At 40.4% G+C, this 263,266-nt stretch overlaps 22 protein-coding genes across 43 annotated transcripts in view; 11 read left to right on the forward strand and 11 right to left on the reverse strand.

Annotated features, from left to right (window-relative positions):
• Nucleotides 1–7,908: 7,908 nt before the first annotated feature.
• Nucleotides 7,909–19,281, reverse strand: prim2 (DNA primase subunit 2). The gene is made up of 14 exons (XM_061285827.1): nucleotides 19,163–19,281; nucleotides 18,556–18,705; nucleotides 18,344–18,456; nucleotides 18,182–18,258; nucleotides 17,983–18,103; nucleotides 17,170–17,265; nucleotides 16,569–16,706; nucleotides 13,568–13,635; nucleotides 12,458–12,530; nucleotides 12,184–12,369; nucleotides 9,199–9,325; nucleotides 8,906–8,988; nucleotides 8,685–8,753; nucleotides 7,909–8,267 (listed from the first exon to the last, which is right to left on the reverse strand). Exons 2-14 carry the CDS (start codon nucleotides 18,698–18,700, stop codon nucleotides 8,022–8,024), a joined length of 1,542 nt encoding a protein of 513 aa, XP_061141811.1. The 5' UTR covers nucleotides 18,701–18,705; nucleotides 19,163–19,281; the 3' UTR covers nucleotides 7,909–8,021.
• A 166-nt stretch (nucleotides 19,282–19,447) lies between these two features.
• Nucleotides 19,448–24,415, forward strand: rab23 (RAB23, member RAS oncogene family). The gene is made up of 7 exons (XM_061284809.1): nucleotides 19,448–20,051; nucleotides 21,212–21,447; nucleotides 21,521–21,606; nucleotides 21,844–22,000; nucleotides 22,089–22,171; nucleotides 22,261–22,353; nucleotides 22,442–24,415. Exons 2-7 carry the CDS (start codon nucleotides 21,293–21,295, stop codon nucleotides 22,573–22,575), a joined length of 708 nt encoding a protein of 235 aa, XP_061140793.1. The 5' UTR covers nucleotides 19,448–20,051; nucleotides 21,212–21,292; the 3' UTR covers nucleotides 22,576–24,415.
• A 586-nt stretch (nucleotides 24,416–25,001) lies between these two features.
• bag2 (BCL2 associated athanogene 2) lies at nucleotides 25,002–26,384 on the reverse strand. Its single transcript, XM_061284807.1, has 3 exons — nucleotides 26,119–26,384; nucleotides 25,864–25,973; nucleotides 25,002–25,623 (listed from the first exon to the last, which is right to left on the reverse strand). The coding sequence occupies exons 1-3, from the start codon at nucleotides 26,373–26,375 to the stop codon at nucleotides 25,229–25,231; spliced, it is 762 nt and encodes a 253-aa protein (XP_061140791.1). The 5' UTR covers nucleotides 26,376–26,384; the 3' UTR covers nucleotides 25,002–25,228.
• Nucleotides 26,385–26,655: 271 nt separating this feature from the next.
• znf451 (zinc finger protein 451) lies at nucleotides 26,656–32,588 on the reverse strand. 2 transcript variants are annotated; one of them, XM_061284804.1, is made up of 11 exons: nucleotides 32,243–32,588; nucleotides 30,629–30,683; nucleotides 30,388–30,465; nucleotides 29,875–29,980; nucleotides 29,567–29,714; nucleotides 29,338–29,464; nucleotides 29,109–29,268; nucleotides 28,823–28,970; nucleotides 27,275–28,713; nucleotides 27,082–27,144; nucleotides 26,656–26,988 (listed from the first exon to the last, which is right to left on the reverse strand). In XM_061284804.1, exons 2-11 carry the CDS (start codon nucleotides 30,677–30,679, stop codon nucleotides 26,948–26,950), a joined length of 2,361 nt encoding a protein of 786 aa, XP_061140788.1. In that variant the 5' UTR covers nucleotides 30,680–30,683; nucleotides 32,243–32,588; the 3' UTR covers nucleotides 26,656–26,947. The 2 variants fall into 2 exon arrangements, with proteins under 2 accessions (XP_061140788.1, XP_061140787.1); XM_061284803.1 differs by lacking the exon at nucleotides 32,243–32,588 and adding an exon at nucleotides 31,418–31,633.
• Nucleotides 32,589–32,703: 115 nt separating this feature from the next.
• dst (dystonin) lies at nucleotides 32,704–108,776 on the forward strand. Of its 12 annotated transcripts, XM_061284789.1 has the most exons (103): nucleotides 32,704–32,943; nucleotides 33,165–33,196; nucleotides 34,052–34,240; nucleotides 36,181–36,394; nucleotides 45,716–45,777; nucleotides 46,925–47,014; nucleotides 47,655–47,690; nucleotides 48,521–48,598; nucleotides 49,604–49,696; nucleotides 52,941–53,107; nucleotides 53,468–53,580; nucleotides 53,675–53,781; nucleotides 53,858–53,977; nucleotides 54,060–54,155; nucleotides 54,243–54,370; nucleotides 55,094–55,187; nucleotides 55,491–55,645; nucleotides 55,728–56,148; nucleotides 56,235–56,363; nucleotides 56,440–56,517; nucleotides 56,587–56,748; nucleotides 56,865–56,969; nucleotides 57,068–57,163; nucleotides 57,233–57,358; nucleotides 57,450–57,602; nucleotides 57,718–57,872; nucleotides 57,950–58,076; nucleotides 58,151–58,334; nucleotides 58,412–58,569; nucleotides 58,641–58,819; nucleotides 58,905–59,043; nucleotides 59,116–59,309; nucleotides 59,389–59,551; nucleotides 59,654–59,737; nucleotides 59,797–59,904; nucleotides 59,977–60,075; nucleotides 65,974–66,120; nucleotides 67,019–67,107; nucleotides 67,183–67,291; nucleotides 67,805–73,858; nucleotides 73,951–74,097; nucleotides 74,251–74,469; nucleotides 74,544–74,687; nucleotides 74,798–75,034; nucleotides 75,488–75,640; nucleotides 75,707–75,940; nucleotides 76,039–76,311; nucleotides 76,520–77,068; nucleotides 77,192–77,368; nucleotides 77,465–77,588; nucleotides 77,683–77,891; nucleotides 77,967–78,284; nucleotides 78,363–78,529; nucleotides 78,617–78,773; nucleotides 78,908–79,034; nucleotides 79,173–79,223; nucleotides 79,683–79,918; nucleotides 80,245–80,374; nucleotides 80,600–80,799; nucleotides 81,060–81,558; nucleotides 81,778–83,246; nucleotides 89,694–89,855; nucleotides 89,999–90,169; nucleotides 90,428–90,594; nucleotides 90,837–90,996; nucleotides 91,155–91,481; nucleotides 91,635–91,719; nucleotides 91,812–92,053; nucleotides 92,310–92,516; nucleotides 92,637–92,756; nucleotides 92,822–92,929; nucleotides 93,003–93,221; nucleotides 93,304–93,507; nucleotides 93,655–93,880; nucleotides 93,956–94,182; nucleotides 94,260–94,382; nucleotides 94,450–94,551; nucleotides 95,225–95,326; nucleotides 95,428–95,601; nucleotides 95,684–95,839; nucleotides 95,960–96,157; nucleotides 96,434–96,562; nucleotides 96,950–97,111; nucleotides 97,923–98,078; nucleotides 98,219–98,425; nucleotides 98,534–98,653; nucleotides 99,171–99,340; nucleotides 99,591–99,750; nucleotides 99,860–100,183; nucleotides 100,301–100,444; nucleotides 100,552–100,740; nucleotides 100,969–101,098; nucleotides 101,292–101,455; nucleotides 101,587–101,749; nucleotides 101,836–101,990; nucleotides 102,345–102,419; nucleotides 102,565–102,582; nucleotides 104,576–104,693; nucleotides 105,353–105,466; nucleotides 106,641–106,831; nucleotides 107,039–107,149; nucleotides 107,555–107,681; nucleotides 107,843–108,776. In XM_061284789.1, exons 1-103 carry the CDS (start codon nucleotides 32,760–32,762, stop codon nucleotides 108,097–108,099), a joined length of 23,901 nt encoding a protein of 7,966 aa, XP_061140773.1. In that variant the 5' UTR covers nucleotides 32,704–32,759; the 3' UTR covers nucleotides 108,100–108,776. The 12 variants fall into 12 exon arrangements, with proteins under 12 accessions (XP_061140773.1, XP_061140774.1, XP_061140775.1 ...); XM_061284790.1 differs by lacking the exon at nucleotides 47,655–47,690 and having other exon boundaries at nucleotides 59,977–60,090; XM_061284791.1 differs by lacking the exon at nucleotides 47,655–47,690.
• On the forward strand, nucleotides 60,097–65,839 carry LOC133158014 (desmoplakin-like). The gene is made up of 2 exons (XM_061284802.1): nucleotides 60,097–63,413; nucleotides 63,509–65,839. The coding sequence occupies exons 1-2, from the start codon at nucleotides 60,537–60,539 to the stop codon at nucleotides 65,549–65,551; spliced, it is 4,920 nt and encodes a 1,639-aa protein (XP_061140786.1). The 5' UTR covers nucleotides 60,097–60,536; the 3' UTR covers nucleotides 65,552–65,839.
• A 107-nt stretch (nucleotides 108,777–108,883) lies between the features above and the next one.
• zmp:0000000760 (collagen alpha-1(IX) chain) lies at nucleotides 108,884–119,416 on the forward strand. 2 transcript variants are annotated; one of them, XM_061284805.1, is made up of 27 exons: nucleotides 108,884–109,667; nucleotides 110,171–110,284; nucleotides 110,564–110,687; nucleotides 111,391–111,784; nucleotides 111,875–111,952; nucleotides 112,033–112,128; nucleotides 112,197–112,250; nucleotides 113,901–113,954; nucleotides 114,043–114,096; nucleotides 114,174–114,227; nucleotides 114,301–114,354; nucleotides 114,618–114,671; nucleotides 114,753–114,806; nucleotides 115,236–115,289; nucleotides 115,370–115,414; nucleotides 115,489–115,542; nucleotides 115,627–115,680; nucleotides 115,761–115,814; nucleotides 115,931–116,002; nucleotides 116,083–116,118; nucleotides 116,537–116,581; nucleotides 116,652–116,684; nucleotides 116,768–116,914; nucleotides 117,307–117,483; nucleotides 118,311–118,401; nucleotides 118,725–118,802; nucleotides 118,909–119,416. In XM_061284805.1, the coding sequence occupies exons 2-27, from the start codon at nucleotides 110,206–110,208 to the stop codon at nucleotides 119,124–119,126; spliced, it is 2,307 nt and encodes a 768-aa protein (XP_061140789.1). In that variant the 5' UTR covers nucleotides 108,884–109,667; nucleotides 110,171–110,205; the 3' UTR covers nucleotides 119,127–119,416. The 2 variants fall into 2 exon arrangements, with proteins under 2 accessions (XP_061140789.1, XP_061140790.1); XM_061284806.1 differs by having other exon boundaries at nucleotides 111,875–111,949.
• Nucleotides 119,417–121,899: 2,483 nt separating this feature from the next.
• Nucleotides 121,900–139,255, forward strand: col21a1 (collagen, type XXI, alpha 1). Of its 2 annotated transcripts, XM_061285839.1 has the most exons (29): nucleotides 121,901–122,186; nucleotides 125,841–125,954; nucleotides 126,021–126,581; nucleotides 127,175–127,340; nucleotides 127,411–127,639; nucleotides 128,647–128,820; nucleotides 129,495–129,572; nucleotides 130,284–130,367; nucleotides 130,825–130,887; nucleotides 131,072–131,125; nucleotides 131,199–131,252; nucleotides 131,349–131,402; nucleotides 133,318–133,371; nucleotides 133,434–133,487; nucleotides 133,561–133,614; nucleotides 133,954–134,007; nucleotides 135,252–135,296; nucleotides 135,381–135,434; nucleotides 135,513–135,566; nucleotides 135,833–135,886; nucleotides 135,991–136,062; nucleotides 136,205–136,240; nucleotides 136,768–136,812; nucleotides 136,957–136,989; nucleotides 137,060–137,206; nucleotides 137,283–137,337; nucleotides 137,412–137,603; nucleotides 137,688–137,765; nucleotides 137,921–139,255. In XM_061285839.1, exons 2-29 carry the CDS (start codon nucleotides 125,870–125,872, stop codon nucleotides 138,106–138,108), a joined length of 2,871 nt encoding a protein of 956 aa, XP_061141823.1. In that variant the 5' UTR covers nucleotides 121,901–122,186; nucleotides 125,841–125,869; the 3' UTR covers nucleotides 138,109–139,255. The 2 variants fall into 2 exon arrangements, with proteins under 2 accessions (XP_061141824.1, XP_061141823.1); XM_061285840.1 differs by lacking the exons at nucleotides 137,688–137,765; nucleotides 137,921–139,255 and having other exon boundaries at nucleotides 121,900–122,186; nucleotides 137,064–137,206; nucleotides 137,412–137,577.
• A 1,034-nt stretch (nucleotides 139,256–140,289) lies between these two features.
• On the forward strand, nucleotides 140,290–147,076 carry bmp5 (bone morphogenetic protein 5). Its single transcript, XM_061285835.1, has 7 exons — nucleotides 140,290–141,140; nucleotides 142,845–143,037; nucleotides 144,985–145,133; nucleotides 145,363–145,560; nucleotides 145,767–145,843; nucleotides 145,917–146,027; nucleotides 146,178–147,076. Exons 1-7 carry the CDS (start codon nucleotides 140,660–140,662, stop codon nucleotides 146,325–146,327), a joined length of 1,359 nt encoding a protein of 452 aa, XP_061141819.1. The 5' UTR covers nucleotides 140,290–140,659; the 3' UTR covers nucleotides 146,328–147,076.
• Nucleotides 147,077–152,153: 5,077 nt separating this feature from the next.
• hmgcll1 (3-hydroxymethyl-3-methylglutaryl-CoA lyase like 1) lies at nucleotides 152,154–161,531 on the forward strand. Its single transcript, XM_061285964.1, has 9 exons — nucleotides 152,154–152,442; nucleotides 153,502–153,573; nucleotides 153,950–154,057; nucleotides 154,360–154,455; nucleotides 154,567–154,715; nucleotides 154,827–154,890; nucleotides 154,977–155,165; nucleotides 160,636–160,761; nucleotides 161,390–161,531. The coding sequence occupies exons 1-9, from the start codon at nucleotides 152,344–152,346 to the stop codon at nucleotides 161,492–161,494; spliced, it is 1,008 nt and encodes a 335-aa protein (XP_061141948.1). The 5' UTR covers nucleotides 152,154–152,343; the 3' UTR covers nucleotides 161,495–161,531.
• A 555-nt stretch (nucleotides 161,532–162,086) lies between these two features.
• On the reverse strand, nucleotides 162,087–167,161 carry gfral (GDNF family receptor alpha like). Of its 2 annotated transcripts, none has more exons than XM_061285962.1 (9): nucleotides 167,101–167,161; nucleotides 166,346–166,462; nucleotides 165,963–166,091; nucleotides 165,756–165,812; nucleotides 165,371–165,683; nucleotides 164,884–165,140; nucleotides 164,739–164,819; nucleotides 164,565–164,643; nucleotides 162,087–163,635 (listed from the first exon to the last, which is right to left on the reverse strand). In XM_061285962.1, the coding sequence occupies exons 1-9, from the start codon at nucleotides 167,132–167,134 to the stop codon at nucleotides 163,545–163,547; spliced, it is 1,158 nt and encodes a 385-aa protein (XP_061141946.1). In that variant the 5' UTR covers nucleotides 167,135–167,161; the 3' UTR covers nucleotides 162,087–163,544. The 2 variants fall into 2 exon arrangements, with proteins under 2 accessions (XP_061141946.1, XP_061141947.1); XM_061285963.1 differs by having other exon boundaries at nucleotides 166,352–166,462; nucleotides 167,101–167,129.
• Nucleotides 167,162–167,569: 408 nt separating this feature from the next.
• hcrtr2 (hypocretin (orexin) receptor 2) lies at nucleotides 167,570–179,194 on the reverse strand. 3 transcript variants are annotated; one of them, XM_061284653.1, is made up of 8 exons: nucleotides 176,087–176,227; nucleotides 175,645–175,712; nucleotides 174,470–174,648; nucleotides 173,965–174,208; nucleotides 172,890–173,005; nucleotides 172,579–172,799; nucleotides 172,355–172,476; nucleotides 167,570–171,869 (listed from the first exon to the last, which is right to left on the reverse strand). In XM_061284653.1, exons 3-8 carry the CDS (start codon nucleotides 174,617–174,619, stop codon nucleotides 171,691–171,693), a joined length of 1,032 nt encoding a protein of 343 aa, XP_061140637.1. In that variant the 5' UTR covers nucleotides 174,620–174,648; nucleotides 175,645–175,712; nucleotides 176,087–176,227; the 3' UTR covers nucleotides 167,570–171,690. The 3 variants fall into 3 exon arrangements, with proteins under 3 accessions (XP_061140637.1, XP_061140635.1, XP_061140636.1); XM_061284651.1 differs by lacking the exon at nucleotides 175,645–175,712 and having other exon boundaries at nucleotides 176,087–179,194; XM_061284652.1 differs by having other exon boundaries at nucleotides 175,645–176,227.
• Nucleotides 179,195–179,443: 249 nt separating this feature from the next.
• fam83b (family with sequence similarity 83 member B) lies at nucleotides 179,444–188,944 on the reverse strand. Its single transcript, XM_061284648.1, has 5 exons — nucleotides 188,707–188,944; nucleotides 186,368–186,841; nucleotides 184,948–185,112; nucleotides 182,972–183,096; nucleotides 179,444–182,248 (listed from the first exon to the last, which is right to left on the reverse strand). The coding sequence occupies exons 1-5, from the start codon at nucleotides 188,776–188,778 to the stop codon at nucleotides 180,316–180,318; spliced, it is 2,769 nt and encodes a 922-aa protein (XP_061140632.1). The 5' UTR covers nucleotides 188,779–188,944; the 3' UTR covers nucleotides 179,444–180,315.
• A 3,634-nt stretch (nucleotides 188,945–192,578) lies between these two features.
• Nucleotides 192,579–205,505, reverse strand: mlip (muscular LMNA-interacting protein). 3 transcript variants are annotated; one of them, XM_061284649.1, is made up of 11 exons: nucleotides 205,363–205,505; nucleotides 199,864–199,971; nucleotides 198,130–199,569; nucleotides 196,870–196,941; nucleotides 196,565–196,639; nucleotides 196,393–196,476; nucleotides 196,270–196,314; nucleotides 195,302–195,340; nucleotides 195,017–195,079; nucleotides 194,773–194,904; nucleotides 192,579–193,399 (listed from the first exon to the last, which is right to left on the reverse strand). In XM_061284649.1, the coding sequence occupies exons 1-11, from the start codon at nucleotides 205,378–205,380 to the stop codon at nucleotides 193,196–193,198; spliced, it is 2,280 nt and encodes a 759-aa protein (XP_061140633.1). In that variant the 5' UTR covers nucleotides 205,381–205,505; the 3' UTR covers nucleotides 192,579–193,195. The 3 variants fall into 3 exon arrangements, 2 of the variants coding, with proteins under 2 accessions (XP_061140633.1, XP_061140634.1); XM_061284650.1 differs by lacking the exon at nucleotides 205,363–205,505 and adding an exon at nucleotides 203,921–204,137; XR_009715110.1 differs by lacking the exon at nucleotides 192,579–193,399 and having other exon boundaries at nucleotides 194,818–194,904; nucleotides 196,265–196,314.
• A 3,042-nt stretch (nucleotides 205,506–208,547) lies between these two features.
• LOC133158410 (membrane-associated guanylate kinase, WW and PDZ domain-containing protein 1) lies at nucleotides 208,548–212,037 on the reverse strand. Its single transcript, XM_061285635.1, has 8 exons — nucleotides 212,032–212,037; nucleotides 211,483–211,671; nucleotides 211,054–211,287; nucleotides 210,761–210,850; nucleotides 210,513–210,590; nucleotides 209,952–210,227; nucleotides 209,767–209,847; nucleotides 208,548–208,838 (listed from the first exon to the last, which is right to left on the reverse strand). The coding sequence occupies exons 1-8, from the start codon at nucleotides 212,035–212,037 to the stop codon at nucleotides 208,686–208,688; spliced, it is 1,107 nt and encodes a 368-aa protein (XP_061141619.1). The 3' UTR covers nucleotides 208,548–208,685.
• An 856-nt stretch (nucleotides 212,038–212,893) lies between these two features.
• On the reverse strand, nucleotides 212,894–227,749 carry lrrc1 (leucine rich repeat containing 1). The gene is made up of 14 exons (XM_061285249.1): nucleotides 227,166–227,749; nucleotides 221,471–221,588; nucleotides 221,277–221,355; nucleotides 220,845–220,934; nucleotides 219,101–219,157; nucleotides 218,945–219,008; nucleotides 218,403–218,477; nucleotides 217,918–218,062; nucleotides 217,733–217,851; nucleotides 217,348–217,431; nucleotides 216,417–216,532; nucleotides 216,106–216,278; nucleotides 214,921–215,060; nucleotides 212,894–214,137 (listed from the first exon to the last, which is right to left on the reverse strand). The coding sequence occupies exons 1-14, from the start codon at nucleotides 227,322–227,324 to the stop codon at nucleotides 213,979–213,981; spliced, it is 1,578 nt and encodes a 525-aa protein (XP_061141233.1). The 5' UTR covers nucleotides 227,325–227,749; the 3' UTR covers nucleotides 212,894–213,978.
• A 1,020-nt stretch (nucleotides 227,750–228,769) lies between these two features.
• Nucleotides 228,770–234,227, reverse strand: eloal (elongin A, like). Its single transcript, XM_061285434.1, has 11 exons — nucleotides 234,091–234,227; nucleotides 232,639–232,695; nucleotides 232,454–232,566; nucleotides 231,592–232,372; nucleotides 231,424–231,523; nucleotides 231,177–231,344; nucleotides 230,980–231,077; nucleotides 230,496–230,676; nucleotides 230,233–230,347; nucleotides 229,420–229,520; nucleotides 228,770–229,230 (listed from the first exon to the last, which is right to left on the reverse strand). The coding sequence occupies exons 1-11, from the start codon at nucleotides 234,166–234,168 to the stop codon at nucleotides 229,169–229,171; spliced, it is 1,854 nt and encodes a 617-aa protein (XP_061141418.1). The 5' UTR covers nucleotides 234,169–234,227; the 3' UTR covers nucleotides 228,770–229,168.
• Nucleotides 234,228–234,885: 658 nt separating this feature from the next.
• Nucleotides 234,886–238,469, forward strand: klhl31 (kelch-like family member 31). Its single transcript, XM_061285376.1, has 3 exons — nucleotides 234,886–235,007; nucleotides 235,634–236,836; nucleotides 236,922–238,469. The coding sequence occupies exons 2-3, from the start codon at nucleotides 235,662–235,664 to the stop codon at nucleotides 237,655–237,657; spliced, it is 1,911 nt and encodes a 636-aa protein (XP_061141360.1). The 5' UTR covers nucleotides 234,886–235,007; nucleotides 235,634–235,661; the 3' UTR covers nucleotides 237,658–238,469.
• A 1,510-nt stretch (nucleotides 238,470–239,979) lies between these two features.
• gclc (glutamate-cysteine ligase, catalytic subunit) lies at nucleotides 239,980–246,974 on the forward strand. The gene is made up of 16 exons (XM_061284619.1): nucleotides 239,980–240,570; nucleotides 240,969–241,081; nucleotides 243,084–243,266; nucleotides 243,370–243,483; nucleotides 243,623–243,681; nucleotides 243,752–243,888; nucleotides 244,014–244,088; nucleotides 244,602–244,718; nucleotides 244,826–244,964; nucleotides 245,040–245,152; nucleotides 245,237–245,329; nucleotides 245,403–245,507; nucleotides 245,593–245,674; nucleotides 245,755–245,861; nucleotides 246,011–246,131; nucleotides 246,312–246,974. The coding sequence occupies exons 1-16, from the start codon at nucleotides 240,421–240,423 to the stop codon at nucleotides 246,491–246,493; spliced, it is 1,890 nt and encodes a 629-aa protein (XP_061140603.1). The 5' UTR covers nucleotides 239,980–240,420; the 3' UTR covers nucleotides 246,494–246,974.
• A 714-nt stretch (nucleotides 246,975–247,688) lies between these two features.
• elovl5 (ELOVL fatty acid elongase 5) lies at nucleotides 247,689–253,270 on the forward strand. The gene is made up of 8 exons (XM_061284622.1): nucleotides 247,689–247,898; nucleotides 249,706–249,769; nucleotides 249,909–250,096; nucleotides 250,963–251,040; nucleotides 251,171–251,342; nucleotides 251,511–251,635; nucleotides 251,777–251,911; nucleotides 252,325–253,270. Exons 1-8 carry the CDS (start codon nucleotides 247,896–247,898, stop codon nucleotides 252,424–252,426), a joined length of 867 nt encoding a protein of 288 aa, XP_061140606.1. The 5' UTR covers nucleotides 247,689–247,895; the 3' UTR covers nucleotides 252,427–253,270.
• Nucleotides 253,271–254,160: 890 nt separating this feature from the next.
• On the reverse strand, nucleotides 254,161–258,148 carry fbxo9 (F-box protein 9). 2 transcript variants are annotated; one of them, XM_061284621.1, is made up of 13 exons: nucleotides 257,968–258,148; nucleotides 257,071–257,142; nucleotides 256,820–256,936; nucleotides 256,689–256,746; nucleotides 256,508–256,604; nucleotides 256,104–256,234; nucleotides 255,909–256,023; nucleotides 255,706–255,824; nucleotides 255,533–255,623; nucleotides 255,351–255,446; nucleotides 255,074–255,167; nucleotides 254,787–254,941; nucleotides 254,161–254,587 (listed from the first exon to the last, which is right to left on the reverse strand). In XM_061284621.1, exons 1-13 carry the CDS (start codon nucleotides 257,968–257,970, stop codon nucleotides 254,479–254,481), a joined length of 1,257 nt encoding a protein of 418 aa, XP_061140605.1. In that variant the 5' UTR covers nucleotides 257,971–258,148; the 3' UTR covers nucleotides 254,161–254,478. The 2 variants fall into 2 exon arrangements, with proteins under 2 accessions (XP_061140605.1, XP_061140604.1); XM_061284620.1 differs by lacking the exon at nucleotides 257,968–258,148 and adding an exon at nucleotides 257,296–257,893.
• Nucleotides 258,149–258,542: 394 nt separating this feature from the next.
• LOC133157934 (serine/threonine-protein kinase ICK-like) overlaps nucleotides 258,543–263,266 on the forward strand; it is a 5,809-nt gene continuing 1,085 nt past the window's right edge. The window contains exons 1-12 of one of the 2 annotated variants that reach the window (XM_061284617.1): nucleotides 258,543–258,904; nucleotides 259,447–259,705; nucleotides 259,827–259,881; nucleotides 260,602–260,723; nucleotides 260,876–260,955; nucleotides 261,033–261,165; nucleotides 261,319–261,490; nucleotides 261,601–261,768; nucleotides 261,943–262,314; nucleotides 262,402–262,604; nucleotides 262,829–262,971; nucleotides 263,036–263,152. In XM_061284617.1, coding sequence (XP_061140601.1) covers nucleotides 259,605–259,705; nucleotides 259,827–259,881; nucleotides 260,602–260,723; nucleotides 260,876–260,955; nucleotides 261,033–261,165; nucleotides 261,319–261,490; nucleotides 261,601–261,768; nucleotides 261,943–262,314; nucleotides 262,402–262,604; nucleotides 262,829–262,971; nucleotides 263,036–263,152 — 1,666 coding nt within the window. In that variant the 5' untranslated portion in view covers nucleotides 258,543–258,904; nucleotides 259,447–259,604. Of the gene's footprint in view, nucleotides 258,905–259,446; nucleotides 259,706–259,826; nucleotides 259,882–260,288; nucleotides 260,329–260,601; nucleotides 260,724–260,875; nucleotides 260,956–261,032; nucleotides 261,166–261,318; nucleotides 261,491–261,600; nucleotides 261,769–261,942; nucleotides 262,315–262,401; nucleotides 262,605–262,828; nucleotides 262,972–263,035; nucleotides 263,153–263,266 lie in introns of those variants that run through there. The other variant, XM_061284618.1, reaches the window with a different exon arrangement.

Below are 263,266 nucleotides of genomic sequence, written 5' to 3' on the forward strand. Positions count from 1 at the left end.
CATCACAGCCTTATAACATACTTCTTGTAATTTGAGTGAAAAATTGCAGTATTCATCTGCCTACTCTTCAATGTCTCCGCTAATGTTTTTTTTTTTTCTGTTATTGAATTGGAGATCTTGCAATGCATCTTTTAAACCTCATCGCTGCTGTCCAGTTAGACTCTAAACAGGTAATTAAAAAACTGATTTAATATTCAAAACTAACATCCACTAACAAAAAAGTAAACCTGCCCAGAATAAACATTCCTGCTGATTTAAATGTCCCTCTAATTAGATGCATATAAAGGATGTACATTGTATCGAATGATGTATAAACAACACTAAAATTATGTTCTAAATGTCACCTGAATTAAATTCAAAATTATAATATCTTCAATCCCAGACTTTTCCATTAAATTGGTTTACTTTTTTCACAGTGATGGAATGACGTATCTTCTCAAATGCATGCATGTAAATATTTATCCCATGATTATTTTTTTATCCCAAAATTAAAAAACAAATATCTGTGTTTGCTTTCTTTTAGGTATAAAAGCACTGCAGTTGTCAAGACGTACGGGTCATAAAACAGGTGAGCGATTGCATTTACACGGATACCATAAAGCAATAAAGCTAACCAGTAAAACTAACCTCCGCATGCATATCATTGTGAAACATGGTGGTTATTCTCATTTATATAGACAGGCCAATAAACACAAGGTTAAATCATACTCCAGTAAATGAACATCAAGTTTTCTATTTGCTTTCATTCAACGTCTGCTGAAAACATCAACAAAACGGTTAAATGCACTTTAAAAGGTGTTATGTTACAAGCATTATGTTACATTGTGCTTCATGCTCCAGGTTGAAATATTGAGATTGAGTTTCCAAATATTAGCTCATTTGAAACTTCCTACAGGGTTTGCAAAGAGCTGCTTTTATAACTCTAGCAGCCCATAAAAAAGAAAAACAGAACACGGGCCTGCAGTTAAATCAATCTTTACAGGACTGCCATTAATCACAAACAATAATCAATCAATCATAACTGAGTTTTGACAATATTCGTCAATGCAATGTTTTGTACCACTGCGATTAGTTAATCTTTTAGTACATCACCTAAATGGGTCCACTTGCATGACACAATACAAAACCTGATTTTTTTTTAGACCACTCCAATACGAGATCAGCAACAAAGATTTTTCCTTTTTCTGTTCCTGTTTTAATTGACAGTCTAGATAGGGCAACATGTATACCACTTTTTTTCCCCAGACCGATACCAGTACGAGTACTCAGTTCTTGAATAGTCACCGCTACCAAATACCGACACCACTAGTACTTTTGATGCATAAAATATCCCCCCAAAAGTCCACGACAGATTGTTGTAAACAAAGACCTATACATCCCAATTCATCATTTTCACCTAAAATGTAATGGCATTAATGGCAATTTCCACATCTCATTATTTCTAGTTCCTGATCATAAAACAGCCACAAGAGGCGAGTACCAATACCCTTGAAAAAAGGCGGGTATTGGTACCGTTACCTGCCGTCACTTTATCGTGATGTTTTGTTATTATTTTATTTTAGGACAATGTAGATTGCAGAAGCTGCTGCAAGAAGATGGGTTCAGCGCTCATATTTGGAAAAGAGAGCATTGTGGTACGTTTGCATGTTTTACAGAGAAGTGAGAACAATAGATCTGTCTAGACTGTTTTGAGTTCAGTTTTGAGTCCCTAATAATGTGGAGTCTCAGTATACAGTATCCGTAGAGTATGTCATTTGTTATGCATACTTCCATTTGCAAAATGCCTTCACAATTCCATTTCACAACAAGCTTGTCACTGCGGTTTTATGGGGGTGTTAATGCAAGTGATGAAACTCCGCTCCCATTCAGATTACATGCAGGATTTTCAAAAAGGATCATTCTACTCACTGTGTATTTGTCTTGTTTTGCAGAGATACTTGCGTCTAAGGTGCCTAAAGACTTCTCCGGCTGTCATCACATTTCTTTATCCTTCAGTCCACACAAAGAGCCACTTTGTGGGGTTTTTCCATCACACAGTTCTCGACGTAGAATGCAGCTTGAGTGGACGGCGCTTTTCTGTTGACACAAACATTTTTTGCTTTGCATATATTTGGAGGAGATGGCAATGACTGAGTTTGACTGACAGTGACTTGTCAAGCGTGAGTGAAGTATTCAAATTGTGGTCAGTGGACTATTGGTGGTTCCTGGGGAACTGTACAAGGTCCACAAGGAACATGAATCTGAATTGTGTGATACCTTCAACTTTCAAATAATATACAGTAACGCTTTAACATTTTAGTATCGTTAATTAACATTTTAGTGAAAATAAGGAAGCAACTGCTGTTACAAGCTTAAGTGACTGGTTGGTGACTTTTTTGTTATATCTAACATTGACCCTTGTTTTCCATTGGCTAATCGTCGCCGATACCTTTGTGAATTGGTGTTTACACAAAAAAAGTCACAGAGAAAGCAAAAAATGTTAATATTTTCGATTTTTTTAAAAAACATTTTCAGGAGGGTTGTCTTCAGAATAATAACCCTGAAAATTCTATTCCAATCCAACCCAATTTTCAGACTGCATTCCACTATAGACATGAAGAAGAATATTAATTATTTTCAGTGAATAATGAATCGAACTTACTAGACAAAATTCAGGAACCAAAGACAACATTTAATTTGGTAACACAATTATTTGTTGGCTCAATATTGCATACCTACAATTCCAAATGAGCCAGAACTTGAATTTATCAAATCCTTTTTGGTTTTCATGTCAACGCTTCAAATGATTATATTCAGCCACAAACAGGCAATGTAAGGGCGACGTTTTAACATTTAATATTCATTTAGCTACTTTTTTTTTAGCTACTTTGTCATTCATCTGTGAGAAGGATCTCCATGTTTAATTAAAATACCACGTCTGTGTCTTTTAGTCACATAATATCCTGCTCAGTCGTGGGTTAGGATGGTTTGTATTGTAGCGCTGGCTCGACAGTGACACAGAAGTAGAATGTCTGAAATATTAATGTGGACAATGGTCAAGGTTGCAAAATATCCGTTTGCAACATTATGCAGCAGCATGATGATACCACCTGCTTATGTTCTTAAATTGGCTGAAAAAGCAGGGGAGGTTTTCACACGCAACATGCTGTTACTTGGTTACTTGCGATTAATGTATGCAGCCGGCGCATTTTAACAATAAATGATGACTCATTGATTGTTGGCGATAATGTGGCAAATAAACAGGTATTTTTAATCCTAATAAGAGACACAATGATTGTTGCAATATAGAGATGAGATAGCGAGCGAGGGAGGTCATTTTCTTTCTAACAGGATCTGAAGGACAAGTTGATTGTCTCTGGCTCTCTCGGCCGCCTCTCAATCAAGAGCATCACGGAAGATGTCGGATGTGTGTTGACACATTGTAACTGCAGGATCCATAAAGGCAGTGGTTTGAGGGGAATCAGCAACCGGGACTTAATTTCAGAATATTGCAGCTCAGAGGCTTGCTGTGTGTACCTATAGTGCACAAACACCACAAGAAAGGTCACACTTTTTTTAATCACTTAATGGGCGTAACAACTTCCTTTTTTAAAATTTTTTTTTACAAAGACAGACAAACAGAAATGCACTCGTATGTCATATTTAAAAAAATATATACACTTTGGTGGTCATGCAGCATAAATACAAGAAGGTTTTAATCTAACTACCATTTGATAATTTTGTTCAACTTTCTTTTAAACTTCAAAAATAGCTTTGGTGGGCAATTTGACATTGCATTGGTGTGTTTATTTAAAGAAAATTCATACCATTTTTTATGACAACACTGCATGGTGATTATTGTTTATTTACTGAAAATAGCATTCACCCTTTTACCCATTTTAAATCGTGGCTACACTGATTGTAAAAATATTAGAAACAACACCACCACAACCACCAATTTTATTTTAGCAGCTCTGTTTATACAGCCGCCCGATGAGACAGAATCCACAAGATGGGCTTAAAATCAACTGCATTTAAAACGGCCACTTTGAGAGCAGAATCAGATTCCCTGACGGCTTCTGATTATGTTTGCAAGCTGGGATCTAAGCCAGGTAACAGAAGGTAACTGTATTTAGCTAGAGCTGCACATTTGTTTTAGGAAGTTGTTCACCATCGCACACCGTCTGTTATCTCAAAATGTATTAAGTATGAATGACCCCCCAAGCTCATTGGTTATTTCTGCAGCAATGGGTTTTGACATGTTTTGTTGGTGCGTGGATAGACTAGTCAGCAAGAGCACTGTTGCAACATTTATTGCAATAATATATATATATTCTGCAAACGTTTTCTTTTGTATCACAGTATTTTCTTTCACTCGGTTTTTCAAGCAAGCCAAAATTGACAAGACAATCTGTCCTCCCATTATATTGTCATAGCTTGTTATATTCCCATGGCTTTGCTGACACACAGCACACTAAAATGGAAAACGAGTCATCACTTCTCTGCAGTTGTTTACCACGTGTCGTTCTTCACTTATGTATGCTGCTTCCATCTTATTCGCTGGCACCTCATTGATCATCTTCCCGGCCTCCTCACAATGCAAATTAAATTCCAGTCATTATTTCAGGTGAGGCGCGACAATCGTACAAGTCCAATCATCTTCGGTGCGGCATATACAAGGAAGACAATGAAGGCACGGCGGGCTTCAATGTTGTTTTTCATTTCTTCCAACTGCGCTCCCCCTTCTGAGGTCAGTGCAATGACATGTCAGATAAACGCCTCAGACGACAGCAACTGTGATGGGACTGTCAAGTTCAACATCACCAATGTCCCCAATGAGGTTCTGGTTTAGCACAAATTGTTTAAGTATTTCCTTTCATGTCTGAGTTGTGGGATTCAACGTAAACAACACAAGACATGCTAATAAAATGTGAAGCATTCAGTCCAACAAAGTAATAATAATATTAATAATAATAATAATGATCCAGTCAAGGTCATCTTACATTTTATTTTATTTTTATTTTTTTTTACTTTGCTCCTCAAGTGAAAATAACAGAAGACAAAATATTCAACTATTCAGTTCAGTTCTTTTCTCAAATCAAAACATTCTTTAGCAACTACACTAATGCTAATGCAGGTTACGTGGTGTTCGGGCTGGTCCAACAATACAAATCATTTGGTGAAACAGGTTTGGATTGTTTACCCTTTAATGTTTTAAGTGCAGTAATTTTGCTGCAGTACAATATTGTCATCATAACGCTGACAAAATCCGAACAGCAAAATCATTCCACAGGCTGTAGTTGAGACACAAGTGGATTATTTCTAGGCTGCTGCTTTGTTGCGGTGGTGAAGTGCCCTGGAGGGCTGCAGCAGTAAACTGTTGAAGTCAATTATGAGCCCAAGTTTACCTCATCTTATCTGAGTGGCAGCCCGCAGGGATGCATTAGCGTTTCTTTTTTGGGATGGAAAAAACTGCTCAAATATATGTATTTATATGGAGGGATCTTAGGAGGATGCGGGATTTCATTCGAAAATTAATCAGATTCTTTTGTAGCTACTTCTTATCTGATTTAATCAGTATGAACTGTCTTGTCCTACAGCTTACAAAGACTGTGATTAAAATATTTGCGCCGGTATCTCTGCATGAACCATGATTATTAAAAATATTGAGTCATCAGTGAGTGTGTGCATTTTGGAGCTGTTCAGGTGTTAAAATCTTTTGATGTCAGTGCAAAAGCACCTTGCACGGCAGCCACAAAATCTGCACGCGTGTGCAAGCTACCTGCCCTGTCAAGCTACTGAGAATCACAAGGAAAGGGAAAATTGCACTTCTATTGTGAGCGCTGCTGGTGGAGCTGAGAAGATGAAAAATGTATGGAAGGACCGAGCAGTGAGGGGGGAAAGAAATGGCGGGAGTGACTGTACGGACCACGAGAAAGAGATTACCTGGTGCAGCTGTGTGAGAGACAAGGCCTCCCTTTTCAATGCTGCCCCACCAAACTATCATCACGGCAAACGTTCATTCTTCAATACATGTCCAGTGTCAGGTGAGATTTAATGGTGCGAATAGATTGTGTGGACATAAAAGGCAGGGCACTCCTTCAATGATAAATTCAGTGTTTTGGAAAGGGAGAAGCTCTGAAAACAATTTCATTTTTCAGCTGTGTACAAATTGAGCATTTTGTAAAAGGCCAGGCTTAAAGACACTGGAGAAGTATATGTTTGGTGCTATGCTTTGTCATATTGTACATACAGATACATATGTGCGTGTGTATATATATTGGTCCATATATAAAGCGCACCGGATTATAAAGCGCACTGTTGGCTTTTGAGAATATTGGAGGTTTTTAGGTGCGCCTTATAGTGCGGAAAATACGGTAGATATGAGTTTCTTCCCTTCTGATGACAGTATCTGAAGAGCTAACAAACAATTACTGCCATTTTTAAATACTTCTATTATACTAGGATGTGTAAGGTAGCAAGCACCCCTCAAGGATTATATCTAACCTGGAAATACAGAGAAAAGAAAACTGTCTTTTTGGCTCCATCAATCTCCAGGTAGCACTCTGGTGGACGGCTTTGAGCTAGAGCTCATCAATCGATCAACGTCAAACAGGAAATCCAGGGAATTGTTTTCAACATCGGTCTCCCTTCAGGCTATCGCCCAGATTCTTATTTTCTGTCTGTTTTGGCCACTAACTCTAGTGTCAATTCATGACGCATCAGCAAGCTCTTGAGCTGTCTACCCAACAACCCCTGCAGGGAATCAGCACATGCATTCAGCAGCTTGAGTGTCGGGGCCATTACTGTACGGCAAACCCTAATGCATACACACACATACACACATCCTTCCATTGACAAGTGGATGTGCTACTGTGCTTTCAACTTCTCCACTGTGAGAAGCCAGGAAATCTTTGAAGCATTTCAACCTTATTCCAGTTTCCAGTTTATATTACGTTAATATCATCCGTTTTCTGAACCACATAGCAGACTAACAATGAAATATCCTGTCAAAACAAGTTACTTTGGGGATTAGAGGAGAGAGTCCAGGCTATATATATTGACTCTAATAAAAAACTATAAAGAAGCAAATGACCAGGAAAGAGGTCAAGGTCATGGTTAATTGCAAATCCTTTCTGAGAAGCTTAACATTTCCAGTGGCAGATTCTTCTAGCTGCAGTGTCACATGCTACAAAAATGTTCTTTGGCTGACAGCGCCACCGTTATTCACTTGGATAAATCCTCAAAGTCAAGCATCTTGCTTGACTCTTAAACCCAACTGAAGCTGTGCGCTTCACTACTTCAGTAGTGGAAGCAGCAATAAATCCTGGAACACAGGTCAGCCGCAACACGTTGGTTTTGAATTCTGCACCACGACCTGGAGTTATTTAATTAGTCTCAAAATACTAAATCATTTAACTACAAAAGGCTTCACTTTACTATTCAAGGTATCATTCTTCCTTTGGGGGACTGTATTTGTATTCATGTAATCAAGAGCTGACTAATTGGATCTCACTCAATTAATAGCGCAAAAAAAAAAGAATGCTGATAAGAACAAAACTGCTCTTTCTGCAATAACAAGTTAAGGCTACATTGCCAAATACTCAAGCAACACAAAAGATTCAGACTTTTAGGCAGTCACCATTTTTCACATCTTATTACAAAGGGGGTAAAATGTTTGTGAGCAGACTACATATGCCGGGAATATATTTTGCAGAGTAAAGCAATATTTCGGGGAAGGCTGCATAATGCAACTAGGGGAATTGTTTATTACCATCCAACCAGCTGCCACCGTTCATCCATACTCTTGCCAGCAAATACAATATTACTGAGGCAGCTGGGAAATGTTCTAGTTAGCACCACCAGAACCAGAACTCACGCTAAAGCACCATTAAGTAAACTTGGAACAAGGATAATGACGCGTCCACATATTGAAAAGATGTTTAATGAGGATAGCAATGTGACTTTGGAGGGAAGGTTAAGATCCTGTCATGCCAAAAAAAAATATATGACATATATCTATGTATAAATGCAAAAACAAATCAAGCGTCTTGAAAGTTCAAGTCAACATCTTCCGTCATCTCGTCCAAATCCTGCGATGGGTTTGTGTCTAAGGCAGTCACTGCTGCCTTCTCACGAGCGGCAGCAGAGTTTTTAAATGCGGTGTTTCCCTGGGACCTTGAGGTATCCACCATCTCACGCTTGGCATCTTTACCTCCCACTAAAACCTTCTGGCTCTCCACAAAGTACTGGTTGGGATGACTGAGGGAGAAATTAGCATCCTCCACCTGGTGTTAAAAAAAAAAAAATCTTAAAATTTGAATATAACTTAACCATTCATACAGAAGAAAATATCAGGACTGATATGAAATTTTCATTTCATTAAACCTGCATGGATTTCACACTGGATAACTCAATTTGAGATTAGACTGAAACAAAGTATTATTCAGTATAATTAGTTTTTGTGGCATTTTTCTTTGGTGGCTGTGGTGTTGAACTGCACAACATACCGAGGGGCTCTTTAAATATTTTGTGAAACTCATTAAGCTTAATGTGCAATAACACTAACTCTGTAATCGACACAGATGCAACACTAGTAAATTCAGCTACAAATGTAGTTGGTAGTAGGGGAGTTTTTCAACAAAGGTCAAATCAATTCCTTTGGTTTCCAAGGTTACCACCAACTTCACAAAAAGTCTACTTACATTGTGAGTTAGCTCAAAGTACTTCTGGCAGGCCAGCTGATAGTGCATCCCTTTTACCAGGTCCAAGATCTGAAGGGAAAGGTATAGAAGGACAAAGTTGGATATTTATAAATTGAACTTGAAACATTTTATTTTTGACAGATGGCACATTAAACACTATGGGAAACATATAGTGATTATGAGGGTGGATAAGGAGTGGCATTGTTGGCCTGAGCACCCACCTGTGTGATTCCATTGGGGGATACCTTGTAGGACTGAAGCTTCTGCTTCAGCAGTTCTGGGTCACAGTGACGAAACGGACACCCTACAAATACAAAATAAACATGAGCTGAAATGGAGATATAGAGATTGACAAAGCAAACGTAATGACTATCTAGCATAAAAAGCAGCTGCCCCTATCTGGATAAATGTATTTGGACTTTGTTATTCTTTAATGTGTAGGGACTCTCGATTGGTGAAAATTTGAAAAATGGGTATTCTGTGTCCGACGTACGACCAACAGCTGTCAACTCACCATGATGGTCGCCTTGGCTGGGCGGGTTTGACATAATCACTTTCATGCAGCTAAAGGGGGTGTAGTCCGTCCTCTTGCCTTCTTTGCCAAACATGTGGCGGATGCTGTAAGCGTACGCTTTGTCAAACTAAAAAACAGAGTGAAAAAAGGGTAGTGGGTATGGTGGTGTGTGTGTGTGGGGGGGGGGGGGCAACATTGGGGTGAAAAGAGAAGTTCATACATCATGCCGATGGTGACAGTTTGTTTTCCCTCAAGGAAATATGGAGCTATTAGAGGGAGCCCTGTGGTAGAAGTAAAGCTAGTTGAATTATGGCTAATATGACCATCTTTGCCTGTTTACACTTTTGCCTTGACCAAGGAATTTAGATGTTAGCTGCCAAAGAACATGTGGGTCTGGGAGGGAGTTGTGCAGGAGGGGGGGTCACTCACAGGCCGCACAATGCATCACTTTCGAACAGCACGCAGCAGTGTGCAGACATTAAAAGAGAATTAGGGTTGCTCGCTTCTAAAACTCAAACAGTAAAACACAGCGCGCTCCTACCTTCGCACACACAATAACACATTCATGCTGCAATAAAACCCCTGAACTTGCTAATGTAACAATCTAGCATGGCAATTTAAAAGACATCAAATCTCAGAGGACGATAAATCTCATATTAATTATTGAAGGCTTCTCAAGATTCATGAGGTAATCTCCAGTGTCGAGGTACCCCCACCTATATTAAGACGAACACTGACACTCTGCTCCCACTTTAGTGTGTTTAATGGCTATTAGAAAGAATCATTAGGACATCATAACACCCCTAAAATCATTGCACTAACTATGATGTGAAAAGTAACTTTTATCCGGGCTGGACCTTCAAACGAGACCAACAAAGTGACTACGTGAATTTTGCCTTTACTTACTCACCTTGAATGTTTATTTCCAAATCATAAGACACCATAGCTGAATCGCATAGCTAGCATCTTATTGAAATAATAATTCACTGCTTCATAACAAGACATGAGCACATTCATATTTTGCACAACTGAGGTTATCATGTTGGTGTTACCTTTGTTTCAGTCTCTCTCATGGCAAGTCACTTACATGTTCTTCCACCCAATAATAATAACAATAATAACAATAATAATAATAATAATAATAATAAATTGAAGATAATGTGACAAGGGATTAAAATGAGTTTCAAGACCCTGCCTTAAAGTTTGCCATAATCTCCAACCACATTCTTAATAATCCTGTATGTACTCTTAATACAGTTGACCTCCAAACTGGCAGCGTTAAGAACATCTAAGAGGTAGGAGGTACAGAATAGACGAGTACAAAAGCTGTAGCTTGTGCGCATTTTGGCTCATGAGCTCGTGATCATCATAGCCATGAGGACACATTCACAAAAACCTGCAGCCCTGAGACAGGAAAAAATAGGACACAGTCAAAGGGATTATGTGCAAGTGCACGTGTACGTGCGCGGGTGTATACAGTACATTTGGATTGGCTTCTTAGGCACAGTCTATACTCCATAATGACTGATCTCCCTCGAGGTCCAATCTGTTTTGGATGTAATTTCATTAAAAAACTCCTATTTATAAGCTGCACCACAGGCATTTCAACTCTCAGAAACAAGGTATGAGAGTAATATACTGCTAACAAGTTGTGGATGCACAAACTAAATGTTGAATTTCCAACTATGGGGGAATGAGCTGGTCAAATTTGGATCCTATCTTGAGTAGTAATACTTAATTACGAAAAGCATTCTGAACCACTCGCCCCAGTTTTAAACCCTACTTTGAAACCCTAACCCTAGTTTTAAACCTTACTTTGAAACTCTAAACCCAAGTTTAAATCCTCCTTTGAAACCCTAAAACCCAAGTTTAAAAACCTGACCCTAGTTTTATCCTTTACTATGAAACCCTAACTCTAGTTTAAATCCTATGTTGAAACCCGAACCCTAGTTTTAAACCCTACTTTGAAACCCTAAACCCAAACCTGTCGACCAACCTCTGACACAACACATACAACATGAGCATGGCGAGCAGGTCAGTGCTGTCTTGTAGGGTGGGTGGGGGGACACCTCTGGGAATTCACTATTCAGCTACAGCAGCCATAAATGTAGTGTACTCAAGTCGTCACACGACCAGGTGGTGGAACACACAAGGGAAGTTGAGAAAGTTGTGAATTATTCTGCTGGTGTGCTTTTGGAAGAAGAGACAGAGGAGCACAGCAGCTTGAATCCAAAAATAATTAGCGTTGTTTGGTAAGTGCAAAAACAAATCCAAAAAACAACTACAATTGACATTCATTGACGTGGATTCAGAGATGAGCTATGGATGGTTTTCGCAAAGGTATTACATTAGACTGCAATACAGGTGCCGACTGCAAATAACATTAAAGAAGCAGAGCCCATTCTTTACAATATGAATGAAGCACGAGCTATATTTTCATGCATCGCAGCCTCGACAGAACACACTGCATCTTATTTAAAGGAGAAGGTTTTTTTTTTTTTTTTGCTCATGGCTTTCCTCCACAGTTGCAAAGTGTAATTTACTGTTAAGCCATTGAGGTAAATAGAAACAATCACAGTAAAAGTGCATTCATTAACAAGCACAGACAGAAGTTAAAGTGGAGTTAATGGAGGTTGATAGAAAATAGTAACAAACTGTCAGAGTCAAGACAATGTTTTAAAATTGAGATAACGATGGACAGTGGACCTAAAATACATCTGTCCCTAGATTGTTGCCTAAATAAGATGTAGCCAAAAGTGAAATGAAATTTTATTTTAATTAAATACATTTTTAAACAAAAAGCTATTGTGCCAGAAACAATTTCATCAAAACCACATTCGTAGGTTAATTTCAGTTGCTAGATTGAAAACTATCAATGCGTATTGAAGTGGTACAACGTAGAAATATTTCTCTGTGACTATTCAGTGAAATTGTACAGTACGAATAAAATGTGAATGTTTCGACAGGTGTAATGAAAGCACTAACCTTGTCCGCATCTACTTTGCCTCTGATGAATTCCGACCTCCAGAACTGCAGTGCCTGCTCCAGAGAGAGGCCGATGCCCTTGAGGAAGAGGCCGTACTGCATGCGGCCGCCATGGCGGAGGTGGTGGTTCTCTCTTAAGGACTGATGCAGCTGCCTCATGCACAGGGGGAAGGATTTGCCCGAGAGCTGGAGATGGACAATAAGAACTGCTTAATGAAGAACACACTGGCATCATTTAAACAACAGCAGCAAAATAAGGTTTCAAGCAACTTACTGAATCAATTTGCTCCAAGGAGATTTTACCAACATTCTTCTGGATGCTGTAGTCCTGTCCCAAATAGGAATGGCTAAAAAGGAAAAATGTGTCTACATCTTTATTTTCAGAATACACTAAAGGCTGAAATAATGAGCAATTGATGTCAAAAGTACTGTTCAAAACGTTCACATTAAAACTGTTTTAACGTTCTAAATTAAATTTTGGGTGGTGGCTCAGTCACAAATGCTACTGGTCCTGTTTATTATTCCTAATATAATATGATGAGTTTCAATGATTATTTATATATTGAGTGTACTGGAGTATTTAAGCCTAAGAAAATATTACTTTTTTTTTTTTTAATCAAGATGACCCAGTTCACTGTTTATGTAGAACTGTGCTTCAAGGACAATTTGAATTGTTAAACCAGTAGTAACGCAACATCGTAAGCTAAACACGTCGTGAACTGCACGGGTTGCCACACTGACCTCGTGGTAAACCTCAAGGACTGCAACTCGACAGGCAGTGAATCTTATCAGTAGCTTTTTGGCAGTCTCAAGTGGCAGTGCTTTTTATTCTATTGTGCACCGCCACCACAGATTATGGGACTGCCTACTAATCGCAACAAGCTGCCCACTAATTCTCATAACAATCAGCCCAACATGGGTTCGTCTATTCTATTAATGTGCTTCCCTTTATCCCGAAAATGACACCCTCGCTAGATTCTGAGCTGCTTACGTTGGTATTGATTTTCCACTGGTGTTCGCCTTTCCAGAGGGTGGTTTTGATCAGTATGTAGAGACAAATGGTCCAGAGTTTGTTAGGCTGATACAAGGCAATGATGAACAATTTGATTGCTTTTTAATGGACTTAATCAACGGCGAGGGAGGAGTCATTAAAGATTACACAATTGCTTTGAGAAAATAAAGTGACAGATTCTTACTGGGTTTGTTTATAACGTGTAATTCATGAAACTTTTGTTGTTTTTTTATCATGCAAATAGTCAACTGGGCTCTCTGTTTGTGTAAAACATCTGGACCACAAATGCCCCTTGGTGCCAAAAGCCTATTCGGCTGTATGTCCCCAAGGGAGAAACAGAGGCAGCCAAAAGTTATGAATCCCGTGTCTTACCTGAGGTGGTTAAGGAGCGGCTGGAGCCGTTCATCAGAATGCACCGCCGGTAGCGAACGCGCCGTCAGCTGCGGGAGAGAGAAGCATCGTTTGAGTAATAGTAAACAGGGTGGGTCGAAGGATGAGATGAGCCGAACACGGCAAGTTGAGGGGAAAGATTAAGGACTGTGGAGAGAATTAATTAGAACAGACTGATATGGATTCGTAACATGGCTGATTTTTGGCGGGGATCGTGGGCGCTGCCCAAAATATACATCAAGAAAATGAGAATCCAACAGTTTGACAAAATGGCCAACACAATCTGGTGTTCACTGTGCTTTTCGACTTGTAATTAATGGCTATCCTTACCCGCGCTAAGTCTGCTTCAAAACACACTTCACTTTATGGATTGTTTTCCTTGTAAATTTAATGAATGTGTCTTCTAATCAACTACGATGTAGTTTTGTACAGTCGGTCTTACACAGCCACGTAATGCTTCACAGAGCACAAAAAAGAAACAAGATGCAACCATGAGTAGGAGTCACGTGGGACAAACATCGAGTGCTACATCGGAACAGCCACCCAATGTCCCCAGCGGACGACATGAGCCATTACACTTAATTGTGCACTTACATTGCGTTCTCATTTGCTTTTCCAATTTCAAAAAGATGGCTGCCAGTCCCTTGACAGACATGTGCGGCCCAGTTTAACTAATAACTGACTTTATGCGCCCTGTAATGTTTAGCATTCACTGGGGACAATCTAGGCTTGATTCAGCATTCAACACTTCTACAGCTGCCTTCAGTATCTTATTGAGTATTTTAACGCAGAGTGCATTAAAATAAGATCAAGTGGACATTGTGATACCTTCAGTAATGAACAACTGTAGTAGTTACTACTCCCAAAAAATCTCATTTTTATTTTACATGAGGCATTTTTAATCTGTCAAATTTGACAGTGCTGTTAACAAATGTCAAATTCACATTCATCCTTACTTTTCAGTTTCTTTAATCTTATATTCACAATGAAAATACACAAACGTGAAAAGAAATCTAGACGTAAAAAAAAAAATATCGATTTTAAGTGAGGAATATTTTCGGAATGCTGCAAACGAAAAAAAACAACAAGATGAAAATTCTTGATGATGGTAACAGGGTTCGACTTATGATTAAGCAGCCCCAATTTATGGGTAAAAATATAATGCCATAATATAGAGGACAAATACTCATTCTGTAAACCAACAGTTCACAGGGTCTTAAGGGTGAAAATACACCCTTGCTGTTATAAATAATAGCGTCTTTCTAGCAGAACAACACCTCAGGCTAGGTACCTATATATCCATTCATAACAGTAAAGCAGTGTTGCTTTGCACCCTAGTTGCAACCTCTCATCACTACACAACAGGACCTTTTGTCTCGTCACACACCGCCGCGTTTTACAGAAAATGCCTCCAGCTCCCCCGAAAGCATCATATTGCATGATGTTGCATGAGCCTGAGGGTGTTCAATGCACTGCATATCAACATTGTACCTTCCACGCCCACAACCACATTGCATCCATGTGCGTGGGTTGGATATAGCCTCGTTATGCCCAATCCACCCTGCAGACATTTTGTGTCATATGTGCACACGAGTTTTCCTCACTTGAACCTTTGTGTTTCTTTGCCAGCACTCGGGGCACTGTGGCGAACAAGCAGAGTGGCAGTACAGCACATGCAAGCAAAGATATTGTAAAAAGACGAATAGTCAATGGGAATGTAGGTGGACAAAAAGCCGCAATCTTGTGCAAGGGTCTTTAAGGCAGTTCCCTGACCGGGACCAATTGGTAGATTATTCAGGACCGGACCAACAAAAAAATATATAAAAGATATTTTATTTTGAGGGAAAATAGTGTAACAAAGACCGGCGCATGATTTTTATACATCAGTGAATGACACCTTAAAAATTTTGCAAAAAAAAATACATTCACCAGAGAGTTGTTTTGGGGGAAAAAACAGGCGAGCAATGGTGCTGCAGAAGGGTCGCACACTTTGTGTCAAAAAATAAAGGTGATATTTAAAAGTACCAGGACACCCATCTGAGTTAAGGTTAATTGCAACAGGCAAAAAAACAAGCTCAACACCATTGCTTGCAATGACTGACGAGCTAACGAAACCATAAAACCTTGAAAACTTAAAAGTCAACCTTGGATTTTTTTAAGAACTTCAATATGAAGGACAAAAAAACAGATTGAGGGAAGCCGCTTCAACAAATGTGTTTGCACAAAAGGCGTCTTTCTTAGTTGTGGACTGCATTTTTAAAGCTTAGAAGCCCCTTACTATTGGGGAAGAATAGATTCTGCCTGCTACCAAGGACACTTTATGGAGCGGGTGAGGTGAAAAGAGGTGGCAAATATCTCTCTTTCAGCTAGAACCATAAGAAAAATTGATGTAATAGCAGAGTATGTTAAGGCAAAGTTGGAGACGATAAATGAGTCACTTCGATCTGCGATTCAGGTGAATGAATCTACTGAAGTTAACAAAAGGACATTTTAAAACATGCAAAACACACAATTTTTACAGATCAAAACCAAACTATTTCAATCCTTGGATGATAACATATTTTGAACACTTCAGGACAAATGACTGGGCGGCTTTCTGGAGGGGACCAATCCTTTCTGGTCCAATCTTGTGCCTCTAATTTAATTTGCGAGCCACCAGTGCCCAAGGAAAAATAACTAATTAGAGACTGACAATGTGTCAATCATTCCTCATGCACTCACATGCATACTGAACATAGACGACTGGCTCAAACCAGTGCTTCAAAGGATTCTATCTAATGGTGAGTTGAGAAAATACTGTAGAATAAATATAATTGTGTTCTTGTTTCAGATCACATGCGCTGAACTGACAAGGTTTTTGGAGATTGAACCCTCCTGCAACAGCTACCTCAAAAAAAATAAAGTTTGAACTCGCTGTTCAACAGCAACAAAGAACTTTAAGGGTCAAGGCTTTCCCAAATATTGCGGAGCTTAAGACACCTACCGCAAGCGCTTTAGACAAGCCTGTGCGAAAATCGTTGAGCACAATGGTGACGATGTCCTGCTGAGGGATGTAAACGTAGCCTGATTTGAGGTAGACTTTTCTTGTTCGTACCAGATCCAAAGCATCTTGGAAAGGAACCTTGACAACAGGAAACAGAGCAACACTGTTATAATATGTTAATACTTTTTTGAATGCGTCAAAACAACCCTTTTGTGGCATTCACAGCTTAAAATTGTGTTTATATCCATGGATTTACTTCGAATTGCTTAACATATAATACCAAAATAAACACAGCTAAAGCTTCAAATCTGAATTCACATGCAAGAATTAATCTTTATTTGTAAAAATAAAATCACAAATATTTGTTCTTCATGTCAAGTTCTTGTTCATTTCGGTATCATGCACTGCCTCTGACAAAATCTCAAAAGGTTAAGCAAGGTGAACAAAATGAAGAGCTAAGGCTAGTTTACTGCCCTGAAGCAGTGTCAAAAGGTTTGACAAGTTAGACAGAGTTCTGGGAAAAACAACAACTATGATCAATTGTCTGGAGTGCGACACCACCCATGAAGCACAGTGGGTAAGAGTTGAGGAATTAACTCACTTTGTAGAAATCTTGTTCCTCCACAGTGGTTCCACTAACGCCGTAGCTGGAGTTGACGAGTTTATCTTGCAGAGCTCGCTTCTCCTCGATAGAAATCTGAAATCATTTTAGTCAGTTATGAGGATGAATTCAAACGTACTGAACATTTGTGGTTGTTCTACACAGAGTGGCTCATATTAGGTGTCTACAGTTGTTCAACAATGTAGATTTCATATTCTGATTTTTTTGTAGTTTATCTATGTTTCAAGAAAGTATAATTTCATGTTTCAATTTCTTGTCATTTATTGATTGAATGGAAATCAGGAGTTATTCACTAATGTGTTTGAAAATAAGATTTCTAAACATTGGATGTATTTTACAAGCACCCATTGATGAAGTTTGATATATTACATGCATCAATTAATTAACTCAGTTTATTACATTTATGAGAAATAGAACACCAAGGAATTTTGGGTTCTGTTGTCTAACAGCACCATCTAGTGGACATCTTTAGAAGATCAGTTTTGGGTGATGTGCTGCTGCTTTTTCCCTTGATTTACAATTTTTTAACTCTGAAGAGAAATTCTAATGGATATTTAAATTGGGGCATTATACCAATTGGTTCAACATATATGACATCAAACGGAAATACCAGATTTAATTAGCAAATCTTTGAAATATAAAGACGTATTTACAACGTAATTCAACCTTAACTCTCCTTAGAGTAGAAGTAAATAATGGAAGTGCATTGATGAGTAAAATTAATAAGCAACATGACTAACATTAAAACATAATGCTTGCAATGGTTATCAAAAAATAATGAATAAATCATACCGCATCATATTGCAGATTATTTTTGTGTAGAAACTCCAGCTTCAGTTTGGAATTTAGGTCATTGAAGCGGTAGCGCATTAGGTCCACTTCCTGCTGTATGAACCACCTTCGGAGATCCTCCCTGTAAAAGATTCCGCAAGAAAAGTATTTTGGTTCCCGTTTAATTGGCTCACATTGCACACTTGCAAACATCATTTACGTCTGGCAATAGGCAAGTCTTAGAATGAAGTGGGAGATGTGGTCCTTTCTTCGTTTCTCGTATTCACTTGGCCCGCTCTGTGTTTTCCAGAAAAAGAAACAAAACAGTTTTAGTATATTATTGATATTTAATTAACCAATAGGCTAGTAGTGTTCTACTCACAGAATCTACTCTGTAAGGAAAATTCAAGTTTTTAAACTCAGAATCCAACTTTTTGATGTACTGCTCAGACAATTTCACATAGCTGACGCCACAATTCTCAACAGTCTTCAACACTACGGAGACAATAAAAGATGAGACGCACAGAACATCATGATTTAATGATTAAATTGAGAAGTCATATGCACACTTAAACGTCTTCATTGTCTGCTTACATTTCAGTCTCTCCACCGCAAATGTTTCAAATTCAGTGAGAGAGATGTTCTCAAGGGGTGGTTGTCCATAGAACTGCAGAGGAAGTCCATAGAGCTCCTCCTGAGGATTGATGACAAACTTCTTTCTTCTGCTGGGAAACTGCATAATGTCTACAAACAAGTCAGGTAGGGTGCATGTTTAGATGTTCTACGCTGGAACGGGGCAAGACAAAAATGATCATCCCCAATAGTGCCAGTTGCAAAAAAAACTTTGTGGAGCATAACCGATTTAGAAAAAATAAATAAAAATAAAGATTATAAAGGACTATCACGACACGTACACTTGCCCATAAGAAAACCTAATAAGTTACGGTACTGTCCACCTCGTCCACCTGATGTGATCAAATATGAGATCCGTATGTGCAATCAAGGCTCTCCAATGTTTTATTTAATATTACTATTATCTGTAAAGGCAGCCAGCCCGAGTTTAGCTTTGTTATGGCTCAGGCCACATTGATTGATTGTGGCTTACAGTTCATTTTGTTACAAACGGAACATAGGTATGAACACAAAAGGTTGTGCAGAATACCAGTGAAATAAATAATACGATATAAATGCATCTGTTTACCGATCGAATGATGGAACGACGCGTCAATGTAGAACGGCTTCTTCCCGATTCACTCCCGCCAAATAGGGCTGAAAAACAGGGTACTGGTGACGAAATCCCAAAACCAGGAAGTAAAATTGGTGACGCCCCGCCCCGTTTTGACTTATGAGTACTCGTTCTGTTATACAGCTTGTCCCGTTGCATCGCTTCCGTTATCATCATTCATCTGAAATACAAAACGTGTTTTGTATCTTTAAATTATTTTTATGCTGTTACTGGTTTGTCCTCCACAATGATGGCTTAACACACTGATAATAATAATAGTTTACCAGGGAGCTGTTGCGCACATTTGTGATACGGTATAAAACATCTTGCTATTGCTATGTGATGATAACTTGTCAAAGTTTTTCTCAGAGTTTCACCAAATTATTTATGTTGTTCGTAAAATGTGTATCATTTTTACTATTCAACAAAATCTTAGAGACTTATAATGTTAATTACATGTCAGAACTACAATTGTTCCCATGATTCTTGAGTGATGACGTGTTATCACTCAGGCTCTGCTGCCTAGCAACAAACATTAGCGAGTTAGCAACGCGACCTAGCCACTCTCGTGCGCTACGTTGCTAGCTCGCAGCAGCCAGGGCTTGCGGGTGGGTGGTGATGAAGAATTTTCATCTTGGCGAATGACACTAGTAGTAATCTAACATCGACGCTGACCTGACTGCATTGCATTTAGAAGGCTTTGCTCATCTTTGTGCATTTTTAGTAGTCATTTGCAAGACGACAATCAGGAGGAGCGTAGTTTTTTTTTCCTGTCGAAAAGGAACCTAGTCTTTTGGGCGTAAAGAGTGACTTTCTTTTCAAGACAGTTCATCTGATGTGGTTCAACACACAAACGTTATTCCAGGTAAGCGATCTGTCCTATTCTGGCTTGGTTTCCTTGACTTGTCAGCCAGAAAGACAACGCAAGCAGCTGCTGGCCACTTGAGAGCGAGTGAGCCCCTTTATGGACTAGAAGAGGTGAAGCTACAGGCGTGTGAGGGCAAACGACAAACAAGAGCGGAGTATAGACGCAGCTCAAGTCAATTTATCGATTTCATTTGGTCGGGTTTGTCATTAATGGCTTTGGTGAGATAGTGATTTTGTTCAGAGGTGTGATGGACAGATGCCATCTTCTGATTCTGGTACTTTAAATGTCAATCAAGATATGCATGGCAGTCTTTTTTTTTTTTTTCTAAAGAAATGTTATCGCACTGCACAACCAATTGTAAGTAGTGTTTTAGAAAGTGCACAGTGCTTGCACCGTATGGTTAAATTCAAGACAGAAGCTGGATTGTTGGAAAAATGTGCTTTTGCCAAGCATCCTGTAAAGGAGGCCCAGTTGGGATATTTTCACACTCATTGTTTTCAAACCTTTATCTAGTCAATATAATGCATGTTTAACATTAGCAAATACAAGTGTGTTAATTTCTGGACTGGTGTCACTATACAGGACTATGTTACTGACATATAAACGAACCAATGCATAATTTGTAGTAAATGAACATTGTTCAGACCAATTATGTGAAATTGAAAAATGTGTAGTTCAAGTTGGTAATAATTGAGCCAAACGATCTGCAGTATTAGAAAAAGGACCCTGGCGATGCTGTCAATGGCCACTGAACAGCTTTCCCTCAATATGTTGTTTAGAGTTAGCAGCCGCAAGCATGTCATAAGCCAACTTGCCATGCGGAGTTCTGGAAGGCAGAATAAACACACCCAGACAGCTTTTATCTAAACAAGCGCACTGTCAAATTTAGAGCTCCAATTAAGCTTGCATTCTTACCTCACTTATGACATGCATACATGATATGCACTCATGTAATTTCTTTTTTATAAATATTTTGCATTTGTATTTAATTGTTTAAGATTTGCTATCTGCTGGACATTTGTTTATGTCCTTATATAGTAGCCAAGATCTCAGTTTTCACCTGTCAGTGAGATTTTTTTTTTCCAAACCAATTTAAATAAAGGATACCATAACCAACACAGTCAATTTGTTCAAACGTGTGTATTTTCTGCTCTCAGGGATTTGTGTGTATGTGTCACACGGGTGAATAAGTGCTCCGTCGACGTCAAAGTGACACGAGCAGCTGGGGCGGCGTAACCATGCTGGAAGAGGATATGGAAGTGGCCATCAAGGTGGTTGTGGTGGGCAACGGTGCTGTGGGAAAGTCCAGCATGATCCAGCGCTACTGCAAGGGTGTTTTCACCAAGGACTACAAAAAGACCATCGGAGTGGACTTCCTGGAAAGGCAGATCATGTGGGTGACAAAAAATTCTGATGTCGGCTGATGTCACGGTGACTCATTCCATTCTCTGTCACGTTGGTTTTAGGGCTAATGATGAAGACGTTCGCCTTATGCTATGGGACACGGCCGGGCAGGAGGAATTTGACGCCATCACTAAGGCGTACTACCGTGGTAAGAAACCAGCAGGTTCATCAATATATCTTTCACAGCTTGTCTTATTATTCGATATTGGCACAAAATCCATTGGCAGCATAACATTCATAGATTTTGCAGATTTCCTTAATGAATTGTCCCTTGGGTGTTCAATTCAATCCACCAAGCAAATCTCCTGTGACGCTGTTCCGACAATATGCAGGTGCTGGGATTAAATTATGTATGGCACCGTGGTCCATTTACCTTTCTTTACAGGCGCCCAAGCGTGCGTGCTGGTGTTCTCTACCACAGACAGAGATTCATTTCTGGCTATTGACAATTGGAAGGAGAAGATTGAAGGAGAGGTGGGAGATATTCCCGCAGTTCTTGTGCAGAATAAAATTGACCTCCTGGAAGAAACGGTTATTAAAAAGTAAGTTGGGTTTTTTTCACGGGTGTCAACAATTTAGACACATCCATTGGAAGAATGAAGAATTTTCAGTATGTTATTTGTGTTGCAGCGAGGAAGCGGAGGCCTTGGCCAAGAGGCTTAAATTGAGATTTTACCGAGTTTCAGTAAAAGAAGATTTGAATGTCACAGAGGGTAAGTTTTTGAAAATGTGATGTAACACTACAACGTAATTGTCCAAAAGGTGTAAAGAAGCGCTATTATTCTATCATTTTGTTTTTCAGTGTTTAAATACTTAGCTGAGAAGTATCTTCAACAACTCAAACAGCAAACAGCGGAGGAGACTGAGGCGGTACACTCGACCAGCAATAAAATAGGTAAGACACTTTACTGGGTGTATAATTATTATTTTTTTCTCCTTGCTTCCCCCACATGATGTCATCCAAACGCTGTTTTTCCACGCAGGAGTTTTTAATACCACAAGTAGTAATCCAAGCAACCAGAGCTCCAGCAACGGCAGAGAAGTCATCACACTACGACCAAACAAACAAAGGACCAAGAAGAGTAAAAATCCATTCGGCAGCTGCAGCCTCCTCTAGACAAACAGCATTTTTTGTTTGTTTGTTTGTTTGTTTGTTTGTTTGTTTGTTTGTTTGTTTGTTTGTTTGTTTGTTTGTGTGTGTGTGTTCATTTTTTGTGCTGACCATCCAGTGGTAGCCTCAGATAGAAACCAAAGTGCAAAGACGGGAAATCACCTCGCTACACTAACCTCACATTTAATCTCTTTACTAAATTCTCCTCCCCTATTGATGGATGAATTTCATCTCCATTATCTTGCACAATGGCTCTACTTTTGCTGTTCACAGATAATCCCTCATGTTTTCTTCCGCAGAGATTTTTTTTTTTGGGGTGCAGGAAAAAGATCATCACACAATTTTCCCAGACCACAAAATTTAGATTTACGTGAAAAATTTGTCAGATTGATACTGTTTTCCCAATGACATCGTATGATCCCCTGAATAGAATAAATCATGAATAATTTTGCTCCTGCAGATTTCAGCTGCACAACTTTGTATGTATTATAGAAGACAAGCCGAGTATTTTATCCCTATCACTACGGTTTGGTTTATCTGTAATAAATTCAGCGAGCGATCAAATGTATTTTTATACAAATCAAAAAAGTGTTGAGAGATAATTTGAAGTGTTAACGGCTTCCTGGTGCCAATTATGTCCTGTCTTAATGCAGCAGAGGTTTGAATGTAACCTTCAAATAATTTGTCATATCCCAAAATGAATGTGTGTGTCCACTCATCAATTTATTTACTAAATTTTAGCCCTCTGAGATTTAACAGGAGGCCGACACACTTGAGTTCCTCAAGTTACACTCGTCTATCGGACGTTGTTTTTATATATGTTTATTTTTGTATGACTTTAACTCATTACTTTGTGAGTCATCAATGTTGTCAACTTGCCTAGCAGACATCAAGCACAACATTTTGATTTGTATCTAATATATTGTTTGGGTGTTCCGTGTTACCATGATGCTTTTAATTTGAACAAATTAATAATTAAGGGAAAATAAATTAATAAATATCAGGTCTATGATGTTGCTTTTAGAATGCTTGGTGTGCTGGAATAGCCAACAAAATTTCAAATCCTTTTAAAAGAAATGCCTATTCTGCGCTAAGACATTTGAAAGGTTTTATCTCACGCTGGTCTAAGAAGCACAAAGAAAATGTTGTAGGAAAGTCTCCTGTTAAATATCGTAATGTGAAATCATCTTTAAACTTCCTTCTTAATTCTATTTAAATGAATATTGGCCAATGACACATGCATGCACATTGTTTTTGTTCTTTGGGAACTGATTCTTTCGCATGTATGGTGGTATTTAACATTCAAATATTAGTACTGGAAGCAAAGAAAAGTGGCGTACTGTAATTGTGTTGCATGCAGAAGCCTTTTGTGAGCGCTCAGTGAATGTTCCAATTTGGTTGCAAAGCCACAATGCCTTAACCATGTTTACATTGTTGTCCATTGACCTCAAGGAAAATAGTTTTGTCCCCTGAAAATGGCCCGCACATCACATTTGTATATGATCAATTCTTTGCCTTTTTTTTTCGTCTTAACCAAATGGACTTCACGCACTTTATCATTAAATTGGCAGAATTGGAGAAACCAAGAATCGGGAATTAAAATGACTTATAGTTATGTGCTGTCACTCAGGTGTTGTATGAATTTATGTGCTGCTTTCTTCTTATTATTTTTTTATTCCATCAACCACATTATCTCATTAGAAAAAAATTGGTTTATGTCTCTGACAAATATGAATCATTGTTTCATTTTTAGTTCTAACAAATGTAACCTGAAATGTGCCACGCAGTTGCGCTCCAGCTGTCATGGTCTAGAGGGGAGAGGTGAAATAAATGAATCTTAACTTTGTTTGTTCTCAGGCTGGTCACTTTAATGACACTCAGCTCAACTGTGGCTCCATTACAATTCAAACGTTGCAGCATACAAACATATACGAAGGAGTGCTGGAAACATGAAGAATTTTCTTTTCCAAAATACTCCATCTGAACTGTTTGCACACGTAATTGTTCCCCCAAGGCTCATTTTGGCTTATTCCTTCATTTTCAACCCACTCAAAACCTTCAGAAATTTGAACTCGAAGTGGGATTTTACTTGAAGTTATTGGCAAAGTACGGCAATATTCTCAATTATAACTAAAATGATTGTTAACAGGCGACAATGGTTCTTCTACAAAGAGGTATTGAAACAAGAGACGACCTAAAAAAAAAAATGGTATTGTATGCTGTTATGTAAAGAAAATCTAATGACATTATGTGTTGTAACAGGTTTATATTCCTAAATTCATTTTTTGTTATTATTGTAAAATAGATAAAATCATGTATTTTACCATTCATTCTTGTATTAAAAATGTAGTCTCGTATTACTGCTGTACGTTTTTATGTAATTTGATCTTGTCGCTATGACAGCAGTTGTTAAAGTAACAGGCAACTTCAACTTCAATTGTATGCAAAAAGAGCTTTATGCAAATAAATCCACGGCCTAATGTGACTCGTATCGTCTTCAGGCATTGGTAGTAGAGTTAACATTGTAATTAATGGTGGCATAAACATTTCATGCTAGTCTGGTGGTGCTTTTGGCCCCAAGGTACACAACAAATGTATGCACCCCATGTCACAGTTTGCTTACCACAGTGAAGGATATTTTAGGTTTTGGTAACAATTCCTATTGACTGCCGTTTGTTTTTGACTCCTCTAATTTCTGGTGATCCATGATCTTTATATTTTTCTCGGCATTTCCAACGTTCCTCAGCAGCATCTCCAACCTCCTCTTGATTTTTTTCTGGTCCTCCAGAGCACAACCGATCACAATGGCCTGAAACTTCTCGTCGATGGGCACGGGCGGCACGTCCGTCAGGCAGGCCGAATGCAAAGCGAGGAGCCGCTGCCTCGATTCAGCCATGTTGTCCAGCAGCTTCTTCACGATTTCGTCAATGATGGACGTGGCCTTGCGCAGAGCCTCCTCTTGCTGGCTGTTCCTGATGGTGCCCACGTTGATCTCAACTGACAATGTGCGGCCCATTAGTCGGTCTGCAGTCAAAGTCAACTCTTCTTTCTCCCCTGAAAAAAAGAATCATGTGTTAGAATTGACAGGAAGGGGTTAGAATGCATTGAGAAATGCATATGCAAATTAAGTTCTTGGAACCTGCCAAGTTTCACATCAGTGAACTTTGGAAGGCATAAATAGCTGTTTTATTTTTATTATTTATTTTTTAACACCAGACCACTTATTTGCACACAAATGAAAATGGAACAATCAAACACAAGTGTTCAAAAAGTGGAAGTTAAGAATGAGCTCACCGGCACTGATGTTATGCATTTCTTGACTATTCTGTAAGGTTTGGATCATTTCCAGGATGCACTCCCTTTCCTGCTCCATGGCCGAGGCTGTTTCGCGTAAAGTCTCCACCCTGTCACACATATGCACCCACGCCCACAGATTTTGCAAAGAGATGAATCAGCACCACAATGAAGCAGGATAGTAATAATTAAAATTCGGGGAAAAGCGCACAAAATGTGCCCACGAGCCCCCGAGGTCCGGAGCCCACTTGTTACCTTATCTCCAGCTGATCCAAATTCGACAAAAGCTGTCCAGCCCGATCCGCCATGGACATTGTTCTGTTGAACTTGCCGCTAGATGCATCGTTGAGTTTCGCTTGTATTTTGGCTTGGGCCATGGCGTTGGGTGGCCGAATGTGTAAAATAATCTGAATGTTTTTCAAAGTGGTCTGTCCTGCAAGGGGTGCACCGGATACAGTGAGATCCGTCTGACCAGTACGCTGGTGTGTCGAGTTAAACGCCCTGGGGAACATTGCCAAACATGGATATGGACTTCCTCTGCTCGACCTTGCCGGAGTTTCCCGAAGAGTCCCGAATAGACGAAGCCGATATGGAGACCCCAAGGGATCGCGTTACAAAGTTTTATTGTTGTAATATGATATTATTTACTACTACTCCTAAAAAAAAAGCAACAATACCAACGCTATCCCTTTGATAACGCAATACTAAAAGCCAAAGGCTATTCTTAACACAAAACCATCTGTCAAATTTCAGTAAGAAAGAAACTTTACAAAAAAGTCAGAAGAAAAAATCTGCAAGAACATCGGAAATTTATTTGAAGACGCGCACCGCATTACAAATTATACATCAGATGTTTCTCTGATTCTAAGTGAAACTATACTCGACATAAATTTCAAAACAAATTTAAATGTTATTTCCAAAAACAAAACATACAAGCAAAGGTGTGGATCAGTGTGTGTTATGCCTTTTAAAGTTCAAGCATTCTTTTAAACATCAAGCTGATCTCTCTGAAACAACAAATCATAACTGAGTAACGTTGTTCCTCGTGCAGAACCTTCTGATTAATGAACAATGCGTCGTCTCCTCAGAAGTCCAGCAGGCTTCTTTGAAGAGCCTCTTGTAACTCTGTAAAATAATTTAAAAGCAGGCGGCCTTAGTGTTAGTGACAAACATGTTTAACATACTGTGTGGATTTCATCGGTGGTCTTAATTATGTACCTACTGACTCTTGATCTTCTGCGCTCAAAGCCCTTTTGTGTTTCACTTTTACATCAGATGCATCTGTGGTGAAAAACAATACAATAAATTCAACCATAGTATCTCCCATCCATGTTCTGTACCGCTTATCCTCCCTTGATTGTATGCTTCTTGTTAATCTCTATTATGTAAAAATGTAAACAAAGTCATATACCATTTAGCTGTTCTTTGACCTCAACATTTGTCAGTGTTGGTGGTGGTGGTTTTGTGGCATCTTTCCTGTAGGTCCTTGAGCTCACGCATGGCACCAACGCACAGTGCTGGGAATGATAGTGATTATGGAACTCCGGAACATCCCCAAAGCATTGACTGCAAGTTTGGCATTCTACTTCAAAGGTTTCGTCCAAGTTCAATGCAGGATGGATGGTGTTGACATGAGTCTTGATCTGAACATAGGAGTGCACGCGAAGCGCGCAAGGAGCACACATGTACTGACAGAGTCCTTCAGAGGCCAGTGTCTTCATGCAGCGGGTGTAGATGACATTCAGTCCATCTCTGCTCTTCTCAGAGTTCATGCAGGGACATGGTTCCAGAGGTGTGCTACTCCCAGCGGGCTGAACAATATCGTCGTTGCCTATACAGTAGAAGTCGTTACTGTGCAGGCTTTCATAGTGGCGCAGGAAGTCTCCTTCGGACTCAAACTGCTTGCTGTTGCAGAGGCCGCAGAAGTAGGCGCTCTTCATCTGCCCGTCGTGCTCGTTGGCGCAATGTCGCTTCACGGTGGATGCCTTGAAGAACTTCTGCGGACAATGGCCGCACACAAACTTCTGGAATTTGTGGCTGCTCAGGTCGCCGCAGTGTTTGCGAACTGCGGCCTCCGAGTCAAACACGTCCTCGCACATCCGGCACATCCACGTAGGCAGCGCTCGGGAAGAGGAAGCCGCCGCCACCTCAGGTATGGACTCGGAGATAGTGCACAAGTCCATTTTATCACTGTTACTGGTCGACGGCTGGGCATCCTCAGGCACATCCCGTTCAGTGCAGAACGTGTGCCCAGTGTGCGCGTCAGACACGTGTGGCAGGACATCTGCTGGGCGAGGAATTTTCACTTTGCACTTGCAGCAGTAGATGAAGAAGTTCTCTAGATGTGCGCCCCCGTGAATGCGGCACATGTGCAAGCGGGCCATGCAAGATTCTCCCATGCGTTTATCGCACACGCCGCATTGGTAGAAGATTTGGTTCACGGCTAAGAGGTGATTACTGGCTGAGGTTTCGTCCAAAAACTTCATACCGCACTCGCAGAACCACGCGGTCGAGGAACCTAATTTGTTCCGTTTCGTGGGTACCTGCTCACACTCGTTCTTCGTGGTGACGCTTTTATGAATTAGTATTCCAGAGGTGGGATTCTCCTCGTATTTAAACCAGTAGATAACTTGTTTCTCATGAAACTTGTCAAATTGAAGAAGAGCTTGCTCCATGGTCCCGTTGATCTCCACCTCATGTCGGGTGTCTTCTTTGTGACGTTCCACTTCTGTTTGGCTCAAAAACATTGAACAGCAGCGAGAGCACTGGCCTCGCACTCGCAGTTGTTTCACTAACTGCACCACTGTTGCATCGGCCTTGGCCACTGCGGTGCCATTTATGCACTTGACACTAGGGAAAGAACAGAATAGCAAAATAAGATGAGGGGGGAAAAAAATATATATTTTCAACAAGGGTCATATTCATATAAAAAAAAAAAAAAGACGTATCAGAAACATACTTAAAGTGAGCTGTAATTTCCTGATGCGAAGTCAGCACTTTATGACAAAAAGTGCATTGGACAGTGAATGGGGTGTCCCTGCACAAGGCAATGAGGCGATTCATGGCACGATGTGGAAATGGAACCGGTACCACTTCTCTTTGGGAGTCTAAAGAAGAAAAGTTGGGGGGGAAAAAAAAGACATCTCATTAATGCTAGCAATTAACAGCTCAATTGGCACATTAGACACTATATTTGATTATTTTCAAGGCAGATCATATTAAAGATGCATATGAAGAAGTCTCACCACTCATTTTGAGGGACTCTGTGAAGTGTTTTTTTTCTGACATGTGCTGAAAACAATCTTCCCGTTTGTTGAAGAACAGGTAGCAGGTAGGACAGGCATAGCACGTAATGGACATGCAGCGCTGAGACATGGAGTGACCCTCAGGATGAGAAGAGGACACCTAAGAAATGAAATTTCATTAAGAAAGCACAACATGGGAGGATTTGATGAGTTACTTAAGTGGACAAACCTTAAATTCAAGATGTGCTTGCCATTCTTCTTGGGTCTGAAAATGACGACAACAGGCCACACAGGCAAACACCTTAGTGGAACTTTCCTTAAGAGTGATGGTTGGATCACAAGGTGAGTGGTCAAACCTACACAAGTAAAAAATAAATATGAAAATAAAAATATGGAAAGCTTCAACCAAAATATTCCCATTTGCCCAAAGAAATAGACAATTAGAAAATAAAATCAACCTTTTCAGATGTCCTCCAAGGAGAAGTGCATTATCATAAACACGACAGCAGTTAATTACAGGACATAAGTATTTAGTCGAGGGTTTCGTGGGGTGAGCAGCTCTTCGTCGTCTTTTAGAACCAGAATAGACATTTTCAGTCTGGACATCTACATAAAAGGAGGCAGATCTCATCATAAGGTAAATCAATTGAAAAGTATGACCACACAAATCTGTGTAAACTGTGCAGGTCTAATTAATGAGGATGCTGTTTATTTCATAAAGTGCAGGGAAGAAATTTTCTTTTTTTTATTGAGATGCAAGAAATACCTGAAAGCTTTAGCCAAAGTGCCACTTGGCGCTTTGCCTCCAGATTAGCTTCTTTTGTGGAACTACCGGAAACTGCATGATCTGGCTGTCTTTGTTTTTCTTTCTCCTGAATAAAAGAGTAACAAAAGAACGAACATTTATTTATATATTAAAACAAAATTACTAATTAATTTTGAGATCCCTCAATTTTGAATTGCTGTACGAGTCAGCTTTATAATTAAACTGTTTTGGTATTGCATTTTTGAATGATGCACCAGGCCTTTTTTTTTCTCTCCATTTATGAAGCAACCTTAACCAATAAAAAAGTGAATTTCAAACCTTCTCTTTAGCTGATTTGTCATCCACTACAATTTTGTAATGTTGAAGAGTTCAAATCTTTATTTGGGGGATCTTTATCAGAGGAGATTAAAATGTGATCAATTAAATAATTAAAACTCTTGTAATTAATTAGATATTTATTTTTATTTATTTTTTAATCGGTGGACAGAAGAAGAATGTACTTTAACCTCTTACCATACTTGATGAGGATGAAGAGCGTTCATCGTCACTATCACTCAGATCAACACACTCCACTGGGCTGAGCTGGCCTTCCTGTGGGTACAAGGTAGAAAATCTCAAACCATTACCCGAGATGCTGAATGAATACAAATACATATTAAATTACTCCTGACATATAAATAATAAAAACATCTATGAATTACTGCTTCAGATTTTTATGGTTCAAAGTTTTAGACGGGTAAACTGTGTGACTTACAGATACAAACTCCACATCGTCCTCATCATCCTGTGTATTTGGAGACGACATGAATCTGTGGTGGGGGGAAAACGATACTTTAAGTAAGAGGGACCAGGAACTTGCAGTTCTAGCACAACAATCAGCAAAGACTTCAAATGTGCTGATTAAATTAACATTAGCATGGAAAGCCCCCAACTATTGATTGTACTGAAGGGAACACAGGGATTCGTTATTGTTTGTTTACAACACTACCAAGGGATTCAGCAATAGGTTACCAACTGCTGTCGTCCTAGCTTATTTTAAAACCCCTTTTGTACAGATCAGTTTCAGGTATACGATGCGAGAGCTTCCAAAATAGTCAAACGAGCGCCGGAGAATGCAGGACAAAGATGGTACAATCGCTTTGGCCCGAGGAAACAAAATACGGTCAACGACTTCATGGATACTGCACCATTGGATTTTATTTTTATAGTTCTTTTAAATAGTAAATACCGCTAGAGGGAGCACCCAGTTAATGCGAGAATAGACACTAGTTAAAAAATAACCGAAGAAGACTCAAAAGCGCCCAAAAGGGGCACATTTGATTTCCAATTTTTTTCGTGCAAGCAAATCGCATTTCTTAGATTATCTCTATCGCTTATCTCTTGGTGCCACTATGAAGTTTTACAACTAGCACAGAGAATTGTCTTTTTGACGACGCAAACTAATGGGGTTGATCAAAATGTGGAGCTGAGATCTCACTTTAACAATCCGAAACTTAAATTTGCTTCTGTGGGTTGTGACGTGAATCATCAAACAAAACGTTACCTTTATGCTTGCACTCCGTAGTTGACTTATATTTGCTATCCCACCGTACGGTCTTAGCTACACGTAAGGAATGCAAAACTCCACTACATACGTCATTTACGCGTTAGCACTCATTTAAAATGTCGCGTGTCCCATGCGGGCGGTGTTTGAGTTAGTTTAGGTTACCAAAACCATGCCGTTATCGATACTGTTATTATGACATGTATTGCGGATTTATTTCATTCAAAATTATTGTTTTTATTATTATTATTTTAAATGTGCACACGATGGAATTAGGGTTCCTAATTTAGAGATCATGGATATCATGAGGAGCTTGCAGCAGCTTTATTGACGCAGAGCGCACCCGGATTTATTTCATTCAAAATTATTGTTTTTATTATTATTATTTTAAATGTGCACACGATGGAATTAGGGTTCCTAATTTAGAGATCATGGATATCATGAGGAGCTTGCAGCAGCTTTATAGACGCAGAGCGCACCCGTGTGGCGGGATGAATCAATGCAAATATGTGCACATTTTTGGATCAGCATTTTGTATGCAGGCCCGTTTGGACAACTGAGCTTGTGCTGGGTCACATGAATTCCTCTAAAGATTGACCATGATGGCATGCAATTTTAATACAGTTGAGAAACTGCTTTAAAAAAAAAAAAAAAAAAAAAAGCATCATGACAAACATGTTTCCCCTCACCCCGAGCTCCAAAATTGCATAATCCTTATTGCATCAGACTGGCATGGGGGTGTTTGCTTGATCCTGAAAGTGTGTGCATATTACCTTAATCCTGGGCAAACCCTTGAGTACAAAAGCATTGAAAGAATGCACTTACATGTGCAATAGAGCTCGTAGAAAGCATGTCAACGAAGATTATATTAAACACTCCCTGCCATAGAGAAATCCAAAAGCTTGATCCTTTTCGGGCATCTCTGCAGCAGCTTCCGCAAGGGCTTGGATGCAATTTTCTGAGTCTCTCCTTGCACCTTGTCAGAAATAAAGGAGACTTGCTGCTGACTCACTCACACCGTAACGGTATCACGATAGCCTGGGCTCTGGATCTCTTTTGCGCTTCACGAGTGGCCTAGTGAGCGGGACCCCAGTGCCTATCTCCTCCTTGGGCTTGGGGGAGGTAAAGGAGGTGGCGGAGGGGGGAGAGGTGGAGGACTTGGAGGAGGAACAGGAGGCCGAAGAGGAGGAGGAGGAGGAACAGGAGGAGGGATAGATGGAGGAGGAGGGAGAGGAGGAGGGAGAGGAGGAGGGGGAAGAGGAGGAGGGAGAGGAGGGAGAGGAGGAGGGAGCGAAGGAGGAGGTGTGAGTCGAGCGGCTCTCGGCTGCCTCATCTCAGCTTGATGATGATCGCTGCCGTGTTTCTGGTTCTCCTCAGGCCGCTCAGTCTTCAGTGCGCGCTGCTGCTGCTGTTGCTGTTACTCGGAACCATTGCCACTATTGTGTTTTTTTGCAGCTGGCAACGCAGTGTCGCTCACGGGAAGCAGCCCATCAAATCAGTGCTGTCAGGGCGCTCCAAGTGCCGCGGTGAGTGTTGGAGAATTGTTCATGTCCTCATGACTCATGCCATGCCACGTCTGCTCCATACAACCAAATAATTTATTTGTAGGTGCCGAGCACCCACTGAGCCTTACATGCATGTAAAGATGCTGTTAGGAATGGTCCTTGCCCATGAGACGTGTTTATCTGCCTATGTACGATGCTTCTTGCGTTTAATCCAAGGCTAACTTGTTTTATCTATTCCGTAGTGGGCCTCCGAACGCATCATTTTCGATCAGAGGTAGGGATGAACTTTTGTCATTATCAGTTTGCTACGTCATTTTCGTCATGATCGTCAACACCATCATTTATGAAGATAATATTTACACATTTTAACTTAAGGCAAAAATCACCTCCTGATAATTTCTCAATTACTCCTGAAAATATGACACCCGTTATGGCTAAAACATTTGGTTTTACTTTACGAAAGACCGCATTGCTATTTATGGACTACTAAGTGCGCAGTGCGCATATGTCATCAATAATGTGGGTGATTTGGCAATTTCATTTTCGGTAGATTTAACACTCGTAAAGTGTTCTCGCAACAATATAAAGAGTAATATTTGATATTTGTTCTCAGTGAGAAATGTTAAGCACGTCATTGTACAATAACTGTACAATGTTTTTGTGGTTTTAGTCAAGCTTGTCCTCGATGTCTATGCTTCCGGTTACGGGACTTTGTTTTCAAAATAAACCATGAACCCTCAACATTTGTGAAACATTTGTAATTGAATAATTGTTGAAGTCGTATAGTTGCTTCTCACATTCATGTTTGGATTATGATTTGAATTACCAAACTGTTTCTAAAATATTGAAGGATAATGATACAAAAAGAAATATAAAAATAACTCAATTACAATTGAATTGAACTGAATTCAGCTATATCACAGATTCCTGATCCTGAGTTCTTATTAAATAATAAAACGACTTCTGAGCCTTCAAGCAAATGTGTTTGTATAACCTGGAGAGAGTTTTTGTGTCTTTCAAACTGAGTGGTCTTTGGAATTTCCCTTTTCTTCCACTATATGTCAACCAAACATCATTGCTAAAGTAACCCAAGTGTTATTATAATTAAATGTCTGCTGTTGCTTCCCAGGGCTTCCGACACAGTCCACGCCACTCGAGAAGAAGCTCACATGCTCGGGTGACAGACGAAAAGTCCAATTTGGTGGAGGTCCCGGACAATGAGCCGGATTCCTCATCGATTCTCAGGAAAAGGAAAGTGAAGAAGCGAGTCCTGCCAGCGTTCTATCAGTCTGTGCAAGTCACCCCGACACGGAAAACTGTAGGTACTTTCTTTAGGTGAATGGTCAAAGTAAAAAATGACAAGTCTATAAACCCCTTTTGAAGATTTTTGTTACGCAAAAATGAGACCAATACAAACAATTTAAAAGCCTTTTTAACATGACATATATTATACGACACACACACACGAAGATATCATGTAGTGTTTCACGCAGTATATAAACTATGCAGGCATTCTCTTGCTATAAGTAATGTCACCAGCAAGTGATAGAAATTACATGTTTTTTTCGATCCAGTGGGATGCGAAAAATGATCTCATCGATCGCCGTGGCTGTGCAGCTTCCTGCCTCCTCCATTAGTCGTGCTGCAATAGTGCGGATAGCATATGAAAGCTATCAAGATGACCTAAGACATTTGTTTTCCATTAGAGTCAACTCAAAATCCACACTACTATTAGCAAATGTATTGGGTCACCAGGAATACTCCATTCAAAATGAAATAAATTAGAGTTGTCCGCCGCTTTTGCAGTTGTGATAGTTGTGTCCAATCTTCTGTGTTCATTGATCCAGAAGAACATTTGTGAGCGCAGGGTCACATCTCAATGTGTCTGTTCTTGAGGGTGCTTCGAACAACTTCAAAGGTTCTATTGTGATCCAATTTCTTCTCCCTGCACGCTGTGGGTAGTAGCATGCTGCCAATGTGCACACAAATCTTTTTAAAAATGCTTTTTAAAAATGCTAATCTTTCTGTATTTAAATTGTATTTGACTTTTCTAGATGCATCATCCTATCAGAGCGTTTGAGGTATTATTATGGAGCTATGACTGGTGGCTCTCTTGTGAAACAGTGGATAAGCCTTGAATTAAAAAAAAACATGAGATGGTCTCTAATCTGTCAGCTATTCTTATCCCTGTCCAGATTGCTTCTTACATAAAACAGAGAATCATTAAGGCTGACTCAGGGTACACACTTTTCTCCATAGTGCTTAACATTTCATCATCAGTTCATAATCTTATATTTTGTGAGATGAATATAAGCACGCAGAAAAAGATGACAAAATGCAACTTGTCACATTTTATCATGATGAAACATGGAAAAGCATGAAAGTGTTTCTATTATTAACAGTTCGACTGACCTCAGAACATTTTTTTCCAGTCGATTTCTTATAATTTGAATTCCTTCATGTATTCCAGTCAGACTTAGCAGCCCTGTTTATTGGGCTCTGTTCAAAACATTTTCAGAGGCAAGCAAATGTTGTTTTTGGCCTATATAGGACCTGCTTGGTTGGCACACATTCATCCAAGCTTTCTAACTGCGTCCAAATCCCCCTCAATAGTGTCACCTTATGTTGTATACATTAAAGTAAGTCAGCAGGAGCCCGCTGGTGCTCTTGTCCTGGCTGGTAGTGCGTCTATATCCTGCCAACACCTTTGTGGGTCGCTGTTGGCTGCAGCCTCTTCTCTGGCTGGCGCGCATGACGCTGGGGAACACAGGCACTCGCCTGCCCTCCCATCTCAGAACAGCCTGCCTGCCTGCCTCGACAGCACACGGCTCGCCATCACTCCCATCCCTTCGGCTCCTTCTGGTGCTCTGACATCACCTCGCATCATTCGCCAAATGCGCTCAATTCGCGACCCGCCCGGAGTATCCCCACAAGGGCGTGGCACTGCGTGGACGCACGAAATGTGAAGGGTGGACAAAGATAACGCGCAAAATAGGATCGTTTTTGCGGGGTGCTTCGTATGATGTATAGCGTGGTAAGTCTTGATGTTGACCTGGCGGGGGAGCTACACACTATTGAGCGCATGTTACCGTTAATTAGCGATCTTTTGTTGTGAAAATGGTTTTACTTTACGCAAATTGACCCCAATTGCCTGACTAATTTAAAACCATTTTTCTCTCCCTCCACAATTGTCCTTTCATTTCACAGTGACCGATTCAAAATTCGGATTTGTTTAATTATTATCTCCTTTTGTCTCAGAGCTCCTGCTCGGGGAACCCTTCCCTCCACTGCTCCATGTCTTCCTCTGCCGATTTATCCGAAGAGGAAGATTATATTGTCAAATCGGGGTCGACATCGCCGGCACCTGGCGATACTTTGCCATGGAACCTGCCCAGACATGAAAGGTCCAAGAGGAAAATTCAAGGAGGCTCCGTGCTGGATCCGGCTGAGAGAGCGGTGCTCAGAATCGCAGGTGAGCGCTTCTTATGTTGTTTGCGGGGTGACTGATGGGGAGGGTGCAAGTACAGCAGACGCTCACATGGCTTTATTGTGACATCTTGAGCTTTTTTTTCGTGCGTGTGTGTGTAGGACACACCCTGCTCTCTGCGAGGGGCTGTGGCATGTGTGGTGGAATTTTGGTTCAGGAAACTGGTTGAGCATTTTGTTGGGTAGATGGATGGCTGGATAGATACAGAAGATGGATTAATGAAGCTGTTTTGTAATAATTCATGCAAATAGTATTCAATTTGGGTTGACGTCTGGGCTCTCAAATGCTTTGCATTTTGCACAAATTATTAGGTAAATTAACATGACACTGTCCAGTCATTTGTTGGTGTGGGGCGTGTTAGGTCCGATTTTTCCACTTCCATCTTCTTAGGAAATAGCCAGGGAAGTGACTCTAGATCTCAAACCTTTATTCACACAATGTATACCTTTTATCCACATCTATTTATATTATAGTCTACTCTATAGTCTAGGCTCGGCCAGTCTATAATTTGTGGGTTAACTGATAAAAGTAACAATCCCATCAGAATTTCGGAAAATAAAGTCCTGCACGTTTGGTAGGTTTCAAACCAGCTCTGCGACTGAGCGCCTCTATTGGACGCTGCAAAAAAAAATGAATGCGTCATTCTTGTAAAATGGGTCCAAAGGATGATTACCGATGCCGCGTATCTACTTTAGTTGCCAACAAATCCTACTTTTTCATCAGATTTGAACAATAAAACAAGATTGAAAATCATCCAGGATGACATGCAAGGAGCGTCACTTTAACAGCGTGCGCAGGTCCGCCCGCTTGTTTCCTATCAATCCAGTCAAGTCCGGGCAGGAAGTTGGTCTTATTGGACGAACTGCACGCAAGGGAGGGATGTAGGGCGTTTCCTCCGGCGCAACAACAGCACCGATCACTCTTGAGGAGCCACCACATACACACAAGCTTTTGGACACGCACAAAAAATTACTGACGCGCGCGCGCGTGCACACACACATGCTGTGTCCCTGTCCGCCACTGTTGAGCGTCCAGTGTGTGGAGGCCGTGTTATGGCTCAGCACGCCGCGCAGGGCTATGTTCTCTCCGACGAAAAGGAATACCTCCAGGCTTATGAGGACGTTTTGGAAAAATACAAAGGTACGTTGACTCTGTTGGCCGATTGTGGTGAAGGTTTAAAATGTAGTCCGGTTGCTGTTTGACAGCTCAATAAATGCCAGCATGACCCACCCTCCCAAGCAGCCAGCCCCCCCTCTCCCCTTTCTCTGTCTGGCTCTGCTGCTCCCCTCTTGTGCAGTGGAAAGGTAGAAATGTTTCATATGTGATATCATAGGCATCATATATGATGAGATTAATTTGACAATCCGGTAATCTGATGCATGAGGATTGTTCAGATGCTGTGTGGAGGTAGTGTTAGAATAAAAACGCTATAGTGTGTAGTTTGCATAGTGACAAGGAGGCACACCTAACCTTCTTTTTCTGTGATGACTAATTTGTCGGATGATATCGGGCATCATATTGATCTTGTAATATATTGCATTATGTGACACTAATACACCAACAACAGATATCAATACCCCCACTGTCTGGTGTCCCAGTAATTTTATTTGTATTTCTGTCGATTAATGTATAAATCCAATTACAGTCAGGGGAGCTGTGCTTTGTAAAATATAGATTTTTACTTACTTTACTTTAATTGTACTGAAAGTGATGCTTCTGTTTGGTGCACAAATAAAATATATTCAGGCGCACACCCACAAACACTGTATAGAAACAGAAACAAGTTATTTATGGAGTGACAAAAATGACTGTTTCTTCAAGTATGAGCTTATTTAGTTACTCAGGTATCTTTTTTTTTTTAAAGTCATAGGCATATTAGGCAAAAGGGTTGTATAATATATGATCAATGGCAAAATGCTGTGAAATGTTGTGTTGTTGATCTCTACATTTAATACCTTTTACTGAATTACTTTGGCAAGGTTTAGTCTAAAGAAAAGATCTGTGGTTTTAATGTGGCTATTTATTCATTTAGGTGAGGGGATTTGTTCTGAAGATATCTTCTGGATAAAAGGATAATGCATGCAAAAAGCCGCATACTGCAGTAGTAGATCTTCCTTTCAGGGTGGTCCACCTATGTGATGATCTTATAGTGAGACAGATGAGACAATGAAGTAGCACGATTAGGCGTTTCCTCCTTTTGAGGAGATGCTGCATCGAAGTGGCTGTGGATGTGGTGCACATGAGCAGACTACATTACAGAGACAAAATCATGCACATGAGTTGTCAGGCCAGGCCAAAGGGTGGAGATCCTGTGGAGCTAAACTTAACCTGACAACCGGGCTTTTAACTCTTGTATCTCCTCAAAGCAAATGCAAGCTAAGCATAGCAAAAAAACAAAAAACAAGACCAGATAGGATACAAAGATGCATTTATGAGTTCATTCCCTCAGTTGCTCTAAGCACAAGCTGGGTCAGCTGTGGTATTAAACACCCTGGTTAGACTCCATTGCGATCATATGATATAGCATAATTAGCCAGAAGAAGAGCTTACTTCTTTGCTATCACATACATGAAGTCAGAATTGAACATCAGGATTTACAGTAGCCTCCCTGACTTATACTTTAAAGATGAACTTTATCAAGAAGTGCTTATAAGGCATGCTTTCCTCGTTTTTTGTTTGTTTAAAATGTAGCGTTCACAATAATACTCTTTTTCTTCTTCTTCATGGATAGTAGTTAATGTAAAGTGTACGGGGATGGATTTTTCCTTGGTAAATTTCCAGCTAATTGACATGATAGCATCGTACTTGATCCTTGCAAGAATATATCACCATTTATCTGATTAGGTAGAGAGAAGGCAGACATTTTAAAGATGCCAAAGTTAGTAAATTTGTTGCATTCTTAATGGATTAGAAAATCCACTTTTTTGTTAGGTTACACAAACTATTACTTCACATCAGTATTTAAGTAGATCCAATACAACCCTTCACAAAGATACAATAGTAATGCTTAGCTTTTGAAGATAACTAGACATTCTACCTGGAGATAAACCTGGCATTGTGGTACCTTATCACTGAGTAACCTAAATTATATATGGCGCTATATTGGGCCTATATGACAGATTAAAGGTGATATAATAAAAACTATAAGCAAGTGTATATGACAGAATAAACACATACTAAAAGGACAAAACATAAAGGAGCAGCAACGGCATAGCTCAAGGAACAACCAGTCGTGGCAATTGTGTCCAGTTGTGCTAGATATTCTCAATATAAAACTGTCATGATAAACAAATGGTTAATCGGTACTCTTATTGTCTTTTTGAAATGGTTTTAATTCTTGCTGTTATGATGACCTCACGCCTCGAGCTTTTCCCCATGTGATGGGAAAACTAGAAAAAGAACAAATTTCCATAGCCAACTTAAAAGCCCCAGCACAAAAACAAGCCAGCAGCCAGATGGCTCAATTATGAAAGATATTTTATTTCTTTGTACCGCCCTAACTAATTTATAGACGACAGTAGTTGCAGATTAAATGTTCATTTTTAATAACCTCTTCACATACAGGAACTACTGCCACTTTGTGGAGTGTCAGGTTTATAATTACATGGAGACTTATATCTATTTTCATGTATAACTTCAACAATCTAAAAATGTGTGAAACTGTGACATAGCATAGCCAAACTCGCATGGAGACGGGCATGTATTTGTTTGTGCTCGCCTGCAGGAATGTCTCCCTAATTAGGTATGAGAGGTGACAAACATAACTTTACTCTTTGTCACACTGCAATTCACTGGTGGCTTTACAATAGACAATACAGATGTGGAATGACAAAGAGAGCATTTCCGGAGTAAGTGTGTAGAATGCTGGGCTGTGTTGGATCACACTATTCTAGCAAAGCCTGTTTGGTAGGCTATCAAGCTCTCAAACAGCCGACTGTCTTGAAATTGCCAAAGTTTCAATGCAATAAATGTTTGACGGTCCAGTCAAACTCTGAACGTTTTAATGGGTTTGAATGACAGTATTACTATCTCCAAACACATTTCTATGGCTATGCATATGATAAGAAGAGTTTGCTCTTATGCAAACAAAGTTGATAATTGAAATCCTCACCCCCCCCCCCCCCCCCCTCCTTCACAACATCTCAAGGAGCGCTCTTGGTGATATTTTGTGACCCGGAACACACAGATTGAATCTGCTGGCTCAGATTTTATTGAATCCATATTCTGGATTCTACTTCCCCCGGTGGTGTTATCTGCCAGACGCTTCCTGGCATGCAGCATGTCTTTTCTCCTCCATCCTGCCGCAGCAGTCTCTCCTGACCGGACAAAGTTGATAAAGTAGGGCCCCAGTGGAAAGTTCTTTCAGCTTGCCGTCTGTCAACTGAGAAAGGTGACGCCTCTGCCAGGCGTGACTGGCAAGATGAGCGGACATGCAGTGGGCTAGCAGTCTTCCATGCAGCTGCTCCCCCCACCCAGGGCATCGACAAGAACTTTTTCCATTGACTTAATCTACATTCAACTGGTCATGTGGTTTTGTCCAACAGTGATAGTGGGTTGATTGTTTTTGACATTTTATTATTTTACTGTCACTTTTTTTGGGTGTCCTCCTGGGCGTCGCCCTGCTCACCCCCTTTTGTCAACTTCCCACTCATCACATTCGAACGACCCACTGAGCGACCCACCCGCCATCCTCTATGGAGATTGTCTGTTATCGCACAAAAGACACTTTGTTTGTATGGGAGCAGCATACAAGTTCCACAGACTTGTTCATGTGTCAAGTTGACTGTGGTAGTGGCTGACACTCCTTCTGACTATTTGACATTTAAACATACTTTCAAAGTGCTCCCTCTTGCTCGACAGTTTACCATCCCAGCACTAGAAAAGCATTCAGTTAGTGGTTCAGCGCTCCACCAAAATAAGGCAGTGGCCTTCTAAATCGACTTGTTCACACGTAACAAGAAGGTGCTTTGTACATTTCAACACTTTTATTGTAGATTTTGTTTCAGAGTATATTATGGAATGTTTCACAATGGTTTGGTCTGATAACATAATCTCACGTCTATTTGTAAACAAGCCCTGCTATGTCGGATATGACTTTTATTTACTCTTCTGTGCTGACATCCCATTAGTTTCATTTTAAATGGGCGGTGTGATTTACTGAGCTCAAAATAGAATTTACTCCTTTATGTCTTAATTCTTTTGAAATCCTTAATTTAATCTTTTAATGTGTGCTTTTAAATGCTAAATGTCTTTGGTATTGATTTTTAATTGCAAAGTATACCAGCAATGCGGTCATATGCAGTTGCGTCATGCTTGTGTTGTATTTATATGCTGCCATGGTGATGATGAGAAAAGCAACAGGACCGGACTCCTATCCACTGCTCTTTTCAACTTGTCTCACATGACATCATCTATTCTGAATCCGACTCTGACTCACGCGCTGCACCCAAGGCAGCCTTCCGCTCGGGCAAGCGCCACCTTTCTCTGCTCAGTGCACATGCTTACAATTTATTTTGGAATGGCAACAGGAAATAGATTTGTTGCAATGATTGTTGTTCTGATCTTTAAAACTGTTGTTCAGATGTGTTTAGGAATTTAATGCCACATTTTATTTGGGGGCCGGGGGGTTAATGTGATGTAATAGTTTTTTTTTTTTTTTTTTAGTTACTTAAAAAAATGTACTACTGACACAATTTAAGGTCTACCTTGAAAGGTCAAAACATGTTTCAGCCATTCAAGTGTTTGTCACATATTTGTGAAGCTGTCTTTCCCTGTAGAAGAAGCCGACTGCTATTGTCACTCTGCAAGAATGACAAAAATGCACCATCTTGCTTATATGAATGATGTCATGATGGCAAGATGCCTTAAATTGAGACAGAAAAGGAAGGCATTTTGAGTTGACTAATCATCCTTCAGAAGATTTGGCAATCTATACTTGAGCTTTCCAAAATGTGCAATGAGAATTTACATTTCGTCTTGGTCCTGTCATGACTTGCAAAGACAGTACAACTTGCATGTCTTTCTGTATGTATTACTGAGCAAAGGTCTTGCCCACTTTTAGATGTTAGGTGATCCTGTGTCAGTCAGTTGACTGCTGGCAACAGTGAGAAAAGACACCAACGACAATTTGTCATATTTGGATTGGTATATCTGTTTGCCAGGTATCCGGCTAGCTCCAATTTCACGCAGGATGACCAACTGTGTCCCTTATAATTGTAATTCTGGGGCTTTACTGTTCTATTGATATCATAGAGACTTGACTGTATGTTCAATGGGCACTTCCACCTTCTTCAATGTCATGTGGAAATTAGTTTCATGTATTTAGTGTAATCCAGCTTACTGTGGCTTCCCTACTATGCCCAAATCACTACTGTGAAAAAGATCATTAAAACAACAAAGTAAGAATTTTGCACAGGGCTTTATATTAATTAAGATTATTGAAGGTCAGCAGACGTGCCAAAGTCTGATTTAAAATCCACAACTAATTCAGCATGTTGGCCGCATGAATGGAAAGCAAAAGTTTGTGTGTGTGATGTGTGCCTTTTCAGGGGCATCATGGTTTAGGGTTGTAGTTATTTATAGCAACGCACATGTGCTTTGCTGAGGTCTACAAATAAGTGTCTCGGCCAGGCGCTCGCTTTGGTGCACTCATTAACGCGAGGGGCCACCGGGTGTAGACGGGGACAAAGCGCACCCACTCATTCATGTGACAGGTCACAACAGTGAGGATATAACTTACTGTCGTATTACGTAATATAGATCTTTGAAGCCATCCATTATTATTTTCCTAGATAATGTTCACTTTGCTTCAATACACAATAACTCCACTAGACCTTTACTGTGTGTTTTGTCAAAGATCAACCAACTAAGGTCAGAAGTCATGTGCTTATCTTTTAACGAGTCCAAACAACCTCTTTTGGGAAATGTCATGGAAAACAGTCAAAACAGAGAACTTATTCAATTCTCCATTTTCTATACTGCTTGAAATTTTTTTTTTTTTTTTTTTTATATTTAAGGCACCCTCATATTAATCTCTTTAAGTCCTGCTTTGTTGTTTTATTGACACTGTCTAATGTGATGGATGCAGCCTGATAGTGGATGATGCAGAAACAATTAGATTGTCTTGTTGAACCGTTTGATTTGTGAAAGCCAGTCATCCATTGCTGACTTTCTCCCAGTGTAGAATGAGAATGACGCAGCTTTTCCTGGAAGGCTTTCCTTGCCGATCGATAGCATTGATTTATTCATAAGATGATCAAAGTCCTTGTGGGGAAGAGGTGTCATCCTGATGTGGATTCACACTGGCAGCAGCACTGTCTGCATAATTAAATCATAAGTCAAGGCAAAGTACTTTCCTTTGTTTTTCCTTTTCTGTTTGAGTGATATGATTATTTGTTCTGAGCTTACATTTTAACATGTGTACCTGTGTCGAAGCTATCATACAATTGTCATCAGCCCACTTTCCAATTCCCAGAAGCCTTTTCATTGATTACTTTTAAATGAGCTAAATGATAGAATCTGCAGTCTGGTCATAGGTGCCTCATCATAAAAAGGAACTATGTATTTTTAGTATTTTGAATATTCATCCGCTTTGAATGCCAAACCTCTTACAGTGATGTTTCAGATGATGCTCAGTCAAGACCTCCCAGTGTAATGATGTTAAACGATAATGAATGAAACAATAATCAATACATTTTAAAGTTTCACTCCCATACTCTTGAAGATATTTATGTTCCATCTAAAAAAAAAAAAAAAAAAAAAAAGGGAACATTTCTTGTAAACTATTTAGAGTTTAGGAAATACATTTTGGAACTATGTAGACACAGTTAATGCAGGGCACATACTGTGCACGTAGACAAACAATCTCACATATGGACAATTTAGAGTCCTTAGTTTCCTTCCACATTATAATAAAGCAAAAATAATCCATTACTTAAAAGTGCACCATTTGGGATTTTCCACAATTATTGTTTATTGCTCCATTCCTGCTCCATATTAACACTTTTATGAATCATAGCATTTGCACAACGGAGATGATTATGAGCACATCTGTATTGGCCAAGGTGTCTCAGATAAGATCTCATTCATCAAGTGAGCCAATCATGCTACATTGTTCCATCAGGATCTTCTGTGCCTGTCTCACTTACTTGGAACCACCCTGGAATACACTGGACTTTTCTTCTTTTCCATCCAAAACGCTTTAAGCTTTACTGCTGGATAAACACTAAACTCAGCCTCAAATAGTGAGTCGCCCGCTGTGGAAAACCTGACGGAACTTGTTTGTGATGCAGAGGCTGGTTAGTAGGAAGGCAGGCAGAAGAAATCGAGCCTCAGTCGCTTATCCAAATGGCATCTTTGTACGTGAAGAAGCAAGTTCCCCTCGATAGCCCTCCGGAGCTGGTAGAGACGATGAAGTACCTGCTTGAAACCGACAGGGAACTCAGGGCTCACCTGGTAATGCTAATGTGTTGCATGGGTCAGTATTTTTCTCCGTTTGTGTAATAGTTACTAATGTAACCACAATTCTAATTGTTTGCTTATTATGAGTTTAACGTGTTGACTTGCGATCAGGTGATGATTCACAGTTTTGCAATGTACAAAGGGATAAATAAGTTGTTTTTTGAGGTTGACTCTTTTGAGTAATCGTCATAGGGTGTGATCTTTTTGGCAGTCACTGGGTGTAATTTTGCGAGCTTTTGATTGGAGCCAGTTAAATTAATGGAGAATGTGGTTTTTGGCCTGACTTGTGTTGGAGCTCGACTTTATTTATAATACTTTTGAATAGACTTCATTTCTTTGAAAGCAAACATTACTTTTGATTCCCTGACTTACATGCAATAGGTGTGTCATTGCTCGGAATCATATTGCTATGGGGATGGGAACTATGTGGTCAGCAGGGAGAGTGATGCAATTTTTCCCTTTTTTTTTTTCCTTTCACTTTTCATTCACTAGCAGCGTTACTAATATTGGGTGCCGTCTTTTTAGTACAACTGTGAAACAGATGGCAGCAGAATGTGTAGTTAGAATTTATTTTAGAATGCAAGCACGGTGTGACTTTGCAATTTTCCCATCCATCCATATGTTGCCGAATGTATCCTGTGCGGGTGGAGCTGAATCAGATGGTATTAGCATCTTAATAAGAAGTGATTCAGCAAAAAGACATTAAAGCCGTAATAGTACATATGGCAATAAGCTGACATAAGGCTTAAAAAGAACAGCAAGGCTGAGGGACGAAAGCGTTGTTGCCCGATCGTCTCTGGTGTACCAAAAATAAAGATGAATACATGTTTTTTTTCTCTTCTTCAGATGAAAGGGACAGAGTGCAAAAGAAGACATTCACAAAATGGATAAACCAACATTTGATGAAGGTAAGTAGCTGATATAACATAATCATTTGGAGACTAATTTTCCATTATGTTGAAATGTCTGTCTTCAATAACTACTATAACACATTCTAATGGGCTCTGACATGCACAAGATGAATAGACAGATGTTATGAAATCTTGGCACAAGAAGTCATCCAGGGTGTCTTTTGTTTGGAGCTGCCTGCTGTGATGTTTCATGCCTGTGTGGAATCTAACAAAACATTACTGCAGACAGACACATGCTGGCATGCCTCATCACATTAAAGCAGATGATAATAAAGCATGCATGATATATAATACTTTCACCATATAAATTATTTTTGATGGTTCACTGGCTTGTAAAAGGGTGCTAATTAGAAAGCATCTTGATCATTCTTAAAAAGAAAAACAAAAAAGATAATACAGGCATATCAGCCTTCGATATGATTAACCTGCCTAGACACGTCATGTTATGCCATCAACATCATTCCAAAAGATCCTGCAAATTGTCTGTCCACCAGTCATGGGTGTTCCCTGTTAAAAAAAATCCAATTCTGAGAGTCAGTCAGTATTTTGGAACTAACTCCCATGCCTGACAAATAATAAATGCTGAGTAATAGTTGGGAATCCACTTGGTTGACCCAATAACATGTGCAGGTCTATTTTGGCTCTACAGCTGTGGCTGGCATGTGGGATTACAGTGTTGAAAGCCCTGTGTGAAAGCAGGTCAGCAGGAGGCCTGTCATTTGGGCCATGAAGGACAGTCTCCTGAAAGGAGAAAGGCCCGGAAGTTGTCAAGTGGTCTGGCTCAAGTGCACATAACTCTTGATAATGCTTTGATTGTACATAGTTAACAAAACTAGAATTACTGGTGTTGATTAATGAATGGTTAAATTTCACTTCACTGGTGGAGCTAGGAGTATTTTTCCTCTGACATATACGTAGGTAGCTAAGGATATCTTAGGGGCTCTGGAAAACAACAACAAAATACAAAACCCCCAAATTCTTCTGAAAATGCGGATAAACATTCATTATACCATATATGGGGGGTGGTGCCCCACGGCCCCCCCTCTAGCTCCGCCAGTGCCCTCCAAATATTATGGGGAGCCAGGAAGGAAAATGTCCCAAATGTTCTGTTGTTTATTGCAGCCTCTTTGACTTGTTCTCTCAGGTACGGAAGCATATAAATGACCTGTATGAAGACTTGAGAGATGGACATAACTTGATCTCGCTGCTGGAGGTTTTGTCTGGAGACAAATTGGTAAGTTGCTATCCATTCAATTTTGTCTCTATTATTGTAATCGCTTGACATGATATTTTCATATGATTGCTTTGATGTTGAGGTTTTTTTTACGATATATTTATATTATTCAATTCCTATTTTGGGAAAGTCAAAATAATGTCATGAACAGAGTGACTCGTAATGTTTTACTATGCTGCAGAATTAAAAAGTGCTTTCCTTGATCAACATGTAACATCAGTAATGTGCCTTATTGAAAACAAATATCTTTTTTTTACACGGAGAGACAGAGAGTCAGCCCAAAGTAAAACTGTACTGTTGTATGTGTACTGTAATGTCATCTTCACTGAAACCACAAATCTAATGGTGACCTAAAACCTTCATTCAGTATTGCACATTCCATCCGTAATCATCATGTCATCACGTTCTTAACTGCAAACGGCATGTATTCCCATGTACATTGCCCTATTAGTTACTTCCACTGTGACTAACTTTCATTCTTCAGCTATCTAGTTTGCTGTTTCCCTCTTTATCCCCTCGTCTTCTCTGCTCTTTGGTTGTTTTTCTGTCCATTGTCTGACTTCCTTTGATTTGGCCGCTGTGTCTGTCTTCCTCCCCCTTCGTCCTCCTTCTCCCATGTGTTGCCTTTTGGCCTGATAAGCCGAGGGAGCGCGATGTCCTGAAGACATTGCGGTTGGTGAGTGGGACAGAAGCATGCGCAGTTGAGCGGCATGGCGGCGTGCTGGATGATGACAAGGGGGTACGTGTGGACTGCCCATTCCCACGCCCTCATAACCAACTAACATGACAGTGTGCTGTGGCCACTTAGCACAAGTGTAGAAACGATCCCACCGTATGAGCAATTATTGTGTTCTGTTTTTATTTACGTTTTACATAACATCCCGACATCATTGTAATTGGGGGTTGGATTAATAGATTGAGTGGAATTCTCCCATTTATCGATGCAAGGTTTTAAAATAAATTGATGATGCACTTTCATGCTAGAATTGCATTTAGGTGCAGAGGCCATTTGACTAAAATTAAAACACATTTTTGCCTAACTTCATGTGATATTTCATTTTCTGCTTTCGGCTATTTTTGCATCTTGCTTCAAATGATGGCTTCACAAGCGAATGATTTCAAATGCTGCTGTTTAGAGAGTCTGTGGTTTTGCTGCAGCCTCATCTTAGCTTGATTGCATTTTCCATTTTCTATTTCATTCCTTTTTTGCCGTGTGGATGGGGACCGGAACGTCAGTGAGCATTAGTGCAAGAAATTGAACAGTGGCTTGGAGAAAAGCATACCTGTAATAAATAAAACTACCAGATCGTTTACACATTCAGAGCATGATTTTAAAGGTGGAATTATTAGAAAATGTTATTATCCCTAACTGTGACCGCAATGGATTAGTGAGTAAGATAGCGGACGCACGCCCTGTATCTTACATGCTACTAAACCTTTGTTATTTCTTTTTTTGGACCATTGATGTTGAACTCAACTTGATCATTTTTGTCCTCTTGTTCGCAGCCTCGGGAGAGAGGAAGAATGCGCTTCCACAGGCTCCAAAATGTACAGATAGCACTGGACTATTTAAAGAGACGGCAGGTAAGACTCGGTCGGTGTGCAAGCAACCTTTCAAAGTAGGAAGGCTGGAGCAGAGATTTGCTACAAGAACCTCTGAACTTGGAGAAAGACCGTGAAATAACAAAAATGTTACTGTTATATAAAAGTAAACTTTTATGTCTTGTCTGGTAATGTGATTGAATTATCAAATCAATTATTTGTCCTTTTACAATTTTACATGAGAGAGATTAACAGACGATTAGGTCCAGAAGTATTTTGAGATATGGTTGAGCTTTTATATATAATTATCATCCACCACCTCAAAAGATTTGAAATAAAACTCGAAATCTGATTAGATGGTTTTGATGTTAAGTTATTGTTGATTGCATTAACATCTTTTTCATACAGCGTGTTTCCATTTCATCCATAAATCACATTTCCCACCTGGCATATATTGTACTGGAGGCTTTATATGTTTTCCTCAATAAAACCTCAGTTGCAGTAATGACTGGTAATTGCGAGCCCTGAAGCCTTCAAATCCCATCGCTGTGTTTGTGTTTTCAAATTCCCATCAGTGGGTTTTGGAAGGGGTTTGATTGGCCTCCCCTCCCCCACCAAATTCATGGTGATATGAGTGCAGGCTGCCGCAGCTGTTGCCACATGTGACGCCCAGGCACCAAACAAAGGAGTCATAGATGTGCACCATGGAGATCTATTGTGGCATCCGCAGACCACATTCATCCTAAATCTGTCCAAATCAAATTGATTTCCATGTCTTTATTGATTGGGATGGATGAATAAACGTTTCAGGATTGTGGCATCATCCAGCCATGATTGTGCTTTCTGTCTGATGCTTCAGTCAGAAGCCCTTTTATTATTATAGTCCCATGTTTTCTTCCATCAATGACAGTTCTGCCACCTTGTGGACAAATGGAAACATGTAGTCAAGTCTAGACACCTTTTAAAAATACCAAAATATTATACCCAAATAGTCATCAAGTTTTGTTTTTTAAAAATAATAACAATGTTGTGTCTTTTCATGTCTAGGTCAAACTTGTAAATATCAGAAATGATGACATCACAGATGGCAATCCCAAACTGACCCTGGGATTGATCTGGACTATAATACTGCACTTTCAGGTCAGTGTAATCATTGTCAAATAAGACAAATGTGAGTTACAATGCATGATAGTTTGAGGTCACGATGAGGTCATGTTTAATAGTGTCATGAGAATACAACATTGGTACCGAATACAACATTGGTACCGTGCAGATCCAAGTATTTGTGTTTTTGTATCACTCAAAATTAGATTTGAATTTTCTGAGATGAGCTCATGTTTCTGGCCGAATTTTCTGAGAGTTATACAATTGCAGAGATTGTGCTCAATGTGGGGGTTCACATGCCAAGAGTCCAGGTGTTAATATCATAATAATTCTGCTTATCACTAGTTCCTCCTGAGCACCTTCATTTTTCCATTGCATTATTAATGCATCTTAAACTTGCATAAATCTCAGATATGGTATCTGTATACAAAGGTAAAGTAAAAAAAGCTGCCAATCATCTCTTGGCGAACATTGTGAAGCCATTTAATTGATTATGCACATATAATAGAGGTTCCTGCTTTATTTATTTATTGCCAGTCCATTTTTCCGTGTCATTTTCAACAATTTCTTTTATGATAATACTTGGATCTAAAACGAGACTGCCTAGGTAGAACCACAGAGACAACCTTTCTTAGACCTCATTGACAAGGAGTGTCTGTGATGCCAACTCTCAGTCACGCAAGCCCTCAGCAGTCTATCCTGCTATCTAAGGCCTGTTCCTTCTTGATTTCCAGGCGTGGCAGGAGAAAGCAATGAGACATTTTAGACTAAAATACACCCTTGGGTTTCTGAGAAAATTGCTACTTATATAAGATTGACAATATTACCATTCTGTTATTTTGACTGGCTTTGGTTGACACAACCCTGTTTAGTTTTGGAGGCGTACGCTTCATGATTTTCCTATTGTTTGTGGTGACTTTCATATTAATTTTAATGAACTTTGTATACTGCTACTTTAGTGAGTGTTTACTCCTCACTTTGACTGCAAGATCTTTGTAAAAGTGATACAATCGTATGTGTTCCTAAGAGGCGGCCGATAAGATTTGATTACACAAAGTGGCTGCGCGTGTTCATTACAAAAGAGTCGACTATCACTTTAAGCATTTTGACTAGGTGTTGCTCTCAAGTTTGTTTTGTCTTTATGTGTTTTATAAAGTTTATAAGTGGTTTGTGAGATCCAGATTATCACATATACAGATCGATAAATGGATACACAAGTAACATTAGATCAAGGGCAATATATTGTAAATTAATTTCAGAAACACACTCACTAACCCTAACATTCTTTGATCATATTAAACACACAAAAAAATACATATATATATATTTTTGTAACTCTGATGGATGCATTAATAACCTACTAGTATATTTTGTAATTTTAGGGTTAGGCTTACAGCATTTGTGTTCTTATGATGTAATGGTCTTAAATGGCAAATCACTTCCAACCTATTAGTATATTTTGTGATTTTAGGGTTGGGCTTGCACCAGTTGTGTACTTATGATGTAATGGTCTGATATGGCAAATCACTTCCTGGTCTGGGTGTATTGCTCTCTGAGCTGCCACGCCGTTGCTTTGTTCACGTAAAAGAGTTTGTTTTAACCAGTGGGTGTGAAAGCCGCCTCTGACTGTGCCATTGTATGTGTCTTGATTAAAAGACAAAGGCAAAGCTCTCTTGGATTTGTCAGCGATGATCATGTCGACCCGCACTGTCTGATGACTGAGTGCAACGCTGTCTGGGTCACAGCAAGCCAACTTGCTGAGCCTAAATTTTTCCCTTGGCTAACATGACCTCATTACATACACACATGTGGGGTAACCCAGCAGGTACCTGTAATATGCATTTGCTTATTGCGTCGATAAAAGTTGACCGGCCAACCCCAAACTGGTCGGTGCACAAGCTTTTGTCCTTGCTCAGCTGAGAGCCGTAAACACGTGGATAACAGCTGCGTGTGCATTTATGATGTTTGTGCTGGATTAGCATAGGAAGTGTTTCAAAGGTCGGAATGGGTTCCACGGTCACACGAGTGAGCCAGACAGGGAGCGAGAGTTCGAACCTGACCGGTTTTCAGAGTCAATGAAAGGAAACTTGATGCCTTCCTGTTAGTGGGATAGATGAGATTGAGCCGGATTCTTTCATTCATAACAACCCACTGGGATTTTAATTCTGGAAACCACTGAAGTATTATGGGAAATACGTTTGGCTGTGTACGGGGTCCAAAGGAGGATTGTTACCTTGACCCCAAGAGAGCTCCACTTAGCCCCGGATCCAAAGAGCTCAAAGGTCGTCGCTACTCTCGGAGAAACAAGAAGAGATCTACTAATCCTGTGAAATCTGTCAAGAATCTTCATGTGGGTGACATCCAAGCAAGTTACACTCTAGAAAAACCTTCAGAGGTAGAGAAACATCTAAGCAGTCAGGATAACGTCAATACCAGTGTCCAGTGTCAACGAGAAACATTTGCTTCCACTGATGCCTCAAAAGAAATCCTTGCTCAGACCTTAACTTGCACGGTTGGAAGCATTTGTCCTGATGTCAGAAGATTCCGGTCTACTGAAGATCTGAAGCTTCATCGTATCACCTCTGGAGGTATCCCAGCTAAGGATGGTCTGCTTGTAAAGAAGCTACTCAGGCGCCAGCTCAGAAGGGCTGTTAGTTTTGGAGTAGTAGAGCATGTGTTACAGACTCAGAGGGGCAAGGGTGGCCCTTTGAGTCAGGAAATATTCACAAGGATTATTTGGGACTCTCAGCTACACAGGAGGACCAGGCGGAGGACCTGCTCTGGTCACATTGAACATATTAAATGTATTCCCACCCAACGGGAGGTAAACAGATCATGCCCTTATAGTCAATCACACTAAGCCTTAAAAAAAAACACTTATTGAGAAACGCCACTACCTGAATTCACATGACTGAAAAGAAAAGAAGTTTTGAATAATGCATGTTTTCCTTTAAAATCATTTGCTTTGGCTACAAAGAAAACAAACTGGCAACTGTTTCTGATTATTGTGTGCGTCCGCCAACGTTCAGCATTGTGAGTTTGTCTTTTTTTTCCCCTACCAACTGATATCCTCCAACCGTAAGAGGTGCCGCAAAACTGTCATGGATTAGTTTAGGCTTCGGCACCGTATTGGGTAATTTATTACATAACCTTATCTGATACTGTTGCAGATGTTGCTCTTAATGTAACCATTGCAGCGAAATTCTTTTATGCTGAATTGTAACTGAATAACTAAACCATGCAACTTTGAATCAATTGCGTCTTTTTTCTTTGGCTACAGATTTCAGAGATTCACGTCACAGGTGAGTCCCAGGACATGACGGCCAAAGAGAGGCTGCTGCTTTGGTCCAAGCAGATAACGGAGGGCTACGTCGGTGTTAGATGTGACAATTTTACGACATCCTGGAGGGATGGCAGGCTCTTCAACGCCATTATTCACAAATACAGGTACGGGCAATTTAGTAGGAATTTATCAAATGAGAGCTCATCAGCAAACTGCCTGAGGAGCCTAAATCCTGATCGTAATCTGGCCTGTGATTTAGAGTTTTCAATACCAGCCATGTTTTGGCAATATGGAAGAAACCCGGAGTGCCTGGCTATGTATCATAACATATACGTACTTGCTTTGCAATACTAAAAAAATCAAAAAACAAATATAGCTTTGTATAATTGCTCAAATGTTATTGGCAGTTATCTTCAAAACAAATCACTGACTGCTTTATTATTGTGTTTTTCTAGTTACATTAATGATCATGTGTTGTTTTATCACTGACAATCTCATGGATTTCTGTCTTTCGTCTTTTGCAGACCCGACTTAGTTGACATGAGCCGGGTCTCTACACAGACCAACCGATCCAATTTAGAGAATGCATTCGGTGTGGCTGAGCAACTTGGGGTGGCCAGACTGCTTGACCCAGAAGGTGTGTTTTAACTCGAGTGTTTATATTCTGTAGCTGGACCAATGAATACACTCCACATCTTGTGACTGAATTTGTTCTTTACCTATCATACTAGATGTGGATGTTCAGTCTCCTGATGAAAAGTCAGTCATCACATACGTGTCAACACTGTATGATGCCTTCCCGAAGGTTCCCGAGGGAGGAGAGGGAATTAGCCCCAATGTAAGTTCATTGCATCACCCACGAGTGCATTTATTGTTTATGCACATGCTGATGTGGATACTTATGCTCTTAACAGGATATCGACATTAAATGGGTGGAGTACCAGAACATGATCAAATACCTCAGTCAATGGATCAAACACAATGTGGCCGTAATGTCCGATAGATCATTCCCCAACAATCCTGCTGAACTTAAGGTATCAAGCCACAATGTCATGTCTGACTCTTATCTTTGTTTTGGATAAAAGTTCTCAGGTTGATTTGTATTTTTCCGCATAGGCACTTTACACACAATACCTGCAATTTAAAGAACATGAGATTCCACTGAAGGAGAATGAGAAGACAAGAATAAAAAAATTCTACAAAATGCTCGAGGTACACAATTTCCAAATTATCAGCTGGATATGTGTCGTAAAACCACATCGGTTGTCATAATCCGATCACATATGTGTCGTTGGGCAGGTGTGGATCGAATTTGGACGAATACATTTACCTCCGGGTCATCACCCAAATGATGTGGAGAAGGAATGGGGTAAATTAATTGTTGCCATGCTGGAAAGAGAAAAAAGCCTGAGGCCTGAGGTAGAAAGGTATGTGACTCTATGAATATGCTGTCAGGAAAATTTATATATTTTTTATAGCATACTCAGTCCGTGATTATGGCTTGACTACCATTACCTTTTTTACAGTGTTTAAAATCTGTTGATCGCTGATAATAGTTTGTACAAATCGGCATATCCAGCCTTGCCTTTGTGGTTTTTAAACACTCCATATTAGCGGCATTGAAAGAAGGGTGTGTTTTAAAAACTGTCAGACAGCAATTACAACCCTTCGGCAGCTTTTATAAAGGAGCACTGTCTCAACCTGCTGTGTGATTTTAGTTCGCCTGAGGACAGAATATTATATCAGGGTGGGTTGGCCTCACACCCTCCTTCACCTACCTCTGCTATAAATAAGAGCATGTTGACATCTCTTCCATCTGTTTGGTAATTTTTAGAGGTTAAGATCCAAACAGTGGACCATGAGAGAATATTAGATCAATGCACAGCGAAGGGCGATAGATAGAAAAGATGGCGTTCCTAAGCAGGGTGTCATCGACGAGTAACAGTAGTTTTAACAGCTATGGTTCCAGTGACAACGGCTTTGTTAGAACCAGATCGGAACCTTTCCTAATGAATAACGCTTTTGTTCTTAATAACAATATCTCCTTTGGATCCAGGTGGGTTACCTGCTCGGTCGCAAATGTGGCGCTTGCATTTTTTTTATTTGTACATAGTAATACATGAAGATATGGATGTTGTTGTTTTTTGCAGACTTGAGACGCTGCAGCAGATTGCCAACAGGGTTCAGCGAGACTGTGTTCACGGCGAGGACAAGTTGGGGCTGGCAAGACTTTCCCTGCAATCTGTGAGTTTTGTATTTTATTCTTAATTTACATCGTTATCAAAATATAATACATTTGTAAGTGCTCATAGCACAAACATATATTGACCTAAAAGGGGCCAATTACAAGAAATAAAATAAAACACTGATGTATAGATATCATAAGGAAAAAAAAATAGTCATGCCTTCATTCAATTTAATTTCATTTATTTTTTATGTTTCAAAGATTTCCCATGAAGTAAATGATTTATTGAGTGACACAGCAAAAGCAGTATGTTTTTTGGCAAAAGCACCAAATGAATTGTTTTGTTTGTTTTAATTTCCCAGGATGTTAAACGTCTTGAATCTGGCATCCATCTCCGAAATGAAGCCGAGATCGCCGGCTACCTTTCGGAGTGCGAGAACATCCTGAGACAACAAGTAGTGGACATCCAAGTTCTTCTCGATGGAAAATATCCATTCACAGATCAACTAGTCCGAAGGTAAAAAACAATCTTACGACTTCCTATTGAACATCCTAAAATGCTGGCGGACTATCGACATCACACAATGTTTGTAACCCAGGGTATCAAATCTACGAGACGATCTTCTCTCCCTGAGAGCGCAGTGTGCCTCTTTGTACAACAAAGGCCGCACTTTAACGACCGAGCAGACCAAAATGATGATATCAGGCATCACGCAGAGCCTGAATTCAGGCTATTCCCAGAACGTGAGCCGAACTCCTTCACTCACCCAGGGAGGCATCGATACCTCCACATTCACCTCGAGCCTTACGCCGTCCTTGAGCCGTGGGCTGCAGTCTGCTTCAGAGCAAAGCTACATGAGCAGCGCTGACAATATGGAGCCAGGCATCCTCAGGCTAATCGCACCCATGCACATCCCCAAGCCCTCAATGAAGTCCACACTGACCGATTCCAGCTTGACAGAAGCCGAGGTGAACATAGAATACATTCAGGACCTGTTGAAATGGGTGGAGGACATGCAGGTGAGCCATCAAGGTTTTACATTTGTCTATCTTGCATTTTTTATCCAGGTATAAACTAATCACCTGAATTTCTGTTTTTTTTTCAGTTGCAATTAGATCGCTCTGAATGGGGATCTGACATGCCAAGTGTGGCGACGCACTTAGATAACCACAAAGCGCTACAAAGAGCTATCGAAGAATTCCAAATGAGTCTGAAAGAGGCCAAACTGAGTGAAGTGAGCAATCCCGCATGACGAATGAGCAAACTGTTTCATCTCTTTGAAATCTAATGAGTTTTATTATTCCCCGCAGATGCAAATGGAACTACCTTTGAAACAAACCTACTCTGACAAATTAAGCAGTCTAGAAAAGCAGTATGAAAAACTTTTGGTAAGTCATATCAGTCTGAATCTTTAAGGCTGCTTATCTCATTTGAATTTATAAACGTTTGCTTTTCAGAGGTGTTCAAAGGAGCGACAAAGCAACCTGGAGAGCCTGCACGACTTTGTGTCTCAAGCAACTCGTGAGCTCATCTGGCTTAACGAGAAGGAGGAAGAGGAGGTCGCGTTTGACTGGAGTGATCGCAACAGCAACATATCCAAGAAAAGAGACTACCATGCTGTGAGTTTCTCACAAATGCTTCCCAGTGAATACACGTTAGCGTGTTCCGGGGATGCAGTGACAAGTTCTTTGTTTTTTTTGCCTTAAGTCAGAAATCCGTTAATGTGTCCAAACAGGATCTGATGAAGGAGCTTGATGAAAAGGAAGAAGTGATCAAGTCTGTACAAGACTTAGCGGAGCGTCTTCTTTTTAAGAGTCACCCAGCTCGGTTAACTATTGAAGTAAGCCAACCTTTTATTCTTGCAATGCTGTCTCCACCCTGTGTGCTATTCTTGAAATTCAATGGAGACTTTAATTTCTTTAAAACGATTCCTGGCAGGCATACAGAGCTGCCATGAAAACGCAGTGGAGTTGGATCCTGCAGTTGTGCTCGTGTGTGGAACAGCATCTAAGGGACAATGCTGTTTATTTTGAGGTGCTTCCTCCTTTTAACTTCAATCTGCTTTGTGTGGCCACCGCTCTCAACTCTTTTCCCTTTTTGCAGTTTTTCACTGATGCCAAAGAAGCCATGGACTTCCTTCGAAGCTTGCAAGAGGCCATTCAGCGAAAGTACAGCTGCGACCGAACCAGCAGCTTGCACAGACTGGAGGATCTCCTTCAGGAATCCATGGTAAACTTGTCTGGGCATGCAGGGCATTCGCAGAGATACTTTTAATGAAATCTGAAGGTGACAACACTGCTGGGGGCTTGTATCGCTTTAGGAAGAGAAAGAGCAACTTCTTCAATACTGCAACACGGTAGCCGGGCTGATGGGTCGGGCTAAGAATATTGTGCAGCTCAAGCCGAGGAACCCTGACAGCACTCTTCGATCTTCCATCCCTGTCAAAGCCATCTGTGATTATCGACAAATAGAGGTGCAGCTCATCTCATCAGTAATTGTGTTAAAAAAAGATCCCGAACTCCCGGATTAGTTAATTACTTATTAGAAATCATTTTGAGTACTACTGAGTTTGTATCACTTTCTTTCAGATAACCATTTATAAAGAGGATGAGTGCGTGCTGGCTAACAACAATCATCGGGCCAAGTGGAAAGTGATCAACCCTGCAGGCAATGAGGCCATGGTGCCCTCTGTCTGTTTCACCGTGCCCCCACCTAACAAGGAGGCTATGGAGATGGCTTCAAAGTAAGATGCTTACCTCCATTATTTGATTGCGTGTACTGCGTATGATGTGTTGAAACAAGTGTATTATTTTCTTCCAGAACGGAAGAATTATACCAGAACGTCCTCTCACTTTGGCATCACTCCCACATCAACATGAAAAGTGTGGCGTCTTGGCACTGTCTCATGGCTGATATACGCACTATCCGCCACTGGAATGTAGCTTCTGTATGTTCTTCAGGTGTTGACCATCTCATTCACAATCCACATGACACTGTTCACATTTTCTTTCCATGTTGCAGTTTAAAACGATGCTACCGGGTGAGCATCAGCAAGTTTTGAGCAACCTTCAGTCCCATTTTGATGAGTTCTTGGAAGACTGTGAGGAGTCCGAGGTGTTCACCGTGGCAGACTGTGCTCAGCTGGAGAGGGACGTTGAAGGCTGCAAGGAATACTACCAAGAACTACTCAAATCTGCAGAGCGAGGCAAGGAAATGTCTGTCATTTCAAACCTAAAATCTGGAACTTATTACAAACGAGTTCTGTTTGTTTGTGTTAAACAGAGGAACACGAGGAGTCTTTGTACAATCATTACATCTCAGAAATACGCAACTTCCGGATGCATCTGGAGACCCAGGAAGAGCAACTGATCAGGAAAATCCGCGCGCCTCTGGACAGAGACGACATGTACCAGAGTCTGCAGCGCATCACTGAGCAAGAGGTCTGATTTGTTGTGGAACATTTAGGAAGTTAGTTTTTTGTAATCATGTTTCGTTTTTCTCCATTTTGTAGAAGAAAATGGAAGAGCTGCATAAATTTAAGGAAGACCTGGATAACATAAATGAGAAATGTGAGGTGTTCCTCAGACAAGCTGCCGGCTTTCCATCAGCTCAGACTCTTTCCGCCGAACTAAGCATTGTGCTTCAGAGCATGAGCCAAGTGCACTCCATGTCTTCTATATACATGGACAAGTGAGTGAATTTATTTTTGGTCAACAGACTTTTAAGCTTGGGGCAAAGAGACAACAAAGTTTGTTGTGTTTGACATGTGTGGCAGACTGAAGACGATCAGTTTGGTGGTGAAGCACAGCCAGAGTGCAGAGGCGTTGGTGAAGGCCTACGAATCCAAACTCTATGAGGAAGATGCCATCAACTCTGACCTTCAGTCTATTGAAACAGTCACTTCTATACTCAAGGTGGTGCACATTTCCAACCTCTACAGTATATTATTGCCCATTTTGAAGAAATATTCTTCCTTCTGATCGTAGCAATGGCGAACCGAGATTGACGAAAACCAGGAAGTCTTCCACAATCTGGAGGATGAACTGCAGAAAGCCCGACTCACCAGTGACCGCATGTTTAAGTCCCACAACGAGCGAGACTTTGATCTGGACTGGCATAAGGAGAAAGCCGACCAACTGAATGAGAGATGGCGCAACATTCACTCCCAAATTGATAGCAGGTAAGAGTAAATCAATTGTGGATTGAGGGAGATAAACATGGCAGAAGGTCCTCTTCCATGACTTTTTTTTTTTTTTTAGGCTTAGGGATTTGGATGCCAACAGCCAATTCCTGAAGCTTTACAAAGACTCCTACAGTAGTCTAGACGAATGGATTCGAGAAGTTGAAACAGAACAGATAATGGCCCAAGAAAATAAACCTGAAGATAGCAAGGCTTTTGCTGAAGTGTTGAACAAACAGAAGGTAAGGCAATAGCTGGCTTAACCGTTTGTATGTCGTATGATGAATAGCACACACTTTTATATCAAATATTTATGTACATTATATGCTCTGTTTCTTGTTTAGGTTCTTGTTGCTGAAATTGAACAAAAGCAGAGCCAGATTGATGAATGTCAGAAGTACTCAGAACAGTGCTCCTCTGTCATCAAGGTAATTGACTGTATTTAAACTCAGAGTTCCACCATTTTCCACAATGTAAATGTTTTTAGGATTATGAGCTCCTGCTGATGACCTTCAGAGCGATGGTTGATTCCCAACACAAATCTCCACTCAAGAAACGCAAAATGCAGAGCTCTTCTGATATTATACAGCAGGAGGTAATTGATCTGACTTTTTATTTATTTAATGCATGTATCTTTATGTCTCAACAATGGTTTTCTTTTTACTAGTTTATGGATCTTCGCACCCGCTATACAGCCCTTGTGACCCTCATGACGCAGTATGTGAAGTTTGCAAGTGAAACCCTGAAGAGAGCAGAAGAGGAGGAGGTGAGAATGTCAAATGTATTTATTTTTTTCTCCTTACAGCAAAACCTTTTGGCTGATGTGAATGCTGTGAAGCCCTTCTCATGTTTGCATGTTCTTTTGGTGTCTCATTAAACTCCTCTATTTTTTTAAGCTTTCCTCACTTAGCTCTTTTCCAAAGGTTTTATTTGGTTGTTGGCTTATACAAAGACTATTATGTTAATATTTTGTGGTCCTGCTGGTGTCTTTTTTTGGGGGAAGGAGCTGGAGTTTTAAGGATCTTTACTTTTGGTCTTATGGGAGAGAAAAGGCTCTTTAGTGAATTTTAAGTGTTATGTTGATAAATCGTGGAGGTTTTTGGTTGTGTCATGATGACATTCCTGGTTCTTGCTTAAGCTTGCTTCCGCACTCTTGCAAAAGGGAAAAGGTCAATGTTGTTACGCGTACCATGATGGATAACTTATTGTTTTGCATTTTAGAACAAAATGGCTTTTGAAAGAGCAGAGAATGCAAAAAGGACAGAGAGCGCGGAGCTCCAAAAAACTACAGGGGATATAAAACTTAACCAACTTAATCTCCTGGTGCGTGAACAAGAGGCCTTGCTGATTGAAAGACACGCACAGTCGCAAAGGCTGGAAGGAGAACTAAAAACACAACAGCGGATGAATGACGATCTAACGTTTCAGAAATCGCAGCTTGAGCATGATGTTCGTCAGTGTCAGGCCAAATTGGAGAGAGTAATGGCTGACAAAGCTGCCAGTGAGCAAGAACTAAGTCATTCTAAATTGTTAATTGAGCAGGCAGAGGCCAAGTGGTCCAACGCTCAGAGGAAACTGGAGGACCTTGTCAATGAAAACCAAGTTCTTATGGACCGAAGTCCCACATTTCAGAGAAAAATAATAGTGGAGGAAATTAAAAAGGAAAATGTTCAAAGTGATATTCAAAGTGATTATTCCAGTGAGTCCCATTCAAACATACTTAGTGAATATCAAAGATTAAAAGAGGGTATACAGCAGAAATCTGATGAGCTAGCCATGGTCCAGAAGCGAGCAGAAATGTCTGAGGAGAAAGCTCAAAGTTATAAAAAGCTATTGGATGATAGAGATAACAGACTCAAGAAGCTTCAGCTGGACATGGAAGCAGAGAGGTTCAGCCTGAGACAGAAATTAGAAGATCTTCACCAGGAGACACTAATCTTGCAACAAACAATCTCTGAACTGCAAGAGGAAATCAGAGCACTTAACAGAGCAAAATCCTCACTGGAGCAAAATTCTTTCTTCCAAAATACAGAGGTTGAAGGTCTCAAGGAACAGCTGAAGATTACTCAAGGAGAAATTCACAGAAGGAGCTCCTTGGATCAGGATAACATTAAAAAGATTAGCAGTTTGGAGGAAGACCTCGCTTCAAAGCAGGTGGTGATAAATCAATTGAACTTTAAATGTACTGAGCTTAGAAGATTAAACATGTCGTCCGAAAGTGATTTGAAAGCTCTTCAGCTTCACACGGAGTCGGTCGAAAGAGACAGATCCTATTTAGAGCAAAAGATGAAGTCTTTGAAGAGTGAAATTCAGAACTGGAAGGACCTGCTTCAAGAGGCCAAAGATGAAGTTACAGTCATGAAGAGATCAGAGCAAGAGTGTCTGTTTAAATGTAAAAGTCTCGAGGCAGGCATTCAAAATTGTGAATTTGTGGCTTCTCAGTTACAAAAGAAAGCAGACGAGTCAAAGCAGGTAAATGCTGACTTGGAAAATAGTTTGAAGAATGCAAAGGAGAAGCACGAGCAAGGTCTAATGGAAATAGAGAGAAAAGATCAACAAATTGAAATTCTAAAGTCTCAGGTAGAAGCAGCGAAATCACAGGTCAAAATTATTGAGGCAGAGCTCAATACAAAATCCCAGAACACCCATGAGCTTCAAGTAAAATTGCAAGATCACAGTGAGCATGTGAAGACCTTAACGGAAGAAAATAGCTCATTCAACTGCAACGTCACGAGCTACCAGAGAGAAATAACAGCGCTGAACTCTGACCTTAAGTCTGCCTTAGCTGAAAAAGAGATAGCAGAGCGTAAGGTCCACATACAAAGTGCTGAGATTGATGATTTGAACACAATGTTGAAAAGCAAAAATGCAGAAATTCAGAAGGGATCTTCTGTGATAAACAAACATCTCAGCAAAGTAAAAGCATTAGAAGATGAGCTCTTCAAATATGAGCACAATGTCAAGGGCCCAACACAGAGCTCAGACAAAATGACAGGGAATTTAAAGCAGGAGATACTTACTCTCCAAATGGAGAAAAACACTGCAGAGAAAAATGTTGAAAACTTGAAAGCTAAAGTTTCAGAGTTGAGCGCTTCTCTGCATAAAGTAAAAGAGGAATTGGCTAAAGAGAGCAAAGAAAGGAAAAACAAAGAATCTAGAATAACACAGCTTGAATGGGAGCAAGAGAAAAATCAAACATTGACAAAAGGAATGTCTAACTTCGACCAATCCCAGTCAAATTTCCAACATGAAAATTTGGTCCTTAAGAGAGAGAAAACTGACGCTCAAGGGAAAAGTATCTCATTGGAATCTGAAATCATATTGTTGAGGGAAAAGCTTCAGTGCAACAACGCAGAAGCAGAGAGAGTGCAAAAAGAAAACTCTCTTCTCAGAGTGAGGACACAGCTGATGGAGGAGCAAGTTGGGAAGTGCAAGAGAATGCTTGAGGAATTGAAAAACAAGCTAGAACTACAGAGGCAGGGCTATGAAAGGCATCTGATGTTAGTGCAGAAGGAAATGGAAAAGAAAGTGATGTTAGCAAAGTCCGAAATCACGAGTGAGACAGATGTGTCACAAAAGCGTTCGTATAGTTCAGAATTAGAAGAAATGCTCAATGAATATCTCAAAGAGGAGATCCAAGTATTAAATGTGACCCCACGAATGACATTGGAATCAAAGCAGCAAGTGGACAACAGATTGGAGAAATTGGAGCAAGAAAAAAATATGCATGACCAAGATTTACTAAAGGCAAGATCGCAAAATACTCAACCTGAAGAGGACAAAGTTCAACTATACTCAAAGGTGAATGCTTCACCAAGTAAGGCTCGTTCAACACAGCTCCTCCAAGATGCTTACAAAGTAACGCCAAAGGACACCAGCTCCCATCCTGGACCAATCAATTCAAACACCAAAGAGGTTCCAAGTCTTCTGACGGTACCAACGGAGAAGGAAAACCAAAGATTTAGGAAACAGGGAGTCATCAAAGACGGCCATCACTATTTGAAAGACTCGGAGACTGCTATGCTCAAGACAGCCATGCAGAAAGGAGAACCACAATGCAGCAAGGAGGAGGAGGAGAATCCGCTAATGAAAAGCTCAATCGAGGTACGGAACCAAGTCTTTGTGTCACCAGTCAATTTACCTCTACAATTTTCTTCTTTTATTTCTAATCAAAAGTTGTTTCAATTTCCAATTCACAGATGGCAACATTGAAGAAAGAAGACATTCTAATAGACTTCAACCAAGATGAAATCAAAGTCATTCCTAGTGAGACAACTTTGACGAGTTCAACTTCTCAAAACGTCACATCCCCACAAAGACAATATACGACCGAAACATATCAGATTTACTCATGTAACGATTTGATCCCCAAAACGCAGGGATACATGGCCCTGTCTGTACCCATAGAGTACCAGAAAGAAAGACACAGCGTCCTTACAACAACAAGATATCATCTCAAAGAACCTCTTGAAGCAAGAAATAAGTCCATGAAAAGTGCTCCAGAAAGTAGGGACAGCTTCAGGTTGTGGAACACAACAGCTTTGAATCTCACTGATCTCAAAAGAAGCACAGCTATTCAAAACCTAATCAAATATAAGATCTTGGATGAAGACATTTTCCATCAATTTGAGGAAGGACTGATCTCAATAGACAAAGTACAAGCGTCAATCGCGCCCTATGTCGGCAAACCAACTTCCATCGCTGGAATATATGTGGAGTCGAGTAAGAAAAAAACTTCCTTCTTCGAGGCAGCTGAGAAGGGTTTCTTGGCAAAGGTGTACGCTTTGGAATTCCTGCAATCTCAGGCAGCGACAGGAAGTCTCACTGATCTGGCCACGGGCCAGATATACTCCTTAGACGAGGCTCTTGAGAGAGGAATCTTTGATTCAAGCTTAAAAGATAAACTGATGGAGGCTGAGAAAGCTTTCCGTGGCTATATGCACGCTGGCAAAAAGTTGTCTGTGTTCCAAGCGATGGAGGCGAGTATTCTTGAGCGATACAAAGGCAAGAAGATCCTTGAAGTACAAATAGCCACCGGTGGAGTGGTTAACCCAGAGGGCGGTTTCAGAATGCCGCCGAGCGTTGCTATTGATCATGGCTTCCTAAACAAGGAGACCCTTCAAATTCTGTACGATCCAGTCCGCAATCCCAAAGGTTTCCACAACCCCGATACTGGACAAAGAGCGTACTACTGTGAAATACTAAAGGCGTGTCTTTATGACATTGATGGTGGAGTCCTCCTCCTTCCACTTGGGGACCGGCATCTTACCAGTAGCTCGCCCACAAGTTCCCACCGGGTGTCTGTTGTCAGCAGCAGCCGTGGGACTGAGATGTCTACCCATGAAGCTTTCAAGAAGAAACACATCGACAAGCAGACCTACCTGTTTCTGTCACAGCAGGAGAGTGAATGGCATGAGACGTCTGTAGATGACGGCAACGGAGTTTTGCGACACATCATCACAGATGTCAAAAATGGAAGAAAGCTCTGTCTCGAGTCTGCTCTCAGTCAGAGGTTTCTTGAAGCGTCCGAGCTAGAACGCTACAGGAACGGCCAGCTTAGTATCTACGAGATTGCCGACATCATATTTTCAAGAATGGTTGTTGTGGAGGATGTAAACAGCCCCATTGCTGGTCTTTGGGACCTCACTCGGAAGAAGAGGCTGTCAGTTCTTGAGGGATTTCAACAAGGTTTTACTGACGGGACCACTGCCTTGAAATTGCTGGAGGCCCAAGCCTGCACCGGCGGTATTTGTGACCCCTTCTCTGGGGAGAAATTTACAGTTAGTGATGCAATTAGTAAAGGTCTTTTAAATGAGAAGCTTGCGCAGAAACTACAGCAGTTTGAGCAAGTATTCAATGGCATCACTCACCCCAAAACTGCAAAGTCTGTGTCCATCACTCAGGCAGTCCAGGAAAATATTTTACCCAAGGATGTTGGCACACGCTGTATCGAGTTCCAGCTGCTGACTGGTGGATTGATCAACCCTGACACCCACGACCGAGTCTCACTCGAGGAAGTCATTCAGAGAGGCCTTGTTGACAAAGCCACGGCCTCAGCTATCAAAGATGAAAAATCCCACACCAAATGCCTCACTTGTCCAAAGACCAAGAGACGAATCACATTCAAAGAAGCGCTTGAAAGAAGCGTTTATGACTGCCACACTGGTTTAAGATTACTTGAGGCTATTAAAGGTCAAGAGTTTGGATCTTTATCAACTTTTCTTCCCAGGAAGTTGAAATAAAAACTTGTGGGCATTCTCGTTAAAAAAGTAAATACTGGAAATATGATTTATTTTGGCTCAATGTGTAGCTATATTATTTTCTTTGCTTAAATAATGTGTACGTAAGCATGGGATCATTGCGCTTGCCTTCATTTTATGTTGCCACAGTTTTTTTTTTTTGTTCATTTACTAATTATTAGACCTTTTAAGTTTTTACTTATAATGGATGAAATATAGTTTCAGATGAATTTAGGAGTTTGCTGTATTTCAAATGGGTCCAACTGAAGCATGAACTATTTCCTATCTGAATCTCTGTACTATTTTCCCCTTTTGGTCAGTTTTTGGGTCTGTTTTATCATCACTTGAGGAAATTGAGATTCAACAGTTTTGGTTATCTTTACAATTTATAGTCATTCTCTTACCCCTAACTGTTGTAATTCCAGAGATCGGTGGATGAAGAAAAGCGAGAGCATGGTGATAAAGTTAGCAAACTATTAGGTTGGATGTCTAATGTGAAACAGAATGCGAGCAATGAGGGAAATACTCTGAAAGATAGTAATGCCAACAGAGATGCTTCAAATAAATCCCAGGTAATAATATGTATTTGTTTCATTGTTTTTAACTTGATAAAAAAATATTTTGCTTTGAGGATTTTTGTTCTTATCCTATTATGTGACTTTTAATAAAAACACATCTTTCTGATCTGCTTACTCAATATATATTTGACACTATATAAAGGGATATTTTATTAATCAAATCAAGTGCTCAGTCTGATACAAACTCCCCTTACTGTTGCACAAGCACCCGTGTTTCAGACAGAGCGTCTTGAGATGAGATTTATTTCATTCACTTTAAATAGTGTGAAAGCCCATTTGTAATATCAAGCAAGTAATTCCAATAACCAATCTAAAGGCTTTTAATACTAACCCAGTGTTCTCATACTTTTCATATTGCTATGCAGTTCTATAGTTAATTGTATTTATAACAATATTAGTTATGATGTCAGAAAACAGCACACCAGTTTGTCACAAACCACTGTCCCCTTATCACACAATTTCATATATATTTGGATTTGGATTCAATATAGCACATCTAATCCTCACAAGTGGCAAAAGTGAATCACACATTTCACCATCGCTGTTCTATTCATTATTTTGCACAAATATCACTCGACTTCATGTCCACAATAAATTATGGCTATGCATAGAGTGGCCACAATTTGACCCTCAGTGAGGTATTAAATTAACAATATGGGCAAGATATATGTGAATCTCTGTTTGTCGAAGTTCTGCGTCAGTGCTCGGGATTTCACTTCCTTATCTTTATGACAGGATTTATTTATTGTGTTATATCTCATTCGATTGTACGGGTGCTTCTAGTAATGTTATAGCCTGTGAGTGTATTCGACCAAAGCAAAGTGTCTAAAATACTTACATGATTTGTACTCTCTTGATAAAACTATTGACAAGTGATTGTTGGATGTTGTAGGTCTCCATGGAGGAAATGGTTACTAAGAAAGAGCAGATTGCGGAAGCTATTAGGGCCACAGAAATGATGCTGAACAAACACAGTGAAAAGTAAGTCAGGCAATTACATAACTGCCTATGTGCAACATATGAATTAAAAAGCTGATTTTTTTTTTTCACTTACAGAATGTCAGAAGAGGAGAAAGAAAAAGCCCAGGAACAGTTGAAGGAGCTCAGTCAGGCCTACGGTGACCTTTCCCAGCATTGTTCTGATCAGCCCACACATGAACATGAGGTTGGAAGTTGTTCTTTTATTTCATGGAATGCGTTTGTATTTTGTAATGACCTCACACGGAGTGTTATCAGATTGTTCATTGCATGATAACCCCCTTTTCATTCTTCTTTGTAGCAATCGATCCAACACGTCTCTAATTATCGCGCTACATCATTATTTTCAATTGAAAAAAATGCATAATGATATTTGCAACCAGGTCATTGGAGTATGCTGTAAACATGCTTAGCCATGTCTGTTTCGGTCTTTATGCTGATGTTCAACTACCTAATAAGGTTGATTCTGCGTGATGTGACTAACAAACACTTTCCGCAACAAGTCGAAGCATGATTGCTTTCACTGTACGCTGACGGCCTGACACTTTCTTGTTCGCAACGCTGATGCAGTGTTGAACTCATGCACGTGATCTTTAACATATTGGTCTACTGGTGAGTACGTATTTACCCTGATTTTGAATACATAAAGTGTCATGATAATCAGATCAACAATAACTGGTATTATTCTCCTTTTTCATAGGACGTGAAAGCCACCAGTAGCGCGGACTGTATTTGGACCCAAGCAATGGATGGCCTGAGTAATGACATAATTGGGTTCCTCCTTCCGACCCCAGACCTGTCTCAGCCTGAGTCTCAGATGTGCTGGGATGATGTTCTCGAACATGATGCTTCTCACACGTCGACAACTGGGAATTATTTGCAGGAGTTAAACATGGAGAACAAGCGCATAGAGGATTCAGACGTGACCTCCGTGTCCATCTGCGACGTCGCAGCAGCAGCGAGGGATGCGTCCACGGTCGACGAGCTTGTCGTAAAGATGATAGAAGTCAAGCAAGTCAGTGATGGACTGAATGTGACCTACTCAGGAGATACAGTGACGCTTAAGACAGCGTTTCAGCAAGGGCTCATTCCTGCTTCTGTCTATGTTAACATTCTCCAGAGGCAGAAAATGGCGCACGACCATTCTAATGCAAATGAGTCCCATTTAGAAGCCATGCAGGTTAATAGACTGATACTGGAGTGCATAACTAAATCAGTGACACCAGGGAGAACTGTTCACACTATGACATCTGTCCACAACCTAGACAGAATATTAAAGTTGAATCCCGCTGAGGAAAATGTTGCTGCCCCAACAGAAAAGGATAATACAAGAGCAAGTCAAAAAGTTAATTCTTCCTCTGGCAACTTGGACAATGGGGATGGAGTAAGAGTAGATGCAGAAGTTCAGTGTGATTTGATGAGTTTTAGCAGTACACTCATTGTACTTGGGAACAGGCATCAGTTCGTAGGCCTTGTGTTGCCTCGGTCGAATGAATGCCAGTTTAGTGCCGCATCATCGGAATACGATGAGCATCGCAGCACTGATGTGTTTGAAAGCAGGCTGCTCAGCAGTAGATGGAAAGTGTCAGCTTTTTATATTCCAGAAAATTCAGAGATTGTGGATATCAATGGTGCCGTACAAAATGGTTACATTGACGTTTACACGGCAGACATCTTAAAATCCATCGAAATCCCTGATGAGTTTCTCGATGTTGATCACCTTGATGAGAAGTTTTCATCTTGGCTCATGTATCGAAAACTCAAAGTAGATGGACGTAGCCATGATGGAGTTGTGTTTACTCCTTCGGAGACAAAGCAGCTTTTTACATCCTACCTAATGATAAATAGTTACATCGACCCAAAGTCTCAAAATAGGGTTTTAATACTTGACAAGCCCTTAATTAAAATGATCCATTTATTTCTTGAAGATTCTGTATTATATGATAGCACCCAACACAGTATGGTGCCTTGGACTGTCCATACTGAAGATCTTTTGGAGCAGGAGGACTTTGAGGTGCCATTCATAAGTGAGAAAGCAGAAGAAATGGTGATAAACACAAAGAACTACAAAATGAACCCTCATCATTTTGTCCCCTCATTTGATGGGGTACTTGACAACAACATAAATATAAATGATGATCTAAAAATGGATTGCATGGACAATGTCACAGAAGCTGTTATGCTTACTGAAAGACCAACAGACTACCAAATGCTTGATGATCATTTATATATTGGGGATCAATATGATGCTAATGATGTTTACAAGATTCCAACTACCCAAGAGCTTGCTTTTATCAACAGATGTAATGCTGACTCACTATCAATGTGTTCAGAGGAAAGCAGCCATCAGCTTGCTGCAGAGCTTAGTGCTGAGCCATTGTGCAATGCATCAAGGACGATCAATAACACTACAGATGGTGATGTGTTGAGGGGAGGAAAACATCACAGTGATATTCAGTTGGATTCACAGTTTGAAGAAAAGGGCATTTTGGATGACACATCTGTCAATGACCTGGAGGGAACAACTGAGGAGACGGAGGAAAACATTTATTCAGAAGACTTGATTTATTCAGAAGTAAGGTGCAGCCAGCCTTACCCGGATGATGATAATCTTGGTCCTGTTGATGTGAACGAAGACCGAGAAACACATAATTCATCCAAGAGGAAGTCTTCTCTCCTGATAGAGGATGATATTGTTTTAGATGACGAGGCAGAAAAAAAATTAATGGAGATAAGTGATCATCATTCTTCTTCATTACTTTCTGGTCATGAGCCACTGATGATGTCACCCTCTCATAGGGAAGAGGTTTCTCCCGAGTGTGTCCTTCACTTGGAAGAATCGGCTTCACTCTCTGATGTCACCAACTCACTTAATGGAGTCAATAACCTGCTGGCTGATAAGCAGGATGAGTCCTATGAAACTGCTGCTTCATCTTCATATCGTGCTATTACACTAGAAAGCCACAGTGAGTCTTCCACCGATGCGAATCAATGTTACAAGGTTAACGCAATGTCCAGTGAGTATGATTTCTACAAAGCTGGAAATGTGACAACTTGCGAATTGGGAAAATCATCATTTTTGGTTTCCCCTTTTGTCGAGGCTGAGATAGGCTGCTCATCACCTGGAGATGTGGTCAGTGATGTACAAGGTAGCTCTGTCACAAAAGATGGCGACAGACTCCAGCAGATATTTCTTCCTTCAGAGAGTGGTTATGATCTCAAACCTGAGCCCAATACTTCAAAGCATGATTTGCTCAGTGAAAGAGTTTTGAACCCATCATCCTTCCCATCTGTTGCATCTAATGAATTTACGGCAAAAAATCCTTATGATAAAAGCTGTGATATCAAATTTGTTCATCAGGAACAAACACTGATTGGTTTGAGATGCAGTCCAGTACCCCCAGAAGAAAGACAACTAACAGAATCAAGTGATTCTGAGGAGAACTATCACAAATCAAAGGAGGTGTGTGTAGAAGAAACATGTCAACAGAATATAAATTTGGCTGGATCAGTTTCAAGTCCACCCACTTCACCAGACTCCACTCAGAATTCTGTGATCGAAGTGAAACGCAAAGGCAATATACTTACTGATCAAAATGGGTTGGATGTAGATGGAGAACCTCAAGTAGTTCCGGATTATTTGCTGAATAAAACTTTTCATGGAAGTGATGATGCTCTCAGTTCAGACAAAAATAAAACTGACGATGAAGTCCATGAAAGAAAGCCTGGGATGCTAACCGGAAATGTGAAAGACGAATATGAAGCCTTAACAGTGAAAGAGATAGAAGAGTCCATCATCATCACTAGAAGAGATGAAGATAAATCTGATGCCCCAGCCAGAAAGGACAAAATAAAGATTCATAACTCAGTTACAAACAATGAAGAAGACTTTGGTGTTCAAATTAAAGAGGATGAAGAGTCGTTTGATGCCCCAAGGGGAGATATTCAAGAGGATGACGCAGACAATGTTCCTGGAAACATTGAAATGAATTCTGACAACCCATCGAGAAAAGATGAAGAGTGGTATGACGCCCCATCTATAAAAGATGAAGAGAACACCTTTTCACTAAATGGAGAGGATAAAGAATATTCCAGCGTGCCAATTGGAGATGATGAAGTGAGGTCTTGCACCCAACCTATAAAACAGGATACTGATGCTCCAACAGAACAAAATGAACAGATTGATGCTCAAACTAAAAACTTGGAAGTCAAGTCCATTGTTTTGCATGAAAAAGATGAAAATGGGTCTATTAGCTCACTCATCAAACATGATGAGTTTTATACCCTCACTGGAAACACCGAAGATGAATACAATATCCTAACTACAAACAACGAAGAAAGTTCTGATATACCACTAACAAAAGATGAAGATGGATCTCATGGATTTCAAGAAGAGCCTGATATACCGACCAGAAGAGATGATAAAAATCATAATGCTCCGCCAGTAAAAGATGAAGAGAGATCTGATGACTTGGCTGAAAAAGTGAAGCAAGAGCTCATCTGTTTAGATGCACAACATTTGAACAAAACTGACACACAACAAGAGGGGAAAATCCATGAAATGAAGCCTTGTTTTCTTATCAGAAAAGATGAAGTGGGTGAAAATGATGGTGCATTAACTGGAAAAGAGGTTGGAGAATCAAATGAAAGAAATGAAGAGTTGACTAAAACTGGAAAATATGAAAACAAGATCACAATTTCAATTGTAATAGATGAAGACTGCAGCACCCCACGAGAAAAAGATGAACGGGTTTATGACGCCTCACTAATGAAAAATGAAGATGGACCAAATGACTCAACAAGACCAAACAAATCCCATGATCACCTTGGAAAGGATGAAGACTACTCTTTTGATACAATTAGGAAAACTGGAAAGGAGTCTGATTCTCCAAACACAAGGGATGAAGCTGTGTCTCATGTCCCACTTATAAAAAATGAGAGTGGTTGTAATTCTCCACCTGTAACCGATGAAGAGCTGTCTGTTGCCTCACCTCAAAATGAGGAAAACGATTCTGATGCCTTGCTAATGAAAGATGAAGAGTGGTCTAACAACACAATTAGTGAGCCTAATCCTGATCCCCAAACTAGAAGGGACAAGGATCGAGAGAGCTATTGTATGCTCCCTGAAGAAGATCAAAAGTATTCCAATGTCTTAACTGCAAAATATGAAATTGGTTCGGATGCCACTCTTGCAAAGTCTAATGCCTTAACTGAGGTGTCTGAAGTGTCACTTTTTAAAACTGAGGAAGCATCTGAAATGCCAACTGGAATCATTGAAGAGGAGTCCAGCACTTCGAATCAACAAAATGAACCAGAGTCTGAACAAGATGAAGAAGGCTCTGATACTCAACCTGGAAAAGCTCAAGGCGACTGTTTTACTCCAATAGGAGAAGACGAGGGGGAGGTCGTGTTTGCAGGTCAAAGTCTCGTGAAATATGAAAAGGAGTCTGACGTCTCAATTATAAAAGATATAATTGAGTGTCCTGGCATATCCCAAAAAGAATGTTGTATCCCAATTGAAGGCAATGATTTTTGGTCTCATATCTCATCAAGAAAAGATGCTCAAATTAGAAAAGATGAAAAGGAGACTGATCCTCCAATGAGATTAGATGAAATCAGGTCAAATGTCTTACTTCCAAAGGATGAAGAGAAGTCTCTAATGCCAGCTGAAAGTATGCAAGAAGATTCTAGTACCATGTATCGGCAAAATGAACAAGTCTCTGGAAACGCTGCAAAGTCTGATAACCAACTTGGAAATAATAACGGTAATTATTCTACTCCGACTGAAGATGGAGTGGAATCTGATGTCATGCCGGTACAATATGAAGAGGAGTCTGATTCTTTACTCATAAAAGATGAAACGCCATCTCATGACACAATTCAAAAAAATAAAGAGTCTGATATCCCAACTACAAGAAATGAAGACCTGTATCATGCCACATCTATAAAAGCATTTGATGCCCAAACTCGAAAAAATGAAGAGGAAAAAGACAAAGAAGGCTGTGACATGCCTGCGAAACACATTGAAGAAGAGTCCAATAGCCCAGCTAGAAGAAATAAAGAACACTTTGGAAAAGATGAGTGCATTGATACCCTGACTGGAAACATTGAAGAAACATTCCATGTTCCAACTAAAATAGCAAAAGTTTCTGAAGATGTGTCTGAGAACGATGATGAGAATGATCTAACTGGGAAAGTTGAAGAGAAATCCAATATCCTGTCTAGAAGAGATGATAAAGCCTCTGATGCAGCACTTGGAAAAAAGAAATATGATTCTGATGCACCATCTGAAAAAGATGACTTTGATGCACCACCTGGAAGTTTTGAACAGCAGTTTGAGCCCTTCCTAATAAATGATGAGTTGAATACTCCAAACGGAGATGCAGAAGACTCTGATATATTTCCTTCAAAATATGAAGGATCATCTGAAGCCATGCTTGTGAAAGATAAGGAGAACTCTCCAACTGGAATAGATCATGAAGATGCAAAAGATGAACGGAACTCAGAATCTCCAATAGAAAAAGCGAAAGAGCAGTCACTTGTTCCCAACATCCAAATGCAGTTTCTACAGGTACTTCAAAGTGTCTCCTCAGGCCAAAACCTCTCAATGCTCCAGGAAGTGATGGAGAGCCGTGCTTTAGGGAGTGATACTCACATCCTGGAATGTATCAAGGAGGAGAGCTCAGAGGATGAACTGCTGGCAGAGCAGTCGCCTATTCTCTCCGCCGACAATGTGGACGAGATCAAGAACCTGGTAAACCATCTCATCTTTGGTAGAAATGACACCTAATTTCTCTCTGTTTGCCTTTCAAACATCTTTTGTGCATTTCTGATGCTTTCCTACAGATATTCTCTACCCAGGATTACCTCGAGTGTGTTGGCAGACTCCAAGATCACGCCGATGTTTTAGACGATGTTAGAAAAGACCTTTTAATCGGAGAATCAAATGGCACCAACATGGAGGAATTGCAGATTCAAGTAGATGAAATCCAGGTTAGAAACTCAATTCTAGGACAAAGGAGTGAAGCCACAACATTAGGTACACCTGCATGATCATATCGAAATACAACAATTGTGCAGGTGTACTTAATTTTGTGGTTTGTCAGTGTACAGTACATTTTAACTCTTAAATTTGCTTTCATACAGTCACTAGAGTCCCAAGTTTACTTACTAGCCGGTGTCCTGACTGAAGATATGGAAAAGGCCAAACTGCTCTTAAATGCTCCTGACGAGAACATCCCCGCACAAATCCGTAAAGATCTGTCTTCAACATATGAGGAATTACAGCAAAGTTTTACTACGGTTTGCCAAGAGTGTGCAGAAAAAACTCAGTCGTTGTTTCGGGCCATGGAAAATAGTAAGAAGGTGAGTTTTGAAACAGAAATAAATGCAGCGCGGGAATTTTCATTGGGGTTGATTTGCTCTTACTGTGATTTCAGGTATATTTGGAATCAACATACCAGAAACATCTTGCTGATCTCGATATGTTGGTGGGCCTCATCCAAAAGGAACTAAATATAGCAGATATGGATTTCAACACTTGTGATGTTGAAGCACTCAAATGCTGCATCCAAAGAAACAAGGTATTTTAATTGGTAAATGATCTAAACCGGGTTTACGTAAACATCTTTGGAAGAAGCAACACTTTCCTTGCGGAGGAAAAAACACGTGTACTCCTTTTTTCTTGTTCCAGGATGCTGAGAGTAATCTTCATCAAAATGTTAAACTCAAATTAGAGGATGTCACATTTGCTATCCAGAGTTTTATTTCTGAGCACGCTCACTTATTGAGTCCCGCTCAGAGCAGTTGCCTCCTCAAGTGCCTCAGTGGCACTCAGAGAACCTTCAGGGACCAGATGGACAAACTTGTCGCCATGAGATCTACCTTAGATGTCCTCTTGGACACCAAGGAGAAGGAAGACCAGAAGAAGGTCTGCATGTGGATATGCTGCTCAATATCACAGATGATGTAACATCTGTGTTGGCATGGATCTTATTTGTTTATATCTTGTTTGTATCTAATTTGTTTATTTATGAATATAATTGTCTGATGTTCTGACGAGAAACTGTGATGGCATGATCCAGTGCTTTACACTAACCTCTCTGCCGATTGTGTTCGACAGGGCTCCAAGAAATCCTTGTGCAATTAACGTTGGAAACAGCACACTGCTGGAATTCCTTTCACAGTGATCTAATACATTTACTCAATCTGTGTAACGTCTCTCTGTTCTTTGTTTCTTCTCAAGACCAATGCGATGACTGGCCAGCATGTTTACAGCATACCAGATCTTATGCCAAATGAGATTTCTGATGCATATTTGTATTGGCTTTGTCTAAGCAGGTATTTTTAATAATCAGATGGCCTTGCCTTTTTTCGTCCACAGCTCATATTGGAAAGGCAGCAAGAGATTGCAGACAAGTTAGAGGAAGTGTGCGACAGTCTCACTTTGACTGAGAATCGTTTGATTGGGCACCAACAGCAGGCTAGTAATGCCGAGTGCGTCACAGATCTGCAGCAGTACCAGCAGGAGCATCAGGTACAACAAACATTTTGGCTTTAATTGACATCATGTTCTAACCTTTTCATTATGCCTCATTTCAAGGCCTTGCAAAAAGACGTCTTAACAAACGCCACTGCGCTGAATGAGGTCATAACAAGTACGAAAAGGTTTTTGGAGGAAAATCGGAGCAAGTTGACGGCGGAGCAAATTGCTGATATTGAGACCAAGTTGGAAGAAGCAAAAAGCAAAGCTAAGCTTATCCAAAAGCAAGCTGAGGAGTCCAGGAAGGACTTAGAGAAGGTTGTAACCACTGCTATAAAGCAGGAGAGTGAAAAGGTCAGCAAATGTTCACCTTTAGACATCTTTAATGTATCATACTAGAATGTAAATGCAAATATTTTATTGTGCTACTTTATGGCAAATTGTCCATTCAGGCTGCAGCTGTTGAGCATCTTGAGGAAAGCAAGAACAAAATAGAAAGTCTACTAGGTTGGATCTCAAATATTGGGGATCAAAATGAAAGAAGCATTGATGAAACAGACCTCATAAGCAAAGACAATGGAAACCTGCCAGAGGAGACATTAGACAAGTCGCGGAAAGAAAAGAAGGATGATGCAAATGGAAACAATTTACTTCGAAGTGAAAGTGATTTTGATGGGCAAAGTGACGCCTGCATGGATATTGACAAGCAGTATGAAAGAGTCAAGGTACGTTTGATTTACTGCATCACAAGACACACAAACCTGACACTTGGCAAAAAAAAAGTTTTTGCTGTTCATCCTAACATACAATATTACTATTGAATTTATTTCAAATCATCAGATCAAATCGGAGTGTGAAGTTGTCATGCTTTTATGGCTGTGAAGTGTAACAACATCTTTTTACTATACTTGTTGTCTTTTTTTGTTGCTGCAGGCTCACCATCAGGAGATTCTGTCCCAGCAACAGGATTTGATCATGGCCACCCAGTCAGCCCAAGCTCTTCTGGACAAGCAAGCCGATGTTCTGTCTCCACAGGAAAAGGAAAAACTGGAGAAGAACATTCTGGAACTGAAGGGGCGCTACAATGCCTCTCTCACCCAAGCTGAGCAGCAGATGAAGCAGGTACAATGTGTACAGGAGGAGCTGAAGAAGTTTCAGGATGATTGCAAAGAGTTTGAGGACTGGTTAAAACAGGCTGAGGGTGAGGTGGAGCATTTGGGTGGCTCAGCGGGTTCCCTAAAAATCCTCAATGACAAACTTGTCAGACAGAAGAGCTTTTCAGAGGACGTCATCTCTCACAAGGGAGACCTTCGTTTCATCACCATTTCGGGCCAGAAAGTTCTGGATGTAGCAAAAGCATGTGGAGTCGCTGACCCAGTGGCTAAAAATAATCTGATGCAAGTGGATACTTCAGGAACTTGTTCTGCTGTCAAGGACAAACTAGATTCTGCAGCTAGTCGATATAAGACACTTCACTCTCAGGTATTTGGTTGAGAAAATCACTTGCATGTAGTGACACGTATCTACCACTTGGCAGCAGCATTTGTTTTAGAAAAATATGTTGATTCGATGCGACACCGTAAATCAGCATTCAATTGATTTCAGTGCAATCAACTTGGCAACAATCTCAAAGATGTCGTTGACAAGTATAAGAAATACGATGACTCAAGTTCGGATCTACTTAAGTGGCTCGGGAGTTCCGAAGAGGAGGCGAGGAAGCAGCAGTCAGAGGCCATCGCTGCTGAGCCACAAATTCTCCAGACACAGCTGGAGGACACCAAGGCAAGAAACACCACAGATCTGATTTGTTATAAGCATTTTATTATTTTTGTAACGACAGCTTTATTTTGACTCTGAACTTCTTGTTGTCATCCGCAGGCTTTACAAGGTCAGATGAGCGGACATCAGACTGCTATTGACACGCTACGCAAAACAGCAGATTCTTTGATCTCATCTGATGGAAACCTGCTGAGCAACATAGATGAGATCCAAGAGACAGTAGGTAAGAGTCGACATGTCCTAATAGCTGCTTTTTAAATCATCATTTGGATGATTGAAGTTTTAATGACTACTGGATACTTGTTTTTGTGCTCCAGATGACATCGTGGAGCGGTATGACAACTTGTCCAAGTCTGTGAGTGATCGCAATGAGAAGTTGCAGATGACTTTGACTCGCTCCATGAGTGTTCAGGACGGACTGGATGAGATGATGGGATGGATGGAAGGAGTGGAAACCAGCGTGAAAGAAAATGGCACAATTCCACTGGACTCCGCATCCATCACAGATATGTTGAGCAAAGAAACAGTATGTATTTTTCTTTCATGTTAATTTTCCAGTGTTGGAGTCAAATTCTAAATATATCATGTTGTGCTTTTAAAGGCCATAGAGCAGGACATAGCAAGTCGACAGAGCAGCATCGCAGCCATGAAATCTAAAGTGACCAAGTTTGTGGAAACAGCCGACCCCACATCCGCGGCACTCCTGCAGTCCAAGATGGATGCCCTCTCCCAGCGCTTCTTGGACACGTGTGACAAGCACAAGCAGAAAGTTTCACGTCTGGAACAGCTTAAAGACAAGGTGGAGCAGTTTGAGAAGGTCGCAGAAAATGTCCAGCAGTTTGTTATGAAGCGTTCGCAAGATCTACATGAGACCGACGGGCCAGGGAAAACCTTTGAAGAACTCTCTGAGTTAACGCAGGTGAGTAGACTGCCAAAAAAAAAATACAATTTAGCTGCTGTTGCTGAAACAAACAACAAAGAATGTGTTTTTTTATAGAAAACAAAAGCTGAGATGGCTGAACATGCCAGTAATTTGGAGAAGTTGCAGACGTTGTCGAAGGAGCTGTGTGAAATGAGCAAAGATGGTAACAAAGCAGTGATGCAGAGCAAGATGGATAATCTCTCAAACATCTTCAGCACCTTCAAAGACACACTCAAAGAAAAGTACTTTTCATTTCCTAACTTTGCGCATGAAAAATGTGCACAGAGTGAACACATGACACTTGCTGACTTGTTTTGTCTCCTCTGCAGGGAAGAGGAGGTATCATCCTGTCAGGACCTGCTCGGGGAGTTCAGGTCTGCGGCCAGTGCTCTCAGCAAGTGGCTAGAAGAGACCAATGAGAAAGTGCCCGTGGTGCAGAAAAGTTGCAGTGCAAAAAGTTTGGAGAAGGACCTCCAAATAATCACTGTGAGTCACCAGATGCATAGATCCAAATTTTATTTGTATATAAATGACAGATATAATGAAACCAAGATTTTATATCTCTCCAGCTGCCATTTATTCCAACATTGTGATGAATAAAACTTTTTTTTTTTTCATAGGGATTACTGGAAGAATGGACATCTAAAGGCCCTGCTGTGCAGGACTTGAACAATAGAGGATCTTCACTATGTAGCCACATTGCGATTCTCACATCCCCTGCAAAAGCAAAGATCCCTAACAAAACAGGTAAACCCACACAACACCATCTGTATGAATCATAAAAAAAACTGCAAGACTGTTATTATTGTGCACGCTAATGTTGATTCGTTGCTAACTGGGAAATGTGTCCTTGACTTAAGCTTTATCCTCATGTCTCTGCATTAGCTCTTACTAACGGTGGTGGTCCAGCGAGCCATTCCTACCTAACCAATAAAGGTAATTGAGTGTGCAAGAGGGTATTGCAAAGTGAATGAAATTAACATTCCTCGGTTTGGCTATGTTGTCGGACTGGATAATGTACTGAAATGTTATTAGGGGCATGCAATACAGTCAAGTCAAGCCTGGACTGTTTGTTCTATATCAGGGAAAACCTTGGCATGAGAAGCTTTGGAACTTAATTTTATTTCTAAATATTTGTATGTGTCCTCACATAATTCTGAAATGTAAGCTTCGTTGATTTGCAATATTCAAGGTGAGTTTATGTATATGATTTATATAAAGTAGGTCATGAAGTCACTAAAACACACCGACTTTTATCTTAAATTGTTCTCTCACTTTCTGAAAATATGTTTGGGCCCATTAGTCTGTAATGTGTACCATTGTGTCAGTAATGTGTGAACTTGTAAAACAAAGAAACGACACGCTATTAATGTTTTAATTGTGTTAAATCCTCAGAGCTGATGACAATTCAGCAAAATATGTCCTTCGTCAATGAGGGCTATTCCTGTCTGGGTGACACACTGAAGAGTCGAGCAGCTGAGCTGAATGGATCCGTGCGGGAGCTGAAAGATGCCAAAAAGGAGACGGAAAACATGATGACGTGGCTGGAGGACATGAAAAAGACAGCAGCTTCTTGGAAGAATGGTGCCACAGAGAAAGATGCAGTGAAAACACAACTTGAACAGCAGAAGGTGATGAGAGCAGATGTTGTCAAGTACTCTAAAAAATAAAAATGATCCTGTAAAAATGTCATATTTAAATCCTGCAAAAAAAAAAGATGCATCCATGGATTTTACTGTTATGAGCTGAGTTCATTTCATATAATTAAAGATCGGCGAAGTGAGCCAGAATATTGCTCGTTAATATCTTCAATCCATATAAAGATGCAAGCCTTTATCGCAGGCCGAATTTAACGGGCGTGAAATTAGAATTCATATTGATTCAATAAAGACGGACGAACGTACAGACAGACACCATATAATATTTTTTTTCCTGTAATTATTTGTTTGTTCTTTAGGTGTTTGAAGAGGACATGAAGCAGAAGAAAGAGCAGCTCCACAAGCTGAGGGAGAAGCTCATTGACTTGATTGAAACTCATCCAAACTCACAAGAAGCTGACAAATGGAAGCAAATGTTGGCAGAAATTGGTAAGCATTGTTGTTTTACGGAATCCCATAAATATAATTTGACGTTTAAAATCTCTTGAGGCCGTGATTGACGAGTGATTTGTCCAGAATGCACCCTGCCTGTCGTCGAATGTCAAAGCAGCTGCTTTTTGAAATTAAATTAACACCTTTAGATAGCCAAATGCTGCACAGTGTGAGATATGGACACTTCACGGAATGACGCTGACTCATGCTCTGTTGCTGTAGATGCTGCTTGGGCAGATATCAGTGGCTCCGCCTTGGAGAGGAAGCAGCACCTGGAGCAGTCCAACAAAAATTTGGACATTGTCCAAAGTACTCAACTTCAGCTTGGTCAGTGGCTGTCAGAGAAGGAGATGATGATGAGTGTCCTTGGACCGCTCTCTATTGACCCCAACATGCTGAAAATGCAGAAGCAACAAGTCCAGGTAAACACAATTTAAGTTGTTTCAAAACATTTTAGAAATAAAGGTATATAGGTAGATATAAGGTATATACATATTACTGTACAAAAAAACTGTAATTTTATTTTTTCTTAATAAAATGCAACTTTAATTTTGTACGATTATGATTTATTTTCCTCATATACTGTCACTTTACTGTGATTAATTTGTAATGAAAAGAGTATTTATTCTAATCAGTCATCAAATAGGACAAACTGAACAGCTTTACTTCTTCTCTTGTTTAGATCCTACAGAACGAATTCAAGAGCCGCAAGCCTCAGTTTGAGCAACTAAAGGAAGCCGCATCTGCCATCTTAAACTCATCAGATAACCAGGACCCCTCAAATGGGAAGCTGGTGAGGGAGCAGCTCACTACCGTTACTGAAAAATGGCAAGGACTTATAGGACAGCTGGATCAGAGAGATGCCCTCATCGACCAAGCTGCGGTGAAGACAGGGCAGTTCCAAGAGCTGTTGAGGACTCTCGGCCAGACCACCGCTCAGCTGGAGGATCAGCTCAGCGGGCATCAAGCCAGCAGTACCCAGCCCGATGCGGTGAAGAAACAATTGGAAGATGTCCACAACATCTCGGTCCAGCTGAGGGAGGAGAAGGGGAAGCTGAAAGAGGCTGAAGCCGTTCATGCGGAGCTCACAGCGATGGTGACTGAGGACTATCTGAAAGCTGACTTAGACAGGCAGCTGGAGACTGTCAGCAAACCTCTGCGACAGCTGGAAGAGAGAGCAGGTTTGTCATTTTTATTTTATGACAATAGAGTTAAGAAAAAAAAATGTGGCTCCATCTACAGCTAGATTAAATTTGTGGGCTGTTTTTTTTTGTTGTTGTTGAAACTCACTTTTGTTAAGATTAACATCCTGATCGTAGTGTGAGTCATTCTTCTCGTGACAAATTTTTAAGCCTTGATGAAGTCTACCCTCTCTGAGTCTTCTTCTTGTCATGCTGCAGCCAAACAAATTGAGCAGCTGAACTCAACCTTCGCCAGCTCCCAGCAGTTTCATCAGACCTCCAAAGATTTCCAGTCATGGCTGGCTCAGAAACTGCAAGACCAGTCGAAACCTCAGCCCATCTCTGCCAAAGTGGACGTCCTTGAAAAAACTCTGGATGAGCACAATAACCTTCAGGTGGCGCTCAGAGAAGAAGAAGCCACTTACAGTTCAATAGCAGGGGAAGGCGAAATGCTTCTGCAAAACACTGATGGTGCTGAAAAGTTGGCGCTGCAAGGTCAACTGTCTCTGCTCTCCTCTAACTGGCAAGAGGTGAAAAAGAGCTCCGATGCACAGGGTGAAAAACTTAAGACTGCCCTGCAGAGAGCTAAAACGTTTGAGGAGCATGTGGAGAAGCTCCACACTTGGGTGAAGGAGTGTGAAGCCAAAGAGGGTCGAGTCAAACTTGCTGTTGACCCTGTTGCTGTAGAGGATGCTGTAGTTCAAGTGAAAGCTCTTCAGAAAGATGTAGACAAGCACAGAGGGATGGTGGAACAGATGAACAATGCTGCGGGGAGCCTTCTCGAGGTGGCTGACGCTGACACGGATGAAGTTAAAAAAGAGGCGGCGAGCATTTCTAAAAGAGTGGACTGTTTATTGGAAGGTCTCCAGAACAAAAGAGAATCCTTGGAAAAGATCTCACATACTGTTAAAGAATTTAATGAAGATTTTAAGGAGACTAAGGCTCATCTAGAGGGAGCTAAGAAGCTCCTGGATGCTTATGAATCCCAGGGAGTACAGGCCTACAGCAGTAAGAACTTAACCAACATGAAAGCCCAACAGAAAAGCCTTGAAGGGCTGCAAAACCAAGTCGAACACCTTACCAGCTTAGCAAAGACCCTCGTGGTTGATCTCCCGGATGCTGATGGAGTGACAGACTTGCTATTGCAAGCTGACAGCATAGAAAAGGAATACAGCAGTCTTAACAAGAAGCTAGAGGAGACATGCCAGGTCCTGGAAAGCAAATTGCAGGGCATTGGGCAGTTCCAAAACAGCATCCGGGAAATGTTCACCCGCTTCACAGACCTGGATGATGAGTTGGACAACATGGCTCCGGTAGATCTGGACTTGGTTGTTCTTAAGGAGCAGCAGGAGAACATTGAGAGATTTTTAGCACAGCTGGAAGCGCTGATGGTCAACACGGCCGATGCAGGAGATGGCTGTAAAAGGATGCTCGAAACGGACTCCTCACCTGACCTGTTGGGTCTGAAGAGAGACCTGGATGCGCTGAGCAAGCAGTGTGGCAAGCTGGTGGACCGAGCCAAAGGCAGAGAGCGGCAGGTGCAGAGTACTCTGCTCAAGCTGGAGGAGTTCTGTGGAAAACTTCAACATGTGGAAGATCAACTCTGCAAAGCTGGAGACAAGGAAACTTCCCAAGGAGCGGTCGGCATGGAGACAGACATTATCAATCAACAGCTGGAGGTTTTTAAGGTACGTGCCCAAACATTTATCTTATTCCACAACAACAGTCACAAATTAGAAAAAAAAAAATCTAATTCAGGTTCAGAATCAAGCCAATCACAGTTTGTTCTTAAGCAACTTTTGTAGTTTCATAGTAGCGCTAAAATATTCAGATCATTTCCATAGCACCGACTCACAATGGAGCACATGACCAGGAGGTTTCTTTCGAACCCTCTGAGTACAAAAGCCACAATCCTCCAGGGACTCCATGCTCGTCAAAGAAATCAGCCGTTAACAAAAGAGCCATTGCTTAAGGCAGAAGGTAGATTTTTGGGACCCAGCCAGGTGGTGACCAGCAGGGTGTCATTTTAGTCCCGGATGATGGATATGGGCTTCCATCCTTTGTAGCCATGTCAAGTCATTGGAGCCAGCTTCAAGTTCCGTTTTCCTGATGTGTTCACTTAAAGTAACAACCAGGAAAGAAAGCGAATGTAGAGATTGATTGATTGATTGAATATTTATTGATCCCCAAGGGTGGGGCAATTCAGGCCCCAGCAGTATCCATACCACAGAGTGGGTATACAAAAGACACACAGATGGCATGAGCGCAACTCAATAGGCTCTCAAAAGGCTGCCACACAACGGCGCCACAGAGAAAGTCAGAAAGTGCTCAAGATAAAAGCCATCAAAGCTAAAAGACAAAGGAAAAAAAGTAACAGCGGCCAACCAGCACCCCTCAATACAAGAGAACACCCCAAAACACACAAAATAGCCTCCACGGGGTCCATCGACAGGTGTAAGGGCAGTCCAGTTCAACGGCGCCCAATGGACCGTGGTCGTGAATTGGTGAAAACATCACAAAGCAGGCAAACGTGTGAGCAGCGTCCCGGGCACCCAGTCAGGGCACGTGCAGATGGTAACCACGGGGCTAGCATGGCGAAAGTCGTTGGTTCCGACGAGCATGAGGGAGCGGACTCTCCACAGGGGTTGCGGCTGCAAGGCCAAAGCGAGGGACCCGGTCATCACTGGCCGGAAAAGCAGGAAGCCGTCGTAGAGTTACACCGGTCTCGACCAATGATCCCGGTCCCAGGAAGAAAAAAATAAAATAAAATATCCGATCCGAAGAGATACCGAGGTGCGGTAGAAGGCACCAGCATCGCCGAATGGACAAAAAGACACACAGAAAAGGAGAAAAGAAGGAAATAAAGAGGAAAAGAGAGAAAGAACACTGCTGGGAGGCAGCCACACACGGCGCCATACCAAGAAAAAAAAAAAGTTGAGTGTGTTTCTGAGAATCTCAGTCCCATTTATTCAGGCCAACATCTGTGAGGTCATAGAGTATTTTAATTGTGTTGGGATCTGAGAGAGGGCCGGGGTCACCAACTTTGTTCTCCCTCACCAAACTCATCCAAGCTTGATCTGTGCACTGAGGCACAGCCATGCTGGATCAAAAATTTCTTCTAACCGGCATATGTGATGAACACGCCTTTCCCATACACAATATAAACTTTTATGATATCAGTATTGATGAATTTAACTTAGACATGTCATCCTTGTAATCACAGCCCTATATCCATGATCCATCTTGAAGGTCTGTTTTGAATACTTCCCCCTCATTGCACGTCGTCATTGTTATCAGTGAGGGATAAAATGTAGCTATTAACAAGGTTTTGACACAAATATTTTAAAAGCCTCTAAATTCCTTTGCAGTATTCCCAAAAGAGGATTAGCCTACATTCAGAACTGTAACATGATAAACACTTGAGGTCAGTATTAAATAACATGTCAGTAAAACAATGTAAACAGATGTGTTTTGGCCCAGTGACACAGATGTGTCTGTGGAAATATGTAGGTCAAAGGATTGTTTTCTTTTTGGGGGGTACAAAAGGGGGGTGCCACAATGTCACAGCTCCTTTTGAATTGCAAAGATTCTAATAGGATGGGGGATTCCTGCTGGGGAGGAGGAGATGTTTTCAACCCCTCTTTGTCCTGGGAATCAGCTGGGAATTAGTGGGAAACCCCCCTTTGTATTCATTCATGTCAAAGGGTTGTCAAAAGCAGAATCAGACTTTCTTTGCAATAGCTTAAAAACAACACAATCCAATGGCATCATACTCTGATTTGTAGTCTGTGGATAAGAGTTGTTACTAACCTAAGTGAGAGAAGAATAAACAGAGAAGAAGGGTTCTTGGGTTGCTCTCTTTCACGGGCTCTTACCATTTTAGGTCAGGTTTTGCAAGAGATATGCCTGACGTCAGCTCAAGAAGCTTGCCTGTGAAAGGTGCATACTGTATGGACTGCTATTTGTATGTACTGTATGTGATCATTCGCACTCTGACTAAAATGCGCTGGGGGTTATAGCGTTGGTGACTCGTGCTCTTCAGACATTACATCAGAGCCTGTTTTCATTTAAAATGGAATATCTATCTTCTTAGTCACTGGAGTGAATCTACGTTAAAGAAAAAAAATTACTCACTGCCACACAGCAATGACACATTCAAGGAGAAGTATGGAATAATTAATAGAGAGGTGGCCGGGTATCAGGCTGGTTCATGAAATTATAGTCCATGAATGTTTGTTATCTCTGGTTGCCATGGCAATGACTGACTGAGACGACGATCTTCTATTTCAAACTATTCCATTACAAGGACTTTGAAACAGACTCATGTCTTTTTTTATTCCATCTGCTAAATGCAGTAAAACCAAGCCAAAAGCTGTCTCATCAATTTCATGGCAATAAGTAATTGACTGGAAGAAAACATTTCTACCAAAAGTGAAATAATTTTTCGTGTGCACGTATTATGTAGACTGAAAAAGCATGTCAGAAAGAACTGTTGGCCAAGCAAAACCTAGCACTGAGGAAAATAAAGTCTATATGTATAATACATTTGAGATTTCTGCAAAACACTTCATAATGTGGGAAAATTAGCAGATTGCTTATATTTGTGTCCAGTGGTGATTCGAGCTCTGTCTCGATTTAGTTGGAGGTTGAGCTGTCCAGCTCGGGGAAAATTTATGAAAAACTTTTTTATCGCCCTAACCTTTTGGTCTTGCTGAAATAAAACACAAACTTTAAAAGTACAGAATTATGGACAGCATCAACAAATATTGAACTGTATAAGAAATCAAGAATGACATTTTTCTTTTTTTTTTTAATCCCGGCAGATCTCAGATGGTAATTCATCTCTGTCAGCATCTTTTTCCATCTCCACTCATGCGTGATAATCGGGACAAAGAAGTTGAGATTGTTTGCTCCTTTTGTCGTTTGGTGGCGCTGAAAATCAGGCCAACAAAAATAAATTCCGGTCATCATCTGCTTGATGTCCTCCCGCTGCTTTGCTGCTCTCTACTCCGGTCACAAGACAAAAAAAGACCCTTCTTGGACTTGGCATGGCAGCCGGTGTTAAATTACCTGCGACCTGTGCCTCGCTCAGCATTCCAGAGTAATTAAGAGTATCTGCAGGGTTCAACACAACCGTCCTGTGGAAGAAAAGAAAATGAAAAAAAAGGATCATCTACACAGAGTTGAAAGCATTGTGATGAGAGGCAGGCAATCTGAAAAAAAATATACAACATGAAAACATGAAAGAAAAGTGATTATGTCAGGATGTAAAAGAAGACTTAGAAGTGAAGTCATAAAAGCCACGCAGACATAAAGGAATTATAAAGGGGGTTGGGTTGGAGGGTCGCGTTGACCAATCAGCATTTGCCGGTGCAGTTTCGAGCACAAATGGAGTTGTGGCAGATGTTGTGGGAATAATGAACGGGGGCGGGGCATGGAAGCCTCTGCCAGGAGGGTGTCTGTCATTGCAAGCCGAGTGGCGAGGGAGAAAGGGCAGGCTGTTTTGTTTATCCTTCGAGTACCGGGACACATTGGAATAAGCCACACTTTTTCCAAGAGCCTGTCGGAATCCACGCGTGGATATTTCACTTTGCACATTTGGGATTTTCAGGATTGATGCTGCCAACATTTCAGAGGAAAAAGGATGCACCTTGAACCAGAAGAAATGGGATTAACTTTTGTCAGTGGAATGAGGGAGAAGCCTAAAGGGAAAGCCTAAATGGATCCTCGATGAAACTTCAGCACTGGAATATAATTTATTTAACTGCGCTTTTGAATATCCATGCACCATAATTTATGAGACGCTATTTTTATGTAAAAGACACAAATATTTATTATTTATAGGGGATTTTAAAAAAGAAAACTAATTTGCACAGTTTTATTTTCTAAGAATACGCACGCACTGAAACAAGCCAGTCAGATAGTAGATTTCTTTTTCTTTCTTTGTAGACAATAGAGTGTATGTTTTGGCATGGGGAAACCGCTGAGCCGACCAGATTGCCTCAGACAAAACCCGTCCTGCGTGGGGAAGGGGGAGGAGGAGGACCTGAACATTGATGACTGCTATGTGCCTCAGAGGTCCATTTATGACACTGTGCGGCTCAATGAGCAGATCGACTCAAGCTCTAAGGGTAGCCTCACATCCCGCCACTTTGCGGGTACCTTACCCTACACCCACCGTACTCTTGACTTTAGCAGCCTGTGTGGAAATGGAGTCCTCTCCAACTCCAGTTCTTTTGAGCTTCGTACTCGTAAACCCACCTTGTTGGACGAGCGGGCCGTATTTGACGGACTCAAACTCAACGGGAATGTCATCAGAGCGACAGATGCAGTACTGCCAAAGGCACGTCCCCAAAGTGGAGAAAATCAACCTAAATATCGTCGGTCGTGGCGGACTTTTGCCCCTACAAATCTTGGGGAGTATGTCAGCCACAGTGGAATTTTATGTTCCGGTAGTGTTGAGCGACCAGGATTGATCAGCGGAAGAAGAGGGCAGAGTGTGACCAGCTCTCTGACCTCCGAAGAAGACTCTGGCTTGTATAGTCCTACTGTGGAGAGGGAACGTCATGCTCAACGATCCCACAGAAAGCCAGGCCCTGGCACAAGGAGCCTCTCTTCTTCAGAGGCCATGCACTTGTCTGGGGACTTAAAAAGGCTTCGGTCCCTAAGTTCAGGACAAGATGAATTCCCGTTCACGCCTACTCGGGAGAATCATTCCCTTTACCAAAGTGGTTGCCTTGTTCAAGAGCCACAACAGGTGCAATCTGACATGGTAAACTTGAATGGAAAGGTTACTCTGAATCGTGGAGAACCCAAGCACTCCATAGGGAGATCTTCTTCTGGGTCAGCCTTTAGAACTCTCAACGAAACCTCCGGGTGGTATACGAAGACTTTAACAGACTATGAAGAGTTATCCACAGCTGAGCTCTTCGAGGGTGTGTCATCACAGGAAGACACCGAGCTGGCGAGACAGCCTGAGACTTACGGAAACTCTGTAACTCTACCCATTGATAGCCGTCAGCAAACCAAACCATGCGCTGTGCAGCAAGTGGTGTCCCAATACAATATGGAAGAGCTGGAAGAATTCCTGAAGTCAGTGGAGGACTGCCTGCCCAAAGATTTACACGCATTCCAACATGCGGAAGAGATTGAGGCGCTGCTGAATGCCGTTTGTCCAGAAGTAGACTGTAAAACGTATTCTACATCACAGGTGTCCAAAAATAGCTTCTTCCTTCATTCTGACATCATCTTCATTAGAGAACATGACATACTGAATGATAGGGATCTTCAAAGGGGTTGTTGTTGGCGCTGTGCAGTACATATCTGATTACATGATGGGTGAATTAAGTTTTGCATGGAAGTTTGTCTGTCCGTCCGTCTGTGTGATTATAAGCAGCTGCCTCCCACTGTAAGCTTGGCTCCAATGGTAGAACAAAGCACTAAACCTGGCAATGTTGGGGAAGTTGTGCATCAGGGTCTGGAAGAAGTCACTGTCATGGCAGTTTTTGAGATCGTTTTATGAATGGGTTCAGAGAACTGGTGAGCGTAAAAATAGGATCTGAAAAGTCGTAAAGTTATACGAGATATAATTCTTAGATGTTAACTCATAGAAGCCACTTTTCCAAATAAAGAAATGAAGTTTCATGGGGATTTATGCATTATCCATTAACACCAACAATATTTTGACCTTTGCTGAAAGAGGCTTTTAAAATCAGTTTCTTCATTAGTTCACGTTGCGGTAGTTGTCTGACTTTTGTTGAAAAACGTTTGTGAGGAGAAGCGGCTCAGAAGATGAATGAATACATTCTAATTGTAATTCCGCAATTTTGTGTTAATGCATGTACGGTGATTGTATAAACAACATGGGCTCAAAATGGTGAAACCAAACTATTCCGACAGAATATTCCACTTTTCCATTTCGAGTGTGAAAAAGTCTGTGGTTCTTTTGTCGGATTTCTGCGTTACACAGGCTTATGAAAGTGTTTGTCCTTGATAGCATTTGATTGAATTGTGGCTGATTCAATTGCCGCATGTGCCCATTTTAAGTGGCTTTTAGGGTCCCTACTATCATTCCATACGATCTGTTCCCCCTGACGGTGCACCCCCAGGAATCCAATGTTTGCTTTTAATTGCAGGCTTTCCAAAAGGAAGACATTGATCCTTTGCAGACACAACTCCAAGACATCAACTCCATCAGTCAGGGGCTGATCCAGAACGCCGCCAGAGGAACCAATACTAAAAAGCTCGAGGATGACCTGGAGAAGGTTAACACAAAGTGGAACACGCTCAATAAAAAGGTATGTGATTGACGAGCAAGCATTTCATTAAAACCTCAAAAAAGAAGTCCTAGTAAAATTCATTTTTGTCTGGTGCTGTCCTAGAGACTGTTTTAAACTGACCTCCTAATGGTTGAGATCTATTTTTACCTTGTCATCCACAGATCGCTGAGCGTTCAGCCCAGCTGCATGAAGCCCTGTTGCATTGTGGAAGGTTCCATGATGCTCTGGACTCTCTGCTCAGCTGGTTGACAGACACGGAGGAGCTCATGGCCAATCAGAAGCCTCCTTCGGCTGAGTTCAAAGTGGTCAAGGCACAGATACAAGAGCAGAAAGTAAGCATGCCTTGTGTGCTTTCAGTGCCACTTGCAGTACATAAAACACCATTCTGTTTCCAACAATTACAGCTTTACAACTTATCTTCTTTAAATGACATTTATTGTTCGACTTGATTGCGGTTCTTAAAGCTTTTAAGAACGTAATGGAGATGTAATACGTGCCTGTGATTGACTGTTTTCCAACATGAAGAAACGCCTGCGCTCAGAGCATTTTAATGATGCCCAATAAGTCTTCTCCTTTGTTCGCTGTGGCAGCTCTTACAGAGACTGTTGGATGACCGTAAGCCCACAGTGGAGCTGATAAAAAGCGAAGGGGGGAAGGTTGCAGAACTGGCAGAGTCTGTGGATAAGGAAAAGGTTGCAAAAGAGGTCCAATCCCTTGGGCAGAGGTGGGACACTCTGCTCAAGAAAGCTGAGAACAGGTTGGTGTGCGCACTGTTGAGTCTATTCATTGTATAAATAACTACCAAGTTAATTTCATATATTTGATATAGTTTTGCGCTTAATAAAGTGTACCTGTTTTTATTGATACTTGAGAATGTTTGCATATTTTTGTGTAGTGAATAAAATCTTTCCAATATATTGGTTAGCCCCATTTAGCTAAATAAGAGGAGGCATTCATCAATATGCTGTGTACTACAATTTATTCTCCTGTATGTGTCAGGCATAAGCAACTGCAAAGCATTTTGGTGGTCACTCAGCAGTTCCATGAGACTTTAGAACCTCTGAGCGATTGGCTCGCCGCCACAGAGAAGCGCCTCTCCAACTCAGAACCAGTTGGCACGGAAACATCGAAGCTGGAAGAACAGATCTCCCATCATAAGGTAATCATGTCATGTTCACCAGTGCACCACCCCTTAAGTTTTTTTATCCATCCAGTTTTTATATTTTATACTTTTCATTTGTTCCATTTCCATTCAATTTCAGTTGCTTTTCTGTTTGTCTTTTCTGTTTGTGTCGCATTGCTTCCCATCATGCTCAGACCATAGAAGAGGAGATAATGAATCGCAGTAAAGACCTGTTCCATGCTGTCAGTCTGGGTCAGATGCTCAAAGCTGTGAGCTCTGTTGATGACAAGGACTTTGTTCAGTCCAAGCTGGACGCCACGCAGGCCGCTTACATTGAGCTGCAGGAGCGCTGCAGAAGGAAAGCCGAGTTACTGCAGCAGGCCCTGGCCAACGCCCAGCTCTTTGGAGAGGACGAGGTGGCCCTCATGAACTGGCTCAGTGAGGCACACGCACGTTTGAAGGAAGTGTCCGTGGAGGACCACATAGTAGACACACTTGAAAAGCAGATGGCAGAGCAACTGGTACACACTTCTTCCCGGGCCCAGCATCCTTTTGTCTTTTCTGTCAAGTTAATCATTTTTCAGTTGGTTTTAAATGTTGTCGTTTTTCAATATATTATAATCTCCAAAGACATTTGTCTTGTCACTGTTTTAAGGTTGTACTTTTCATTTTAGGCTTTACACAATGATATTGAATTGAGGAAGAAGAATGTTGACATAGCCCTCTTCAATGGAATGGAACTATTGAAGCAAACAACAGGTATACTCCCTCATAGTACAATAGTCGACCGCCAAAGCTTTGACTCGTTAACTGTCAAGCCCTATAATAAATACGCGGTCCTCTTATTACAGGTGATGAGGTTGTTGTTATCCAAGGAAAATTAGATGGAATCAAAACAAAGTATGCTGAGATCACCTCCATGAGTGAAAATGTTGTGAACACACTGGAGCGTGTTTTGAGTCTCTCCACAAAGCTGCACCAAACACACGATGATCTGAGCACCTGGCTGGTAAAGGCTGAGGCCCAAGTCAGTTCTTATGTGGATCAGGAGCCGATCGGCGAGCAGCTCACTCAAGCCCAAAACATTCAAAAGGTAAGCTGTAAAAATAATTTTATCTTTAGATAGGATGCTACAATTCCCCACACTGGTGAATATATACTGTACTGATGAAACAATTAAATTAGATGCATAATATTGAGTATATGAGACATAAAATAATCCAGTAAAGCAATGTTACAAATGTTTGTTTTGATATTTACATTACTACTACAACAACAATTTTACGGTATGTGCAACAATGATGACACCACACAATTTTTTATGTATACTGATATAACCTGTTTTCCAGACTTTGCTCAAGGAGACAAAAGACAAAAAAGCAGCAGTGGACAAGCTGAATGAATTGAGTACTTCCCTGCTGGATCTCATTCCCTGGCACACCCGAGAAGGTCTTGACAAGCTGGTGACGGAGGACAATGAGCGGTACAGAGCTGTCTGTGACAGCATCACTCAGCAGGTCGACCGGATCAACGCAGACATTCTCAAGTCACAGCAGGTGAGCCAGAATGAATGGAGTGATTTTTCTCAGCTAGCCCCCACCCCACACTCTGTTCTGATCTACTTTAGCTGTCTTCCATTTCCTTGAGAGTAATTCTGTTTTGTGTTTTCTACCCAGTTTGAAGACGCAGCAGATTCTGAACTAGCATGGCTTACAGATGCTGAGCGTAAGCTACTGTCAATGGGTGGAATCAAATTGGGACAGGACCAAACTGCAGCCCAACTACAAGCACATAAGGTCAGTTTATTTGAGGGTGTGATTTGTTCAACTTTAAGCCAAACTCACTTCAGTGTGTTTTCTAGGCCTTTTCTATGGATATTATGAGGCACAGAGATTCCGTGGATGCAATAGTGAAAACAGGAAAATCCATCATGAGCAGCAAAAAAACAGAGGAAAAGGAATTGTTAAAGGTGAAAAACAATCTCAAATATTTAGTGTATCTGCTGTCTTCTACATATATAACAATATCTTGTCTCATATCAGGCCAAGACCCAGACTCTCGTAGAGAAGTATGGTGCGGTGAGTCAGCTGAACTCCGAGCGCTCTCTGCAGCTGGAAAGAGCTCAGTCTCTTGCAAGCCAGTTTTGGGAAACCTATGAAGAATTGTCACCGTGGCTTCAGGAAACCCTAAAGACCTTCAACCAGCTGCCTCCACCCGCCATCGAGTATGAAACGCTCAAGCAGCAACAAGAGGAACTAAGGGTATGAATGCGCTGGTGGTAAAATCAACATCTTCATTTAAAAGCCTTACAAGTTGCTTAAAAAAAATGTATGTCCTCTAAAGCAAATGAGGGAGCTGATTGCTGAACACAAACCACACATAGACAAGATGAATAAGACAGGACCTCAATTACTGGAACTGAGTCCTGAGGAAGGGCTGCCCATCAGGGAGAAGTACACAACGTCCGAGCAGCTGTACACCAAATTGAAGAGTGACGTCAAACAGAGAGCAGCCGAGTTAGATGAGGCCATCTCCAAATCCACTCAGGTGAAAAGGCATTTTTTTCCTGCACATTTTTTTGAATCACATTTACCTGGTCACTGTATCATGAGGCTTTTCCAATAATTACATTGTACAGTTATTTCCCCCCCAAAACAATAGTGACCCAAATCACTCCTTTTCATTCCACACTAGTTCCATGATAAAATCGACCCCATGCTGGAATCCTTGGAGCGGATTGCTGAGCGCCTGCATCAGCCTCCCTCCATTTCAGCGGAGGTGGACAAAATCAAGGAGCAGATAACAGAGAATAGAAGTGTTAGTGTGGACCTGGAGAAACTGCAGCCTTCCTTTGAGACCCTGAAGCAGCGAGGCGAGGAGATGATTGCGCGGTCCAAAGACAGAGCATTATCTGCCAAAGGTAGCCTTCACATGTTTTATTTCATTATTATTATTGTTTTTATTATTATTATTATTATTATATTCCTCCCACTAGCTGTACGAGACAAAATGGACCATATGGTGTTCCTATGGAGTGATATTCAAGTCTTGCTGGACGAGCGCGAGGCCAAGCTATTGGATGTGATGGACCTCGCCGAAAGGTTCTGGTGCGATCACTGCACTCTGATCGCCACCATCAAGGACACCCAGGACTTGCTGAGGGAACTGGAAGAGCCAGGGGTGGATCCTTCAGTTGTCAAACAGCAGCAGGAGTTTGTTGAGGTCTGCGCAGAAACAGCTGCTACATAAAAAGGGAAAACGACAGATGGGAGGTTTCATTTTGCATTTTATCTCCATAGGGTTTTAAAGAGGAGATTGATGGGCTTCAAGAGGAGCTGGATTCTGTTAGAAACCAAGGCTCTGAGCTCATGACAGCCTGCGGAGAACCTGACAAACCTGTGATAAAGAAAAGCATTGATGAGGTGTGAAATCATTTTTAATCATTCTTTCAGAGTGCTTTGTATCATTCATGTGGTGTTTCTGCACCAGGTGAACTCGGCATGGGAAAACCTCAACAAGACTTGGAAAGAGCGAGTTGACAGGCTGGAGGACGCCATGCAGAGTGCAGTGCAATTCCAGGATGGCCTGCAGGTATGTCGGTCACTTGCGAAACCATAAACTGATAAAGATGTCAAGTTTGTACGTCATCTGGATTGATGCAAATACTTGGGAGAAGCAGTACAGTCTTTGACGACTCGTTGGTAAATTGATGACATTATTTTATCAAAGGGCCGATGGAATTATTGTGGTACTTTCATTCTCTTGCATCTGGGAATTTTTCCCACTTGGATATATTATGGTGTTCTATGACCATGCATGTCTTGTAGGAGAAGATTAATGATTGTTGTAAAAGTCCAACTTTTTTTTAAATTATGTGCCTTTTCAGTTTGTGCAGCAGTGATAAGAATATATGAAAACTCGCATTGCGCCAGACTGTTTTCAAGGCCGTTGGTTTAAAACCACACTAGGCAGATTGCAGCGCCATCTATCACAGTCAGCTACAATGTTTTATGAGCATCCAATTAATGGCGACGCCACCCACGCTGCTTTACTATATTTGGATCAAACTGCAACCCACATGAATTGTCCCGCCATCCAACTGCTTTGATATGAGTAATTGTAAAATTACCTTTTATAATCCTTTTAAATGATACGAGACTGTTTTTTTTCCTTGTTCTTTAACAATTTTTTATATGGATTTACTTCAGAGCAGTCTGGGCTAACTTTGACTTCTGGTAACGTGTTTTGTTTGCCTTGCACGCAGGGTATGTTTGACTGGGTGGATATCCTGGAGAGCAAACTGGACTCCATGTCACCTGTGGGCACAGACCTCGAAACTGTCAAGCAGCAAATTGTTGAGCTCAAGGTATAGTATAGACGTAAATAAATGAGAAGGTGCAGATGTGCAGTTCATGTACGTATACTTTCATATCTATATTGCCAATATGACTTTTTAATGTTTTTAAGGAGTTCAAAGTCGAGGCGTACCAGCTGCAGATTGAGATGGAGCGCCTGAACCACCAAGCGGGCCTCCTTCTCAAGAAGGTGACAGAGGAGTCCGACCGCTGCGCCATCCAGGAGCCAATGTACGAGCTTAAAATGCTGTGGGGAAACCTGGATGAGAAGATCATCAGCCGGCAGGTGCCCAAAAATCAAAGAACGGTTGATATCTTAGTGGGGGTGTCACTGCACCATGTAAATGTGTTTTATATTGTTACTTCAGCACAAACTAGAGGGAGGCCTTCTTGCACTGGGACAGTTCCAGCATGCACTGGACGAGCTGTTGGCCTGGATGAACCACACTGAGGAGCTGCTCAATGAGCAGAGAAAGGCAGGGGGAGACCCCAAAGCTATTGAAATTGAGCTGGCCAAGCATCATGTAAGTATTCTCACTTCTTCTCTCTTTGTTGAGCATACATACAGTCAATATTTTTTATGAAGACAGACAACCAGGGGAAGGGGTTTGTTGATGGAGTTCCTCACCATTTTCTCTCCTCAGGTCCTCCAAATTGACGTACTGGCTCACAAGTCAACAGTTGAGACGGTGAACAAAGCAGGGAATGATCTTGTGGAATCCAGTGCTGGAGAGGAAGCCTCTTGCCTGAGGAGCAAACTGGAGAACCTCGACCAGCGCTGGAAGGCCATCTTGGAAAAGGCTGAGCAGAGGAAGCAGCAACTGGAAAGCGCTCTGCTTCAGGTATATAAAGACATGATGAGATATATTTATCTGACATTTCTTTAGCTGCTTCGTTCAATTCCCGTCGAGTCGTATAAATAGCTTTGGCATTACAGATGTGAGGATTAATCGGATGTTTTTTTTTATGTTAACATATGTGCAACAGAATGTCTATCAAGCACAGTTTTGGTCGCAAAATGAATGCGTCAAAGAAATGCGAACCTCTCCCATCGCAGCTTTCCGCACAATGAGTATGTGTGACACCTTTTGTCTGACTCAGGTTGTATTGTGTTGTAGGCCCAGGGTTTCCATGGTGAGGTGGAAGATATGCTGCAATGGCTGAAAGACACAGAACGTCAGCTGTTGGCTTCAAAGGCTGTGGGAGGCTTACCAGACACAGCCCGCGAGCAGCTTAACGTCCATCTGGTACGTGTTTAACAATGCCAGAGTGAGTATGCAGATGGCCTGGTCCTCGAGGAGACGGATGCTCTCCAAAGTGTGAAAAATAGATGACACTGATGGTTTCCCACTGCAGAAGATGACCAAAAGACATCATGATGTTTTTAACCTTTTCAGTATTATCTGACTTCCATGTCTCCAGGAATGTTGTGTTTCCCCCTTTTTTCTCCATTTATGGTACTTCAACAGCTCATTGCCTCTTAGCAACATTATTTCTAGATTACTTGCTAAAGTACCAACATGATACTGTTTAACTGTTTGTGGGAACATGGTGGCTTTTGTCAGGTTTTGCATTTCATTGCTGACCTCGAATGTGCTCCTCCAAATGACTGTTGCATCATGTCACCTACGCAGGAGTTGTGTTCCACCTTGGAGATAAAGGAGGAGCTATACAAGGAGCTGATGACCAAAGGTCAACAGCTGCTCGCTATGACGCCCGAGGGCAACACGGAGCAGGACCTCAACAACCTGAAAGACAAATGGGAAGCCGTGCAGGCCAAAGTTGCTGAAAGGAAGGTAAGCATCGCTGTGATGATGAGGAATTGGATTATCCTTTTCAAATTGCAACAACAAAGAAGAGAATATATGTACCATATAGCAAGCATACGATAATAATGCTGAGTGTACAGCAACATAAAAAACGACAAATTATAATGCATGAAGAGTCAGCTAGGTTCGGCTCCTCTGCAACAGGAATGAGAACAGTGTTATCGAAAATGGTTTATGAAGCATACACCCTAATCAGAGAAAATATTTTACTGTGAGCAATATAAATGAATCCCGCCATAAAAGCGCTCAACATGTTCTTACTTGTTTAGCGACAATAAATAAATACCATCCTTTGAAAAAGCCCAAGTGAGTCTCTCACTACAAATATGGCCTGGCCTCTCAGCGAACAGTCGTCTTCCTCTTTACTTTGGTCCCATTCCCAGAATCACAGAGCCTTCTGCAGCCAAACAAAGTGTTCCAATAATAGAATAAAGAACTGACCACTCTTGAGTTCACTTTTAGCGCTCCCACTGACATATGGGGGAGACGCAGCATGAAACATCAGCTCGCTGACATCATTAGAATGACCGTGTGACATGCGGCCCAACGGATGTTTCTCCCTCATTCGATTAAAAATCCATTAGCCCGAATCTGCTTCATTATCGGCTTTTACGGCGATATGAACTTCCTCATTCGGTTAGGGCTCGTGTTTGCGATGAGCCTCTTTATCTTCCAGCAACAGTTTGCTTTGTGATTCATGATTGAAAATTCTTTGATACTGCATCTGTGTTTAATAAAGTCCGAAAGGATGGAGCATGATTGTGTTTTATGTCCATAGGTCAAACTGGAGGAGGCCTTGACGCTGGCCACAGATTTCCACAACTCTCTGCAAGACTTCATCAACTGGCTGACCCAAGCAGAGCAGACGCTGAACATGGTGTCGCCCGCCTCTCTGATTCTGGAAACCAGTCTGTTTCAGATTGATGAGCATAAAGTAAGAGAGAACACTTCCACAACCTCCAATGCAATTTTGTTATTATTTGGACCTAAATGTAAAATAAACTCGTTTCTCTCCCAGATTTTTTGTCATTCAACTAAAAAGGCTTAAAAATGACGCTCCTCTCTCCTGTGCAGGTGTTTGTGACAGAGGTCAACTCTCACAGAGATGACATCATCGAGCTGGACAAGACCGGCACGCAGTTAAAGTACTTCAGCCAGAAGCAGGACGTGGTTCTGATCAAGAACCTGCTCCTGAGTGTGCAAGGTCGCTGGGAAAAGCTGGTGCAGCGATCTGTGGAACGCGGTCGTGTTTTGGACGATGCCAGGAAGAGAGCGAAACAAGTACTTGCCGGCTGAAATCACACCTATTCCCCAATCTTACCATATTTCCTATTCGCCTTATTTTGGCGATACTAAAAAGTGACTTACATTCATCTCACTTGTCCTCAGTTCCATGAAAACTGGAGTAAACTAATTGAATGGTTGGATGACTGTGAGAAGACGCTAGACTCTGAAGTGGAAATTGCCAATGAGCCAGACAAAATCAAGAAGCAGCTTTCGCAACACAAGGTGAGCACAATTTGACCTTGGCAAACATATAGGCATCTCGTTAAATGATGTCATGCGGACAACAGCAAAACTGTATATTTAACCATCTGAATTCAGAAAGAATGAGGGGTGGGAACGTTCTCAGTAAAGCCTATTGCGATGAATTACACTATAGTGCATACATTAGTCACGCTTCTGATTCTATCACAGGCCACATAATCCCCCTCTCTGCAATGGTGCACGGGCAGACTGCGTTAATCCTGTCATAATACTGGGATAGAGCAAATGTATTTGGGGTGGCTGTGCTTTGGGATACTTTTAATCTCTTTGGAGCTGTGTGGCTCTTGAGTTTTGACCCATTTTTGGTTTGCCATACAGGAGGCTATGTTTCTAATCAGAATGCACACACGCAAATCTTAAAATACTATCTGAGACGCACTCAGAGGTAGGATTAGGAAGGCTCACGTAAAAACTGCCAAACAAATCGAGTGAGTTACCCTGTTGCGACCCCAGATCGGTATGGTTTTCTTTCAAACAGGAGTTCCAGAAGGCTTTGGGGAGTAAGCATTCGGTGTATGATACCACCTCGAGAACTGGACGAGCCCTCAAGGACAAGACTTCGCTTCAGGATGATAATCAGAAACTGGATGACATGCTGAGTGAACTGAGGGACAAATGGGACACAGTTTGTGGAAAGTCCATAGAGAGGTAAAGTTACACACAGGTCAGGTTTTATTTAGAACAGATTTTGGACATCTCCAAATCAGCTAAAAAAATTTATCTCCTTTGCTTTGTTGAATTTTATTTTTTATCTTCCGCTTTTATGTTTTAATATGTAAAAAAAAAACAGATGTTGTTGATTATATCAATGCATTTCTAATTATTCTGCTTTTCAGTTTAGGGTCAGATTTCTTGCATAGCTTTGTAATTTGTTGATGATTTGTGCATGTTTGCGCAGGCAAAACAAGCTGGAGGAGGCATTGCTGTTCTCCGGCCAGTTCAAAGACGCTCTGCAGGCTCTCATCGACTGGCTGTACAAAGTGGAGCCTCAGATGGCTGAAGACCAGCCAGTTCACGGAGACATCGACCTGATTTTGAACCTGATAGACAACCACAAGGTCCAAACTTCTGCCTTCTCAAAAACAAATTCACATTTCATAGCTATTGTCTGCGTGTTCGAGATCACGTCAACGTTTGATCATGCTCTTCACTTTTAATGCGCTGCAGGTTTTCCAGAAGGAACTGGGAAAGAAGACAGTCAGCGTCCAGGCCCTCAAACGCTCGGCCAGGGAGCTGATTGACAGCAGTCACGACGACTCCTCATGGGTCAAAGTTCAAATACAGGACTTAAGCACTCGCTGGGAGACGGTGTGCAACCTTTCGGTGTCCAAGCAGACGCGTCTGGAGCAGGCCCTGTGCCAGGCTGAGGAGTTTCACTCCACGGTTCACATCCTGCTAGAGTGGCTGGCCGAGGCCGAGCAGAGTTTGCGTTTCCATGGCAGCCTGCCCGACGATGAAGAGGCTCTCCGTGCACTTATTGATCAGCACAAGGCAAGTTGTGCTGATATTCCGTTTTTTTTATTGTTCACTTTATACTTACTCATTTGATTGTGTTTGGTTGTTGAAATGTTTGTGGTTCTCAATCTTCTTAATGTGTCCTCTTTAAAGGAGTTCATGAAGAAACTGGAAGAAAAGCGTGTTGCTCTGAATAAAGCCATCAGTCTGGGTGAGGCTATTCTGAGCATCTGCCATCCCGACTCCATCACAACCATCAAACACTGGAACACAATCATTAAAGCTCGGTTTGAAGAGGTAAATGCTCCTCCTTAGTTTTTTGTGGTTTATTCTACACATAGAGATGTTGTCACGTTTTTGTGGTTTATTCTACACATAGAGATGTTGTCACGTTTCTCATGTAGGTACAAGCGTGGGCCAGGCAGCACCAGCAGCGACTAGCCGCAGCTCTCAGTGAGTTCTTAGCCACTCAAGACTTGCTGGAGAACCTTTTGACTTGGCTCCAATGGGCTGAGTCAAACTTGAGTGACAAAGACAAGGAAGTCCTACCGCAGGAGATCCAGGAGATCAAAAGTCTCATCGCAGAACACCAGGTGAGAAAATCGTTTTCATTCAGGTTTTTCAAAGATGTAAAGATCAAATCAGGCTTGTATGGGAATTGTTGGACTGATCCATTCATGCAATAGTAATTTTAAAAGCCTTCCACAAATTTCAATGGATAGTGTTTCATTTTTTGTGTGTATCCTCTTAACGAGCCGGGAACAATGCCTAACTTGTACCTGACACGTAACTAGATACATTCTTATTATTCCATCCTGCAGACGTTTATGGAGGAAATGACCAGGAAGCAACCAGATGTTGACAAAATCACAAAAACACACAAAAGGAAAGCTGCTCTGGAACCTCAGATCCACTCTCAGATCCCTGTGCTGGACAAAGGAAGAGCTGGAAGTATGCATCACAGATTTAAACCTTCCAAAGCACAACTTGCGCCATCTGGCAAGTGATGAGTCACTGCAGGGTGACTCAACATCCGCATTGTGTTCACTTTGGCACCTGGAGTGACATCATCACCGATTTATCATATACGTAGCTCCAAAACACTTTCCATCCACTTCTGAAAGTTTTTGTTTTGTGGTTCCAGGAAAACGTTCTCCCACTCAAACCATGTATGCGTCAGCGACGCAAGCACCCATCGAAACCAAAAATCCGCGTGTCAACCTGCTGGTCAGTAAATGGCAGCACGTGTGGCTGCTGGCTCTAGACAGGAGGAGGAAACTAAACGACGCTTTGGATAGATTGGAGGAGGTAATGCCTGTTCGCTGTCTACTTTTAGAATGGCTTGGATCAAGTGGTTGAGTGGTTCCCCCACAAGTAGGAGGACAATAATTTGATTAAAATGTGTCATTTAGTCACATATATTTTCTCTTTCTATCCAGTTGAAAGAGTTTGCCAACTTTGACTTTGACGTGTGGCGGAAACGCTACATGCGCTGGATGAACCACAAAAAGTCTCGCGTCATGGACTTCTTCCGCCGCATTGACAAAGATCAGGATGGAAAAGTCACGAGGCAGGAGTTCATCGAGGGCATCCTGTCCTCCAGTAAGTCATCAAGTTAATTATTATCATTCTTGTCATTAGCACGAAACAGAATTCTGTTGCTAAGATATTCTGTGATGTCCCCTCAGAATTCCCCACAAGTCGACTGGAGATGAGTGCTGTGGCAGACATATTTGATCGGGACGGTGACGGCTACATCGACTACTATGAGTTTGTTGCTGCTCTTCATCCCAACAAGGACGCCTACAAACCTTTGACAGATGCTGACAAGATTGAAGATGAGGTACCAACAATTAATTATTAATATGCACCGATAGCAGTTAGTTTGTGATCTGTTCAAAAATAAGATTTGGGGGATTTTATTTGTTGCTTGGCAGAAGAAAATATTTGTCATGCTAACTATCCAATTTAGGTCACAGTGTGTCTTCAAAAATATAATTTTATGGATTATGAGATGAATTTAATGAGGATAGCAGAGCAGAGAAGATTCATACGCAAGTAAAATGAAACGTCACTTTTATTCACCACACCACCATCTGCTGGACTGCTTGCTTCCAATTGAAAAAAAAGTCTCACCGCATAAAACCACACTTGAATGATTTCATGTTTTTTTGTTTCTTCTTTTCTTTTTTTGTAGGTGACCCGCCAAGTTGCCAAATGCAAATGTCCAAAACGGTTTCAAGTGGAGCAAATTGGTGCCAACAAGTACAGGGTGAGCAGAATACAAACTGATGAAAGACATAGGGATAGTTATATTGTTGGTATATTGGAACTTGCAGATGGTAGGATTGTGAAGCCAAATTGTAATGTTGAACGCTAACAGGCATGTTTTTTCTTATTGTTCTTTACACCACCAGTTTTACCTTGGAAACCAGGTACATATTGATGTTGTTTTTATCTTCTTTGCTTTTAAGAAATGGCCTTTTCATGCCCCGTGTTTGCTTTCCAATTAACACTCTGCTCAGTTCCCTGGCTGATGGTTGCAAACTGGAACTCAGAAGTAGGAAAAAGAACTGTGGCCTGTGTGTTTAGTTTACAAAAATGAGATGCCAAAACATTTAATAGATGAACCATGGTGTTTCTCAGAAGCAACAATAATGTTGTTAAACAATAATGTTTAATTACTAGCAAAAGTATCCGGAGCTAAAATATATTTTTTAAAGTCTTTCAATTGTTAACTGAAATTGTAATTATTGTTTGTGAAACAAATAATTACATTGTGCATTTATAAATTGTTCTAAATTTCATCCCAAGATAACCTTTGACAATTTTGTTAACTGACCCACATTATAACATATACTAAATGATTGCTTACTTTTCTTTCTAGAAAAACACTAAGAATGTAGCATACCGGTTGACCACTTCTGAGTTTCAGTTTCTTGTGCTAAATACCATTTCAGTCCACATTTCTATCGATTATTCATTTGCTGGCCACTTAGGAGAATTGAAGTGTTTGCTTGCTATGAGCGCTTCACTTTCATGAGAATGTCTTACCTCAACGCTGGCTGATGCTTTTTGAATTTGCTGGATTTTTTATTTATTTAATTTGGCCGTTCTTTAAAAAAAAAATATATATATGCATGTCCAAATGTAAAATTCATGACAACCATGGGTCACATTGTTGGGTTATTGAGGGAGGTGTATTTGAGATGGGTATTGGGCTAGTGTTGTTATTTGTTGCTATCTCACCAAACAATGAATTGAATTAATTCTTTTGACAGTTTGGTCTGGTTCACTGCTTACATGACTCCGTAGTCGGCGATGAGACAATAGCAAACAGGGAAAATCAAAATCTAAGCCCTCACCTGCACGTTGCAGTTTTGGAAAGCTGTATCCTGGTAAATGGTTATTCTTCCAAGTGTTTCTTGTGCCTTTTTTTCTCTCCAGATTCATTACTCAATCTCCATCACCGTTAATGTATCTGATCACAAAAATCACCAGTGACGTTCAATCATTCTGAGGATCATACCGATTGCAAGATTCTGTCCGTAATGAGATCAAATATGCTAGTTGTCAGGCACTCGCTGCAGGGTCATCAGTGTTTGCTCATGTCTGAGTGTCCCACTGTGATGGATTTAGACATTAGAGATAGTTTGAACCATTTCTCATGTATGTTGTCCGCCGCAAGCTGCCTTGGTTCTGCATCATTGTCAATGCATCTTGGATTGTACTAATGAAGTGTGTGCTGGAGGCGCTGGAGTTTGTGCGTCCATCTGATCCTGATCTGGACAGAAAGCATGTGGCCGTCTTGCGTTAATTACATGCTAAAGGCTCAAGGTCAAATATCCAAGGGCTTCTTCCTCTGGTCAACCATGAGCATATTGGGCTTATTGGAATTTTGATCATAGGGCTTTAGTAGATGTATGACAAATTTAGCACAGCAGTGGCCTCTTGTGGTGTAATCCATTATCTTTCACATCTTAACATAATGCCATCAAGAAGTAAACAAATCACAATTTTAAAATGTGACATGATACAAATATTGGCATTATGATATTGGAAATATAATGTGACAACAACAATACCAGCCCTAAGCAATTACATTCTAAGGGAAATAAAAGCAGTTGGACTGACCTTGACTGTCTTTGAGAATGAAAAATAAATGTTGGTGCGTCTGTTTTGTTTGTGTATAATCTTTGCAACACACAAGGAAACAAGCTCTGATTCAAACAATTAATTATTGATTCCAAAGTTTTGCATGGCTCTCATATTCACACCCCAAAAAGTGAGCTCTATCTCAAGCTCAATGTAGTTTCCAGTGTTGCTCAGGTTGAAAGCTGTAGTGTTGAAGTTTGCTTGTTCACGTATGCCTTCTTTGTTTTCTTTTTCTTTTTAAATTCCTTCCCTCACTCTGCCTGCTCGCTGTAGTTTGGAGACTCTCAGCAGCTTCGTCTGGTGCGTATCTTGCGCAGCACTGTAATGGTGCGAGTGGGTGGAGGCTGGATGGCGCTGGATGAGTTCCTGGTGAAGAACGACCCCTGTCGAGGTGAGTTTCAAAGCACAACCGACTTACCTGTTTAAATGTACATGTAACAAAAGGTATTAATTTTCAAAGAAAGCAACATTATCAAACGACCATACAATGAAATGTGGTGGTGGCAGCATGATGCTTGGGAGATTTTTCTTCTGCCTTCTGCTCTCTTCTGCTAGCCCAAAGCTATCAATTTTTCCATTGAGTCAAACAGGATTGAACTCAGTCTCGTTACATCACATAAATCGCATTTGAACGTGCGTGTGTAGACTTGTCCTATCCAATCTAGGGATGAATTTACTAGTGGCTATTGAAGAGATTGGACATTCTCGTAGAGACTGCTGATATCAACCACCGATACTTCAGGCAAAAAAAATGAAAACTTTGAGTCAGTACTCCTCGGCAGTATGTCGAGCTATCGTGCAGCAGTTTGACACATATGTAAAACTTCTGCATCAGGAAGGTCTTTGTTTACATTTTTTTCTGTCATTGTGTTTAATTAAATTTTGTATTTTATAAACAGTAGCGATATCAGTACTTGGTATGAGTACTGGTATTAGTCTGAAAAAAGAAAGTGGTATGGAACATGTATACATGTTAATGTGTATGCAAACGCCTTATGTGCTTTTGTTCTTTCTGCCCTCCTGCTCAACACCCTTCATCATTTCTTCTAGTTCATCACCACGGGAGCAAAATGTTGCGCTCAGAATCAAACTCGTCGATAACTCAGTCTCCTATAGGTTGGCAAATCTCAAACTTTCTCTCCCTGCTCCATGAACCCACCAGTGGTATGTCTGTCCGCACATCCCAGTGTGTGTGACTTGTGTTGGGCCCGTGGGTGTGGGTGGCTCGATCGTACCGTACTGTGGTGTGAAACTCAGCACTCACTCACCTTGGTGTTGATGCATGTTGTTGTTTTGTGTGGTCACATCATCTGCTCGGGCATCTTTTTCTCCTCATGGGCATGTAAGCGGGCAGTCCTCTTGCAGCTTTCACGTTTTACTTCACTCAGACAAACGAGAAATAAGAAATGTGTGAAGAGTTACTTTTTTTCATGAGTGAAGAAAAAAAAGAGAAAAAGCCTTGAAAAAAAGGACACTGATTCGATAGGTAGGTGGCACTGCATGCAACTCACAAGTTTGTTTTACCAATACTTGTGCAAGAGTATTTTTTTAGGGAATATTTGGACACATTTGTGCATATATTCACTGGCCATAATATTAGGTACACCACTACAAAGCTGCATCAATAATTCTGCCTTTAAAATTTCTTTAGGTGATAAATTGGGGTTTTAATTGGCTGTAATCTATAAATCATGAAATATTTCATGTTAAACGAAAAAAATGGTTTTACATTATAAAACCATTTGGCTTCAGATACATTTAAGTAGACTAAAAATTTACCTAATTTCAGATAATTTTATTGTCTGAGTAAGTTAAAGATATTTTTTACCGTGTATACTGTAGTTTTCCACAACAATCAAATTTGTGATGCACTTGCATATCGATCAAATTAGCCTAATTGCCCAAACAAAAATGCTTTGTAAAATAAGACAATATTTTAAAAATGAACATAAAATAATCAACTGATGAATAAAAGATGAACCATTGAACACAAATGATAAATATAGTTAAATATGATTGGCACAATCTTGATAGCGAGGTGTCTGGAATATGTGGAATTTCCAAAAATGTTATTGGTGTACCTAATTTAGTGTCCTGTGGTTGTATCTGAATGTGTTGCGTCAAATGCAGAAGCTTTTTGTGTTAAAAAAAAAAAGCCACAGCGCAGTGGAGATGTGCAACATGCGCATGACATTTGCTGTTGGTTTCCATCCAACCACGTTTATTGTCATCATCAAATATTCCACGTGAGATCATCACCACCACCATCATCATTTCCATGTGAACGCAGAGCCATCTAAACTTGCTCATTTGAAGTGTCCTCTGTCTCTTTTTTTAGCTAAAGGCAGGACCAACATGGAGCTGCGAGAGAAGTTCATTGTCCCCGAGGGCACCACGCAGGTGATGGCTAGCTTCCGCTACCGAGGCCGTCGCTCACGGCCCTCGTCGAGGGCGGCGTCGCCCAACAGATCCATATCCAGCCAAAGCTGTGTCATCCCGTCCAACCCGCCAGTGAACAGCACTCCTAAGGTGTGTGTAGTGCAAGATCGGCAGTTGTGTTGCCTCACCATGATCAGCATCATCCATATTTGTTCATTTGTTCCGCATCATGACGATCATCTGTAGTTTATTCCACCGTTGTTTTTTTTCCATTCCTCTCCTTTTCTCATATGTCTTGTAGAATTTGATTTGTCATTCCGTGTTTCTTTGTGTTGTTAATTTGCCATTGTTCCCCAGACGTGCCAACACATAAACCGCAATTATGATAAGCCTTGGCTTACAAACAGCAAACCCTCCACTCCAATTAAATCATCCGACTCCTTCGGGAGCCCAGGTTCATCCTCAGAGGTATTGCCACATACTGTATGTGACGTGCAGAGCTCCCTGATTTAACCTAACTGGAATCTTCTGCTTACTCTAAATATGTTTCCATAATCTAAATAATCCAAAAATACATTCAAAAATATGTATATATGAAAATACAGATTCCAATTAGGTATTTAACTACTAACGATTTTGTTGCTTCCAGCACGGCACTGAGCTCCACGCAGGTTCACTTGTGCATGAGTGCCTTTCTATTAACTATTCCCGTTCAAAAAAAACAACAACACACTAACAACATGGTTTCTGCTCTAATACTTATTTTTCTTCCCTTAAGGTTCCAACTAACTCTATTGATGTAAATTGTCGGCAGTGAATATTAACGATAAGAGTAGTAACTAACTGGATGTAAATATTTGTTATAATTTGCAGACAACGCCAGTTCAAGGGAGCAAGTTACGCCTTCCGGGCTATTTGTCGGGAAAAGGATTTCAGTCAAGCGACGAGGGAACACTAATCAACGCTGCCGTGCTCAAAGCTCGGGGTCATGTTCTAGGAGGTGAGTAGACTGATTAGTTGTAATATTACACTCAAAATGCAAATAGTTTTGCCTCAGTACACCTGGGCCCGTGACAAAAAAAAGCAGCTTTGGCAACGAATTGAGGTGGTGTGTTTGACCATATTGATGAAAGAGCTAATTAACCGGATGTACCCTTGTAGACTCGAGGAAAAACTCGAGCCGACCTGGAAGCAAAGCAGGAAGCAGAGGCAGCAGTCGCAGAGGCAGCGACGCCTCAGACTTCGACATCTCGGACATCCAGTCGGTGTGCTCGGATGCATCGGAGACGGTTGGGGAAGGCACGCGGACGACTCCGCGTTCCGTTTCCCGCCAACAAGGAGGGAAGCCCTCCAAGATCCCCACACCTCAGAGAAGAAGCACTCCCACGAGCAAACTTGCCAAGGGATCCAAGCGATAGTCAGTGGCTTCAAGAACAAAGGCCACAAACACTGGAATTACATAATTTAAGACTCCAAATATGCGAGTGTTATTTAAACTGATGCTGAGTTGTAAAATATTCCTTTGGTGAGGTGATATGATTGAGTAGTATGCGTGAATGGAATGTCAATGGCCTCGTGTATTTGTTTTTAATGTATTTTACTTTTTGGTGAAAATGTCCAAAAAAATTTAAATTATATTATTTGATTGATCCTGTCAAGATTTGATGGTTTGCCGAAAATGGCACTTGAGAGAAGTTACTGAATGTACTTTTGTCATGTATGTGCTCTGGACTTTGGAGTAGCATCGCACCACCACGTGCGCGTGTGTGTGTGTGTGTGTGTGTGTGTATGTGTGTGTGCGTGTACCTGTGTGCGTGTGGTGCCGCAAATATTTATTTAAGTGCTAACAATCTACAGTACTTTCAAGGGCAATGCAATATAACTATGGTAAGCACTGCGGAAACCTTTAACAACACTCCAAGTAGCAGAAACCCTGCAGCCGCAAGTCGTCTGTTTGCAGACGACTTTGCAGCAACATGTGAGCCCCTTCACGCTGACATTCTCTGTGTAGGCACATTGCTTCATTTCAGTTGTTACTGTAACTATTACTTTGTAATAAACCTGCTTGCACAAAGCTACAAGAAACTGACTTAGACCAGTGGCTGACCGTTGAGTCCTCATTCATGTTACTTTGAAGTCAGTATATACTCACCCAGCATTTGATTGCTTGTAAATGCACTTTTTTTTTTTTACCTCAACTGTTTGAAAGTATTTCATGAGGGTTATTTAATATTTAAAAATGTCTTCTTTTTTTTTTTTCATTTCATTTTTACTTCATTAACACTCACTGCCATTGACAGCTAGAGATGCCTCAATCTAACATCTTGAACTCAACAAGCATCTTTAACCAACAGTTTAATTTAACATTTTTGCATTTGTTCATATTTGTTTTGTTCATATTTTTGTGTTCATATTACTAAGTAACCTGCTGAGTGGCTTTGAAGACTGAAGTTTTGGTCTCCAGGTGGAATGTTTGCAGAGCGTCTTGTGTTTGGCTGTGACATACTACATCTTTCTCCCATCAAGCTTGTGCCGATGCTGGACCCAGTGAACTCCTTTCTAAAAGCAGCAATATGTCATGTTTCTATGGAGAGGAGTAGATTTTTTCCTTATACTAAAAGTACCAAAAATAAGATGTAAGCTATTAACAGTCATCTTTAAGCATTTCATTGACCTTGCATATCAGATAAATTATGAAGATTCTACAATACTGTCAAGCTTGCATGGGAGTGCATGTGTCTGCTTGCGTCTAGCGACTGGATACCGAACTGACCTATGAGAGATGGCTGATCCCGTCGGTACCAAAGGTAGAGCGGAGCTCAGGGGTCACGCTGGCCTGAGCGCCAGAGCTGCCACTTTGACTGGTCCTCCTGTTAAGCTCAAAGTGTGGCCCACGATGGCACTTTAGAGCGGGACATCATAGCACAGCCTGACTTGGAATAGATCCATCCGCACAAGCCCAAGCAATCTTCACCTGGAGGAATATGTGAGTCAATACATGATTAATTGCCTTATCTTAATTCTACTGCTTATATGATGGGTAGCAATGGTATTCCGTGTTTAAGTATTTACGGGTAAATGGAAGTTAATACATAGATGGGTACAAAGAAAAACAATTATTACATTTAATTGACACTGTCAAATTGCTATGTTTATTGTGGGAGATTAGAGTGATGTGAGATTGCAATGTATCACATTAGCCGTTGTATCACGTTCACCTCGATTGGGCCATTAATTTAACCAAAATCATGTTTCAGATTTTCAGTATGATGCAAAGTATTTTTACAATCACAATGTTAAACATTCTCTGGCAGCTCCGCTCAAGTTGGCGTTATTATTAAGACAATATTTTTGTGGTCATGCTTGTCTGTGAACATGCTAATTAATGAATATCAAACTTTAAATTTCTATCTGTGGCTGATAGTTTGTGTGTCCAAACTGAAGTGTCTTTCTAATTGATTCATTTCAAAAAATTCTGTTGCTCTTCAGGCACTTATAGTCGCTTGACTTTTCCAAATCTGAAAATGGCAGCCTTCGAAGCCATGCAGGTGTTTGCGTTACTAGTTGTCATTTTAGGATGCACCCAAGGCCAAACATTACCAAGTAAGTGTAATTTCTTTTTTTTTTTTTACTTTTACATGTTGATCGCTGCAGGAAATCTAAAAACACTATCACTATGCAAAAGTCCTCTAAATTGAACAATGCTCTACCAAATAATGCCCATAGATGTCAGTATTTGTCTTTTTATTGCCCATTTTAAGCTTTCTTGATAGGAACAATTGTAACTCAAATCAATGTTTGACATCACCTTCCATGTGCACTCCTGTCTTGACAAAAATCTCCATTTGGGGTTTGTTTGATAACGTATATGTTTATTGTGAGGTTTCGATCTCCTGGAGGAGTTCCGTGTGTCTCAGTCAAGAGGAGTGAAAAGAGTGGAAGGCTCTGAACCGGAGGTGGTGGCTTACCGCATCAACCCTGTCATCCATCTGCAGAAGACAATGAGGTACACTTGATTATAAAGGTAGAATCAAGCATGGCAGCCAGTCTGCAACATGTAAACGTGCTATATCGCTTTGATACATTCCGTCATTGAGAGAAATATAGCTTTTCAGTGGAGTAGAACCTACTGACACCTGACATGGACATCTTAGGAGCTTATTCAAATAATCATTTTAGGACGAGTGCAATGATTACCCCCATGTGGGCAACATGCTATTTCAGATGACATTGACTAAGGACACATCTTGGACAGCTTTCTTGTTAGGTGTTCAAGGTTTGTCAATCAGAACACAACAGTCCTCTATTACCCCAAGAGTCTTTTTACACCACTGAAAAACATGCAGTGCGTAGCTGCTAAGATAAGAGACTCCTACCAAGCCAGATGAAATTGCTCCTGACCATTTTGGTTAAACTTTACGATCTACAGGTTTAGTCATAGTTGACTATGAAGAAATCTAGGCTTGCTAAGAGATGTCTGTAAACGTTGTAACCACCGGCAGTTACTGTAACTCAGTGGGCCTTAATAAGCATGGCTTTTATGACTTTAGCCTCAATTTAGAGGCCACATGAGAGATACTACAAAGAGTGATGAATGTTAGAAGACAGCTTCACACAGACATGATTTAACAAAGTTGTATAACATCAGATAACAATGTTGAGGCAATGAGACGATGTTCAATTATACTATGCTGATTCTCCCACCACAGAGATGTGTATCCAGATGGTCTTCCCTCCGACTACTCCGTCATTGCAACCTTTAAGTTGACAAAGGACATGGTTAAGAAATCGTGGAACCTGTGGCAGGTCAGCGCCCCAGACGGTCAAGAGCAAGTGGGCCTACGTTTCCAGGGCGATAGCCGCTCTCTGGACTTCTTTTACATCAGCCCCAGTGGTAGCCACATGCTGAGAACCTTCCACGGTGTGGGGAAGTTGTTTGATGGTGAGTGGCATAAATTGGCGCTGAGTGTGAAGGGCAGCCAGGTGAAGCTGCTGGTAGATTGTGAGGAGGTCAGTGTGGAATCCATCGACGAGCCAATGCCAGTCATCCGCCAAGGGTACACCTCCATAGTCAAGCGAGCCGCGAGAGACCGTTCTTTTTCAGTACGTGTGCACCAAGACAGTCTCCTGTAAAAATATTTTAGCTGGATCTCTGGCTTAACAATGAAAACCCCCATATGCTAACCTATGCAGGTAGACCTTCAGCAGATGGACGTATCATGTGACCCAGAGAAGGCCTATTCCGAAGGCTGCTGCGAGCTCTCCAAGGTGGTGCGTCCACAGCCCTTATGCAGCTCTCGCGGTCCTTGTTCTTCAGACTCATCTGAAACTCTATTCTCTCGCTGCCGCAGTGTGGAGGTTATGCGGAAATCGGTCTGACAGCAGGAAGAGCATCTTGCAAATGCATGCACGGACAGCCAGGCATCCAGGGACGTCCGGGCCCACAGGTGAATTCCCGTACGATACATGATCCCGGTGACTTGCAGCATGTTGACCTCTATTATTTCTTCTGCAGGGCCACAGAGGTCTTCCCGGAAGAGACGGCGATTCAGGAAAACTGGGAAACTGGGTAAATGACCAAAGATTTGTTATTTCTGTAGAATAAAAAGTTAAACTAAATCGTGGCCGTACGTGAAAATCAGATGTGAAACAAGAGTGAAACTGTGGAAAATAGCACTGTAGGATGGAAACAGACCCGGAACCAGAAGCACTATGCGATAGTAAATGTTAGGGCTCTTCTCATAGATAGTAAAGATAAATCCAGACATGCACAGATGTGATGATGGATTTCTTTTCCTTTCGGAGGTGTACAGTAGCAAACTGGCAGGTGATCACAAGATTTTTGAAGGTAGGGCTAAATGTAGTGAACTCGTCTATTCAGGAGGAAATTGTATGAAAACTTCAGAACCCAATTGTTTCCCTTCAAATATTATGCCAAATGGGCCACTCAATGGCTCAGACTCTGACTCAATTTCCAGCGAAATTCTTATGAGCACACCAAGCCCAGACATAGGAGGCGATTGGCCAAGACCCCCGAGAGTCTGTAATCACATCATGTCTGCTTGAGTGGAGTGTGAAGTTTGGCACATTGCTCTTACTTTTGCTCATAGGGAACTGCGCTTATTTAAATTCCTGACTCGTTGATGTTGAACAGCCGCTTTTAAAATTGGAGCAGATCTCAGAAGCTTTTTCATTAGAAGCGTTACATTTGGAGAGAGAGTCGTTCAGCGAAAATCAAAGAGAGATTTGGAAAAAGGAAAAGAACAAACAAGTCCAGTTGTCTTTCCCTCAAGTTGCATAATGAGAAATGGGGCTTTTCCAAAGAACCAGCTTGTTTGATTGTAGTTGTTGAATACGTATTTAAGGGAACGCCCTACACTGACTGGACAAACTTACAGTATGCAGGCCTACAGCAAGATTCTAGAGCCATTCATGCCACAGTCTCTCATCCTGAGTTTCAGCCGGAGGTCATTCGAGAGTAAACATCTGTCTTTTGTAACGCCCTGAATCACAGAGGCCCAACATGTTTATCTCTTTCCCTGCTTGCATCTTGAGGAAGGCGCTTTCCTGGCACACATTTACGAGCTATTTTGGGTGGTCTTCCTTTTTCTTTTTTTTTTTTAAGCCCACCTTAGCTTTGCCAGCATATAAATGCGGTAAAGTTCACGGTCTTGTCTTTTGCCATACCGTCGGCCATCTATGAGGTTAACCGTTAAATGATGAGATGTTCAAATAAACAGACCACAAGAAGACAATCTGGTTTTGTTTGTTGATGCAAGGCAACACTTTTCCTTCTGCATTTGAAGTGGTTAGCATTTGTCTAAACAAGAGCGCTCCATTTAGTTGCATCTATGATTGGTGTGTGTGTATATACAGAGTGCAGTGGAATATTCTCGGGTACATTTTCCATTAACATGACTAATATGACCTTGACTAAAATGTTTTAGGCAACGTTGTACTCACCCTCTTCCCATGAGGAGCTGTGTAAGTTCGTCATACGATGTCTATTTGGTTTCGCATTGAGTTGAGGAAACAATTAAAGTGGCAAGTATTTCCCAACATCTGTCATTAGACTTTATTTTTGTCATGTAGGCTTATTAATCATATTCATTCCGTTCATGCAATTCAACTGTCAAGGTTGTGCAGTCTTCCATCTTTGTACATCTTGTGGTTACATTTATCGTCTTTAATTATTGCTCCCTGACACCTTGTTTCGCAGGGCATCAGGGGAAACACAGGAGACTATGGCGTCGTGGGTGAGCCAGGCCCTAAGGTAAATCCTGTCTTTACACTGCTATCAGGTTGCGCTTCCGTTTAATTCTTCATGGTGGTTAATGATAGTTCACATGCATCATCTTCAGGGCGAGATTGGAAGCAAAGGCGAGAAAGGAACGAGAGGTCTCTGGGGCCCTGCGGTAAAGCGATTGTACTTCACACCATCTTTTCCACTAATACAATGTCACGAATAAAACACGATACGTTGTCCTTACAGGGTGAGCGAGGTACAAAAGGGCTGAAGGGCTTGAAAGGGGCAGCGGGATTCAAGGTGAATTCAAGCAGTCGAAAATGAGTATCGTTGCAGAGTTTTCACAATTCTTACAATGACACTTTGATTAAAGGGTATTCGTGGACCCTCTGGAGACATCGGGAATACTGGGAGGCAGGGAGAAGTTGTGAGTTCACCTGCAATCTTCATCATTATGCGAATAGGGCAATTGTTTTCACTTCAAGACCATATTATGATTTTAAAAATATGATTCCTCCCTGGACATTTACAATGCAATCGTAATGTACATAACATAATGGTAAAGATAATGATAATCACAAAAATCTAATATTTAGTGAGCATGTAAAATTAACAATCACCCCCAAAATTTGGCATTGTAGATTCCGACCCCTACTGTAGTTTATCATATGATTTTTACTTTCCCTGCAGGGTACAAAAGGTGAAAGAGGATATGAAGGGATTGCTGGGTTTGAAGGAGTGAAGGTATGAGTTTCTTCTCTTGTGTTATTACATTTTTAAAAGATATATTTATCTGTTGTTCTGATTGTTTTGACATATGTTTAGGGTGAGAAAGGGAGCACTGGTCCAGGTGGGAACACTGGACCTCGAGGAGAGCAGGTGGGTTCTTCATCCATAAGAGGCTATATGGATATATAGTGACATGTTTCCATTGCAACGAAAAGGCCCATCGGAATTTTAGTTTCTCATTCACTTACATGACATGTTTGAATGACGTAAAGTTGGGTTTTCCTAAAATGAAATAAGTGACACGTTGCTAACAGACAACGTGCACAACACAGAAATCATCAATCGTAGAGGAATTGGGGATATTTTTGATATTTTTGATATTTTGTATCTTTGAATTTGAGCTCTTTTGACATACTATACCAGTCTTAAGAAGCAATAACCGTTAAATGGATACTTTACCAACACAATAATTATCTATTCTTAATTTATCAGTCGACTGAGTAAAATATAAAATAAGAACAACGACAGTAATTTGTGAGATGTATATTAATTTTATTTGATGTTACATTTTTTTGACAGGGTATTGTAGGAGATCCAGGGGAGCGGGGGACTGCTGGAGAGAAGGGGCAGCCTGTATGTATACCCCACAATAATTGTCAACATGTCATTTTGAAACCTGAATGCAGTCATAGTACATTTATTATCTAACTTAGGGGGTCACGGGCCCTCGTGGTAGAGATGGAACCATAGGACAAAAGGTGACGTCACCCTTACGAACATCTTGTAATCAACTCAGTATTTATTATAATAAATCTTAATAACGTTTCCCCAGGGCATTATTGGCGATCCTGGAATACCTGGCAGAGATGGAGATATTGGAATAGAGGTACTGTATCCACTGTATAATGTATTAACACCTGATCCCTTGAAATTGATATTTTTGTTATTCATTATTATTTTTTATTCCCAGGCTTATCAAGGACCACAAGGTCGGAGTGGAAAACTCGGACAAATCGGCTCAAAGGTATAACTGATATTGTCGAAGATTGTATTTAAACTGCGTCAAGTTTGTTTGGCTCATTATTATGTGCTTTTTTTCCACAGGGGGAGAAGGGAAGCATGGGATTAGTGGGAGAAATGGGCCCTCAAGGTCGAACTGTAAGTTGTACCTCCTGAAGAAAATCATCTTGTGTTATTTACCACTTTCAAGGGAATTAATTTACACAGAATGAAACAGCCTCTTAGGTAGTTTAAATAAATGTTTTATTCCCGAGGGTCCAAGAGGTTACAAAGGCTCTGCGGGGAAACCGGGAAGACCAGGATTTATTGGTCCACCAGGACCTAATGTAAGTTTAAAACTCTAACTTTTAACTCTAAATGCTTGTTTATTTCGTGTAAGTGATTGAAGTACATCATGTCTTCCCAGGGACACGTGGGAGTAGCTGGAAAACAAGGAAGCAAGGTATTGTCATCAATATACCGCAGGAAATATGAAAGATGGCCAAATTATGACAGTTGAAATAAACAAAGCAGATGTTTCATGCAGTGAAAACAGGGAGGGGGTAGGATATGGATTCATTGGCCATAATATTACGGATGCCTGCATAGTCTAATACAGTGTGAATATTAAAAATATTTTAATTACCTTGTCTTGAGTGGCAAAATGTTATAGTAGTGTCTGTTCATTGCATCTCTTAAATTGTTCAAGTGTACCTAATGTAGGAACTGGGGTATGTTGGGGAGTTTTGTCTGAATTAAGGTTTTTGATATCCCAAAATATGTATTACTTTGTGAAACAAAGAGAGTGCACCCTCACAAAAAATAATCTTACAGTAATATTTTTTCACAGCGTAAAGTATTTTTCTCTCTTCCTTGTACAGGGTGACACAGGAATCCCAGGAATTCAAGGAGTCAAAGGCGACCAGGTAAATATTTCATCATATTGAGTTCTCTCCCGCCCTGTCTGTTCTCACAACACGTTTTTTGTCTTTAAAGGCACAGAAAGGTGTCAAAGGACCAAAAGGAAGGGTGAGTTCACTTAGCGACCCGTGACTTACGCTAATGTTAGTGTTAGATCTCATCTCTGCTGTTCATGCCGTTGTGCTCTGTAGGTTGGAGACAGAGGGCAGCCGGGTCCTCAGGGAGGACGGGGCAAGCGTGGCCCAGCGGGTCCGGGTGGACGCTCAGGTCCCGTGGGAACCAAAGGAGTGAGAGGTGAAGGCGGACCAGATGGTTTTCAGGGGCCCCCAGGTCCCCCGGTAAGTAAAACGCAAACCCCAGAATTTTGTTACCTTGTATTTGTAACACAATGTGGTTACAGTATTGATGTAATCGGCAAGATCTGCTCACAGCGGTCGACCGACGTCATCACTTGTTCGAGTAGTAAGACTGCTAAAACTATTGGGGTCAAGAACAATTTGTCAAACTTTTCTTTTTAGTCAAGATGCTCATCCAGGCATGAGACCTCATCAGTCAGTGTGTCCATAAATCCATAATGAGTCTTGGGAAATCTCATTGGCCTCATTTCTAGCTGGGGTTTCCTCTGAGATGCTGCCATCACTTCAGCGTGCGCTCTGCTGGAATATTCATCTGCCGTGTTGCACATTTGAATCACTTCCAATGATGGATTTGCTAATGATTCGTCACACAGGGTCCGACGCTGCCGGCTCAACATGTGATCGAGGTTTGCAAGAAGGTGGTGCTGGAGCAGATGTCCACCTTTGCCAACTCAATCAAGAGGACGTGTGCCGCAGTGTGTCCTCTCTACGGGGACGTTCCCATGGGTGCCCCAGGTCCACCCGGGCAGCAAGGCCCACCTGGACCTCCTGTGAGTTCTAATAGTTTTCCAATTCTTCAGCCTAAACACACTACCCAGGTTATTCTCCATACATTGTTCACTTCTGTCCCGCACATTGCAAATGTCTGGAAAAACTCAACTGCAGTGGTTGGCAGAAAAACTAACAACGAAAACATTGTGAATTTCCATATCAACATGAGGACAAAGACAGTGGTCTCCTGGTATGCGTTGAATGTTTTTTGGAGAATTTCAACTACCGACAAATCCTTTCCATATTGTCATGCAGCACAGAGGTAATCTGTGTCCCACCACATCAAAAAGATTCTTCATACTTGGTGTGTTAGCGCTGCATTGAAAAGAAAAACAAAACTGTAAAATTGCAAATAAATAGTTGGGAAAACAAGAAAAAATGGCTTGGTCTTAAAAAGAGTAGTTAATTTAGTGCGTGAATGACAAACAATCATTCCCACAAACAAATGGTGAGTAGTTACAGACAAAAAAAAACTAAAGTGTGTGTTTTTTATTCTGATACTGAAAGAAACAGTTCTCTCTTTTATTATGCTTTTTAATGTGTAATAATGTAATATAATAATATATTAATAATAATATATTAATAATATTAGTGCCCATTTATGCTTAACATTTTACAATTCTTGAGGTGTTAAAAAATATATGTTGCATTATGTATGGCTAAGATGCAACTGCATAATATGTTCATAGTAAAATATGGATATGCAGAACAAGCAAGTTCAGCTTGTATGCGATCAGAACAAATGGAAGTACCAAATATTCAAGGTTGACACAGACCCGATGTACTAAAGATGAATGTTATATTTTTCCTTTTATGATGTTGTCAGGGTGATCCTGGAAGAGACGGCGATCCTGGAGAAGTCGGCCTGCCAGGATTTTATGGTGAAGCCGGAGATTCGGGCCAGCAAGGAGGGCCAGGTGTGGAAAAACAATGCAGACACATTGCACTCATGGCCTTGAATGGAATCATGAAGTCACAACATATACCGGTTATAATACACAATACACAAGCCTAAGGCTTTAGTGACAGTCAGAGGCCTTAATGGGGAATCCCCGTAGAGCAAGGCCAATGAAAATCAAGATATTTATGAAGTGTTTTAATTAACGGTGATGTAACTAACAGATGCTATTTAATCTTCAGAGCATTCCCAGGGAATGTCATTCTGGTCAGTCTGCTGTCTTCTGAGAAATATGTGTGTGTATTTTTGTGTACGTGTGTGTGTGCATGTGTGTGTGTTCAGGTGATAGAGGAGAGCAAGGTGATAAAGGAGCCAAGGGTCATGGCCTACCTGGCTACACTGGAGAGCAAGGGAATATGGGTAAACATATTTTAATATTTTGATATGTAATGATTTTATTTAAATATATGTGCCAAAGTACTATATAAAAGTAAACGTTAAAATGTTTTTCTCGGGTCAATCACAGGTCAGCGTGGACGTCCCGGCCGGGTCTTTAATGGACAACCAGGGAAGCCGGGTGAGCGGGGACAAACCGGCCTGCCTGGAATCAGGGGCCATGCGGGTCTCAGAGGGCCCCCCGGTGTTTGCCTCACCTCTGGGTGTGCTCTGCTCACTTCTACAAGTCCAGCACCTCAAGTTGCTCCTCAGGGTGCACCCCCGCGAAGGTTCAGGAACCGCCAGTAATGGAAAAGATCCCGTGTGGACAGTGGAATATTGAAAGGACCAAAAAGTGTTGGATTCATTGTCATGTTAATATGTTGTCATCCAAAATAGAATTGTTAATGTAAATATTCTTAACTGAGGCTCAGATTTTTTTTTGACCATATGAACAGATTAACACCCAAAAAACACCAATGTGGGATGATATTGTATGTATAAAAATGAAAACTTTATTTGATTTTATTTAAATGATTTCACAATCTGACTTTTCTTGAAACATCTTTTCTTTATAATAAAATTAAACAAAAAAAATAATTGTGACTTTTACAATCAGACTGATGATTATTTAACATGTGATGACCTCCCCCAGGTTCAAATTCACAGAAATCAATTTTGCTGCAATGAAATGTAAGTAATATTCAATGTTTCCAGTTAATTTTTCATTCATTTGTACAATCCGTATAATTTCATTGTAATTTTTTTTATAATACTTCAACCACTATCATTTTTAAAATCAATCAAACATTTTGGTCAGATTTAGGTAGTACTGCATTTTTTGAGCTTGTTCTTAAGATTCCATTATCTTACAGCCACAATACAGAAACACTGTGCTACATTAATCTTTCCCCTGAACCTCACCTACAGGCACCACTAGTTTTTAAATCTGTAGAGTAAACATGCAGCGGGACCACCTGCGTTACAGCTGCCCGCACGTTTTACTGTTACAGCAACCTCACAGTGGAAACATAGCCAGAACAATTTCATCAGAAGCAGGATAATACCGGTAATTAATTCTTGATGGAATAATAATTGTGTAAGTGCAATAACCACATGTCATTTAACTTCACAATATTTACTTTGACAGGTAACGGTGTGAATTTAGCTGTCAGTGGTACAGCAAATAATATATGTCGTCCTTAGAAGTTGTTGCAGTGACGACTGTAATGACACAAACAGAAACAGTTCCCATGTGGAGAATGTTACACAACAGTTGTGACTTCAATCATAAGGCTGTTTCTATTCCTGGCTTAGTTGTGTCCCATTGCTGGCTTTGGAGCACAAAAAAACTCATGCTTGATTGGAACAGAGTCCACATGTTCCATTTGGGTATACTAGTTCTTGGCAGCAAAGCTTGCCTGCTTTGGGATTCTTAAAGAACAAGAAAAACGGCTTCAATGTATAGCATTTTATTTCAGTATGAAAAACTAATTGTTTTCCCACATCTAATGGAGCCAGATATCCCAAGGGGGAGCCCACTGACATTTGTGAATGACTCAAGACTCTTCCCAGAGGCGTTTACTGGCATTCGTTTGTTTCCTCGGAATCTCGTTAACTTCAGCCGTCATCCTCCACCTCATGTTGTTCCGTTTTGTTTCATCAAACTCTCTGTCGTCTTTGAATGTTCAGTGTTGCACAAAACCGAACAACTGAAAGAGGTTTAGCATAAAACATAACAGTTTATTCCTCAAAGGCATTTTTATTCTACTGCCAGGAACCAGATGACATCGCACTTCTATTTGCTATCCACTTTTTTTTTCCAGTGGCAATGATTCCATGAACTTAGTTACTTTATTGCGTAGTTACTCTACTGATCACTTGATGTTAAAAATAATTAAATTAGATGACAGTTCAGATCGGCCACTTCCGTGCTCCACAACCCTACTCACCATTTGTTTGTGCAATCCACCAGACACTGCCGATGCTCAGGGTCAACCAGGACGCGGTCGGCATCGACCAGCATCTCATCTTGGCAGAGGACAAAGTTTGAAGACACCTCCAGGTAGAAGTCATCGTACATTAACTTATACAATGTTTTTGGTTTTAATTCTCTTCCTACATCCATACCAAATAGGGTAAAGATGGGCTTCACCATTTCAACTGACTAGAATAGATTTATTGTGCAAAGCAGGTCCTCCATATGCAGTACAGTATGATTTTGTTTTGAATTACGATCAGATAAGTCGTAACCTTTTTTCACGTTTTTTTTTTTTGTATGCAAAAGGTTCCTCATCTCCCAATGTTAAAATATAGCTGACCTCAGCAATACTCCACTGGCCAATGTTGGCAGTTGTTTTTCCATGTACTAATGCATTATGCGCCTCTCATGTACCATATTGAGTGAGACCATATTTAATTTAATATTTAAAAAAAAAAAAAATCCCACACATTTTATACGTTCTCGATTTGTTCACTGCCATGACATCAGGCTCGCATTGACAGACTGGAGCTCATCTGTCCGTTTATGGTGCAGTCGCTTTGGCAGATATCTGATCCGATTCTTGGAGACCGTTTTTTCCTCTTTGCACTGCCATGACCCATATCAGTGCTCCACAAAAATCTCAATTGTGTCACTTGTAAATCTAGCCAAATAATTTCAAAAGGCAATTACACTCGCATGAAAATTGGTTTAACAGGTTGAAATGAGATTTAAGAGATGCAATTCCCTGTCAAATTATACTAATCAGGATAATGTTTTTTAGTCAGTGCTTAGTGAATGACTAAGGAGTAAATGTTAATGAAAATCCTATCACAACAAAAGTTTGCTAATAAATGGATAAATAAAAATAATATGGATAAATTATTGTTTATCACATGGACTGTTTTCATTTATGCTAATGCTTGTGCAATTCAGAAAAAAGACTCCAATTTGTGGCTTGATCCCACGCTTGTCTTCTAGAAATGTCCATATTCTCTGGTTATGCCCTCAGCAAATCGTCCTTCCAACTTCCAAACCCACAACACTTGGAAGAAGACTGCTCTCATTACTATTATTTTCCTTCTGGTCCGTCAGCGATGGGCCTGTCTGTTGTACAATTTTATGCTCTCCTTATCGGCTTCTCTTTCCACCCGTGGTAATTGAGGCTGGCGGTATGCCAGTGTGGAGTGAAGGGGGTGGAGAGGAGGAAGGAGAAGAAGGACAGAAGCGCAGGCGATTGAGGGAGGGCCTTCTTTCATTCACCAGACAAAACCTGCATTTGTTCATGCACTTTCTGACAATCCTGGCCTGGGAACAGTAATGATCACTAATCCCTCTTATTGAGAAGGATTAACAGGAATTTTCACAAGGGCTTGGAACACTTACAGGTAATACATTTGGGATGCTATGACACCTGTGTTTGGGGAATTCTTATATGCATGGTGGTGTGTGTCGAATGTATCAGTGCAGGTTGTTTACTCATGCAAAAAAGGTTATTGGATTGTATTGTAGCTAACACAATGTCAGCTTTGATTTAGTGTTGCAAGGGTGGCATATTGAAGTCATTAAGTACAATTATCCGTACCAGTCTGATTTTTTTTTGGTGGATTTGTGCAAGCACATTGGCATCAAATAATGACTTGCAAGTATTGTAAAGTTTTTTTTTTTTGCAAAGGTGACCATATAATGCAGAGCATATGAAGGGCAATGATCTATAAGACTTGGAGCAGTAAATATAAAAATTGGCCGTGCTGGTTGGAAGGCAGTCGGACCCCTCTAAGCTAATGATTACAAGTCTTTTGGACGTTGAGTTGATTTCGAAGGAGAACGACTAACACGACTTGGCATTTCTATGTTGCTTGGAGAATCTGGCAGCTGTAAATGTCCATGATGTTGGCCACGGTTCAGCCACAGAAGTTGTTGATTTTGGAATAGAATAGCTTTCTTTTGTCAAATTTACATCAGATGCATGCTTTAGAACATCGGCAAGGCAACTGGATTTACTCTTTGGTGTGAAACTACTCAAAATATAGATACAGTACTCAGTGAATACAACTCTTCCGGGTCTAATACTGTTGTTCGAATGTTGCATTACAGTAAGCAAAGAATTAATGGACGAATGAGTGGGGAAATGAATGAATGAATGAATGAATGAATGAATGAATGAATGAATGAATGAATGAATGAATGAATGAATGAATGAATGAATGTCCCATAATATTCCAGAGCCCCACAATCCATCATATATGCATTCATTTTCAGCAGTACTTGTCCTCACGTGAGTTGAAGTCTTCCCCAGTTGATTTGGGGCGAGAGGTGTGATATACCCTTGTGTGGTCACCAAACAATTTACTTGGAGTAGTTTTTTAATATTTGTGTTACAGTTGAGAATCTTAAAGGTTATCTCTAGTTACGAAACTATAGTGACAGTGAGAACTAGAACAAATTGATTGACTGTTCCTTTGATTAGAACATTCTGGAAGTCAACTTTTGCTACATAATTGATCGTCTTCCATTTTAGAGGTCCCACTGTGATATCATTTGAAATATGACAAACAGTTATTGCTACCAAACGTAATTCTTGGACCAAATGAATATTAAAATAAGATTTACATCAAAGATGACAAAGCACTGGCTAATATAATATGCTGCAGTCATTGCTGGAATTTCTTCAACTTTTGAGTGTAACCCAAGTTGGGATTTCACTAGATAATTTTCAGACCATAGCCCAAGGCTGTAAAGAAGTCTTTCCCAAAAATCAATCCAAATATAGAGACCTGTAAGACATGCATAATATTGCAGCGTTAGTCTTCTATTCCTTGCTCTAAGCTACACTCACTCATCAAGGAGTAGTCCTACGTGTGTTTGGAACCGGCGGAGGCTCGTCAATTTGACTGTCCAACTGTGTAAATGAAATCCATGTGGTGTGAGCAGAGGTGAAGAAACAGCGCGACTGGGAAAAGTCGTTGGAGGGGAAAGCCATCCAGGCTGCACCTTGCCAATGAGGGGGGGGGGGGGGGGGGGGGGGTTCCAACAGTCTCCCCCAAATCTCTAGTGAGGAAAATTCTGAATAAAATGGATTTCACAACCTGTTGAAGCATGTTCAAGTGTGTCTCTTTAGTGCTGCGTGAACATTGTGGAAAAATAGAGTCATGTGAATACTGGAACCTCTCCTTTGGTTGGACAGAAATGGATGAATTTAAAAGGCTAAGGGTGAAATCTCAGCTACTGTTTGGTGGATCTTAATGTGTCATGATCTGAAATGAGATTTACACTATTTCCATTTATATGCAAATGTTATCTGGAACAGAAGTCTTGCTTCTTACAGTGCATTGCAGAATATCTGGTCCTCATTTGCAACTGCTTCCTTTAAGCATGTCAGCAGTTTCTCCTCCTCAACATGTTTGAAGCCATCATTTCGTAAGGCGACCGCAGAAATGACTTAGATGATTGAATGTCTGCTGTCGACTCACATGTGACTCAGTCATCAGCTTGCGTATTAGACTGCATCTCTAATTTCATGTTGGACGTCATAATAAAACCACATTATGTTCAATATTGTGAGTAGCTTGCGCAGTGAGGTTAATTGAGTCTTGTGTAATTACAGCTGAGCGATGTTGAAGGCTAATGCCAATATTTTTAATTTAAAATGCTTTCTATAATAACATTTGTTTAATGGTTAAACAGAATACATTGATGAATATGCAGTTGCACAATGTGCATTTTTTACCTCCATTAAGCCCATCCAGACTCCTGCAATTCAGAGAGACTACGCTCAGCAGCTAAATGCTATAATCATATAATTATGATGTCGAAATGTGGTATAAGAAATGCGGACAACACAGAATGATCACAGGTCCGGATTTAACGTTTATTGCCCTTGAAACATGGGATTTAAATTGCATTTTAAAATGTGGTAAAATAAACGGAGTTAGGCCAGTGATTGAGAAAACATTAATAGGAAATAATTGAATGGCAAAAACAGTTCATTTAATATTTGGTCCTTGTTAGCACTTTTGTCTCACAGCAACAAGGCTTTAAATCTCAGTCTGTGAAGTTTGCTTGTTCTCCCAGCGGTTGTGTGAATTTCTACCTAAAATCTACCTAAAAAACATGAAGGGTGAAATTCCTTGGCCAGTTCCATATTACCAGTTAATCTCCCCTTCCCTGTCTTTGTCTATCCTGCCCTCACGATATCAGAGATGTGGTGGCCACCGGGATTTTATGAAAATTCCATTTCAATTCGTGTTTTCACAGGGAGCTCCAACAAGTTTGTCGTCCAACTAAAAATGTTTCATGTGAATAACGGTATCGGGGGAAAAAAAACATATAACATATGAAAGACAAGTATTGGCAACAGATTTACGGGGAGGTTATTTATAACTCTTGGACTAAGTGCATGCTTAGATATGAGGGATGAACTGGTAATCCCACAGGAAACATTGAGCCTAGTGCTCAAGGGTAATTGTGGTTTAGAGGTTCAATAGACCATTCATTTAGTAGAGCTGATGGTGTCATGTAAGGATGTGCTGGATAACGTCAGAGAGGAAAATGCTTTCGTGTCCTAAGGCGTCGAGAGCTGAGAAAGAGGATTGATGTGGCTCTGATGTTTTTGGCCAGGAAGAGAGTTGAGTTGAATTCACCGACCGTCTTTCCGAAGGCTGGCTGGCAGTAAAATGATTTGATTTCAATATATAATAACAGCGTCGACCGAGTTACTACCAAAATGCAGTAAATTATATACTGCATTGCTGTTTTTTGACAACCAACTAGTCATAATATAACAATTAGTAACACTCCCAATAACAAATAGAGAAATATGACTTGGCATTGTAATGAGCTGAAATGTATTTTAATACTTTTTACAAGGTACAATAGTGGAGCCAAAGTTTATTCAGCTGGCCAAGTCAGACAAAAGTTGCCAAAACAGGATGTTACAGTTTCTAAGATGCACATTTAATCTGTACCCTACACACGTAGGGTGAAAAAGCCGGCTCTGTGAAGTTCTGATGGATGCTACATGTTTTCCTTTTTTTCTACAGGTGCAACTGGAAGTTAGAGCTGCTACACTATGGGTTACAAAGCTTGTGTCTTAAGATGCCTATGTGTCATGCTTTTATATCGGCTTAACGCAGCACAAGATGAAGACCTAAGAAGTAAGAAGCTCTTTTTTCTTAACTTCTCCTCACGTTCGCTAAGATTTTGCTTTATGTTTTCTTCAGGTTGTAGGACCGCGGCAGGTGATTTGGTATTTATTGTCGATGGTTCCTGGAGTGTCGAAGATGTCAACTTTGAATTAGTAAAGCGATGGCTTGTGAACATAACCAAAAACTTCAACATTGGACAGAAATTTACCCAAGTTGGTGTCGTCCAGTATACCGATGATCCGATTTTAGAGATACCTCTGGGGAAGTATTCAACGAATAAAGCTCTCATCAAAGCAATGGAATCCATCGAGTACATGGGAGGAAACACGAGGACAGGCGCGGCCATTGAGTTTGCTACAGACAAGCTTTTTGGCCTCTCTGAGCGTGGCCCGATGGGCGTGTCCCGGATTGCAGTTGTCCTCACCGATGGGAAGTCTCAAGATGAGGTTTGGAAAGCAGCAGAGGCAGCGAGAAAAAAAGGAGTCATTTTGTTTGCAATTGGTGTGGGGTCGGAGACGGAGGAAGCACAGTTGAGAGCCATCGCAAACAAGCCTTTTTCAACGTACGTTTTCTCTGTTGAGGACTACAAAAGTATTTCCAGGATCATACAAGTCATACGACAAAAACTGTGTGAAGGTAAGAAACGGCTTGTTTAGGGGCTGTTTGCACAACTCGGTGTCCATCCATCCATCCATCCATCCATCCATCCAACCATCCATCTGGGATGTAGGGAAGAATCCAGAGTTCTTTGAGAATACCCATGTAAGACCAAGGAGAACATCCAAACACCACACATAGTTCCAGTAGAGATTCAAATCCAGATCTCCTGACTGTGGGCCAAATGTGTTCACCACTATGTCAGTGTGCTGCCAACACGACAGCTGAAAGTTGAGCGACTGAACATGCATGCAGACCATCATTATGGCACAACTCCCTCAGGAATATGCTTATTCTGGACAAGCACTTGCTAAGTTTGCATAGTGTTTCATAAGATACTACTTCACTGGCATTCACATTACAACGGTTCAACTGTTTTTTTAGTCAATGTAAATGGGGATCTTTTGGACATGCTCCATCAGGGTCATTCACATGTCGTATAAAGTCTTCTGCTTTTCATTTACCCCGTACTGCAAACTATTGAGTTTCAGTCTTTGTTGCGGGTGTTTCATTTATGTGAGCGTGACTACTTAAATATCAAATGAGGTTTTCACTATGTCCTCTTTTTTCAGAGACGGTTTGTCCTGCAAGAATACCTATTGACTCCAGAGATGAGAAAGGATTTGATATCCTACTCCATTTAAATCTGGCCAAAAAAGCCAAGAAAACAAAAGGAACATATCATGGCACTAAGGCCTATGAGGTGACGTCTCGTATCGACTTGAGTGAAGCTACAAGGTGATCAAGGGACTTTTATTCTTTTGCATTGTATTTGTGTTTTCCAAGCTGAGGTATTCTGTTATTCCAGGTTACTTTTCCCTGATGGCCTTCCACCATCGTATGTATTCGTTGCCACCCTGCGATACAAGGGATCGGTGGCATTGGAAGAGTGGGACCTGTGGAGGATCCAGACACGTGACGGGAGACCTCAAATGGCAGTGACCATGAATGGACTTGATGGCACCGTCCAGTTCACCACAACTAGTCACTCACTGAGCGGAACGCAAACGGTTACATTTTCTCGTAACACTGCAATGGTACGTAGGTGTGGAGGAGGGATTGCTGACATTATAGCACTTGTCCTTATTTGAGGTGGATGTGAGCTTTCATGTTTTTTATTGTTTTGTTCGTAATATTCATATTAAATATATTTTTTACTTTGACTAATTGAAAAACAAAACAGACAGTGAATATGCACCCATTTATGAACATGCTGTTCCATAAATTACATAAACATACTTTGTTATTTTAGAGGCTCCCTGCTGTCTGTCAGGCACAAAGGAGAAAGGCTGTTGAAAAGTTTAACTGTAACCAGTTAATGTTCATAGCAGTTGTGCTTAACCAGAGGCACCTTGTCGCACCCTCCTTGTAGAATTCATTAGCGTTTCCTTCAGAACGCTGGATGGGTCAGTTCCAATCATGATTGCGCAAACTGTCTTGGGAGAAAGAAAAAGGAGTGTGGGTTCTCCCACTATTTCCCCTGCGCTTAAACAAAATACAGTAAAATATTTGAGCTTTGAACTTGAGCAGCTGGTAACATAATAAAGAGTTCAAAATGGTTCGAAGAATAACAGAATATTCCCGGAGGCGCTGATGGATTTTGACACGTACACTCGCCACATTTCACTAGTCTTGCTTAGTGATTTTGACATGTACTATACCATCGCATGTAAATGTAATCCACTTATATTGTGACTTTAATCTATATTACAAATCAATATTGTTACAAAAATTACTGTTCAATAATATGTTCTCATACACATGTATTTATGTTTTATTATTTTTTTTTCTATTATAATCATTAGTCGGGACAAAATATCAATATTGTGATATTGTACCAGTATTTCTCATTTACGGTATCTTCAAACAAATAATATTTATGTTTTGGTTAATTTATGTATGTTTAATGCGCAAGAAGTTATTACTCCAAGTTACATATTAGATCCATATTGTGATGTGTGAAGAATGCTTTTCTTCCAGTATCAATTATCACTTTTTGATGATAATTTCCTGCTGTTTTTTTGCATTTGTTTTATGCCCAAAGAATCTGTTTGACGAGAAATGGCACCAACTACGACTATTGGTCACTGAGGAGGACGTCACTCTTTATGTTGATGACCTGGAAATCGAAATGCTGTCTTTGGAGCCTCCTGTTGGCATTTTCATCAATGGAAAAACTCAAGTTGGAAAATACGTCAGCAAAGAAACAACAGCACCGGTAAGCACTGTCAGATTGTTCAAATTTATTGTGGAACATATTCTGAACATTTTTTTTTAATGTACTGTTTTATAACAGAAAATCCTTGTGGTTAAAGAAATGCTTTTAAACAGAATGCCCTTTAATCAGTTCAATGATGGTAAATCTCTACTGTTGTTACGCAACAGTGATACATATGTAAACGATTTTACTGTTTGCATATTGTGCCAGAAGCTACCATTGTGGTTACTGGAGAGAAATGACTTAGTATGGCCACATCTTCCATGAGCATAAAGAGGTCATTTCTGCCAAATGATACTATACAGATTATTTTGTGCTGGAAAACCAACAAAAAGGTGCATCAGGGCAGCAATGTAATTCCAACCTACAAATATTCAAGTCTCTTATGTCAGCAAGTAAAATTATTCCAAATAAAAAACGTTTGTTCACATGATAACTGGTGCCAAATACTCTGGTGGGACATTCTGGAGCCAATTTACCACTAACCTCACAAAAAAAATTGGATTTAGTAGAATAATAAACACCATTGAAACCCCCTTTTGTTTTGGATTTATTATCCTATAATTTATTAGTGTCAAGGTACAAATATTGAGATTACACAACTACAAGTTACTTTTGTTGTTTTGATTTATATTACATTGTTATAATTGTGTGTTGTGACCAATTTTGTTCAGTTTGAACTTCAGAAGCTCCGTATCTACTGTGACCCAGAGCAGAACAACCGTGAGACTGCATGTGAAATACCAGGAGTGGTAAGTACAAGACTTGACATTATAATTTTTCTTCCCAGAAGCAGCAAATATAACTTCTTCTCACCTGCTTCTCACTCCGGGATCGACATCTGTTTCGCCGATTCAATTTTACCATCGGTTAACCGCACATTTGGCGTGAAATTATTCTGCCACCCCTTACCTAACCATCACACCATGTAGTAGATGAGTCAACTCAGCAGAAAATCAAAGTAACATTTTGTAAATTCTCTTATTTGTTGGAACTTGGAAGTGCTCCTAATTGTTATCTAGCCATGCTATTGTTCAGTTGTTCCATCATTATGTTGTTTAGTACTCACTGTTGCAGATTTAATTGCTACATTACAAATGCAAGACAAATTCAGAAGGCTACACTTACAGATGCTTGCCAATTATTATGTCTTTGCGTTACATCTGCTTTTCATTGACGTTCCTTTAAATCTACTTAAATATTTTGGTGGTAGAAGCATCCAGTTCAATTTTATTCTTTTTTTGGAATATACAGATATAAAAAGCATTGTGTGAATTTCAACATTTTGCTCTTACCATTAATACAAATAATACTTATTTGTAATGACAATATGGATTTACAGCCTGTTTCACAGAAGTATAGTTTGTTAATCTATCAGTAGAATTTATTAATGTACACATATAATAAATATTTCTAGCTATAAATGCGCATACATAAAAGAGCCTTCTTTTTTGCTCCTGCAGTGTTCTAACAGTCCAGATTATGCTGAGCCAACTCAAGAACCTTGTGTCTGTCCTCCGGGACCTCCAGGACTTCCAGGCATGAAGGTCAGTTTTTCCAAATAAAGTTTCTTATTGTCCTCTTTGACTATTCCAAAAACGTCTTTGGTATTTTAACTGCTGCACATATTCTGCAATTTACAGCAGATTAGTACATTTTCAAGGCCTTCCAGGGGTGGTGGTACAAGTGTGTTGTTTTTACAGTTAATGTGTATCAGACAACTTGTATTCAAAATATTTACAAGAAAAGGCTACAGCGTGGGATTATTATGTCTTTATCTTGCGACATTGCGAAGCAGGATGTGGTTCATCATCCAAGACTATTCTTATACCCTGTACACTTGTACACGCTTATACAGCAGACATTTACCTTTAAATTGTGGTTTATCCTCGTGTAAACAAGTGATGAATTGTAACTTAAGTTAGTCATCACGAGGTCATAACTAGAGAAAAAAATATTTTACAATTAGCATGACATTTAAAGCGCTCATCATGTTTTCTTTAGGGTGAACCAGGAAATGAAGGCAGAGCAGGTCAACCTGGACGTGCTGGTGCTGATGGTAAGCCTGTGAGTACTACATAGTTCAATATACAAACATAACCCCCCCCCCCCCCCAAAATAACCACTAATTTACAAACATTTAAAAGGAAAAATAGCTGATGAAAACAAACATGATCAAAAAATGTCTCATTAATAACATGATCAGTAAACCAGGTTTAACTCAGATGTTTGTACTTCTTCCCAATTGAAGGGGGTGCCTGGCATTAGAGGAAGTCCAGGCTTTCCGGGTGTACCAGGAATGAAGGTGATCAATATTTCAATGACAAGATTAATGCAGTCATAAAATGCATTGTGAAAATGTACATTCTATTTGTCAGGGTCAACGTGGGACCGACGGGTTTAAAGGAGAGCAGGGGAGGCCCGGTGTTTCGGTAGGAAGGTCAAATAACCGATTTATGGCATCCCTGTCTCTTTGGCATTTGTATCCCCCAACAAAACACATTTGCAATGCCGTTCTGTTCGCTCAGGGTCAGAGAGGTGTGCCAGGATTAACAGGACCATCTGGGCAACCTGGAGAGAAGGTATTTATAGCTTTCAACCCATTCATGCCATTTTAGCCTCTGTTGCACTTTTTTGTGAGTGTTTGTGAGAAGATTCCACTGCATACATGGGAATCCGTGCATTATTTTCTGTTTACTGTACGTATATTGCCATGAAACAGGCTTCAAGGTAAAAAAACTGAGTTGGATCACTCAAACCATGTAGCGTAAATCTTGCCTAACTGTCGTGTCCTCATCTACTTTGTAATGGGAGTTGTTAGTTTAAATGAAACCAAATGACAAACACATCAATAGAGGTCACAGCTGTTGCAAATCAAACTCACTGTGTTGCTCAAGGAAAGGAAATCATTTTAACCAAAATACAAGAAGCAAACATTAACATGACTTTACACGTTGCACAAATTGTGCTTATTGGTGTCCGTAGCAATACAATTAAATTCCAAGTGAAACGGATGCTGCTCCGAAGATAAACTGGTGAATTAACAGGAAATCCCTGCAAGACACATTCACCATTTGACACTGTTGCTTCTCTGTTGTCGCCATGTGTTTTCAATATAAAAGCAGATCCCTTGAGAGCAAGACACACTTAAAATTGTGTTCTATTTGCTGACTTAGTAAGTGGTTCTGTTCAAGGTTTGCTGTGTGGATAGGAGATTTTCCTTGCCACTGTTGCCAAAGTGCATCTTCATGTGGGATTTGTTGGAATCCTTTAATGTGTGTGGAGGATGATCGTGGATCTGAAGACTATTTGGTGAATTGGCATAAAAATATAACTAAATTTCATTCTTGCCATATACCCGATATGACATTGTTTTTAGCCCCAACTGAGGTACCTTTGTGGTACAGATGTGATAAAGACTTGATTTAAGACAAACACACACAGGAAACACGGGCAATTATTTTTTGACAGCTTGCGATACATTTCTTATGAAAAGCAACGCTTTCTTAACAAAATACCTATTGGTCCCCACAGAGAGGTGTGTGACAGGCTAATCTCCACTTAAAATCATCAGCAAAAAACATCTCAAATGGCTGCATAAGAAATTAAATGTATCAAATTGTTGAAAAATCGATACCCAGCATCCTCGAGTCAAATGTGTCTTACCTCTTTTAGTCACATTGAAAAAAGGAACAGAACTGAATTCCGAATCTTACGTGACACATTGTAGTTTAAACCGAATGCTTAACTGAAATCGATATACAATTACAGTCAGGTCATTAGGAAAAGCAACTTCAACAAACATGATATTTTCTTCACTGTTTGTGCCTGATTTCTTTTATGGAAGCAATGACTCAGTGAGGTGATGTGGTCCTTGCTTGAGATATGAAGAATTCCGCAAGCTGTCCTACTTTTGTTATATAGTCTTGCTCGTATATTGTACCGACTTTAGAAGAGCAATAAAAAAAGTCATCTTTTTAAATCCCAGAATGACAAGCTGAGCATTGACAGGGATTTTCTAGGGATTTTCCATGATATATCGAGCCCCATTCCCACTGCATACAAGCACATCTGCAACATCTGCCTTTTGCAAATTATATTTATTTTGAATGGCCACCCAAGGGTGGAAAGTTTGTCTTCCTGGCAAATATCTATGTAGATCTACAGAGCGTAGATCTAAAACTGCTGAACATACAGTAAACCCAAAGGCAAGACGCGATAGTGCAATCAAATGTCACGTTTGTCAGGACTGTGGCGACAATGTTCAAAAAGCACTGGAAGTAAATTCATCGTTGTTACACCGTCAGGATTTAAAAAGCAGCTGCACTAAATTAAATCCAACAGTCCAACATTCACCACATAACCTACAGTAGACTTTAGTTTCCGATTTAAATATCAATATCCGGATTCCTGAATGTATTTCTAGTCAGCCCAGTCAAGCTCAAGATCTTGTCATTATTGCTTGTCGTAATCTCTCTAAATCTTTACAATTGTCAGGGACCAGTTGGATCACCTGGACAAGTCGGGATGGCGGGTGAACCCGGAAAAACGGTGAGTGTGGTAACACCAAGCACTACCAATCGCTAGTCGCTCACACTGCTGTTAATTTACAGGGAGAGAAAGGAAGTCTTGGACCTGCCGGGCCTCGAGGTTATCAAGGAGCACCTGTATGTATAAAAAAAAAACACAATATAGTTATTCAATCGAGTAATGTCTTAAAACCTGTTGCTGTCTTTACAGGGTGAACCTGGGAGAGATGGAAAGGATGGATTTCCTGGACCACCTGGTCTTAAGGTCTTATTTGTTTATATGGTGCAAATATTGAGGAATGAATACAATTATTCTGGCAGTTTGGCAAAGTGTGCAAGTTCCTAGAAGATTATGGTGTTCCCAAATGTTGCTGAGGTTTGGCAGCCACGTAGTCATAGAGATCTGGCAATAACCTTTTCCCTGTTTTCAATGATTCTGCTTTAGGTAAAATACTAGATATTGCATGGAAAATCAAAACCACACACGGCACTTAAAGTCAATTGAATTTATAAAGTAAAATCTGGTAACTGTGAGGCTATTGTGTTATTTCTGTGTGTCTTACTTAGCCATGCAGCTGTTTTTATTCTTTTTTTTTAATTGAAGGGCGAAAGTGGGGCCAATGGCATCCCTGGTCTCGATGGAAGGACCGGCCATATGGTGAGTCAGAACTGCAACTGCAACTGCAACGTTTTTTAAAAGATGTTTGCAGGATAAATCGTCATTTATACACTGTATTCAATTTTGGAATTTTTCCAAAATGAAAATTGTCTTCGAGGAATTGTTGTCTTTTCAGTGTGCACTTAGAGATGGTGAACCTTGGACCTTCTATTGTCTTTGAGTCACCAGACTCAAAAAAAGTTGCTGTTGCCTGACCCCCAACATGATGCTTTTGGAATTAAGAGTAGCTCCAGGAAGTGTTTTGAAAACATCGTAAAAATTGACTCTTGAGAATTTGTCAGTAAGAGATTTGATGGATTATACAAACTGCACGTTATTCATGGACTTTTGACTCCATTGGGTAAAATGATGAGCATGGAGAGTACCCTTTACAACATAGCAATATCGGGGTATTTCCCCTGTAAAGCATCCCAGGACAACCCTGTTATGTAAGAAGTTTCTGGCTCTAATCGAAAGCCACAAAGTGACTAATCGAGGGAAAGCTGTGCTGTTCTGGCAATTCTGTTTCTGGAGGAAAGTGTTTCAAGTGGGCCACAATCCCACTGCTCATGATTAGAAGTCTTGTCCAGAGTCTATGATGGGTCTATAAAACATGACTCACTTGCTCCACAAGGCTACAGGCCATCCCCAGGCACCCATGAACAAAGAGTCTATCCACAGAGACAGATTTAGTACATGATAGCATCCGCATTTTGCTCAATCAAGTCCAACACGCATGCAAATAATTCACCTATACAACACTAACCATAACGTATGCTGGTCTTCTCTGGCAACTTGAGCAATCTGATCATTGACTTGTACTTGTACTGTCAAATACTGGATTCTAAGATGGGGAGTCCCACAAGGAGTTCTGGAACACTCAGTAGAAAACAACAACAAAAAGCTTCTCTGTGGGATTTACTGACTGGGCTGCTCACCACAAAAATGTTCAGTGTGCTTTTTATGGCATTTATATTGCTGTCATTGTTTTTCCCAACTGAATTATAAATAGGGTTTAATTTCTTTCTTGCAAGTACCAGCACATTCTGCACATTTATCATTTCCATCCGTTTTGCACCATAGCCATGATTTGTCACTTTTGCTTAGTGCAACATACAGGTCAGTATACATAAGTGTGCAGCTGTGCGACCCATTAAACATTTGTGCATATTTTGTTCCATTGTATTTTCTTGGATTGCATTGTAAAATGCATATATCTAATCACATTGTTTTCTCTGTATTAGGGTTTGCCTGGATCGCCAGGGATGGCCGGTCTAACTGGACAAAAAGTGAGTTTTTGCCTTTCTCTCACTTCAGTACATTCAATTCTTTTATTTTTTTAGTATTTTTAATCCTGTCCACTCTCCCTCAAGGGAGAAGCTGGTTTTCCTGGATCAAGGGGTCCCCAAGGATCAGATGGATTACCTGTAAATTCATGTTTGACCATTAATTTAAATGATAGTACGTGCTTGTTCTGAAGCATGTATGGTTTTATTCTCTTGCAGGGGCAAATGGGTCCTTCCGGTCCACCTGGTTTAAAGGGAAATATTGGTCCAAAGGTATCCATAATAAGTTAATATCATAATATGTAGCACCAAAATAAAATATTAAATTCAGCATAGAAATAGCTATGTAAAACATTATCAATGCTCTTTCTGGCATTAATCAAATAAATAAACAAATAAATAAATAATCAAATTTATCAATGACAAATGATGCACATACATATGTGCATGTATGTCCCTAGAAAATCACATGTACTATGAAAATGCATAATGCACTTTAAAATGATTGATGTGGTTCTGCTGTCTAACTATTTTCACAGGGTAGTAAGGGTGAAATTGGAACTCCAGGTAAACCAGGAATACCAGGTTCTATGGTATGCTCTTACTATCACTTATCTTTTGATAAATGATGACATGTTATATCCTTTGGATATGAAAAGAATGTAAATTCCTGATTTCCTTTTCTTTGATTTTAAAGGGGAGACCAGGTGATCCTGGACAAGCAGGTGTACCGGGACACCCAGCGGTGCCTGGCCTAAAGGGAAGCAAGGTATTTGCGTGGCACACCGCATGCAATGCCTATTTCATTGTGTCAGTCCAGTGCTAGGTGCATTTGGCACAATGCACAAAGAGATACAGTATTTAAAAAAATCTTTTTCCGCAATAAAATGCCTTCTTGTCTACTCTATTAGGGAGAAAGGGGACATGCAGGTGAAAGAGGAGATATGGTAAGACAGTAAACAAACAAATTCTGACTATTTTCCCTTAGTGAAAAGAGCATATCATACTTTTGAGTGTTGCACTGACTATTTTCCCTTCGTGAAAAGAGCATATACTTTTGAGTGTTGCACTTCAGAATTCATATTCTGTGTGCATCTTGCCAACTTTCAATAACAATTTGCTCAATTTATTATGACTATGTTTTGGTTTCTGAAAAAAAAAAAAATGGTTTGGCATCAAAAACAGCATGCATCGACAAAATATCCAGCAACGCAATCAATTAAACATAAACTCTAGCTGCCTGCGGTGAGTGTGAATAAGGTGTCTCCAAGAGTATCCAAAATAAGAAAGTTTACAAAATGTTTGTGTTTATTCAGCAGTATTTCTTTTAGTTTTATAAGCATATGAAGGAAAATAAACAATAACCAAACATTTAAAGCAATTGAAACTGTGATTTAATGCTCTCATTTAATGATAAAATGTTAACTCCTCCCTGTGCGTCAAGTAAATATTATTAAATGTCTTTTTCTTTAAGGGAATAAAGGGTGAAAAGGGAGCAGACGGAAAATCAGGGAATCACGTGAGTTCAATTTGACCCCCAGTTTCATGGGGCATTTTTTTCCCAACCTGTATGCAGCCAAGGCATACATTTTAAATTAGGAAAAATCGCACAGCACCATTTGACAAATGTTACACTTGAAGAAATTTTCCTTTTGTTCAACAGGGGTCACCAGGTCTGAGAGGACTAAAAGGGGAGGTATGTAGTCCTGATCACTCTCAGAACCGTTGTCCAATCATTTTTGACACTGACCTTGTGTTTTTCCTAGAAAGGGACAACGGGAGATCCGGGTCAGAGAGGCCAAGAAGGTCATATGGGCCGCCCTGGGCAGCCAGGTCAGGCAGGCCAAACGGGACAGAGAGGACCTCAGGGGGATAGAGGTCCTGCCGGACAACCTGGCCCGGCGGGAAGATCTGTATGTCTTGCAAACATTCACCTCCAGTGTCTTTCCTCATGATGTATGTTCATGCTTTTTACTTGCATCACTACAGGCAGGTGAAATTTCAGATATGCACATTCGACAAATTTGCCGAGAGATTCTTCAGTGTAAGTGTATCGGGACCTCTTGACTTGCGAGCAATTGTTTTAAAATGTAATATTCTCTCTTCTAATTATCGTAGCTGAACTGCCATCCATATTGCTGAGCCACCAGTCAAGTAACTGTGCCAGTTGCCATGGCCTCCCTGGAACACCTGGCCTTCCAGGTCTGGCAGGGCCCCAAGGTGTTAGGGGATTACCTGGTCTATCTGGTGCCAGGGGGCAGCCAGGCTACCGTGGTCGTCCAGGGCTACCCGGTAGTAATGGAATAAAAGGTACAAACAATTCCGATTTATTGTAGTCTCCCCCTGTTATTGACAAAACATTCAACAAAGATAGTTGTGCATGTACGTTTGTAGGAGATCCCGGGCTTAAGGGTGAAAAGGGAAGCCCAGGGCGCACCATACACGGGGACCCAGGACCACCTGGGCCTCCAGGTAAGATACTTGATCAACTTTTGTTTCTTTAGCCTTTCCCTTTGCTTGCTTAGTCATGCAGCATGAATGATCTGTACGTATATGTGTGTGCCCGAGTTAAGTCATTTGACAGAGTGTTATCCTCTAATGATGACAAAGTCATTTTATCTTGACAGGTCAAGTAGGTCCTCAAGGTTATGGCAAACCGGGCGCTTCAGGTCAGCCTGGACCACCGGGTCAAAACGGAGCAGAGGGTAAAGGCGGTAAACCCGGCGCACCTGGCCATCCTGGAGTGTGTGACCCATCTTTATGCTATGGTAGTATGATGAGGCGGTCCTACAACAGCAAAGGACCAAATTATTGACGATCCACCAATGGGAGACTGGTGTGAAGCAAACAGCCATTCTCAGGAAGATCTCACCCTTAGAGTAGTCCTCTGGCGCAGGAACAAATTGACTTCTTCAAGATATCAACAATAAATGTCAAAAGGCTCTGCACGACTATTAAAATGCCAGTTTTGTGATGAAAACAAAGGAGACAATGAATCATTTTAAATGTATCAGTGAGGGTACCAAAGAATTTCCAAGGCATTTTACCGACCATGAAACGCAAAGTGGACAAAATATGGCTTGGTAATGATGACAGAGAGTTTGATGTCCCTTAGAAATTGATGAAGAGAAGACAATTGCTACATAAGCTTGTGAAGCTGACTTCAGGAACATCCGATTAACCTGCAGGTGCATGAAGGTTATATTCTCTCGAAATTTGATATTCTTAGTTCATTGTGGTGAAATTAGAATCATTACAGAACAATGGGTAAATGATTCCTTGCAACACTCTTTTGCTTTGGTTAGCTTTGAAACTTATGTATGCTTGGGTTGTATGGCTGGTACATGATCCCATATTGCCCCCTGGTGATGGATTTCTGCACGATGGGCACTTAGTTGACTGCTTATGACGTGTGGACCAGTCTTTTCCAAACTGTGACCATCCCACCACACTATATCTATTTCACAGAACAGCTAATTAGTAAGTGAAAACGTATTTTCAGACTGGATGGTCAGGGAAAAAAAAGAGGACAATGCTTTTCATAAATTGCTCAGCGGTCCATGTTTAAAAACGTGTTTAAGAAACACTGATTAAACGCTCAAAGTCAAACTATATTCACAACTGCCATAATTGCGTATATTACATTAAAAAAATCAAACTTGTTTAATTGGCTGCCCGTAGCTAATCACCCAGCGGCATTATTTTGTTTATAAAGAGTTATTGATGAATTAACTTTTTATACAATCATCATGATATTACAAAATGAATAGTACTGATTGTAATATAGGCTGGAAATATTTTTTCAATACTTAGCGGTCCCTTCATTAGTGTAGTAAATATTTGTATTATTTATAATTCTGAGTCATAATTGTAGTTTTGTAGCATTGTCATGATTGCCTTTTTGTATTTTTTTAATGCTGCAACTCGTGTTCAAACATATTCAAATTAAACAGTTTTTCAGATTATGTTGTCTTTATTTTAAGAAACGAATACCACGGCTCTGCTAGTTGCGACCATCTTAAAGCTCATCTTTTCACGTTGCTCAAAAATTCAATTCACTGCAGACACTGGCTTGACCCAAAACGCTTCCAAATATCCCAGAGACGTTCCAAATCCTAAGTGAAAAACCTTTGAGAAAATCAAAATGACGTCAGATCCCTATTTTGATTGAGGTCAGTTTCTGGCAATCTTTTTGACATTCTGCTTTTTTTTTTATTGAGTCTGCCAAATTCATAGCCCGGTACCCTTCCAAACGGCCCTTACACTAGGTGGTGCTGTTGATCATTGTCATCAGATCTAATCAAATTTCTTTCATCTTTGAGAACCTCAAGTTTTCATTCATTTAAATAACCAGTTATTTCATCGGCAGCGCTATTGAAGATTGTTTATAATTGAAGCTTTCTTCAGGATTTCTCTTTTATTTTTTTGCTTTATATTTTATGTGCAGATTTAGTTAGAGATGCAACTGGATATCATTTAGTCTTGTGACACCCATATAGCTGTGTGTAATTCTTTGTTCTGGCATTGTTATTTCACAGTAGTGGTGTTCAGATCAGAAGACCGCGCTTGTAGTAATATTTGTTGAAGTTTAACAAATCTGGATTCACATCTTCTCAGTGGACCATGTTGTCATGGCATTCATTCTGCGACCGGGTGTATTGTGTGTGAGTGCTGAAGCCATAGTGACTTCAATAAGTCGAGGTGATTAAAAGGCTCTGCCACTATTCTTTCACTCGTTAGGACAGGTTCTCGGATTTCAAGTGTCTCCGTTTACACGTTCACCGTGGGAGTGGGGTTGTGACATTTTTATTGCGGCCTCTAGGTGGATGCACAAACAAAAAGTGGAGTGTGGGATGTTCTCAGAGGGGAACATGCACCCAACCCCACCCCACCCCACCCGACCTCTCTCTCTCTCTCTCTCTCTCTCTCTCTCTCTCTCTCTCTCTCTCTCTCTCTCTCTCTCTCTCTCTCTCTCCCACTCACTGTTGGGAGAAAAGTGAGTGCAGGGGCAAAAGTTGACTCTTCCACTACAATTTAATCCCCGGAACACTCGACCTTTTTGGGCGTAGCTATATGGTTTTTTTTTTTTCCACCAAAGAGGCGTTGGGTGAGGGACAATGTCACAAGTCCATAAATAGTGAGGCTTTGGATGGACCGTGAATGAATACAAGGTTGAGCAGGAGAAGGAAAAGGCGAAGGAGTGCTACTTTGGATGCAAGCTGATACCTCATTTGTCTCCTCTCAGTTCTCCCCAGCCTGGACGCTGTGCTTCTTCCTCCATGCGTCCTTGATTCCACTCTGGATATCTGCTCAAGGTCTTCCACACATTGCAATGTAGTTGAACTTGTGAGCCTAAAGTGAGCAACATGTCCCCTTGGAGCCGTGCAGTGCTTGGACTTACTTGGAGCTGCTTGACTTTTCTGTCCTGTGCTCATTGCGCCTTCAGTGACAACCATGTGCACTCAAGTTTTATCTACAGGAAGTTGCGCAATCACGAACGACGGGAGATCCAGAGGGAGATCCTTTCCATCCTGGGCTTGCCTCACCGCCCGAGACCCTTCTCTCCAGGGAAACAGGCGTCCTCCGCTCCGCTCTTCATGCTGGACCTTTATAACGCCATGGCAGTGGAGGAAGAGGGGGTGCCGCAAGGTGCAGGGAAGAGCCACATTGCCAAGGCCCAAGGACACTCAAGGAGAGGTTACTACAGTCCCCAGCATGTGGGCTACTCCCGCGTGGCCCAGTCCTACCGAGCGGCCCCTCTGCTGGGTCAGAGCCCGGCTCTCACCACGGCGCATGACAACCACTTTCTCAATGACGCAGATATGGTGATGAGTTTTGTCAATATAGGTAAGTTGTTCTTGTAGGAATCAATTTTTATGTATTCGTCTCAGGTTTTTTTAAAAATATGATGTCTAGAATGTGCGTATCATTATAGTGATTATGAACTCCGAGTCGTTTGACTTTAGCGTTCAAATGCTGCATTTGTGCTGCTTTGGCGTAAAAGACTGGTGTTCTTTATAATTGCTGTGTTTGTTCAGTAGCTATGACCTTTGAGCCAGCAGTTATCAGATGACTGTCTGACCTTGAGAAAATTGGTCTTAATTATTTCCTGCCATTTAAAGGAGGAGATATTGATAGATACCTTGTTTTATCTTGTGCCCAATTGCCAGTTACCAAATTAATAATACTGTTCAGCAAGGTTCTGGTGCTGACACGCTCGATATGTTTTTTTTCTTGTTTTTTTTCCAGTAGTAGTGAATTTGTGTTGCATTGCATGGTAGTAACTCACCTTGGCCCGAGCCCATCTGCTTCCACTTAACGCTCCGCCGGGGCATGTACATTGTCAGCCTTAAAAGCTCTGCTCTCGTTCTGGTGACTGTCAGTGAAGTGTTGAATGGGCCTCTGTCTTTATTACAGTACACTCAAATCGAGCTACTGACCTCAGCTTTCTTATAAACTGATTTACACAAAGTGACAAGGCTTATCCCAAATTGCAACTTTTCTGAAACTTTTCTTTTTTCTTCAATTGCATTGATCACGACTGGACTCAGACCGCCTTCATCAGAAGACACTATCGTTGAACTTTTCTCCACTTGAAAGGGGAATGTTTATTACTCGGCGGCTCTTCTGCTTCAAATTACTGCCTGTGGCTCCTTTAATGGAACACACTCAGCAGGGGAAGAGTCAGACCTGACCTCTGACCTGTTTGTGCTAAGTAGCCGCAGGCGTGCCCTCACGATAAAATATCAGGAAAGTGCACTGCATGATATCACTGCAGATGCCACTGTTCCAGCAAGGTTGTAGGATGCCACGTCCCACATCCTTGTCCACAACCTTTCGTGCACATCACATTTGTGTGTGCGTGTGCGCATGTGTGTGTGTGTGTTTCAACATAGAAGACTACACCTTCATTCCATAAATATATTGGTGCTTAGTTATAATTACATGTATTACATATAGAATATGATGGATGCTGGATGAACACAAAAGGCGGCTGGAATGTTAATCACTGACTGAAATAGACGTCTCACTATGACATGGTTTATTACGCTTTCAATTTGTTCAGATGTCCGCGTCTGTCAATTAAGCAACGTCTATCATCAGAGACCACTATTTACAACATTACGGTATTATGGTATTACAAAAGGTCAACTCAGGGTCAGCAATGAGGTCAAGCAGAGCCTCACATGACATTGAGGAATCCCGTTTGCTCTCTTCTCTGTCATGAGGAGCACAGCAAAGTGTCTTTAATTGAAATCAGCCTGTTTTTCTTAACTGACAGCCCATTCATCATGGCCACAGAATGCAGTTAGGCACACAGTGGAGGGCCTGTCTGGGAACCACTACCTGTATTCACTTGACTGATTTAATGAAGTGGAAAGTGCTTTTGTTGGGAGTCAAAATGTTTTCATTGGCGCAAGAATGTAAAAGAAGATGTGAAAAAGTACACACTTTTTTTTCCGGTGCATTCACACAAAATGTTCAGGAGGTGCAAAGTTGTAGTTTGTGGTTTTACAAATGAAATTCACACTGTACTATTTTCTTTCCTAGTGGAGAAAGATAAAGATTTCTCTCACCAACGAAGGCACTACAAGGAGTTCCGTTTTGATCTGACTCAGATCCCGGATGGCGAGGCGGTCACTGCTGCAGAGTTTCGCATCTATAAGGACCGCAGCCAAGGGCGCTTTGACAATCTCACGCTGAAGGTTACTATTCATCAAGTCATTAAGGAGTTCCCAAACAAGTAAGTGCCAACCATAAAGACGCATTTGAAAGAATGGAACCTTACCATCATTTTAACATTAACATGACTTATGTCAAAATTAAATTGAAATAAGATAAAATGATCATTCTTGCGTTAGTTTGCCTTTTTATTCCAACGCTGCACACTTTGAAAGGGTTTCTTCAGTTCTGAAACAAGCGACAGTAGCAGCTATTGTCTTACAACCTTGGATCACTATCTCTGTTCTCCTTCATTCACACCACGTCAGCCTCACAAATATAGTTCTCAGATAAAGAGAAGCCCATTAGCAAGTTGGCCACTTATGAAGCTTGGAGGGTCCATCACTTATCACTCGTCTTATGTTTCTTGCTTGGTTGGCCGAGTCCCAGACAAAACCACAAGGGCCCATGTTAGAGGCTTCAGAGGCTTCCATAGTGCTCCCCATGGTCACTGTTATACCCACTATACCTGCCTATTCCCACTATATAACGGAAGTTTAAATGGTGACATAGCTGAATGCACATGGGTCTGCTCAAGAGTGGGCTTTTTTGGAAAAAAAAAATATGCGGGTGATCGAAAGGGAGATATGACCCTCGAGGGCTTTGAATAGGCCAGAGTCAATAAACTCCACTGTCTTAAAGGGGAAAGGTTTATGTTGGTGTATTTGTTTTCACAGGGTGTAGGCTATTGCAGGTTAGTGTTACTGAAACCCAAATCATATAAACCACACTGGAATTCGATCATACAAACTAAAAAAAAAAAAAAAAAACTAAATGGCAGTGTTTGGTTATATTAAGTCACAATGATTTAGTTTTATTTGAATTTCTTTGCTTTTTTTTTTTACTTTTTACTGTCCAGTTCTGAAGAAATTAATGTTTTGGCTGCACATATACGCAGTGATCATATCATGTCTCCAGCAACTGGCAACGAATAAGAAAATTGGCAATGCAACGTGGCCATGTGTGTTCTTTAACTTAGAACCTTTCAACATCTTTTCATCAACTACACCAGGTGTACAACATACAATTTAAATTAGCACATAATTCAAGTTCACTACTGTACATTTATGCGGAATTCCTCATGAGGTTGACTTTTATTACACCTGTAATAAACACGTGACTAACTCTTGAACTTTGGGGGCCATGTGGAAATATCGTGCCTCTTTTTGAATGTCATAACGTGACCACAAAAGCAGAGCAGGAACTATCTGAGCTGTTCTGGCGCTTGAAAGCACCCGATGCAAATTAACAAGCTGTTTTTTGACCTTTTGTGTGATTGATGCCTCATGTCAGGTCCATGTTTAAAAAATTTAGTACATGGGAATATAATCAGAAACCTTCATATGTATTGCCCAACGAATAGCATGCAAACTGGAAGACATTTTGCCACACAACTCTGCAATCAATAATGGATGTGGTGTCAAGCAAAACAAAACAAAAGAATGCAGCTTTACATATCAATGTTACGTAGTTACTTTTAATGAAGGTGGTTTGGTTTTTAGAGGATGACAGCATGATGTGATAGAGAACCTATCAACTTTGGCTTCTTTTGCAGAGTAGAACCTCGTGCATCCATTAGAGTTACTGTAAGTCTCTGTTACTTCATTTATCTGTTACTCTGTAACTTGTGCAGAACTCCTGAATCCTGTACGAGAATTCCTTCAAAGAACCATATGGTTTCTTTTTGTCTATGTGTGCCCATCGAGGCTTTGCAATGCTGAGGTGCACAGAAAGTTTTTATTTACTTTGGAGCCGAGGCAAGGCAAAGAGTTTAGTAATTTGTTTTTAATGCAGTAAATAAGTGCCCGCATTCATTTTAGCTGCCGCTGAGAAGCGCAACGCGTGAAACTCGATAAGGAACCTCAAAGAGCCCTTTCAAACTGATGTGTTGTCGGTGAAAGGGTTAGAAGTCGATTCAGAGTGTATGTAATGATGTTCTGGTGGTGAATCGATGTGTTCTCATATGCAGAGATGCAGAGACCTTCTTGCTGGACTCCAAAAGGGTTCAAGCATCTGATGGTGGTTGGCTGGTGTTTGACATAACGGCCACCAGTAACCACTGGGTGATGAACCCACAGCAGAATCTGGGCCTCCAACTATGTGTGGAGACTTTAGATGGTATGCCAAGATCTTTTTTTTTTTTCTTAGATGAAACATACATACGTTGCATGAATTGTTTAAAAAAAATCCGACTGTGCTTATTTGATTACAGAGTATTTTCATGAAATGTTTAGAGTTTACTTAACATGTAACATATGTCCTGCCTCATTATGTTAACAAGCTGATGGATTGGCCTTGTCCTCTCTTACTTGTACTCTACATATTTTGCAATTGTTGTGTTTTAAAGGTCGCAGTATCAATATGAAGTCTGCAGGGATTGTGGGGCGCAATGGGCCTCAGTCGCAGCAGCCATTCCTGGTTGCTTTCTTCAAGGCCAGTGGGGTGTTACTTCGCTCCGTCAGAGCCACCGGTGGGAAAAAGAAGAACCACAACCGCAATAAATCAACTCATAATCAGGAATCATCAAAGGCGCAAAAAACTGGAGGTACGTTTCATAATTGGCACTTGCGGATCTGCTCATGATGGCGCTTTTCCAATGGCAAAACAAGCTACTACCACCGGCTATTTCTGAAACCTAGTCAGCAGTATCTAAATGTTACAAGTTGACATGTTCGCTGATCAAGCAATTATTGTGCTTCCTGAAGTTATTCCTGAAAGAATACATTTGAAATCAAATGGTTTACATTTCAGATTATAACACAAGTGAACTAAAGCAAGCCTGCAAGAAGCATGAGCTTTACGTCAGCTTCCGTGATTTGGGTTGGCAGGTAAGACAAAATCTTTTAACGTCCCTCAGTTATATTGTCACAAGTAATCAAATTAAAGGACATTCCGCTGTAGGACTGGATCATAGCGCCTGAAGGCTATGCCGCCTTTTACTGTGACGGCGAATGCTCATTCCCACTCAACGCGCACATGAACGCAACCAACCATGCGATTGTCCAAACTCTGGTAAGTTCCCACTCCAGTTTATTCCACATGTACATAGGAAGCTCAGTCAGCATAAATGTCACTGCTGTGTTCTCAGCAGCCGTAATTCATTTACAAAGTCACAACATTCACACCTCTTCTAAAGCCAACTTTATTTGCTGTCTTTTATAGGTCCATTTAATGTTTCCTGACAATGTGCCAAAGCCATGCTGCGCCCCGACCAAACTCAATGCTATTTCCGTGCTTTATTTTGACGACAGCTCAAACGTCATTCTCAAAAAGTATCGAAATATGGTGGTAAGGTCTTGCGGTTGCCATTAGAGCCTGAGGTTGATTTAATTTATGCTATCTGGAATACCAATAGACTGGAAAACACATCATCTCTGGGTCTGATGTGATGTACAGTGTTATGTATATAGAGTTTTATTACCTAATTTATTCTCTGTTCAAAAATAGCACTGAATATTTTGTGTATATTTATATGATTAGTTATAATGATGTTGATTTAATTCTTATCCCAAATAATGATGTCCGTCGGCATATACACCTTTTCAAATCTGTTACTCCTCAGAGAGAACTTCACTGGAGAAATCAAAATAGACTTTTTTTTTCTTTTAGAGACAATTCACTCTGCAAAACAAAATGCTGGACTCCGTAAATAACTTCTATTTGTTTTGTTTCAAATTGTGAACTGTGGATGTTGACGAAAAGTAGCCCAAAAAACACGGGTAGAATTTCTATCACAAACGGCTGCGGGAAATGTTGGGGAACAAAATATGAGTTTTCTAATACAAAGTGCAGAGGTTGTTTTTTTTTCCTCAGAAACTGTCATCATCTTTCAACTCCAATGATATTGTTCACCTTTTTCATTCCAGCTCTTTTTTTATTTTTTTGGAGCCCATGTGGAATTGTGATTTTCATTTTTCATTCAACTTCACCAAACGTGTTATTCCTTCGTGACCTTTGCTACAAACCTCTTGCTCTCCTCTTCTTTCAATGTGATGTTTGGACAATGTTTACCTAAATGTAGAGTGTTGTGTATTTTAAATAAATGTACCACTTGTAAATAATATTTTCTTATTATTGACTTACATGATTTCTTCCGTATTATCTCCTCTATGAGCAGCCTATTAATATTAAGTGTATAATTTCCTCCACTCTGTATGAACATTTCTACAGGTTAGTAGAATCGGTCCTGCATGTCAGTGTTGTATTGAGAGGTTTAATGGAAGAGTTGTCATCATGTGGATGCAGCTAAATCCATGACTTTACGTCTTGTGCTACTTTAAACAGAATCTTCATAATAATCCATTCATCAATTATCATATGTATGTCTCCCAGCATCAATAATTCAAGTTGTGTGTTTCGTTTACCTCCGTAGCCTTATACCACAAATGTGTGATCCTGATGAGGCTGCCAGTAGAGAAGAAATCTTATAATTTCTGAAGCAATCATTTTCACATTATGTCTGAAAGACACATCCATCACATCATTTGCAGTCATAATTTGGAAGCAAAATTGAGTGCGTAAACTTTGCGGTGTTGTTGCACATCGGTCAGGATTAACATATTTTCTAGAGAAGCACACTTCCACAGATCGGCTGTCCGGGGATTTTAAAGAGGTCATGGAAATGGGGCTAAGGTTAAGAATTAACATTTATTTGCACAACTGTGTTGACCTTCACGGAATACACGATGTGTACTGTTGCACCACATCTCGCCCGCTCACCCTCCCACTTTTATATATATGTTTTTTTCGGATATGCTGGAACATTGAGTGACTGTATTGCACGTAATTAAAAGCAGTGGCTGGCCTGCCCAGATGTTATGTGGACTATGTTGACATTCAGTGAGTAAAAGAGGCCACCTGCTAACTTAACTTTTGGCTTGGGGGTGAATGTTGCATTCCTCCAGCATGTTGCCTTGGCATGATTATTTCCAGCACTTCACAATCACAAAATAAAAAATAAAATGTTTTAACTGAATTAACAGGGTGGACCACCGAATTGTAAGAACCTCATCTGTTTATCCTTGAAGGCTAATGATCAATGATCAATACAAGCTCCTCAAGAGATTCTACAGCAATTGTTGCCATTCATTGTTTGTTTGCGCAAACTGTTTTGTTTGTAAATTGAGTAAATAATTGTTATCCCCCATTTCGAAAACAAATATGCGTTGAGTCAAAAAGAATTGAAAAATAAATCCAGCAGGCTAAAACTGAGCAACATAGTTATTGTTGTTATTGGTACTTGCTTTGGTAAGTCCTGATTTCATTGATTCAAGCACTGTTAACCTTATTTTCTTCCTGTAGCCACACGTTTATTTTCATAGTGTCACCTTGCGGTCCATCCAGAAGGCAAGTGAAACTGTATCTAATAAAAATGTTGTGCAGTTTACCCAGTCTTTCTCGACACATATGGTTCTCCTTATTTGTATTCGGTGGGTGGCCGATGACTTCCATGCAGCTCAATCAATCCCTCCTGAACAGAAAGAGCACGCGGGTCACATTTTTACATGTTGTTTGGTATGACAAGGAATGTGTCCTCTCAGAGGGTGATGATTAAACATGGTCAGTTTTTTATTGCCACCAGCATGTGGACAATACATTTGCGAGCCACCCAAAAAATCCATTATAAGACTACGTGAACCGTCTTCTAAGGTTGAGTAATATGAATAATCACACAAAGACTGAGTACATGCAGTTTTTTTTTTTCAAAAATTGTAACACATTGACATGATTTCCTGCAATTTGCCTATTGAACTTGGCAATACAATGATTTAAATAATAGTTCGTACTAATTGTTACACCACAGCAAGAGCCAAGAGAGTGGAGAGCTTTTGTTTTTCGTGTCAAGTTGAGGTAATTTAACTCAGCCAGGCAGGAACGTCCTCTCCTATTTCTTCATTTATTTGCACTTGATTGAAGAACAAACACAATATTTCAGAGTAACTACACCGAACTTACTGTGTAACCTGGCTGCCATTGTGAATTCTGTTCTGAAATTCAAGTCATCCTACCATGAACTTTGACACATTATAAAAAAAAAAGTCTGATCCAGCCAAAAATCAGCCGTGAGATTCCAAATGAAAAAAAATCAGTAAGCACAACAATGACAAATTGGCCACAAAAGTTAAATGTGCATTATTACATTGATCAACATACTATCATAAACCCCACATAAAGGTTTGTGACTTTTCAGTAGTAAAATCAGCGTGATGCTCCTCAGTGTAAAGATAATGTGTAAGACACATGCTGTCTCCAAGGTTAACTGTGGAAAGTTGGCTGACAGCGGCAGCCTTCCGGAAAGAATGCTATAAACACGGCTTTTCATTTTAGTTTAAAAAGCCTCTGCAGTTATTTGCTTATAATGGAAATTCAGTGGGATGGAGACACTTTTCATAATATACATATGCCAAAGGAATGTTTGCTGTCACAGCCACTTGAATGCATAGTTCAAGATAAATTACACACCTTATATATGCTGTTGTATTACTGTCATTTTTTAATCACTTCCATTTTGTTTTAAAAGGAATATGACATAGAGTCCACGAACGTTTACGCCAGTTAATACACACACTTGACCCATTGTATAGAAATAACAAACTGAATGGATGGAATGATACATTTTTCAGCTTACTTCTACATCTCAATCAGGCATGAGTATTTTTTTCTTATCAAGGGCCATTTCAGTTTGTATAAAGCTCTAAGAGGGCCAAAATAAATTCATGACAAAAATGAAGATTTTTTTGGTGTTGAATGTTTTAGTGATTATTATATAAATAGCTCCTCTGAGGTTTTATTTGTTCATCGAAAGTCGTGGGGCACAAAATGAAAGAGTCTTGTCTTTAGGTATCCCACTCCTGTTTCAAACTATCATGTCATGCTGAAAGCTGCCCACTGAAAAGCACTTTTTCAACATCTGGCTTTATTTTAAGTTGCCTATTCGATTCAAAAGCATAAAGAAGTATAGTTACGTTCAAGACATTTTTAAACAGTAACATGTTCTTATCATTTTTATCTTCATACACAACCACGGGAGTGTCCAAATATTGATTTTTACAAAACAAATGGTCTGTATACGGGCAGGTTGAACCATGTGATCCCCCCACATTCAGACACATTCGACCCCCTGCAACAATGAACTTTTGTAGTGTCACCGTCCACATCCTATTGCAGATTAACTTTTGTAGAGCCACGTCCACAGTCACGACCACCCTCACCATCAATAAATATTCTTGGCCAAAATTTAAAGTTGCATTTGGCATTTTCATTGGCTCCTGACATAAAGCTGTCATTGACTGCAATAATTTTTGTCAATGCTAAAAAAAATATGGTCATAATTAGAGTGTGTTGTACAAATACTACTGCAGCTCTACTGAGTTTCAGTTTATCAGCATATTTCTGGGCCAAGGTTTAGATTATTTTTCCAAAACATTGATAATTGATGCATTTATTAAAGATAAATCCCCTGTTTCAACCTTTGCCACTTTAAAACCTGACTTCGTTTTTCAACACACATGCATCGTATTCATTCCAGAAAGCCCCGGAAGGCCACTCGTTTCAAGTGACTCGCTGCAGATGGTATTTGTCAAGATATACCGGAGCTGCTGAGTTTTCTCCAAAAAGAAATCTTAAAAGGCCAGTTAGGGTTCACTGCCTGATGCATCAGGAATTTTAGGAGATTCACGAATGGCCGGTCTATTTCAGAAAATCTGAATGATCTCGGGTGCCATACCAAGCTCCTATTTTAACAAGCAAGTCACACTTGGACATAAATCACAGGACCAGTCAAACAATAAAAAAGAGCCACTTCCAGTCCAAAGATACCTTGGCATATCACTGTTGCGCATACTTGTCAACTTTTTGCAAGTAATGGGATCAGGAGAGGTACAGAATATATTGTGATACCCACAAAGATCATTTCAGCTGTTAAAGAAAACAGTGATTTTTTTATGCCTCCCATGAGAGTGGAAACAAGATAACACACGCCGGAAAATGAATTCATGGAGGGCTTACTAAGACGATGATCGAAAGAGCAGCACAATCTACAGTGAGCGACATTAATAATTTGACACAGACACACTGTGATATGTTAAAAAAAAAATCATATGGCTTTCTTGCTGCCTTGCTATTTCCATTTATTTTCACATTGCTTGTACATTATGGGGGCCACATTCCACCATTTGTGCTTGTTTCTTTTTATGCTCCTTGAAACACTTTTAATCTATACATATTCTTCCATCCACACTCCTATAAAATGACAATGAATACAGAAACACCAAACTGGAGTGATCCACCGACAGTTGAGATTAAATCAGAGAATGAAGTTGTAACATTGACCAGGCTGTAACATTTTGATTACAATAAATTAAATTCAATCTTTTGTAGCAGGGGTTGCAACTGATAGACATCACGAGTCGCCTCCGTCTCCTGAGAGGGAGCGAGAAGTCTTTCCTTGAGTGCAGTGGGATGGTTGAATGCAAGGACTTCATTAAGCTTCTCTATTGTTAACATCTGGCTTCAGAAGAATGGCTCTTTCTCTGTTACATATTGACCTGGCTTAACGAGGGATTTTATTACACCATGCAGTTGACATTGGCAGTGGTGGCACGTCTGGCAATGGAAACCGCTCAACTGTTTAGGTCACGGGGGATCAATCAAAGCAAAATGTTTCCGTGAAGCCTAACATTTTCACCCGGAACATTGAGGCAAATGTACGCCTAATCTTGTTATTCCATCTCCAAAGTTAAGTTGGCTGTCCTGGTAAAACACACAGTGAATTAAACGTTTCCATTACCATGAGCGCAATCAATACCAAAACGGGTAATAAAGAACTTGGGGATGATTTGTGTGTGTGCAAGTGGCATAATATAGGTCTGCTTAGGCCTTATAGTTGAAGTCATGGTCTTTTTTGGGCCACAAAATAACTGAGACAAAATCCACAGTGCCTCTGCTGGATGTGGCCGAGTACTGTACTCCATTCTATGAGAATTCAGAATAATAATTTGTTCATTTGTAGGCATGTCCACAATTCACACAGCAATGTAAACTTTTCCATTTGTAGTCCACATTGCAGCATCCATAAAGAAAAGACTCTGCTCCCACCTCCTAACACATCTCTGTTTTGATCCCTTCCCAGCGGAGAGGTGGCTGCCATGGCAACTGCTGAATCATCCTACCCAGTCAGCGGCAGTCCGCTAATTCCATTTTGGCAAGTAAGGCCTTGCGCCATCCGAGAATATTGATCTTGATCCATTAGCTTTATTAGATTCCGAACAACTGGGGGTTGGGCTGCTTCAGCTTGGGAAGTTAGGAAGCACAAACAGCGTGCCTCCGAATGGGAAACCTACCCACGACGGTGAAGCATTGCCTGAGCTACGAACAACTCATCCAGGACTATCCATGGCTGAGACGCTTTCTGCTGGAGGAGGCAAAGGTGGGTGTCCTTCTCGTGTGCCTCACATGCTAAACCACATGACCTCTTCATGATTGAAGCTCTCTTGCTGCTCGCCACGTTTGGGACAGTCCTCATGTGCTATGATTGCAAAATATTAGTTTAGAATATTTTCATGTTTCTGAATCTCTAGTCCTTTTTCTTTATAGAAAGCAAAGATGCACTGTTTCTTTGCTGATGTATTGAACAAAGAGTACACCGAAGCCGAGACTTGAGCGCAGAGAAAAAAGTGGCAAATTATTAACCCATGGATGATTAGACAACAAGGGATCACCTTAACCTGGCTTAAGCCACTTGATTGCTAGCAATTAAGTATAGCAAAACGTCAGCAGCTTATGGAAGGCTTGAATATTAATAACCGCAATTTAAACTTTAAACCTTTAAAAACTAAACCAGTGAGTCTATCCTGAAAATGAAGCTACATGACATTTGAATTAGTTGTTGCCTAACCAGTTGTCATACAAATGAAACATTTACATTTTAAAGTCATTTGTAGTGAGCCTCTGCACATTCGTTCACAGTGGATTCATTTTTTTTGAATGAATCGTATTTCATGACCCTATCAAGCCTAATACTTGTGTTTATATACCGATTTTTAAAGCACGACTCCTTCAATGTGTTTAAGATCTGTTTACCGCTTCTATTCTGGCAGCAACTGTCAAGATGTATTTAGTTGCTAATTTAATACTAAATTCATATCCTAGTTATACACTACAGAAAGACTCTTGTGTGAGGACTCATGCCATAGGAGTCTTACAGGAAATAAATGTGGGCAGTTAAAAAAAAAGTAGTTGCAAGAGGCTGACACAAACTGCACATTTATGTCTTCACGACCAAGATGATTGCAGTTTTGGGTTCCAAACAGAGGAATACCATGATCCTTAGAATTTCCCCTGTGGTTCTTGCGGGGGAAATGTATCTAACCTATCTTTCTGAATGTTTTCTCCGTGAAACATCTCGTTGGTTCCCATGCTAATCCTTGACATGATTATGGCTTCAACTATTGGGTGTCTTCTGGCATGTCTCTTCTTTCTTCTCCAGACTGCCTCAGAGTATCCGGAGAGTGTGAAAATAGTTGAAGTTGGGCCAAGGGATGGACTCCAAAATGAAAAGGTATACACAATTTATGGTGATGTGTAAGCCCTTTGATTAATTTGAAGAACGAAAATGTTCCCAATTTTTACTCTCTCTCCCATAAATAAAACATGCACAACATATGGTTGGTGCGCCATAATTAACAGAGCATATGTTTTACATTTTCTTTGAAATTCAAGAATGACAGAGCTTCTGGCTTCGTTCACTCTTCTTAGGATGTCACCATTGAATCAATCCCTGTTGCATGCTAGGGCTTTTACAGATTTTACCACAGCGTCTACTTAAGAGATGAGAGATGTCTCATGTTTGCAGAGCTATGTTGCACGTTGTCTGCCTCCCAGCGTGAACAGAATCAGATCCAGAAAGAGCATTTATGGGTTTTATTGTCCCTCAGGAAATTGTTCCGACAGGCGTGAAAATCAAGCTGATAGACATGCTCTCGGAATCGGGCCTGCGTGTGATTGAGGCCACCAGCTTTGTCTCTTCAAAATGGGTACCACAGGTAATAACTCCACTTGGTGCGCAGCTGAACAGTGTCAAGTGAGTTATGAAGCTCTCTCTCATATGATTTTTTTGACATTCAGAAAGACATCCCTTCCTGTCATAAATTGCTTTTCTATTTCTAAGAGCACTCAAATATGTTTTGTTCATTTGAAGGAAATATAACATCAAGCAACTTTCACCCTAATGGTCTGTGCCGGGTTGTGAAAGGCTTGAATGAGAATAATGTATTTTCCGGAACAAGCTCTGTTGACGTGAAACGTTTATTTTTGTACCTCATGTCCTTTACTCTTTTTTGTTCAGATGGCTGACCACACTGAGGTTCTAGCAGGAATCCAGAGAGCTCCTCATGTTCAGTACCCGGTATTGACACCTAACATGCAAGGTTTTCAGGACGCTGTAAGTCAAATGGATGTTTGAAGAATTGTGGTCAAAGGTTAACTTCATGTTCATTTTTCCCTGTGCTTGTTGTCGATGAAGTGTAACAAGGCTTTTATTTTCTTACACAAGGTTGCGGCCGGGGCTGCTGAAGTGGCGGTGTTTGGCTCAGCATCTGAGGCCTTCAGCATGAAAAACATAAATTGCTCTATTGATGAAAGCATGCAGAGGTTTGAAAAGGTCGTCGAGGGAGCCAAAGAGCAAACGATTCCAGTCCGCGGGTTTGTATTTGTCACTCATGGTTGACACACAAAAAAAGGCAATCTTTTTTTTTTTTATCTACTTTTCTGCACTGTAATATACGTATGATGTTATATATTGTACTATTGCAGGTATGTTTCTTGTGCCCTTGGATGCCCATACAAAGGAGACATTGATCCAGCCAAAGTTGCTGAGGTTAGTCTGGTTAATTATATAGATCTCATGGGTCAACGGTCTCTATCCTGACTTTCTTCCCTTGATCATACTTCTTATCTCCTAAGGTAGCCAAGAGATTGTATGAGATGGGATGCTATGAGGTTTCCCTGGGGGACACCATCGGCGTGGGCACTCCAGGTTCCATGCGTAAAATGCTGCAGTGTGTGATGAAGGAGGTTCCCGCCAGTGCTCTTGCAGTTCACTGTCATGACACGTACGGCCAAGCTTTGCCAAACATCCTCACGGCACTTCAGGTAAAAACTCACAGCAGCTGCAAGGCATGATGCCCAATTCAGATGTTTAATTCAAATATTTGTATTGGTTCTGAAATGCTGGATGGGGACAATGATGAAAACCCTTTGCATTTATTATTTCTTCTTGTACTAATTGCTAAAAAATATGAGGTGTTATTACATTCAAGAGGCTTTTAAATTGAATACATTTGCTCGGCCCTCACAAATCACCGTTGTTACTACTAATAATAAGGCAAAATGGATCCTCACGTTTCGTGACTATTAGATGATATTGTGAATTTTTATGAGACTCACATTCATGTGGGTCGATTTGTCAAAAGAACAAAGCCCAATTTTTTTTTTTTAATCAACATGTCCTGTTTCCCATCCTACTTAGGTACTCTAAAGAACAGGAAAAAGGTCAGCTACACACAGTCAGTAACAGTGCCAAGACGACTTTTGTGTTACTATTTATTTTTGTTCACTATTTTTGGACCTCACGCTGCTATCTGCGGTGTTAACCAAATTATGGTGTAACATACCAAACCAAACTCAGCCGCCTCATGGAAACATTGCTATAGAAAATGTAATTACAGCTACCTAGTGGTAACACCTGTAATTTTTTTCTTGGGGGTCACAAAAGGAGGCGTCTATTTAAGTTGAAGCGTTTGTTTGGTCAAGTGGACAACGCAGTCCGGGACTAAATTAGCTACCGTATCAAATGGAGCGGTCACCACCATGTGAGGTAATATGCTATGTATAAAGACTGCAATCCAAATTCTCTGGGGATCCATGACATTGTAGCTGTTTATGACATGAATGCATCCTCTGTTTAACATCTATGTGTGGGTCACAATAGCACACAGAAACCCAGGAACCGTCAGTCAACAGCCAACAGGGGAATTGAGAAATGCGATCTAAACATCCCCACTGAGCATCGCTTAAATGGAATCCCGAAAGGATAATGAACAAAAAAGACTTCCATGGAAGAATAGAAAGACCATGCACTATGGAAGTCATATATTGTATAGCCTAACTGCTAACAAGAGACTGTTTAAGTGTCTGGCAGGATTTTAAACAATTGACATGAATCCAAAGGTAATGCAGATGTGGCTATATAAGTTCTCTGAGCCACATTGTCATCACACAGAACACAGCTCAGTGGGGGGGGGGTTAGCAGATGTAAGAACGGGGTGGTTGTCACAAAGGCCTCACATATTCACTGTCTGTTGTACAAAGCGACTGAGAGCTAGGTGGATAGAAGAGCCCTGAGGGATTTGGAGGTGGGGGCGGAGGGGATTCATCTATGGTTCTACCTACAATGCTGAGTTTAGCTGCAGATGGAAGATGATCCTTTGATCCGTTCTCTGCTGCACATGTGATGAACGGTGGTGCAGCTGCAGGAACAAGCGTTTTTGTCAATTTATTTCACTGGACAGTGAACTATTCATTATAAGTTACAGTGAGGAGTTGTGATTTATTGTAGTTTGATATAAACATACACAAATTCCCATACCATTTCCACATCATCTTAACTCGGTTAAAGTAGCTTTAAATAAGATCCTACTCATTAAACATGGCTGTCTCTTTTCGATGTGGATCAAACTAACCACGACTTGTACTTTTGAACTCAAGTACCACGGTGGTTAAAAAAAAAAAAATCACAGAGGTAAGTAAACATCTTAGATCATATTTAAAACGTTTCATCTCAGCATCCCCATGTTCTCTGAAAATAATAGCAGCCGGGGGTATTTAGTCAACTATTTGCTCACCCATAAACAAGATGGAAATGAAAGATTTTATCATAAACCTTTTCATTAGTGTGTGCCAGAGGTCCACACCACCAACTGGGACAGAAATGAATTTCTCCAGTGCTGTCAGCCCTGAGTCACAGCTTTTGTCTTGATAAAGACATTCCTTAGCCTTTGTACCTGTTTCTTTTTTTTCCTCCTCAAAAGTACCGGCTGAGGGGGTGGTGGGGGTAGGTAGCTTTGTTCCTGCCGCACTCCTGGCAGTTCACACAATGACAACTTATGTACTTAGATTTCACAGCCTTGGCAAGCAAAGTAATTCTTAATAGGCGTTATCAGTCTATTGTGAACCTTAATAGTCATGCTTTATTGTATAACAGTCTTACAGTCGACATTATGACCAACCTAATAACCATTGTCAACATAGCAACGTAATTCAAATTGCATTACCATACTGTTAGAATTTCAACACAAGCGGTTAATACGACTTTGAAACCTTAAAGTGATCACGGCTTTTATTTAAATTAGGCAGGCTTAGCAAGCGGCAACGCAAGACATTGTTTGCTTAAGTTTGTGTTATGCAATTTAGGCGGCAATATTCATCCCCAAAAATTAAATAGATAAAATAAACGTCAACAAAAGAAAAAAAAAGATTTTCAGATGATATTGCCAGTGTATTGAAAACCAAATCGACATCATCTCTCTTTTGTCATAGTTTGTCTGTTTGAGGCTTTATTTTCTTATCTTGGCCTGCTACACAGGCAGGGAAGATTTGATCAGATGTTGACAGTATTTTGTTCTTATTATGTAATCTAATTAAGTAATGTGTTGTAAAAAAAAAAAAGTGCCAGATTTAGTCAGATAAACTTCATAACTTGTCACATAATTTGTCTCAGGTTTCTTCTGGTTGAGCCTTTGTTAATTCCAGCAAGCACCTTCCTGTTCAGCAGTACTTTAGTTTGATTTCATTATGGAATGTTTAACTTGTCTTTATTCTTGTGTGATGGATAGGGATTCCAAAAGGTAACTTAAAACATTATACTTAGTTTAAAATGATTTCCTATTTACCTTAAAATCAACGCGTCGTCTCATTTTATTGTATTTTCTAGCAGGAACATGTTCCAGGATTTCATTTGAGTGTGACTGAGGTGTGCTTATTCGTGAAATTCAGGCAAGCTGTGTCAAAGAAAACTGATGATACAGTTCATAATTTCTCATTTTCAAATAAATCACTAGGTGGAAATATGATTTATTTAGTCTGTAGAAGTTTGTTTTGTTCTGCCAGTATCTGGGTTTTGCTATGTCACTGTTAGATTATTTACATTATCCAGGAGAAGGTTGATATATGTTTCAGCCGCAGCTACGTGACAGCTTCTTTCAGCCTACCGGTTTATGTAGCTGTGGGTAAAGCATCACTGCTTCATATCATCCCGTGAATACGCTCTCTCTCTCTCTCTCTTCCTGTCTCTCTGACGCACGTGTAAAACCAAAATGGGAGCTTGTCCGTCTTCAGCCTCGTCAAGTGTGAGTGTAGAATGTCAACAAGCGTATCCGAAAAACCATGCCCGTTTCGGAATACGCCGTGCCTTTACACAGGAATGTATTGTTTTCATACAACCACAGCTCACTGAATATGGCTTTCTAATGCCGAGTGCACATCTGGTTTCTGCCTGGGTACTATGAATCTAACGGAGCACTGGCAAGCCTGAGTTGCTGACCGCCCGTTCTCGCACGATTAGGGTCCAAATGAACAAGGCACGCCACTGAAGGCTCTGGTTTGTTCCTCTCGGAAACCGTACGCCAAAGACCCCCAGCCCTGCACGGTCTGCAGCTGCAAGTGAGAGGATTGGCATGGTAGATTACAACTCTGTTTATACAACACGAAAAATCTGCCGAGTACAATATCCTGCTCTGGCTTTAACCAAGGTCTGGAAATGTCATGCACTGAACACACCAAAGTTGAGACCCCCAGCCCTCCACCTTCCACCCCACCTCTCGCCTTGCCAACACAAACAGCAATTACGGCGAGTTTAGACAGCCCCTGAAAGAAGTACGTTCTTGTCTTTTAATTTTGCTTGCTTGATCCTTCTCCACAGGGTGAAAGTCCTTCATGACCCAGTGCCACTGAAAGTATCAGTGTGTTAATGTTGTCTCCCTGTGGGACCCCCCTGACATCTGGCTCTGCTGCGGAAGCTGGAAAACATTTTTAATATTCTCCCGATAATGCCTCGGACATGTGGAAAATATCCTGACAACTTTTGGGGCTTCATCATTTTTCTTTCTTTATTGGAAACAAAGTGTTAGAAGTTCTTCATGACACGTCAAGCCAATTCATTCTTCCTGCAGCGTCAACATTTGCAATTTGGTGATAAAGATGTTTGTTATTTGCCTTTCAGCAACTAAAAAACACATTGTTAAATCGTCATATGGAGACCAGACATTTGGAGTGGTTGGCAATAATAAAACAAAAACAATGATGATGATGAATTGAATCAGTAAGGCAAAACAGAAAAGCAAGAATGACACATCGGATGGGAGTGAGCATGTCTATTGCCCAAATCTCCATTAGAAGATATCCTTTGAATTTGCAGCTTTCCTCCGTGTGTCTCAGGACACAGAACATACAATGAACTTGCTTCTCAGATCCATTGAATTGCCAATGGTGTGAATGTGAGTGTATTTTTTTTTTTTCAGCTGTCACCTACCATAGTCGCAAGTTACACATGACCCTAATGTGGAAAAGCGAATCAGAAAAAGAAGCTAACATCACTAATGATGCATTGACAACTTTTTCTGAAACATCTCTTGTATTGGGTCTCCTTCACTTGTGCAGGTGTATCTAGCTTGTGCATGTATAGTCCGCCCAGCATACTTCCTCCAGCACTATATCCCGTACAGCATATATACAGGCAGTTAATGTGCGTGTGTTACGACTACTCTGAATCAAGCACATTCATCCTGAAGGGATCAGGGAAATAATGCATGACAGTAATGATTATAGTGCGCAACAACGGCACATTTGTGTAGTAATATTATAACTCCTGTGTTGTCGGAACAGCGTAAGTGGACACCCTCTTAACCCAGGCAAAAATGTCTCCTCGATGTAGCGCGGAAAGGACAGAGTAGTGCTGTGAAAACATGAGTAACCAGCTGAATCAGAACCATATGAAATGTTACGCTCCAAATTGAGAATGTGCACAAGGCTATTACCATGTGGCACCAGTGGCGGACGAAGACAAAGAGGATGACTAAGCCATACCGAAAGACTTTCTGTGCCCGCTTATTAGCGATGCCGCAGTCCTCCTAAACAGCTCCCAAGCACCACAGCAGCCTTAGTAAGGACCCGTATGCATGTTGAACCATCTAACTGGGGAAAAAAAGCATCTTTGTTCAGGGATTTTACCTGAGAAGGAATGGGATTTGACAATCATGATTTGTTTGGTGACGGTCCAGTTAAACTTAACATTATTTTCCCCATTAATAATAGTAGATTACCATTATTTACTTTGACAAAATTCCAAACTTATCTTCACAAATTGAAGTTGGATACCGTGCAATGCCTTGATTACACCATCACAGTATCTTCTTTCTATTATTGACAGTATGACACCTTGAAAAGATTACTTATCATACTTTATCGATGTGTAAAAGATGCAATCTGTAGAGTAAGTAGATTTAATGGGGTGTGCACTGAAGGAAAAAAAAATTGACTTCTATTATACTGTACTTTGGCTTTTCAGATGGGAGTGAGCGTGGTGGACTCAGCAGTGGCCGGTCTGGGTGGTTGCCCGTACGCTCAGGGTTCATCTGGCAATGTGTCAACAGAGGATGTTCTCTACATGCTCCACGGCATGGGCATCCACACCGTGAGTACGCACACTCCAACAAACCCGCTGTAATTTACTGTATGTGTCCGCAATCCCAGCGCAGCGGCCCAACTCATACAATCTCCCAGGGTCCATTTACATAAATATACGGTTCTGCAAACATACTTTTGTGTCAGGGTTTATTTTATAACATCAGTGGTTTTGCACAAGTTCATGCGCCCACACCATTGAGTGCCCTGACCCATGAACTATTTATTTAACAATCTCTACCCCTGCTGGTCGAACCTTTTCACTACAAGTAGGAAACAGCAAATTGGCTTACTTGAACCTAAATCTAGACCTGTTTGGGAGAACAAGTTAACTGTACCTTAATTCTGCCATTTAGTGGAAGGGCATTAAATTGTTATACCGTCGCTATACATCTCTGGCAAAGGCAGAATTATAGACAATGTTTGTCAGGAATAAATAATACTTTTCAAACTAATTAAATTCAATTAGATAATTTCCCATGGCAATGACCAGTGGGTTCAGCAGTGGACTCCATTTTGTTTTACAATTAATCAACCATTCATCCCATACATGCCACATAATTAATCCGGCAAATAAATAATGGATTATGATGCCCTATACGTATAAAGATTTTAAATTTTAGTTCTCTTTTTTTAAGGGGGTAAATCTGGCCAAAATCCTGGAAGCAGGTGACTTCATCTGCACCGTGCTACAACGCAAGACAAACTCCAAAGTTGCTCTGGCAAGAAGCAGGAAGCTGTGAACATGTTTCTTTCAAATAAATTTGACTTGATTTGGTGGTAAGTGCTTTTTCACTTTGGCTGGCACTACATTCTCTGTGTAGGGAATTTAATTTGTCGAGCTTGTACTGCAACTAGGTCACAGTGTTTTTGATAGTTAAAGTATTCTAATTTGAATGACCTTATTGTATTAATAGCAACACTTTCTTTGGCCATTGAGAGCCATCCTTGAGATCATTCTGGTTTGCATACTAAAATCATCTGTTGAAGGAGACATACATATGGTGGCCTTTTTCGAGGTTGCGGTTGTCTTCATATTTTACATCTCAATTACATTCATATCACGAATAATCCCAGCAGAAGGTCAGAATCAAATTCTTTTTACATAGTTGTGTCCCTGTAAAATAATAATGTATCATTTGTAGCTATAGTTTATGTTATAATGTTTGGTGACTCCATGGACATTTTACTACTAGGAACGGAAAAAAGGCTACCTTGCAACCAATACAACAAAACAGACTAAATAAATGTGTCCATCTTGGAATATATGTGTGTCTATTTACATCTTATTGTTTCGACCATTAAACGGAAATGTATCAAACTGTCTGAGAATCTGATAAAGATTATTGTGCTTAAGAAAAGTTTATAAAGCACATCTGATCAGTAATCCAAGTGATTTGTACATGCACTTTAGGGGATATAAAATATTGGATGTTTTACCATTTACATGCCTTTCATTTCTACCATGGTTGAAAGCCAGATGGTCATAATGGAATTAAAAGAGAATTAATTGGATTTCAAATTCCCTTTGAAATGAAATCAGAACCATTTGAAACAAAAACATTTATCATCTGTATAGAGATAACCCCTCAGCATTCATCTCTGAAAGCCAAGCAGGCTCATGCTCAGCGTGAAAAATTCACTCTGTGATGTAGACTGGAGACAAACAATTTTCAAATCAAACTGACTTGAAGGACAACAGCTTGGTCTCCCTTGACATGTCCTTAAATACCAAATAGCAAGCAAGGAGCACGCAATGTGTCTGAAGGTACTTCACACTGACAATACAAAAACATGACAAAGGAGCGAGCAGGTTGAGCAATGCATGGATCAATTCAAAAACAAATAATGCCTTCAAATACACTGTAAGAGATAAACAATTACGTGAGTAGCCTGTCAAGAGGGCACCAATCAAAATTTTCTGGAAAAAGAACAGCCGCTTTGTGGAAAATTGATGGAAGGGGATTGGCCAAACATCTAGGACTGGAAATAATATTCAATACGAAACTTCTATATAATGAACAAATCAAACAGAAAAATATTACGATCCCACCTCTATATTTTTCTTACTTCTTGCACTCTTAGCAGGAGTGTTCTCTTTCCAAAACCACAAGGCCTTTCTATGTATAGCATGGTTCTGCATGGGGTCGCTTGTGGACTTTTAAAGACCAGTGGTTAGCACGTCCGCCTCACATCACCTCTCAGTGTGGACTTAGCATGTTCTCCCCATGCTTGTGTGGGTTCTTTCTGGGCACTCTGGTTTCCTACCACAGTCCAAAAGAATATTATGTTTAGGTCTAAATTGCCTGGAGGCGTGAATGGTTGTCTCTATGTGCCAGTGTTGGGAGTGACAGATGAATGATCAGTCCAGAGTGTACTGCACCTCTCACCCTAACACAGCTGGGATAGACTTCAGTTTCCCCTTGACCTTGAGCAGGATAAGTAAAATAATGAATGGATATCGGAGCTCTGGGTTTCCAGCACTGCAGCTGCATCCCATCATGCAGTCAGAGCAATGTAGAGAAATGTTTGATCAAATCAGAAGGTCTGTTTCGCCTCACTTGCATCCACATCACTGTCATAAGTCACATTTGGTCAGGTTTGAAAAAGCACTGAGCACTTTTGATGTTGTTGGAGGAACCTTTAACACACCTGATAAATTCAAGGTAACTGTTTTTTTTTACATTTTACTTTTCAATGTAAGCTTACATCTTTCACACAGCAGGAGAATGGAGACAAAGAGATGAGGAAAACTCCTCTGATAGGTGTTCAGAAAATTGACTGATTTAACGTTTATGGACAATCTTGTGTAGTAACAACGCCATTACTTTTTTGAAGAGGCTGGAATCTGCTTTTGTCTGGTGTCTCGTTTCTTCTCACCACCCTATGACAAAAAGCAAGGTCAATTAAAAATCGTACTTCCTCAGTGGCATTTATGAAATCGCCTGCATAAATGACACGGCATCTATTAAGGACATGTTCAGTGGTGTCTTGATATATGATTGTCGTAATTTAAGTTTTTTTTTTGCTATCAGCCATCATTGGTCCAATTTTTTTCCTTTTACATTAATCAGGACTTTGGCATATGATTACTGAAAAAAGAGAAGCTTGACACTCATCTATGCCACTCCCAGTCAAACACACTTACTTGAGATAGAATGGATAGATGAAAGAAAATTGTACCAAATTTGTCTCATCATAGTAGGAATGAACAGAGGCCATGAAGGCTTGAAATGTAAAGAAAATGCCGAATGCTCTTCTTCAAGACTGTATTTTGTGACACTTTACATTATTTCAAGCTTGAAAGATAAGAAGAACATTTTATATATTGTCACTTCCATGACTTAGTTCCTGGCTTCCTTGCCGGAACAAATAGTGAGTGAAAGCATGAGAATGCTGTAGTGCCTTTGAATTATGAGCCTTCGAATCTTGGGGAAAATGGGGAAAACAATCAGAAAAGCTTTAGAGGAAAGGTGGATTTATTTACTCTAAATTTAATGATATGTCTTGTACTTTTAAAACATATTTTGCCACATACTGTCAACTGAAAATGTTATTAAATGTGCGGAGGGCTCAGGTAACAACAAATCACAGCTTTCAAGCATCACATGACCAAACCCAGAAAACAGCTGTTAAGGTTCTTAACGCTTGTGCATCCATAAAGATTTTATGATGACGATAATTTGAATTTGGAGCAAATGAATGCACTTTACATTATTTGATAGAGGGGTATTATTTGGAACTGTGGAAGTAAGCCCATTAATTGTTTGACTTTGGAAGTTCCATTTGCATGCCGGTAATTCATGGACTCACCGTCTTTTAAGAAAAACAGCCACAGTCACCACAAGAATTCCCCCCAGCAGTGTAGCTACACAGCTATAGAGTACATAACCTGATGAGACACATAAGACATGCAGCAATTAAATTCAGAACAAAAACAAGTACATGAGAAAGTAGCGAAGTGGAGTGTTAAACGCTTGCATTTACCAGATAGCCCGCTCTGACCTTCATCAGTTTCACTGATTGGGGGAGGAGTAGAGGGACCATTATCCCTCATCCAATGGGTGTCTTAAAATAGATATAAGCACTCTTGTAAGCTAGTCCATATACAATAAGTGCATCTTTTACTTACTGAAGTGTGATCTGTTGTGTAGCACATCATGAACCATACTGCATGTGTAGAGATCGGCACCATGTACTTGTTCGCACGTGCACGGATGGTGCAGTGTCGTTCCCAACGTGGCCACAAAGGCTTTTCTGCAGTCCAATTCTCTTCCAAGAATGAGTGCTGGATTCATGAGGTGCAAACATTCACTTTGAAGAGTAACCTCACTGCAAGAAGACTCCTCGGAGGTCCAGCACTTGTTTTGAAAACTTTTTAGCAATTCTCTGCAAGACAAATATAAGCATGGAATGACACCAAAGCCGTAAAGGTCAAGCACAATTTATTTCCTCCCTCGGAAAAAAAATGAAACATGAAAATGAAACTATGTCTAAAAAAAACAAAGTCAACAACACATATGAAGTGACAGCAAAAGGAGTGGACATTAACTATTTGTTGTACATTTAAACAAAAGCATCTATGATGTGGTATAACAAAAATATTCGCAACTGTATACCTGCAATGCTGCTCCTCCAAACAGCGTCTCACAGCCTCCTGACAGATCCAAAGTTGGTCCCCACAAGTGTTGCCATGTATTGCTGCTTTCATTTCTAGGCAGCTTACATCTGGTGGATCACACTCGCACATTACCAGCCTCTCGGCTAAGTCGTATGGCACACTACTGTAGAAACGTCGCATTTCTTGCCCACAGCTGTCATGGTCACACTGAGCCTCCATGCAAGTCTGAAGGACAGGTGCCAAATGCTTGTTGCACATGGAGTCACTCAAGCAAAATCTTATTTGGTGCGTGCATGATCGAGCAGCATCCTCTACAAAAAGAAAGACATCATTTCTTTAACAGACGTGAATGTCACATAAACACAACATAAAAACACAACTACCAAATTCTCTGAAACTGCTTGATTGCCAGTCAGCCGGTGTGCTTCTCTTGTGTGGAGCTACAGTACAAATAACAATGAGACTAATTAGTTCCATCCAATTCTATGAAAGCCTGTTATTCCGGGAGCTAATTTGTACCACAAAAGCCTTTATTCACACATGTGATCGCCTTGGGTAAACAGCAATATTGTCCGTGGCGAATACTGCACCTGGCTTTGACTTGCATTGTGCCAGCAGGTCTTCCTTCCAGGAGCACACACACCCTTGCAGCTCAGCAAATTTGTCTAATACAGCTTGGGTTGTCAGGTTACACATCTCTGACTCTTTTATTTGGCATCCTTAAAAACAGGTAGAGCAGATGTATGGAAAAACATTTTTCTTTGTGTGTACAACAGGTTCTTATGTGCCCACTACTCTTGAATACACAACAGGGAGGGGTTGAGGTCACAGCATAATGTCTATCTAGTATTGAGTTATACAGACTTTGCTCTAGGCTATAGCCCAAGCCATTCAAGCTAAGAGGCAATTTAATTAAAGAGCCCGATGTGCTGAGGTTACGGAGAAAATACAGCTATTGAAAACCGTACATTACCCTCACACAGGCTGATGAAAAGCATCTTCTGCTTTTTACTTAAAAGTGAAATGCATGTCGCACAGTCGGAGTGTGTAGTGATGCTGGCAAGGATGCAAACATGAGGAACGAGAAGTCCTAAAATGCAAAAGAAAAAAAATGTTATTCTCACAGGCAAATGTATTCATACACTGGCTAAACACTGAGTGACGATGATATTATTATTGATTATTATTTTGAGTGATGTGCACGTGCGTATTGGAACATGGACAGCTTTTTGACAAAATAATCAGTTTAATATTCATATTATTGTGCAACCAGCTGTTACTGTCTTTGAGTGCATTTTTGGCATTTCCAACTCTTTAAGTAAAATTTTAAATGCTCACATTCTAAATACTTTTTTTAAGATTGATTTATAAAAGTGTCATAGAAGCACAAATACAGTTACAGTGATAAAGCCCTCAACTATTAACAATAAGTAAAATTTGGCATGTTATCATAAATTAAAAAAAATTTTAAAACAAAATCCAGATAATTGACTTATGGCACATCTCAAGAGGCTCACATCTTACATCTTGCTTCAATCGTTCCCAGAGGGAAAATACCAATGACAAACAAAATTTACATTGAACAGAGTTTCTGGGCATATGAATAACTTTGGGCTTGCCAAAATTGTTACAAATTATTACAAGCACATACTCTTCAACTTTTCAACATCATCTTAATGCAATAAATAATAGCTGCTCCCATGATAAAGATGAATGAGATAGACTCACCAAGAAAGAGAGCATGCACATGTTTTCTCTGCATGGTGGCTGACAAATACAGCACTGCTTTAAGCTGCTGTTGCTGCCTTTTTTTTTAAAGCTAGGATACACGCCCACATTGAGTACAAATGCATTTACAGAGAGCCTGCACCTTGCACAATATAAATAATAAATATATAGTATTCCCTTGCGGGCCTTTCCCCTCAAATCCATGATAGGGCAAGTAGCATACATTAAATAAACACCCCAAGGCTAATTAACCTATTAATTTATTCAAGGTCTCATTTTGGTCTCATGTAGAGCATTCCTATATGAGAATATTTCAAATGCCCCTGTTTCACAGAAAATATAAAAGCAGCTGAATAGCACAGGTTTAAAAAAGAAGAAAGACTGAAAGACAAAAAAAGAGAAAGAAAAACATATAAAGGGATGCTCTTGTAGCATTACTTATGGTTGTTCTGAAGAACTGGGTCAGATATCAGTCAGATCAAAAGGAATGCTTTTATTCAGCCACTTTTCAAGTCGAAAATAAATAAATAACATGTTCACCAAATTGCATTACATCCATTTTGATGGAACAACATTTTTACATATACGTACACCATGTGCATTAGAATACATCCTGTAAAGAGGAAAAAAAATATTATGTGACTAACATCAGGTTGATATGAGATCAGTTTTTCTAGATATGTGTTCCATCTCATATCTATGGAACCCCAGTCTCACCAGTAAAAAAAAAAAAATAATCCACCAGCATTGTCTAATTCCGTACTTATCTGAGCTAGAAGAGAAAGTGATGCCAGCAAAACGTGCCATGTTTGATAAAGAACATTTCTTTCCATGAGCTTTAGAACATTTACTTCTTGCGTGCATCACAAATGACATCCTTCAAAGTCACTTTTCACTGTTTCATGAGAGGTTTTTACAGTGTGATGATTTGAACCCAAAACTTTTTCTCCACTAAGAAAAGCAGGATCTTAAATAACAAGATCAATCCACTGCTGAATTAGGATACCTCCCAAAAAAAAAGGCCCCGGTGGATTTAAAAACATGTTTAGTGAAATGTGCTTTGTAATATGCTGTGCTAGATGACAAAGAAGTCCTTACAATTTCCCTTTCCATAATTTATTTTGTACCTAACATGAACCTTCTAAAGGAATTTACCACTTGCCAGGCCCATCGTCATCTTTTCATAGATAAAATAAAATTTTTGGGGAGGGCAGCGGTTAAATAAAAAAAAAATGGTTTCATAGAACTGTACAGACATTTGGCAAGTCCTAATTGCAAGCAAAACAAGTGTTCACTAAGTAAGACAACGGCATAAGCTAGTTTACAAAAAGTGCAAAGCAGTACAAATCATCTCTTTTTTGGTACCATTAACAACAATGACATCACAATAATAAAGTCAGCAAGCTTGTGGACGTAGAATCTACAGAAATTCCTTTAAACACCCTGTGTAAGAATATCAAATTAAAGACTGAAAAAACCTTAAAACATTCACCTTAACAAATCATACTTAATTCATAGCATGAGTAAGTATGTCCAAACTTTTTTACTTTTTATTTTCAACGAACAAAAGAATCGGCAAGCAAGGTTCCAAATTGCAATCCAAGATTAGAATCCAAGACTTTAAAGATAATTCGTACCTACTAATGCAAATTTCCAATTATAGTTTGTAATTGCAGTCCACCAAAGATGTTTGAGGCAACTCACATTAATCCACAAAGAGCTGCTAATCAGCAATTTGGTTCAAGGACTATCATTTGAATTATGTCATAGAAATTTACCTATCGATTTAAAATAAAAACCGAATGAAATCCAATATGAATTGATTTCATCGAGGTAGATGCGTCTGATGTGTCATGTCTGTTTTTCATCACTTAAAGTTTTTTTCCATCTTATTTTATATAATCCGTAAAGTGAGTGTGTCTATAAAATAGAGGGCAATATTTGTCCCCAATAGAGCCCCAAACCTGCTGATGATCTTACACTATTTGTTCTGATTAGTGATGTGCATTCCAGTTTTTTTAAGTGAATTGAATCTTTAGAACCCCAACTGAACGGATCTGTGAGTGAACGAGTCAGTGAGTGAGTGATTTGCATCTCCAGTTCCAGTTCATCGCGAGAATGGATCAGTGAGGGAATAAATCCTGACTTTCCCGTTCGCGAACGAATCAATGGGTGAACTGCCTCCCCGTGCATCAACGGATCAGTCAGTAAAGGTGTTGCGTCTTCCTCCTGGCGTGAACTATGTAAGCCAGAATGTCGATTTGTTGTGTTTTATTTCTTGTTTTTATATTCACCAATTAAAACATAAAAATCAGACATTTGGTTAATTACTTTATATGACAATTCGTGTTTTACGTTGTTATATGAGTTGGTGTCCCCCAAAATAACAAATGTTGGCATAACGGGTTTTTTTTCAACCTTTTATTCAAACACAAACACATTTGGTATAATAACATGATCAACTAAAATAAGTAAATGAATAAATAAGAAAGTGTAGCGAATGATTCGGTGAACAATTCTTTTGACCAAGTCTTTCTAGTGAACCGATTCTAAAGATTCAGTTCAATTTAAACTGGAATGCACGTCACTAGTACAAAAGAAGGCCTACAGCTATGAGGTTCCAGGTCGAAATAGCTGACTGGTTAGTGACACGGGCTCTCGCTCGGTAAGAACCAGTTTCAAGTCCAGGTGTGAGCATATACCTGTATCTGCTTTTAGAATTGGAACCTTGCTTTGTATGCAAACAATTGGAAGTTTTTATGTGTAAATATATCAAGTGGCCCCGCCCCCAAGTTGGCGGAGCAAACCAACGGACATATTGGAAACATATTGGAACGCGTCCCCGAGGACTAGATCTTGACACCTGTGACCTTTGACCATGATATTTCCCTAATAAAGTGGCCTGTTATTGGGTACACTTGAAAATGGCGGTGTACCTAATGGGGTGTCTGTGTGATTCCCTCGTTAAGTGCACCTGCGTGAAAGGTTTTAGCTCCTGCAGAACGTGAAAGGAGCTAAAACTTTTCACGCAGGTGCGCTTAACGAGGGTCACGTGGAAAACATATTGGAACGCGGCCCCGAGGACTAGAGCTTGACACCTCTGACCTTTGACCATATTTCCCTAATAAAGTGGCCTGTTATTGGGTACACTTGAAAATGGCGGTGTACCTAATGGGGTGTCTGTGTGATTCCCTCGTTAAGTGCACCTGCGTGAAAAGTTTTAGCTCCTGCAGAACGTGAAAGGAGCTAAAACTTTTCACGCAGGTGCGCTTAACGAGGCTCACGTGGAAAACATATTGGAACGCGGCCCCGAGGACTAGAGCTTGACACCTGTGACCTTTGACCATGATATTTCCCTAATAAAGTGGCCTGTTATTGGGTACACTTGAAAATGGCGGTGTACCTAATGGAGTGTCTGTGTGATTCCCTCGTTAAATGCACCTGCGTGAAAAGTTTTAGCTCCTGCAGAACGTGAAAGGAGCTAAAACTTTTCACGCAGGTGCGCTTAACGAGGGTCACTTGGAAAACATATTGGAACGCGGCCCCGAGGACTAGAGCTTGACACCTGTGACCTTTGACCATGATATTTCCCTAATAAAGTGGCCTGTTATTAGGTACACCTGAAAATGGCGGTGTACCTAATAGAGTGTCCGAATGACTAGTTAGCGGAGCAAATCAATGGATCATTGATTGATCATTAGCCACCTTATGTATTTACACATAAATACTTGCACTTGTTTGCATATGCATACAAAGAGAGGTTCCAATTCTAAAAATACAATTAGCCATATGTTCACAACTGGGATCGAACCAAGGTCTTTCCAAGCAAGAGCACACGTCATTAACCAGTCGGCTATTTCAACCTGGCAGGCCTTGGCCGTATGCACTCTTTTGTACTAGTAATGTGCATCCCAGTTCATAAGTGAACTGAATCTTTAGAATCAGTTCACTCAAAAGATTTGTTCAAAATAATCGTTCACCAAATCATTTGCTGCACTTTCTTATTTATTCATTTATTTATTTTAGTGGATGGTGTTATTATGCCGAATGTGTTTGTGTTTGTCATATAACGCATTTAACCAAATGTCAGATTTTTATGTTTTAATTAGCAAATATAAAAACAAGGAATAAAACACCGGACAAGTTTTAACATAAATGTTTATTTAAAAATAATTCTCCCCGTTTTTGCATAACGGCGCATCCCTTCATGCAATAAAGTTTGCCATTAGCTTGGAGAAAAGGTGCATAAAAAGCCAGGGAAAGCCAGGATTCGTTCCCTCACTGATCCGTTCTCGCGGTGAACTGGAAATGCAAATCACTCAGTGAGTGATTCACTCAGTGACTGATTTGTTCACTCACAGATTCGTTCATTGGTGAACGGGAAATGCAATTCACGATTCGTTCGTGAACGGGAAGTTACGTCATTTCCTTCTTCGTTTTGTTTTACGGCGAGGTGGCACCAGCTTCAATGCGCATTACCGACACTTACTGGTTGAAGTCATATGAAGTGAAAAAAGAACCAATCACTTTAGGAAGTGATTCGTTCACTCTCACTCACTGAAAACAAATTTGTTCTTTTGAACAAATCGTTCACTCACGAGCCAACACTAGTTCTGATATGTGTGACACATTGTCCATGTTGTGAATGTGAGTGGAAAGCGACTTTCGACTGTCGGTGCTCATTCGGGTGCTTATTCTCTTCGGTCTCTCTTGGCCTTGACCGTGACAATGGCAAGAAAAAGCTGCTTTGAACTCCTCACGGAACTTCCCTAAGAAAGACCATGAGACATGATCAAACATGATGTTTTGAAAGACACTATTTGTTCCATCAATTATTCTTGATGACTTTATGGCAAATTCACTTGAAACTGAAAATAATGGTGATGAGAAAAGAAGCATTAAAAATCAGTTTAAAGACATAAAAACTGAATATTAATTTCCAATAAAATTTGAAAATGAGACCATCATTTCTATTCTTTGCCACCATCTTGGGTATGTTTGATAATTGGACTTTACATGTGAAATTAGAATCAATCAATCGGTAACATGGATCAATTTTAATACAGTTAATATTAAAGCAATACAAGTCAAATGAAATCATCAATATTTCACTACTCATGCTTTTGGTTTGTTGGTGTGATTTTTTTTAAATGTAAAATGGGTGCCTTGGTTCAATTAGGGTTGGAAAACACTGCACTAGAGGGCACCAGGGAGCTAGTGCTCAAGCGGTCCACGAGGCGTGTGAAAAACTCACCACTGAGGAAATTGTAGATGATGGGATTGAGTGCGCTATTGGCATATATGAGCCAGTGTGAGAAAGTAAACCAAGCATACACTGTCTCTCGGTCACTCGTGTTCTTGAAGGTCCCAAAGACTCTGCAGATAACAATAGCAATAAAAGAATGAGACATTTTTGCTTATTTTGAGTCACCAAGATGAGCTTGTGTTGATATATTTCTCAACAGAAATGACTGATACCTTTTCATCACATTGAGTACGCTGATTGGCAGGTAGCACAGGGCAAACACAAAGAGCACCACTATGAGCATACGAGCCGTTTTGCGCCGCGCCCGGATCTGTTTGATCTCAGCACAGACGGTACTAGTCTTGACCCGCACGGACTCTCCTGGGCCTGCAGCTGCCGCTGAGCACTGCATGGTCCTCCACTTCCTCTGCAGCATTGACGTGCTGCCAGGAATCTGTCAAACACAGATACAATAAACGTAAAGTATATTACATGGCTCAGAAAAGTGTGGCAGAAGCTCAATTTGGGGGCGGAATCCAATCACCTGTTGACACCACAACTTGTGACAGATCTGGATGTAGGCCAGCACCATGAGACACAATGGTGCAAAGTATGTGACAATAAAGAAACAGCTGTGATACACCTTGGGGTAGATCTCAGCTGAAAGAAGAGACAAAAAGCACATCACTAACTTGACTTTGAGAAATCGGCTAGTCGATGTGTTGCACATTAAAGAAATCAAAAACAGATTGAATTTTCAACTAAAAAACAATTTTTAACAAATGTCACATCAATTAAACTATTTGTAAGCTTGTCAGTATGTAAAGTGCCTGTGACGGGAAACACAAACAACCCTGCATAAAATAAGATGAGGCTTCAAAATCGTGCAAAATGAAAACCTCATTTTTGCTGTGGACTTGTGAGTTGTTAAAACTCTGAAAGATAAATGCTTCTTCATCTGGCAACATCTACCGACACATTTCACATGTTTGAGGCATAAAAATAGTAGCTGCAATATATCCCACAGGGTCATTCCTGAATTTCCTACGTCGTGACAAAAGACGCTAGAAAACAACTATGTCACCAGCTCACAGATTTCACAGTTATTAGGAACACCTTTGTTGATTTTGCTGGCCCACCCTTCTCCTCTCCAGCTTCGCACTTCTTCCTCCCACATAGTAACAGAATGTCATCTTTTGGGTGTCAGGCGTATAATGAATCACTGTAGCGGTTGATCAATATCTAAACAATATCTCTTGATGTAGCTGAGTCTGCGAAACTGTTCTGGTCCTTTTTAAACCTTCATTAATCTTTAAATAAATAGGTTTCACTTGTACTTTGACACCTGCTACATCAGTTAGCTGCTTTTACATGATAAAAGATTTCGACAATATTTCTTCAGAGTTGTGGTTCACCGTATTTGTTCGTGCATCTGATTTGAAGTATTTAAATTAAGATTATAATTTATAATCATCTTGATTTAAGATCCGGATTTGACTCTGACGTTTCAGTGTGGAGTTTATTGCATTCTCCTATTTTTGTTTTATTGATTTCATGTCTTCCAGTGTCAACTATAACCCAAAAAAAACAAAAGATGGATAGATTGGTCCGTCACACACCTTCCCAGTGTTCATCGCACACGGTGAACAAACTAGTTTTGTTTTGGAGAGCTGGCACCAGACTGCTGCTCTCCATCACGATGGCTTGAGGTATCATGATGATGCATGACACCATCCAGATGATAACAATGCTCTTGCAAGCTCTCTTGGCTGTGCTTTTGAACATCAGTGGGTGGCAGATGGCGTACCAGCGGTCTTGCGCAATGCAGCTCAGTGTCAGGACTGACACCGAGACGGAGATGGTCTAAAAAGTAAGCCAGGGAACATCAGACAAGTCAACCACAATTCATAATCTCAAACTAAGACAATGTTGTGGTTGTATTTTGTCACATGAACAGCTAACAGAGATTTAAGATTAATTTTGAGTCTTGTTGATTGTTATTACGGTCATTGGTGACCTGAAAGCAATTCTTGCTGACTGGGCAAAGGCAGGGTATACAAATGCCAACAACACATCTTGAGTATAGTTTTAGAGCTCATCCGCCTTCATGAGTTGGTCTCTTACCTGCAGATACGGCACAACTTTGCAAAGCGTCTGTCCAAAGAACCATGTCTCCGTGATGTCAACTACTAGACTTGCAGGAAGGCAGATGATGGTCACCAAGACATCAGCGAATGAGAGGTTCACTATGAAATAGTTGGTCACAGTACGCATGTGGCGGTTTTTCCATACTGCAAAACAAACTGAAAGAAAGAAAATGCCCAATTGGAGCAATGTCCAAGACGGGCGATCGCATTGGAAAATGTTATTTCTAAAGTGCATCAATTTGTAATATTGAACTGAGCATTGGACTGCTTGGATGACATTTAGAATGAGAATTAAGAATTAAGTATTTTCTCAGCGGTTAGTCAAAAATGTTACAGAAAAACTCTGTCACAAATTATTCCAAATATAATTACGCTCATTGGTAAAGGTTATATTTGGAAAATCAATGATGGTTTTCAGACTTTCAGTACAAGTCTGCTTTTTAGCCCAACCCAGTTGAAACTGGATGTCTCTTTCGTGTAGTCTGAACGATCACAAAGCAGATTTTTTTGAAAAACGGATTAAAACCACGTTCTGGAGGAAGTTTCATGTTGCATTTGAACAGGATGCATCTCAGTCTGACCAGCTCCATACACACTAATCCATTATGACTGACTGTTACATCAGTCCACCCAATGCACCAGAAGAGACAGCACCAATCAAAAATGAAGCACACTAATTAAATTGAAAACAGTAATGCCTGGACAGACGAGGGAACGTCTCAGATTTTCTCCGCCTCAACTTGGCATTGACATTGACATAGTACTTCGGTGAGAAACCTTCATGTTTTGCAATTTTATGACGTCAAACACTACATGTGCTAAATGACCCATCATTGTTGTCACAACAGCCTATCAGATGGGTCATTACTGTGGCCCAGTCTGAACAAGACAAGATTCTATTTGGACACTTGCTTCATAAAAGAAAAAAATGTGGCACTAAGTCAGAAATGAAAAAGAGTAGGGTAAAAAAAAGAAAGCCCTTGAGAACTATTGTGACACTGTGGCACAACACAATGCACACTCCAAGAAATTAACAAACTGCCGCTTGTAGATCTTATAATATGTCGTGCAGAGAGAGAGACCACCCAGGAGACAAACTGCTAATGAAAAGCAAAGTGGTCGTGTATGAATGGGTTAACTCGAAAAACCTACCGTATGGTCTCTCTTGATGAATGACATCTCAACCTTAACAGGGCTGCTTTATTGATGCAAAAGTCACCCTTGATGACAACAAATGTTTGAATATGAATGAGTAAACAGCAAGGACAAGAAATAAAAACTGTTTAAACCCAAAGGTAATGTTCATGTATTGTACTCACCACTCACTAATCACAGCATAGATACACCCACACAGGCGAATGAGATGCAATTGTGAAAAATTCAGTTCATGCATATGTATACATATCAATGCGATCAATAACTAAGCATTCAAATTAGTGCTGCTGCATTCTGGGATACACATATTTTAAATCAATGCTTTTTTTTTCCAGTTTGCCTTGAGTTCTCATTCCACTTCAGTCAAATATTCATTTGCAAGCACATTATTCTATCAAATTGGGCAAATTCAAAAAGAGAAAGAAAAGAGAAAACTCACCGAGCGAGTTGCCGATGAGTGACACGAAGAACACAAAGATGTAAGCCACAATTAGAACCCACTCGTAATGCTTGGGGTGCAAATACTCCGTCCAGATGTAGCGTACAAGTTCATCATCATCCACGGTGGAGTGTGACTCGGTGCTGTTGACCCCATGTGCAGAAAAACACCCCTCACATGTTAAGTCCCCGGTGGCCCCTGACATGATAATAATTGTGTTTCTGTAGGATATTCCTGCTTTTTCTTCTGGTTGCTTGGGTTGCGTCCGCCGTCTAATCGAATATTGACAGTCTTAGTGTAGATGCTGCCAGTGCAGACTGCCAACAGGTACTGCTGAGCTCACTAAGTGAGAGTCAAGCTTAGTGCTCATCTCTCTCTCTCGCTCGCTCTCTCTCTGGCTCTCTCTCTCTTTATCGCTCTCTCACTCTCTCTTGCGCCTGGGGGCCACAAGTACCCCGGCAATACGCAGCAGATAAGCCAATGTCCACCGGACCAGATGTAGCGTACAAGTTCATCATCATCCACGGTGGAGTGTGACTCGGTGCTGTTGACCCCATGTGCAGAAAAACACCCCTCACACGTTAAGTCCCCGGTGGCCCCTGACATGATAATAATTGTGTTTCTGTATGATAGTCCTGCTTTTTCTTCTGGCTGCTTGGGTTGCGTCCGCCGTCTAATCGAATATTGACAGTCTTAGTGTAGATGCTGCCAGTGCAGACTGCCAACAGGTACTGCTGAGCTCACTAAGTGAGAGTCAAGCTTAGTGCTCATCTCTCTCTCTCTCTCTCTGGCTCTCTCTCTCGCTCTCTTTCTCGCTCTCGCTCTCTCACTCTCTCTTGCGCCTGGGGGCCACAAGTACCCCAGCAATACGCAGCAGATAAGCCAATGTCCACCGGACTTAATCACTGACTCACTGACACCAGGGGGAATACACAGTGATGCAACGTGACAGTGAATGTGGTGAGGTTCGTGAGTGGCGAGGCACTGACTCCTCTGGAGTCAGGTCGAAGATTCTGAAGCCAAAATGGAAGATTTGCCTTTACAGCCTTTCAATTTTAACATAAACATTCACTGTAAAGCATTTCTTTGTTAAATTATTGCCACAGGGACGCCAGTAATGTATTGTTATTTTACAATGATCCTACAGTCATTTATTTTAGCAGTATTCTACTGTATTTTGGATGACAGTACATCACGGTAGGTCTGTCTGTTCCAGGTGAAAATGAGTAGCCGGGGAAAGAAGTGGACCCTGGTGGCCCTTTTTGAGGTACAGTATTGGGGACTGATGATAAATATCTAGCGTTCCTATCTTTGTGTCATGTACTCGCCAAAACAGTGCACCTGCGATTCCCATGGTTAATTTTAATGCAATGTGATTCACATGAATTGGAATATAGATTTTCAGTCAAGTGTTCCCTGTTACTTTACGTGTGGGGTGAATATTTAACAGTATTTTACATTTTAAAAATATGCAGTAAGATACTGTTCCATTATTAATAATGTTGGAGTACAGGGATGCTCTGGCTCTCCTACCCAACCTGACTACATATCCCTGATGAAATATGATTTTCATTTCTTTTGTGACCACTCTGGTTATTTGTATTATGTCATAAAGATTCATTAACATGTTAAAGCTGCGCTGGCTTGAAATACGGAGAGCACACCACTTATTGCAAAGATTGGAGCTTACTGTTGAATATGCTTATGTACTGTGATTTTTTTTTCTTATTGTTTTTGTTTGATTGTTCTTTTAAGTAAATATTACGGTTTAATAGTGAGCTTTGTTTTACCTGCACAAGTGACACCTCATCAACTCAAAGAGATTGGGGAGCAATTTGTTTTTGTTTTGTTCTTTGCAGTTTTCAAACCTCAGGGCGATCCGTGGTAAGTAATGTAAAATTTAATGCAAAACTGTTTGTTTCTAAATTATACTGCTGACATTATGCTATTCATCTGAGGACTAGTTATTGCTGTCAAGTCTACATACTCCCAAGTGCACCAAATATATAGATTTACGTGTATGTTTTAATCATTCAAATAATAAGCAGATAACAAGCTTGAGAGGTGCAGAGTTGCTTCTGAATATGAGACGATGCAAGAAAAAAACAAAAATAACTGCCTCAAGTGATGCCATCATTTCATGTTTCACCTTCACTGTGACATTTTAGGCTCTTTATCATGATAGAATTGCTTTTGCCTTACCTCATATTTTGCAAAAAGGGCTGCCTTGCAATTTTAATAACAATCATCGCCAGACATCTGGCATATACGTTATCATTAGATATGATATAATTACCGCAGCTCAGAAATCTGCAGAAGAATAAGCTATCTGTCATCTATGTAGGTTAATTCTGTTGGATAATTGTATGCAGCATACTGTTTGATGCGTGACTCATTTCGCTCAGATTCAAAAGAGGGAAACGTAAATGCTGGAGGGAGTCACAATTTTCCATCTGTGCTACCCGCATAGGACCACACATTTCCGAGCCAGATAACAAAAATGTGAAAAAAACATAGTGCAGTTTCTACTTGCCTTTCAGGTGTGTCTTTTTAACGATTAGAAATCACACATAACGTTTGCCATATTGAAATAAAAACCACACAGAGCAGTTTTGAGTCTTCTATTTTCTGGAAGCATTGCTTGCACAAAAATATCTCAGTATACCTACGGTTAAAATTGTAAACTTATTCTAAGGTGGAGGTACACAAAAAGCCATGATATGCATCAGTCCTTTGCAAGAAAGATTGCTTAGAAATGGAATGGCACCGTTGCTATAGTCACCCAACGAATGGTTGTCCTCATCATTTTAGATAACTGCAAAAGTACAGCGCAGAATGCTCAATGAGGTTAAAAGAAAACCCTTAGAATTGCAGAAACCTCTGTTGACAAAACTGATACCTTGGAAAAATTGAACAAGGAACACCAGAGAAGAAGGGAGCGCTGTCAATAAAACCATTTCTACAGAAATCCAGCTAAATACAAAAGGTTAATATATTTTTACTTGCAAATTTAAAAAATATTTCCATAGTTCCAACACTAACTGGTTTACGCCAACACACATACACTGGAATATTCACTCCAGGTTATTGAGTGGTTTTCCCAGCCTGAAGGTTATTCGTTTGGTCTTTACCTCCACTGACTAAAAGTATCATTGAATGGACTCCCATTTACTCCTTTATCATTAATAGGTGACAGAGAAGACTCATTTCAATGTGCCTTCAGCATCTTCAATATACTTGAAAAACCTTTTCATGTCCAACCTTGTTTTGAGTATTTTAATCATTTTTTCATAAATGGAGAAATGGTCTTCTACACGTCTCCTTGAGCAAAAGAATGAAGTCAAGAGTAGGCACTCCTCATGTATGCATGAACTTTACATATATTTTTCTCTTTCTTTTTAATGCAAAGCAGCAAACAAACATATAAGGAAGAATTTATTTCTACAGCTACAATTCATACAACCGTGAAGATGGTGACCGGCTTTTCATTATTGCATTGGCTTCATCTTGAATGCTTTGGTATTTTCATAAATCTTTCCTATTTGCAATGGTTATGAAATTCTGACACAACCCGTACTTAATGCCTATACAGCAGTGAGTGATTTGCATAAGATTGCTTAAAAGCCATGATTCAAGTTTGTGCGTTTTATGTTTAGGTATCTGCTACATTTCATATCAAATACATTTCAGCGGATACATTTGTAGTACAAAAATAAGTGCACAACAAAACTGTAAACAGTTGGCTGGAAACATATCCAATGTAAACAAAGTGGTAAAGACCGACTGTACAAATAAAACTGAGTAACTCAAAGCGTCATGATGTCGTGTGTTAAGATACAATTACTTCAATTTAAGTAATTGTAAATCAGAATATGATGGCTTTGGCATTATGTTTAGGTAGCAAAGGGAAATTTGTACTGTGTGTTAATCCAATACATTTTTCCCAGTGAGTTTTTCTTTGTTCTTAAAAATGGTGGTTCTGAAAGGCAATTCAATTTTCTTTTTTTTATACATTCGTCAGGTGTGCTCATTAATGCAGAGTACTATATCAAAATGGTTTTGTGGTCCATGTCCACCAAGTTTGGGAATGATTGAAAAATGTACTTTTGAACCTGTAGAAGCTTGAGACCAATAGTACTTGGGAAATAGTCAAAACAGAATAAGAAGTGCATCTTGCTCTTTTGCAAGATGCCAATTCATCTGTCTTTTTCCAGACAGTGCCGCCTACCCTACTTAGTCTTGTGAATGAGGTTGCCCACTCGATGAAAGAATTTCTCAAGCTTATTTTCATGATGGCCTCTCCCAAGACGGGCAAAGTTGTGATCACTCGGTGGGTTTTTTGTTTTCTCCAGAGAGTTATTTGGGGAGTACGAGGATTGTTTCTTCTGAATTGAACAAAAAGGTTCAAATCTGCTATAAAGGCGATTGTCAAGTTTTCTGTCTTTACTCCAACCCGGTATGTCGACGTCTGGGACAGCCTTTTTGTCGCCGACGCCGAGCTTACTGTGCGATGTTGTTTCAGAGGAAGACAGCTGAGGTGTGTGCTGATGATCCTCCGTTTTGAATCTTGGGCTGGAATACTTCACATCAGCCACTTCGCTCTGCCGATGCCCAAGAGATGTGTTGCTATGGTGATGTTTGACCGGAACTTCGTCCTCGGCTTTGATCGTGTCCGTGCTATCATCTGAGGTCACGCTTGGCGTTCCCACACTTTCGACTTGGTCTTCCTTCCTTCCCGGTATGTTCAAAAAGGACTTTATTTTCTTGGTACTCTTCTTTATGAAATGCTGCGAGGCCAATCTGCTGGATTTAGTAGCCAAATCCCTGTCGTCTACACCCAGGGTTGAGGCAGATAGACTTCTGGAAGTAGGATCCCGCCAAATGGAACTGCAGGGGCTATTTGTGTCAATCACGCTCTTGACATCATAATGAGATACAGATCGCTGATCCTCATTGAGATTTGACCCATATCCACTGTGCTTTGCGTTGAATGCAGCGGAGCCTCTGTCCATTTGCATCCTCGTGAAAGCTCCATACATGCCACCTGAGGAGTCCTGTGTGTATGTTGAGTTGGATCTGGGATCAGCCACGCTGTGCCTTTTGTGCCAACTGTCAGAGCACACATCTGGATTTGTAGCGAGCGGCCCACGCTTGACTCGACCTAAGCTGGCGTATGCAGATGGGTAGGAGTTCTTGCCACTGTTGTAATCATCCATAATTTGCTGGCTTTTTCTCTTTAGTATGAAATCTTCATTGTTTATTCTGTTGCTTTCAGATGCTACTGGTGGATTCCACTGCATTGAAGAGTAGCGTAAAGGGTTGTGAAGTCCAGATGAGCTGCTACCAAAAGAGGGCGTGCTGTTGATTTGTGAGTTAGACTCCAATTGCTCCGGTATGGCGGGCCTATAAACAAGAGACCGCATCCTTCCCTGCATGAAGCTGTTGGACGGCTCAAACTGGTCCAAATAGTCAGACGGCTCATTAAAAGGCATGTCAGGTTTTTGAAGGTAGGACTCGATCCTCCATGTACGCATGAATGACTTTGATGTTTTTTCCAACGTTGGCATGTTTTGCTGCATGGACAGGATTTGTTTGTCATTGCCGTTGTATGACTGACGAAGCTGTTGGCTTCTGTACATCTGCGGCACTAAATAATTATTATCCGGCGGATAGTTGTTTTTCCCGATTCCTGTCTCCCGGCAAATATTCCAGTTGCTCGCTCTGGTTCTGACATTCTGGGGGACATATCCATCATGTCTTTCCCCAGCATAGCTGTGCCTTTTTAAGTAGTTTATTGACGCTGCAGACTCAAATTTGGACATGTGGTTCTGCAAACCTATGTCATGATCAATCAAAGGCACAAAGTGATTATCATTGCAGTCTCGTGTGTACAGATTCCTTTCACATGTCTTGCGGTAGACGGAGTCCAACGTGTGCCTTAACTGGTCGCGCCGATCGATCAAGGAATGAGGGGAATATTTTGGCCAGCCGAGCAGTGTGTGGGAGCCATTAGAAGGGAGAGAAGGATCTGGTTGGCACAATTCAGCTGGCACTGTCGACCTCGCGTACAGTGTTCTAAATTCCTCATCATAAGTCTTCACCAGATGGCCTGTTATAACCTGCACCATGCTCAAATTGAGCTTTGCGCATGACCAAGTGAATCTGCAAACAAACAAAACATGATTCATCCATGAATGTTGAGAAATAGTATCTTGCAGCAAAAGTTCAGGCTGCAGGTTCAGTCTTGTGGATAATATTTGGTTTTATGATTGTCACTAATATCATCGTTATTGCTATTATCAGTGAGACAATGGGTAAAGTGTTATTGAGAAAACCTTCAGTAAAATAAACACAAAATAGGTTTTAAAAATAAATTACAGTTATACTACAGTTCTGTGAGAGTTAATTCAACATTTTGTTTGCAATCAATCATTACATTGTATTGACATAGCAAAAATACTGTAAATGCTATTTAACTCAAATTAATAACATTACCTATGGTGCTACTTTATATAACAGAAATGTATCTAATTTTGTTCACATATAGACAGTATGGCAAAACTGGGCATGGCAATAATGAATAATTTAACTTGAAATGTGGCAAGACCTGCTACTACATTATTAAATACTTTATGTACAGGTAGAGTTCAAACACTACACATCCCTGCTATTCCTGAGCATTTTTTGTTTTCTATTCACTGCTCAACTTTGCGGAAGACATTCTGTGAGACATGTTATACAATCACTTAAATGCAACATAAATGGGAAAAACTGTTATTAACTATCCGTCTAATTTTATTTTTGCTATTCACACTAAAAGCCATCGAATTGCTTCATACCGAAGACAAAGCAGAAATCAGCGTGACATGAAGCGTTTTTATTCACCTGTAGGAGCCGTAAATCACTGTATGACAGTCAACCAAAATAAACTTTTGCTCCATTGCGCCATGAAATTTACTCCCTGTCCGGCTCAGATAATCTTCACCTTTCACGGTGCGCACTTTCATGTTCTGTGGGAAAAGAAAAGATAAAGACTCAGTTTGAATTGTCACTGATTAGCATAGGAAAACGCTGTTGAATTGTAGAAATGCAAAATGTAAAAATACAAAAGTGTACCACTGATGACACTCGCTCCTTCACTTCAACCAGAGCGTCAAGTGTGATTGGATTCCAAACATAAGCTTGGAGGAAACAAAGCTTGGAATTTTTTCATTTTACTTGATGTTCTGTGAAACCTTGCTCGTTAAGAATTTTGAGGCCAAAAGAATGTTTTGCTTTTTCTATCTCTTGTGTTTACGATGCTACAACAAAAAGTGTTCAGTCCCTAGATGAGAAAGATGTTTTGAAATCAGACCAAATGAAGCCCATTAGCATAAGTGAGAGGATTTTGTTGGTGAAAATAGTCTCATGTCCTTCATGTCCCACATGGCCAATGACTGACATTCTCTCTTATCTCTCTTCCTTTCATAGTGCCTCAAATCCCTGATGACGTGTCTGTATGTGGCTGGAAGATAGGGGGCAACCATATGGAAGTGTTTCAAGTCTGACAAAAGTGCATGAAACAATGTGTTCAGGATCAAGGTCGAGCATTTATAATAATAATTAGCGCGAGTAATTTTATTTTTTACGTATTTATTTTATTTAACCTTTATTTAACCAGGCAAACAATTAAGAACAAGTTCTTATTGACAAGTGCGGTCTGATGTATGTTAAAAAAAGAAAAACAACCTAATCATCAAAAGTGCACTGGGAGGCTGAGGTCATATTTTTCTTCAGCTTGAGCTGGGCCTTCAAATACAGTAGCAGAAACAAGAAAAGGGTTGAAAATATGTCCATCTATCCATCCATTTTCTATCATAAAATATTTATATTAATGTTTATTTAAAAAAAATAAAATATGTCATAAAATCCGGAGTAATGATTATCAGCAAGAAACAAATCATTTTTAAAAAAAAATTGTATGTACGAGTAGACAAACATTTACTTGCACTGTCTGAAAATTTAGGGGCAAAATGCATTTCGGGGGAGTTTGTAGCTCTGAATGAAAGAATGGGGGAAACATTTATTTTCATCGCAACAATGTGCCAACCGTGCAGGTCATTTATATCAACACCAACAAAAAATTGCCTCACTGTAAAAAAGAATCACCTTAAAACTGTCCTGTCTACAAACAACCTAACATTTGGGGGAGGTTTGTAAAACAAAACAAAAAAAATTATCCATAACCTATTAATGCGTGGCAGTGCCCGTCTATAACAATTTTATTTGTGATATCTGTCTATATTATCGTTATACAAGAACCAAAGTAGTACGCCACGCAGGTTTTATGAGACTGCCTGCGTTAACACACTTAATATGCAGAGACTCTACAGTACTCTCTTTGCAAGATAACAACTGTAATCTCATACATTTTGATTATTTTGTGTGATGCCGAGGGTAAAATATACATACTCATAAAATTACGAATTTCAAACTCTAATGTCATGCTTTTTTTCTCAACCTATTATGATGTCACTCCCATCACATTCTGACTTCATTCTCTTAAAATTAAGACTTTATTCTAGTAATGTGCTGTAATTATTGTTACTCTTTTCAGTGTTGTATTGATGATCTATAATAAGCCTTTTTTTTTTTTCAAAACATATCAAAGAAGCCTGCATATGTGTCTGACTATGTTTTAATGGGACATCCTTGAGGGCACATGAAGATAATGGCAAAAGCACTGGCCGAGAGGTTAAGCAGCACAAATGACAAGGTCACACACAAACAGCCCTGGCACTTGGCAAGGACTGAATTCAAATCAAGGAAGGCAAGATAATGAGTGAAAATAACATTGCAAGTATGTTTGCAGAATCACTTACTCTGAGGTGTTGAAGTTTTACATCTTGATTCTCAGCTGCTGTAAGGAAATGTTTCAAGTGGAAATCATCCAAAAGCACATAGACGGGAACTCCTCGTGTAGAGGCGTCAACAGTTTCTTTCAAGATATCGACATCAGTAAACATATCCATCACAATGGCAATAACCTGCAATGATAAAGTGAATAAATAAATATTCACACATATCTGCGCATAACGCCCATATGTCACATAGACTTCTCATGGACCTTCAAATATATATTTATTTCCTGTAGCTGCAATTATCTCTCCTTATATAGACAAATTTTGACATGTATAGACACCAAAGACAACATCCGAGGCCATTTATCCACCACTGCTACTGGTATGGCCAACAGAAATAGTATCCAATAGCAAGGCACGTAAACATCACTCATTTAACAAGTTCCCTGCACAAAAAAAGGTTTGAAGCCACATGGAGGAAGTGATTAAAATCACCATGGCCTCTGCGCTCACCCCACAGTGTTGTGTGTGCAATTATTTCAATTCCTGTTGACAGAAATCCATTCTAGCCAGCATGTGGATGTGGGCTTCCCATGGCTACTTTAGAGCGCCTCGTTGTTGCAGCAAGGAAAAGCAACTCTCGGTGGGAGATATTGCAGCCACCCAAGGCTTTAATTAGTGTATTTTTCCAGCTCAAACATGTGGTTACATGTAATATGATGCTGGACAAAGTAGCATCCATTTTCCAGGCATATCAGGGGCACATGATTGGCAGTTGAGCACAGCGTGGTTTCAGCGCATTTAGCAGACACGCCTGCTTCATCTGAGAGTGGCAAAAATGGTTTGATTTTGGTATGGTTTTGAAGTTTCGTTTTACATACTTGGCAATATTTTCCAAGCATTCGATTATGGTCGTCAGTGTGTCAAATTTGAAAGACCAGCTTATTTTCACATGAGAAAATATTGTAATACATTTATTTAGCTATTTCTTTCATCTGAAGGGATTTTCTTTGCACATGATGTCCATTCCTAGATCATTCCATCTGTTTCCTCCCACGTGGCAATTGTTGCCCCTCTGTTTCCCCCTGATAAAACAAACCTTCATGAATGTAATCAAGAAGAAACAAAAGAACTAATTTGTTTTCCTGCCAGGTTTTGTGAGTCAAAAATGGGTGTAGCTATGTGCAACAGACTACAAATTAGCAACCATTTGTGAGTCGTTGTCATTGTGCAGAGCAGTTAATGTAGTAGTAGTAACTGCATGTTCCCACACTCTTTATGAGAGTTGTCAAACTGGATTTGGGCCATGAACATGTCAGCAGACACTCCCCGTCACTGTATGCTGGAGGTGTGAGGATAGCGCTGCCCTCAGAGCCCCAGGATGAGCGTGGCACATTGAACAGAATTATATAAAATGGTCCAACAGTGCAGCTTGTTTTACCTGTCTTGCATCCCGGATGTTCTTTAGAATCACTTCTTTAATGGTGGGACTGTTGGGTCTTGGGGGATGATAGAGGAGATCTATATTGGTCTGCAGTTTTTCATGCATGATCTCAGGCCATCCCAATTCCAAAGCGGGAGCGTCCACGTCCGAGTGGACGGGCCAATATGTGCCGGACGATGATTGGCTGTCCGTGGGGCTATTAATTTCCTCCTCGTGGTTCTGAGGTGGGAGCTCTTTGGCGTTTGATGTGATGAAGACAAGCTCCTCCTCAGACAGGAAATTTCCGATGCGTTCTTCTTTGAGAAACTCTGCGTAACTTTCTCTGCCCTTGCTTAACAGGCAATCAATGGCCAGACGATATGACTCCTTATAGTGGGCTTGCATGCAATCCCCTGTTGCGTGCTCTCCTCTCAAGGATGACAGCGAAGAAAATTGGGCCGACTCCATTGTTCCAGTCATCTTCCCTTGTAACTGTTGCATACAAAAAAAGATACAAGATCAGGGAGAAGAAGTATAGTAATATATGCAGACGGGAACTTTTTGGTGGAGTTTTAATCCGTGAAACCGCATGAATTATCCAGTGGGAAATGTAATCACAATTTATGCAGAATCATTTTGATTTGTTTTTTTGTTTGGTTGTGTTTTCACATCATAAGATTATTTTTTTAGGATACATATTATTGCCCATGGTATTTCTGAGCAAAAAGCTGATTTTTCTCTCTTAACTATTCTGTTTGTGATCCAAGTGTAAACACATCCAGCCTGTAATCATGCTGTAATTACAGCTTTCAGAAAACAAACAAAGTGACTTGATGGTTTTAAAATTCCCAAGGAATAAAACCGGAAATTTGGGCAAGTGATGTGAAAGTTAGATAAAAGTCGCTGACATCATTATGTTCGTTGTGCACGCACTCGTATAGAAATAACAAAATCTCTTATTTAATGTTTGTAGTATTTTCAGTAATAGTTAAGCAAACGGAACAGTGTGAACATTTGTCATCAAACACTTCTATTGTGGTAAGTGCTGACGCTCTGTCTGTGGGTTGAAAATGTGACTCACAGAAACTCCCTAACCATTAAGACAAATTGGAACCTGTTCACCAGGTGACATACACGGAGGGCCCAGCCCGTATGGCCAAAGTGATGGCTTTAAATAACAAGACCCTTAATTCAAGGTCATGTTGAATCGATGAATGACACCATGCATACTGAATACAGCAAAGAACGTTTCAACAATGCTTTGATAATGTGGTTGTCAACAGGGGAATCGAGTTAATAATGCTGTCAGGGTTTCTTAATGAGGTGCACCCCAGAAGAGAGTCAGTCAGGGACAATGGACACAATTAAGCAAGTAAATTCTATTTAGCTCAAATGTTTGAAAAGGTGTAATCATGCATGAAGTTTTGAATAATAATAATGTCTAATCATTTCCCTTCACAACTAATGACAGTCTCCAGCCATAGCTATGGCATTCAATTAATTTAGGAATATTAACAATGCAGTAATCCTACTGTCTCACAATGTGACACACAACTCCTCTGTGGGGGGGGGGGGGTAGAAGGTGATGGTTTTCTGTTCAAACGGTTATTTTAACCAGAAAGGTGCTTTATTGTATTTTGTCAATATTTTTTGTTTTTACACGACTGTTAAAATAGATGTTAGATTTTAAAGATTGCCTTTACTGTTAATAAAAAGTATATTTTTTGTGACATTTTGAATTTGGAACAATTAAGTTTATTTACTAACATTGAAATTGATGGTTTTTGATTTATTAAATAGAAAAATATATTAGGTTTAAACATTTTCACATCTTTGAATTTTGTTAAAATCACTCGATAACCCCAAACTGCATAAACCATATGCCAAAAAAAAAAAAAAGGAAAAAAAATACAAAAATAGCAACATGGCATTTGTTGTGAGGGTTGTCTTACGTACGGAAGGCTCACAGGCCCAGCCCAATAAACAATACTATGATGTCACAAATTGTGGGTGTGTGCTCACTTTTCATCAGAACATCACAAATTCTTGTAAAAAACATGTTACACTGAAAGTGACAGCGCAAGATTCCCATCATGAAGTAAAATTCAACTCTTAAAACAGTTCCATGGCTTTTGAGTGTAGCATAATAAATTAGATCAAGATGTCTCTTTTCATAAAGTATCACCTTCATGATCAAAATATTATCAAGTTGAAACATTTTTTACTGTGCGATACTGCGGTTAAGACCGTATTCAACAGTTATATGGCTCAAGGAGATGAATTAGAGTGTAGCTGCACATCTTATTTATGACTGTCACAGTAAAAACATCGCTCAGAGAATGAATGATAAGACTTACAGCTGAAGTGTGAAAATCCTTTTGAGCGCTCCCAAACATATCCCAATGAGGTTCATGTACAGGCATCTGCATAGTAATTGTGTTCAATGTTTGGGGAGGATACAGTCCCCCAGCTGGAAGCCACAGAGACAAGGAGGTGTCTGAACATGATAAGACAGGGTGCTGGCTGAGAGAGAGCGTGTGAGTTCCAGTTTTGACATGCAAATGGTCGGTCTTACTTGGAAACTTGCTCAGAGGCAGCTGTAAACCTGTTTGAAACTTTTGGCCACTCCTCTTCCTCCTTGCCTCCTCTCCTCTGCTCTCTCTCCTCTTTTTTAGGGGCAAAGTTCAGCTCCCTGCACGATTCAAAACGATGACAGGACACAGAAGGACTTTGATGTATGTGCTATGAAGCTGTGAGAAAAAGGAAATGCCGATGTTTTAGTTTAGATTATTTTGAATTTCTTGACCGAGGTGAAGGTTGCCTTTTTGCGATCATCACTCTTCTGGTTGCAAACGCATGACATGCCGAGGTCAAAGCTGTATCTGGGAATGATATCTCTCTTCTTCTTTTTTATAGTTGTTAACTTTGTAGCCTGTATTTCTTGACAAGAATATGACGCAATAAACAGACTGCTCACATCACTTTCGTGGGGTCAGCACTGAAAAAGCCTCTTGAGAAATTGTCCAATTGGGTAACCTCTGCATTCCTGCATCAGGGCTGTGTGTGCATGTGTGTGTGTGCGTGTGTGTATGTGTGGCGCTTCAATTACCCAAGATTGTGAGCAAGTACTCCCTTCAGGGCCCGACGCACCAGGAGGTCAGATGGATGTCTTTTGGTTATTCAATCACACACAAGCCTGTTGAATAATATGTTGCGTATTCCAATGGCTTCTCATGTTCCAAATGACAAGAGTCAAAAAGTCCCTTTAAGACTCCAATGTTCTTGTAGGAATGTTTGTTTCCCTATTTGGATTTCAGTCTTCGAGACTATCAACGATAAGCCCTCAAGCATTTGTCAGGTCCGATATCAATTGTGTTGCTTTACTAATTGGCTTGAGAAATCATCTACTGATTACTCAAGTGAAGTCCAACAAACATCTCAATCACTGCAAAGTTATAGCAATCAGTAAGGCGGGAGCAAAACTCGATTACCGACAAATGTGGTGCAGCAACAACCGTTGGCGTTTATGTTAATTATCCGTTACTTTCACGTCCTTCTCAGGGAAGTCGGGGGTGTGACAACTGCTGGTAGCATTCGCATGACTTTGAGAGCTAAGTGATACAAAGGGAGCAGATTAAAAAAATGGTCATTTAAATCACTCATCCTTTATGAGTCTGACTGTCAAAATGACCAACACTGGAAAAGTAGTCAACTGAACTTAAGTAGTGACTACTGGAACTACAACTAACAAGGACTAAATAAATAAACATTGCAACATTCTCAACCTCAGAGCTCAGGCAACACACAAACAGGTTTAACTCCTAACAGCCTACAAAAACGATAAAAAAAAAGAAATAATCCAATGCATGACAGAAAGACTATACTGCTTTGTTTTACGTGATGACAACAAACGAAATCAAATATCTTCAGAAAAATCAACAAGCAATTACATATCTCCTATTATGTGTCACTTAATTAGAAAATAACCTCTGACATTCTTCTTATCGGTACTTTATATCATATTTGAATTTTGGCAGAATTAATGAGTATAGGAGCAGGAAATGAGATCCCCAGTGTCAGTTTAATAAAGTACTTCATTATTTTGGTACATGAAAAGGAAATTAGTGTGATTGTGATATCTCACAACAACACCGTGTAACTTTAATAAGTGTGCAACATCGTAAGAAAGCGAGTTAAAACGAAACATGAAGAAAGAGATTTTTCGGCTGCGTTCAGTTTTTGGGTGTGAGGAGTTGAAGTAACGTACATTTAGTCATAGGGAGTTTCTTTTCCTGAAGGGCTGAGTCATCATTTTAGACACCTAATCTCTGTATCATCACGTCTGCAGGCCTTTCTTGATTCTTCTTGCTGGGGAAAAAGGGCGAGTTATGTTTTGTTTGCTTAGTGCGCTTTTAGTCTTAAATAGCAAGGAGCAACTCAAACAGATCATTACGTACAGCATGTGCCTATTAAACGTGCTACATGTTTATTAACACAGATTTCATTTGCTAGGTTAGAGAATATTCTCACCGATATTTGATAACTGTTTCTGACTTGAGGGGATCGTTTAGTTTGTCATCTACCATGTCAAACTGCAAATATTTCCGGATTCAGATTATAGGCTGAAAATTAAAGCATCAGATTTCCTTCAAATGTTCTTTTAAGAACAGGAAGGTGACTTGTTTAACCGGATTGTAGCATATGACCGACAACATCTTCCTCTGTGGTTCGTAAATATGCTGTTTGACCTTGGTGTTGTGGCTCTTGCCCTCTGTCATCTGACTTAAATGCACAATGCATAATAATAATGAAATAATGATGATAACATGAATGGGATCTCATTAGCCCCAATTGCCAATAACAGGAAAGTAAATCAAGATAAATCAAGCGTTTGTGAGTGATTACAAGTAAAAACAAAAGAAGAAACGAAGGATAACCATCTACTTCTTGGTTTGTGTGAGATGTTGTTCAATATTCTTGACTGTACAGACATGAAATGGTCTCTCCTTGACGTCCTGCAGCAGGAGAGCCGATAGCACACAGAGAGATGGAGTTTCTCAAAAAGGAAAATAAATCCATGAAAAATGCTGAACATTCTATAAAGAAGCTTGCCGGATAATCTCTTTTTCTTATTTATCCTTAAAAACAAGTTTTTGCCAGGAGTTTATTACAGCCCATGGGAAAAAAATAATAATAATTATACACAATTGTTTTTGTACTGTAATTGTTTGATTGACATTGGCAACTAATTTAGCAATGACTTACTTACTCCTTAATCACTGCCTGATGAGTATGAAGGCTCAAAATAGAACCTTTTATGAGGTTGTCTCAAAGTACGTGTTTTGTACGACTGAACAATGCAATGTTGAGACAGAGCCAGCTCCAAAATGCAAAATAAACTACAGCACCAGGTTTCAGTATTTCCACAGATACACGGAGTTACAAATGAGCAGTTTGTGCCGTTGTGGGTATCAACACTTGTTTCGCAGGCAAAAAAGCAGTGCACCTTAAAAGCGTCTTGCACCAGTACAGGTTTAGCCTGAACTGGTTACAAGAATAGAGCCCATAAGAGCCTCTCAATAATCAATGCTGTTATTCTGAGTGCACCACAACAATCAAAGCTCGGGGGTGAACTGATTGGACCCCAATCAGAATATTAAAATAAAAAATGACCCTGTATAGTAAGAAAAAAAATCCTTACTATACATGGTATTTTTTTTTCTAAAAAAAAAAAAAATAATAAAAAACCAGCCTTACAATACATTGTCATTTTTTCCCCAAAAGAAAATCCTTACTATATGGTCATGGTCATTTTTTTCATCGGGCAGTCCTGAACCAGTTGCCAGACCCCTGTAAGCGGTTCTGTAATGTATTCTTAGCAGTGAATGAGGGTTCATTGTAAAATTTATTTTATCCAAAACGGTAGGACTTTAGCTCCTCTTTATTCTGTATCAATCATTTTGGTATTTATTTCAAACAATATTTGATTGAGCTGTATGTTATCAAAAAATTTTTATTTCAAATCTACTTCCACCTAAAGCATCTTCAATCGATCTTGTCTTTTTGAGGAGATACGTCAGGAATCATCAGGATGGAGACATTCCATTTGGGGAAATTGAAATGTTCAAACAATATTTTATCAAACGGTTCAATCGATGCAATGCATGAGCCACTATTAAAGTCTTATTTACATGCTGTAGGATCTGAAAATCAAACATTAGCAATATAGTGCAATGCAAAGGCAGTCTTTATTGTTATCATATGTTAGCCAAATTGAGATAAAAAAAAAAAAAGTTCACCTACAATACAATTGTTTTTGCATTTAAATTAATTCCAGCTTTAAGACATGTAACTGGATTGCATATTGGACTGCTGATGAGTAGTTCTTCTACGCTTTTCTGAACGAGACTTGTCTTTATCGTTTCAAGAGCCACATTAACAACAAAAATGAAAGCTTTTTGTTAGAAGGGACACTCTAGTCAGGCAGCAAGGCAAGAAAATAATTACCTATTGACTACTGGTGACAGATGTAGAAGAAGTCAATACGCAAATGACTTAAACAAACCTCCACATTGGACTTGGACAATTGAAGACATTTCACTATTTCTGTGTTGTGCGCATGGAAATTAAGTGATTTCCAACACATTCCTTGCCTTTGCCCTTTGACACTGACATACCACTGGCACAATATCAAGGAATTTAAAGAAACTGCTTTTCACAACCCCTCTTTTAAAAATCATTTATGAATGCAGCACAGGTTTGGTTAGAATGAGGCTTCTTGGCTGAAAAACGGGGAAAGTATTTTCTTGTCTTCTCTTCCAATTCACGTCATGAATGTTTGTTAACTTAAATGTGAGTTCCATAAGCTTCCGAACGGAGAGAGGCGGAAGCATCGTCCTCAAAATGACTGAGCTGGCCTTCGGGCTCAATGATTTGCAATTCACACACGGTGAATGGACTTGTTTCAAATGTCCTTTCCTTTTGCAGTACTTGATGTATTCTACTTGTGTGACCATTTCCCCTCGTGTCTTCAAGGGCCACGCTTTCCTCCTGAAATAAAAAAGGACACAAATGCTGTGCAATTATGTTCATTGGTTGAAGTACCGGTGAATAACTCAACAATCAGATAATGGTCCCTGGAGTCTTTAAATGAAGTTGCTTCCTATTTGGATTTGACATTTAAAGTAGTTTGTCTCACTGTTAAATTAGCTGAAATTATTTTCTTGTCTTCCATTGTCCTGATTGTTTTCTGCCAGGATAGAATATTAAACCAATTCTTTCTCACCACAATTTGCGTAAAAGCATAAGCGCAGTGTGAGAGGTTGTGATTTGTTAGTTTGCAGAATGATGCAAAAAATTACTGAAGTGTTATTCCGAATGACCAAATACTGTTCAATTTGCCACATTTTAGTAAGTCTGTTTTGTTAGAAATTGATAGCTGTAATGTTTCAGAGCAGGAGGAACTGGTCGGTCACAAAGTTAAGTTTGCATTTAGAATCATTTCCGCCAATTACAACACATTTGGTCAACGCATTGTGTCATTTATTGCATCACTCATAGGTTTTAAGTTGTTGTTTTTCCCATAATTTAAATAGCATAGTTTGTGGTGGTGTGTTGATGTGGTTGCACAAATTTGTATACCATCCATCCATTTTCTGTACTGCTTGTTTATTTCCTGAAAAGTCATTATTTTGAAGATGCACAGATTCCGCTTGATGTAGGCGATAAGTAATTCAAATCACATCTTCTTTATTTTATGTAAAAGACCTTTGAGCTGATAGCTATATGTTTGTTGAAAGACGGAAATAGCAGTAAAATGTCAATCTGCTCTTTGACATTACTTTAAGTACAGTCAATAGCTGCCACACAAGCATTCATTGAAAAGTCTTTCTTCCTTAGAGGGTCTGGTCGATTTATTTACTATAAAAAGTTGGGTGTTCGAGTTTCCATATTTAATTTTGAGTTTAATTAATTGACGCTCATCTTGACTGCAAATTTTTGTTTTGCAACTGCTTCCTCAGCAACGAGTGAATATTCGATAGTCTATAAAGCAAATGTTTACTCACTTGGAGAGTCAAATACAATAAAAACAAAACAACACAACCATGCACTGTCGTTTGGGCTGTTTTTATACACGGTTAGAATTTGGCTTCAAAACTGTAAAGTAGGTCATAATTAATTCTTTAGACAGGCATTGAGGTGCTAGGCGACAGTCTCCTTGACCTTTTAAGGACAAGTGCTTATAGAAAATGGTTGGAAGACAGAGGCAATTGGATTAGGGATTAATTTCTGGACTACGAGCTGCTACGTTTTCCCATGCATGAAGCACTCCAATTTATTTTTGTCTGTCCCATAGTATGTACTTTTGTACAATAGTTATTTTGACTTGGCACAATGAAGAAAAAGCAATCGTCTGCATCTACCTTGCATGGGTTGGGATTCCCTTTTAAGCAGCGATAGACATCTGTTTCTCTGAAGGGACAGTGTCGATATCCTCCATCTTCCTTTGACAATCTTGGAATGGTCATCATGGGTCGAACAATCCCAGGCTTTGTCTGAGTGATTCAGCAGACATAATAAGAGACATGAGCTTCTTTCCGAATGAATTCTTATGCAATTACATTTCCAAACAAGGACTACAATTGAGAAAACATTGAATGCCTTTACCTTTTTAGAATCCATTAGTCTTTTTTCAACACTTCCAGATGGATGCATGCTGCCTAAAGACGCCTGATGACAACGTGAAAGAAAAATTATCTACGTAGGGGCATATAATACTGTGGCAGGGTTTTCTTTTTTTTTCTTTCTCATCCTGGATTTTCCACCTCCAGTAATGTGTCCTTTCTTAGCATATGCTACGCTCATTTACAGTATGTTATTGTACAGTAGATGATAGTTAAATTTTTAAATGAAGGTTGGAAACTGAAGGTTGAAAACTGCAGTTGCACTTACATATTTGGTTTCACGTCCCAACGATTTGGCAGATTTGTTCTAGAAACACAACAAAGACAAAACTAATTGATTAGTATACCACAGACAGGTCGTCATCAATAAGAAAGAAAGAAAGAAAGAAAGAAAGAAAGAAAGAAAGAAAGAAAGAAAGAAAGAAAGAAAGAAAGAAAGAAAGAAAGAAAGAAAGAAAGAAAGAAAGAAAGAAAGAAAGAAAGAAAGAAAGAAAGAAAGAAAGAAAGAAAGAAAGAAAGAAAGAAAGAAAGAAGAAGAATTTTTGTGCCTCTTTCGCAAGTTGTCATTTCTCAGTTTGAAAGACTGTAGAGTGATCTTAGACTTTTGAACCTTTTGATCAATAATGAACAGATGGCTTCAATCATCATCCTGATGATTACTCACTTCAAATTCACTTTTATCTTATTATTTCATTAGGGAACATTTCCTCAATCGAATTACTTTTCCACTTTATCCTGTTTTCACTTGAGAATTTCAGCTGTAACTTTTTTATTCAGTATTTTGCCCAGCGCTTTCAAATGTAGTTACTTACACAAGTTTAAATAGCAATAAATATAAATAAATATCTTTAGGAATCGATTTTGTCCAATCAGTCAATCTAAGTTTACAAGAGTAAACCAACACTGCTATCTTGACAAGCTGCTTCTGTCTTTCTGAAGCCATAGTCGGCAATTTGCTCTTCGTACCTGCAGTGATTTTACATTTCAGATAAAGCACCTTGCTTTGCCAGTATCCGTTGCATTTCGCTTCTGGCATATATTGAAATGAAAATGTTCATCCTATCTCCTGAAACGATCTTGATAAGTGATGCTGCTGTCAGAATCTGTATTCTGATGTGATATCAGTTTACTGTCAAGATTATAATCTCACCACAACGGAGGCAGTAAGGATGAGCGCTGATGCTTTTTATCATTAAGAGGCATTAGAGAGAATGGGAAAAGGGGAACTCACTGTACCCGTAAACTGCCGTCTGTCACCAACACCTTGGTCGCCGTTTTGTTCTAAAACGGAGCAACATTAACATCTGTAATTAACAAAGTAGCACCGTGAGAGTTACTAAATGATTGTGCTGCACCCACTTGTGGCTTGGAATCTGCCAATACTTCATCAATGGTCGCATACAATTCCTCCGACTGCTGCCGGAGCTGAGCGGGTGAGCACATCTGATGAACACACAAAGAAAGACTTAAGGTTTCATCTCAATTATATGATATCCATGGCATAAATGTTCAGTGATCAATGCACAAATACCTCAGCATGAGTGTCTTCATGAGACTGATCTCCTCTTCTCAAGATGTTCTCACTCTGCACCTGTTCATCTATTATCTATGAATATGAAGCACAGTGGATGCCAACAGACTGTAATCATCTGTAAGTGATTATCCTTAGACCCCCCACACACCATTCTTGCACAATTTGCATATATACAATCTGTATTTACTTAATAGTTATCTCCTTGTGCCTTGGATGTATAAGTACTGTACAGCGCTAAAACATCAGATGATCAGTAACAGCGTAATGATGTGCTTTGATATAATTGCAGGAGGTGAAAGTACCTGCTGATCCAAGAGAAGGGTGTTGGTGGGGATTGCAGCAAGTGATTTGTAGCTTGACTTAATCTTGTAAGGCTTCAGCATGCCGAGTGGGAAGAACACGCATGAATATGAATTAATTCACAGTTCAGCTGAATGATCATATAGGACAGTCATCATGTTTATCCGTCATTGCTCCAGGATACACGCAACCTTTCAGTCATTTGGACGGACGCCAACAACTCGAGTGTGATTGATGCTCAATAAATATTCAATTGGCTGTCATCACCTGGGAGTGCTGGTGAAATTGAAAAGCTGAGGACAGAGAATTGGCTCTTAATGGATGTCTAACATAGAGTGGGTCATGTAAAATGTCCACGCAGCTCTGTACAAATGCCAGATTTTGTGATGGGAAAAAGCAGGTCCTCTTTATTTGCTATTGATATGAATGTAACAGGGGAGAAAAATCTTTTCAGCAGTGGAAATAAATAAACATAAGATTGTGTTTGTGCACAAGTGTTTGCACTCTCTTATTGTTGGGGATGTGGCTGTGTTTGGTTAACAGCAAAACAGAAGGAGCTGCAGGGTTTTCTGTGTGTGTGCGCGTGTGTGTGTGCGTGTGTGCGCGTGTGTGTGTGTTGACAACAATTCCTTGCATTCTTCACATCTGTAAGAACCAAAGTGACTAAACAGAATCTTACAAATATAAAAAAAAAATGAAATGTTCTAAAAGCAAGTGAGGAATGCATTGTTGTCCAAGGTTGAATAAACATTGCTCAAGAACAACGAAAGAACACAGTGACGCATGGTCGTAGCAGTATTAGGCTTTCAAATAAATTGTAACCACACATGCTGATTCTAAAAAAAAAATGCCACCCTTCACACTTTTAGTTTGAAATATTGAGGGCATGTGAAGCCCTTTGAGACAGAGACATTTTTGTGCTATATAAATAAATTTGACTTGACACTTTTGACTTGACTTTTCATGAATGTCACATCTATGACACATGACTGAAAACATGGCGGAAAAATATGAAAAAAAATCATCTCAGCATACACTTTTCTCGTGTCTTCAAAGGGAATTGTTATTATTCACTATCAATATTTCTCTGAACGACATATCTTTGTAAAAATGGAATATTGTCTGGTCTATGTCGACTATTCAGTCGTAGCCAATATTTTGACTGCATTACTGTATATATCAATCGAGTGACAGCCGAGTCAAAGAACAGCATGTATCCTTGAGAGTGTTCAAGGAGTGCACGTGGCAAACAGAGTGGCTACCTTTCTTTTTTTACCCTCCCTGTCACTGCAGTCTGATATTCCACTCCCCGGCCTCGGGGAGGGCGTGGAGCGCAGAGAGAAGGAAGGGGACGGTGTGAGGTCTCGAAATAGCGTGGCGGGAGAGGGCGTTGGCGTGGGAGAGCCGATGGGCGAGGGCCACCCGGAAAAAGAGACGGGTGTGTAGCGAGACGGTGTCAGGTTGGGTGCTTTGGGGAGAGAAGGGAGAGCTGGTGATGTGGTGCCGCTGGCTGAGAGGGAATGTGATGGAGAAGACAAGGGGGAGCAGGGGGAAGGGGATCGCAGTCGCTCAGATAGCACACGAAGCTTTGACAGGGAAGAATTTGACCGTCGGCTTTTCTCCACCGGTTGCTGCACAAGTGGAGGATCAATGCACTCTCCTTTACTGCTGAGGTACATGTGAGCAAAACTGGGCTTTTGCTCAGGACCCTTGAACACATAAGAGTGCTGCAGTGATATTTCTTTGTAGCTCAGTGGAACGTTTTTGAGTTTTGAGCACAACCTCAGTGGTGGGTCTCTCGAAAGCACGCTGCTCTCTAACCGCGGCGGTGAAATAACCTGCTCCCACTTTGGCACGTTTCCTGGGCGAATCTCCCCTGAGCACCTTTTAACTGGAGTGTGAGGACTACTGTGCTCATTAGGCAACTCAGATGGGTGGCTTGGAACAGACCTAATAGGCTCCCTGTGTGCAAAGGTTTGACTATCTAAGGATGCAGATGATGAGAACGGGGAGGAAAACTCCAGGGGAATGGAGGCCACACTGGAAGCCGCTGAACATGCTTTGCAGAAAGTGAGGGTCACCGGGTTAACAGGCCAGCAGGGGGTGTAGGGCCTCCGGAGGGAAGCAGACAGAACAGGGAGACGGCCTTTCCTCAAGATGGCTGTCAGGAGGGAGAGTCTGGTGAGGGGAGGTCGGTGCCGAAAAGAAGGGGACTGCGGACAGATTGAAGAAGCCAGACTGTTGCAGGAAGAGAAACAGGACTGAGCGATGTGAACCAGACTGGAGCCCGGGGCAAGAGCATGCTTTCTGATCTGAACCACAGCAGGGGAGAAGACGCCAGAGCGCACCGACGAGCAGGGGGAAACAGTGCGGCTGAGGGAAGTAGGAGAACCGACAGAGGAAAGCGGCATGGCGGGCCAGTACTTGTCTCTGTCCCAGCTTTCTGACAGGATGGACTCTCTGGATGAAGCCGGCGTGGGGGACACGTGCGCCGAGCATGTGGCACTCATCGTAGGAGGCTTCTCGGAAGAGTAACCTGAGCTAACCTCAGCACGTCCAGCAGAATCGTGATGCTGGGAAAGGCTCTGGTGTTTATTCGCAGTTGTTTCCATGGAGGCAGTGCCGCTGTGTTTGAGTGTATTTTCAGACTGGCCACCCAGTGACGTGGAGGCTTGGTAGCAGCTCACTTGGGCCAGTGGAGACTGTAGCAGAATAAAAAGTGGATTGACAGTTCCTTAATGAGGGCGGAGAACAAATTTTTACATTCAATTTGGTCAAAGTTGGTTCATGCATCAACTTGGTTTACATTTCAAGACTAAAGATAGGACTATGACATGTTGAGACTTCATCCATCCATTTATCCGTACGCATTTACATTTTGTGTCAAACTGTCAAAGGTTTGGGCTTTAATCTTATATTAAAGCTGTACAAGTTTTGAATTATTATATACAGCATGTTCTTTATAACACAGTCTTGTACTGAGGGAGCTCTCTTACCTTATTTATCTTTGTTTCAATTCCTTCTCCGCTCTCCAGTGATTCTTTGATAAAGATTATCTCCGCTGTTGTCTCGCCGCTTGTCTTCTCATAGGAACCAGCTAAGTTCTGACAGAAGAAATGCAAAGAGAAACTGAGAGGGTGAAATATGAGAAAAGCCTGAGTTGAACTTCAGCGAGTCCACGAGCTTGAGGGTGTGTGCTCTGTGTCAAGGCACCACATGCCCCACACATATAATTCACATGTACTCAAATATGTCATGCTGATGCGGGGCAAGGACGTCCCCCGCGGGTGCATAAATTATCAATGTGTCTAAGTCGATTTGAAGTATTTTGTAATCAACAAAAGCATTTTTATCTCTTAATTGTATGTAATCAAAATGATCTCTTTACTCTGTTGTATTTGTATCAATTGTTGGGCAATTCATAATCCAAATGCATAAACAGCATCCATACAGAAAGGGAGAAAAGTCAAAGTGAAGGAGACAGCAAAGTGATCTCTAAAGTTTGGTTGGTAGCATTTCCCAGTCACCGAGTTTAAATGAAACATTTGTTTACAAATGTTGTCAAGTAAACACAGACAGCACACAGTTTATTATTGGGCGTCAAGAATTTTTATGACCGTCTGTAAAAGGTTAAAGTTCATTCATTTTGATCTGCCGGAGGAAATTGCAAATTTGTTTTAAATTCTATTTGTCAACATTAGAAAACAAAGATACCAGAGACTGGTGGAGTCCTCCTTCCTAGTTTAGTAAAAAGCTCAATCTTACAAACACTTTGATTTTGAACATTTAGTACTGCGGTGACAAAGCGCTTTCATCCCATTTCATACTTAAGATTCATTTGCATGTCTTGATTTTAGGTGGAAAAGTGGCAGTGGTGTTACTATCCCTTTCAACATTAACATTCAGTAACATTCGAAAATTATAAACATAAACTTGCAAGAAATTGCATTCGAAGAAGTACCTTCAAGATTATTTTAATGCTATTTTAAACAGATAGTCGGGATTAAAGTGCAACATTTTCTCTAATATGACTCGGGGGTGGATTATATAACAACACAAGTGCCAAATAATTATCTTTATGCCCCAGGGAATTAATCTTTTTCCAAGATATTTCTTTTATTTTTTTTGGGCCTACATTGCTGGTTTGCTCTTTTCTGACAACAGTCACGCCAAGTGGGTTTCTATATATACGTATGTACGTATATGTGAAATGACACCAAAATGACAACCCTGCATTTAATGAATCAATGAGGGCACTGTCTTTTTATAGATACACAACAGTTGAAGCGGGCGATGTGCCATTTTTATCCTGGGAAAATAATCCACGGATACAGTAGCTTTTAATAAATGATATCTTGACAGACTGCGTGTCAAAAGCAAAGCCATTTCAAGCCCCCCAAAAACATCTACAGCATTTAGCGTTATCATAATGTAAACTAAACGAAACAAGAATCACAAGAAATTGCAAAAATGTTCAATAACTGTTTATCCTGTTCGGCCCATGACCAATGGATTGCTTGGTTTTGCCCCCTGTAGGTTTGATTTTGATACCCAGGTAGTCTCAGCATGGGGTGCTGAGCAGCGAGCGAGTGATGTCAACCTCCCCACTGAGACGATCTTTGAAGTCGTATATGCAGCCAGTAAACTGGTGTTGGACATTATAGGCAATCAGTTTATTCAAGAACTACCAGTGAAATGTAAAATAGAATCAAAACCAAATTGAAATACGATAAGGCACATTGCAGTGTCTCTAGTGATTTCTGAGACTGTCTGAAATGGATGATCATCAAACAGGAAGGAGTTGTTTGTTCCAAATTTCTTCCTGGAGTGCTTTAAGATTAGGGTTTACATTGATGAACAAGTGCTACTTGCATATTTAAAGATGAAGCACTGAGATGTTCTGCAAGGATTACAGAGGATAACAGTCATTTTTAAAATGCAGTTCATATCATTCAATCCTTACGTAATGGAGGAAAGTGCACTGCATTAATATGAATAACAAAAAAAAATCTAAATCTGTGTCTTGTTAAGGTTAATAGTAATGTGGTATGTGGGGAGCATACTGTATATAAGGAACTATATACTGTGCAGAAATTACACTGTACAATTGTGGGTACATGTCGAGTATGGGTGGTTCATTTATAGTCTTCCAAGGTTATTTCGGATGTAATTGCAGCTATTATGCATAAGCGTGCTATTCATTGCATGTTACTAAACCATCTGGCCTAAATAATGTAACACTTGGGCACATATAGAGATGAAGAACCAGTCACAGCCACATGCACACCTTCACTAAGCACTAATCGACTCCACGCTGCCCGAACACATTCAGCGACTGTAATGTAACTTAATAATATTCAATCAAATTTAGTAAGGTTGCTTTGTAGTTTTTCATTCAGGCACACATTCAAAATCAGTCCCTAACCGAATGAACCATCAATGAAATGGTGTCTTTTCATTATAATTAACCTTTAAACATAATTGTTTCTATTACAATATGATTAATATACTGTATTGGATTTGCATGTTGATGTAGAAGACAGTAAAACACAGTCACCTGACCTTTAAGATTTCAGTGCACTATTTAAAGCACAAATATTCATGTTGAATATTTTAGGTGAGATCCTTGTTAGTAAATTAGCCAGATTACACAAAGCAAAATATTTATATTAAAATGACATTTTGTGGAGGGATTGCACAATATGCCAAGAAAGAACCCACAATTCACAACAAAAACACATATTGCTGTCTTGATCATTAAATACAACTTGTTGCTAGTTTATAAGTAACCTAAACTAATAGCAGGCAGCACAACTAGGCTCACCGTAGGGTGCTGGAAATTTTGGATAATTCTAAGGATCCCTGTCTGACAGAATATATTACTGGTATTAAGTATTCTTATATGGCATTGAAGGTATGATGCCCCGAATTTTTTATTTTTTTTTCTACACAGGTCTGAATCCCTGGTGGCAGCCCTGCTCCCAGCACATGTAATTTATTCTAGTCAAACAAAGGAATCAACAGGAGCCTCAAAAAGAGACGTGCTGTGTTTTAAAGATGAATTAGTCACTAATTCATCTTTAAAAAGGTTGTGCTCTCTTTCATGGAAACAAGAGAGCACAACCTTTGACATTGCAAATGAATTCTTTTAGAAATATCATTAATAATTCACTACTTTTTTTGAAAGCTTCTGATGGATATTCAAAAGTTAACTAACTTGGAGCTAAGGGAATCAACACAACAAAGACAGTCAAAAGCTCCAGAAGTAAATCCAATAACGTGTCTGTGCCTGAGCGTTATGTAATGACAGTAATGCAAGTATCAATCCCATGAAGAGAAGAATTGGCAACACCATCCTTTTTATTGTAGAATGCTTGCCACATACTGTTGCTTCAGATATTGTAATATTATATGCCAAGAAAGGCAGCCTTCTCAAAGTCAAAGATCAAACATGAAAGTTTCAAAACATCACACATTGCTTTTGAATGTGTGCAGGTTTGATCTGACAAACATAATACAGTACTTCACTGTCCTGTGTACTGTGTTTCAACCGGCAAGCCATCTCGGGGGAGTTTGTGCTCTGCCATCAAATGACTAAAATAAAAAAAACAACATCACAGCACCTTTTAACTTGAAATTGTGCAGCAATCTGTAGCAAACACATCCGCTCAAAAACAACGACCTTTGATTATATTGGACAAGGTGCTTTAACATCAAATGGTTATGTCAAAGACAGAACAGAACATCATGAATGAAATCCAAAAAGGTTGTTGTTGCTAAAGTCTAATTGGTGCATATTCATTTTTAGCTCCTTTATGTGCGGTTTTAAATACATATATTTAAATACAGCAGTGAATGACATCCACTGTTATCCCAACAACCCACATTACCCCTAAGGGCAGAAAAATTAAACAAGTTCTCCAGAGCATGTTTAATTGGCTGCAGATGAGGATCAACAAATAATAGAACACCACCATAAAAACATGTTTATAACGTCCTCAGTAGTCAAAGCAGAGAAAGTTGATACGACAAAAACTAAAAAGTATTTCCTACTTGTCCGACAGAGCTCTCTTGAACATTTGATAGTGTCGAGTGTGGCAAAGGTCATGCAGTCCCCATAGATCACATGTCCTTCTAGATGCCGGATCTCCCGTGCTATGTCACCTCACCGGGTGTGCGCCAGAAGTCCCTCAGCTATTTTTTTGAGGCATGTAAAGCCTCCTCCAAAGACTAAATACACAACACTTCCATCATTTCCTTAAGCAGACCACACTCCATGAGACATTCAGAAATAGTCACCTACTAGAAAGTGAAAGCAGTAGTGCCAAATAAACAATAGTAATAATAACCTGTAAATATTGTTGGCATTTTAATCCAAAGAATTGTGCATATGATCTTTCATGCCAAACAAACATTTTAAATATAAGCAAAACCTGCTAACATTTGATGGACTATTCGCAAGATTTTTTATTTTTATTTTTTTCTGATTAGTAGGAAATAACGTTATTTATTAAATGTATTATTAATTGGCTGTGACCTCGTTTTTTATATTCCAAACAACGCAACAATAATAATCAGAATACCTTGTTTTTAGACTGCATATGACATATACTGTAAAAAAAAAAAAAAAAAAATGTGTGTTGATTTCCACTTGAATACTGTAACATCTCTCTGACTCATGTTCATTTTAAGCTTCTCCCTTGAGCACAATTCCCTCTGTAAACAAATTGTCAGATCCCCACGTCAGCTCTTGCTGTGGTTTGTGTTGTGCACGTAATAGCATAAACTGTCGGGTGTGTCTCAGGAAAGCTTTTAATTACAGGCCGAGACAACCCGTCCCTCTAGCGTAGATAGGAAGTGCAAATATAGCAGAGCTCCAACTGCTCCGATAACACTGCAGCTACAGTACAGACCAAATAACATGCTACACAACAACAATCTTTGAAATAAATTCTGAAACACAAACTTCAACAATTTAGTGCATATGTGATGGTAGCAAGCACCACTGCTCTGATAAGAAGGTCGACGTATCCACCTATATTCCACATACTGCTTGTCCTCAGGAGGGTCATGAGTAAGCAGCAGTCAATCTTAGCTGACTGAAATTGAGAGTGCAGGTTACACCATGGTTCCCAGCCAATCACACGGCACAGACAGATGAACAATCATTCGCGCCTGAGGACCATTTAGAATTTACAATTAATCTAATGCATGATTTGGGAATGTGGGGGCAAGGCAAAATACATATAGAAACCACTAGAAAATGTTGATTATATAAAAAAATAAAATAGGACATATCGTCGAGACGGTGATGGCTAAGAATGTTTCAGCTATTCGAGGACGACTTATCTAAATTGCTTTCTTTTCCTGTGGGAAAAGAGAATGCCACAGCTGGGGAGGTATCTGAGAATACTGATGAATGCTTCCCAAGTTCTTCTCAGCTGGTGCACGTTTTGAATTGTAAATTATTGATACTCCCATGCAAAGCCTCCTACCTTATTAGAGCTCCTCATCTCTACTTCAGATAGCGCTCTAAACCAAAGGGTCTGTTTGTTGCCAGGCCTCACATATCAAGAGAGCAGCTCTCTTGCGTGTTTGATGACAGCAGCATGACCACTTCTAGGCTTCGCCGCTTGGAGTTTGATGTGGGCCGTGCCGCCGTGCCCACTTCCTTTTATAGACCCTTAATAGACACAAATAGCTGGCGGACAGCAGGCTAGGCTTTAGTGCACTGCCAACAATGTTCACTCTGAAGGCTGCAAACAACGTAGTGTGATTGAAAGAATTCACTCTCTGGTCTAGTGTACTTTTTAGTCCCTTCAATGATAATTGTACTATATCTCCATGAATTATTTATGATGAAATTAGATAAGAAAATCTGTTGCATGAAGAAACTTTCTTTTTTTTTACAGTGGTTAGTCAAATACCCCCCCCCCCCCCGAAATGTGATGCAATTTGGAATTCAACCAAAAAATATGCTCCTCGAGTCAACTTCAAACTAGTATGTCAGAAAATAATTCACCCTGAAATTGCCCCTCCATTCAGTAGGGAGGGACAAAAGAAGAAAAGTGTTTGAAAATGGTCAAGCCAAGATTGATCCTGACAGGAATTAGTCTGGCTTATCATTATGAGCAAATCATTTGATCAATTCCAAGAAAGCCAGACAATAAGGCAATTCATACCACATTCATTCCAGGAACACTTGCAAAGAGAGTTATTTTCATGAAGCTTTGTTCAATGTGATTACCTTTTAGCTTAGCTTTGTGTAGTGAGAGTTTGGTAGATAAAAATATTAATTGAAGCATTGTCTGCACTTAAGAGTTTTATGATGGTGATATTCTATCCAATTGAAAAATGTCTTTACTTCTGATTCAAACAACTTGGAACTCAACCAAAATGGATTGGAGGGTCCACGGTCGTGTCGAGCGAACATTTTTCTCTTGTTGTGGACAGTGACAAATTGCACATTATGATCACGCCACTGGCTGGGTATAATTTTCTTTTCTCGTTATTATGTTTGGAAGACATATTTTTGTTAATTCTGCCTGATGCACTGACAGCTCAGAAAGCAGTGTGTGACAGCTGAAAAAAAAGATCCTCTTAAGTGCCCAACACGGACATACAATGAATGCATTATTGAAACTGTCTAGTCACTGTCATCTAGCGCAGTTGTCGTATGTGTTTTTGTGCTCTTGTTTTCAAATGATTCATTATTATTAGCCTATGGAAGACATCTGTGATGCCATGTGAAAACATGTTCATTTGTTGGCTTGTTTACAATTTGTTCACTGTCGGCCCACAAGAGTGCCAAAGCAGACCTCTGAAGAGGTTGCTAAGCCTTTAAGTACACTACATTCTTCATTCCTATCACAGCTGCCCTTGTCTATTTCCATCCTCCTGTTTCCCTCTCTATGTCTACTACTGTAGCACTCACTCCGCCTGTTGTCGGCCGCTTGATTGGAAGTTACTTAAATCAGATGCAAAGCAGGTTTTGATACTGCAAGGCCTTTAAATCGCACAATGCATTTCATAAGTAATAACATTCTGCTTGGAGGAAGTTTTATTCTGAATAAATTTTCTTGGAGGACCCCGGGAGAGCAGGCTACCACTCGCATATTCTGGTGATTTTCTGTATGTTTCCGATGGCGCTACATTTGTATGCGCTCAGCACGGCTAGGTGTGGGGTTAAGGGTCATTTTTACTTTTTAAATATTAATGAATAAGGAGAAAACTGGCAGCGTATGAAGCATTTTTCTCATCCACGTCAAAAGAGCAGGAGTGTGTGCACCACTAGGGTATATCCGAGCACATGGCAGCCTTTGAGGTGAATTTGTTGTGACGTATGTTCAAGTAGTGTGTCTGCAGTAGGCTCTACTTTCATCAAAGGATCATTTATAAAGTCAGCGATGACAGATATATCGATAGGGCAGGGAATGGCACCATATTTCATACTCCGGCAATCCAGATTGTGACAATCGGAATTCAAGGTGCATCGGTTGCGTGTCCGCCTTGGGTAGTAAAGCAACTGTTTCACTTTCAACTTTCAGGCATCTGTAAACACCTTTCTTCATTTTAAATTCCTTGAATTACACTGTTGAGCAAAAGCTTGAAAATATGTTCTGTTAAATATTGAATATCATTCGAATGTGTTGCTTCAAACCAAAGCCTAAGCTTCAATACACTAAATTGTTTTGTATAAACACTCCTAGCCACTACAGTATATGACAAAATACACTACATAATACAATGGCATAAAAGAAAATGTGAGAGGGGATTTGGGTTCCCTTGAGAGAATCCAATTCAAAAAGGCTCTTGCACCTCATGTGATACTCGGAAGTCCGGCTGAAAGTCGATAAGAGATTTGTAATCCTTTTTATTAACTGCTCCACGTGTTGCAAAATAGGTGTACACACAATTGAATGTGTGTGCAAATGGGCACAGCTCAATGGATTTTCTCATTGATTTTTTTTTTCTTTTTTACTTGAATGCACTCAGGGTCTACTGTGCTTCGCAGAGAGCCTGGTAAAGTAAAAGACGTGCCAACAAGATGGTGTCTGTTGACTATGTGGAATATGAGCACTTTAATTTCCACTGTATTGAGACTTTTTCTATGATATGGGCAATATTTTGTCTCTCACTGATTTTATCTGCCTTGTCACTCAAACCCCCGCCTTGTTCCTCATCCGCTATCAGTTCCCAGTTGGCTTCTTTTATTCTACCCACCAATGTCTCCTCTTTAGTCTCAGCGCTTTTAGTTTCCCACTTTCTATTCTGTCTTCTACCTCATCTAGGTTTGCTTTTGTTTTTGCCTGCACGGAACTATACTTAGACTCCTGACTGTTCTGAGATAAGGGGACACCTTTTAGACCCCAAGTGGGGGATATTCCACACGCAGAACAGTTGTTTACTGCAGATAACTTGTAAAAAATGGGTCAATTTAGTATTTATCCTTGCAAAATTGGTCCATTTGATATCTAGCCTTGCAAAATGTGTTACTCACAAAGTTGGGCAAATGTGATATTTTTCATATAGTTTGTTACTTGCATTTTAACGTAATACGTTTCTTTACAATATTGCCGTCTTTGTAGAGTAATGAGTTCATTATTACTTTTAAAATTTGTAATCACAGCTGGAAAGTTGACATCAACTATGGAAGAAAAATAATGTTAAATATTTCAACTTTATGGTGGGAAATCAAGTATTTTAATTTAATGACTAGAATCAACAATTGAAATTAAAAAAATAATAATACAATTGGAGCAAACGTTTTGTAGTGTGCTTTCACAAGTCCTCTCAGTGGTTTGAAGTCTCTGTGCACTCAAGGCGGATAAAATGCACTGTCAAAACATTGCAAAGGGACACTATTCTCAGGAATGCCTGCATCATGCTGCTCCTCTATGGTGAGAGCTTGTGGCAAGAGGTCCACGTCTTCATCAGATGTGGAGGGATGAGTGAGAATGATCCGTGGAATCTGTCAAAGAATTGACAGGTACCAAATTTAGGATGGAAATATTTTCAATAGCAAATTTACTATCTAACCTAACTCTCTTGATGGCTACAAAGAGCACCTGGTAGAGGTAAAAGTAAGGGACATTGATCCCTATATCAGTTGGGGATGAAAACTGTATGTGAGCTTGCATATTTACTTTTGATTCCATGTGGTGGATTAGAGAAATTCTAATTCATTCTAACTCTATTATTATTATTATTATTATCATCTCTGAAGATGGACACTGTGTAATGGTTCCACCTCAGGAAAAAAAGAAAAGGAACAATTTGAACATGAAAATTTGCTCTCTCCATAAAACTTGAAGAATTGTTGAAGAGTCCCGAATCCAAAGAAAGTATCCAGTCTTTCCCCATGCTACTTTCATTCTTTTGTTATTCATGCTTGATCATCTCTGTGTGAACCTTTACACAAGAACATCAGTAAGACAAATATGAAAAGAGTAATGATGATTTATGGAAAGGGAAAGCAAAAGTAACACTTGTCAAATTCTTCCCTCAAACTGCAGTTTTTCTTGTCCAACATCTTGTGGCACGTACATGACAATATACAATTCTAAACTTCAAGAGGACATGTAATGGGAAATTGACTTTAAATTGCTTGCACGGCATAAAAATAAGTGGATCTCTGGAGTGACTGGCCATCAAGTGTTAAATTACCATTTACCACCAAGATTATTTAAGTGAACGACCTATGCATGTCAATCCATTGTGTTTGAATGTATGTGTGTGTGTGTATATATACACACACACACACACACACACACACACACACACACACAGACATCAGAAACCGGAATCATTCTATATACATGACATGTTACCTAAATATCTGGCAAGTGTTTAAAATGGTGATGAAAATGGCAATTTAAAAAAAACAAAAAAAATCTTACTTTCATTGTGTTTTTGTCTGAATGCAAATAATTTCTTTCGGTCAAGGCCTCTGCTTCCAACTGAGACCTCCTCAAATCACTCTGAAAGAAACAGGGAAAAAAAGGAATGAGGTTATGAAGTATTAATGAGACACTCTAAGAAATACTAATGAGATTGAAATGCATTCAGTTGTTTCACAACCCACAATGCCATTGCCGTTGCACACCACCACATCCATTTTCTTGGGCAAACAGTCTTCCCTGTCTTCGGCCTTCTGCAACGTGCTCCTGTGGCCTTTGGCGTCGTTGTGGCTGCACGGCCTCCGGCTAGCAGCATCCTCAACATCACAGGTGTTATTTGTCACCTGCCGTCTCACTTGCGATCCTTCCCGTAGCACTTTCATGTTAATGCAGCTCCCGGCGTTCCTCAGGGCTCGCACAGCCTCCAAGTGAGTGGCTCCCTGCATGCTGCAGTTATTAACCTGCAGGGTGACATGAAATGTCAAATGTCAGTGAAGCAGTTTCACTTATTTATTGACTTGGTCATTGATGGAGGCTGCAGCAGTTGAATGACAACTGTCTGTACTTTAGTGACCCCTATTGTGCAAAGGGGGAAGTAAATTAGCATTTTTCCAGAGGTACAGATGGAAATGTTGCAGAAACTAATTAACAACACAGATTAAAAAAAGAACTAATGATGATAATGAAATATAAGTTTGATAAAAGTAGCAATAACAAAGAGGAGGCGGCAAGAATAATAACAATACCTCGAGTAATCTGTCTCCAACATGTACTCCTGCTTTTTCTGAAGGCCCTCCTCTTGTGACTCTGGAAATAAAAATACCCTGAAAGGTAATAAGCACACTTGAGTGACGGCTGAGATCAGTCCCAGTAACCTTACAGAAAATTGATTTGTTCAAGGTAAACATGAGTCAGACTCATGCTGAGGTGCAGGCTGTGGGTTGGGGACAAATATGTTGCAGGAAATTAAAAGACTTCATTGTTGTTTGCGTACCTCGTCATGGTCTTTGTAAGGCAAGGAACCTTTGCCACCAGCGATGCTTATACCTAGCCCGTCCCTCTGACCAGATACTTTGATCTGTAACTAAACAGACAGCCACATAAATTATAATCATAGGAAAAAATATATATCTATACATACACATATATAATCTTGATAGTCACTTTCAAGCACTAAAGGAGAGCAAATTAACTCTGTAGAAACTAGAGGCAGCCATTTTCCTCCATCAATTTGCTTCCCTGTGATAAACTAAATCATACTGTGACATTAAGCAAAGGTGAAGGTACCCCTAATGGCATTTGCGAGGTGAGCAATTCATGAGGATGTTTCTGCAAAACAGGCTTCAGATGCCTGCTGATGGAGGGGAGCTTTGAACTGTGGGCGGGGTCTCCATGGAGACGGCATGAGCCATTACGAGGTCCTTGCGGCTGAAATTTCCGTCCGTCTTGAGTGCCACTTCTTTGGTGGCGAAATCGATGTGGGAAGCTATCGCTCGATGTCAACTGGCTAGCGGTATCCTGCTGATAAGGAATGACAAGATTTGTGACAAGAAATGCATTTTGTGACAGCGAAGCAATTAGTGATATCAAAATTGTGTGAGCAAGTGTGGGATCACATACAGAATAGAACAAAATATAGTGGAGGGAGCATGATTATTACCTGCAGAGGTCTCTAACATTTTAAAATGTGCAAACTCGTTGTTAAAATAAACACACCTTAGTGTTCTTTGAACGGCGACCACACACACCATCATTGCCCGGAAGAAATTGGACGCCCCCGTGCAGACACGCTTTTGCTACTTTGTCAATGCTTGGAAGGGCCCAGTTTTGGCAGGTGGTCCTGATGGACTGGCCCGTTTGATGGATTCTACTCTCCTGGGGTGGATTGGAAGACACCACCTGCTGCTAAAACGTGATAATTATGTTATGATCAGGATCAGATGATTCATTTAAAATGTTAAAGCGATTATCATGCTCATTTTGCAGATGGTGATGAGGAGTCAATGAAGGACACTTGATCCATGCCAATTGCTGCTTGCAAGAACCCTGCTGACAAGTGACAGTTAAACCACGTGGACAACACTCAATTGATGTTTTACTGTGATTGATGCCACCAGAGGGTCAAGGTTTCTCATTCTCTCTGATATTATCCTGCGGCCTGCAAATAGCTTTGGGGTGCATGTTTGTGACCCCTGGATTAAGTTGTTGGTTTAAGGTTAAAGTTGGCTCGAGGTTAAATTTGAAGTGATTTAGCGCAGGCGTCACCATCATAGTGCTAATGGGCATCAGGTACAGACCCAGTGGACCATACGTATAAGTGGGACTTTTTTTTTCTAAAAATAACTCACCCAAGAAGGGGCCTAAGCTTTTCCAATAAATGTTTAGCAGTAATTATTACAAAATTGTATTGCATATTCATAATTATCTTTTACCTACCTTGTACGTCTGGATTTTTAAAAAGGTTGGCGAATCCTGGTTTAGTCTTTTTTTTTTTTAGGGGTTAAAGTTAGTTAGAATTAGAGCTCGCAAGACAAGAAGTAGAAGCCCTTAGAGAATCAATACTTGATCTGGCTACGATTAGAGCGCCCGAATTTGTTACTTGACTCAACCTGCACACTTGCACACAAAGGCACCGCACTGTTGGACTTTTTCGCCCTAACCAAGCAGTTGTGTCAATATAAACAGGGTGTAGAAAGGTCCTGTCATTAAAATCAGATGTAAAAAAAAAAAAAAAAAAAAATACAATTACTGAACGCATTTGCATCATGAAAACGATGAAGGTATAAAAGAGATATGTTTAAACAGAGTAAAGACATGCATTGTTTAAGTAAAAACATGCAAGTGTTCATGCAGGGTGGACAAACGGAGCATTCCATAAGCATGAGCAAGCAATAGACAGGCAGGAAATAATCAACAAGACACTATTCTTTATGGATGCACAGGGTGTCCCAGAAAATTTGACATCATTTTAAAATAATTGCTTTTAAAATGATGTGAATATTTGGGGTGAGGGGGGGACACCCTTCACTTCTTTTCAATGATATTAGATTGTGTAACTTTTAAAATGAAATATATATTAATCTTAAAGTATTACATGATGAAAGTCAAAGTAATTAGAAACACAACATTTAGTGTTGCACTTATTTTATTGATCAGTGGTTAAAAGTCCTTCAGATCTCAAGGTTGAAAAATCTCTAAGATCTGAATTTGTGCAGTTTGATCAAGAAATAATTAAAAACAAATAAAACAACTCTTTATGAACCTGGTCCACAAATCATACACTATATGTCTTATAAAAAAAAATGAGATTGGAGAGAGGTTGTGCATTACACTAGAATTTCTCTAACTGCATTTCTAAAGGATGTCATTTTCGTTTAGTTCTGGAGCGAACGTCAGACCTATCAACCCTTCACTGGTTATTCTGAATAGTACTCTTGAAAAAGGACAGCTGTATTTTGGCATCTATTTTGAGAAACATGACCAAACAGTAAATTGTATTTTGTCATTGATGAACTGAAGTGCAGTTATTTAAACAGATGCTCAAAAAAAGGCTTCAAGGTCATCGTACTCAATGACATCTAAATGGACTGAATAAGACATGAGTGAATGAGATTTTGTTTGTTTCCTTTTGATTTTTAAAGAAGAAAAAAGTACCAAGTTGAAGACTGAAAGAAAAGAAAAATTAAAAACAAAAAATAAATTTGCTATACATATCTATTTACATTGGAGCTGCCAAGAAAAATATAAAAGTATTCACATGAGACTATACAACAATCTGTAATCAGTAGATCCAAAACCTGTTTTTATATACGCCCAAAATGGAAAAAAAAAATCACCCAGTGTTTAAAAAATAAAAATAGATATAGAACACATACATACCACATTTAAAATGCTTTGACTGTATTATAGAGATTTAAAATAATAGTGCAACTACCTAGTGTCTTTTTTTTCATTTAAAAGGCATTTAAAACCATATGAGCATTATTGCTGTGGATGTGAATTAGAAACAGGAAGGCACAACAGCCCTGAGGGAGCACCAAGCTTTACAGGCGTTCCAGGGTTCAATCACAGGACGGGAAGGCCACAGCAGGGTTTGTCGAATTAAAGGAAGGAGGGGGGGGGTGGGGGGGGGAGTTGCTGGATTGTGCGGGTCGAGTTGCTAAAACACGCAAGGGAGGTAAAAACACAAATCCAAAAAGGTAAAAGTATAGGTCACACAGACGTGGTCACATTGTCTGCCGCGTTATTGACCTCGTTCTTGTTGGAGTCCAGGCCTTTGGCGGCATTCAGGTCATTGCGGAGGTTCTCTGCAGCTTTCTTCATTGTTTTCAGCTCGCCCGGGTGGGGAGTGGCACGGCGCAGTAGCGTTCCCTGGGAGTACGCAAACTTGTGTTAATGGTGCACGCGGAGCACTTGTGGCCGACATAAGTGCTGCTGACGCTGCCACAGACACCAGCGTAAAAGCCAGTTTGCCTGGAACCACTTTCATCTCCATATACTGTAGCACAATCGGATATGAATAACTGGTTTGTTTTTAAACAAACAAAAAAAACGGTGAAATGGCGGATTACTGGCTTATGTTTACGCTGACTCTTGAGGATATTATTGCTTTTTACAGCTAAATCTTCTCCCTGAGAAACAAGTGGAGATGTCAAACAGTATTTAATGCTTTGAAAGCCATTGCTCATAAAAGAAGACAATCTGGAGTATATTTGTGGGACGGTAGTGTGGAAACAGGTTTTTGTTATAAAAATGTAACCTTAATGCGGATACATTTTAAAGTTCGAAATATAAATTTAATGTCATTTTTTTCCGACCCGAAAGAATTACTGAACTCTCCAAGTGATGAACGTCCTTTTATGCGACATCAAATTTAAACTTTGTCCTTGTGATATTTTAACTTTATTCTCTTAATTTAATTGTTTTGCCCTAATCCTCTTTTAAAGGCCATTATTCTTGCTTGTATTACATTTTTAATCAGTGAATAGAGCTGTCTATTACAACCAACTTGAAGGACAGCGCCCTAAAGGACTCATTTGCATATAAACAGGGACCACTTGGCTGTGTCGGACAGATTGATGTGATACCCTGTAAATGGTTTTTTGTTGACCCATGCTGGCAACACTGTCATACCCTTGCGTTTAAGGCTCTCACCTTTTCATCGTCTTCCTCCTCATCATCATTCAGGAAGTGAATGGCGCTGATCCTGTTCATGGCTTTGTTGTCCCACGTGTCATCTGCCATGTCATTCACCAGGCTCTCCAGAGCTCCGAAGCGGGCGAGATTATCAGAGCCTGCAGTTGTAAACACAATTTATTTAATGCTGACATTGAGACCGAAACGAGTGGGCGAATAATGGAGTCCATATCAGTCAATACACATGGGATGAGTCATTGCAAAGTCATGAAACGAAAGCTCTCATTATTCATGAGACAGTGGTCAAACTGCCAGATCAAGCTTCAAATCCCGTCTTAGTCGCAGACGTACAACAATGCAACCCACCACTTTTCAGGAGGAAACAATTCCTTAAAAACTCAACCCAAGGATGTATGATAACGCGTTAAACCGCTGTTTCCAACGGCAAAAGAGCCAGCATTGAGGCGTGTTTTCATACAGAGAAGGCGAGCTTATAATGGAAGTAAGCCAGTGGCTGTTAAGCCTCTTTAGCTGTCCAATCTACCACATTTCTGAGTAACATCTCCTAAGAAAGCCTCAAGGGGCAGCCTGGGTGATCTCCTTCAGGCGCTGTGATCCTATACAGGATATACTCATGATCAACAGATTCTCTCGAGAAGGATCAGAAGAGCAAGAAGTGGGCATCTAATACATTTGCGATCATGGAGGATGAGAGAGGATGATGAGGAAGATCACTCTAATGTCACTAGGGAGGGAAGTTTACTTGTTGGAGTTGGCAAACGATGGGGAGAATTTGAGTTATAAAAGTTATTGCGTTTTCTTTTCATGGTCGTAGCAATATAAAAGTAAAAACGAAAATGTGTACCATAATACAAGAATAATATATTATCGTAATTTATATTCTTTGTTTCAACAATATTTTAATATAACTAATCAAATTTGTTACAACTTTTAAATGCCACAACAGACCTTGGCAGTCACGCCATGTTTGTGTTTCAACAAAATAAAAGCGACGCTTCAAGATGTCATTAACCAATAAGAACACCAGGGGTCGCGCTATATCCTTTGCATCTAATCTGGGTGACTAGCAGCAAATTTTGCAAGGGTCATTCACAGACAGTAACTAATTGTCCAGTTCAGTCATGTTCAGTCCAAACGTCTGCGGCTAGCCATAAACCTATCCTACAATAAAACAGCATGTACCTTTGTTATCAGACTCAAAGGGCTGTTGGGGCAGCAGCACGCAGGTGAGAATCATCTCGCCCGAATCAGGGTCCTTGTCAGTCTGAAAGGTGAGGAGTGGCTGGGACTGGTTTTCGGACAGCCATAAAGCCTTCAGGCGAAGCGTGGTCAAAGACAAGGGTAAGTGGTCAAGCCTGGTGGAGACACACAGCACAACACAGCAGTCCTATTTGTGATTTACCACAACAATTTCTAATGACCAAACATTTTGGGCAAAATCTGAAATGACAGATCAATCATCCTGCACTACTTTACAAGTGAAAGGAACAGACCTATTCCCAGAAACGTCAAGCACGTGCAGCTCAGTTGCTTGCGACAGCTCCGACGGTATCCTCGTCAGTCGATTCTCCCGCACACAGAACACATTCAGGCCACTGCAGCCTCCGATCTGGGGAACAAAAACAATAGGATTGAATGCAACCAGCAGCCTGGGAACAAAATCAACAAAGTGTAACAGCGCGTAAAAGCGGGAGATTGTATCTGTTTGTCGACTAAGAATAATGGAATGGGAAAATCTGCTTTTTACTCCCACTAAGAAACATGGACGAAGATCGGTCGGGTACCATTGGAACACTTTGTTCCAGAAATATCAATGGCACTCTAGTCCAGTTAAAAGTCGATGTAATGTTGCAGTGCCACCTAAACTTAGGAACAATTAGGCTCCCACTTGATGAGCCATCTAATCTGACAAGTAATCTATTAATCTGCTCAAATGCAGTGCAATATGTTAAAAGGTTAAATGAGAGTAAAATGCTTCAACAGTGTCGATTAGTGTCAAAAGGTAAATATTCTGGCAAAGACCTCACAGTGCCAAATTGTACGGTTGCGAGCTTGTGGGAGAAAAATGAAACGTAATTGAGATCTATACATGTAGACCGTCAAGTAGCTCGGCTAAGCACAACATCAACGCCGTGCACCGTGGTTACAATGTGAGCGTTGATGTCATGTAACTGCCTCTTTGACAAAACAATGACAGTGACATCATTGTAGAGGCCAAGTGTTCCATTATGTTTCTCCAAGCTCCGCATCATTAAGACACAAGACCATTGTATGGCGTCCAGAGGAGCCCCTGACTTAGAACTCAGAACAGCCTCCACTTAAACAGATATCACTCGAAGAAGAACGTGCAGATGCTATCGAGACTTTCAGATAATGCTCAACGAGTTAGTTAGATGCATTGATGGTTTATAGTTGAAGACAAACCTCTTTGGGCAATGACGTGAGCAGATTTCGGTCACAGTTGAAGTTGGAAAGCCGCTTCAATTTTCCTATGCTTCTTGGTAAAATCTATCGGAGCAGCAGACAATGACATGTTTATAACCCAACCATATTCTGGGTACATCATCTTCCAGCACACCTTTTTTTTTTTTTTTTAAATAAGTGAATCAATTGCATAAATGCCTGACAGTTTATAGAAAGATAACCTTTCGTTCTACTTATTCAGCAACAAACATTCGTAAATAGCCATGCAAGATAGACATTTCTGCCTTTCACTGAAAGCAAGCATTGCCATAAGTCTTTTTGAAAGCGCCAAGTACACACAATGTTTTCATTCCACTTCAAATACAGTAGTGTGTTCCAGACAAACCTGTATCTGATTCTCTGTGAGCACAAGTTCAGTAAGACTTTCACAGTCACCAATACTCTCTGGCAGGTACGACAGTCTATTCTGATCGGCTTTCAGAATGGACAATTTGCGTAATTTTCCTGTGGGGAAAAGAGCAAAAATAAGTCTTACAATGTAGTGAACGCTTAAATTTTGAGGAACGTTACCAATGCTTTCCGGTAGCGCTTCAATGAGATTCTGTGACACCAGCAAGTCCGTAAGTGCCAACAGGCTTCCCAGTTCCAACGGAAGTCGCTCCACTTTGTTTTCAGACACATCCAAACACAAGAGGCTCTTCATGTTGCCCATTTCCTGAGGTTTCATTTAAAAAAAAAAATAGACACATTTAAGATTCAAAATGGCTCTCCTAACAACAATTTACATAAATCTATTTTGAATGTATCTGGTAAAGTGGACCCACGAAAGTCAAACACAATCCATTCAAAGAGGACTTTGACTTGACTAATTTTACCCTTAATAAATGAATAAAATACAATATATTATATTTAAAGTTTGCATTACTTTGGTAAAACTCCAATAAACATCCATCCATGTTTTATACATGGTTCATGTAATTATTTGGCGATTTTAAATGTGTGAATGGATAAGAGACAAAGAGCTGATCTGGAAATAAACTGCATGATGATCTTACCGCAGGTATTTCAGCCAACTGGTTTCCGTCTAGCCACAAATCCTTTAAACTGACAAGACAGCCTATTGTGTCTGGCTGTGTGGGGGGAAAGAATGTCACAATGGAATGAGCGAGAAAAAGAATACACTCACGACAAAACACAAGCGAATACAAGTCTTTCATAATCATCTGATTGTAATGTGGATTTGATTAATTCCTCAATAGATGTAAACAATATTTCTAATCTTGCATTTTGGACAACGTAAGGAGTCGTCTGTGGATTGTAGCACATCGACAAAATTATAACACAACAGCCACGTCACTGCAGCCGGCTTTTGGCTCTTGTGCCAGTAAATCGCACTCACACGATTTTGAGCGCTCACATAAGATTACACCCTAAAACCAAAGCTGGAAGCAGATGGCCCCCACCCATCTGCGTGATAAGACAGGGGGAAGCTGTTCTTGAGGAATTCTAATCTACTCTGGTGTGATGACAGCAAGGAAATGGAGAAAAGTTTCGTGTCAGGGAATACAGCTTTCCCAGAATCCGCAAAGAAACTTACCAAACTATATAATTCATTATTTCCTAAATCGAGTTCTTCCAGTCTGTGGAGCAAGGAGAGTGAACTGTGGATCCAAAGAGAAACATTCCATAGTTAACAGGTTGAAGTCTTTGGGGGAAAAACACCGCAACAAGTCAAGCAAATTAGAATACTCACTCCGGGAGGAATGTCAAGAGATTTTCTCTGAGTTCTAGTGATACCAAATTGGAGAGGCTGCAATGACAAGGCAATGTTTGAGTAACACTTCTAAATTGACATAAACACTCAGAGTGCTTTTAAAACAAAGAGAGGGGACGAATTAAGTCGACCCGCAAACAGCCATAAAAGACCTCTTTGCCATCTTGATGTAAGGAACAGGAAACATTACAGAGGCCGGTCCCATCTTATCGCAAACGGCAGCGGCCTAAACAACCCAATGGCTTGAACAAAAATGTCTCATGGGCCATCAAAAGAGCAAAGTACAGTACAGTGTTTATCTTTGAGTGATGTTTGTGTACGTCTTGTACCCGATTAATGGACGCTTTTATGACGGCAAGCTTTCACTCGCACCACACAAAGTTCATCTCGGTGCTTCCTTCCAAAGATTGCATGGAAGTGTTTAGAAAGTACTTTTATGGGTTTCGAGTCGTACAATAGTTCCTTGAGTGACCACATGGAGAAATACTCTGCGTCATTCAGGTGTTTTTCAAAACTGCCTGCTTTTACAAGCAAATTCTGTGGCTAAAAATCATCTTATCCTTTTGGTCAAGATTTTAGACATCCTTCACAGGACTAAGAGTCTATAATAGTTCCATCTGAAATGGAAATATATGTTAATTAAGTCAGTGAGACAAAGTCTGATTCCGTCTTAAGCCGTCAATGATTCAAGCAAAGTTTTCATGTCTGAGCCGGAGACATTTTTCATCAGGCGAAACTCCTCTGATGCCATCCAACCCATAGAACATCCATTTATCCTCTTCGGATGTTGTAATCTTCCCTTACTGTTTTCTTTAGCCTGGCGTCTTGGAGATGAGCAGTACTCGACTCCGAGCATTACGCAAGCGCCGAGATATGGGACATATGGGCGCATAAGCCGTACCGAGAGGAACAAGGTGCAGGGGGGATCATTTGACCCCCGTGTGCTATATTCCACGGCTGTAATCCTTGCAGACTGCACAAGCACATGTTCAAGATGAGTCATTGGATGAAAAAGGAATGGCTAAGTTTACTCGGAAAATTAGTTCAATATTTAATTCATCACAAGATGATTATACCATGTACTTTAATCATTATACATCTCAACCTACAGTGTAATCAAGTCAATTAAATATTAAGTAATAATTGAGTATCTTTATCTTCGCAGAGTCAAATACTTTTATTTATCTATGTATTTTTTTTAGATCATATAATGATAATTGGATCAAGTGCTACAGAGGCTGTACGGCTGGAAGTTTACAATATTACCAACATACATCATGAAGGCCACTGAGGTCCATCCATCCAATTTCTATTTATTACAATTTTAATATTTCTTTTCTTTTAAATTTCACGGACAAATAACACACACAGCACCACAAGGTATGAAGCAGGACGTCACTCTATTGCATTTGAACTCCAGATTGACCTCAGCAAGTATGAGAGGATCAATTTGGTTTCCTTTTTATCTTTGACTCTTTGTTTTTTTTGGACACAATTTATTCCAATGGGATCAACTGGCATTATGGAAGTCATCACGCTCGACTGAAGCATACTTGATGGCAACTCAGTTCGGCTGGTTTCAGATTATGCTTTTTGTTTGTCTATTTATGCCTCATTTCAAAAGAGCCAGCAGTAAGTGGTACCAATGAAAGAATATACAATTCATGTTGTGATGTATTGCCTTATGTCAAGGCAAATCTAACGCGCTGATGCTGTGACTTACTTTCCAATATTATCTGGGAGGACTTGCAATGAGATGTCATTAATGGAAAGGCATGTTAGATTCCGGAGCTCTGGAAAGCTTTCAGGTAGCCTGACAAAACAAGGAAAGATGCAAAAAAATATGAAATAGTTAGCATTAGTCTGGTACATGTTTCTAGTTTAGTCCATGAAATACCAAGAAAACAGTGATATCTCGTATGAGGCAATAAAACCCTTTGGCTCTGGTCTCCTAATGGACTCTTATTTACATATTTTCCCCCTCTCTAACTGTTTTGCTTCCAAACCATTAGCGCTTGTCAGGCGTTGTCATGATCATCTTCATTACAGCACATCTCACAATAGTTCAAATGCTCGCCGTGGTCACGCCTTGTTCCCCGACAACAATATAATGTGTTTTTCATTTCCCTTTTTCTGTGAATAACTGTCAAATTACCTTGTTAATGGATTCCCACTGAAATCTGCCACTTGGAGGGCTTTACATTGCGAAATGGTCTCTGGGATTTCCATAATATCTGCACAAAAGAGCAAAGCAGACAGTTAAAGGATGATGATATTAACGGTCCTTAAAGAAGTGCTCAAAAAGATGAAAACTTTCAAGCAAGAAACCAAATTCACATCAGTAATTACCATTCCGTGATACATCCAGCTCTACAAGTTGCATGAAGTTGGCTATTTCTGGAGGAATCCTCTGGATCTCATTGTCACTCAGGCTGAGTTTTCTTAGTTTCACCAGCTGGAAAAATGGCTGTAAAGGAAAAAGAATAAAAATAAAAAAATGAATGAAATAAATATATATTTTGTAATGTCAAATTGTGTATATGAGCCACTTTGAATACAAGTATAAATATGAGAATAAAAGTTATTCTGAAAATAATTGAATTTTTGTTTGAATACAATTACAATAATGGCATGACATACTGGGAGAATTAAAACGTGCACTGCAGACTGTTACATTTTGACAGATGGGAAATTTTGACATAGGACAAAATGCAGTTCAAATGCCACAAAAAAAAAATACACCTTAATTCAAGTAAGGCTACATTTACATTAGTCACGATAGCTCCATTTTTAAATCAATCATCAATCTGAGTCCCCACCCATTAAATTCCAAAGGCAGCCAACACTGAATCAACTCAACTGCCGCCCAGTCCAGGGTGTTGTGTGTTTTTGTGCGCTAAGATGACCTGGGTTGGAAGACAGCTTCCCGTGCCCCTGAACAAGATAAGCGCCGATGGATAAAGTGCCATGACGTCATCAGCAAGGTCGCTTTTTTGATTTGCAACAATGTTTACAACTGATGCCTTTAGGAAGACTCACAAGCGGATTTATTACTGAGATTGTGAGGGAAGATTTGCAGATAGTTGGCGGTAGAACAGAGGACACAGGGTGATGGCAAAGGATTTTTTGATGTGGCAATCTCTGAGTACAGTTAAATTGAAAGGGAAAGAAGTCTACGACTGCTAAAAATGACCGGTGTAGCCGGTTTGCATGAAATTGAACGCAATCATTCAACTTCCTACCGTTCATGCAAACTCCTGCTAAATTTCCGTGTATCAATCCACCACTCATCTATTATGACTGTACTTGACAAACTCCAAACAAAAGTAAACCTCTCTGCTGTGCAATGTGTTTTTCTTTTCAACGCAAAACGGTACAGTATGCACCAGGAAAAGAAATATACAGGACTGAAACTAATTAAGAGCTAGAATCAACTTGCACTGAGCGCAAGCCAACTGGCAGGCCCATGTAGTTGATACATGCACATACTTGACACGGCTCACCAGAAGCAGCAGTCGTGCCTGTGTGACAAAGGAAACAGTTTGGTCTCATTTTTATTGTGCTGATTGTGCACCAAGTGTTTACAAAATGACAATAAAGTCTGTCTAAGTCTAACAAGTTAAAATTTCATGATTTTTACCCAAGTGCTAACTAATAGAGATAAAAGACTGTGGAATTATTTTTGACCATCTACACGGAAAAATATTGACATTTATTATATCACAAGTAGTATGTTTTATGGACAATGGTGATATCTAATCTTATCTTTATCTTTCTACCCGGGGGATGAATGAAATATCTTTTGCTGGGTGGCCTACTAAATGCAGATGACTGCAATCATCAGAAGAGCTTGCAAGACTAATCTCCTTGTCTCAGTTAAATCGCTGTGACATTTTAGAATATTACAGCTCAACTGCAAAATGGCAGACACGTCGACTATCAACGAATCAAATCATTCTTCTCTTCAAACAAAGAAAGTAAAACACGTGCAATAAATATGAAGAGTTAGGTCTGAATTCCATTTGGCTTCAGTAATGCAAGCCATTAACATCACACATTAGGATGATCCGTAGCCAAAGTTATCAGTTCCACCTGCACTTTTCTAGCTGGCTGTGGCAAACTTGGAAGCCGGTATAATAATAAACAGGCGTACATTAAAATTCAGAGGGGGGGGGGGAAAAATAACGCCAATACCTGCGGCTTTATTCAGACAAAAGAATTCTAGCAGCACTTAAAAAATAATTAGCACAGAAATATCCAATTCTTTTTATAATGCTGTGAAGAACTTGTGACACTACAAACGAGTGAAGAGATTAAAAAAAAGACAGAACAGAGGACTCATTCTGATTATTGTGCAATGAGTACTTTTCAATAAGACACTGTAATGTATAGGCCAGACACAGAACACAATTTAATTGTGTGTTGTCCTAAAGTGTATGATAAATAACATCAATAATACCAAAGTCTGGACTCCACCCTAAAACTGCTGCACATCTAAGTCCGTTAAAACAAACCTTAATCCTTCATGGATACAAGCAGACACGCCAAGTATTTGGACCTATAAAACAAACAAATCACATTTTATCCACCCAAAAGCTGCAAATCTCAAATTGGCAATCCCATCAAAGACTTGTTCCTATATGCACTATAACTAATTTAACATGTGTTCCTTCCACAACATTCATTTGTGTCAAACAACAATCCCAGGCAAACAATAGTAGACTGAGACTCTTGTCACCGAAACACGCATCTCAAAAGAATAAGTTTCATAGCGCCGCTCTAATCTGCTTGACAGCGACGCTGACGAAAAGTGCATGTTTGCAAGTTCAAACCAGTTATTCCTGTTGATCAATTGCCTCCACGCCCCTCGAACGGAGAAAAAAAAAAAAAAAAAACTCACGTGCAATACAAAAACCCCAACAGGGTGAGTCAAGAGTTTAAGTCAATGATTAAAATCTTAGTTTCACCTTCAGCACTGTCTGTTTGGATTTGAGCGAGAGAGACAAGCAGCAGATGGTTGCACAGAACGTAAATAAGGTCATTGACTATGAACGTTCAGCATATGAGATAAATGGCTATTCAAGCCAATTAGACAGTAGAGTGGAGTGCAGCAAGGCAATTTGTATATTTCCTGGTAATCTGCCATCGTGGTTGTCCATGCTCGTCTGACGAGAGCCCCGTAAGCCATACGAATGGATACAACATTACATCGGCATGCTATTGTACATCACAGCAACAACCTTTAACACATTCTCGCATTGTAAATAATCTTGAACACACTCTCGAGTGAATTCTGTGATCTCATAATATATTAGGTACGTAAGACTTTCTTTCAAATACAGGACAATTGTGAACAATGCTTAGTTGTCTTTATTTAGTTTTGTTCTGCTAGTAAGTACCAATACAAAAAAATTGTATTGGTTCAAGGGGAAGGGCCGATAAAGTGTTGAACACACTTACGAAGTGCGAAGGTAAATAAAGATAATCTATTACTCAAGCAGATCACATAATAATCAACTGGCAGACCAATTGGTGATGCAACTCTGTTCTAGTGGCTCCACTACATGACTTTATGTGCCTCTTCTAACATCACATGGCTGACCAAATGCTATGTTATGGTTCACTCTATAATCATGTAGTAGGTACGAAGTTGGTCCAAAATAACATACCGAGTCTTTAGTCAGATGGATGCCAAGTGGCCAAACTTGACCAGGAGGAATTCCCCTCTCTAGTGTATTATGCAGAAATATGTCCGCAATATGTACGCAAGCAACTGCACAAGTGAGTTGACATGAAAACATTCAAATGACCCCTCCTCAATTCCAACAAAGCAAAGGGGATGTTTTAAATACTGGGCAAACCTCACGTTCTTCATTCTTTCTGAAAACGCTTTAGGTACTCATTCTCAAGCAGTTCCACGAAAGAGGTATTTGGGAGTTCCTCGCTTTGGTATTTGTCTATACTAAATCAATTGCTTGGAAGGGTATTACATTATTACAAGTACCAGCCCAAAATAAAACATTTTGAGGTCAATGCGGCACTTGAGGTTATAAATGAGCTGGTAAATATTTTATCTGAGGAAAAGCATAACCCCTTTGGGTGAAAAGTGAATGCCAAGCCATGTCCACTTATCCACCTCAGAGGCAAATTCCAGTCAGCAAGCACCGAAGTGGACAGAGCGCTAATATGAGGGTTCATCCAGTTCTATTTCTTGAGTTCACTCAGCAAGCATTGATGACATTAGTGACATGCCAGCAAGCATGATTAACCGCTTCCCTTTTTGGGCATGCTACTAAGAAACCCATCATTAAACTAAACATGCATAGAATACTGCCAAACTGCACTTGACACATTGCTCAATTGTGACGCGAGTGTATGAACGCCGTGTCAATGACAGTACACCTGCCAATAGCGTCCGCACACGCAGTAAAAGAAACGCCTCCTTCACACTTAAACTAGCAATAAAGTTTATCTGTGTTCATGTGCTGCGCCACGGGATTGTACTTTTCAGCTCAATGATTCTTTAAAAAGAAAACATGCTCACCTATTGGTATGATCAGACCGGCAACAGAAGTAACTATGCTGACAACTTTATAGACTTTTCTACATACAATAAATACATTTTTTTTAAAATGAAGTAGAAATACATGTCAGTAGATGTCATCATTCTTATGTCAATTTTATAATTATGGCCTACAAGTGCTTTTCAGATAAATATTAAGCTTAGTTTGACCACAACTATGAGAAGTGAAGTAACAGGACATCCCACTCAGACCGTTGCCATCGCAACGCTTCTGGGCAACACTAGCATCGATGCAGGACTTCATTCACAGTCAGGTGAATTCTCCTAGCCAAGTAAATCAGAAGGATCAGGTATAAGGCTCAGTAAAAAGTTAATTTTACTCGAGTCAATCAAGTGGTTTTGTATGGACGCGGGAGGAATTGAAAATGAACCTCTGGGTTTAACGTACACGACTTGAGGTTGACGCAAAGAAGAATTTGCAAACTAGTGTTGTCCCACTGATGAAAATGAGCAAAACTAAAGTGGTCGGACAGAAACCACTTCTGAATTTCAGATTGCATGCGTAATAATGTTGAATAGAGACTAACTAATTTTGCAAATCCTAAAAGTAGCCAACTTAATCCAGAAGAGCAGGGTGGAATGGGGACAAATTTATGTTTTCCATCTTGGGGGCCAGCTATTAATCTTGCCTTCTATTTGGCCACTTGAACCTCTGTTTTATCACACAAAGTTGTCAATCAGGGTCACGTGCAGTATTTGGCTTTCACACAGGGCATTGAAAGAGAGGTCATTTTGGTGAGTTAATCTTAAATTCAGTGAATTTCCGACAGAAATGTTTCTCTGTTTCCTTGGAGGGGGAAACAGCAAATAGATAGGATATCACAGTTTAATTACTTTGACCCACTTTACATGCCATCTCTTTCTGATTGTACCTCAAGCTATAGGCCTACAGTGCACTTCCTGGAGATGTTCTTGCCATGACTCATGTCTGTGACTTTTTCAGAGAACAATCAATCAAATATATTGTTAATAATAATAAGGCCATAAAATGACTGCACATGTTACATTTATGATCAGTCAATGCTTACATGTGCAATACAGACGTGTTTGTTGTGTTGACAGGTCGAAATGACAGTTTATGCCCGAGTTTTATTTTAAAATGTGCAGAAATGATTGAGTGTTGCATTTAACGGGAGAAACGTTAAAAACTCTGGCTTCTGTCTGACAGCAGCACACTTTGCGTTTAAAGGCCACAAGAATTCATGTGGCCGACAGTTAACCCGTGGAGCGGCGTGTTGTGCAGGAAATCTCCACCTTGACGGGTTTGCCTGCCTTGCTGATCTTGCGTAATGATTGTCCCCGGGTCCCAGTGTATTCTCACGGGATGGATGGATCAGCTCAGCGGCCTGCTGATCCGTGTCACCTCCACTTACAACTTCAACACTGAATCGAAGCGGCCTTTTGTGCTTATGAGCGAGTGGGTGGGGAAAGGTGCACGGAAGCTACTCGTGGCTCGCTTACCTTGGGCAAGTCTCGAAGTTGGTTGGCGTCAAGTAGAAGTTCCTCCAAACTGCGTCCGTAGCGGTAAATCTCATCTGGCACAAAGAGCAGCGAGCAGTGGCGTCTATCGATCATCTCCACATGACGGTTGCACCGCCACAGGGGGATACAGTGAAACATCACGGGGGTGGTGCGGATGAATGTCGTACCCAGACGAGAAACAAACAGACCTGCTTGGGGGAATGCAACAGATTGCCGTGACGGGACAGTCCCGGGTTGGAAAAAAAATACCGGCACACAATGCTAACAGGTGGTTCGCTGCAAAACTCCAGCTGTAAAGTCCAAGGTGGTGTTTGTTAAGTGGCGATCAACATGGGAATCACTCTCCGTCTGTCGTCAGTTTGCTTATTTGAAGGCACCCGCCTATCACCGCTCCGCCACCGCCGCTGGGAAACACCGCCACTTTTAACGCATGGAAGCCGGGCTACATCTCCGTGGGGCGGGGGGGAAACAGAACCATTGCCGTGTCTTTACGTAGTTCCCGAAGTTAATTTCTTCTCGCGTTCCGATTCTGACCCGGAACACTCACTCCCTCATTCCAATCCTACGTCATCACTCCTGGCGGCTCCTCCCACTCTCCTCCCTTGGCCGCCATGTTGGGACGGAGCGGGCCGCGACTGGGGGCAACTGATACTGATAAATATATCATCATATATACGGAAGAGGATTAGGGCCAGTGAAGAAAAATAGGGGGTGACAAGATTCCTACTTTTTTCTTCAGAATTCTGACTTTAAAGTGAGAATTCCCACTTGAAAGTCAGGATTCTGACTTTCAAGTGGGAATTTATTACTCAAACTTAATATTATCCTATACTACATTATACTATATTATATTTAACACTATAAACCGTGTCTGGTTTTTGTCCAATGTTATTGTGACGTCCACATATCAAATAATATCACTATTATATATCACCATTATTGCAATATATCACTAAGCATTGCAGCATGGAACCAGCTGGTGCTTGGATCACTGGGAATCGGTCCAGTAGGCCAATGTAATTATCATTATGCATCATTGCCTCTATTGCCTGGAATCTTATCTCATTCAGGCAAATTAAGTAGCTCAATGCGACATCATGACCAAAGATGATGGGCCCTGCTTCATTAAACCAACATTAATTTTGTTCTGAGAAGTGATCTCAATAGCTGCCACATCAGCATCATTACATTAATGTAGACAGCGCCTCAGGATATGAAGCAAGAGCCACAGTACTGTTCTGACTATCTTGATTGTGATCATAAATATTATGAATAACCTCAAATAAAATCATAATTAAAAAAATCACCAGTTCACCACCGAGTAAATCTAGGGCTGTGGGGGCCCCGGGCAGCAGTCTGTTTCATTTTCTTTTTGGAAGTCTGCCGCACTAACATGCCCTTTTTACTTTTTAATACAATGCATTCACTTTGTTTTCAGTCCTGCCCACAGGATCCAGTGATTCAATGATAAATTAAGTGACTAGTTGTAAAAACCTGAGGCACTTCCAAATCAACTGTAACAAAAGAGCAGCACCCCCTCATAATTACTATATAAATAAAACATTTTTATAAAATTCTGGAGCTGTCCTTGGTTGAAACGAGATAGATTAAAATAAGTCACCAGAAAAAGAAATATTAGCATGGAGGACAGTCCAATTTAAAATGTATTTAATTGAAATACAGTACTGTAGTATTTAAAAGTATGAGGGGTCTGTTGTCGTGCCCTTAACTGTAGAGAAACAATTTCCCAAACATCCGCTAGAGGGAGCCACACCCTTTTTGGTAATTCGGAGATTTATACCCCCCCTCCCCATTGACCAGTTTTGCTTTTTGTGACTGTTTATTATTCACTCGTGGGGGAAAATAACATTTCCAAAGAAATATAGTACTCATCTGGATTTGTTGTCACACAGTAATCCAAAGTGAACAGTGTCAATGACCATGACAAAACACAAAGGGCAAGATCATTCAAGTGCCTGCAGTTATCGTCGACCCAGCTGCTTCTTGAAGGCCTTTAGGGACTTTGCCATCATTGGCGCCACCCCTGTGTTGACAAACATGACAAAAGATTATGCAAGCTGCAATAAAATGGGCAGAGTCCGCTATATGGCCTACAGACTCATTAAAACATCCTTATTTTTATAGGATGACCATGCAATAAAAATACTCAGCTCTTTTTGAGGAGTTGCAACAAACCAACAGAATTCCGTCAAAACACTCATGGGAGCCTCACTTGTTTTCTTGCGAGGGTCTTGTGTGCCGCTGCTGCTGCTGCCACTGTTGTTCTTTGCGGATTCATTGCTCAGTTTTGATCTGCTGTCCTGGGACTTGACACTGTGTATAAAAGTTGGCAGAAATTTTGTACTTTTAAGCCAATTTAAAGCATGACACCAAACACTAAAGCCTGATAGTTGGCTAAGTCGTTTTATGACAGTTTCTGAAAACACACACTATGATTCTTTTTATTGCTTTGCTAACAGTGGATTTGCGTCTGAACCAATTATGCTATTATGCTACATGACAAGAGTTGCATATAACAACAAGAAAACCAGTCTCTTAAGCAAGCTTGACATGTTTAAATAATCCAAGGGTGTGTGTATTAGAAATGTGTGGCAAGTGTGTGGTAAGTGCTCACCGACCATTCATTTTAGTGCATATATAGTCTGTTCAAATTTGTGGCATAAAGATCAAACCAGATAATTTATAACCTTTTTCTGTTAGAATAACCTATTACGTAACAAAATTGGGTTCATAATTAACCTTCATTGTAACATGTTAAATGGAAGTCAGCACACACAGGCCACCATTCAAAGGCCTCTGATTAACTGCAAATAAAGTTCTGAAGTTCTCGTAGGTTTTTCCTGACAAACTTCTGGTCTGCTTGGAGCCCATAGATTATTTATATCCACTTCCTGTCGAAGCGTAGCACAAGACCCATTTGTCTCAGCATTTACTCAAATTTTTAACTTATGAGCCTTAAATTAGGCCCCTTCAGCTCAGACATTACTATCGGTGTCTCAAATAATTTAGGAGAGTCAACACATACTTGCTCCTGGGTGGCTGAGGCTGCTGAACCGCAGTGCCGTGGATTTCTTGTTGGATACGCACGTCTCTCGGTGGCTTAGCAACAGTGTGAATAAATGCCATCTTCACTTGCCGGCCTGAACAGAGACGAGAGGAGTGCACGTTATAAAAAAATAAAATAATCAACAGTTGTCTCAAATTTCAACTCTGTGAATGTTAGTATGGACAAGAATTAAGGGTCTGATGATGATTTTTTTGTTTGTTTTTAATAAATCTTGCGCACACCTTTAGGTTTCTTGGAATGATCCATAATAATTTTTTTGGCTAACGACTGGAACTTTCTTTCCCGCTCCTCAGAAAGTCTGATGTACATTTCTTTCCACGACTCGTACTGCTGAAGTTTGGCATCCTTGAAGTCCCTTTGGCAGTGTTTCCCCCACAGGTGGTCTGTCACTCCGATGTAGACCTGAAAACACAAACGATAAAGATTCTACACTCCTACTTAAATGTAGAAATATTCGGTATATTTGAATCATTCACTATGTAGTCAGGAGGTCTGCTCATCGACGGCCCATTAAATGCAACTCGCTGTTTATGAGGTCAGAATGTTAAGCTATTGTTCAACCAAAGTGACTAAGACATTGTGGCTTTTATTTCCTCTTGTGTGACGAAAGCAATAAAAGACTGCAGTTAGGAGATTTATGCAGACTACACAGAAGAGGCTTCGGCAGGCGTCTAGTTCTAAGGTCTATTCTAAAATTCTTCTTACCGGATTGCATTCCTCAATACGCAGCAACTGCTCCGGCGTACACTTCTCCAATACCGGCTCAAGGATTTCAAACGGGACTCCGCCAGTTTCATAGAGCACTGACAAAAAGAGAAGGATACAAAAAAGCAACAGAACCTTAAAACCTCTGTAAAAATATATGATTAAAATAATTTTAAAACATTTTAGGCCTCGTTCACAGTTAATGTTGTTTTGCAGCGTGCGGATACACTGCTGGTACAAGCTCATCATTGTAGGGAGGAAGACCGTCTTGGCTCCAGAGTAGACCTGCATTTTTTTGTTTAGCCGCTGGCCTGTGAAGAATGTAGAGTCCTCTGGCAGGTCTTCAAAATCAGGCTCCCTCTCAACTTAATAACAAGCAACAAAAATGTAAGGTTTATATATTAGTTAAGTAGAATGCATCGTTTCTTGGGACGTGCTATATACCTTTCTTCTCGAGGTATTCAAAACTGGAGGCTTTGTCACATTCCGGTAGAAAGGTAGGTATAGGAATGTGAAGATGGTCCTTTGGAGATTCCAGAAACATCTGAAATCCAAGTTGATCAAAATTTAACCAGTTGTTCAAAAGCAAAATGTTTCCTTTTAGTGAAAGACCTTTTTGGGAGAAACGGGAATCCTCGGGGACTCGGTGTGTTTGACAGGAGGCAGCTCCTTTATGACAATATTGATCCTTTTAGATGTTTTCTTTCCTCTGGGGCGATCATGCTTCTTCGAGACCTCCTGGTCGTAGTTCAAGTACGATTCAAAAGACATGGATGGCTCCTCCAGTCCACTCTCACTACTTTCTTGCTGTATTTTGGTCTTTTTATTTGAGGGTTCTGAAACGTCATCATGTTCAGACTCATCTTTCTTTTCTTTCTGCCGTTTCTTCCTTTTCCTGTTTTGGTCATCTGAGCTACTTGGTGATATGTCCAGTCGAGCATTATTTAAGTTAGGGGACTTCTCTGAGGGTTTGTCACGGGATGAGAAGGTTTCCGCACAGTCCCGTTGGGGTTTCTTTGATGGCTTTGACTTGTCTTTCTTTCTTTTCAAAGAAGAGCCCCCACAATCTAAGCCACTTTTGTGTCTCACTTGTGCCAGACGGTCTCCATTTTTCTTGTGCTTGGAAACGGAATAATCACATTTGTCCTCGAGAAAAGCATTTTTTAAACTCAAGATGCCATTTCCCAATGTCTTTGAGTCATCTTTGTCACTTGTTTTGCACTTGTCCTTTTTGTTTTTAGGATCAAGTATTTCCTCAGTATGATATTTTTCAGTCAAATTTTTTAAACCCTTGCAATTATTGTTGAAATCCTCTATTATATGGGCTCCATTTTTTAGGTGATTTTGGTCACTGATGAACAAATTGTCTGATATGTTTCCATCTTCTGGATCACTGCATTTAGGAGACAATAATATATATAACATAATACATTTTGAATTGTATTTTGTTCAGTTGGGGGGGAGTCACACACACCTTGTTGACTTCTTGGGGATTAATTTCTTCCAACCCTTGACCAGTGATTTGGATAATTCCCCAGCTTCTTTATGCTTGCGAAAGGAATTCACAGTTCTCCCGATTCCAGTTTCCTAATTCGTAAAGAGCAATCACTAATGAATGGACGATGAAATCAAATTCACATCCAAACATTGGCCACTTACAGCAAGAACATCTACTGTGATGTCTAGATGCTTGAGCTTCTGTAAGATCTTGAGAACCTGAAATGAAATTTATAAAGAAGTTGTAAATGCCACTTAAACATTTAAACCAGAAATATTTTGTTAGTGAACACAAATTTTAATCCGACACAAAACCTGACACACCAAATATGGTATTCTGGGTTTGGATTGCCACAGTTGCTGATTGTGCATTCAAAGTTGAAGCTATGTATGGAAATCTTTCACGCCCTCTTACTCCCAGCTATAAATGGACAAGCCCTCTGGCCTTTGACATACATTATTTACATTTAAACAAAGTGTGTGGCTTTAAGCTAAGCATATTTACATAGTTTAATACCATCTACTTTCAATGTTTCAGTTGTAAAAAGGCCCGGAGATGTGGAGGATGTCACAACTGATAGAAATGGTGGACAACAGTCATAAATTAAACAACTGGCAACTGGCGTAGCAATTTTTAGCAGCAAACCACCTCCCATTTACGTAGCCTGACACCACTTAGTGAGGCAGCCAAATGCATGGCATTGACTCAACTCCTTACTATTCTTTATAGTAGACAATTTCATGTACTAAGAATTTTTTTCTGCATTGGACTAAAGTACTTGTATCCATTCAGATGGTATATTGAGACAATGTTATTACTGTGTATGTTCAAATTTTAAGACCTTGATGATGAGTGAGTGGATTTTCACAATATCGAAATGAAAACCTAGCTTCGCTTTTAGTCTAAGTTAATATAATCATTTATAAATCTAATAAAAAAATAATGCATAATGGTTACTTGTGGGTGATTGTTTCCAAGCAACCTCTAAAAATTATTAATAATGGTCATGTAAAATAGGTGCACCGCCTTGCCCTTATTAGTGATTTGACATTAAAATGTAAATATTACAAAATTGTGCACATGATAAAACTAACCAAATGTTTATAATCAACATTGTTTTGAAAAAGAGAGTGAACGCAAGCAAGCAGTATTGTTAATTATTAGCCAAATAAATTTTAAAAAGTCAATTTTTTTACATTCTCACCTGGTGGCACCAATAAAGACTTTTATTTTGTAAACAGTTACCATATTTCAAATCAAATATTTCAATGAGCTATTCTCGTATTTTAAATTAATATTGTATGCACTAATTACTTCCGATTTTTTCTTATCCAATTTAAAAACATACACGCACAATATTATTTTTAAAACAGGTGCGTACATGCATGCCAGAAATGCATTCATACGAACTGTTTATCATTACGTGCTGAGTTAAACGTAATTTCTGGTGCAACAAAATAATTTTTCCAACGTTACACGACGCGATGGCTGCGTAGCCTGGTGACGGAGCGTCACTGAACTCATCACGATCAAGTGCTGATAGAGTAATAAATGAATGGTGCGTTTGATGCGGCCTACGTGTAGGAATATAGGAAGAATAAAACGTTCGCTACCGTGCCAGACTGTGGCGAGTCTGATAGCTGAAGTTTGAAGCGTATGACTCTCTTCACCACGTCCGAGCTTCCTGCCATCCCTGTGCGGCATGTGTGAGCGTGCACACACACCTGACGGACGGGCAACACTAATTATCAGTAACGGAAGCTGCAACGGCCACTTTAGTTTCCTGTGATCAAGTCCCAGTTACAGTCACATGTGTGACGTCACGTACGGGGAAGTTGTTATTATGATGTCATTGTAACACTTGATGCACGTGGAATTTGGAATGTTCAATAGTATACACAAACGATATATATTTGTCACTAATCGATTTTTGTGATCCTTTCTGTACAACTATAAATTACAGCCACTTGATTTATCCTACTTACCAACTGTTGAATAAATGGGGATCATAATTTTTGTTTTTGTTTTGTTTTCCACTGAGAGTCAGCAGTTGTCATTTAGTCACCCTTGTTCCAATTTTTTGCAAAGATTAAAAACGTTGATTTGTTTATTGTGCAAAATTTCACAAGGAACCCAAAATTGACAATAACCTTCTATCAACCTTCTCTAAACTAAAACTACTGAATGATTATGCACCAACCAATGCTTTTCAGGGTTTCAGTGCTTTTTATAAAGTTCATTCAATGTGTCCCACAATGCACCTAAAAAAGATGAACAATGTCTCCAAAGATGCACTGTGCTGATACAGACAAATGTTATAGGTTATCGTTTGGGGTTTTGGAGGTGGGTAGTTTGTGTCTACCCCCTGCTACATGCATTTCACAATGTGTGATTGACATCCACTCCCCAAGAGGAGGAGTCAGTGAGGATTTCTCTTCCAGCGTGGGTGACTGCTGGTCTCTCTCTCCTGCTCCAGTAAGTGGAGGCACAAGTTCCCTTTCCCCCCCCCACCCTCAACTTCATTCTTCAGGTATTTGGAATTGATTTTCAAACGTGTAAAGTTCATGCTTGTCATGTTTAATGTATATTATAACTTGGTGAATGTTGAGATGGTGAAAAACATATTGCTTGCCCTTTAATTTCCGCTTCGGTGGTCATACGCCATGCCTGAAGTAATTTCTGTATTTTTCTTATAGTGACATATTGACAGCATGCTAGGTGAATTGTGTTAATTCATTGTTCTTGGGCGTTTTTTAAAATTGTGCTGACTAAAAAGTAATTCAATACAAGTTACAACTAGTAGTAGTTTCAATTCTATATTAAACCAAAATAGTTTGAGAGCACACAAGGCCCGGCTGCTGATGCCTCAAAGTCTATAAAAGGAACATCAGCAGTGAGCTGTTTCCAGTGTGTGCTATTCCTGGACATACGACTGATAAAATGTGACAGATGCAACGAGGGCTGTTTCAAAAGTGTCAGTCCCCACTAGTGCCTAAAGATACTTTTCCAAGGAGCGACTTGAGTATTTTACCATATTCACTTTGAGACTGGGCCAGAGAGATAATGGTCAGAGACAATTTGTTTTTAGTCATTCAAATTTAAAGCAGAAACGTTGTTTTGTCCAAATGTGACAAGTTGTGTTTATATTTTCAAAAGGTCTGGGTTGTACTCTGCTACCTCAGCCATGGCCCCCAAAAAGAACAAGACGACCAAGAAAAATAAAGGAGACATCAATGAGATGACAATCATGGTTGAGGACAGTCCTGTCAACAAGATCAACGGGCTGAACACACTGTTGGAGGGTGGCAATGGCTTCAACTGCATTTCAACCGAGGTTACAGATTCTGTGTATGCCCCCAACCTTCTGGAGGGTCTGAGCACCATGAGGAACGACAATTTCCTCTGTGATTTAACGGTTGCCACCAAGTCAAAGTCCTTCGATGTCCATAAGGTTGTCATGGCCTCTTGCAGTGAGTACATACGGAACATCTTGAAAAAGGATTCGACCCTGCAGAAGATCGACTTGAATGACCTCTCACCGGTGGGTCTTGCCACAAGCATCACGTACGCGTACTCTGGAAAGCTCACCTTGTCGCTCTACAGCATCGGCAGCACCATCGCCGCGGCGATGCTCCTTCAGATCGGCACTTTAGTGAAGATGTGCAGTGACTTCCTCATGCAGGAGCTCAGCGTTGAGAACTGCATGTATGTTGCCAACATCGCAGATGCCTACGCTCTCAAGGAAACCAAGGCGGCGGCGCAGAAGTACATGCGAGAGAACTTCATTGAGTTCTCAGAGATGGAGCAGTTCCTGAAGCTCACCTACGAGCAGATCAGCGACTTCCTCTCGGATGATTCCCTGCAGCTTCCCTCCGAGGTCACAGCCTTCCAGATCGCCATGAAGTGGTTGGACTTTGACGAGAAGAGGTTAAAGTACGCCGCCGATCTCTTAACCCACATTCGCTTCGGCACCATCTCCGCCCAAGACTTGGTTAACCACATCCAGAGTGTGCCGAGAATGATGCAAGACCATGAGTGCCACCGTCTCCTCGTGGATGCCATGAACTATCACCTGCTGCCATACCAACAGAATATCCTTCAGTCCCGTAGAACCAAGGTGCGCGGCGGCCTCAAGGTGATACTCACCATCGGAGGACGCCCCGCCTTGACGGAGAAATCACTCAGCAAGGACGTCCTCTACAGGGACATGGACAATGTGTGGAATCGGTTGACAGAAATGCCAGCAAAGAGCTTTAATCAGTGCGTGGCAGTGATGGATGGCTTCCTATACGTGGCAGGGGGTGAGGACCAGAATGACGCACGGAACCAGGCTAAGCATGCCGTCAGTAACTTCTGCAGGTAAAAAAAACAACCTCTTATATCGCCATTTGTCACGAGGGTTTGTTTAGTCTTTGAAAGTATTAACCACCTTGACATTCTTAAGGTATGACCCCCGCTTCAACACCTGGATTCATCTCAACAACATGATTCAACGGCGCACCCACTTCAGTCTCAGCACCTTCAACGGCCTTTTGTTCGCTGTCGGCGGGCGTAACACAGACGGTGTTCAGGCATCGGTGGAGTGCTATGTGCCGTCTTCCAACCAGTGGCAGATGAAAGCCCCCATGGAGGTGCCCCGCTGCTGTCACGCCAGCTCAGTCATTCACGGGAAGATCCTCGTTTCAGGAGGTTACATCAACAATGCCTACTCCAGGGCCGTGTGCTCTTATGACCCATCCACTGACTGCTGGCAAGATAAGAGCAGTCTGAGCTCGCCTCGTGGTTGGCACTGCGCTGCCACGGTAGGAGATCGCGCCTACGTCATCGGTGGCAGTCAGCTCGGGGGTCGTGGGGAAAGGGTGGATGTCCTGCCCGTAGAGTGCTACAACCCTCACACCGGGCAGTGGAGCTACTGCGCTCCTCTTCACACCGGCGTAAGCACGGCCGGCATTGCCGTTTTGAACAGCAACGTATATGTCCTTGGGGGTTGGAATGAGGGTGAGAAGAAGTACAAGAAGTGCATTCAGGTGTACAACGCTGACATCAATGAATGGACCGAGGACGACGAGTTGCCAGAAGCTACGGTTGGCATTTCGTGCTGCGTCGTCAACATCCCCACTCGAAAAACAACACGAGAGTCTCGAGCCAGTTCAGTCTCATCTGCGCCAGTCAGTATATAAGCAGTAAAATCCTTACAACAATCTAGTTTACATGCTTCCTGGCCTCAGGTTGTCTGTTACGTAAGCCTTGGATCTCATAACTCCCTGTGGTGAGCACTTGAAAGGTTTTTAATGGAGTCTTTAAAGCTAATAATGGAGAAAATAAAAGTGTTAACTGAGACATTTAAAGTTACAATTTGGCGGCTGGATGGATGGTTATATTTGGTATCATTAGGTATTCATTACGTTTATGATGCAGACAAACTGGTCATAGCGATATCCATCACAATAGTTTGCTTTTTATTAGGCAGTTATTTTTTCAAAGGGGCCAATAGAGATATTAGCATTTAATTTGCCTTCATTCTGTCACATATAAAGAATCTTTCACTGAAATTAAAGTTACAATGTGAAGAATTTTGTTTGTCTCTATTTACCCAACACCATGACAATCATACTGTACATGTGTTCACATCGCTAATATTTATTTCAAAAGAAAGTTTAGGGGGACTACTACTCTGACTTTCAGATACTTGAACAGCATAAGTAGTTGGAATTAATGTTGGGAAAATCCTACCAGGCGTAGGTGTTTGCGATGGAGTGTTTTTAGGCAATTTCACAAACACTAACTAGTGGGGGCGCGGGGGGAGACCAGGCTCTCCTGGCAAATGTTGTAAGGATGAGGAATGAATGTCTTGAGGAAAATGTAAAAAGTATATCTGTGTATTGCAACTGGAGACAAATATTTCTGCCTGAGCTGTCTTGGGAGTTTTAAATATTTCCCTCATTGCTCATGATATTTTTGTTTTGTTTTTAAATTAAAGAAGTTCACAGAACTGTTGTCTTCATTTATTAAAACGGATATTTATTTAAACAGCATTCTTATTACTGGGATTATCTACAAGTAGTTCCATCTACCCAACATTTCTGTTATGTTTTGGATCATCATCGACTGAGACCAAATTTTCAATATCGCCGTTTTTTTGTCAAATATAAATACGTAAACCCATCTGAGACATTTTGGAGTGTTACTGGTAGCTGCAAACTATCCCAACTGGCCTCCAGCCACAGGTAGACTACACCCAGGACTGGTTGTCAATCACGTGGACGCATCAAAAATGCAGTTTTCCATGTTTGCAAACTTGCGATTGCTTTGACGCATTTATGCAAAAGATTATTTACAATCCTCTGCTCTTTCAAACATTCTGTCATGATGATCAAAATACATAACAATGATTCTCTTTTGAATTGTCTAAAACCCCCTCAATATTTTGGCGTTCATCTTATGGTGTAAATCTTGACACGTAAAATTAACCAGTTTTCTGATAAACATATGTTTGAGTCATCTGTCTTTTAAGAGTTTTACCTGAGCTTGCTTATTTTTAAGCCCCACCCCTTCCTCTTGAGTAAGCATTACTGCTCTCTTCCATTTTTGTTTACCATTAGCTAAGGTTTTTCTTGAACATTTGTGTCATACATTTTGGGGTATATTATTACAAGAGTTCCTCTGAGCTTTGTTTTCAGAATGTCATTGCACACTGAAACAAATGCTCTTGGGTCAGGGGATGTATGCTATATGAGGTCCTGGTCTAGTTCCTAAATGCGTATGCTTTGTTGACATAAAACTAAACCAGCTTTGCTTTATCTCGCTTCATTGAACAAGAAGTATATGTGCATTTAAAAAGGAGTGCAATACTTACCAAAGTTGAGCAAAAAACAAAAGTATGTAGTAACAACAGTATGTTCTATTATTTATCTCGCTATTTTTTATGCTGCCTCTTAATCCTATCTCAGATGACTTTGGGTGGGAAGCTGGGTACAAACTGCATTGGTTCCCACCTAATTGCAGGGCAATTCATTCTGTTATTAAATAAACCACAGTGGTATTTGGGTCAGATGTTTTCTCAGCACTTTACAGGTACAATATGGCTCTGAATATTTGCTGTGTCATGCTTTGTTTGCTTTGTTTTCCAGAGAGATTACAACAATAAGGGCAAGCTTCCTTACTTTATTATTAACCATAGATCATCTTTCTAACACTGAAGAAACAAACCTCAAAATGTAAAAAAAAAAATCTTACTTTTTTTTAAAAAAGCAAAGCTCTTCATGAAAATTTAGGACTCAGTTTAATATTCGTTTTTAATCAAAATCCTGAGACATTTCCAGTTTATAATAACAGTATAGTAATAGTATAGTAATAGCTACTATTATGTTTTTTTTACCATGATCATTTATTTATTTGACTTTTATTTGTATTACTTTTCAATATTTTTTTCCGAGGGTATCTTTTTGAATAAATGCTGAGTCATAGTGACGCCTTACATGAGTGTGGGGGGAGGGAGAGGGGGGGAGGCGTCCGTTAAGTAAGACACTGTTGAAGTGGGTTGGTGCCGTAACAACGGCAAAATTGGTTCAACCCACAAGACAAATGCAAGTGCATATTTAAAAACGAGCAGGCAAGTGAGAGTTAGCCACAAAGTGCTTTCGCCGAGCATCGTTGCATCTACAGCGTTTCTTTTGGCTAAGGAGATACTAGCAAGTAATGAGCAAGACGCATTTTCTGCCTCTTCTGGGGGACCATTTTTAAGTAAAAAAAAAAAGGGTAATCTAATTGAATAACACTGTCCCGAAGAGTAAATTAAGGATCATCCCGCCGGTGTCGTTATCGAGTGTGCGACTCTATGCCAGCTGGCCACAAGTTAGACTGACCAAGCTAGCTAGCACTCGGAGTGAGTTAGCAGAAGAAGGCAAGCGGTCGTCGTCTCACCCTGACCGAGTGTCTGCGAGATGGGCTTACTGACTCTAGGATCCCCGCTGAATTGGGAAAATACCAAGAAGTATGCGGATTACATCCGAGCACACGGCATAATTCAATTTCTCAACATTTACAACAATTTAAAGGACCGACAGAAGGATGTACTCAAATGGGGCGATGAGGTAAAACTATTTCTTTCATTTCGAGAACTGTTGATTTGGCTTCATTGTTTTGGGGACGTATTTTCCTGACGCACTGACAAGTCATGATTTAAACATTAAGCCATGTGAGCAAAGCTATTAAAACTAACAGTGCGTTCAAATCAATAAAAGTATGCAAGCTGTCGTTGTCGTCACTCACTTTGATCCGTCATGTGGAATGTGATTTCAAACAATGTGGAATGCTGTTGTTATAGATGAAGCCCTTTTTGAGACAGAGGGATTACAAGTGGAGCTTGTTCAAAAGTCAAGGAAATGCTCACACATTCATGAGTTATCATAGTTTGACTGGTGGAGCAAATATAAATGTATTGTCGTGCAGCATTGCTCAGAATTTTCTGATTAATTTGTATTATTTGTAGGTGGAATACATGTTGGTGGAACTGGATGACAAGGGTGAAAAGGTTCGACTGGTGTTGAATAGCGGTGACGTTTTAGATACCCTCCAAGGCCAAGGTGAAAAGATCAATCCCAAGTAAGTGAAAGCAGCTCAAAAACAGGGTAAGGAAACGTTTGCCCTGCAGCCAAACCTATGACTGCTTGTGTTTCTCACTCCATAGATTGTTTGGCCATTTTCTTACAGTGTTTTCTTACAGTATGAGACCTAATCAAAAGGGTAAATTAGGTTTTTAAACCTGTTTTTGTGGCGATGCACACCACCCGTAGTAGCGCCTTAACTAGGCTCACTGATGTCACGCATGAAGGTTTAAACTCAAAGTTGTCCACATTTTAAGGTATAGTTCTCCAGTGTGAGGTGGACTTTCGACTGTCTACTATAGTTTGTAAAATCTCTTGTACTGTAGTTACATATTTATTGTCATGAAACTTGTGTAACACTAGCATTGTCACATATTTACATTCTTAGCTAATTGTCGTCACACCAGTGTTGGTACCATTCAAGGGTCCAATGCACAAACTTGTGAAAAGTAAACAGAATGCAGGTTTGAGCAGTTTGATCATGCAGAATGTGGCTGACAGCTATGCTCATTCATGAATGAGACATGCAAAACTGTTCAACCCTGCTCATTCTTTCGGTGTCAGGGGGAGGATCTCTCTGTCCTTTGTGTTGAACTCAATAGTCTTTTTCTTCACCTTAACGTCTGTTCTATAGATGTTAGCGTGTTTTTTTTGTGTGTAATCAAAACTGCTTGCAGATGTGCGTGACGAAATGACATGCTCCAGATCCATCACTTCCAGTCATCTGGCTTCACCTTCCTCCTTATTGTAAAGCCCAACATACCTCACGCTTGACATATTCTGCCCTTTTTGTGTGCGGCAACGTGTCAGTTATGTGAATGACAAAATACGCTTTGGATTTCGAATGTGGATGTTGAAAACTGATGTTTTAAAATCATCGTATGATCTATAAAGCTCTAAAATAAATACATATTTTCTTTAATATATTTTCAATACAACCCCACCAGATGACATTCCTTCAATACAGCACTTTATTTTAGTCACATGCGTGACAAGCATACAGATCTAATCCGCATGCAAAAATAGATTCTGCAGTCATACAGACGAGGCGATGGCTATTGCTTGATTAAGTACACCTCAACTCAAATGTCCTCAGGTATTGAATAGCATCTCTCCAATAACATTTCTTTATTTTGGTTTGTCGTGCAATTCCTCAAGGTAAATCCTTTTGCTTGGAACTAGTGCTGCATCATTTGAACGGTTAAACAATTCACAAAAAATATAAGGAGATAATGTTCTCATGCTGAATAGACATCCGCTTGGCAGGCAGTCCCTGGCCTTCCTTTGCAATGTTTCAGGCACAATGTTAGTCTAACTTGTGGCCTCTTTATTTAGGAAATTACAAGAGTATTGTAGTATACAAAGTGCTTATTTTAACACTGAGCTTTGATGTCGTGTTTTTTCTTTAAATGTGCGGCGAGATTTGTGCTCCCTGAATATTTGATCACCACATGGCAGGATTTACAAACTGCACGTGTCTTGTCCGTTGACTCGTTGAGTCATCTTTTCTTTGGAATCCAAAGTGCTTCCAAAGAATGACTTGAAGCCTAAAGGGGAGGGAGTTTCCTCGTCTTTTTAGACACTAGCCATAGCACCAGCCCAGGAGCCGCGTACTAGTTGTCGACTCTCCGTGCCTGCTCTGCTCACAACACAACGCCGCCGCGCACTGCTCCCGGAAAGAGGAAGCAAGCAACAATGAACTGGATTTCAAAATAAAGTCGCGTCTAATGTCCGAGGTCAAACACGGCGATATAAATCGATGTTTACGTTTAGCATCGATGCCAATAAATCGTAGAGCATTATATCGATTAATCGATGTGTACCGATGAATCGTTACACCCCTACTCATTACCGCTCCTCTGTTACTCAAGTTAACTGCGTACGCTCGGTCCATCAAAACCTTGGCTGATGTAAGCTAAAAGTGGAACGCTGATCATTTTCACAAAATGATATATACGTATATATATATATGTGTGTGTGTCTTTTCTCCCTTTGTGCAGCCACCCCACGCTTTGGAGGCCAGAGTATGGCAGCTACATGATAGAAGGAACTCCGGGGCAGCCATACGGTGGCACCATGTCCGAGTTTAACACGGTGGAGAGCAACATGAGGAAGAGACGACAAGAGGCCTCTTCGGTCCTCAACCACAATGAAATTCTATGCACAATCACCTCATTCCCAAGGTGCAAACATACAAGATAGGGATTTTTCACCACTAGTATTTTTAACAAAACAATAATTTCCGACTATATTTCTTGCATTCATACATTTGTCATTGTTTATTAGGCTGGGTTGCCCTGGTTTTACGCAACCTGAATACCCGCCTACGCCTGTTGAGAGCGGAGCGTCAAAGTCGCTCTTTTTCCCTGACGAAGCGATTAATACACACCCAAGATTCAGGTACTTTGTACTACCCTACTTTAGCTTACTAATGAGGAAATACATTCGTGATGTCATGCATGATACTACAAATGTTTTTTTTTTGTTTTTTTTGGCTTGGCAGTTGTGGATGACTGTTTGTGTGGCCTTACCTTTTCAGCACCCTCACCAGGAACATACGTCACAGACGAGGAGAGAAAGTCATAATCAATGTACCAAGTAAGTCTCAATGATGCTCTCATGAATTCCTTCTGAGCCCAATGGTAAAGGCAACAAAATTGCGTTTTAGTATTCAAAGACAAGTGCACGCCGTCTCCATTTGTGGAGGACTTACTTGGCGACGACGGGGAGTCGGCAAGGGCGGCACTGCCTGACCACATCTACATGGACGCCATGGGCTTCGGGATGGGAAACTGCTGTCTGCAGGTAGGCGAATCGCCGGCTCAAACCACCTTTATTATCATTCAAAGATAATACGCTGCAATCTGGTCTGGAATCGCTGGCTTTAATCCTGCCATAAACAAACTTTAAATTGGTTTATTACATTACAGGTTACCTTCCAAGCTTGCAGCATCGATGAGGCAAGATATCTTTATGACCAACTAGCAACATTCTGCCCAATAGTGGTGAGTAGATAAAGCATGTGCCAGATACTTGTGTTTGCTCTTCTTTGTCGCTCACCTTGATCTTAACAATAACGTACGTAACTTTTATGATGACTTGAGATTATTAGAAGGTGGTGTGGAATTTAAAGTAGCAATACAATGTGGTAAATGCACAATTGTAATAAACTAAATAATATATCAGAGCAACATGGGTTGGCGATTGGTGCACAAAATTAATGTTAGAATTATGAGTTTGTAAAGATGTCATTTCAACAACTATTTGTCATTTTGTTTAAAATGTGGATTTCATAACTAACAATATTTTTAGGTTTATATAGATTTGATTACCACAAGATTTCTTATGCACGCTATGAGGCTTTAAACTAAGTTTTAACATTTGAAATCAACAAATCATACGACTCAGACATTGCATTGTACTGTCGCTTTAACCAAATATCCCCACAGGGATCAACAATGCATTGCGACTCTACTGATTTAAACGCTGCCCGTGGTATTATGACTGTGTGCATACAGATGGCGCTGAGCGCAGCCTCCCCCTTCTACAGAGGCCACGTGTCAGACATCGATTGTCGCTGGGGGGTTATTTCTGCCTCAGTGGATGACAGGACACAGGAAGAACGTGGACTCAAGGTGAGCCACAGAGACAACTTTCTCATTATAAATGGTTCCATTGTTTACAGTTACAGCTAATGCGGGAGACGTTATCAGTTGTATGACTGCTTGTTTTTACATGACAGCCTTTAAAAGACAACAAATATAGAATCTTCAAGTCCAGATACGACTCCATCGACAGCTACTTGTCTAAATGCGGCGACAAGTATAACGACATTGACTTAACGATAGATGAGGACATCTACAAGCAGCTGCTGGGTGCAGGTATGAAATGTACACATATGGAGTAAACTGTAGTCTTGATCTAAAATGTACTCCACGTGGCAAAACTCCTTGTAGGAATCGACAAGTTGCTGGCCCAGCACATTGCTCATCTTTTTATCCGAGATCCACTGTGCGTCTATGAGGAGAAATTGAACCAGGATGACGAAAATGAGTCGGACCACTTTGAGGTGAGGCTTTAGTGCCTGCGTGGAAACGAGCGCTTGTCTTCCGTTGTACATGAGACGTCAACTCTTTTTGGTGATATTTGACAGAACCTCCAGTCCACCAACTGGCAGACAATGAGGTTCAAACCACCACCTCCCAACTCTGACATTGGCTGGAGAGTTGAATTCCGCCCAATGGAGGTAAGTAGTGCAGCTTCTGGTCTGATCTGTTTGAAATGAAAATCACTGCGACCGATTATATTTCTCTTCTCAGGTGCAGCTGACCGATTTTGAGAATGCTGCCTATGTTGTCTTTGTCGTCCTGCTCACCAGAGTCATCTTGTCCTACAAACTGGACTTCCTCATCCCTTTATCCAAGGTGAAGAGATGTTTTAGTTGACGAAGTGCATTGAAGTTTTGCTCGCTCTTTATTTGTCCTCTCATGCAGACTTTTCTATCACCAGGTGGACGAAAACCTGAAAGTGGCACAGAAGAGGAACGCTGTGCAGGAGGGAATGTTCTACTTCCGAAAGGACATCTTCAAAGGTGACCAGCAAGGAGAGTGTGATGTTTGAAGTGTGTTCAGTCTGGCGTAGTCGCACAACAACACATTTGTCTTCAAACAGGATGCAACCCAGGCCTGGACGGCACCTCCTCGGCGCAAAACGGCTTGGAGATGGACGGAGTTAACGAGTATGCGCTAATGAGCATCAACACTATCATCAATGGAAAAGTAAGGGTTTTCTCCCACACACGTTTGGGGGTGGGGCATCAATTTCCAGCTGCTTGGTGCCTAGCCAATGGAACAGACTTTATATTGGGGTGCTCAAATAACTGTTGTTGTAGCATCCTGTGATTGTTGGTCTATTTTGGAATTACTAGGAGGGAGTTTTTCAAGGGCTCATCCCCATCCTCAATTGCTATCTGGAGAACATGGAGGTTGACGTGGAGACCAGGTGCACCATTTTGAATTACCTGAAGCTCATCAAGAAGCGCGCCTCAGGTAAATTTTGCTGGACCACAAGTTTAACACCAAGTTTTGATCTTTTCAATCAGAGATGCAATTAAACTTTTCAAGATGATTCTTTTTTTTTTTTCTTTCTAAATCTGCGACATAAATACATTTTGCAACCGATAAAGCCAGTTTGAGACTCCAACCTTCACTCTCCATTTTGCTGTCCAGGCGAGCTGATGACGATGGCCAAGTGGATGAGGGAGTTTGTGGCCAAGCATCCCGAGTACAAGCAGGACAGCGTCATCAGTGACAAGATCAACTATGACCTCTTCGTGAGGTGCAACAGGATTGCCAGGGGCCAAGAACAATGCCCGGAGCTCATTGGGAAACCTGTCAACAAGGTCAAGTGAGAAGCTTCCCCTGCTGTGGCAACATCCTTTAGACAACGACCAAATTATGTGGCTCAAGTTGAAATCGGTCAGCTTTTTAAAATATGATGAAATATTGATTGACAAAACAGAATCAAAGCAATCTTATGTACTGTACATAAACTGGATCAGATTTGTATGAATGGACACTATTTTAATAGGATTAAGATGTGGTTAAGGTTATGTCATAGAAATGGCGTATTTATTTTTCTCTGGAAAACCTTTTGAGTGATGATTTAAATGCAGCTAAGAGTTGTACTCTCTACTGTTAATACTGTACTGGTGCAACATTAACACAGCGTGCTGTGTGTTTGTGTCACTACATCTGTGTGAGCTTTCTTTTACTTTGGGGACAAGCTTCGTTTGATTCTACCAAAATGTCCTGTCTTTACTCTGTAGCTGCAGACATTCAAATGCGGGCGGTTTACATGTTGCTGCTTCAAATAAATCTGTATGAAACATCTACATGTTTTTGTTTGAGAGAGATTTAGTGCCATTATGTAATTTGAGTGACTGTTATGATAAACGTTTAGAAAAAAGCATTAGAGTACAACTCATGTAAATATTTTTGATCTAATATGTAAAGCACAGGAGGAGGGGGGGGGATATATGTGGGGGATGAAGGAGCACATTTTTCCCCCCCGGTTTATATTATAGTAACAATAAACATAATTGGGATGAATCCTAAAACTGGACTAATAGACATTTCTGGGTAGCCCTTCAGTGACTTTAGGCTTAACTGCTACTGGTGAGGTCTAACATGTTCCATAAGTTCTGACAGAAAAAGCAGTGAATGCACCTTATAAATGTCCCTCCTCTCGATAATGTAGGGCCTTTTTAATCCACGAGATGGAAGCAGCGAGCTAAAGACCAAAGCCAACTAAAGCCTCTGCACATTGATGTCCTTGTTCCTTGTTCATGTTTATTTTGGCCAATATCTTGTACCAGCTTTCGATGTGCTTTTTGTCACCCTGCCTACCTAGTGGGGCATGTGGCATAAAGGGGGCAGAAAAATAAAAAAAATCCAAATGATTACACCATGTATTTCTTAAACGATTAAATATTACATTCGTTAAATTGCAACTGTGCTGGAGGAAACTCCTAGCATTTTGTGCCGTCATGTCCACGCGCAGTACATCACATGTCTTCTTTTAGAGAGAGAGAGAGAGAGAGAGAGAGAGTCAGACAGACAGAGAGAGAGAGAAAGAAAGAGTCAGAGTCAGACAGAGAGAGAGAAAGAGTCAGAGTCAGACAGAGAGAGAGAGAGTCAAAGAGGTGAGAGAAAGAGTCAGGCAGAGAGAGTGAGAGAGAGTCAGAGAGGTGAGAGAGTGCACAGTCCGTGTCGCGTCCATTCTTGTGTCCGTCCGTGGGCTCTGTGACTTTGATGGTGAGTGCAAACCCTCTTCGCAATATGTCACTTGAGCTGATGAGTGAAATCGCGACGTGATCTGTATCCTGTGCGAGATGCGTTTAGAACCGTGCGCGTGTGTTGTGTTGTTAACTTCGTCAGAAAAGTACTAGTTTTTGCTATTAGTGAACGCCACTTGACCCAAAACTCAGAAGTGGCCAAAAACGAGCGCTTAACATTTTGTTGTTACCAGGGGTTAAATGAATCAGAGTATGACTTTGATGCGAATTATCACACTTTACTAGTTGATTAATAATAGTTATTATCTGTCTGCACATCATTTTAATAGCTCAGATTGTATTATATTACACGTATTAAATTCATTTTAGCAAGAACATTTAATACTGCTGGATATCTTCAATTTAAGCTTTGATATTCTTTGCCTTATGCATTTTTTTCTGGCATTCATGACCAATTCGCATTAAACCCCTCTTTGAAGTTTGTTTAAATACTGTACTGCTTTAATTGAGTTTTATTCAACCTGTGAGAACCTTAGGTCAGATCATTTATATCTTAAGTCAACTTTCCCCATTTGAATGAATGAAAATGCCATTCATCTGCTCCACTTCCTTCCCCCAACCTACCACACTTTGTTATATATTTTAAGGAAGAAAAAGAAGACTGTTTTGATGATTTTCATTCATTGATTGTTTTATCTGAACATGTAAACACTGATCCATCTGTTTTGAAAAGCACCGATGCATATAGACATAGAGAAAGGATTTGTGTACCGTATTGGCCCGAATATAACACGACTCTGATTATAAGACGACCTCCTCATTTTCAAGTTTGAAAAGATTTTTTGAACACCGAATTTAATTTTTAAACAGAAAATAATTACAGTACATCTGAAACAAATGATTATGACAATATATTCAAGAGAAAAAGCAGGTTCGCTTTGGCCTGGGGAATTAAGTTCAGCAGTCGCTTTAAAGATATCTGGCGCCATCTAGCGTTGTGAATGGGTATAGTCTAGACCCCGAATGTAAGACGACCCCCACTTTTTCAGTCTTATTTCAATGCAAAAAAGACACCGTCTTATATTCGGGCCAATACGGTAAATTACAGTACAGTTCACATGTTAAAACAAAGAGTAAGACAAAGTAACTGAACTTGTTCTCTATAAAATGTTGACTTACAATATTAATGACCTTTGAGAAGTAGTTAACCACCAACCAGAGATGGCTATGAATACATTTGGTCTTAAATCAAGTAAACAAAGTTACCCGTGCGCTCCGGTACTTCAATGACTGTGCAGAGGACACATGCAGATTAAATGTTCATGTTTTTGCTGAATTTGATAACCCTCAACGCACGTTTGTGTCGCTTCATCCAAGGTTGTCGTAATCTGTAACCCTCCTGTGCTTTTAATCTGAACATGGCCCCTGACCCGCACAAATCTGTCATGAGCCAAACCAACTTTAAGCCCCTCTTTGTATAAAAATAATAAATGTCATAAAAGGCATGTATGTCGGTGTGAATGTGTCGCTGGGGACAATCGTGCACTTTCACCATAGAGGAAGAATTTGCTGGTATTGCAAATTGCTTGTGGCTGATACTGAATAGAAAGTGTGATATTATATCAATGGAAAGAATGTCAACCGTACTTCTGTAAACAGTGCCTTTTTATTTCTGTAAAAATTTCCTCGAGGCTTATATTTGATTCAGTTCATCATATTATTCTGTAATCCCTCTGTGTTTATACCACCAACACAAACCTTTGTTGGCTTGTGTAGCAGCTGATAATTCTTTTTTTTATCTGTTGTTGATGTTTTATGACTTTCAGGTAACCATGGAGGCCTTGGATCAAAGACTCAACATCCTGTTGGAGTCATGGTTGGGTCCCCGTGGTATGTCAATGTAATGATGTCACCTGGTAGTTTGGTTTAATTACAATGCAACTTTAAATACGAATAGAGAGCAATGTTGGTAGATTGTCAATTTCGTTCATGTACCGATCCGATCTAACCTTCCCTATGATTGTCTCAGATCAGCGGGTGCGTGGTTGGCCACTGCTCGACAACTACTCGCCGACAGTTGCCCTCACCGTTGCGTATCTTGTGGTGGTGTGGACGGGACCCAAGTACATGAAGCACAGGCAGGCGTTCTCGTGCAAAGGCCTCCTCGTGGTCTACAACATGGGCCTTACGCTCCTGTCGCTCGGCATGTTCTACCAGGTACGTCACAGCCACTGATGACGGAATTTTGTAACAAACTAACTCAAACTCCAGTGGGTCAGTTAACTATTGATTCTTTTTTTCCTAATCCATGATCAAATCAATCAGGCTATTTGATGGCTCTGGGGCTCGTTGTCAGGCAACCGACTCCAGGACGTCCTGCTACAAATCGTGGAACCTAATCACCACAGATTGTGTTGGAGATGTAGTTAGAAATTTTGGAGATCACTTATGGTCTCTTGTGAATCAGAATACAAGTTCACTTGATAGATGTAAGCTTTTTTTTTAAAAGTGTGTCTCCACCTTTTCTGGCTGACTTCTTGCCTCCCCATCTGCATTGCCAAGGTTCATTAAACCCTCTGTTGCGTGTTCTAATAATCAAAGTACACAGCGATTGCAATCAAAATGATTGGTCAGGATTTTTTTTCTTTTCACGAGTGGTTCAAACGCAAAATCAAGCTGCAGTCAGGACACAAAAATTGAAAAAAGAAAAATGAATGACTGTTCATTTATTCATCCCAACCGAATCTTTCGCTTCTTCCGCACGGGCGGGTGGTCATTATTGATTTGGTGACTTGGCATTAAATTACACTTCACAATGTACTTTTAACTGAGTTGAGGTCATTTGTCTGCAGGAAGTCTCATTTAAATGAGGAAAGAGGATTTTGCGCTTCTTTTTAGGCCCGAGAAAATATTCTGAAACCCACTGGATTGTTTTTCACTTTCAATTTGCACAGTAATTTTGTAACAAGCAGAATTTTTTCCTCATAGCTTTGTTTTTATTTATTTTGTTGTACATTTGATACTGTGAAAAACTGTGATGTCAAATACTGTGAAAGTCTACCTTGACTCATTTTTGTCCTCAGCTTGTGTCTGCTGTGTGGAACAGCAGCTACAACTTGTACTGCCAGAACACGTACAGCGCACCAGAAGTGGACAATAAGGTGAATGAGTCGCAGCATATTTGTAATGCACCAGTGGATAAATTTGTATTGTTTTTAACACATTTATTTTTCTTCTTCCCAGATTGCAATACGTGCTAATTTGCCTTTGACCTCTGCGTGTTTTCCTCAGATCATGAATGTTTTGTGGTGGTATTACTTCTCCAAGTCCATTGAGTTTATGGACACGTTTTTTTTCATTCTGCGAAAGAACAATCACCAGATCACCGTTCTTCACGTCTACCACCACGTCAGCATGCTCAACATTTGGTGGTTTGTCATCAACTGGCTCCCATGTGGTCATTGTGAGTGATGGATGGATGATATCGCTTATGACATAACATCGATGCACCAGAATGAAACATCAGTGTTGCGGTTGTTTGATGAAAAACAATAGGCAGCCTTGCAGCTACTGTCATAAGTCTTCGATTGCAACATCACTTGTGGACTATAAGGACTCATGTGTCTTCCAGCCTACTTCGGGCCTACCTTCAACAGTTTTGTCCACGTGGTCATGTACTCGTACTACGGCCTGTCAGCCATCCCCGCCGTGCGCCCGTACCTCTGGTGGAAGAAGTACATCACGCAGCTTCAGCTGGTAAGCTAGTCAAATGTGAATTCAAGTCAAGGCAAAAACACATCTGTGTATCCATTAGATATTTTGAGCCTCGGATCAATATTGTCTTTCTCGTCACCTTCTAACTGCAGTGTGTGTGTGTGTGTCATGTTTCCCCTGCAGATCCAGTTCTTCTTAACGATGTTGCAGACACTGTGTGCCATCATATGGCCATGTGGTGTGCCCTTTGGATGGCTCTACTTCCAAATTGTTTACATGATCACCCTCATTGTCTTCTTTTCCAACTTCTACATTCAGGTCATCCCCGCTTACAAAATTCTTTAGTTTTTTTTTTTTTTAAATCAGAGATGCTTTTTAGATGCTTTATTATTTAGTTTGTGTTGTATTTATGAATTAGGATTTGGCAACAGGTGAATTTTCTTTCTGAAACATCATAGCTATGATTTATAAAGTGTCCAACTAGAATTAGTGTTTCTAAGTAGGGTTTCAAACTAAGGTTAGTTTTGAAGTAGGGTTTCAAATTAGGGTCAATGTTTCAAACTAGGATTTAAAACCATGGTTAGGGTTTCAAACTAGCCTTGGGGTTCCAAAGTAGGGTTTCAAAATAGGTTTAGGGTTTCAAACTAGGAAAATATGACATTTTTTGAAAATATCTATCTTCTGTCCTTCATTTTAACAATCATCTTGTGCTTCCTTTGGCCCTTCAACAGACGTACAAGAAACACAAGCCCACAGAGCTCCAGAACGGCGCTTCCCTGTCTACCAACGGACACTCTCAAAGGAACACGGTGCTCAAAATCAAGAAGAACTGAGGCTGGATTAACAATGGCAACTCCCGACCTTGCTTAATGCTGCTAAAAATCAAAAAGTAAAGTCCAGTAGGTCTACGCCTTCAATTACAGCATTTGCGTCTTCAATTTAAACCGAATGACTGAAGGTAAAAAGCTTTGGTAAGCGTGCTTTATATTTGAAGCACGCAGCATTTTCGACCGTCCTTGACATGTAACAAGAGCACGCTTCTTGTGTCCTGCTTGTGCTGTTACGTAATCTCTAAATACTATATGTCCTTTTGCAGAGGCCGGCCAGGACAGGGCAAGATGCTTCTGGTCAAATAGTTGCACAGTAGACACACTGATATGAAACATTAACCGAATTCCTTGGCACTCGTTTTTAATGTGTTATGCAGCAACCCTATGTATTTAATTTATTAAGAATTCAATCTCACTCAACATTATAAGCGCAACGTTTTAGATTAGAATTTTTTTTTTTTTGTAGATGCGGTGCCTTCATGGACCTGTTTATTTGGTTGCTCTGCTAATGTCACCACACTGATGCTGGTTCACTCTGTGCCTGACTTGACTGTGTTTTAATATCATCAAGAATGGAAAGTAATCATGTTCATGTTTATTACACTTAAAGCAGAAGAGTTGTGCTTGACTAACATCAGACGGGCAGACAACATCTTGGTCTTTTTCGCACAGGAAGTCTTCTTACCAAGTATGATACACATCATACTTATAATTATTGTAGAAAAAACCCCCAATTGATGCATTTCCGGTTATAAATTGCACAAGTCGACAAATAAAAGCATTCAGGTACTTCACATGATGTTTCTCCTTGAATAAAATATCTTTTGCAAAAAAAAAAAAAAAAAAACCTGAAGAAATAGGTCATGTTTGTGTTGCAAAGCAATCATATAATACACATTGATTATGTGCTCAGATGCAAAAGACAGTTCAGGTCTCATCCGGAATGGCGTGGCAGGGTATGAGTGATCAATAACAGGAACATTGATGCACACGCGACTATTATGTCAGAAAAGCACTTGTCACAATTTGCAACATTGATGCAATAGACAAATGAGGAGGCTTATCCAATGCATGCATTACTTACCTTCATTGCTTCGGTGTACTCACAATTGTTTTCTTTCACTCCCGTGTTAATTCCTGTCCACGCTCGTCTCGTGCAGCACGATATGCCTGTCGTTGGCCTACGCGGCGGCTTCCCGACCAGTTTGACGGACTTAATGGAAAGTTCTTGCATTTTAGAGTCGTTCGCTGAAGTTTACTCTCTGAGTGTCATCTCAGTTGAGCAGACCAAAAGGTTCACATAATATGGCAAAATCCCCGTTGATCCCATACAGCACCGGATACGGACAAGGCCAAACAAAACAAAACAAAACAAAACCACGCCTTCATTGCTCCCGCGGACTTCCGGGGCCTCTTTGGTCCTAATTACACGTATCCTAAGCGTACTTAAATTATATCCAGTCTTAAGCATATAACTAGTCTACAGCATGCTTCTGCCTTATTAAACCCCAAAAATATTCATCAAAATTATGTTCTAATAATTTGGTCACAAAACTGCTTCTACATTTGAGAGGCTTGAAACAATTGAAACATTTAAAACCACTTCTTCCCTCCAACGCGTCTTTGGGTTTTGAAAAGCACTATACAAATTTAATGAATTATTATTCCCTCCCTGCTCTAGAAATCCTGTTTGATCCATCCGTGTTCTGTCCTCAGGAAAAAAAGGATTATAACATCTGACGTTCTCTTGTTGATATTTAATAACACTATGATGTGACGTAGTGTGTACTACGCATAACATGCTGTCGAGTCCAACAAGTGAAACATAAGCATTTTACCTGTGTATTTGAAGGAGAAAGTGCACCATGAGACAAAACCATAATGAACATTCATTGCCGAGAACATGCGAACTGGGACTGCTAATTACCTAGAGTTCAAATCACTTTGCAACATTTCTGAAAATCACAAGATTAACCAGTTATTATTATCATGTGCTAGTGTGTTTGGGGTTGTTTAGTGAACTAGGTGGTCTCTGTCGATGGTCATCTGGGTGTCTTAGAGTGGCTGATCTGAGAATGCTGTGTAACTCTTGACGCGTCCGAAGATGAAAGGTGTGTGCATCTTGTTCAGGTCAAATGCACTGATAACAGTTTCCCCAGTCAGCCTGAAAAAGATTATAAAAGTATTTATTACATGTATTTTTTCCTCTGCAAGAATTGGGGATTTTTTTCAAATAAATGTTGAAATGTAATGAATAATTATTGCTCATGTCGGCAATCATGCTTGAATGTTATGAACATAAATTACTACAACCGTTCGCTCCCTTTGCAAGAACAAGCATGCTTGTGTCTAGCAGCTCATACTTGTAAGTGATGTGGCAAGAATGGTGGATCCACGCCAGCTTATTGAAACTCTGACGCCCCCCAGAGGACAGAAGTAGTCCCACGTGGAAGGTGTGCTCAGTCTCAGGGACCGGGTTCCGCCTGCAGAACCGATTCTTTTGCATCTCGGATGATTTCTAGCCATAAGTACACTCACATAAATGATTTGATGCATCAACATTTTAAAACAAATATGTAGTTTACGTTTATAAATCCAAATATGTTGCGGTTCATTCAAGAACTTTTGATTCTTTGTTCAATCATCTCACCTCCTCCTTTCTCTTGCGTACGACTGCGTAAACTTTGGTTTGGTTGTCCGTCTCCTGGGACAGACGGAAGTGGCCGAACTTGACGGCCTCCATTCTGCAGAAGCAAGACAGCTGTCACTTGAAATGATAACGTCAGCTTTCATTGACTGGGTGTCCTGGTCAAAACAATTTCCTGACAAGGGGTAAAGTCCATTCTAACTCCATTAAACAAAATATGTCACGACAATTAAAAGAATGTGCATTATTATCAGTCAAAAAAACAAGAACATTGCCTCACCTGACATTTTGAGTGCGTAAGCGAGGGACAACCGAGAGAGGCTCCTCAGGTGTGGTCAGCATGAGCACGCTGCCATCAGGGAAGAAGCGCAAGTACCTGACAAAAACACAAACACACTATATATTGACTTACAAGTTGACAAGAGCTAAAGTAGTGTGTGTGTCTGTGTGTCCCAAATCTACCTGTAGAAGTCGACATGATGCCAAGGTCGGTAGAAGCCGTCCAGAGATTGCTCTCCTTGACGAATGTACGACGTTCTGCTGATGTAGATGCCTGCTCGGGCAATGTGAGAACAAAGTTTGGAGGAAGGGCAGGGGAGGTGGTCTACTGAAGCATTGACACAATGCATAGATACCATCAAAACGGACACGGGGCCTCTGCAGGAACATCTCTCTCCAAGACAGGTAGTGTCCGAGCTTGGTGCAGTTGCGCCCCCACACTCTTTGGCAGGCTGAACGCCAAATCTCAGGATCCCTGCCACACAAATAAAAACAGAAAAGTAGTAAACATGAAGAACGCGGTTCTTTTCAAAATGTTGTAATGTTGTGCGGTGCTGACCTTGCACAAATGTAAAAGCCACGACAAACCAGCGACAGCTGCTCGAGGGCTCGCATGTCCAGGTCGCGTGACACAACCCAACGGAATACGTACATGAGGATCTCCCGTGGCAAGGCTGCGGAATGCAATACAAAGGTGATCATGTGGTGACAACCGTGGGGAGCAAAAAGAGGAATTAATGAGGAAGCGTGCTACCTGACATATGCACCTGAGATTTTTCAAACTCAGGCGAGCAAATCTTAGGAAAGGAAGTGGCCAACGTGAGCTCCTGCTCAAAGTAGGTAACCAGATCCTCAATCTCTCCGTCGGCATCCCTCTCCTCCTTACTGTGATACAACACACAAAGCTGTGTGAGGGATCTTAGATAATCCAAGACTTGCACATTTTACAGCAGGTGTTTATTGTGGGCAGCCTACAGTGCACCTTTGCAGTAATCATGAGAAATTAGCCTTTTGTTTCTTTGGAGTTTGACTCAAAATGGGAGTATTGTATAAAAATTCATTGGTGACCTCCAAACCTTTGAATGGAGTGTCCAGAACTAAGTTGGTGACACCAACGTTTTGAACAAAAGAGCTTAACTACAGCGTGGAGCATCTTACTAGTTTCCCTCAACTTGATTGGCGTCAGGGTGGCTGTAGTTGATCTTTGATTCGATATCGGGCACAAGCTGCATAGCCAGGCGATAGAACTTGATAGCTGCCAATAACAAAAAGCGAGCCATTCAACTGATTGCGCAAGCACATTTACAATCTCACAGATGTATTTAAGTAATTTATTCACCCTCATAAAATGCTCCATTCTGCTCTTCCTGAACAGCTCTCAAGAACAGCTCAGCAGCCTAACGGGAAAAGTTGTAAAGACTTACAACTCACACAACATTAACAGGCCCAGTCACAGTTTCGCGGGCATACCTCTTCCTCCCGAGCAATTTCTTGCGTCCTCCTCGAACCCGTGACTCGCAGCAGCCTCGTGTCACGGCTTGGCTTGAGCTCAGACATCCACTTAGCTCGGAAAGCGTTGAGCTGCAGCTGAAACATTACATGTTAGGGAAATGGACTATTAATCATTTTTAATTAAACAAAACATCCAACATGAAGTTTAAGTGGAATGAGCGCCTTATTCAACAATGAATGGCCGTCTATACTGAGCAAGGCTATTTTACCTCAAGATTTGGGTCATCAGAATTCTCATCTTCCTCCTCCACCGTCCCACCGATATCCACATTTTCTTCAGCCTAGTAAAAGGGAATAAATATTAGCCAGGTCATTTAGCACTGTGACTGCATAAGCTGCTAACAGATTCAAACTTGTACAGTTATTTTTGACTGTGTGGATGTTGACATTGAGGAGCTAGTTAACATCCACCACTAGCCAATATTGATCTTGACCTTTCTTTGAATCATCTTGATCAGTTCACTGCTTTGCTGTCTTCAAAACCCCCCAAGGAGCCTCCCCTGCCTAAAAGACCTCTTTCTGGAATCTTGCATTCTGGTGCCAAGATGGTCAGCTATCTGATGGTGGCTATTCATAGTCAGGCGTTATTATTACCCACTTGAGTTATTATAAAGTGCCCTTGGGTAATCAGAAAGGCACTACACAGATCTGAGCGTTTATTATTAAGTAAAAAGTTCGATTTTTAATTATTAATATGACGTTTACATAATAGCGCAACCTGCCAAGTCATATTTGAACGTTTTTGAAAACAAGTTCAACAAACAACAACAGCCCACTCGATTCAACTTTGCGAATTAACTTTGTTTGACAACCTACACAGACATTTGGGAAAACAACATATTTCTCATCAGGCACATTGTTGTTTCTGTTGATGTTATAACACCGAGATAAACATGACTAAGACAATTATGCTAATGGCCTAATGACATTAGAGTTCAATCAATTTTAGTGTCTTGAAATGAAATGCTGCAAAATATGCCCCAGTGTTGACAAGTGAATTAGTTACTCGTGTACTTGCAGACAGCTGACGACAAACGTGTTGACTAAGCGCTAGCTAGTTGACGTCAATACGAGCGTGCTAACAGCTAACTCGCGCCGTAACATACCATGACAACTTGGCAGAGAAAGTCCTTTTTAGTAAGCGCGCGTGTCTTCAAAAACGTTCAGCGTGGCGTTTACAAGTCACGGTCAGAGAAACGGACCACGCAACGAACATATTTGCGAGCTCGCAAGAACGCAGCCATTTCGATGGGCGCTCCGAGCAGATCTCGGAGAGTTAAGAAATCCGGAAGTCTGCCTGCCTTATTTGGCTTGTCTGTTTACGTTTGCACACGTCAACTTAAAAAACGAAGCCAACTTAGTTGTTTTGCTACAAAATTAAATAATAAGTCTTGATATCTGCAGTAACCTTGGTCAACGATGTGGTCAACATTCAATGTTGTCATCATACTTTTCGAATGAATTGTACAGTGACAAACTACACTTGCAACCACAGATAGATAGTAGGAGTTAAATTAATACCTTTGTGATATGAACATTTTATCAACGCGATTTTTATGACATTTTCGCGATAAATTGCCTGGGTAAACATTGAGATGGGGTAAAGATTTATTACTTAACCAGGGTGGAAAATGACACGCCCACCCACTTCCGCATATGAGCAATTTAAGCCCCGCCCTCATTCAAAACATTTGCACCACATTGTAAGGGATAAACCTAAGTTCTATATTTGTATTGTCTTTTTTGAAGGGGGCATTAAAACAGCTAGGTGAACTTGGCGTAGGGAAGATTACAACCAATTCAACATTATATCTTTGGTGCCGTGATTTGTTGTGAAAGTGCTGCAAGTGTCGTATCCAAATATCGCGAGTTTTGTGTGAATACCCTCTCAACGAGATTGGGCCTGGCTTTGATTACATTTGTGTTGTGTGGAGGACACACAGAAGATGGAGATGCCGTTAGCTAATCTGTAAATATGTCATTTTTGCTATATTGTTTTCTCATTTTTTGACCATGTGCTCTTGCGGAATTGAGACGAGGAGGGTGAGAATTGTTTTGATTTTAACTCCGCTCTGTTCTGTTGCATACTGCAGCGTTGTTTGTTCTACAGACAGCCACTACGCGTGTTCCAATTTGCTCTACAAAACTAGGATCGTTCAAGCAAAACGTAGCACACATGTTTGGGGAAAGCGAGTGCGGCAAACAGCAAGTACTGTACCATTCAGGAATTTCGCACAATCCTGCTACGTCTATATTCGCTTCCCTGAAATGGTTCACACTTCAACATTATCATTACACATTTGTGCATGCTTGTTTGTACATGTCGCGTTACCTCTTGACGTAGTACAGTTCATACGCCACATTACATTAATTGAAGTAATCCAACTCTGCAACCGATTTAGTCAAATGTTGACGTCCTAATCTTCTTCGAGGGAGAATTTGATGCAAGGTGTTATGATAAATTGATTGACGAAAAGGTAAGAATGATTGCATTGCAGTGATGTGTTTCCATTTTAGCCCCTACATTGGCTCACCCCATTCAGGATATTAACAATAATCATTTTCCTATGCTTTCACCTTACTAGCCGGGAGGAGTCAAACCCATGACACAATGAGTCCTCCAGCTCCACTTGTGTACTTGGAGTGGACCTTTGGCTGCATTCAGCAGCAGCTGGCAAGCAAATCTCAGCTCCCCACCCAGTTGACTTCTGCCCCCGGGTGAGGGTATGGACCGACGAGCACAATGAACAGATACAACACCCTCAAGCAGCTCGGCGATGGCACATATGGCTCGGTCATCCTCGGACGCAACCTGGAGTCCGGAGAGCTTGTAGCCATTAAGAAGTGAGTGTGTGTAGTTTGCACTTGACTGTGTCGTATAAAAGGAAAGTGAACTTGAATAATGCATGGCAACGAGAGCAACAATGATAGTATCCCAGTAACCTGAAGTATATTTTCAATTTAGAATGAAAAGAAAGTTCTACTCATGGGAAGAATGCATGAATCTCCGTGAAGTTAAGGTCTGTAAGGCATTCTGTTGCAGTTACACATTATTTCCATAACATCAAATGCAATTCAAAGAAGGCACAAACTTTCATCATTCATCAACACAACACTGCTTGCTTAAGGCAGATTTTGTATTTACGTACAAATGCATTTAACACGAATTCATATTTTCAGATATTACAGCAGCATTAAACCCTGCTGTCAGCTTTTAAGATGTCCCATCTATTCAGGCAGTGAGTGTTGCTAAAGCCATTTTACCACACCTCATTGTGGTAGATAAGATATTTGCAGCGACTCAGTGGCGCCACCTGTTATTTTTCCTCCTTAGGTGGAAAAACAAGGGGTATATTTGAGGTGTGGCATTTATTTATCCAAGTGGATGTGAAACACTCAGTTTGTTGTCCTCTCTTTTCACATTCAGAATGTTTTACTCAACCCACAGCAGCTCTTATGAGTCAAAGGTGATTCTTGTGTGCTATTATCAGCCCTCCCTACCTTGAGCTTCTGTACCCCTTTTCTTAGAGCTTGACTTATAAAAGCAGTAGGAGATTTTAGCCCAGCTCGAAAGTACAGCATGTCAAGGCATAAAAAAGTCCAAATCCCACGACGGCCTCTTCACTAAAATATAGCATGATGATACCTGAACGAACCATCCCTGTGCATCCTGCTTTGTGTTAACAGTTTTTACCTTTCTTATGTAATTTCATGCTAAAGCACTTGTCTTTTCATTTCAGTCCTTAAAGAAGCTCAACCACGCTAACGTGATTAAGTTGAAGGAGGTCATCAGAGAGAATGACCACTTGTACTTTATCTTTGAGTATATGAAAGAAAACCTCTACCAGCTAATGAAAGACAGGTACTGTATGCCCTCAGCATTTGGAAATCCACACTTTTTAATATTTATGTTTCTTTTTTTCCCCTTCTTGCTTCAGAACTCGGTATGCCCTCAGCATTTGGAAAGCCACACTTTTTAATATTTATGTCTCTTTTTTTCCCTTCTTGCTTCAGAACTCGGTTGTTCCCAGAATCTGCTGTTAGAAATATTATGTTTCAGATCCTCCAGGGCCTTGCCTTCATTCATAAACATGGTATGTTACACTGCTGCACCTCTGAAGCACTTTATTAATCGTGGCATCAAGTAACCAAATCCGGGCATCTCTTTTAGGGTTTTTCCACAGAGACATGAAGCCTGAGAATCTTCTGTGCATGGGCCCCGAGTTGGTGAAGATAGCCGATTTCGGCCTCGCCCGTGAGATAAGATCTCGACCACCCTACACGGACTATGTGTCAACCAGATGGCAAGTGAATATTGGCTTGAAGATTCGTGCATTATTCACTCAAAAATTATCATCTGCAAAAACTCTTTAATATCTCATTGCACTCATTCTCCCCATACCATATCCCATCAAATATTGTCCTCCACTTAAATAGAGAAATGTATTTCGAAACAGGTACCGAGCACCAGAGGTCCTCCTCAGATCTATATCCTACAGCTCCCCCATTGACCAGTGGGCGGTGGGCTGCATCATGGCAGAGCTTTACACCCTCAGACCTTTATTCCCAGGCTCTAGTGAGGTGGACACCATATTCAAGATCTGCCAAGTTTTGGGTACACCAAAGAAGGTAACCTTAACAGGATCTGAATTAAGTGTAGCTGAAGTGGAATTGAGTTCCGTTTTAATTAGATCACAAAAGTGAGTGTAACATGGAGCGTTTGATCTTTCCCCTTCTAGAATGATTGGTCGGAGGGTTTCCAACTGGCCAGTGCCATGTATTTCCGTTGGCCTCAGTGTGTTCCCAGTAAACTAAAGACACTAATTCCTAATGCCAGTCCTGAGGCCATCCACCTGATGACTGACCTTCTTCAATGGGACCCCAAGAAAAGACCAACATCTGCACAGGTGAGATCTGATGGAAACCATCGTGGAATCACCTTTCTGTTCAAGTCTGGCAGACAAGTTTCTTAAACCTAAAAGAAACGGCAAGAAAAAATGCAATACAATAGTTGTTTTCGCACTGCATAGTCTAAATTATTTCAAAAGCGTAAATAATGACTTGCATCTTATTGTGCGCAGGCTCTCAGGTACTCGTACTTTCACGTGGGCCAGGCTTTGGGCACCCCTCAGCAAATCCTGGACCAGGGGCGACCCCAGCCTCATCCTTTGCCGGCACAGCCACCATTATTACAGCCCCAACAGACTCCACCGCAGCAACCCTTACATCTGAGGCCTATGCCTCCCTCTCAGCCGCCACCACCGCACGACCAACACTGCACCCCGTCCAGGCCTGTGCAGCAGCTCCAGCCCTCCCCTGTCCCAGCCCCACCAGCGGCATACCAACGCCACGTGGAGCTGGTTCGAGAGCAACAACCAAAGCACCTTCTCAAGCAGGAACCCAGAGAAGGAACACCACACAATCATCTACCTTATATTCTGGACAAGAGCAAGGTAAGACCATTCACAGTCACAATTCATACTTGATATTTTGATCCAGATGTTCATGTTCAATTTCAATTTTTTTTTTTCTATTTACAGACGAGGCAAGAAAGTGACAACACAAACCCGCTGAGCTACCAGATGAAAGCGAAAGGAGGACGTCGCCGCTGGGGTCACGGCACAGGACACCTGAAAGGGGATGATTGGGACGACTATGAAGACACTGAATTGACGCCGAGCCTTCTGGGGAAAAGCAACTTCTCCAAAGAGAAGTCAAGACAAACAGAGGAGCCGCTTAGAAGGTAAGACAACAAATTCACACAATCCTCTTTTGATTTGCCTCATTTTTCATAATTTTATGTGAGCTCCAAATTGTAGCACTTCAAGGCTTGGTGGGTCCTTGCACATCTAATGTGTGTATAATGTAAACATTATACCACCACATGCTAGGCAATGTTGAGCTCTAATGGATTTAGATGTTGGAAATTAAGGGAATACATTCCCAAATGCTTGTCCTGTCCTTCAGATATAGCGACATTCTAGACTTCAGTCACCCTAACAACAAAGAAGAAGCACCTTTAAACCTAAACAAGGCGTCAGGCTACCAGGAAGCATCAAGGACTGCATCTGCCAAACAACACTACCTGAGGCAGTCTCGATATTTACCAGGTAACGATTTATAAATGCTAAGCCAATACAGTTAGGTCTGTTAATCTTTCTTCATGTCCTCCAGGTATCAGCACAAAGAAAAATGTGGCCATAAACGCAAATAAAGACATACCCGCAAGTCATCTTTGGGGTAACAGCAGTATTCCATTTGGTGGTACACTACCGAGCAGAGGTCTTCACGGTAATCTCGCTGTAACTATTGCATATGTTGACTTGTAGATGTATGTAGTGTATTTCGTTATGTTTTCATATGAAAACAGTTGCATTTTTTGTTAAGGTAAGCTGCTTTAAATAA

Source organism: Syngnathus typhle, linkage group LG8, assembly GCF_033458585.1.
Source record: "Syngnathus typhle isolate RoL2023-S1 ecotype Sweden linkage group LG8, RoL_Styp_1.0, whole genome shotgun sequence".
Lineage (NCBI taxonomy): Eukaryota > Metazoa > Chordata > Actinopteri > Syngnathiformes > Syngnathidae > Syngnathus > Syngnathus typhle.

What these genes read in the sequence shown, in the direction of transcription:
- prim2 (XM_061285827.1), bottom strand. Translation starts at nt 18,700, where the DNA reads ATGCAGTTTCCCAGCAGAAGAAAGAAGTTTGTCATCAATCCTCAGGAG. An exon ending in TGCGGTGGAGAGACTGAAAT is followed by an intron (nt 18,457 to 18,555) that starts GTAAGCAGACAA and finishes TTGTCTCCGTAG; the next exon opens with TGTTGAAGACTGTTGAGAAT. An exon ending in AGACTTGCCTATTGCCAGAC is followed by an intron (nt 18,104 to 18,181) that starts GTAAATGATGTT and finishes AATCTTTTACAG; the next exon opens with GGAGGATCTCCGAAGGTGGT.
- rab23 (XM_061284809.1), top strand. Translation starts at nt 21,293, where the DNA reads ATGCTGGAAGAGGATATGGAAGTGGCCATCAAGGTGGTTGTGGTGGGC. An exon ending in TTCCTGGAAAGGCAGATCAT is followed by an intron (nt 21,448 to 21,520) that starts GTGGGTGACAAA and finishes CGTTGGTTTTAG; the next exon opens with GGCTAATGATGAAGACGTTC. An exon ending in GAAGAAACGGTTATTAAAAA is followed by an intron (nt 22,001 to 22,088) that starts GTAAGTTGGGTT and finishes TTTGTGTTGCAG; the next exon opens with CGAGGAAGCGGAGGCCTTGG.
- bag2 (XM_061284807.1), bottom strand. Translation starts at nt 26,375, where the DNA reads ATGTTCCCCAGGGCGTTTAACTCGACACACCAGCGTACTGGTCAGACG. An exon ending in TTGGATCAGCTGGAGATAAG is followed by an intron (nt 25,974 to 26,118) that starts GTAACAAGTGGG and finishes TATGTGTGACAG; the next exon opens with GGTGGAGACTTTACGCGAAA. An exon ending in AATGCATAACATCAGTGCCG is followed by an intron (nt 25,624 to 25,863) that starts GTGAGCTCATTC and finishes TCTTTTTTTCAG; the next exon opens with GGGAGAAAGAAGAGTTGACT.
- znf451 (XM_061284804.1), bottom strand. Translation starts at nt 30,679, where the DNA reads ATGTCGTCTCCAAATACACAGGATGATGAGGACGATGTGGAGTTTGTA. An exon ending in AGAGTCCCTCAAAATGAGTG is followed by an intron (nt 28,971 to 29,108) that starts GTGAGACTTCTT and finishes TTTCTTCTTTAG; the next exon opens with ACTCCCAAAGAGAAGTGGTA. An exon ending in AGAAGATCAAGAGTCAGTAG is followed by an intron (nt 26,989 to 27,081) that starts GTACATAATTAA and finishes ATTATTTTACAG; the next exon opens with AGTTACAAGAGGCTCTTCAA.
- dst (XM_061284789.1), top strand. Translation starts at nt 32,760, where the DNA reads ATGATGATCGCTGCCGTGTTTCTGGTTCTCCTCAGGCCGCTCAGTCTT. An exon ending in ACAATCCTGCTGAACTTAAG is followed by an intron (nt 53,978 to 54,059) that starts GTATCAAGCCAC and finishes TTTTCCGCATAG; the next exon opens with GCACTTTACACACAATACCT. An exon ending in AACAGATCTCCCATCATAAG is followed by an intron (nt 90,997 to 91,154) that starts GTAATCATGTCA and finishes CATCATGCTCAG; the next exon opens with ACCATAGAAGAGGAGATAAT.
- LOC133158014 (XM_061284802.1), top strand. Translation starts at nt 60,537, where the DNA reads ATGGCTTTTGAAAGAGCAGAGAATGCAAAAAGGACAGAGAGCGCGGAG. An exon ending in TAATGAAAAGCTCAATCGAG is followed by an intron (nt 63,414 to 63,508) that starts GTACGGAACCAA and finishes TCCAATTCACAG; the next exon opens with ATGGCAACATTGAAGAAAGA.
- zmp:0000000760 (XM_061284805.1), top strand. Translation starts at nt 110,206, where the DNA reads ATGGCAGCCTTCGAAGCCATGCAGGTGTTTGCGTTACTAGTTGTCATT. An exon ending in ATGGAGATATTGGAATAGAG is followed by an intron (nt 115,543 to 115,626) that starts GTACTGTATCCA and finishes TTTTATTCCCAG; the next exon opens with GCTTATCAAGGACCACAAGG. An exon ending in TGGGCCCTCAAGGTCGAACT is followed by an intron (nt 115,815 to 115,930) that starts GTAAGTTGTACC and finishes TTTATTCCCGAG; the next exon opens with GGTCCAAGAGGTTACAAAGG.
- col21a1 (XM_061285839.1), top strand. Translation starts at nt 125,870, where the DNA reads ATGGGTTACAAAGCTTGTGTCTTAAGATGCCTATGTGTCATGCTTTTA. An exon ending in CAGGAATACCAGGTTCTATG is followed by an intron (nt 135,887 to 135,990) that starts GTATGCTCTTAC and finishes TTGATTTTAAAG; the next exon opens with GGGAGACCAGGTGATCCTGG. An exon ending in ACGGAAAATCAGGGAATCAC is followed by an intron (nt 136,813 to 136,956) that starts GTGAGTTCAATT and finishes TTTGTTCAACAG; the next exon opens with GGGTCACCAGGTCTGAGAGG.
- bmp5 (XM_061285835.1), top strand. Translation starts at nt 140,660, where the DNA reads ATGTCCCCTTGGAGCCGTGCAGTGCTTGGACTTACTTGGAGCTGCTTG. An exon ending in ATTAAGGAGTTCCCAAACAA is followed by an intron (nt 143,038 to 144,984) that starts GTAAGTGCCAAC and finishes TCTCATATGCAG; the next exon opens with AGATGCAGAGACCTTCTTGC. An exon ending in ATGCGATTGTCCAAACTCTG is followed by an intron (nt 146,028 to 146,177) that starts GTAAGTTCCCAC and finishes TGTCTTTTATAG; the next exon opens with GTCCATTTAATGTTTCCTGA.
- hmgcll1 (XM_061285964.1), top strand. Translation starts at nt 152,344, where the DNA reads ATGGGAAACCTACCCACGACGGTGAAGCATTGCCTGAGCTACGAACAA. An exon ending in ATGGACTCCAAAATGAAAAG is followed by an intron (nt 153,574 to 153,949) that starts GTATACACAATT and finishes ATTGTCCCTCAG; the next exon opens with GAAATTGTTCCGACAGGCGT. An exon ending in ACATCCTCACGGCACTTCAG is followed by an intron (nt 155,166 to 160,635) that starts GTAAAAACTCAC and finishes TTGGCTTTTCAG; the next exon opens with ATGGGAGTGAGCGTGGTGGA.
- gfral (XM_061285962.1), bottom strand. Translation starts at nt 167,134, where the DNA reads ATGCAGAGAAAACATGTGCATGCTCTCTTTCTTG. An exon ending in ACAATGCAAGTCAAAGCCAG is followed by an intron (nt 165,813 to 165,962) that starts GTGCAGTATTCG and finishes TTTGTACTGTAG; the next exon opens with CTCCACACAAGAGAAGCACA. An exon ending in AAGCAGTTTCAGAGAATTTG is followed by an intron (nt 165,684 to 165,755) that starts GTAGTTGTGTTT and finishes TTCTTTTTGTAG; the next exon opens with AGGATGCTGCTCGATCATGC.
- hcrtr2 (XM_061284651.1), bottom strand. Translation starts at nt 176,291, where the DNA reads ATGTCAGGGGCCACCGGGGACTTAACATGTGAGGGGTGTTTTTCTGCA. An exon ending in ACTCATCGGCAACTCGCTCG is followed by an intron (nt 174,649 to 176,086) that starts GTGAGTTTTCTC and finishes TCTTTCTTTCAG; the next exon opens with TTTGTTTTGCAGTATGGAAA. An exon ending in CATCTACAATTTCCTCAGTG is followed by an intron (nt 171,870 to 172,354) that starts GTGAGTTTTTCA and finishes GGTCTTTCTTAG; the next exon opens with GGAAGTTCCGTGAGGAGTTC.
- fam83b (XM_061284648.1), bottom strand. Translation starts at nt 188,778, where the DNA reads ATGCAGATGCCTGTACATGAACCTCATTGGGATATGTTTGGGAGCGCT. An exon ending in TAAAACTTCAACACCTCAGA is followed by an intron (nt 183,097 to 184,947) that starts GTAAGTGATTCT and finishes CTTTTCCCACAG; the next exon opens with AACATGAAAGTGCGCACCGT. An exon ending in GTGATTTACGGCTCCTACAG is followed by an intron (nt 182,249 to 182,971) that starts GTGAATAAAAAC and finishes GTTTGTTTGCAG; the next exon opens with ATTCACTTGGTCATGCGCAA.
- mlip (XM_061284649.1), bottom strand. An exon ending in GGGAGGGTAAAAAAAGAAAG is followed by an intron (nt 196,942 to 198,129) that starts GTAGCCACTCTG and finishes GGCATGCTGAAG; the next exon opens with CCTTACAAGATTAAGTCAAG. An exon ending in TGACAGACGGCAGTTTACGG is followed by an intron (nt 195,341 to 196,269) that starts GTACAGTGAGTT and finishes TTGTGTTTCTAG; the next exon opens with AACAAATCTGCCAAATCGTT.
- LOC133158410 (XM_061285635.1), bottom strand. An exon ending in TGTGCAACGGCAATGGCATT is followed by an intron (nt 209,848 to 209,951) that starts GTGGGTTGTGAA and finishes TGTTTCTTTCAG; the next exon opens with AGTGATTTGAGGAGGTCTCA. An exon ending in CAGACAAAAACACAATGAAA is followed by an intron (nt 208,839 to 209,766) that starts GTAAGATTTTTT and finishes ATTCTTTGACAG; the next exon opens with ATTCCACGGATCATTCTCAC.
- lrrc1 (XM_061285249.1), bottom strand. Translation starts at nt 227,324, where the DNA reads ATGTTTCACTGTATCCCCCTGTGGCGGTGCAACCGTCATGTGGAGATG. An exon ending in AGTTGGCTGAAATACCTGCG is followed by an intron (nt 218,063 to 218,402) that starts GTAAGATCATCA and finishes ATGAAACCTCAG; the next exon opens with GAAATGGGCAACATGAAGAG. An exon ending in AGCGCTACCGGAAAGCATTG is followed by an intron (nt 217,852 to 217,917) that starts GTAACGTTCCTC and finishes TTTTCCCCACAG; the next exon opens with GAAAATTACGCAAATTGTCC.
- eloal (XM_061285434.1), bottom strand. Translation starts at nt 234,168, where the DNA reads ATGGCAGGAAGCTCGGACGTGGTGAAGAGAGTCATACGCTTCAAACTT. An exon ending in TCACAGTAGATGTTCTTGCT is followed by an intron (nt 232,567 to 232,638) that starts GTAAGTGGCCAA and finishes TTTACGAATTAG; the next exon opens with GAAACTGGAATCGGGAGAAC. An exon ending in ATCCCCAAGAAGTCAACAAG is followed by an intron (nt 232,373 to 232,453) that starts GTGTGTGTGACT and finishes TCCTAAATGCAG; the next exon opens with TGATCCAGAAGATGGAAACA.
- klhl31 (XM_061285376.1), top strand. Translation starts at nt 235,662, where the DNA reads ATGGCCCCCAAAAAGAACAAGACGACCAAGAAAAATAAAGGAGACATC. An exon ending in GCCGTCAGTAACTTCTGCAG is followed by an intron (nt 236,837 to 236,921) that starts GTAAAAAAAACA and finishes GACATTCTTAAG; the next exon opens with GTATGACCCCCGCTTCAACA.
- gclc (XM_061284619.1), top strand. Translation starts at nt 240,421, where the DNA reads ATGGGCTTACTGACTCTAGGATCCCCGCTGAATTGGGAAAATACCAAG. An exon ending in AATACACACCCAAGATTCAG is followed by an intron (nt 243,484 to 243,622) that starts GTACTTTGTACT and finishes TTACCTTTTCAG; the next exon opens with CACCCTCACCAGGAACATAC. An exon ending in TGGGAAACTGCTGTCTGCAG is followed by an intron (nt 243,889 to 244,013) that starts GTAGGCGAATCG and finishes ATTACATTACAG; the next exon opens with GTTACCTTCCAAGCTTGCAG.
- elovl5 (XM_061284622.1), top strand. An exon ending in CACCAGAAGTGGACAATAAG is followed by an intron (nt 251,041 to 251,170) that starts GTGAATGAGTCG and finishes TGTTTTCCTCAG; the next exon opens with ATCATGAATGTTTTGTGGTG. An exon ending in TTTCCAACTTCTACATTCAG is followed by an intron (nt 251,912 to 252,324) that starts GTCATCCCCGCT and finishes GCCCTTCAACAG; the next exon opens with ACGTACAAGAAACACAAGCC.
- fbxo9 (XM_061284620.1), bottom strand. An exon ending in AATCAAGTTGAGGGAAACTA is followed by an intron (nt 256,235 to 256,507) that starts GTAAGATGCTCC and finishes GTTGTATCACAG; the next exon opens with TAAGGAGGAGAGGGATGCCG. An exon ending in ATCTCAGGTGCATATGTCAG is followed by an intron (nt 256,024 to 256,103) that starts GTAGCACGCTTC and finishes TGCATTCCGCAG; the next exon opens with CCTTGCCACGGGAGATCCTC.